The 276,198-nt window shown below is 34.4% G+C and overlaps 18 protein-coding genes, 1 long non-coding RNA gene and 2 pseudogenes across 34 annotated transcripts; 9 read left to right on the top strand and 12 right to left on the bottom strand.

Moving 5' to 3' along the window:
* The first annotated feature begins 6,123 nt into the window (after nucleotides 1-6,123).
* Nucleotides 6,124-6,905, top strand: LOC149488123 (uncharacterized). Its single transcript, XM_089696847.1, has one exon. The coding sequence runs from the start codon at nucleotides 6,163-6,165 to the stop codon at nucleotides 6,844-6,846; it is 684 nt and encodes a 227-aa protein (XP_089552973.1). The 5' UTR covers nucleotides 6,124-6,162; the 3' UTR covers nucleotides 6,847-6,905.
* A 25,760-nt stretch (nucleotides 6,906-32,665) lies between these two features.
* On the bottom strand, nucleotides 32,666-33,261 carry LOC149488122 (uncharacterized). The gene has a single exon (XM_089695941.1). The coding sequence runs from the start codon at nucleotides 33,259-33,261 to the stop codon at nucleotides 32,725-32,727; it is 537 nt and encodes a 178-aa protein (XP_089552067.1). The 3' UTR covers nucleotides 32,666-32,724.
* Nucleotides 33,262-34,923: 1,662 nt separating this feature from the next.
* On the bottom strand, nucleotides 34,924-35,847 carry LOC149488121 (uncharacterized). Its single transcript, XM_089695940.1, has one exon. The coding sequence runs from the start codon at nucleotides 35,818-35,820 to the stop codon at nucleotides 35,227-35,229; it is 594 nt and encodes a 197-aa protein (XP_089552066.1). The 5' UTR covers nucleotides 35,821-35,847; the 3' UTR covers nucleotides 34,924-35,226.
* A 1,904-nt stretch (nucleotides 35,848-37,751) lies between these two features.
* Nucleotides 37,752-38,180, bottom strand: LOC149488120 (uncharacterized). The gene has a single exon (XM_089695830.1). It carries the CDS (start codon nucleotides 38,178-38,180, stop codon nucleotides 37,752-37,754), a length of 429 nt encoding a protein of 142 aa, XP_089551956.1.
* Nucleotides 38,181-40,249: 2,069 nt separating this feature from the next.
* On the bottom strand, nucleotides 40,250-40,890 carry LOC149488119 (protein lethal(2)essential for life pseudogene; annotated as a pseudogene).
* A 2,747-nt stretch (nucleotides 40,891-43,637) lies between these two features.
* Nucleotides 43,638-44,373, bottom strand: LOC149488118 (protein lethal(2)essential for life pseudogene; annotated as a pseudogene).
* Nucleotides 44,374-48,056: 3,683 nt separating this feature from the next.
* LOC149488117 (myrosinase 1-like) lies at nucleotides 48,057-54,805 on the top strand. Its single transcript, XM_089696893.1, has 9 exons — nucleotides 48,057-48,160; nucleotides 49,112-49,215; nucleotides 49,627-49,819; nucleotides 51,101-51,272; nucleotides 52,306-52,513; nucleotides 52,798-52,892; nucleotides 52,977-53,279; nucleotides 53,965-54,206; nucleotides 54,632-54,805. Exons 1-9 carry the CDS (start codon nucleotides 48,114-48,116, stop codon nucleotides 54,753-54,755), a joined length of 1,488 nt encoding a protein of 495 aa, XP_089553019.1. The 5' UTR covers nucleotides 48,057-48,113; the 3' UTR covers nucleotides 54,756-54,805.
* A 220-nt stretch (nucleotides 54,806-55,025) lies between these two features.
* LOC149488115 (proton-coupled zinc antiporter SLC30A2-like) lies at nucleotides 55,026-81,233 on the bottom strand. Of its 3 annotated transcripts, none has more exons than XM_089696884.1 (11): nucleotides 80,895-81,233; nucleotides 68,961-69,121; nucleotides 67,643-67,747; nucleotides 67,078-67,198; nucleotides 66,556-66,735; nucleotides 65,996-66,086; nucleotides 65,085-65,237; nucleotides 64,496-64,627; nucleotides 57,900-58,008; nucleotides 57,087-57,212; nucleotides 55,026-55,629 (listed from the first exon to the last, which is right to left on the bottom strand). In XM_089696884.1, exons 1-11 carry the CDS (start codon nucleotides 81,167-81,169, stop codon nucleotides 55,559-55,561), a joined length of 1,524 nt encoding a protein of 507 aa, XP_089553010.1. In that variant the 5' UTR covers nucleotides 81,170-81,233; the 3' UTR covers nucleotides 55,026-55,558. The 3 variants fall into 3 exon arrangements, with proteins under 3 accessions (XP_089553010.1, XP_089553012.1, XP_089553011.1); XM_089696886.1 differs by lacking the exon at nucleotides 80,895-81,233 and adding an exon at nucleotides 74,595-74,742; XM_089696885.1 differs by having other exon boundaries at nucleotides 55,026-57,212; nucleotides 80,895-81,232.
* Nucleotides 58,056-64,160, top strand: LOC149488116 (uncharacterized). Its single transcript, XM_089696845.1, has 2 exons — nucleotides 58,056-58,357; nucleotides 58,994-64,160. The coding sequence occupies exons 1-2, from the start codon at nucleotides 58,304-58,306 to the stop codon at nucleotides 59,480-59,482; spliced, it is 543 nt and encodes a 180-aa protein (XP_089552971.1). The 5' UTR covers nucleotides 58,056-58,303; the 3' UTR covers nucleotides 59,483-64,160.
* Nucleotides 81,234-92,705: 11,472 nt separating the features above from the next.
* On the bottom strand, nucleotides 92,706-94,340 carry LOC149488114 (uncharacterized). The gene has a single exon (XM_089695939.1). The coding sequence runs from the start codon at nucleotides 94,338-94,340 to the stop codon at nucleotides 92,706-92,708; it is 1,635 nt and encodes a 544-aa protein (XP_089552065.1).
* A 319-nt stretch (nucleotides 94,341-94,659) lies between these two features.
* Nucleotides 94,660-96,863, bottom strand: LOC149488113 (uncharacterized). The gene is made up of 2 exons (XM_089695829.1): nucleotides 96,015-96,863; nucleotides 94,660-94,668 (listed from the first exon to the last, which is right to left on the bottom strand). Exons 1-2 carry the CDS (start codon nucleotides 96,861-96,863, stop codon nucleotides 94,660-94,662), a joined length of 858 nt encoding a protein of 285 aa, XP_089551955.1.
* A 14,235-nt stretch (nucleotides 96,864-111,098) lies between these two features.
* On the bottom strand, nucleotides 111,099-114,468 carry LOC149488112 (uncharacterized). Its single transcript, XM_089695798.1, has one exon. The coding sequence runs from the start codon at nucleotides 114,018-114,020 to the stop codon at nucleotides 111,099-111,101; it is 2,922 nt and encodes a 973-aa protein (XP_089551924.1). The 5' UTR covers nucleotides 114,021-114,468.
* Nucleotides 114,469-131,557: 17,089 nt separating this feature from the next.
* LOC149488111 (transmembrane protein 205) lies at nucleotides 131,558-157,579 on the top strand. The gene is made up of 5 exons (XM_089696844.1): nucleotides 131,558-131,822; nucleotides 147,222-147,391; nucleotides 152,018-152,181; nucleotides 155,297-155,419; nucleotides 155,766-157,579. Exons 1-5 carry the CDS (start codon nucleotides 131,590-131,592, stop codon nucleotides 155,925-155,927), a joined length of 852 nt encoding a protein of 283 aa, XP_089552970.1. The 5' UTR covers nucleotides 131,558-131,589; the 3' UTR covers nucleotides 155,928-157,579.
* A 1,403-nt stretch (nucleotides 157,580-158,982) lies between these two features.
* Nucleotides 158,983-164,390, top strand: Fic (FIC domain protein adenylyltransferase). The gene is made up of 3 exons (XM_089696902.1): nucleotides 158,983-160,163; nucleotides 162,792-162,989; nucleotides 164,156-164,390. Exons 1-3 carry the CDS (start codon nucleotides 159,136-159,138, stop codon nucleotides 164,283-164,285), a joined length of 1,356 nt encoding a protein of 451 aa, XP_089553028.1. The 5' UTR covers nucleotides 158,983-159,135; the 3' UTR covers nucleotides 164,286-164,390.
* Nucleotides 164,391-169,569: 5,179 nt separating this feature from the next.
* Nucleotides 169,570-221,406, bottom strand: Klp10A (kinesin-like protein 10A). Of its 5 annotated transcripts, XM_089696866.1 has the most exons (18): nucleotides 220,967-221,406; nucleotides 203,312-203,502; nucleotides 201,597-201,704; nucleotides 196,229-196,265; nucleotides 180,039-180,220; nucleotides 178,870-179,043; nucleotides 178,320-178,499; nucleotides 177,894-178,039; nucleotides 177,412-177,523; nucleotides 176,812-176,946; nucleotides 176,215-176,370; nucleotides 175,329-175,482; nucleotides 174,612-174,724; nucleotides 174,195-174,307; nucleotides 173,656-173,770; nucleotides 173,181-173,207; nucleotides 171,719-171,893; nucleotides 169,570-170,605 (listed from the first exon to the last, which is right to left on the bottom strand). In XM_089696866.1, the coding sequence occupies exons 1-18, from the start codon at nucleotides 221,025-221,027 to the stop codon at nucleotides 170,466-170,468; spliced, it is 2,319 nt and encodes a 772-aa protein (XP_089552992.1). In that variant the 5' UTR covers nucleotides 221,028-221,406; the 3' UTR covers nucleotides 169,570-170,465. The 5 variants fall into 5 exon arrangements, with proteins under 5 accessions (XP_089552992.1, XP_089552993.1, XP_089552994.1 ...); XM_089696867.1 differs by lacking the exon at nucleotides 173,181-173,207 and having other exon boundaries at nucleotides 220,967-221,405; XM_089696868.1 differs by lacking the exon at nucleotides 201,597-201,704 and having other exon boundaries at nucleotides 220,967-221,405.
* Nucleotides 189,169-191,228, top strand: LOC149488109 (uncharacterized). Its single transcript, XR_016315809.1, has 3 exons — nucleotides 189,169-189,743; nucleotides 189,870-189,931; nucleotides 190,006-191,228. It is a non-coding gene; the product is annotated as an uncharacterized LOC149488109 (long non-coding RNA).
* A 406-nt stretch (nucleotides 221,407-221,812) lies between the features above and the next one.
* Nucleotides 221,813-224,739, top strand: JMJD6 (Bifunctional arginine demethylase and lysyl-hydroxylase PSR). Its single transcript, XM_089696842.1, has 3 exons — nucleotides 221,813-221,991; nucleotides 223,367-224,070; nucleotides 224,152-224,739. Exons 1-3 carry the CDS (start codon nucleotides 221,919-221,921, stop codon nucleotides 224,536-224,538), a joined length of 1,164 nt encoding a protein of 387 aa, XP_089552968.1. The 5' UTR covers nucleotides 221,813-221,918; the 3' UTR covers nucleotides 224,539-224,739.
* A 1,567-nt stretch (nucleotides 224,740-226,306) lies between these two features.
* On the top strand, nucleotides 226,307-227,439 carry COX5A (Cytochrome c oxidase subunit 5A). The gene is made up of 2 exons (XM_089696843.1): nucleotides 226,307-226,531; nucleotides 226,895-227,439. The coding sequence occupies exons 1-2, from the start codon at nucleotides 226,395-226,397 to the stop codon at nucleotides 227,214-227,216; spliced, it is 459 nt and encodes a 152-aa protein (XP_089552969.1). The 5' UTR covers nucleotides 226,307-226,394; the 3' UTR covers nucleotides 227,217-227,439.
* A 4,306-nt stretch (nucleotides 227,440-231,745) lies between these two features.
* On the bottom strand, nucleotides 231,746-247,261 carry ewg (DNA-binding protein Ewg). 7 transcript variants are annotated; one of them, XM_089696887.1, is made up of 14 exons: nucleotides 247,121-247,261; nucleotides 244,998-245,162; nucleotides 244,094-244,247; nucleotides 242,970-243,094; nucleotides 242,027-242,200; nucleotides 240,770-240,932; nucleotides 240,306-240,418; nucleotides 239,827-239,955; nucleotides 239,095-239,214; nucleotides 238,444-238,566; nucleotides 237,729-237,867; nucleotides 237,501-237,616; nucleotides 232,460-232,597; nucleotides 231,746-232,072 (listed from the first exon to the last, which is right to left on the bottom strand). In XM_089696887.1, the coding sequence occupies exons 2-14, from the start codon at nucleotides 245,082-245,084 to the stop codon at nucleotides 232,025-232,027; spliced, it is 1,629 nt and encodes a 542-aa protein (XP_089553013.1). In that variant the 5' UTR covers nucleotides 245,085-245,162; nucleotides 247,121-247,261; the 3' UTR covers nucleotides 231,746-232,024. The 7 variants fall into 7 exon arrangements, 1 of the variants encoding a protein (XP_089553013.1); XR_016315805.1 differs by lacking the exons at nucleotides 231,746-232,072; nucleotides 232,460-232,597; nucleotides 239,095-239,214 and adding an exon at nucleotides 236,725-236,835 and having other exon boundaries at nucleotides 237,053-237,616; nucleotides 238,438-238,566; nucleotides 240,770-240,908; XR_016315800.1 differs by lacking the exons at nucleotides 231,746-232,072; nucleotides 232,460-232,597; nucleotides 239,095-239,214 and adding an exon at nucleotides 236,730-236,835 and having other exon boundaries at nucleotides 237,053-237,616; nucleotides 238,438-238,566; nucleotides 244,094-244,277.
* Nucleotides 247,160-254,423, top strand: Coq7 (ubiquinone biosynthesis protein COQ7, mitochondrial). 2 transcript variants are annotated; one of them, XM_089696941.1, is made up of 4 exons: nucleotides 247,160-247,299; nucleotides 251,891-251,965; nucleotides 252,219-252,447; nucleotides 253,285-254,423. In XM_089696941.1, exons 2-4 carry the CDS (start codon nucleotides 251,894-251,896, stop codon nucleotides 253,560-253,562), a joined length of 579 nt encoding a protein of 192 aa, XP_089553067.1. In that variant the 5' UTR covers nucleotides 247,160-247,299; nucleotides 251,891-251,893; the 3' UTR covers nucleotides 253,563-254,423. The 2 variants fall into 2 exon arrangements, with proteins under 2 accessions (XP_089553067.1, XP_089553065.1); XM_089696939.1 differs by lacking the exon at nucleotides 247,160-247,299 and adding an exon at nucleotides 247,625-247,778.
* On the bottom strand, nucleotides 248,553-270,300 carry LOC149488103 (protein shifted-like). 3 transcript variants are annotated; one of them, XM_089696920.1, is made up of 8 exons: nucleotides 270,170-270,300; nucleotides 258,759-258,922; nucleotides 257,855-258,094; nucleotides 257,030-257,194; nucleotides 254,221-254,421; nucleotides 251,678-251,773; nucleotides 249,554-249,757; nucleotides 248,553-248,765 (listed from the first exon to the last, which is right to left on the bottom strand). In XM_089696920.1, exons 2-8 carry the CDS (start codon nucleotides 258,919-258,921, stop codon nucleotides 248,725-248,727), a joined length of 1,110 nt encoding a protein of 369 aa, XP_089553046.1. In that variant the 5' UTR covers nucleotide 258,922; nucleotides 270,170-270,300; the 3' UTR covers nucleotides 248,553-248,724. The 3 variants fall into 3 exon arrangements, with proteins under 3 accessions (XP_089553046.1, XP_089553049.1, XP_089553047.1); XM_089696923.1 differs by having other exon boundaries at nucleotides 257,051-257,194; XM_089696921.1 differs by lacking the exon at nucleotides 270,170-270,300 and adding an exon at nucleotides 269,824-270,146.
* Between the last annotated feature and the right edge of the window lie 5,898 nt (nucleotides 270,301-276,198).

Below are 276,198 nucleotides of genomic sequence, written 5' to 3'. Positions count from 1 at the left end.
TATTGTAAGGATTTCTTCATACATACTAATTACTAATACATTGTAGAGAAACGTGTACAAAAAGTATCGAAAATGGGCTTGACTATCTAGCTAGCTAAATATATGCTAGTTTTGAAACCTAAGACGTAAAAGTAAAGACGACATTTGGCTAAGATTTTCCCATAAAAAGATGGTAGGTAATTAAATATTCCGAATTATAATATCTCATTAGATATAAAACTTCAAACTAAGTGAATCTCTTTCAACCCACACAAATCATATATTTATAGATTTACATCCTCCATGTACTTATCAGATACATTATTGATAAAAAAGAAAAAAAATCATAATTTAATCCTTATAAAAATATAAGAGAAAATATATTTGCGGAAAGCAAAAATAATGACAAACATGATTGGAAAATTGATTGAAGATGTGACGTTAAGATAAAGGGAAACGTGTGTCTATCGATAAAATATAATGTTAAATGTATACAAAATACATTTGGTTAAACCTTTTTTGACCTAGGTTAATATTAAAATTTTGTTATCCATACATACATAGTATAAAACCAGGTTATCTGTCCCTATTTATGCTTACATCTTTATAACTACGCAACGGATTTTGATGCGTTTTTTTTTTTTTTGGAATAGATAGAGTGATTTAGACGAAGGTTTTATTATATAATTTATTAGGTTTTAGACAAAGCGGACGAAGCCAGGCTAGTTAGGTATATATTGTGAACTTATTTTTTTTTTTCAATATCGTCTCATATTATTCTTAATTGATCCTAATTCCTGAACACAGGTATATTTAACTTATTACCTACTTCACTGATTAATAAATTGATTATTCAAATTATCAATTCATGGCTTTTTCTTTTCCTAATGACCTTAATACCGTATACTTACTTAGATTCTAGTTGCTCTAGAAAAACTAGAAGGCTATTAATTCTATTTATATAAAAATGACTTGATTCTTTAGTATGTCTAGCTTCAATAAGTCATAAAAGATTTATAAATATTATACACGAAATCAAAATTGCTTATTCAGAAATCCAGGCCGATTCACTTACCCCACAAATAAAAACACATTTACATAGTAATTCAATATTCGGATATTTTAAGTGAGGTCAATACAGTACTAGGCGTTTCCAGGAATACGAATTCGTAAATAAAAGCTCTTAGGCTGAAACATAAACGTTAAGATCTTATTCGATTACTTTTATGCTAAAAGCTTGTTTACTATGATCAAAGGCTCTAAGGCTACGGTTATATAGACGGCGATAAGTGGAAGCGATAATAACTTCTCTCTTGTGAACAGGTTGTAAGTAACTATAGTTTTTTCACGCCATAGAAAAATGTTTAAAACTTAAGAATTAGTTTAAATAACAACGAGGTATTTGCTCTAGAAGAAAGATGATATAGCTGTTGCCAAATAATTATCTATTATTTATGGTGTATGTTTATTATGGACTGTTGCTTCATTTCGTATCAAATTTAGTGAAAATTTAAACAATGCGACTAGTTTTTCAATAAAAAATCATATTAAGCTTTTTTTTTATTTTGATTACATATTAAAATGAGAGAAACAAAAAACTTTAGAGTAGGATATATACTTGATACTTTTTTAAAGAATAGAAAAAAATCGATCACGAAGCGGGTTCGTTTCACTTAAAAATATATTTTCTCATTTATAAAGCATCAAAAATATAAGTTGAAAATGTACTAGACGTTTGTCCTTGTAACCTAACCCTTACAGTGATATAAGTACGATTGTACCAAAGCGAGTATTTACCAAACTTCCCACATAAAACCACAGAACATTACAAAGTTTCGACGTTACATGCAGTATTATTTGAATTTAAAATGGCCGTTTATAGCGTGATTATGACTTTTGAAAGTAAAATGCTAGATAGAGAATATAAAATATTAACAGAAAATATTAACTTAAATATTTTATTTTTCGGGAGTTCGGAGAATTCGGTAAATAATATAAATATATGAGCGAGTATCAATCTTAAAACATTCTTTCAAATAGATCATGTTTATGTTTAAAAAAAATCATATATATTATACAAATAATTATAATAAAATTATGGCCGTTAACTCCAAAAAAGTGTTTCCGCTCACACAAATCGTGTTTGCTATTTCTTATAGCGTACACCAATATTTGTCAATCTATTTAGTATTTTCTGCTTCAAGTAATATAATCCCAAAAACTCATAATATTCTTCAATAATTTTAATGAAACAATTCCCAAACTTTCACAATACCCATTTTATTTATATTAACAACAGTTTGATTCGCAACTGACAGATCTAAATTAATCTGAAAACATAACACCAAAGTTCTAATTAACGCCGAAATTGTAATAATCACTCAAAATGCTTGGCACATTCTATGGAAGTTACTTCAAATGCCAATCAGCTGGTTTTATAATTCATTGTTTTGATGAATAATTTTGTAGATACAATACAAATTGTTTTCATACTCTACACAAAAACACATAAACACCCGGTAAAGCATTGTCAAAACTAGTGTTTAAATTCTATTATGTAATTAAAATAACTAGGTATTGGAGCCTTTAACAACATGTCTAAGACTTGAAAAAGGCGACAAAGATTCCCAAAAACTTTAAAAGCTCTACCCATTTAAAAAATGTTCAATAGTGATAAATTTATCTAGAATCTTTTATTTAAACATTAGGTAACTGTTTATTTTCCATGTCCTGATTTGCGAAACGCTATCAATGTAATAAAATACATTACTTTTATCAATTTCCGAGAAATTTCACATTACTCGCACGACACACCACATGCTACAAGATTTATCACATTATAATTGCTGTAATTTATATAATAAATCCATTTACACTTCATGATTTACATAATATAGATATGTGTACCCATCCTGGGACAGTTGATAATTTATTCAGAATAGGTCAATCTATACTAATATCATTAATTAATATTTATACCTGTATAAATATATATATATTTTTTATTTTTTTTTATTTAATTAAAACACCGCCTATCTCATTCGATTTCATAAAACTAATCCTATCCAAATGTTGTCTGGCAGAGATCGCTTGAAAGCGATAAGGCCGAGCGCTTGAAAGCGATTTTTTTTTTCTTTTCTTCTGTATGTGTGTGTTAAATAAAGAATTTTGTATTGTATTGTATTAAGCTGAAGAGTTTGTTTGTTTGAACGCGCTAATCTCAAGAACGATGGTCCGATTTGAAAAATTCTTTCGGTGTTAGAAAGCCTATTTATCGAGGAAGGCTATAGGCTATATATAATATCATCACGCACAACAGGAGCGGAGCAATGCGGGTAAATTCACGGTGAAAAACTAGTTTTGTTTAATTTTGATGAATAAAAGCGCTTCTGAAAGAAGTCTAGTCAAATAAATGTTTGACTTTATCGCGTTCAAAATCCGTGAATCAATTTATTAGAGTAAGCAGTTTTATTTTTAATAATAACACGGCCCATTTTTTTTCTAAATACCTTATCGCAATCCTAACCAGGTTAAAGAAACATATCAATACAGATCCACGAAATGACGTCACATATTTTTAGTTTATCGAGAGGAAACAAACACGTCGCTTGCTGATAAGCGACACGTCTGAATTCATAATTACTGGGAACGAAGATGAGTCTCCTCTCATACTGCTAGCATAATAAACTAACCTTATTTTACATCATTGCTCTTCACTATCTACTAATTTATCTACAACTAGCTTTCCGAACCCAGGGATACAGGCGCTATCAAAGCACATCCCAAACTACTAGACTAATCAGACTGAAATTTTGCATGCAGATAGCTGCTATGATATAAGCATCTGTTAAGAAAGGATTGTGATAAATTCTACCCCTAAGAGGATTAAATAGGGGAGGAAAGTTTGTAGCATGAATGTTTAATCTGACAACATGGGCGAAGCTGCGGGCTACGGCTAGTGTATATATATATATATATATATATATATATTGACCGCACAGAGAGTACACAAATCATATCATTGACCACAAAGTTTGCACGAACAAAACCGCACCAAAAGGTAGTTCGTTCGCAACATTTAATCTCATAATTAAAACTTCCATAAATGAGATAGCAATTACATACCATCTGCGTATTCCAGTTGGCTCCGTCTTTATTATTTTCCGGGTAAAATGAGTATTATTTTGCCGAGTCGCTCCCTCCAGGCTCATTATAAGAAGATTAAATATTGTGTGGTTATTATACGTCTCTATACAATTTACTAGCAGTCGAAGCATCGAGGGAGTGTATAATGAACTGAAATTCGTGATACCTTTCGTTAAAATTTGGTTTAATGCATACAGGATATCTTATTATGTTTATGAATAGGTAAACTGGTCCCCATAGAGCGAGCAGAGTGGTCAGGGTGGATCGGCTCGGCCGAGGAAATCGCGTATGACAGCATGTTTGCTCTGTAGATACTAATAACATGTCAGTTACATTCAATAGACTATGACTATGAAAAAATAATGAAATTAGCTAATTTATATTTAAACATTATAGTATCCACATAAGTGCACTTATTATGTGAAACTAGCAATGCCCTGCGGTTTCACCCGCATAGATAGCGATATCGTGACAGTGAAAAGTCTACTATAGGTCGGACTATAGGTTTAATTATTTTTAATCACATGAAAATCACCTTCACCCCGTCCCGCACTACGCCTAGCCTGCTCATTGTATTAAACAGTATACCTACTAATTTCTGTACATTGACACTTTTAAAAATTCGTTATAATATCTTTTGAATGGAATATCCAATTTTTTTAATTTTAAAAGTATTTTGCTGGTATTGAAACAGTCTATAATAAAACATCATTTAAAGGGATAAGGATTAATATATGTGTATGGATAACATGGTTTGATTACTGACGGCACTTCTATTTACTTTGAAAACGTAAAAAAGTTGTTGTAGTAACATAACTACTGAAGATGGACATATGGTATCGCGGACTTTCTTGTAGATATTGATCCATTCTATAATACCGTAGAACATTTTTTTGTTCTATCTTCAATAGATTCCGCAGCGCACGCGATGACAGCATTTTTATTAAGGAATTTTTTACACCTTGGGTTACATTATTGCATTTTTGGTAAGGATCTCTATTTTTTTTGAAAATGCAATATAGCCTATGTTGCTCAGTGAAGATGCAGCTATCTAATGGTGAAAGAATTTTTGAAATCGGTCCAGTAGTTTATGCGTGAAAACCATACATACATACATACATACATACTTACATAATTACAAACTTTTCCTCTTTATAATATTAGTATAGATAAAGATTTCCGATTATAATTTATTAGCAAATTTTGGTATTTCAATGAAATTTACTTATAAGCGTTCGAACAGACGGCAGCCGTCGACAATCGACATATTGCCGTCGACGCGTGCGCCGTCGACAGGTGGCGACGGCTGAAGTAGCCTCTACCGTTCACAACTTGCCGTTCGTCTGTTAGAACTCTAAGTCAGCAAGATGTGTCTCAGCTTGTATTAGAATACAAACTTAAAAAAATGTTATTTAAATACGATGATACTTTCCACGCATCGGATAAAATAAACGATGCGTGTTTGTAAACAAGGAAAGCTATCGCGATAATGAGAAGAGCACAACCGCGGGAAAGACCTATATAGAATGAATATCAAATGAATTTAAGGCCGTTTTCAAAAATATTGGAACATTTGCTTGTGTTGCAGAAAATTTAATATTAATCATGACAAAAGTAATGAATATTAATGTAGAGAACAATACTCACTTCACTGGTTTGTCTCGATCATCGCCATAGCTCTAAATTAATCAGTTTAAGTTTATTAAACTGGATATAAGACCAGAAATATGAAGCTAACCAATATATTAATACAAACATAATAATTAATACTTCGTAAAATTAGCTGTGAACATAAAAAGTAACGATACCTACATCATGTACAAATATGTAGATTGGTTAAATATTTTTAATATAAGTCTTGCTTCATCATTTTCAAAACATGTCCCAAACAAATGAGACAGTTCTAGAAAACTAATTAACAGTATATTACTCATTATTGGATAAACGGAGAGTCGATAAACTATGACCCCAGATTGTTTTATATAAATAAATGTTACCGCCACTGCGCAGCAGTTGTTCTCCAAACACACAGCGAACATGTTTGTTTTAACTCTATGTGGCTTGCTAGCCTTTGTTAGCGCGGCCCCCCAGTACGGCTACCATGGATACTCCAACGAACTCGGAAGCCTTGAAAGGATGCTGGATGATGAAATATTCAGCATGCGCAACTTCTGGACGCAACTCCGAAATGACATGCTCAACCTCGAAAGCTCGCTACAGGATATAACCCGGCAAGTATCCCTAAACATTCCCGTCGAGAAAATCGAAGGTAATATGTACCAAATTAAAATGAACCTACCAGACTTCGAGGAAAGCGAGGTCTCAGTCGAAATGGGAAAACGCATGTTGCAAATAGAAGCCCACAAGATGTTGGACAAGGGATCGATAAAGCACTACATCTATATCAAGACCTTGCCATCTAATGTGGAAGACTCGGGTACCTGGGAATTCGAGAACAAGGTTCTAACTGTGTCCATACCTTTGAAAGATGTGAATGCTGTAGCAACTGATGATATGGAAAACAAATCTATTGAACGTGAACACAGCCGGGAGGAACTGGGGGATGACAAAGCTGATGACAACATGAACGTTGATGTCGGCATCGAAACTACAATACAACCTGAGTTGCTGACAAATGAAATACCCCAGTCCAAGGTAGAAGCAACTACTTATTCTGAGAGTGACAGTGATATCGACTTCGTCCCCGTACGGTTTAGATAAGATAATTTTTACAATGTTCGTTTTATAATATCTTTATTTAATAAAATGTACATACAAAATGTGTTTTAATTAAGTATGATTCGCGTAAAATACAAGTAATCAACGGAACTCAAATTAATATAAATGTATAAATAGTTTGGAAAATCCAAAAGTGCACGCCTCATAATTTTTTTTAATAATTATTTTTTATTAATTATTATTTTTGTTTATTTAATAAGAATTAAACCACATCGAATCAGACCCTGAAAAATGAAAGGGTTCTATTCCTGAGCATACTCAAGCGTAAGAGAAAGAAAAGACTCGATTAGTAAAGTATTTCGGTCGCTATCGTGTTAACAAGAAAATCCTCCGCACATACAGACACACGGACGTCCAAGACAGAACTTTTTTAAACTGTTTTTTAACTAGTTTAAATAACAAAAATGACATCAAAAATATCATGAATGTTAAAAATAGTGTTTTTTCTTAATATGTGTGTGTATGTATTATCTTACAAGTGCAATGTATGATACATAAAGACATTTTAAGTTTGAAAAATCAGATGTTTTGCGCGAAGTGACAGTAGTACCCACCTCAACGCTTCGCTTATGAGGCGTGCAATAATTATTAATTTCAGTGTTAATTAGAGTTAAATTAATACTAGAGTTTGAATCAGTTCAGTTGAGTCATTCACGTGAAATCCATTCATCATTATAAGCTTATAGGTAATTTTATTTATTTTGATAGTGAGTAAAACCTTTAAATAAAACTTGTTTAGTTTTAATATATGTATAAACCCGGTTTGATAACTTCTAGACATAATAATCTACTTTGAAATATATTTCATAAATAAATGTCTTCATTATCAACACCAGATAAGTGAAAATACCTAACTTTTAGTTGTTTATTTAGCTTCATCTGTTTTTATCTAAATAATTAAAACATATTGCGTAGAATTATTAGAACTATAATAACATAAAATAACAATAACCTATAAATATAATGTTCTACTTACTACAACACTAAACTATCACACGTAAAACACTGCCTTTAAAGAAACAAAGAAAAGTCGTAGCTCAAACAGACTCCGCCCAACTACTATATTTGTGTAAAAACATTATGTCCGTTGCAGGCCCAGTAAGGCCCTCAACACCACTTATTATAATTTATTGAAATACGAAATGCACTTCGCAGATTTTCCCTTTATATTTCTGAGTAAGCACTATTATTACTATAAAATAAACAAAAAAATCGATGATTTTACACCTATTATAACTTACTAGCTGTTCCGCCTGCGGTTTCACCCGCGTTTTCAAAGAAAAACCTATTCCCGTAGGATTTCCGGGATAAAACCTATCCTATGTCCTTTCTCGGGTATCAAAATATCTCTATACCAAATTTCATGCAAATTGGTTGAGTAGTTAAGGCGTGATTGAGTAACAGACAGACAGACAGAGTTACTTTCGCATTTATAATATTAAGTATGGATGTCTATTTCTGAAGTTCGATTTAAATCTAAAAAAATATAATTGATACAACTAATAATGTTTTGATCTCTTTAAGTTCATAAATTTCTACGAATAACTACTTAGAAGGAAAGATTAGTCAGTATTGAACGTTGCCATACAGATAACCATATTATCTTTACCTACATTATCTTTATTTATTTATTCATCAATCATCGTAATAATACTTCAAATTTAACAAATAATTTTATATTTTTTCTATTAACAAGTTTGTTTTTAATACTTTCAGAAAATATACAAACAAATTACAAGCCGACCGGTAAGGATTTATCAATAAGTTTTATCATTATTATTATGCTTTGTACATTTCAATTGCGTTATTAATAAGATATTCCCTATGTTTGCAAATTATTAATTAACTTTTCTAATCCCAATATTAATTGGTAAATAAATATTGAATAGTTGATAAGACAAATAGTATCTTCTTATAGGATAAATATAAAATAAATATTTATGAACAAATGAAACAGATAACAAGATTGACCCAATTTTAGGATATTTACCGTTTTATGAGTTGTTCCGTAAATACGTATATCTATACTAATATTATAAAGCTGAAGAGTTTGTTTGAACGCGCTAATCTCAGGAATTGCTGGTCCGATTTGAAAAATTCTTTCGGTGTTAGATAGCCCATTTATCGAGGAAGGCTATAGGCTATATATCATCACGCTAAGACCAACAGGAGCGGAGCTACGCGGATGTAACCGCAGAACGCAGCTAGTACAAAATATGCGTTTAATTAATAAAGTTAACAATAAGCGACTGTCTAACTACATAATATGGAATTACTCTGCTTAGGATTGTAATTAGACCTTTGTTACCTAGTAACTACGTCTGAACAAGTGTGTTTGAGGGCTTAGATAACATCTACTAAAATGAAATAATATTATGTTCTAGAAATACTAATAATATTATAAGCATAGTATCATAAATATAATACTAAACTAGTTATATTGTTACTTGTTATACAGGGTGTCCCAAAAAGTAGTGATGAACGGAAGCTGGGAGGTAGAGGACCTAAAGGGCTATCCGAATCACCCCCATGTATGTTATGCGATTTTTCGTATTTTCGGAGTTATGACGTTTTTTTCAATTTTTCACCTATCGCCGAGTACGGTGATATTTTCACTCATGGTGACGTCAATTATTGCGGAAGGTGCTTGATTTTTTTTGTGTGCTAAGCTGAAAGATAGGCCAATTCAGTATGGTAACATTTACTATCGTTAGATCTTTGAATGGAATAAAAAAAAGAATTAAAATGCCAAGAAAGATAAAATTACCCAGTATGTTCTCCACTTCAAGGGCCCGTAAAAAAATAAAATCACATAAAAAAAGTTTTCCATTTGGCTTTTAAAAACTTGCTCTATCTATCAGGTAGCTACCCTGAAAATTTCATTTTATTATTCAGAAGGCTTCAATCGAAAAATTGAAATCTAAATGAGGTAAGTGCAAAAATTGAATTAACATGATGATTAATAAAAACAAATTAAAACCAATAACAAGGTGTTTAATTACCAGAAATTTTTAAAATGACCCCGCTATTGCTCAGTGCAAGTGCGACATCACCGTAAAAAGTTGTCTTTTAAATGTCTGAATGCCCTTTTATCATTTTTAATGGTTTCTTCTGCTACTATGAATTTCCAGGTTATTTCGTTCAAATTGTGGCAGTCTCTCGTCTTTGTAGTATCCCCACGGAAAAAAATCAATAGGGTTTATGTCCGGGGACCGTCGAGGCCAGGCTAAAGGGCAAAGATACCCTGAAAGATGGATTGGTCGTTGCAGCCTGCGCATGCGCTGGTGACGCCTGCCTTAAAGCCTGGCCTGCACGGTCCCTCGACCTAAACCCCATTGATTTGTTTCAATGGGGATACTAAAAAGACCTCGGCTACTTGAGAGAATGCTACAATTTGGACGAAATAACCCGGAAATTCATAGTAGCAGAAGAAACCATTAAAAATGATAAAAGGGCATTCAGACATTTAAAAGACAACTTTTTACGGTGATGTCGCACTTGCATTGAGCAACAGCGGGGTTATTTTAAAAATTTCTGGTAATTAAACACCTATTTATGGGTTTTAATTTGGTTTTAATGATCATCATGTTAATAAAATTTTTGCACTTACCACATTTAGATTTCAATTTTTCGATTGAAGCCTTCTGAATAATAAAATGAAATTTTTAGGGTAGCTACCTGATAGATAGAGCGAGTTTTTAAAAGCCAAATGGAAAACTTTTTTTATGTGATTTTATTTTTTTATGGGCCCTTGAAGTTGTGAACATACTGGGTAATTTTATCTTTCTTGGCATTTAATTCTTTTTTTATTCCATTCGAAGATCTAACGATAGTAAATGTTACCATACTGAATTGGCCTATCTTTCAGCTTACCACAAAAAAAAAATCAAGCATCTAGCGCAATAAGTCACGTCACCATAAATAAAAATCTCATCGTACTCAGCGATAGATGAAAAATTGAAAAAAATGTCATAACTCCGAAAATACGAAAAATCGCATAACATACATGGGGGTGATTCGGATAGCTCTCTAGGTCCTCTACCTCCCAGCTTCCGTTCATCACTACTTTTTGGGACACCCTGTATATCAGAAAGGGATATATTGTATTGAATCTGTGAACCAAGTAGCATTAAACTTTTTATCCCAGTAAATATTATTCAAGAGAAAACATTCGTAAGTAGTAAGTACATTTCGCGTCGATTTCTGTTCTTTGCAAAACCAAAGAATTCAGTATATTTACAAAAAAAGCTAAGTGTTTAACAATGGCTAAGCAATACATCGAAAATAATAAGAGAAGTTTTAAAAGTTTTTTCTTGTCGAGTCAAAAGTTCTGCTATGGTATTAGATACAGTGACATAAACATTGTAGATAAGGATGGGGGTCGCGAGTTTGGAAGTTGTATAAAATTTAACGATCCCGACCTGAGACACACTGCTTGTAGGCCTAAAATACGGAACCCTAATAAAAACAACACATTAGAATTTTCATCATATAATTAAAGACACACTGCTTATAACAGCTGTAGGCAGATTCTTGGCAATTCCACTATGTACAAGCACAAAATACTTAATATAGTAGCTTACGCTACTACAAATAAAGGGTTATTCATGCTACTCCGTGTCACGACCAGACCGAGCCGTGCCGTCATTATTGTATTTTTATTTTTATAATTTTGTTGAAATGTCGATGGATATTGTTTCATTTATTTCCTGGCTTCGGCACGGCCCGGTCCTGGCACGATGAAGTGTGAATTATTCTATAGTAGCTTTCCGCTCGTGGCGCCCACGCCCGCTTTGTCTAAAATTTGATAAATTATATACTAAAGCCTTCCTCTTGAATCACTCTATCAATTAAAAAAGCCGTAACAAAATCTGTTGCGTAGTTTTAAAGATTTAAGTATACAAAGAGACATAGGGACGGTGAAAGACAGAGAGAGATTTTGTTTTATACTATGTAGATGTCAGAGTCCTACGTCTATAAATTACCAATAATAATTTATATTCTAGAAACATTCTGGAAGTTTCGCCAGCACTGTGTCCGAAAACGATAATCCTATCTTCGACGATTTTGTAAGCTCTCGGCTTTCAACCTCCATCTGGTCTTACACTCATGATTTTAGGATTATTAGTATTTCTTAAACTTTCGGTTCAAGGGTCCGCTTGGGCTCGAACTTGGGAAAATAAATTCGTGAGCCAAAATGTTTGAAAGTTGCTGATAGCGAAATTATTTTAGTTTTTAGACCTTCACGGTTTGTAGTGTAGTGGTCGTTAAGTTGTATGTGTGTAAGTACTGAAGATTGTGTTGAAGTATGATTTTATTCAAGTTTTTTACAAAAACATAAATCCATTATAAGTCAACACTTATAGCTGAGAAAGAAAATGACTTTTGCTATAATAAAATCGAACAAACGTACTATTCATAAAACCAAATTATGGACATTTGTATAGTATAGGTAGTAATCTATACTAATATTATAAAGCTGAAGAGTGTATTTGTTTGAACGCGCTAATCTCGGGAACTACCTAACTTGTCGGGTTTAAAAAATTATTTCGGTGTTAGATAGCCCATTCATCGAGGAAGGCTTTAGGCTATATATCATAATCATCTCGCTAAGACCAACAGGAGCGGAGCAATGCGGGTAAAACCGGGGAGCACAGGTAGTTTCAAATAAAAATACTCTGTAATTTATTAAAATCTAAATATTGCTTATATTAACTTTCCAAACCTGCAAGATGCAACTCTGTTATTTATCCCTACTTATAAAATGCCTTAGCAATAACCTCATAAAACTAGTTCCATTAAATGTTCCGAAGTTCGATTAATAGAAAAGTATAATCTTAGGAGATACTTTGTTGATGAAGTGTGAAAGTTTGAGGAAATATTAAAGCTCTCGAAGTGCACTCCTGTGTAGTGAGCGCTGCGGGTTAATCCCTAGGAAGGTTGAATCTTCATTTATTATTATATAGATAGAAGTTATCTTTGAAATATTAAATTATTCGGTGTTCAATGTTCGATATTCTTGCTCTTAAAACTCTCATATTATGCATGTATCGTAAGACATGCACAAATATACATTGAAGTACGAATATATGTATTTGTGATTTTATAAACAAAAAAAGAGAAGGTTCTGAATTAGGCTGTTTTTTGGGATTGTTACATCAGAAATTTCAACTGGGTGAATGTATTTTGATTGATAATTTGTTTTTAAAGCTGGTGCCTCTCATGTGGTCTTGTTTAAATTTGGTTTAGTTCTGACAAATTGAAGGCGGTTTAGTTTTTTGCCAAAAATAATAATTACGTCTTTTGAACAGATCTCGTATTTTTCTAATAAACTTTACTAAATAAAACAAACAAATGAACAGAGTTGCAACGTCTCGACATAGAAATGTTAAGACGGTAAAATAACATGCTTAACGCAGAATCCAAGCTATTTTTACAATCAAATCTTATCAAATGTGTTATCTTGTTACAGGTCAAATAAACTGAAACCCACTTCTTGTGGAATCGTTCCAATTATTATTATTGTTATGGATGTCGATCTCGTTGAGTTATTAAAAGCTTCCGAAATTTGTTCCTATTCTGAAGTGCTCGTTTTCCTTCTTCACAATAATTTATATTGCAAATAATTATAAATTCACTAACAATGCTTAATTGCATTGGAGAACAATACGCAATTGATCAAAAGGCAACATCACTTTGTTGATTCATGATATTATCTATGCCTACTAATAATGTAAGCTAAAGAGCTCGTTGATTGATCGTCAGGAACTAGATTCGAATTGAATTTATCGAAAAATAAATATAAGTGGCATGAACATTATACTTCGACCAATAGGAGCGGCACATCAATGAAAAGTGTTTGCAAAATGTGAAAAATATTTCTTTTGGGAGCAGACAAAGTTTCGTAAAATATTTATTTTGTACGGAGTTTCGTGGGTCTGCTAATATAGACAAAAGGATTACCAGACAGATAGCACTAAAGTAATTCTTTATCAATATAAATAAACTTTTGATCCAGACTAGGCTCTGGCGATTGACATAAATCTTGACAGTGAAGATACAAAAATGGTTTAGCGCTAAAATAAATTGGTCGCGGGAAATTTTTAATCCCCACTTTGACGTCTAACAAATTGACGTATACTAAGCGTATACCTTTCTGAGATTTAAGCCTGAGGCTATTTTATTGGACCACGTCAGGACTCTTTCTAGTTTTACATTTTTGGCACGCTCTACAGCATTTTAAAATATGAGCACTGAAAATTCTCCGCCTCAAAAACTACCTAAAAATGTGGATCCTGCAAATGATTACTTTAGAAGACAACAACCTCAAATTATTAAAAACTAGCGACCCGCCCCGGCTTCGCACGGGTGCAATGCTGATACTAAATACACTACAGAAAAATTGTGAACGTTGTATAGGTATAAAAATATAGCGGCCCGCTCCGGCCTCCGGCATCGCACGGGTATAAAATACATAGCCGGGCGGCCGCAAACGCTACGTCCTGCAATTTTTAAATCTGTAATATCTTCGAAAATATTCACTTAAATCATACGGTGTAAAGGGCCATATAGATCTATATTAAATGAACAATGTATCCATGGTATTTAATTGGTTAAGGATTAATGCTGTATTGGTTAAAATCGCTTCGAAAATTAGCCATTATTTGTCGTAAAAAGTAAATGACAAAAAAAAGTTATTGTGGGTTATCCATAAGAGATAGACATATACCATCGCGGACTTTTCTGTAGACCTTTTCAATGTGTATAATACCTAGTACATTATTTTGATAAAACTCGTATGGTTCAGCCTGCGTTTGCAATGTAAGCGGAATAAATGTAATTTTTTACGACATCACATTAGAAACCTCAAAAATAACAGTACTTCTCCACTACTTAATGGATCTTATTATACATATAAACCTTCCTCTTGAATCACTCTATCTATTAAAAAAAACCGCATCAAAATCCGTTGCGTAGTTTCAAAGATTTAAGCGTACAAAGGGACATAGGGACATAGGGACAGGGAAAGCGACTTTGTTTTATACTATGTAGTGATTTACTAACAAAATTTACTAAATTTAAAAATTTACTAATTTACTAGCTTTGTTTGGTTGGTTAAACACGCCAATCCCGGGAACTACGGCTCAAATTTGAAAAATGATTTCAGTGTTAGTCCATTTATCAAGGAAGGTTACAGAGCTAGAGTCAGAGCTATGCGGGTAAAACCACAGGACACAGCTAGTCCGTTGATAAAGGTATTGAATGAAAATGATGTGTCATTGGTATGTTATTTGTGGTCGATCATGAATAATAGTGCTGATATAGTGGTCTCAGTCATTTATGGATATCATCCAGATAATATTATACAATTGTATAAACTTTATTAATCACACTTTAGACGATACCGTATTAAAATACCTTAGGCTACATTATTTGTAAAGTTTCAAGTCATACAAATTGAATGGACTTTTATTTATTTTTTCTTCAGTGTATCTACCGCCTCCTCGGTACTTACAGGTAGACGCGTGAGCGTAGAACCGAGGGGTCCTGGGTTCGATTCCCGGTGGAGACGAAGAAAAAAAAACCGGCCAAGTGCGAGCCGGACTCGCGCACCGAGGGTTCCGTATGTGATGTAACTAAAAATTTATGGTTTTCGTAATTTTTCCTTTATCTATGCTATAAGACGTTGCTTCGTACCAAATTTCAAGATTCTGAGTTCACGGGATGCACCCTGTAGGTTTTGATTCCCTTGCAAGTGTCGAAAATTTGCGGCATAAACGGCTATATCTTTTGATTGCGTTGGATTAGAAGTTTGATTTTTTCACAGCTTCAAGGGACAGTAGACCTGAGTAATTGATATAAATTTCAGCTTCATACCTCCACGCGTTCCTGAGAAAAAGGGTCTTGACATACGGACGGACGGACGGACGGACAGACGGACAACAAAGTGATCCTATAAGGGTTCCGTTTTTTCCTTTTGAGGTACGGAACCCTAAAAATGTCTCGGTCTGGCAGGACACAGAAGGCTGATCACCTACTTGTCCCTAAAGAAAAATCGATCAGTTAAACAGATGTATAATGCATCTGCCCCTTACCCCACTAGGGGACATGGGACTTCACTTTTTCTTCAGTGTACAATAGGTTTTATCTTATTTAATAAATAACTTATAAAGTTAAATGTACAAATGGCCGCCTTATAGAGACCCATAAGCCATCTCTGCCAGGCAACCTACAAAGTAAATGCTTGTTTGCGCACCATTATCATGACGGTGCAATTTAGCTAATTCTACTTAAAATTTATTAACAATCTAGCTAAGGTTTATGGAAAAATTTGCATTTAAATGGGCACTTTCATATGGAAGCGTTATACCAAATTTAACATTTGGTTATCAAATCCGATTTACGGATTTCTTTATTTATCCGTTGTGATGTGAATTGATGTATTCGTAACATAACTGGCGTATTTAACTATGTATGTGAATTGCTATGACTTTATAGGTAACTAATCGCTATGCTTTAAACTGTTGTTAAATCACTCTCTAATTATGTTGTTAGATATAATAATATGTCTCGTATTTCCTCTACAAAACAATCCGGTTAGGACGTGCGAACGGAAGACCGGTTTTAACCGGCCTAATCCCGGATAAACGCAGGGTGACTGTCCGCTAAGTTTGAGCACGGATCTAGAGAACAAGGGAACTAGATCGACCAAAGGGTTATTTTTCAATTGTTAGAAAATAGTATGAAATTACTATTTTAAAAATTGGTTGTCTGTAAAGTCGGTTTACTGACGATAGTTGAACGTGATAACGGCCGTTTGTGCTTCTTTGTCGCTCGTTCCGCGCTCTCGCTTGCACTTCAAGCCTCACATGGAACGCCTCAGAGCGAGGTAACGCCGCATAAGTCATGTTTTTTCGTGCGAGCAGCCGGCTCTATCGAATTATAAGACGTTGTCACGTCAAAAATGTGTTGAATTTGAGTGAAATTTTTATATGTGTTGTTTGTTTTACCATAAAAGTATTTAACGTATCCAGTAAGTATGTGTGTTTTACCATAAAAGTATTTAACGTATCCAGTAAGTTACATAACTTACATTAAGTATTGATTGAGGATTTTTAATTTATTATTCCTGATGTAGCTTTTTTGGTGAATTATCAATTTCTGTCATTAAGAAAACTTCGGACAAAATCGATTTCTATAGTTCAAGTTAGCTTATATAATAAAGTATTTTGTGGTTCAAGTGTAGTTCGATATAAACTACATTTTCCATTGCCATTTAGTGTTAACACTGTCAAGATTCATTAAAATCCCTTCAGTAGTTTTTGCGTGATAACAAACATCCAACAACAGCTTTCATATAATCTTATATATAAAAATGAATCGCAAAATGTGTTGGTAAGCGCATAGCTCGAGAACGGCTGAACCGATTTAGATAATTCTTTTTTTATTATATTCCTTGAAGTACGAGGGTGGTTTTTATGTAGAGAAAACGTAAATATGTACCACGGGCGAAGCCGGGGCGGACCGCTAGTATTAGTATAAATGGCATATCTAGACTCAGTAGGTCTATGGGTCAGGTCTTCTTTCCCATTGAATTTTTATCCCTACCGGGTATTAAGTCGCGATAAGATCGGATTCGAGATTTTAAAATATTTTTATGTTACAAAATTGCGAATTGGAAATGTGATATTTTTTTTTTTCATTTGTTAATCTTTAGCCTTTTTACTCCAGTTTAAGATTGAAGAGCCCTGCTTATTTATTAACATTTCGTTTACTTCCAGGTTTACGTAACAAACATTGGAAGATTTATAAAAATTACCTACTAAACCTCTCACTTCATGAAATATATCTGCGTTAGATCCTTCGTTTTTATCAGCATAAAACAATTAAAAAATGTTGTGTGGTTTTATGAAACCACGGTAAAAGTGAAACTGTTCGAACGGTTCCGAACACTGCTTTGTGTAGCGCATGTCGCGTGACGGTCGGATGCCGAGTAGGTAGGTGCCGCTACACAGACCAAAAAGTTTGAGACGATGTAATAAAAGTTTCACTTTAATAACATCATCTTTTGTTCTGACAATTTGAAGACGGTTTATAGTTTTTATTTCAACATTAATTATCCGACACGTTCGATTGACACCCATGCGATTCGGCCGCCCGGGCCCGTACCAGCGCTATGATTATCATTTTCTTACCTATAGCTAATCCGTGGGGACCGCCTTACTCGTATAAATCAACATATATTTTGTTTTAATCATCTTCAGTTGTATTACTTGTTATTATTACTTGCTGTAGGTGAAGTCAGTGTGGTTACCATGAGATCTTATAGTAGTATTATTTCCAGTGTGGGAAATTGAATGCACTAGACGACTTTTGTAGAGCTGTCATTTTTGTCTGTCTGCAGACAGGGATGGAAATAATATGTATACTCGTCGCGTTATAACGCGAAAGCTAAAAAATATTAATACAATATAAATAAGCGCTCGTCTATAGGCTGCATATAGAAAAGCTAGTGTTAATATACAGCTAAACGCTCGTCTATACACCGCCTATAGAAAGCTCGTGTCAAACCCAGTAATATAACGCTTCGCTCTCGACAATAGGCGCAAATGGCATCCGTTCAGATCAGCTTTTAGATCAAATAGACAGTCCTTTTGTCACGAAATTGGCTCCTTTTTATAGGATATTTCAGAATAATGAGACAATGATGTTCGCACTGCGAATATATCGCAATATATTAGCATATTGAAAGAGATACAGACACTGTATCCTTCTTTCAAATATAAGGTCAATAACAGAAACACGCAGATATGACACATAAATTACATACAGAAACCTAAAGATATGACATAGGTACTTAAATAAAATAACTACATATTATTATTATTTTGGTTCTTAATTTATCTAACCAGTCATCCTTAAAATCCTTGCGTGAAATAACTTGGAGAATTAATACATATTTTAAAAGAAAAAGACGATAGATATTAATAGTAACATTTATCACCATTTATGGAGCACCTACAGCGAATCTCAATACAGATTAACTATTGGCTAGTTTCAAATAAATATCATTACAACGTAATCAATTCTTTTATCCATTTCTATTCAAGACCAAAATAGCTAATAAGTAGGTACTTAACCTATCAAATTCCACCTATTTAGGTAAAACCTATACACATCCCATTAAAACAAAACGCAACCTCTCAAAACTTAACTATTACTAAAACTGCCACAAAGGGTAATAACGCCATTACGATCGAGTGCAATTTGCAATCCAGTTGTATCGCTCGGCATTCAGCGAAATGTATCGGCAAATCGCGGCTTGCGAAGTTCTCGAGAGTTTCGGTTTTATCCGGCTGCCTGTTACACCGTACATACCCCTTACTGTTACCCTTCATAATAAAAATTAAACTTTCTTTGTTACCTGTTGTAGTACCTATTGGATAAAATATTAAATGTGCCTGAAGAGGATGTAAATAAACCAGTCGTAGTTTTTTAAGCTATTGCATAGCTTCTATCGCGGGCCTTGAGCGCGGGGACCGAATCCAGAAATTCCGTAACGAAAAACCTCACGCTCCCCACTCCGACGGGCGCGGAGGTGTGGTTTGAAGGCATGCTATGCAATAGCTTTACCGCGGCAGTCCCCGAGTGCCACACGCCTTTTTTTTCATTGCACCACAAATACGTTTTACATTAACTTCGTAGAAATAATTTTTAAACAATAGAAATAAATTGATCACGAGGTGGGAATTCGAATTGATCGATTTTTTTTTTCTATTCATAAAAAAAATATTTTTATAAAGAGTTTTAATGCCATAAAACACTGAATATCAATTCCTATAATGATATTAAATACTAACAATTCCACTATTTTAAAGAAAATTAAAAACTATCCAAAATCTCGAATACAATCAAAATGTTCGGTGTAACACACAGCCCATTGCACATCGCACTCTCAACCAAACATAGCCTTCGTTCTTGCTCCACGGGAACTCTGATACGTTGATTATATTTTAATCTAGGTATTATTACATTGAAATGCGCAAATGAAATGGAGTTGAAGACAGCGTGGAACTTCGTCTAGGTTAATTTGAAGACAAACATACCTATTTTGTTAATTAGGTAAATAAGTTCCGCTCAAAATTTTTTAGGATAATTCCGTATATACCTTAGTCATATTATGTGGAAAAATAAATAACCAATTTTGCCACTGAAGTCTGCAATAACTTTTTGGGTTAACATGATCAATGTATACCCATTTTTTGAGTAAATAACATTAAATCCGTCATGCTGAAACCAAATAAATCTCACACAACTATTAGCCATAATAATATTTTAAAGCCTGATCGCGAATCGATGCAAGATTAAAATAATTTTACAGTTTATCTGATGCCCAAGCAGTGGGCTCACAATGATCAGGTTGATAAGGATCAATTTCAAACTCAAATACTTTTCCCACTACTTCAAAAACTTCTAGAAAAATCGTTAAGAAAGACCATAGCTGTAACTCTTTAAAATTTCGTAGATTTACGACATCACTCACGCGATTATTCCGGTACGTATGCGACGGTCGCGTTACCGTACACAAAAACATTACAACAAATACCATTGAAATATTTCTTTGATTGAAAACTCGAATGTTAAAACGCTTTCACGTTGAAGTTTCATTGGGTCTAAAAGCCCACATCGCTACAAGAGGTAACGCTTTGGTTAGCGGGTTTTTGGATCACAATGCGAGCCTAAAATAAAAGAGCCTCTTTGGCGCTGGGTAAAATCACATGCAAGCGAAAATTCGATTTCTGTAGGCCGAAATACTGGTGCAATGTTTAGGATGGTATCTTGTATAGGATTTTATTCGCAAGTCCGTAATGGTCAGGTTTCTTTATTGTATTGATACGCAATACAATATTATGCTGAAAAAGTTTCTTGAATGAAAACTAACTTTATATACAAAATACATATGAAAATACTCATATACAATACAACACATACGTTTATGTTTTGGTATGTAATTTTAAAACAACAGAATATACGTTAATAAAAAATTTGTTCTGATCTGTCTCAAGGTAGTTAACTCAAACGTTTTCGGAAAAATACAGAGTAATTTATTTCATAAAACTGGCCTACTTCTTCCAATTGTTTCAAAAGGATTCCAAGAAATATTATCGTACTAAGAAAGGATCATAAATTGATTAATTAACATTAATTTTCAAATATATTATTAACTAACCTCAAATCTAGTTGATTAAAGTTAAACTGTTATTGAAAATGGCTGTCCATCGGAGAAAAGTCCACCCACTAGGTTTTCATTGGCGCCTGAAAACTTGAAAAAATACGCTAAAAATACTCGTTTTATAGGCCTATTAAAGCTAAACCTTGGATATAGAAGTGGTAAATATACTATCGATGGTAAAAAAAATGTATGCGTGTACTAGAGTACACACGTAAGAAGTGAAACTTCTTTATGACCTTAAAATGTCACGAGTATGGCGTAACGCAAAAAAGTCACGCGTACGGCGTAACGCAAAAATGTCACGCGTACGGCGTTACGCAAAAATGTTACACTAAATTTTTGTCCAACCCCGATAAAGAAGTTTCACTTCAATTATTATTTTTCTGTATTTTGACGATTGAAAAGTGCTTCTAAATTACCTGAGTCTAATTGAATAATTAAATGTTTGAGTATACGTAGGTAACGGTTGTTACTTTATTCTTTTGAAAAACTATTGAAAAAAGAAATACATACCTAAATTTGTAACTCTAAAAATACAGTTTTTATAAACCCAAAAAGCAATCGTGTAGTCACAGCAAATAAGGCTATATTTGTATATTTTGTTACCTTTGAACGTCATGCCGTCTGACACGTTCACTGCGCGTTCTCATTTGTCATAACGATTTATTGGGAGCTGCTAAATTTGGATAGGATATGATATTTAAGAGGAGGCTTCCTAACATAATTTCTGGCACTGAGAGACCGGTTAGACCGCTACGGTGCTAGACGCTAACACAGCCGTAATAAAGTTGAATATCGCGTGCGCTCTTTGATCGCGTTCAAGCTCGAAACTAATCTCGTAAGTCTCAATTCTTATTTCGTTTATAACTAAAGTAATAATTGATCTAGAGAAAAAATATCTTTGGATTGGATAGTAAACTATATTTTCTTACTGTTAATATTTATTTTAGACATAGTCCAAGTAGGTAAATCTTTAAAAAAATGTAATAATCCTTAAAAAAGGCATAATTTTTGAATAAAAAATGAATCGAGCGAAAATGTTTCAATTACGTAACTGTCTTGTACATGGAAAGAAAAAGACCCAATAAATCATAATATACTAAAGTTCCATTTTGATTGTATGTGTGACTGTTTCAGAATATTAATGCAAATTCACATAAAATTTAGGGAGCCTCCTCTTAATTCAAGGAAAAAGTATTATTAGTATTGTAAGATGAATAGAGCAGAATAGGATTAACTTTATTTTGGATTTCAATGTCTATCTCAAGCAGACTGAACTATTTGATTCATCATTTTCCAACATCGGCAATTTACCTTTAAAATAGATTCTAGGCCTAACCAGAAATGGCACTACTTTTGAATATTTCTAAAACTGGGAGAATTAAAATAATATGACCCAAAAATTTTCATGTGGAATAAGACTGAATAAGAATATTAGATAAGATCTTTATTTCTATAGTTTTAGTTTACATTTTCAAAATATACCATATCCAATAGTTAACACTTATTGGTTTTCACTTTATATGCAATAGATTCGGCACACGAAATGTACATGGAAGAAACGAATCATGGAGAAGATATCAACGTATTGGAATTTATCGTAATGACAGATCTAATGCAAATTCTTATAAAGAAAGCTCCTCAAAATGTATTCAATGAACTTTAAGGTCTTGGTGACAGAGTTGTTAGAAATGCGACTGTAATATTAGGTATGTAGGGTTCATTGTCCAATAGAAAACGATTTAATAGCAATATTTTTCTCAGTGTAAAACTTGGTTTTGTACCTTATTTAATTAACGAAATAATCTAACTATTCGTTACAAAAATGGCAAATGGAAAATTACATCGATTAAACTGGCAAATAAAAGTTCTATGTGAGTTTTGAAAAAATCTACAAACCATTTCTCTATTTCATCGCCTGTCTTTTTTAACATTCCTTACGACGAAAAAATACAGAATTTTATTACGAAATCTCTAAGATACCGGATTTCGGTATCAAAGGGACAGTCGAGCGGTGAAAGCTTGACGAAATTTCATTTTAAACGATTATAACAAATGAAGACGGATATTTTTTTCAGTATAAAACGTCGTAATGCTCTTTCAAAGTGTACAGTCGTGCAGAAAATTTTACACCGGCTTAAGGGTGAAGGCTCACAAGTGATATTGAAGTGTTTCTTTGGCACGAGTGGCATAAAGTGGACGACGATTTTAGCGTTACGTTTTTTTTAATCTCGCCTTTTAGTTCGAGGAAATCCTAATTTAAGTTGCAACAGCAAACAAGAACAGTTTTATAAAATTAAGGTTAAGTTTTGCGCAATGAACAATGCATATATTGCTAACTGCCATCATAACGTAAAGTTTAAAAATATGTAAACTGATTATGTAGGAATGCCTTTAGAACCTTTTTTTTTACGTAACGTTTTTTTTTTACCTTACTGACTCCTGGTTCAAAACCTTTCGTCGTTTATTGCACGCCTCATAAGCGAAGCGTTGAGGTGGGTACTACTGTCACTTCGCGCAAAACATCTGATTTTTCAAACTTAAAATGTCTTTATGTATCATACATTGCACTTGTAAGATAATACATACACACACATATTAAGAAAAAACACTATTTTTAACGTTCATGATATTTTTGATGTAATTTTTGTTATTTAAACTGGTTAAAAAACAGTTTAAAAAAGTTCTGTCTTGGACGTCCGTGTGTCTGTATGTGCGGATCCTTTTTCTTGTTTACACGATAGCGACCGAAATACTTTACTAATCGAGTCTTTTTTTTCTCTTACGCTTGAGTATGCTCAGGAATAGAACCCTTTCATTTTTCAGGGTCTGATTCGATGTGGTTTAATTGTTATTAAATAAACAAAAATAATAATTAATAAATATTTATTAAAAAAAAATTATGAGGCGTGCACTTTTGGATTTTCCAAATTTTTTTAATTTACTCCCCTGTACAACAAAACATAATTTGCCATACAATTTCTAACATAATCTATTCAAAATTAGCATTGTCATTGTAGTTTTGTTGATCAGCGAAAATAATTCGACCGTTATTAATTTCGGATTCCTGCTACTGTACGACAACCCTTACGAGTTGCAGATTGTTCCCGTTTTAAATTAATTATAAAGATGCGGTTACATTTGCAACAAAAGTGAAACGTATGAAATTGCACGTATTTTCATAATAATTGTACCGAAATATCAACCAAGCGTTATTAATTAATAATTTTGTGGTGAGCTTCAAAAATATGAAATATGGTAGGTAATTATTTCGATATGTTTTATTTTTATTGATTGCCAGCTATTTGTTTTCATGTGTAAGCCATGACCCGCTTATGGCTGCTTAGAATTTCAAATAGAAGACTTTGGGTTTCTTATCAATTGTTATTTTGGATGTAGCGTTTTTTTTTACTCAATTTAAATTTTTATAATTTGTAATAATACGAAATTTTCACAAGCACTAATTATTGATAGGTACATAATATTATGTTTCATATTCTTAACCGTCACACTTTTAATTTAGAAGTATGCCAAAAAACCTTGTATGGTTTCGTTATTTATAATAATAATTAAAAATGTTGTGTGGTTTTATGAAACCACGGTAAAAGTGAAACTTAGGCACAAAATTATCGTATTTGTACGATAATGACTCCGAACACTGCTTTATACCTACTCGGCAGCCGACCGTCACGCGACATGCGCTACATAGACCAAAAAGTTTGAGACGATGTGATAATAGTTTCACTTTAATAAAGATTTAAGGATTTTAAAAGGTTGCAAGTGAACCCTAAAACGTGTTAAGCATCAGTATAATGCAATATATCTCATCCCCATTTCTTTCAACGATGCGTTTTCAGAATAAAACTCGTTATCCAATGCCTTTGGTAATTTGTTGCAATTTTTCTCTTGAATCAACTTAATTAGTATATAAAATATATTTAAATAAATGTCACTTATCACTTCATTGATATAAAAAGTGAAGTACGTATCGAATTTTCACACGGAGGGTTCCGTATCATCAGATAATATCGCTTGTATCGTAGTAAAATATATTTATTAACGTTATTTGTTTCAATAGCATTCATAAGCGCACACTTTGCTTCAATAGTTACAGCTTAGCTAGATAAACATATGATATTAGCGAATAAAAATAGCTTAAAAGTTTAGGCTATCAGCAAAAATAGTGCACCCAAAGACTGCTATGAAAATCTCAGATTCCTCTGACCGAGAACGGCACATATTATATGTGTAGAACACTGTAATATGTTTCCGAGAATTTATCTTTAGTCTCCTGTTATATTTGTTCTACATAAAATTCCTTTGAAATTCTATTGTAGAACATCACGAGCGGTGAACTAAAAGCAGTATTGGTTGTCAGTTAAGTGCTCAATCGAATGGTAAAGTGTGCTAAAAATACTTGAGACATTTTATAGGGAGTTTATTTTTTCAACTGGATACAGCAACTTCATGAGCTTTAATAAACTGTTTTAATAGGTATGTAAGTAAATACAGAAAATAACATTATCAATGTGACTAATTTATTTGATTAAATCTAATCTGATTGTTGAATCTATACTAATATTATAAAGCTGAAGAGTTTGTTTGTTTGTTTGAACGCGCTAATCTCGTGAACTACTGGTCCGATTTTAAAAATTATTTTGGTGTTGGATAGTCCATTTATCGAGGAAGGCTATAGGCTATAGGTATATCATCACGCTAAGACCAACAGAAGCGGAGCCACGCGAGTGAAACCGCGGAGCGCAGCTAGTATTATAATATAATCTTAGCTTCATTCAATCGACACAAAAAGATATGTTAATTTTAATAAATAATCTGTTTATAGATATAATATCTTTTACGTTTTACAAATAAACATACCCACTCTTGAGATCTTTGCTCGTTATAATGTAATCGTTCTTTCAATAACAAAACAGATTAACAAAATACATAATTTTCGTTTCCATTCGGATTAAAATATATCCCACAATCCAATTTTTTAAGCTAACCAAGTAAACACATTTAAAATCCTGTTGTTTTCTTAAAATTTCCCGCGTTCTGCCTGTGGTCACAGATACCAATAAAAACAGATAATTATGGCGCGAATCAAATATTTACTTTTTAATAATCCTCTGTGTTGCCAGTTCATTATTTGTTTACAGCCGGAACGAATTATTGAGGTTTTTAATTTTTGCATTTACATTTTATTTCTCGTGTTAAAGATGATAATTGTTTACGGTTGCGGTACGTGTTTTTTTTAATTTATCCTCAGAAGAGTAAATTGTATAATTTAAGCGATTTATTTGTTTTCATCATTTATTTTTAATGAACCGTTATATTTTTTTTAAGTATGCACCAAAATTATTGAGGTTTTTGACGTAACAACGGCTTATAATTCGATAGAGCCGGCTGCACGCACGAAAAAACATGACTCATGCGGCGTTACCTCGGCGTTCGGCGTTCCATGTAAGGCTTGAAGTGCAAGCCAGAGCGAGAACATTGAAATATATCTGTAGACTCGTTTTTATAAGAACTATTTATGCCAATAGCCAGATTGTTACTTGACTGTATTCATATTCGAGTAACATTCTGGCTATTTAATAATTTATTTTATTACTTTTACAATAAAAAATTATGGGTCTATTTTGCCCATAAATAAATCAAATAAATATTTATTAGGTACTATTATTTTACATTTAGAATCAGGGAATTCAGTAAAACAGCTTTATATCACAGAAGTGGTATGAACAATTAATACATTCTATTTTTGTTAAATATTATTTAAAAAAATCATTATTATAATAATTAACCATGCAAATAAACCACGATTTACCAAATCCCGCCAATAAACAAAAACCCTGATTACCATTCCCAACGAGTATGGAAGTTTTTCCCAATTTCGCGAGTGAATTTGTACGGCTAGGCTTTGTTTTACGATATTTATTTTATACGTGACCGGGCTAATACGACGAGAGATGTCACGCGGCACGCGGCATGCGTAACTTGGCTAATATAGACGTACAATTATTTTTCATGTTTATTTCATAATCTCATTATTTAATAGTATATTGAAGTGAAAACTTCTTTAGCGGCGTTGAGCACTTTTTCTGTAATGGGTATAAAATCTTAAACTCGCGTCAGGACACGTGACCTGATCGAAAAAGCGTAAGATTATTAACGTTGAGCATGTTTGATATCCATCCGTCTTACGCTTTTTCGATCAGGTCACGTGTCCTGACGCGAGTTTAAGATTTTATACCCATTACAGAAAAAGTGCTCAACGCCGCTAAAGAAGTTTTCACTTCAAAATTTAGCACTTTTCGTTACGTATATAGTTACAATATAACCTATTCAATTTATCTTACTTCCATTCGAAGATTATCATCCGAAATCGATTTTAAAAAATTACGTAACTTTGACAACATTCTGAGAACATCTTAACAGATTTAATTCTTTAAAGCTCTTTTCTATCAGGAATAAAACAATAATCATATCTTTCTATCGAACGTGACAGGGACAACTGTTGCACTGTGGTCAGAATTTATATTTACCCCACGTTCCCTGTCTTGTCATGTTCAATTGTACCGTAATTTATTTAACTCTAACAATGAAAAATTTCCTCCCCAATGGGAATACAAGCGCTCTTCCCTATCGAAAATAAAAAAAAAAGTTACCATTAAACTATCACTGTAATTTAGGTACTATCTCTCGGATTTATTGCAGAATTATACATTTAAACATAAGTTATATTTGATATTATTGTCGTTTAGTTTATCTATAGGTACCCAGTCCTTTAAAACTTGTGATATATTAGTGTAGAAAAACAACACTAAGTACAGTTCTTGTGCCTATCTCGTATAAACCGTAAATCCTTCACAAACTTTGCAAGTACTTTAAGTTAAAGAATAACAATGACGATAGAAACTTGCTACAAATGGTTTTTTATCAGTCGGCATATAACTTACAAACGGAACTTTATCTGCTCTCTATGTGGTGGAGCAAAAGTTCTTCAAATCTAAACATACTTTTTACGTCACTAGCTATACCACGCGGTTCCAAATGCTGGTATTTCTAAAGCTTATAATAATATGTTATTCCGGTACATAAACTGCAAGTATTATCGATATCCGTTCATTGGTTTTCCCGTAAAAGACTTACAAACGAATGAATGAAAAAAATGAATGAATTACAAACATACACACATCCATCCTCACAAACTTTCGCATTTATAATACTTACCTCATCATCATCACCAACCCATATTCGTTATCACTTCCAGGACATGAGCCTCCTATGAGGGTACAGGGCCATAATCCTCCAAACATGCTGGCTAAGCGTGGGTTGACCTTTTGACACTGGACAGATGTCACGTCGTGTCGAACTTTTACATTCTTGTACAATACTTGAATAAGTAGTAGAATATTTCTAGCTGTATCCGGTCACCGGTGGCTTCACTCGCGTGGCATTATCACAACGTGTCCTTGCAAAAGTTCTCATTCAAACTGAACTCATAGTAGTACACAATAAGTTAACTTTAATTGAAATAATAAAGTCAACAAATACTCGTATATTGTCGACACTCCGTGTAACTCAAAGCATTTGGAGCGCGAACGCTTTCGCATTTTTACAAACACTTGAAACGAGTTTGATTTAAATCTGGCCATGCGTTACCAACAAGCTTCAACAAATTACAAACGCTTAATAATTCTCCACATTTTTCCGACCTTTTAAATGCAAATAAATGCTGCCAGTTAATTTTTTAACTAAGTAGGATAAAATGACTGCGGAGCTGAGAGCCAGGTACGTGGTTTTCATTTTTATAAGTTGTTGCGACGCACAAAATAATACGTTTATAAATTTTATTATCAACACATCTGAAAAACTTCATCTAGACAGATATATTAGGTATATAGATTTTGGGTCTATATATTTTTAATTTTCCTGTTTCTCTGTTTATTATCTAATTCAATTCACGGAACGACTAAAATAGTTACCGCGATAATTGCAAGCTTTGTGATATTGGCTGGTATCAAGGAGTTCATTACAAGATCAATAGTTCAAACTATCACGATAATACAATCAAAACATGAACAGTACAGTATATAGTCATCTCTCGCAGATATGTACCGCATCTTTCTGTTTACATTATTCATATTAGCCGAATCAAAATGGCAGAAACCATCAAACGGATACAAGAAACCGGCAAAACCAGAAACTCCCAACGAAGTTATGGCAAGGATAGTTGATAAGCTAAGAGCTGCTGATGAATTAGTGAGAAACAATTACGTTAAGTACAACGCAACAGAAAAATATGATACCAAAGGATATATACTGAAGTATAAAATGCAACACGACCTAGTAAACTTCATCAATATTAATATCAAGAACAACGTCATCCATATAAACGTAAAGTTGCAATATGGACTTAATTACAACGATGTAAGAATTCTACCCGGTGGTGTTGAAACAAGAGATGCTATTTGGTTGATTGAAGAAGATAATTTAATAATAACAATGCCTTATAAAGTGGGAAGGGGTTCTGAATCACAATTGACTTGTAAAGCAGTTAAAGATACATTAGTTGATGTGCCTCTAAGTACTGAACTCTGTGTTTATGAATTCTTTTATAGAAATATCGGTACTCCGAGTCAGTGAATGAGTGTTTAAAATTGTCATTTTATGTTTTTCAATCGTGTTTAATAAATAAAACGTATAAAATTTTGATATTTATGCGATAACGAAACAAGAACTTAGTTGCGAAAATAATTTAAGGAACAGACGAAGTAAACTTAAATTTATATAGTGCTTGTTTTATCTGTTATGTTGGTTTTATTCAAATCAATTGATGTTAAACTTATAAGATATTGTTTTGAAATACAATATTTTTGGATCTTGTTAGCTGCAGTTTTTATTCTACTATCGTACAGAACAAAGTCCTGGAAAACGTTAAATATAATCCTGTTTGTTACATTGTTCACAATTGGATTAGTTGACTTTTCTTCATGTTGGAATGTGGGAAACAAACCATTCGCATGCGGTTTATATTTGACATATTTTATTAACTCACTACAAGTATTAATTCTACTTTTTATCCTTGCTATATTGTGTTAAAGCGTGTTTCTTTTTGGTTCTATGTAAAGCATTTATACGACACGAATGGAATTTTTATATGAAAATGATATTTCAAGTTGCAAAAGATAAATTTCAATATTTTTGTATGTTATTTCAAGTGAAGTGCCGTTTGAAGTATTTACGTTTGTGGTGTTGTTACTACTTCACTGCTGTTGTAGAAATTGAATTTTCCTGCGGAAAAGACGAAACTATCCCGTTTTAACACTTTATTGCTATAAATTTTTCTCAGGTGCTAGAAAATGCATAGACGTTTCTGTTTACAATTTGACCTCAATGCAATATCGGAATGCAAATTTTATAGCAATACGCCGATATTAGATACAAATCTACACAGGCTCAACGGATGTAAGCAAAGTATTTGATAAAGAAACTGTACGATAATAATTTACTTAATCAAAATTTCCATCGACACACACACAATCGATCAAATCATTTTTGACTTATGGTTAAAGTTAAAAGCATTATTTTCGATTAATACTATGAATTTACATTTTGAGAACACAAGCATGTAATTCTAATATGTATGAGATTTGAAAACAAAGAAATCACGAGAAAATCTCCCCTTTCAGCTATCTGCTTTTGTTTTTCTACACATCTTTGCTGACAAAACGAGCCCAATAATTCAATAATAGGCAACTACTTTAAATATTTAGAAAATTTCCGACAAAGTCGCGGGCACAGCTAGTTAAAATAAATTCAACTGAATCTAATACGTTATATAATTATCCAGTAACGAGTGGATTAGGGCACATTGTTGCACTAACAATGTGAGTATTACGAGTACTATTCATGAAATATAATAATTATTAGCGCAATACAATGATGGATAATAGTAGCCATGAATACAATTCGTTACCATATTTACGTGAATGCATCAGATCCTGGAATAAATGGTCAGTTTTTGATTGGCTCTTTACGTATGGAACTACGTTACAATATTTTATATCATTTTGAAGCTAATACTATCAGCTTTAAGATATTACTAAAAAAAAAATATTTTCGCGTTCAGTTTTTTTGCCAGTGACTTGCGACTGAAGGTGTGTCGCCTGAGTCGATTTTTTTGCTCACGAGTGTAGTTTATTTCGCGTGGCTTTACTCGTGAGTATTCCTTAGTTAATTTACCCATTTAAATTTATTACATACCTCTTTGTTAAACACTCTGTACATTATCATCAACTGCATGTTGTTCTTTGTACACGACTAAAGTTGCAAATGTTTTTTCAAGTATCAAATCTCAACGGATAAATTGTCCAAAATATGTAGAGTCAATCGTTTTGATTACAATACGAACCATATTTATTATTATGTATTTGTCTGTGTTGTAACAAAGTATATATTTTAAATACTAGTGGTCCGCCCCGGCTTCGCCCGTGGTACCTAAATGCTTAAACTATCCTATCTCTCAAGTTGGATCGAACTGCACATGGTGTGCGAATTTTATTATAATCGGTTAAGTGGTTTAGGAGTCCATTGAGGACAAACATTATGACACGAGATTTATATATATTAAGATTATTCTAGTATGAATTCCTAAAACAAAACATTATATTAAACTGTTCTAAGGTATGAGTAATTTATGACTCTATGTTATTGCAGTGACACCTAAATATAAAAACAATATTAAATACATATATAATTTACCTATATAGGTAGAAATATACAGATAATGAATTCCTCGGATCACCGCAAGGTTTAAACTATCACAATCACACCGTAAAAAACAAATAATAAAAAGGACTCAATTCAAATACGTATTGTAAAAATAAAATAAAAAAAACCTATATTGTATTTACAGCAGCATGAAATACTTAATATTTTATTCGTTGCGCAGTATAATAAAAATAAAAAAATTCTTCAAGAGATGTTTAGATATTTGTATACCTTTGTAATCAATTTATTTTAAAACAAACATAAAATTGTATTGTTATTCATATGATTATTTTTTTTATTGTTCATATTATGTAAGTATACTAATTATTGTTCTATAAAATAACAGAAAAATATAATGCCTAATTTCAGAAACATTTACCAGGCAAAAGTTAAATTGTTGTTATATCCTCAAATTAAACGCGTAGTGGTGGGTAAACCATAAGGAAAAATAAAGTTTAAAACATTTTTTTTTGCTTAAAACATGCTTATAAATGTTCTGTTGTCAGTAATCTTATTATTAAGCACAATATGTTTCATTTAATTAATAATAAAACATCCAATATTAAACCAATCTTTATGAACTTTATATATTATCTACTTATATATATTTTTATAAACTTCGATATTCGTGATATTATTTTACATTTTCAAGTCGTGCGTTTCAAAATACATAAATAAGTATAATATTATCTTTAAACCTCAATACGTTATTTTCCTCTATTGTTGGAACAACGTAAAAGCGAATAATGAGACGATAAGTGTATAATTACCAATTAAATGTGCGCTCACTTTATTTTTATACTTCACAAGCTACATTTTTCAATTATTATTGTAACATTCACTGGATTCTAAGATTCTATTATAAGAACTTGACTGTTCGAATTTCTTCTTCCATGTGCTTTCGACGATGGCGTTTCTTTAGCAGAAATTTCATGTTTCTTTCCCGTCACTTTCGGTGTTTCTATCTCAGGTGTGGATTTCTTACCGTTATGTATGGGGAGAACTATTTTCAGCACATCATTGTCATATGTCCAAGTACCCGTTTCACCAACGTACGGTGGTAAGCTCCTGCTAGAGTACACGTTAACCGAACCATCAGCACTGTGGCCCTCCACTACCAGCTGACCTTGGCGCACATTCACCGATATCTCGTCCTCATTAAATCCTGACATTATCATCGTCACTTCATACTTATCACCCTTTATTCTATCGGTTGTATCGATATTGCCATAAAGGTGGTCCATTTCATCGCCAAATTCCTCGAACTTCCTGTCAAAATCTCTCCAGAAGCTGTCCATTTTCCACTCGGGAAAGAAGTCTCCTTGAAAAAACTGCGGCACTCCGTTCACAGCGACCAAGAGGCCGCATAGTATTATGCCCAACATTATTTCTTCGTAGTGAAATAATTACTGACGCGCAGCAGAATAAAACTTTACTATATAACTAAACCTGAGTCACAGTTTATCGCTATAGGTATCGAGGTAGGTTATCAATATCATCTATGTTATAATAGAAAAGTAACAGGTCAAATTCTTTTGAAGTTATTCTGAAAATTACTTTGGTACCCTCCCCTAAAATAGATACACAACCCAAATCTGCACTGAAAAATAAAAGCATACAATTAAAATAAGCAAGTGTTTGAGTTTGAGTTTGAGTTTGAATAAAACGTGAGTGAGCAAAAACAAGGCAATTCAAACAAGGAAAACTTAAATCACTACAATATAGTATAAAACAAAGTCGCTTTCCCTGTCCCTATGTCCCTATGTCCCTTTGTACGCTTCAATCTTTGAAACTACGCAACGGATTATTACCTACGATACGGAAGTATTGTACAATGTACACATTGAAAAGGTCTACAGTAAAGTCCGCGATGGTATATGTCTATCTCTTATGGATAACCCACAATAACTTTTTTTTGTCATTTACTTTTTACGACAAATAATGGCTAATTTTCGAAGCGATTTTAATCCCTCAGTCCCCGAATCACAGACACAATAGAAAATCTATTGTGTCGCGGCCCGATCGGGCCGCTCGGTGGTCAATGGGTTAACCAATACAGCATTAATCCTTAACCAATTAAATACCTTGAATACATTGTTCATTTAATATAGATCTATATGGCCCTTTACACCGTATGATTTAAGTGAATATTTTCGAAGATATTACAGATTTTAAAATTGCGGGACGTAGCGTTTGCGGCGGTACCGGCCGGCCGCCCGGCTATATTATATTTTACTAGCGACCCGCCCCGGCTTCGCAATTAGTGTCCCGTTGTTGATTTGGAAATTATACATTCCTCGCATTTCTATCACCAGGATATTAGTTTATTCTGTATTAATAAGCTTTTCACATAAAAGTCGATTTAACAAATTATTCTAATTATTAACACTAAATATGTAACCAGACTTTTATTGTAAATACCTTGATCTATAAGAAAGATTAGAATAGCAAAGTTGGCATACATATATTCGATCCCCAAGAATAGTCTAATGCTAATCAGTAAATAGTTCGTAATATGAATCTCGAGTATAAAAATTATGTGTCATCTACAGAAATCCATACTATTACTAATATTATAAATGCGAAAGTAACTCTGTCTGTCTGTCTGTTACTCAATCACGCCTTAACTACTGAACCAATTTGCATGAAATTTGGTATAGAGATATTTCGATACCCGAGAAAGGACATAGAATAGGTTTTATCCCGGAAATCCTACGGGAACGGGTTTTTCTTTGAAAACGCGGGCGAAGACGCGGGCGGAAAGCTAGTAATATTTAAATGTCTGTTCTTGTATGCAAATAAAAAAATGTGATTAAATATTATGTTATGACTATTGCGGAACATCTGTTTACCAAATCAATGTCCCAATTGCAATATAACTTATTTGGTTTTTAGTTAAATTTACAGTAATTGTATATAAATATAATTGTTTAAGTATATCTTTTCGATTAATTATTTTCAACAGTCGGGTTTATGTTTTTTTCTAATAATAACTGTTTGTTGAGATGTCCAGCTATATTGTGGAAATATAAAGAAAACATTAAATATTCAACACATACAAAACTTTCTTTATTTCTGATCATTTACAGCACTTATATATTTTGAAAAGTTAATATTTTAATTTTCGTATAATTTATGGACAATCGAAAACTATTAGGTATACATATTAAAGTTCCTCATTTTTAAATACATAGGTATCGTATTTTCCTCTTTTGTTAGGAACAGCATAAAGGCGTATAATGGGGCGATAAGTGTGTAAATAACATTTAAATGTACGCTGACTTCCTTTTCGTGTTAGTCACAAGCTACTTTACTACTAATTCTTTGAATATTATTACATTCACTGTGTTCTACTTTATCATTTCAACGTTCAAATTTGTTTGTTTTTCTTTCTTCGATGGAAATTCAGAATCCTCGTTGCTTCCATTCCCAAGAGAATCAAAAGTCCAATTATTATCAATTACCACATTTGGTTTGATATCATTCACGGGGACAGAAGTAGGTTTATTACCAAACGGTGACTGCGTATTTTTCAGTATGGGGAAAACTATTTTCAGCACGTTATCCTCATATGTCCAATTACCCGATGCATCGACGTACAGTGGTAAGGGTCTGCTACTGTAGATATTAATGGAACCATCAGCGCTATGCCCCTCAATCTGGAGCAGACCTTGGCGCGCCTTCACCGATATATCATCCTCTTTTAAACCAGTCATAATATATTCTATCACATATTTATCACCATTTATTCGACCGGGACTCGCGGTAACGGGAAACTCGACGTCGTCAAATAGATGGTCCATACGATCTCTAAATTCCTCAAAACGTTCATTGAATTGTGTCCAATATCTATCCATTTCCGTCCTAGGAAAGAAGTGTTGCTTATATTTTGGCTCTCCATTGACGGCGACCAAAAGGCCGCATAGTATTATTTTCAACATCATTCCTTAGTTGTCGAATAATTACTGACGACTGACGAGTTGCTAAATAAACCTGTACTTATATACCTACCGAGAACTGAGTCATAGTTTATCACTATCCGTAAATATATGTATACATGATGGATCCCTACTAATTCGAAAACAACTCGCATGTATGTCTGTTACATTTCACATCACTGCACCGATTGTAATTAAAAAAATGTGTTACAAAGATTAAAGTTAAACTTGGCACATGATTTACAAAATTCACAAAAACTTTTTGGGAAGAATATAATATAGCAAACAAGGGGAAGGAAATATGTAGCTTTTTCTAATTATTATAGTTTATATTTTCACTAGTGGCCCGCCCCGGCTTCGCCCGTGGTACATATTTCGCAATTAAAGGTAGCCTATGTCCTTCCGATGCAATCTCGGAATCCCCACGGGAACGGGAGCTATGCGGGTTTTTTTTTGACTGCGCGGGCGAAGCCGCGGGCGGAAACCTAGTAATAATATAAATTATTTGGTTATGTAATAGGAAAAATTAAATAAAATATATATACATATTATACACATATATTATTATGATATAAAAATAATATATCATTATTAACAGTAATTAGTGCATGTAGTCAAGAGGAAAACATTATTAATTTGTACCTATAAAGTTAGATAGTACCATGGAAACAAATCATTAAGTACCTACTGTCTAAAACTCTAGTTAAATATTTCATATTATATTTGTTTATAAAATCACGGTAGATACATAATTATTATTAGTTACTAGCGGTCCGCCCCGGCTTCGCCCGTGGTACATGTTCACGTTTTCTCTACATAAGAACCATCCTCGTACTTCAAGGAATATAATAAAAAAAGAATTATCGAAATCGGTTCAGCCGTTCTCGAGTTATGCGCTTACCAACACATTTTGCGATTCATTTTTATATAAAGAAGATTACAATCTTCTTGCTTTTGATTATTGATCTTATTTTCAACTAGCTGTTGCCCGCAGCTTCGCCTGCGTGGAAAAGATAAATTTTCATGGTACAAAATTTCATCCCCTTTTTTATTCCCTTGGAATGGAATTGATCAAAATCGTTTTTTAGTGGATGCCTACGTCCTAACATCTACCTGCATGCTCGATTTCAGCCCGATCAGTCCAGTGGTTTGGACCACAGAACATATTATATACTTAGGGGAGGTTTGGACTGTGCGTTGATAGATCACAGTCAGTCACCAACTTCAACTCTTATCTTAAAAATAATAATAGTTTAAAATAATTTGGAAAATCCAAAAGTGCACGCCTCATAATTTTTTTTTAATAAATATTTATTAATTATTATTTTTGTTTATTTAATAACAATTAAACCACATCGAATCAGACCCTGAAAAATGAAAGGGTTCTATTCCTGAGCATACTCAAGCGTAAGAGAAAAAAAAAGACTCGATTAGTAAAGTATTTCGGTCGCTATCGTGTTAACAAGAAAAAGGATCCGCACATACAGACACACGGACGTCCAAGACAGAACTTTTTTAAACTGTTTTTTAACTAGTTTAAATAACAAAAATGACATCAAAAATATCATGAACGTTAAAAATAGTGTTTTTTCTTAATATGTGTGTGTATGTATTATCTTACAAGTGCAATGTATGATACATAAAGACATTTTAAGTTTGAAAAATCAGATGTTTTGCGCGAAGTGACAGTAGTACCCACCTCAACGCTTCGCTTATGAGGCGTGCAAAACTAAAAAACACGCTTTTAGGTCGGTTTTCTATAAAAAGCGTGTTTTTTATTTTTTTTAACTATTATTTATTTTATCAAATTAGTGTATTGTCATCGGTCCTCAATAAATCTACAAAGTTTGAACGAAATCTGGCCGTTTAAAGTGGGTCAAAATCGCGCCCAAAGAAGTCGGTTACAAACATACAAACATACTTACTTACTTACTTAACTAGCTCTGCGACCCAAACAGAGTCTTGGCTTCCGACACGAGTTCACGCCACTTTCCTCGATCGCGCGCAGTTTCTTGCCAATTGACGGCCTCCAGATTGCGTAGATCGGCTTCTGTTGCGTCGCTCCATCGATATCTAGGACGGCCCACGGGGCGTCGGCCAGTTGGAATGCCCAGATATGCCTTTTTCACGGCCCGATCATCCCCCATTCTTAAAACGTGACCGAGCCATCGGAGGCGTTGCGCCTTTGTCTGGCCAATGATGTTGGGCTCGGCCACAAGGTGTTGAATTTCCGCGTTTCTACGGATCCTGAAGCTACCATCTGGCTCTTTAACGGGACCCAGGATTTTGCGCAGAATCTTTCGTTCGGCGACGAGTAGCTTATTTTCCTCCTTTAGCGTCAGCGTCCAAGTCTCACAACCGTACATAAGAATAGGCCTAATTACTGTTTTGTAAATTCTTAGTTTGGTCTTCTTCTTCTGCTCAGGAGCTTTGACACTAACACTTTGTGAAGGGCTGCGCTGCAACGTAAAGCACTCTGGATGCGGATATCTATTTCTTCCTGCCTCGTATTCCTGTCAGTGACAGTAGACCCTAAGTATTTAAACTTTGCAACGCCCTTATAAACTGTCTGTCCAACATGAATACAAACATACAGGTGAAGCTAATATAAAGCGTGTAAAAAGCGTGTAATATAAGTATTTTGTATGGTTTACTGCGAACTCTATCTAATTAAGAACAAAAAATATTCAAATATAAAATAAACTGTTTGTTTTTGTGTTGAGGAAAAAATGTTGTGTGGTTTTATGAAACCACGTTAAAAGTGAAACTTAGGCACAAAATTATCGTATTTGTACGATAATGACTCCGAACACTGCTTTATACCTACTCGGCAGCCGACCGTCACGCGACATGCGCTACACAGACCAAAAAGTTTGAGACGATGTAATAAAAGTTTCACTTTAAAAAGAAAATAATGGAACATTAACTGCCCAAACACTTTAATTAATAATATTAATGCATTTATGTATATTAGTTATAAAATTAAAATAATAATGATTTTTTTAACAAAGAACAAAACCGTGTTCGAATGGTAGGAAACCCCGGAACCACTAGCTAGGTACTTTTTGAAAATGAAAATAAAAAAATAACCATCAATATAAAAATAGAGTCGTATAGAGAACCTGCTCTTTTTTATTTCGAGAAAATGAAAGAAAATGCTTTATTTTAATGTAGCGGAGTATTTATAAATGCATGCATTTATACTTTACTAGGTACATTAAAATCAAATACAAAATTATTTACATTTTTTGAGCAATATACTTATTTAATTACTCTTTCACGCAAATATTTAATTCTATGTGTTTGTAAAATTTAGAAATACATAATTAATAATCATTTTAATCAATCAAGTAGGTTCTCAATCAACACGTCATATACAATAATACTAGCGGTCCGCCCCGGCTTCGCCCGTGGTACCTACATGTTTAAACTATCCTATCTCTCAAGTTGGATCGAACTGCACATGGTGTGTGAATTTTATTATAATCGGTTAAGTGGTTTAGGAGTCCATCGAGGACAAACATTGTGACACGAGATTTATATATTATATTAAGATACTAATATTATAAAGAGGAAAGGTTTGTATGTATGTATGTATGTATGTATGGTTTTCACGCATAAACTACTGGACCGATTTTAAAGAAATTTGGCACAGATAATCTTTAGACCCTGCGAAAGAACATAGGCTACCTTTTATTGCGAAATATGTACCACGGGCGAAGCCGGGGCGGACCTCTAGTATTTTATATACCTATAAATTTTTAATAATTTTATCAATGGATAATTTACTATTCTACACTAGTTAAAAAATAAAAATAGCGACATCTATGTCATCGTTTATATAAAAATAATAAAATTTTTGTTCGCAGATTCGTAAACATTTACTAGTTTGACTCAATTCTACTAGAGGGCGCTATAATTAATTAAAAACCAAGCTTAGTGCAATAAAAGGTAGCCTATGTCCTTTCTCGGGTATCAAAATATCTCTATACCACATGAAAATTGGTTCAGTAGTTTAGGCGTGATTGAGTAACAGACAGACAGACAGAGTTACTTTCGCATTTACAATATAAGTATGGATTTGGATAGTTAAATTTTATATTCTGTATTATATTTATTTACACTGTCGAATTAAGGGTTAAATCCACATCAAAGTTAACTATTTAAAATCAGCTAGGTATGTTCTTAGAGTATGTATTACCTAACCATGTTAATTATGTACGTTTAGTATCCAAGATATCAAAAGGAATATAAAAAAATACAGAAATTATGACTAGAAATAATTTATTAAACGAAAACACATACCGACACAACATACTCATACCAAAAAAAATAAATCAGACTTCACAGTTCGCAAGTACGTACAAAATTAAATTAAATCTAGAGTATTATTTGAAAGAAAGAAAGAAAGAAAATACATTTAATCCAATTGGATCACTTTACTCCGCCTTTTCTCCTTCTAGTTGTTTCTTAACGGGACCAGTCTGGATGATCGGTACCACACGTTCAGTCGAAGATTTAGGCGGGGCTTTCAATGGCGCTGTGATGGACAACACACCGTCAGAAGAGAGCTTTGACGACACAGAAGACTCCTCAATACCTTCCGGCAAAGGATACCGCCTTACGAAACTTCGAGAGATATATCCATGCTCATCTTGCCTCTCTTCGTGTTTGGCTTCCACCACTAAATAACCATCGGCTGTCTTCACCGAAATCTCCTCAGGAGTGAAGTGCTGCACGTCCAAATTCACTTGAAATTTGTCTTTTTCATTTTTAATCGTTGATCCTTCATCTTCATTGGACGCTCGAAGGTTTCTCCATGGCCTGTAGTAGTTGTTGTTGACTTGTGGAACCGCAAGGATGGTAAGATAATCATTTGGCGTTAGTCCCAAGCCGAAATGTTGGTCCAATAGATGCTGCCGTGGTCGTGGCCGTTGTGGACGATCATATTCGAAGAACAGTGGATACATGGACATGATGGAGTATTTAAAATACTTATTACACACAAATCAATAACTTAATGCACTTTAATTCACTCAGCGAATCGCTTAGCGTACACTTGAGAGTTGTCAGAATGTGAATGACATATGCCGAAAAGCCGGTTGAGTATTTATAACACAAAGCGCCATCTCGTAGCGAGGAGAAAGATAACGAAAAATCTAGAACATCTAGAGAGTTCGTGAGTTTACGCGCATGTGCTCAGTCTGGGCAGGGGTTATAAACCTTTGGTTTTTCTAGTTCCGTTTGTATACAATTATTATGTAACTTTTAATTAATCATTGTTCAAAATAAATATGTTATAATTATTATAAAATAATTTGGAAAATCCAAAAGTGCACGCCTCATAATTTTTTTTAATAAATATTTATTAATTATTATTTTTGTTTATTTAATAACAATTAAACCACATCGAATCAGACCCTGAAAAATGAAAGGGTTCTATTCCTGAGCATACTCAAGCGTAAGAGAAAAAAAAAGACTCGATTAGTAAAGTATTTCGGTCGCTATCGTGTTAACAAGAAAAAGGATCCGCTCATACAGACACACGGACGTCCAAGACAGAACTTTTTTAAACTGTTTTTTAACTAGTTTAAATAACAAAAATGACATCAAAAATATCATGAACGTTAAAAATAGTGTTTTTTCTTAATATGTGTGTGTATGTATTATCTTACAAGTGCAATGTATGATACATAAAGACATTTTAAGTTTGAAAAATCAGATGTTTTGCGCGAAGTGACAGTAGTACCCACCTCAACGCTTCGCTTATGAGGCGTGCAAAATTAAATGGAAATAATTATCACAGTAACTTATAGAAACATAAGTTTTCTCTTTTCAATTTTAGTATTATTAAGCTATTGCATAGCTTCTATCGCGGGCCTTGAGCGCGGGGACCGAATCGAGAAATTCCGTAACGAAAAAACCTCACGCTCCCCACTCCGACGGGCTTGGAGGTGTGGCTTGAAGGCATTGCGCATGCTATGCAATAGCTTTACCATGAGTCCCCGAGTGCCACAAGTCTTTTTTTTTTCCAAATTTAATAAACCTGAACAAATACAGTAATTACAGCTGTTTATAGCACAGCAAAAAGCTAACACCTTTATTTAAAATTATCACAGTAATCTGATGGCTTAATGAATCATCTATACTTCTATACTAATACTAATAATAATATTATAAAGTGGAAAGGTTTGTAATTATTTAATTATGTATGTATGTATGGTTTTCACGCATAAACTACTGGACCGATTTCAAAAATTCTTTCACCATTAGAAAGCTGCATCTTCACTTACCAACATAGGCAATAATGCATTTTCAAAAAAATTAGAGATCCTTACCAAAAATGCAATAATGTAACCCAAGATGTAAAAAAATCCTCTATCTATGCGGGTAAAACCGCAGGGCATTGCTAATTTATAATATTTCTTATTGGATTTTATTATAATATTGATTGTGTTGTTTTCTTCAATCACTATTTAAATCTCCCATTCAAAAAAATGCTACATTATTATTACATTCAAATCGAACCAATAATTTAAAAAAAATAAAATAATAATATTATATTAAATTACACATGGTGAGCAAAAAAGGTTGTCAAGAAATGACAACGTAATACTTCATACTATTCAACAAAAGATGGCGCTATTTTAAAAAATTGAAACCTAACTTAAGTTTCTAGAAATTTCCTTACCTTCATTTCAAAGTTGACTGTTGATCTTTATTAAGAAAAAAATTACAATTGCCAAAAATATTTGATTTCATTTTTTGTGTGTTCATTTGTGTTAAATAATTTTTTATCACAATAATACTATTATTATTAAAATGTACACAAAATTTATTCCGCTGCTAAACACTAGATGGCTCTAAATTCAAAAATCTTTGCATACTTCTTTGATTTCTCTCATGTGTTAAGTATTTTAAGAAACAGAGACCTAGATAAATATATATTAATAATATAAGGTGTTAGGTATATGAACACAATTCCGTTCAGTATTTAAATATTATATTATTTACCTATTCTGTGCCTGTACTATATTTTGTATGCATAATGTATTCGGAAGCCAATCCTATTATAGCATATCAATTTTAGTACAGATACATAAGTCTTATGACGTGATAAGTCATGTTTATTTTTAGTATTGCTTTGAATCATTATTATTAAAATAACTATGATCAATTTGATAATTTCTTTAATTTACCGAAATGTTATTTTAATTTGATTATTATATTAAAGAAGATTAGAGGCGCACAGATTCTAGTCATCGCCACATGGTTGACGTTCCATGTGGATCGACTGTGGGATCGACATTCTTTATTCGAACCGCTAGGGACTGAAACATGCTTCCTGAAGCTGTGTTCCCCGATGAGTACAATATGGGGGTCTTCAAGAGGAGAGTGAACAGGAAAATTCTAGGGAAGCACGCTCCATCTTAGGCCACATCTCAGCTTACCATCAGGCGAGATCATGGCCAAGCGTTCCCCTAACGCAGCATAAAAAAAAATCACTAATTATAAACTGAATCTCTACAGTACATATAATAAATGTGAAAGTTTGGAAATTTCGATGGATGTATGTGTACGTTTGTCAATCAACACGAAACTACTGAATAGATTTTGATAAAACTTGGCAGTGATACAACAACTAAAATCGTGTAAACACAATAGTTATTTTTATAATTGTTTTATGTCAACACAATATCTAAAAAGGTGTCAGAATATTTAATTTTTGTTAATAATCGGAAAGCTCTTTCATAAAATTTTGTAATTCCAAGGTATCGTCATTGAAAAAATGAAACAATAAAGTAATTATAACGAAATAAAAATATATTTACAATAGTTATAATTATTTCTTACATACACTGTAAACTTATCACTTAACAAACAAAAATAGTCGCATCAGTCTTTAAATTAAAAAACATATCGCAGAGTTTAATTTGCCTCTTCAACTTTTGGTTGCTCTGACTCGGAAGATCCTATTTGTCTTCTAATAGGTCCTGTGTGGGTTATGGGGACGATCCTTTCACCGGATGATGGCAATGGGAGTACCTTTGGGGCTGTCACAGTTAGCACACCATCAGAAGAAAGTTTGGACTGCACTGTATCTGGCAAGCAGCCTTGTGGCAACGCGTACCGTCTAACAAATTGCCGGGAAATATAGCCATGCTCATCACGCTTTTCTTCATGTTTTCCTTCAACGGTCACGAAACCATCACCAACCTTAACGTTTATTTCGTCCGGGGCGAAATGCTGCACGTCGACGTTAACTTGGAATTTCTCATTGTCCGATGATATCTTCGTTCCTTCTAGAGCGAGCTGGTTCATTGCGGATGAAAGCTGTTCCATCTGCCTCAACATAATATCTTCCCATGGCCTGGCTGACCAGGGTTGGAAGAATTCGCGAGGTACTATCTGGTTGAAGTTCGGCATGTAAAAGTTCGGGGACAGCAGATCGCGCTCCATCATCCTGAAGGGACGTTCGTCGAAAAATTGCGGAATTAGAGACATCTTGAAATTATCGCGTAAATATCACGCGTACTCTCGATTCTTCGCTTCGATTCACACTCGTCTTTACTTGTGTATAACTGCCGTATCCACGTAAGACCGGCGCTTATATAGTTGAATTCAACGCCACCTAGTAGAAATGACGTGAACACCTGAGAACTTTCTTGAATGGAAAACAAAGTAGCAATAAAACGGAAATCGAGAAATTTCGATACTAGCAATACAATATTAGCGCCATCTAGTAGTGAATAGGCAAAATAAAATGTTTACATACAAAATTTACTATTTTGTGCTGTATAGTTCGTTTTTAATGTAAACAAGACATTATAAAATATACTGTACTGTAATTTACTGTCGTATAATATGCGTTTTACAATAATACAATATATACCTACACACACACACACATTATTTTATTTTTATGACGAATAGATTCTTGGGTACCTAATATTTATTACTTTCACATAAGTATTTAATTAAATTTTAAGGAATTTAGTTCAAATTATATCGGCTAACATTCTACAATCATGGTCAAGATAATCGTTTCAAGATTTTAGCGAACAAAAACAGTCTCCTGTTTTTGTTCGCTATACGAATGTATCTCCCAAAAAAATAGGAGCATTGTGTGTCATTTGAAATGTTATTATTATTTTTTTTTAGTTTTGCGTGCGTTTCTCTGAGGACATTTAAGTTTGTAGGGTGCCACCCTTGTCAGCAGCCGCCATCTTGAAAAAACGGATGCAAAGAGTTTTTTTTTATAAATTTGTCCCAGACGTTACACTGTCTCTTTCTATAGTTTCTACGTATTCATTCAGTCGTGCTGCATAGTTCGCCACGTGTAGATGTATTGTAAATCGTGAAAGTATTTTTAGTTAGGCACAGTTTGAATTATCTTTGATACATTGATAAGTATTTCTTAAAGCGTGCATAATGAGTGTTTGTTTCATTTGTAAAAAACCTCAAGGTGACATTAAAGTAAGAACTGTGAATGCAAAGGGAGTGAAAACTTTGCTTGATCGAGCAAAAGCTAAAAACGATGTGGACAGTGAACAATTTTTAAAAAATATTTCTGAGGTTATTGTACATATTTCGTGTTACTACAATTATAGTGAAAATCAAACAGATAATGTCGTTCGTCGTATGAGCAATAGCAGTTCATCATCTTCAGTATCAGACATTCTGGGGACCAATTTTGATTTTGTGCATTATTGCTTTATTTGCGGAGAAGCATTCCAGGATGAGAGTGGTTTGCCTCCAAGCCAACAGAGGAAAGTTTGTCAGGTGCGTAATGATGAAACGAAAAAGAGCTTTTTGGACCTCATCTGCAATCGTACCGACGACGAAGCAAAGCGCATTACTGAGCGAATTGCCAATGTTCCCAGCTTAGTAGACGTTGAAGGTAAATATCACAAAGATTGTAGCAAGCGATTGTACTCCAAAAAATGGTCTGAACAAAAGAAAAACGATCAGCGTAAAAAGAACATTGATAAAGCCATGGAGGATGTTTTCGCTTTCTTAGATGAAAACAGCGATAGACGTAAATTTTCAATTTCGGATTTAATGAAATCGATTAAAGCGGATTACATTCCTCAGAAGCGTACAATCAAAAAACGATTGAAAGAGAAGTATAAAGATGATATTTTATTTTTTAATAAAATTGGACAAGATACCATAGTCTGCTTCAAAGATTTTGTATATAGAGCAATGTCCACAAAATCACCTACTGAAAATAATGACCATGAAATAAAGTCAAAAAAATCATCTAATAAAAAGAACGATAATCAAGATGAGAGATTGCAGAAAGTTAGAGATGCAGCGGCCATTATTTTGGAAGACATCCGTTCACAGAATGAAACGAACGACGTGCCAACTGTAATTCCTGAAACTTTATCAGTTTTGTTATCAGAAATTATGTGCCAATCAAAACGTAAATCGTTGCTTGCACAAGGAAAGTGTATATCTATGGCTCGCTCCATCGTTGCGGCAACTCGACGGACTGATACTGAATTGGACGCGGACCCACAGCCTGGACCATCAAAAAAGAAGAAAAAACAAGCGAAAAAAACAAAGGTGGAAAGCACATCATCAAATATGTAATTATGGTCAGTTTAATCTCGCCAAGAAATTGTCCAAGGCTAAAAACTGCCTACAGCCTCTAACTCAGAGTGGTGAGGAATACGGTCAAAATAAACAAAAGAATATTGAGGATAATGGTAGGTAAATAATGTGAATAAAACAAATAATAGAAAAATAAGGCTAATGGATAATACCAACAACTTCGGGTTCGAAGCTCTACAAAACCTACATTTAAGCCTACATCGACTAATAAAATAAAATAAAAATAGTGCAAAATCTTTATTAAAAGATCAATAATTCTAATGAAGTTTTATTGTGAAATTACGAAATATTTATAACGCCTGAAAGAAAATTTATTCATACTTCTTTTTAGTTGTAGACAATTCAATTTATAGTAGTGACGAGTGAGCGACCCCACGTTCTTGACCTCGACAACCCTCCCTAAATAAAATTGCGTCCTCTTAGAAACACAACCCCCAATGTTACTTTCAATGGAAGACTTTTTCTATAGATTTAAACTTATTCTCATTCATACAGCATGCTATATTTACATTATATACAGATACATATTTACATAATATATTTACAGATATCTCGATAACGATGCACGATACAGTAAAAATGGTCAGCACTTAATTGTAGAGCATAAAAAAAGGAACAAAAAGTGTCTTCTAAGTGATTTCCGAATTTCATCGGATAGCCGAGTTATTGCCGAAAAACCAATTTTACCCCTTTTTTCAAGATGGCGACGAAAGCTCATAGGAAATCTTGGTCGAAAAATTCAAGTTAAGCTTTTCTAGGTATCCCCTACAACATATTATCAAAAAATTAGATGCGCAAATTCACTTTCTTTTATTTGCCTTTTTTTCGGACGAAATGAGGGGACTTATAATAGATTGTGAGTCAAGTTGTTTTTAATGTCAAAACATTCGTAATAACTTTGAAGTTTTTAAGTTTATTCTCAGAAAATTATTTGTTAATAAAAAACGTATATTTTATAGTGGAAAACGCAATATAACCAGGGCCCTGGTAAAAAGGTTAAAAAGGGTTATGTCGGACTCCAACAGACTGCAACAGTGGACTACCGACTAAATTCCACCGCTTTCCGTCGAGCCGCTTTCAATGCTGGGGTTGCGGGTATCCCGATCAGAAATATTATTTGAAGGATAGATTGAAGGACATTGCGTAGTGAGGAGTTTCTAATCGACGCAGCTTCCAAAATGACCTAACAAGATATTATAATGTATTTCTAGCATATTTTTTGCTTAACTAATGCAGCGTACACATTGCGTTGCATTTCATTATTCATTGGTTTGAACTTTGAATTAACAGCTATGTCGTCACAATATGTGTGACGATTATACATATACCGTTTAATAAAACTGCAAATAATTTAATTTAGACGAATATTTTCCATGTTTATATAGGTCTAGGACTGAGGTATGCGAGGTATAAAATGATGATTACCTACTATAAAAATTATATCTGTAAAATTTCGATTATTCAACCAGCTTCTTTATTTATTAGCCAACTTTTTTTGTAACTACGTCATTATAACAAAATGGTTTCAAAAATTGCTTCCTTTGCAGTTTTAACATTTGCAAAAAAAAAACTTTTTAAATAGTAAATCTAAAGGCATTGACTGTTAGCAGCTGATAATAAATTAATTATGTCTATAGGTCTTGGGCTATCAGTGTAGCTCTGACTGCATCAGCGTCAGCATGGATAGTGTAGTTGCATATATTTTGTGTTTCGCTGCGTTTATAGGGTATGATTTTTTTATTAATATCTATATGATCAGAATAATAAGGGTGTATAAATTGAAATTATTAAAATAAATATTAAATCACACTATCTATTATTAACTTACAGGTTTACATTTTTCTTATAGTAAAGTCGTACTAAATAGGTTTAATATCTATAAGCTTTAATCGCTTATAACTAAATTGGTACATAGTTGATTGATCTTATATATAAAAATGAATCGCAAAATGTGTTGGCTGAACCGATTTCGATAATTCTTTTTTTATTATATTCCTTGAAGCACGAGGATGGTTCTTATGTGGAGAAAACGTAAATATTATGTACCACGGGCGAAGCCGGGGCGGACCGCTAGTTATTATATAAAGACTTCAAATAATTATTAGTTCAGACTAATACTGAAACCTTATAATACTGGATAAAACCACCTTCGCACTGAATTAGTTTTAATAATCCTTACTAACTGTTGACGGCGGCTCTACTTAATTCATACTTATTTTTTTAATACATATTTGAAAACGATATCAAAAAAATATTTAGTGTACGAAGTAGGTATATTCCCCCATATTGAAAAAAAAATAAACAATTGCATCACAATGCACCTATCTTTTTCAGCGTTCTCCACCAGGCGACATAATTCTCCTATTGACACGGAAATTAATTAGAGAACACATTTGACCTGTAATGGCTTCGTAGTAAATAGTAATAGATGTTGTTGTTATTCTTAGTAAGAATTATATTAATCTTATGTTACGTATTACATGAACCCTTATTCATTCAATATCGATAAATTAAATTGAAGTGTGGGTATACGTGGCACAATAATAGATAGATTATTTGATTCGGTGTTTTTGTAACAAAAAAATATTTTTATGTTCTATTTATACCTATCTCTATCTACGAAAAGGGGATAAAGTTTTGTGCAGTCTATGATTGTGTTTTGTGTTGTTTTTTGTAGAGCTCGAGTCGCCGCAGAGAACGAAAAAATATGTTTCCCAAATAAGTTCTTATTTGGAGTCGCGACTGCTGCATACCAGATTGAAGGAGCTTGGAATGTTTCAGGTAGAGCCATCCTCTAATATTTATTCAGTTTACTTTGAGAAACGCTTTTATATCGTCAAAATGCAGTCAGATAAATTAATTTCAACTGGTTCAGAAAGCAATTTCAACAAAGAAGAGGCGGCAAGAAACTCTCTCGTTAGTTGCTCTTTTAAATTCTGCGAACAGCTGATATCTTCTAAAATTGCGCTCTATATAGTGAGAGAATGAGTTTTCGTGTATTCTTTGCCATGCTCAATAATGTTTGATTTAGTTTGACACATAAACATTATTGCACTATTAGCCGGTCATACCATACAGCTTATAAATTGAGATGTGTTTAGATAGCTTACATTTATATGAGCTGTAACAGTAATAATGATTACAAAAACTAAAGTAAAGAAATATTTTGATAGATTTTTAAAATTATTTCAGGTAAGGGTGAAAGCATCTGGGACAGTTACACGCACAGCCACCCGGAGCGTGTATTCGACCACCACAACGGGGACACGGCGGCTGACTCCTACCACCTCTTCAAGCGAGACGTGGAGATGATGGCGCAGCTCGGCGTGCAGTTCTACCGGTTCTCTATATCCTGGCCCAGGATATTGCCCAATGGATTGAGCAAGTATGATGATAAAAGAAGTTGGTTAGGTAGCTAGTTGTCTAATAACTAATAGGTACATATTGTCTTTCTCTGAGGTAGAAGTGTATTTATAAGCTAATGTATTGCGTCCGTTCTATAGTCGATTTTAGGGGATCTTCTGTTATATAAGAATATAATATAAGTATAAGACTGTGAATTTTCCTGATTAGATAGTATTGTGATTTGTGATTGAACCTAGGATCACCGTGGCCGATAGCTTTAAGCATGCGTTGCGAGCATCTTACTGGTCCCGTTTATTATAAAAACTTGCATGCACCTGATAGCAAACAAGTCAGGCAACTATTATTCGCAATTGTATTTTTCAAAAAATTATTATAACATAGTACCATAAACGTTATTTTGAATACGTTGAGAGCTTACTAACGCTCACAGTTGTGTGCTATGCCACAGATTATGCCGAGATTTTACTTTTCCGACCTTAAATTTCTGAATCCGAATTCTCGACATAATGCAAAACAGCGTTCGTTTGTAGAGACGTTGCCATTTGTAATCGAAGAAATCATACAATTTGCCTGCGATGTAATATTATACTGATAAAAAGATTTATTGGCTTATTGCTCATATTTCTTTGTATTGTTTTGATACAAGAAAGTAGTATAATAATTAATTTACGATTATTTGCTCTATATCTCTGTGTTATGATGCAAGAGGCGTCATTGTGGTTAAAGACGTGGTATGCTAAATCACGAATAAAATTTATTTATGAATAAACTTTTATCCATAATAACGATAGCGTTAGGAATCTGTCGTCTTCCAGGAATCAAACCTATGAATCGTTGTATCAGTAATCAGTTGAAAAGTAAAACAAAAGAATGACTAAGTGGACCTTATCACAGGAAACCAGATCATACAATGTTATTAGTTGCTGAATTAAGTACAGAATAAATAATAATAATATAAATGTTATAATTTTTCCCTCTCAATGTTTCAGACTCACTTAATCACATTTTAACTACATTTATAGTGTAGAAATTTATATAATTCATATCTCTATAAAAATATATTTCTTCTGTGCGTGTGTTTGTCACTGAACTCCTCCTAGACTGGACTAATTTAAATGAAATTTTATGTATGTCTTGAAGACCAATCTACCTACTTAATAGAAGTTTTATGTACTTATGTCTTCAAATTTATTTCAGAATGGTTTAGATTTGATATTGTAACGCAAACGAAGCGGGAACAAGATAGTCATGTATAAAAAATTACCTTATATAAAATAATGTGTACCTAATATCTTTTCAGTGAGATCAACGAAGATGGCATTAAATATTACACCTTATTGCTGGATGAACTTAAGGCTCATAATATAATGCCACTCGTGACGATGTACCACTGGGACTTGCCACAGAGCCTACAGGACCTCGGAGGCTGGACTAATCCGATTATTTCTGACTATTTCGTCGATTATGCACGGGTATGACTAATATTTATTATAATTTCTGCCTATCAACTACATCTTGTCTGTCTTCTAAACGTGGGTTTATTATAGAAAAAATGTGGTGGTACTAAACTGAAAAAAAAAATTCTTACTTTCTCAGATTTTACGAAGGAACAGTCATAATAATTTTGTCTACAGCAGTGAGACCTCTAGGTACCTAAAAAGTAAAATACCTGTGTATTTTGCAAAGTACAACAAAAATAGAGCATTTCCTAAACAGGTTAATGAATTAATTTTAATTAGGTAAACTAATAGTAAATTTGAATAATATTTACATGGAATGAATTACAATTAATTAACAGTTTATCTCGATTTATCAAGTGCATGACCCCTTCTTATCGCGCTAATAATTTGCACTGGTGTATGACATAATCGGTCACTATGTTGTATTTGCAATAAATTTAATAAGATTTGAAAATAAAACCCTTTTGGTATCGAATATGTAGAATATTACATTACGCATCTAGATAGAGTTTTTTAACGACTGATTTACGACTTTGAACATTATTGTAAAGAAATAAGGTATTATTTTCAATGAATACAACGCTCTATTATTTTTCATAGGCGATTGTGATTTTAGTTTTTGGTGATTTCAATTGAATTTGAACGTTACTTCAACTAAATAAGGTGCTTAATTCAAATTTCAATGAAAGTTTAATCAACGATAGTCAAACATTTTAAAATGCGAATAAGAGTCTAGTTGTTTTTCTTTTTAGTAAGTACGTCCATGGTTTTAGGATTTTTTAATATTGTAATTTTGTTATTCCAGCTTTGTTATATAATAATACTAGTTTTCCGCTGGCGGCTTCGCTCGCTTTGTCTAAAACTTAAAACATTATATGTACCTACCTATACTAAAACCTTCCTCGAGAATCACTCTATCTATTATCAAATCGCATCATAATCTGTTGCGTAGTTTTCAAGATTAAAGCATACATAGGGACATAGGGATATAGGTACAGAGAAAGCGACTTTGTTTTATACTATGTAGCGATTATCTATGTTCTAGGTGCTATTCGAAGCTTTTGGTGACAAAGTGGACACGTGGTTGACATTCAACGAGCCGTTTTCCTTCTGCTTTGATGGTTACGGTGGATATGACGCTCCAGGTGCTCATGGGAGCGGCTTTGAAGATTATCTGTGTGGACATAACGTGTTGAGGGCTCATGGGAAGGTGTATAGGATGTATCAGCAGGAGTTCGCTGAGACGCAGAAAGGTGAAGATGTGTTTTAATTTTTAGTAGCTTTCAATTGCTACTGATATTGTGCGAAAAAAAAAGATTCATGTTTGTTCTGCGCCAAAATTCAAAAAGTACCATTAGTATAAGTACTTACCTATTAGGTACTTTGTTCTTACACGTAACAATCTACCAACATCTTATTTACTGTTATGTTAAAATTCCTCTTTATCTTATTTTTCTAATGTTTATAGATGAAAAAATACACAACAAGTTAAAATATAACAATATAATACCTACTATAATAAAGGTTTATATTACAGGTCACGTGGGTATAACACTAGATTTTGCGTGGCAGGAGCCGGCCACCACGTCGGACGAGGACCAGCACGCTGCTGAAGTTGTTAGGCAGTTCTTTGTTAGTATTAGTACCTAATAATTTAATTTGAATTTGAATTTAAAACAGATTGATATTGATAATTATTTCTTTCTCACTCCACAGTTTGGTTGGTTCGCGCATCCCATATTCTCGGAAACAGGGGACTATCCTCCAATCATGCGAAAGCGTATCGACTACATTTCAAAACGTCAACACTTCCCTCGCTCCCGCCTGCCGACCTTCACCCCCGATGAGATCCGCATGATTCGAGGATCAGCTGACTTTTTGGGTCTCAACCATTATACGACATACTTGGTGAAACGGAATAGGAACAAGATAGCCCCCCAGCCGTCTTTCGTGACGGATATGGGCGGGATTCTGTCGCAGAAACCGGAGTGGCCTAAGTCCAATTCTACGTGGTTAAAGGTGAGATCTTAAGCCAAAAGATATTCTAAGTTTTCTCTCCATAATAATTGCATGTTCATAGTTTTCATTAATTTAATTTCGTAGATTTATTTTAACTATGTATATCTAAAATTTATTGAACTATCTGGGCATATTTAACAATTACTAACACACCCTATAAACTACCGTTAGGTAACTGACAAAGGCAAGAAAAAAAAATCATGTTTAACTTCACAATAGCTCTAACCGGTGCCACCTTTAGGTTTTATTGATTCAGCTTCAAAATTGATGACGTTTTACTTTATTATTTAGTTACATAATATATTCTATTCTATTCTATTATGATTAATACAGGTTTCTCTATAACATAATAATAATATGTAATATATTATATTACTTCCTATTTTATTTTTAACTCATAATGATATATACATTTTTTTTTTCTTCTCTTTTACTTTTTCAGCCACCCGCGTTCCATTAATTATATGTATTATATATCTATCCTCTACCTTAGGTGGCCTGGAAGAAATCGCTTTTAAGCGATAAGGTCACCTTTTGTACTTCGCATCCAAACAGATATATATTATACTGTACATTGTAATATTAAATGGTGTGGTACAATAAATGATTAAATAAATAAATAAATATATTAAAAGTATTGTGCTATTAGTAATCTGCGGTTTTATCCATTTATTTTTTACTTTAGGTGGTACCCTGGGGATTCCGAAAAGCCCTGAACTGGGTGAAAGCAGCATACAACAACCCAATTACCATCATCACAGAAAATGGTATATCTCTAGAACCAGGATTACAGGATTCAAGACGAGTTAATTATATAGATGGATATTTGAGAGCATTACATAATGCAATTCTAAAGGATAAGTGCAATGTAGTTGGGTATACGTATTGGAGCTTGCTGGACAATTTTGAATGGATGAGGGGTTTCTCGTGAGTATCAAGTTGATTTTCTTAATTTTTCTTAGTTAATAGTAACAGTTCTTCATTATATACTGATGGGTCGTTTTTTTTAAACAATAATTTCCAAATAAGTTAAATATAACCTGGCTACCTTCATATTGCGTAGGATTCTTTTCCTCTAGTTATTTTATTTGTGAATTTGACATAATATAAATTTTTCATATTTTATTTAGATAATGTCCGATTATTATCAAAATCAGAGAAATGTATGTTCTGAATTATTTCTTTTGAGATGACAGATATTATTTTTTTTCCTTAAAAGGTGTCTTAATATTTCCCTGTCTAATCTTTTAACCCATTGACCACCGAGCGGCCCGATCGGGCCGAGACACAATAGATTTTCTATTGTGTCTGTGATCCGAGGACTGACGGATTAATACTTCTTGCTCTTTCAGCGAACGTTTCGGTCTATACGAAGTGAACTACGATTCTCCAAACAAAACACGAACCGCGCGAATATCAGCGGGCTATTATGCAAAAGTGGCTCAAACAAAATGTCTTCCTGTGTCCTGGGTGTAATGTAGTTTTAAATGTTATTTAAGTGTTGTAAATATATGATGAAAGAGAAATGAGTGTTTTTATTTATTGTTTATCATTAAAATATAATAGAAAATGCATATAAAGGAAGAAGATAACATTATTTCTTCTTAATTTTTAAGTAAAAAGTATGGAACCCACAATCCTCAGGTTTTATCAAACTTCGAGCATTACTTATTTATCCCTATGCCACAAAATTATACCAATTTTTTTTTACTTCATCAGAAATGTGCTAGAAAAATAAAACAAAAGTGAACAATAAATCATATTTTATTCATGCATCTCCTCTTAAATCTACAATACTTCCAACGTTACAACTATTCACTTACACTACCCTGTTAGGATAAGGCACTTTTATCAAATTACAATAAAATCAAATTATTTTTGTTATAAATAAGTTACAAATTTAGAGTTTAAATTAATCAGATGAAGTTATATAAAAACATTTTCTATCTCTTTGTTTCACGACTTTTTCGTTTAATCATTTGATTACATTGTTAAGATTCATATCAGTATTTTGAACAATTTAATGACGTTAAAGCAAAGCTAAATTTTTGTTATTTTAAACTGATTCAACAGTTTATATTAAATATTAAGAATGGATAATATAATCAAGTTCTATAGGTTCATTTATTCTCAACTGCATCTTGTTATCTAGAACATTCCAGAAAAATCGCAAACGTTCTCGACACATTGATTGCATAAAGAATTTTCTAGTATATTCTCGAACATTCTTTAAACATTATTAAACTCAATTGTTCTAGAACGTTCTACAATGTTCTCTATTAGTTCTTCTCTTCGTCTCGAATAGTGATAGTTCCGTCTGGATTACACTTTAACACTCCGAGTTCATTACCTGAACAACATTGACGGTAGTTTCATATTTGAGCGTTTTTAAGTACATAAACTTATTTGTAAGACAAGAAAAATGTTTTACCCGTGACTTCGTTTGACAAAATATGCAATTTCAATCAAATAAGATACATCCAGATAATAAGATAAACTCATCGAAATCGGTCCAATAGTTTTTGCGTGAAATTTGAACATAAAACATATCGTATGTTTATATTCTCTAGTAGTATGTATTATTTTCATAAAACAGTAAATAATTAATAGGTCAACGTTATTCCGCTTTTGATGTTATTATTTCTGTTATTCATAGGTCAAAAACTGCTGAATCAATACTATTAAAATTTTGTAATACGTGAGTGAGGACATCGAAAGTCGCGGGTAAATACTAGTGTAATATAAATATGTACATACATTTAAATATTTGAGCCTCAAATTCGGTTTTGTTACTTATATTATGCTATGTGCCGTAAAAATGAAATACTATAAGTACTCTAAAAACGTGAGGTTTTACAATTTTAGTAGTAAGGAAGTAACATGGAACTACTACCTACATACTACTACTACATACATTAAAATTAAAACATGAAATAAAAGCGCTATAATTTTGTACAAAGATGGCTAATCTATGATGAAACTGAATCGATATTCGATTATAACAAAATTTTGTTTGTATTTCATGCATGCTTAGAAAATTTTCAAGTTCTTATATTAGAATACAATAATCTCACAAATAACTAAATCAATAAAAAAAGACGTGTGGCACTCGGGGACTGCCGCGGTAAAGCTATTGCATGCTATGCCTTCAAGCCACACCTCCGCGCCTGTCAGAGTGGGGAGCGTGAGGTTTTTCGTTACTAAATTTCTGGATTCGGTCCCCACGCTCAAGGCCCGCGATAGAAGCTATGCAATAGCTTAAAAATCAACAAAAAATCAATTTATAATATCTTTGGGATCATTATCATAATCGAAAATCAACCATACAGCATGACAATAGGTACTAATTTAATTCATCAAAATACAACTTTACATTCCAAAATGAACCTTAAACTACACAATATAAGATTCTTTACTGTGTTAACTATTTTACGGTTTTATCAGAAAATGAACCTTACAGCATTTTAATACGTAATATTTGAATTCATCAAAATGTCTTAATAATTTTACAATCAAAAATGAGCCTTACGTTACGCAACATAAGGTACCTTACCAATTCCTTTACATTCACAATTTTACTGGTTTTTTTATAGGAAAAAATCAACCTTACAGGATTACAATACGTACCATTTTACTTCGTTAACAATAACTCAATGATTAAATATTTAAAAATGAACCTTCTACTACACAACATAACGTTCAAAATGAATTAATAACATGAACTATTTTAGGTACTGTTTTTATATAGGAAAATCAACCTTACGGCACATAGCAATAGATATCACTTTTACGCCTGCGGCATCTTACATTGGCTGCAATCCTCCATGCCGTCGTTGAATTCCTCAATTTGTAACGTCATTTCGAAGAAATTGTATTTCTCGTGAACTAGACGTGTGGCTTGTTCCAGAATCTTCTGTGGACTGACGCCTGTGCCTGAAAATATTTATTTGATTATTTATTTAACTTACTGCTTTAGAAATCAGTTAAAGAAAATGTATTTGTAAGCAGATACAATGTCACAATTTTTATAAATATAAGAAGAAATGTTTAAAAATCTATCTGAATATTATGGAGTAGGAACTACTGAATGGAAATTTATTTTTGTATCGGACAGTCAGCTTATCAATGAAATAATAAATAAAAAACATCACGCAATGCTCTATTGGGCAATAGGGCTCAAGCATCCATGAAAAATATTGCAAAATTCCTTTTGAGAACTACAGAAATAAATAATATTTTGAAATAAATTAAAATCGTTAATATATACATTATACATACCTGTGCTAGAGACGATCGGTGCCTTCCACTCCAGTCTTAGTCAATATTTTTAGGTTAACTTATATACTACTAGCTTTCCGCCCGCGGCTTCGCCCGTGTTTTCAAAAGAAAAACCCGTTCCCGTAGGATTTCCGGGATAAAACCTATCCTATGTCTTTTCTCGGGTATCAAAATATCTCTATACCAAATTTCATGCAAATTGGTTCAGTAGTTAAGGCGTGATTGAGTAACAGACAGACAGACAGACAGAGTTACTTTCGAATTTATAATATTAGTATACTATACTAAATGTTGTAAGAACATTCTTTTTGAAACAAAGTTAAATTAAAAAAGTATACATACGTATAGCCAAATGTGCAGCGAGCGCAGTTTTATCCAGCGACAGCGCCCACATGCGCAAATTATGTACCCGCACTACACCCGGCAGCGACAGGAACGTGTTAGCCACCTCCTGGAATTCAAACAATCATAAATCTATATATAATATGTAAGGTTTTCTAATTATTATTATTATTTTATCAACTATAGATTATTTATAATTTCATATTTTTATAATTCAATATTAATTGTTTAATCAACTGGCAACACTAATGGCCGCTTGGTGGCGCGCGGCATTCAAAACGACAGTTGAGACTTAGCGCTCGAGGTGTTCGGTTGTACTTAAGTTTTGTTACCGACATTTTCAAGAAATATAGTCTTTGAGAGTTGGAATATTGGAGTTTAATTATTACAACCCTCGACAACCAATGCAGTGTTACAAGGGGATCTTACATCTCAGAAGCGGGATAGACAATAAAAGTGTAAGTACACGCCTACAACTTAATTATGCTCTGTAAAGTCTGATTGTTAAACGTTGTAGTTGCTTTCACGAATAGAAGTTTATTATAGTGATCCGAACCTAACGTCATACCAGATGTTGAAGCCGTGTTGTAAATAGACATTGAACGCATGATATTCACTTTACGCCACTTACCTTCGAAGTTTAAGCTGATGTTATGCTTCCCGCATAACAGTAAAAGAACTATAATATAAAGATAACTCGCCAATGGTGTTGGTAAGCGCGGAACTCCAGAACGGCTGAACCGACATCCTTAATTCTTACTTTTCTTAGTTTTGTTTATTCCTCGATGTACGAGGATGGCTCTTATGGAGGAGAAGCGTGGATGTGTACCACGGGCGAAGCCGGGGCGGACCGTTAGTTTTAAATATCATTAAACTAGGAGAAGTTTAAATTGAGGGTAAAAAAAAAAAAAAAAAAAAAAACCTGAATGTGGCTATTTTTATTGTTGCGTCTGGGGGTTTATAAGGGGGGTCAAAATTTCGTTATTTTCTGCGTAGCACGCCTAGTTTTCAAGGTATTACTGATTTTGTCTTTTCAATAAAAATGTTACCCGATCTTATACTAATGCACACAATTTTCCGGCTACGAGTTTCAGATGGAATCAAACGATGTTGGACGGAACGCAGGAACTCCCCGACGGAGCCGATCGCGTTCCAGGCGCAGCCCCACTCGCGGCCGTGAACGTGACTCCAGTCGCAGCCTCACTCGGGGGCGTGATCGCGATTCCAGTGGACGCAGCCGCAGCTACTGCCGCCGGCTGCAGGATCGTGAAGAGGCATTGAAGAAAGAACAGAAGCGGCTTCGCCAACTGGAGCGCGAGCTGCAACAACAACGAGACGTGGAGCAACGTCGGCAGCGCAGCGTAAGCCGCGTGCCGCTACAGAGGGTGATCCGCGAGAGCCACAGCTGCAACCGCAGCCGTAGCCGCAGCCGTGGTCACAGTGGTAGCCACGAACGCGGCCGACACAGCAGCAACAGCCACGTGCCCGTCCGAGGAGGTGCAGGAGCCTGTGCCTTCCCGATACACTATACATATACAGCGTTCATTAGCAATACAAAAAAAAATCTATTTAAAACAAGGTAATTCTATTAAACAATTTGCAAATATATAATAAATTTCTAAATAATTATTAGATTAGTTAATTAGTAAATTAGTATTATTTCATTTAAAAAAAAATGTAAAATCTGTATGTAGGTAGTATAAAATAAATAAAATCATGTCTTAAATAAATTCCAATGTCGATAATCGTCGTAAATAAATGGATTTGTTTAGATTAGATTATTAATGATATTTCAATTTACAGTGGGTCAGATTATTTTATTTTCATAAAAAAAAAATAAAAAAAAATAAATAATAAAACCATAGTTTCATATAATTTTAGAGTATTTACTTTGTATGAGTAGAAATTAGTAAGTACTGAACATTCAAGTGATAGCAGCCATTCTTTTAATTTGTATTTTATTTTGTGATTGGTAAGAGCAAATGCGTTATTGTAGTTTAAACTAAAGCGATTATAAAGGATGGGTACTAAGTAATGAAACTGCCTTTGGGCAAAACGAGTTTTAATGTAAGGTGCTGGTAAACGATATATTCTTTTCGTGATCAAAGATTTATTATTCGCAATTTCGAATCGGTGATAACCTTTATTTGTAGGACAAAATCTAAATCTAAAGTACATTAGCCCTGTTAAATAGGCATCTGGGTGACGTTGGCGGAAGCGCCAACTAGGGACCTGTGTAAGGCCTGTTGTAAATAGGCATCTGGGTGACGTTGGCGGAAGCGCCAACTAGGGACCTGTGTAAGGCCTGTTGTAAGTAGGTATCTGGGTGACGTCGGTGGGCCCACCGACTAGGGACCTGTGTAAAGCCTACTGAATAGGTATCTGGGTTGACCTTTGTAGACCAATGTAAAGCCTGTGGCACATCCCAAGGGCTCTGTATGGTGACTAGTACTCTGAGGGCACGTTCTACTTGTAACATATAAATTTTAGCGGCTTCCCCCCCAATTGACAATACAGTATGAGATAAGACATTCGCCCAAAGTTTTATAGGTCTTAATAATTAAGTCCTGGTTGGCAATATCTCTCAAGGTTTTGAAAATTACTTTCAGTTGTCTAAGTCTGCTCACCGTACTAGTAATTTGTTCTTTCCAGTTGAGGTTTTCATCAATCCAGATACCCAGGTATTTTATTTTGGGTGTCCTGTTCAGAGTTGGGCAAGAGCATAAACTTGTTATGTTGTTGCGGTTACAGGGAAAGATGTGTAATTTAATATTTATGTTCTCTTTTGGCTGCATAGATGAAGTTTTAATGAAGCAAATGTATTTCTTTTCGGTATTCAAGGTCAATAGACTGTTTCAAACCATTTGCTAATTATACGCCCTTTAGTCCCTTTTCAGCTTTGTCAATGGCTTTCACCCACGTCTTTGCACTAAGTAGAACCACAGTATCATCAGCAAACATAGTAGCTTGTCCACATCCAATATCAAGGTTACATAAGCCGTTGACATAAATCAAGAACAGAGTAGGTCCTAAGGTACTGCCCTGCGGTACTCCGTATGTACACTTATACTCTGAACTAAGATTGCCGTCAACTCCTACTCGTTGGGTTCTATCGCTAAGATAGCTTTGGAACCAGTCTTTGGCAATACATCTAACGCCTGCATCTTCCAGCCTACTTAACAGGATAGGTATGGAAACAGTGTCAAAGGCTTTTTGTAAATCAAGAAAGACCCCCATGCAATTCATGTTAGAGTCAAGATACGATGTGACCAGAGATGTTAAACGCAAGGTAGCGCCCTCGGTGGATAGGGCACTTCTGAAACCAAATTGATTAGGATTAAGTAATCTAAATGATTCCAGGTAGTTCATGAGTCTTTTATTGACACATTTTTCTAAAATCTTGGATGGAGTACTAAGCAGTGATATAGGTCTATAGTTTGAAGGAGACGTTTTATCGCCAGTTTTGTATATTGGACAGTCTATAGCTTTTTGAATAGATCAGGAAATATACCGCTAGTGAGACTTAAATCACACAAATGGGCTATTGGTTCTGATAGGATATCTTTGCAAATCTGGATTATGGGAGTGGGTATTGTCATGTCCAGAAGAGTTGGTGTTTTTGAGACCAGTGATAATAGCATATGTCTCATATTTATCAGCAGGTGTAAATGCAATGAGTTAGCCGGACAATTCCTGTCACTGGCTAGGGTTGCTAGTTCGAGTTCTGATTGGTTTAACTTATTTAGAGTTTCATTGGCTAAGGCTGATCCGATTGAGACAAAGTACTTATTTACAGCATTTAGAGATTTAGTAGGGCATGAGTCTATTCTTAGTAAATCTGTACATTTGTTAGTAGTTTTCGTGATATGACATGCTTCTTTAATAATGTTCCAAGTTTCTTTTATTTTGCCAGTCAGTTTCACTAATAACGCTAGAAATAATTTGTTTGTCGAATATTGTTTTATATTTATCTAGTTTATGTGTGTTGAATTTAAATTTGTTAAAAGCTAGTAAGATAGGGGAGTGGTCAGTTAATGCATCAAATATATATGTTAGGCAATATTTTTTTTGATTTGACCATAAAATGGTCGATACATGTTCGTAGTCTAGTAGGTTTATCAATAGCTTGTCGGAAACCGTGATAACACAGTATGTTTAGGCACTCATTAGGTTTGATAAGTTAGATGGCAAAATATCTAGATTTATATAACCAGTGAACATAACATTATCAGAGTTAATTGAGGATAAGAGATTACTGATTGAATTAATGTATTTGGTAGGGTTCGAAAAAGATGGAGGTCTATATGAGCACACAATGGTGGTGTTATTCGTTATCTTTAAGAGCAGGCAGTTACCATCGTCTATTAATGGTTTAAATTCTAAATCTTTTTAATATAAGCAATGACACCATCATTTTGATTATAAGTTTTCAGTGTATGAATTGAGTGGTATTTGTCTATGGAGGGTATTAAGCTATCCTGATTAGTCCAACATTCTGTGAGGATGACTATATCTATGTCAACCCCCAAACTCTCCATAAATACAACCAGCGAATCGAAATTTCGATGAACGCTTCTTATATTAACAGTTAGAATTAGGAATTGATCTTCTTTTATTTGCGTTTTCTTATGACCCTCAAATTCTAATAAATTACAAGAAACACATTTTATTGCGCAGGAAGAATCAAGGTCTTGAATTAAATTGGAGTTGAGGTTATCGAATGTTGATAATTTTTGAGAAAAAAGTCAAATAAAAATATTACACATATTATGTTATGTTGAATAAACGAACGACATGGTTTATTTTTAATGAATATATAATAGATTTTATGTTGCCAATAGTGGTAATAATTGTGTGTAAGTTGTGGGTCATAATTCTCCAATGTAGTAGAAAGTGTACTATATAGGTTGATGTGTTAGGGTTAGTAAAATTTATTGGATCACTAATAATTAAAGTATAATCTAGTCACAATGATTGTTTAAGAGAGAGTAGTTGATGCTCATTTTTAATGAGAGCTTGTTTAGCGTTATCTTCCTTCCTTAAAAAAACTCTCCCGTTTGATGTCCAACAATATTTGTAATGATATTCTGTAGCAAATGTCCGCGTAAGATAGAAAAGTTTATTCGTTTTTGCTGTGAGACTTTCAGCTATATAGATGGAACATGCCATTTCAATATGGCTGGTGTTAAATTTAATGAGGAAGTTGCTTTGCTGTGTTTTATTGTTTAGAAATAGGATAGTAGGATATTGTGATTATGTCCTGTCTAGCTGTTGTTAAATCCATGTTCATTTCGAGTTTGCTCTATATGTGTAACGTATAAATGTTTCCGAAAGATAATTTTATGATTATAAAGTTAGTTATAGATGGTTACAAGGTTTCGAGTATAGTAATAAGTGGTTACAAGGTTACAAGGTTACAAGGTTACAAGGTTACAAGGTTACAAGGTTACAAGGTTACAAGGTTACAAGGTTACAAGGTTACAAGGTTACAAGGTTACAAGGTTACAAGGTTACAAGGCTACAAGGATAACTATAAGTGTTTATAAGGTTCTATGGATAGTAAAGTCATAAGTGATTATTTGGTTACAAAGATAAAAACGAACTTTTGTAAAATTATTATTAACTCATTTACATGTATTGTGTCTCTTGCTAATTTGTTAATGATGAATAAATTTTAATTAACGGTTATAGCGTGTATCATAAAAGTGAATATTGTATATTATATTATTAGTCTTTGGCATATTATGATAATATTATGTAGTTAGATATAAGTTACATATTATGTAATATTGACATGATTTTAAAAGAGCAACTATGGAGTTTCTTGCCGATTCTTCTCCATAGATACTGCCTTCCGAATCGGTGGTAAATGTTAAAAATACTTAACTATGTAATGACGACTCGAAAGTGCTACTAAATAGTAGTCCAATTGAATGTTTGAGTTTGAGTCAAATGCCTCGTTCTGCCAAGTGTAAGGTTTTATATGGTTCCACCTGGTGCATGCATGAGGACATGCATGTCATCAGGATGGTCGAGTGTAAGGTTTTCTAATTATTATTATTATTTTATCAACTATAGATTATTTATAATTTCATATTTTTATAATTCAATATTAATTGTTTAATCAACTGGCAACACTAATGGCCGCTTGGTGGCGCGCGGCATTCAAAACGACAGTTGAGACTTAGCGCTCGAGGTGTTCGGTTGTACTTAAGTTTTGTTACCGACATTTTCAAGAAATATAGTCTTTGAGAGTTGGAATATTGGAGTTTAATTATTACAACCCTCGACAACCAATGCAGTGTTACAAGGGGATCTTACAAATATAATAATATTATAAAGCTAAAGAGTTTGCTTGTTTGTTTGAACGCGCTAATCTCAGGAACTACTGGTCTGATCCATCTCGCTAAGACCAACAGGAGCGGAGCACTGCGGATGAAACCGCGGAACACAGCTAGTAAATAAATAAACGCTTGTATTATGGAAACCAGATGGCTGATATACATACATACATAGATAATTTTAAATAAATACTTTTTCCAGATATCTGACAAAATTTTCATCCATCGAAACATCAAAATTTAAACACAACATACCTGAAAATCGACTCCCCTCGGCGATCCTTCCATGAGCACTAGCAGTGTGTCCTTGATAATATTGAATGTAGTTATCAGCACCAGGATGGAGAACAGGAACGTGCATATGGGGTCTACTAGGATCCAATCCGGCTGAAATAAAAATATATTATTTATTTAATATTGTCATACTGTAATTGTTATGCAACATAGTCTGTTTCATTATAAAATTTTCATTTTGTACTCGTAGATATTTGTGTGTTTCATCTTAGTGCCTAGCTTTAATAATAATATTTACAAGCGAGCACAGAAATAATAATTTGAAGATATGTACAATTAAATCCTCATTTTAACACACTCAACTACATTCTCTAAATAAAAAATGACGTCACGATGTTGATACACATCAACAATGAGCGCATACGGCACGATACGCAAGATAATTTAAATCATTCCATACTAAACCTTATTGCTTGGTATTAACTTTCAATGTATGCAACGCTCATTACAAAACTCTGCCTAATAGACACATAAGCAGAGTTTTACTTCGGACATCATTTATCACTTACTAATTTCTATATTTATTTAGGGATTTTATGACAAAATTTACCTTAAAATAGATAACAATAGCGGCCACAAACACGCCGAAGCTCTGCAGAAAGTCTCCGAGCACGTGTATGAAGGCCGCGCGAACGTTGATATTCTCTCCGCGTTCATGCGTGTGGCTCGACGAACTCTCCGCGTCTGAGTCCGGTCGCTCTTTCTGAAATTGGATTTATATAATGTTTTATTTTTCTTACTAGCTTTCAGCGCTTCGCCCGCTTTTTGCAAAATCCGTCGTAGTTTTAAAGATCTAAGCATACATAGCTATGGACTGACGATATCTTGTTTTATACTATAAAGTGATAATCTTAATATATATAAATCTCGTGTCACAATGTTTGTCCTCAATGGACTCCTAAACCACTTAATCGATTATAATAAAATTCGCACACCATGTGCAGTTCGGTCCAACTTGAGAGATAGGATAGTTTAAACATGTAGGTACCACGGGCGAAGCCGGGGTGGACCGCTAGTAATAAATATATTTATTTATTAGCCAATGTTTAGAGAAGCGTGGGAGGTACATGCTATTGCTAATTGACTAACTGTGCCGGTTTCATCCGGAGACAAACCCCGTGCAAAAGCAAGTATTTCTATAGGTTATGTATTATTCTGATGCATAAGCTACACCAGTGCAAAGTATCTTGAAAATCATTGGCATGGTTTTCGTTTGAAGAGGCACAAACATACATGCTCACAAACTTTCACTGTCATAATATTATCTAATACTAGCGGTCCGCCCCGGCTTCGCCCGATTTCGCAATAAAAGGTAGCCTATGTTCTTTCTCAGGGTCTAAAGATTATCTGTGCCAAATTTCATCAAAATCGGTCCAGTAGTTTATGCGTGAAAACCATACATACATACAAACCTTTCCTCTTTATAATATTAGTTATCTAATATAAGAAGTGAGATATTACCTTATTATTGAGTACCGGATTGCTTCCGCCATGAGAGTGTCCATGCCCGCCGCCGTGACTGTGTCCGTGCTGATGGAGTGTGAGTCCCATACTGTGAATAAACATTATATTTTATGTCTTCCCTTTTTAAATTAGGTACACAATGATAGAGAATAATCTAATAACATATTTTCTGAAAAGTCATTGAATTATTGCAATATCCTTTCCCGTAACTTTAAACAAAAATTATTATTATCTTTGTTAAATTAGCTTCTTATTTGGAATGTTTGTTTAATGATGTGTGATGGCTACACCATACGGTGATGTCGGTTTGAAAAAGAGTTACGCATAAGACGGAGAAAGATCGAATTATGCAAGCTAAATTGCACTTTATAGCTTAGGAACAAGAACCGCTATTTCTATGGACCATTTATTCTGTGCCGCAGGCACTTAGCACTTATACGAACTGCACTTTATAGCCTCGAAGCTAGAGTATATATACGTAGTCACTATTTTGATGAATATTTTTTCCCATTTCCCAACACACTTTTCCCCCTTTTTTCTCCCATTTCCCCACTCACACGAGGTTGACAGCGACCCCTACTGCAGAGGTGATCAACATAACGGTCGCGTCGATCTCGAACTGCTCGTATATGACTCGTTGCACGGCCATGTATACCAGCACACCGGTCACCACCCATATTAGCAGGACTGATGTTAGAGCTCCTATGACTTCGGCACGGTACCAGCCGAATGGCATCCTGGAAAATATTACGAAAAATTACAACAAAATTACAAAAAAATCTAGGATAGGGTAAAAGTCAAAATGGTGTGTAACGAAAAAAATTAATAAGTTGTACACTGGAATCGGACAATTTTTAATATCTGAATAATTACTATTTTAACAAAAAATATCTCGTCTTTTCTTAAAAAGGATTACGGCATAATCATAAAAAGGAATATGTCAGTATAATACAAACATTTTGATTCATCTAAATTGCAATCAGAAAGGTCTTATTTTTGGGGTATGTGAACCCCTGTATGAATCTTCGAAAAAAAGCAACATAATACACAGGATTATTATATTAAACTTTAATACATACCTCCTAGTAGCCGGCCTACTAGCCACCCATAGAGAAAACAGTGATATCATGAAACTTGCGAAGTCGGTCAGCAAGTGCGCCGCGTCTGTCGCTATGGCCAGACTGTTTGATAGATAACCACCTGCAGACATACGTACATGTTATACGTATATTTTTTAAAGTTTCCAAAGGCATATTAATATGAAGATTTCAGAATTTGGAATTAAATCTACAGGTATTTTTGTCAAACAACTGGTATGTACGGCGATTTAGCTTGTAAAATTTATAACATTAGTTTTCATAACGTATGATCATTTTGTAGTTAATTTGTATAGAAATTTTTGTAAATAATGTCGTACAAAATATAAATTTTATTTATTTACGGCCAAGCTCATATATTATGTAAGTCGATCTTAAGTGCATGTAGAATTTTCACCAGTAGATATTTAGGTAACCATTGATCTTAGAATATTATAAATACGATAATAATATCTTTGGCCATCTTGTCTAGATTTTATCACGCACCAAACATAAAAATATACAAAGCAACATTATCAAGTACAGAATCATCATAACAATAACTCACCAACAATTTCACCAATCATAAACACGACGCACAGTATACTGGCTATAATAAGTTTTCTTCTGGCCCGTTTGTCTATTTCTTCATTGCGTGATCTGTGACAATGCCCTGAAAATAATTATTTTTTTTTATAGATAGATGAAAAGTGCTGTTGAAACTTGAAATAATGCATAATCTATACATGATTATTAATCTATGTTTAAAACAAAAATGATGTCAACAAATATTAAATATTTTGACGCACGATCATGCTCAGTGTCCGAAGCAAAACTCTGTGTAGGCGTGTAATAGGCAGAGTTTTCTAATGAGCCAATGGACTTTGAACACTACTGCCTCGAAAAAAGATACTAATTTCAATAATATCCTAAAGTTGAGTCAATATATTACCGAGTTCCTATGGCCACCTTCCGATTCCATCATCAAATCAGCTCTATATCATGATAATGTTTCATCGCTATCCAATTTACATACGTATACAAAATTTCAGCTCAATCGGTTACCAGGAAGTGAATCAACTTTACTTGCTTCATTTCAATTAAGTCATCGAGATTAGACAAAAATGCTCATAAAATAAAAACTACTGGGCCTATCCGAATTTTTATGGGACCAATTCGACACCATTCCGCATCAAACAAAAAAAAAAGAATCACGTCAATCGTTTCAGAAACCTCGGAGTAATCGGTGAACATACATAAAAAAAACATACCGGCCGAATTGATAACCTCCTCCTTTTTTTTGAAGTCAGTTAAAAAAACAGCTAGCAATAAGTTGAGGAAAACCTAGTCAGCTGATGCATATAAATTGGCAATAGATGCTTCTGTCTAACTCCTATGTAATAACTTTCAAAGTATCAGCTGACGGTTTTTCCACCAAGATACAGCCAGCTGACTTATATGTATATTTATCCACAGTTACATATAAGCTATCATCAGGTAAATTTTTGTTTGAGAGGAAATCACGGAAAATAATTGTTCTTTTTTCATGTTCGAGACACCAGCTGACGTATAATACACCACGTTGTAACCAGCTGATTTTTTTTTTTTCGTTGAGATATTGGGTTAGCTACAATTTGACAAATTTTTAGCTGAGAGGAAATGAATGAATGTATTTTTTTTTCCTACGTGCGTGGGAGGCTACAACCGCTCACCCCCCCCAACCGAGCGCCAGCTGACGTTCACGAGGCTTTATAATACTATACTCTGATGCTTCTGACGAATTATCTCTTGAGAGGAAATAATGAACCCAATTTGCACCTGGCTCCCTAACCATAATGACACACAGAAAATGACTTAACAATTAATTATATATCATCATCACTCACGTTCAACTTCGCTAATACTGCCGTTGCCTGTCTCATCACCGTCAGGATTCGTCTCGATCACCGCACAACATCCCGTGGAGGGGTTGCCATGTACGCAGAATATGACACGCCTGCCTCGCGCCGGGCTCTCCGTGCCGTACGACGCTTTGCCATCTTTGTAGCTGGAAAGAATTTTGATATGAATTCATCATCATCATCATCATCGGCCCATATCATAATATAATATGTTCCCATTGCTGAGACACAGGCCTCCTATGATATTATTTGGTGATAATATATTTGAACGTTTTAAAAGAGCGTCAGAAAGTAGTCTCGTATTCTAGGTAAGAATTGATAAACAAGGTAATGGATACGTAGGTATTCATAGTTCAATTAAAATAACAAAAAAATAAAGGACGATTTTTAGAATGTAACTTCCAACTACGTAATTAATAGGTTTTTGATAAAGCTATGTTAAATAATAAAAGAAAGATATTTGCAAGACTGCACGATATTAATACAAACAATTGAAAAAAAAGACGTGTGGCACTCGGCGACTGCCGCGGTAAAGGTATTGCATAGCATGCCTTCAAGCCACACGTGTCCGTCGGAATGGGGAGCGTGAGGTTTTTTCGTTACGGAATTTCTCGATTCGGTCCCCGCGCTCAAGGCCCGCGATAGAAGCTATGCAATAGCTTAAAAACCTTTTTGAATAATTATTATTACACCTTTATAACTTTTATGCCTCATTCTGTCCATCGAAGAAAAGCGTCAGTAGTTTTGTAGTTTATCGCGGACAAACCGACGGACATTGACCACATTTCATATTGTATAAGTATTGTGTAGTGATTGTAGGTCTATAAGTGTATTCGCTAATTACTAGATCAAGGAGGAACCTGCCCACTTGAAGGTTTCGCTCTGAATTTCAACAACCTTGACGACGAGGTCATGCAAAAAGTTTTGCATACTTTAACATTATAAACTAATGAAATGGAAAATGTCGTTCAACTTACGTCAATAATATATTATATTATATGTATATTTTTTCTATTAGGTAGGTATATTAAAAAAAATTTTTTGACAACTTGATTAAATCCTTAATAACTGAACCTCTCCTTAGACAAAATTAATACTTTAAAAAATTCGTATACATAATATATAGATATTACTTACAGCTGATAATCGCAACGACTTGATACTTCATCGACGGATTACGATCTACTATCAAAATCACTACGTCCACGCATAAGTGACATTTATTATAACAGACTACATTCAAAACGTGTTGCTTATCGATGATAAAAAATTATTACGGCATACATGATTTATAGGTTATCTGTGCCTCAGTTTATTGACCTGTTATCGACCTTGTGAAATTAGGGAGTGTATTGGAGTCCGGAAATCATTTCTTAAAAATATATTCCTAGAGGTAATATTTACAAATTATTTTTTTCATTGAATTATTCGTTTTCTCTCTTTTCCTGTGAGCTTAATGTACCAAAAAAATTACTCATAATAAAACTGAGACCAAAACATTAATTAGTTCAAGTTTTAGTACACTTTAAGAGCTTTTGAATTCATCATGCTTTGTGTGCTTTAGAATGCAGTTTCTACACAAACGATCAAATTAATAACTCCGTAGTTGCTCTATTGAAATATAATTCAGGATAAATTCAAAACAATTTCTCAGTTAAACTTTAAAATTCGAGGGAACATTATTTTCCTTTTCTGAATTGGTATACCTAAGTAAAACGATAAAGATCACGACCCTGAAGATATTTCCTCCCAACAATTTATTTACTTTTCTTTGTAAGCACGCAAATCTATTAACTTTGTATTTCCTGTTTCAATTTTGTGATTGAACAAATCAATAACACAATACTAACATTATCAATATTTTGTTGCCATAGGCTAAGTAGCACTCCGGGAGCCTTACGTGATATGTGGCTAATTACTATAATTAGCCAGAATTTACTTCAGTTGTATATCTATTTCTGAAGATAATTATATCATAGTATACGTAATAATGTGTGCGATAGTGTAAAATGTATCAATATGAATAAGTGACTTGAATTATTAATTAATATGCTTCATTAAAAAAATCAAGAAATCTACTTAGGACCACTGCGCATTAGAATACACAAGTATGCACACAGAAGTGCACTCAATTTTTACATTAGGTAAGTGGATATTGAACATATAGTATTAGATGATTCACCACGTGGCGTGGGTAACAGGCTCACGTGTCGTCTTGTGACCTTAACAAGCTAATAGCGTTTTGTACTATGATAACAATCAGTCAGAAAAGAAAGGCATTTCCTTTCTTTCATTTTACATACATACAGTAAGTATATAAGGTTTTTAACACGCTTATATTAGCTTCACCTGAATGTTTGTATGTAACCGTCTCCTTTAGACTCGATAGTCAAACTTATATGGTCACATTAAATTCAAACTTTGTACACTTACTTTTCCAGGATCGGCAATACAATTATTTCATCTTATTACACCTTGGCCACGGACACCGGCGGCGCGACCGACGGCGCGACCGGCGGCGCGGCAAGTCGCGCGGCGCGGTAAGCACGCCACGGGCAGTTGCGTTCGCCGCCGCGACCAGTGTAGACGAGGAGACGAGATATAGCTTTATCAAAGTTAGCTCGACGTTGTTTGGAGAGTAGCAGCTTTTTTGCTCAAGATTTAATGTTTGGAAGATATAGTGGAGTACACGAATTAAATAGAAATCGTGTTACAGACGGAGAATTCCACCAAAAATATGAAAAATATAGGCATGATGAAAAATTATGTTGCGGGTGGCTAGACTTCCAAATAGCTGGTCTAGCTAGAATTTCTGCAATAAAAGCTTCCGTCTCCATTTTCGCGAAAAAAAAAACAAACTATTTTAAATTAAGTTCGCTCCGGGAGTAGTCGCCGCGTCTGCCGCTCGACTCCGTGGCCTGCGCCGTAATAACTCATACATTTGTTTCGATCGCTAGTCGTGCCGCGCGATTCGCTCGGGGAAATTCGCCGGTCGTCTCGCTGGTCGCCGCTGCGCGTGGCATGCCCAGTACATTTCCATACATTTGATTCATTCGCAAGACGCGCCGCCAGTCGCGCCGCGCGAATTTTCGCTATAGCGAATTGTCCGTGGCCAGCACGTTAAAGCGTGTTTTTAACCGACTTCCAAAAAAACGAGGAGGTTATCAATTCGGCCGGTATAATTTTTTTTTTTTTTTTTGGATGTATGTACACCGATTTCTCCTAGGTTTCTTAACCGATTTACGTGATTCTTTTTTGTTCGATGCGGGATGGTGTCGAATTGGTCCCATAAAAATTTTATTCGGATAAACCGAGTAGTTTTTATTTTATGAGCATTTTTGTCTGTACTCGATGACTTCATTGAAATGTTGCAAGTAACTTTGATTCACTTCCCGGTAACCGATTGAGCTGAAATTTTGTATACTTATGTAAATTGGATAGCGATGAAACATTATCATGACATAGAGCTGATTTGATGATGGAACCGGAAGGTGGCCTTAGGAACTCAGTAATATATTGACTCAATTATATCGAGATTGGGCTCGTTTGATTCGTGTTGATAAATACACTAAAAAGTATTAAATAAAAATAACTGCGTTAAAAACAACCGACTTCATAAACAGAAAAGTAAAAAATAAAAAAGATTTGATATTATTAATTACTACATATTATTTAGATGTGCTATATTTATTAAATAGGTTTGAAGTCGGTGCCAAACACTAGTATTAAGCCCGTGCACCGACATCAAACCTTTTTAGTAAATAGCACATCTAAATAATATGTAGTAATTAATAATATCAAATCTTTTTTATTGCACGCCTCATAAGCGAAGCGTTGAGGTGGGTACTACTGTCACTTCGCGCAAAACATCTGATTTTTCAAACTTAAAATGTCTTTATGTATCATACATTGCACTTGTAAGATAATACATACACACACATATTAAGAAAAAACACTATTTTTAACGTTCATGATATTTTTGATGTCATTTTTGTTATTTAAACTAGTTAAAAAACAGTTTAAAAAAGTTCTGTCTTGGACGTCCGTGTGTCTGTATGTGCGGATCCTTTTTCTTGTTAACACGATAGCGACCGAAATACTTTACTAATCGAGTCTTTTTTTTTCTCTTACGCTTGAGTATGCTCAGGAATAGAACCCTTTCATTTTTCAGGGTCTGATTCGATGTGGTTTAATTGTTATTAAATAAACAAAAATAATAATTAATAAATATTCATTAAAAAAAAATTATGAGGCGTGCACTTTTGGATTTTCCAAATTATTTTTAATTTTTTACTTTTCTGTTTATGAAGTCGGTTGTTTTTAACGCAGTTATTTTTATTCTATATATTTTTTTTATTTACATAAGTATTTTTTATTTACATAAGTAGTAACTATGTATTTAGTAATCTGTGGCAGTATAGGCTTCGCTACAATCAAGATGTATAAATTCGTAGTAAGTACATAGGTACGTAATTAATAAACAATGGTACGCAAACAATTGTTTAGAATGATAATCTAATATTCTAATATATATTATAAAGGCGAAAGTTTGTAAGGATGTATGGATGTATGGATGTATGGATGTATGGATGTTTGTTACTCTTTCACGTAAAAACTACTGAACCGATTACAATGAAATTTAGCACACATATAGAGGGTAACTTGGATTAACACATAGGATAGGTTTTATCCCGGAAATCCCACGGGAACGGGATCTATGCGGGTTTTCCTTTGAAAACGCGGGCGAAGCCGCGGGCGGAAATCTAGTCTAGTATATTATAAAGGCGAAAGTTTGTAAGGATGTATGGATGTATGGATGTTTGTTACTCTTTCACGTAAAAACTACTGAACCGATTACAATGAAATTTAGCACACATATAAAGGGTAACTTGGATTAACACATAGGATAGTTTTTATCCCGGAAATCCCACGGGAACGGGAACTATGCGGGTTTTCCTTTGAAAACGCGGGCGAAGCCGCGGGCGGAAATCTAGTGATACTATATTTAAGAGTGATTTTAAAATATTCTTATGCGTATAATGTAAGTATAGATACCTACTTCACTATAATCGCATAATAGTTAAATGAGACCACGTGGGCCAATAGTTGTAAGTTGAGTGATAACGTCGATAATTTGATACTCCAGTCCTCGCGTAAACAAATTATTACTATGAATATAAAGAATTTAAGATTGATATGCCAACATGAGACAAATACAGATCGTAGAACAATTAAATGGTATAGTGACTGGAAATACCTAATTTGAGATTGTTAAAAATGAGACAAAACAAACCGTATGTATAATATCATAATAGGTATGTAGTGTGGACTGTGGTGTTTGTTATCTTTTTACGCGCCTATTATAGGATTAAGATATGGAATACTTTACTCATTTAAAACTGCAAATTTTCCACATACGCATAACAATGCTTACTGAAAAGTATTTAAAACTCGGTGTAAATAATAGAATGAATAATTAAGTTTTAATTCTTATTCAACTCTCTAGTTACGTACTTCATTCATTAGATACGTATTTGATTTGTAGACATCTAATTACACACTCTTATCTTCAAGGCGTTCTTTCATACTGTACATACATAAAATATCAAAAAAACTCACAGCAACAACGGTTTCTGATCCTCGGTCATGTTGGTACGATAAAACAATGATCACGCTAAATCCATCACGACAAACTATGAAATCACCAGCAGTTCAGATCAATTTGACGAACATACTAATGTGTTGTTATCATAAGTCGGGCGCTCCTTAACTTTACATTAAATATAGATAACGCGATGCAAATACTGCTGGTTAGATAAGGGATCGAATGTGGGGGCCTGGCCAAACCAACGGCAGAAACTCGTATAATATAATATGGTAATTACTTAAAAATTAAATACCTAGTCACTAAAGTGCTTTTTAGAGTTTCTTGGAAATGGAGTGAGCAGTTGGTAGTTCCTATAAAGTGAGCTAATTATACATTTAGTCAATAACTTTATATCCTGCAACCAATGTGACTGATTGTGATCAGGGAAGAAAGAGTCATTTGATGAACAAACTAAAATTGATAATTGAAACATTAACGTGCATCGATGAACGCGTTTCAAACTAACTAAGTGATTATTTTAACAGTATAATCTTATATTAATATGTACCATCATCCAATATTGTATGTTTATTTCATTAAATCTACACTAATAATAAAGGTATAAACTACTGTTTGAAAACGTCGCGTTGGACACGCCCGCTTACATGAAAACTGAAAAGTATCGATAAAATCATAAACAAATTTAAATCTATCTACTTACAAATGTAAGTAGATAGGTACGTTATGGAAAATCATAAAATGGTAATCCTTTTGAAGTAGTACAAATCTATAACCTTGAGCCCGTATATGTAGTTTTATGAACTGTTTCAAATGTTCAGTTCATTTTCAATATACATAGTCCTGCTGAAAGCGACTAATTTTCCAACCAATTCATATGATGTTTTTAATATTATTATATCTACATTGTAAATTGATCACATTGGTACAATTATTTACTAGCGGCCAGCCCCGGCTTCGCACGGGTGCACCGTGCAATGGTGGCCGGCCGGTACCGCCGCGGCCGCAAACGCTACGTCCCGCAATTTTTAAATCTGTAATATCTTCGAAAATATTCACTTAAATCGTACGGTGTACAGGGCCATATAGATCTATATTAAATGAACAATGTATTCAAGGTATTTAATTGGATAAGGATTAATGCTGTATTGGTTAAATGCTCAACGTTAATAATCAAGTTTTCACTTCTGCCGGCACTCCCGAAGTGCAACCCGTCTTTTTTTTAATCCTGTACAATGTAACCAAAACCTTTACAAGCGGCTACTCAAACTCGTCGATAACAATGTTACAAAGTGCTGTTACAGTAACATGATGCAATCAGACCTGATCTTGATTCAATATTTACCTTTGTATAAATTCGCAGGGTACGCCTTGCACTTAAATGGAAGTATGTTTTGAATAACTACTACTTTTTGTATCTATGAGTACCACACCAAAAATATTATATTCATAAATATATATAATAGATGTGCCCTGCGGTTTTACCCGCATTGCTCCGCTCCTGCCAGCAGGATGATATACATTATAGCCTTATAGCCTTCCTCGATAAATAGGCTATCTAACACTGAAATAATTTTTCAAATCGGACCAGTTGTTCCTGAGATTCGCGCGTTCAAACAAACAAACTCTTCAGCTTTATAATATTAGTATAGATTATCCCAAAATGATCCCGAAGCTATCTTTTTCATTCAACTGGTAGTGCTTAACTAGGTTACCTCGGCATTCACGAAAACATAAAAAACGTAATAAACGTAAATAATTTGGAAAATCCAAAAGTGCACGCCTCATAATTTTTTTTTTTAATAAATATTTATTTTAATTATTATTTTTGTTTATTTAATAACAATTAAACCACATCGAATCAGACCCTGAAAAATGAAAGGGTTCTATTCCTGAGCATACTCAAGCGTAAGAGAAAAAAAAAGACTCGATTAGTAAAGTATTTCGGTCGCTATCGTGTTAACAAGAAAAAGGATCCGCACATACAGACACACGGACGTCCAAGACAGAACTTTTTTAAACTGTTTTTTAACTAGTTTAAATAACAAAAATGACATCAAAAATATCATGAACGTTAAAAATAGTGTTTTTTCTTAATATGTGTGTGAATGTATTATCTTACAAGTGCAATGTATGATACATAAAGACATTTTAAGTTTGAAAAATCAGATGTTTTGCGCGAAGTGACAGTAGTACCCACCTCAACGCTTCGCTTATGAGGCGTGCAATATGGTATTTGTTTTTATTTTTTTTTACTGATTTATAAACGACTATTCTTCATCCGAGCAATAGGTAATAATCTGACTTATGACTACCATTTCTTACAAATAAATTTTCCAGAATTTGATTTTGACAAAAAAATAATATCCTTTAGAATCAAGGTACACAGGACAAAAAATGATGTCACATAATATATTAGGTAAGTATAAAATATATAAACGTGTTATGGGAAATATCGGAGTAACATCACAGACGCTTACCCAAAGTAAATACCGATATCTATGTAAGGCAGTTGTTACTGATAGCCGTGTTTGCGCATCGCACTTCCTTGAGAGGTTTGTTTGCTAAATAGACGACGTTACTTGTGGATAATTAACAAGTTTTGTTATATCTTAATATATATAAATCTCGTGTCACAATGTTTGTCCTCAATGGACTCCTAAACCACTAAACCGATTATAATAAAATTCGCACACCATGTGCAGTTCGATCCAACTTGAGAGATAGGATAGTTTAAACATTTACCTACCACGGGCGAATCGGGGGCGGACCGCTAGTTTTTATATAGGGAAATATCTCTATTTGAACTTGTATCACATTGAAGAAAAGCGAATATTGGATCAATATCACAACTAATGAGCAAAAAAGTAGTAGTAGTAGTAAAATTGTAGGTATATATTTTTTGTTCCCAATTTATTTGCAATTCACATAAATACCAAGGTACGATAAAATTGAAGTTATTTTTCCTCGATGACCAGACTCAGAATACAGTTGTATTCTGAGTGACCAGACTAGCTTACGCACTCCGTCATTACTAAAAATTTTATTTGTAAAAAATACTATAGATTTTATACATATACTAGCGGTCCGCCCCGGCTTCGCCCGTGGTACATAATATGAAAAATAGATGTTGGCCGATTCTCAGACTTACCCGATATGCACAGAAAATTTCATGAGAATCGGTCCACCCGTTTCGGAGGAGTATGCAGACTAACATTGTGACACGAGAATTTTATATATAAGAATTCAACCGTGTTATTTAAACACAAATAAATATACTCAACTATACCTACCTATAATAATCTAGACCGTCATTTTTGATAAGGTGACAGCTATCAACACAACGGTCTCACGTAGCGACCTTTACGTGGTACGGGTCGCGACGGTAATCATAGAATATTGAATAATGAGATAACGTCAAGGTGTTAAATAATATTGTGTAGAGTAGAACTAATTGTACGGAAGAAAAATAATTCAGTAACAATATTGGTGTTCTACGCTAAGTCTGTGTACTTATTTACGTCGTAATCTATTGTCGTATTCGGTATTGAAGAACTAAGCAGTCTACGGTTTTTCCAAATAAAGACGAAATTACGAAGATATATTTAATACACTGTAGTATCTTTATCGAAAAAATGTTGGCTATATAAACCTCGTTTTAATTTTTTTGTAAATTCAATGTAAAATTAACGTACATGTTTATAATGCGACAACGTGAAAAGCACGCAAGAAAAGACGCGGGAAAACTGTCTAAGTGTCTAGTATGAACGTAAATCAGTAATTTTTAACAGGTACTATGCTGAGAAATAGGTAAATAAATAATCTTAAAACATCATATGTAATCTATACTTCTATACTAATATTATAAAGAGGAAAGGTTTGTATGTATGTATATATGTATGTATGGTTTTCACGCATATACTACTGGACCGATTTTGATGAAATTTGGCACAGACAATCTTTAGACCCTGAGAAAGAACATAGGCTACCTTTTATTGCAAAATATGTACCACGGGCGAAGCCGGGGCGGACCGCTAGTGTTAAGTAATCTTATGAGGAAGTCGTAATTCAACAATAAACAGTAAAAACATTTTGAGGAAGAGTTGAGAATTAAACCAACACATCAGTAAACAATTTTAAACAATCTACTCTCTTAAAATATTTATCTTTGAATATTATGTTTTGACTTTACAAATACGAATCAAACCTGTTTCTAAATCATCGCGAATTATGATCTAATAAAAATATTTATATGACTGCATAATGACAATAAGTGAGCAGCAAGATTCCATACAAATGGGTTTCTTTGAAGCAATAACTGGACAGTGAAAACATTCACTTCTTTTTGTTATGCTAAAACCAGATTTAAAACATGTTTTAATGTGCTATTCAAAGACTTTATGGTTATACTTTACAAGTGTCATAGATTAATATTATACCTAATACATTCATGGTTTTGAATAGATTAGCTGTTAGGTTCATATATTATTTCCAATTCACATGTTCAATGCTATCTATATTATTATAGGAGCCATACTAATTTGCTTGTGCCTACCTTATATAGATCAAATAAAGTTTTTTCAATTAATTAATGAAGTCTTATAAAAAAGTAGATAGTAAATTGAAATACCTAATTTCTTATGATAAGAATATAAATAAAACATCAAAATACTATTCTATTCTATTAGTCTAAATAGTATAAATCAGAGTTGTACCTTGTACATAACTTTTCATTATTTTTCTTACTTTAAATATGTTGAGGACAAACAGGTATTGTTAAAAGTTTCATCAAAATTCAGTTTTTAAAGGATTCCATTGTAAACTATTTCATTGTAGTATGGGACTATAACACATTCTTAATTTACCAATATTTTTAATTTATTTACCTATTCATCTTACATAAAATATTCCAATAAACCTGGGTATTTTATCACTACATAGTATAAAACAAAGTCGCATTCTCTGTCCCTATTTCCCTATGTCCCTATGTCCCTTTGTACGCTTAAATCTTTGAAACTACGCAACGGATTTTGATGCGGTTTTTTTCAATAGATAGAGTGATTCAAGAGGAAGGTTTATATGTATAATAACATCCATTAAATAGTGGAGAAGTACTGTTATTTTTGAGGTTTCTAATGTGATGTCGTAAATAATTACATTTTATCCGCTTACATTGCAAACGCAGGCTGAACCCTACGAGTTTTATCAAAATAATGTACTAAGTATTGTACACATTGAAAAGGTCTACAGAAAAGTCCGCGATGGCATATGTCTATCTCTTATGGATAACCCACAATAACTTTTTTTTGTCATTTACTTATTACGACAAATAATGGCTAATTTTCGAAGCGATTTTAACCAATACAGCATTAATCCTTAACCAATTAAATACCTTGAATACATTGTTCATTTAATATAGATCTATATGGCCCTTTACACCGTATGATTTAAGTGAATATTTTTGAAGATATTACAGATTTAAAAATTGCGGGGCATACCGTTTGCGGCGGTACCGGCCGGCCGAGCCATTATGTTTTTATATACAACGTTAAAAGTTTTTCTGTAGTGTATTTAGTATCAGCATTGCACCCGTGCGAAGCCGGGGCGGGTCGCTAGTTTTCTATAAGATTCTTATAAGAATAAAAAAATGCTTTAATAAAGTAAATATCTGTTTATCTTTATATATATAAAATTCTCGTGTCACAATGTTAGTCTGCATACTCCTCCGAAACGGGTGGACCGATTCTCATGAAATTTCCTGTGCATATCGGGTAAGTCTGAGAATCGGCCAACATCTATTTTTCATATGTACCACGGGCGAAGCCGGGGCGGACCGCTAGTAATATTATAAATACATTTAATATTAAATTCACAAACAGTTTAGGTACATACCTAATTGATTTTAAATAATTTATTTAATATTAATTTCAAAATAATGTATCAGTTCTTTATTTAAAATGTTACCTAATAATATTAAATTTGCAAGATTAATATATTCCTTGTAAATTGTAATCCCAAAAATGAAAACTTTAAAGTGGGTACAAATACGTACATCTCAGTATAAATATTTATTTACCAAAGAATCTTCTACACCAAATAAAAGTTGCATCCATTATCTAAGATTATAACTCAGTGCATCGCATTAAACGCAATCACATTAATAAATTATCTTATTATATTTATGCGGGTAAACTATATAGGTATTTAAATAAATCTTAAAGTTCAATCAATTATTCCAAGGATTTCCGAAAACTTTCAAACTTCAAAAGTTCAACGCACTGTGTTTCAATTAATAAATTATATTAAATACGAACCCATTTAGTGTAGACTGCGCTTCTTGGTCCATAATTCCCTTTTTAATAACTAAACAACCAGGAGTTTCAGAATTTTCTGTCACGTATTCCGCGTCCACATCCTCTAAAATAGCTGCACGATCTGCATTATTCGCCTTGTTTAATTTATCACTTGACAGACTTTTCGACCTATACCTCCCATTCAACGGTGTTAAAGTTTTATCCGCGAACGAAGCACTCAAACTATTCAACTTCGTATCATTTTGATAATTATCGTTTATTATGTTGGATGACATCTCGCGCCAAACAAATACCGCGCGTACGTCAAAATGTCAATCTCGATTGTTGAACGCCGCGGAGCAACTGACGTTCGCAAACAGATACCAAACGTTTTGCCGATATTGGAACAAAACAAAGCTACTCGACCGATGTAACAACATCATCGGAGGCTATTGTGTGGGAATAGATTTTTCCGCCGTTTCCTGTGGCCGAGTAATACTCTCGTGACAATCGTGTGTTGAAAAACTTAACTTTTCAATGTCGGAACTATTTTTGTTCAGGTTTACGGTGAAGGTAATGATGGGACCTATTGTATTACAAATATTTTTTTCACATGATGTTTCTTAATTGTGACCTTTAATTTTAGGAGATAACTATGTTTTTTTTAATCTATAGACCGTATAACTACTTCCGCGTCATAAAAAATTAAACACAAAATAGTTAATAGGCAATATATTATATTTTTCATCACCAAGAAGTTCATTAAATTCATGAATGGTTTTACAGGATTAATATGAAGAAAGAGTAAATTTAACAATTAATATACTTAAGACCTTTGTATTTCAATAGTAGCTATTTAATATTTTAAATCAGTTCAGCACGACCTACATACAGTATCATGTACTATTTGAGTAACAAAATAATATATAACTGTTTAATGTTTATCGTAAACATAATTAGCCCATAAAAGTATATTTAAATAAATTAAATCACAATAAAATGATAGGTAGGTATTGAATAGTCCTCAATATTGAAATGCCATAACGATCACTTGGAGGCTGGACACTTGACCTCAATCGTACGTGCCTAGATTATATTATAAGGTGAATCTACAATGACACATATAACTCGAATTATATCACTAATTTCAATAAAATTTCTTTAAACACGTTTATTGAAACTTTTAATACTTTGGATGATTTTTCTACATTCGTTTTTGCAGTAGCTAGTGATTGTGGATATTCCTCCTACTTCGTCAGTGTGGAAGTGGTATTATTGGAACAATAACTCATGAATTAGTGAGGATAACAGCTGTATGTTCCATCTTCCAAATAACTGTAGGTACCTTGTTTTTGAGATGTGCAATTTGAATTCGAAAAAAATAATATCCTGATTTTTAAGAGTAATTCTAAGGCCGCGTTTCCATCTGCAAGAAAACTTCCGCAAGAAATGTCCGACAGTCTGTCTGACAGCAGCTTGCAAGTCTACTTGCAGGTGGAAACGCGGAATTAGACTTGCAAGCTGCTGTCAGACAAACTATCGGACATTTCTTGCGGAAGTTTTCTTGCAGATGGAAACACGGCCTAAGAAACATGGTGTTACTAGCACAGTATGCAGGATTGGGCAGGATCATAGAATAGAGCCTATCAATTACAAACGCAACATAAAAAATCTTAAAATTTGAATGCCACTCAACTCAATTGATGTCAGATTTGCGCATTGTTAGATTCGTTACATATTACAATATTTCTATTGTATAACTATACATAATAACCGACACGGCGAGCGTCGGTAATGATTGAGCGTGGATAATTGGCGCTAGCAAACCGTTTCTTTTCTTATTTTGTCTATGAATTTTTACGTATAAATTTTGTACGCATAACCTTTTTCATATAATATGTAACTATTAGATACTTATTATGTAGATCTTTAAAACTAATGGATATGTACCCACTTAATTATGAGAACATCTCATTCCCATTGAGCCCCAAACGGCCCGATCGGTCCACGACACAATAGATTTTCTATTGTGTCTGTGATTCCGTGGCCTGAGTTATTAATTTATTAGTATCATTTATAGGTCACAATGTCGATAGGTTATTATTGTAAATTAATTTTTTTTTTACATTATTTTTATTTAACTGTAATATTTATGAATTAAGAACGATAGGTATTTACAGACTATCAATTATTACATTTATAAGCGAAATATCAACGAAATAATTACATTAGGAATTTTTAAACAAATGAATTAGGCATCAAGCATTTTACTTTTTAACTGACGTTATCGAAAACCAATTTTCGTATTTAAGACAGAGTTTTTAGTTTTTTTTACAGGAAGTAGGTAGGCAAACCGCAAATTGCTATTCTCTAAAGAGTCGCAAGTTTGACATAAAAAGTAAAAACCTCTTTCGCATCACGTGTGATATTATTTTAATAAAAATCGATTTCATTTAAAGCATTACTTTTCCTTCATTGTTAACTAAAACAAGAATAATTGACTGGTTAACAGTAATTAAAGAAATAGAAAAAAGTGTTTTTTTGTGTTGAAAAAAAGGACACATGACTTTCAAATACTTAGGTACTTAAGTACATATATACACTATCTATTTATTTTACCTATATAGTCATTTATATTACGTGAAAAAATATTTAAGTAGAGAAATTTAATCTCAAGTAGGTATCTTATTACAAAATATAAGCTTTGCAATACCTACTTGTAATAGTCAAAACTTCCGCGAATACTAATGAAGCGTGATAGACGTTATCTCTGTGGTAGTAAACAACAAAATTGTAGACAAGCATGTTTGTTTAGCTGTTGTGAATGAGTGATACTGTTTAAATAATATTTTACATTCCTTAATCATAGAAGATGATGCAAGTAGAAGCGTGTGAAGATTTAGGGGACACTTGATCCTTACGGGAGACTAGATACCTACACTGGATTTACAAAGCTTTTGTGTACATTAGATGATTTATAAGTGGCAACATTGATAGTCTAAGGTACGTTCAAACATACCTACATGATAGGTATGTACTGTACGGTAAATCTTTTACCTCTTAACATACTTATTATGTAAGCGAACTTTTCATATTTACCTAGTTACTACTAGGTACGAAAAGTTATTTGTTCTCTTAAATTTTACTATTGCATAGCTTCTATCGCGGGCCTTGAGCGCGGGGACCGAATCCAGAAATTGCGTAACGAAAAACCTCGCGCTCCCCAGTCCGACGGGCGCGGGCCGCGGAGGTGTGGCTTGAAGGCATAGCATGCAATAGCTTTACCGCGGCCGCGGCAGTCCCCGAGTGCCACACGTCTTTTTTTTATGGTAGGTACCTAAATATGTCTGATAGGTTTTGTATTCTTTAATTTAATAATTTGTGAATGTTTTTTTTACTAACATTTAGAAAGAGGGAAGCAATTAAAAAAGCCCTTTTGAATCGTCATAACAAATTTAAACATTTACCTCGCTTATTCTCTGACCCTATGTCCCTATGTATGCTTAAATCTTTAAAACTACGCAATGGATTTTGATGTGTTTTTTTTTTTAGATAGAGTTGTTCAAGAGGAAGGTTTATTATATACCTAATTTATTACTTATGTTTTAACTTTTAGACAAAGCGGGCGAAGCCGCGGGCGGAAAGCTAGTAGGTAATATGTCTTAAAAATTTTGAAATAGTCATGGTTCGCCTGCAAAATATTTTATATCTTCAAACGATATAGGTTTATCAACAAATGTGGATATTATATCGTAAGTAAACTGAAACCGTGTGAAAAATAAACATTGCTATTATTGGGTCAAATAAAAGTAGGTATGCAAGGTTTTTTTTTTTTTTATTCATGAATAGGTAAACATTTGGCCGCTGTTTCACCTGATGGTAAGTGACAACGCGTCCTAAGTTGGAACATGTTTACCTAGAAGGTGCCTATTCACATTTGCTTTAAATTTGGATAGATTGTAAGAAGGTGGAAAAACTGTATTTGGTAGAGAGTTCCAGTCCTTAGATGTTCGCAAGAGAAATGATGACGTGAATCGCTTTGTGCGAATTTTAGGGATGTCTACAACATAAGGATGGAAATCTGCTCCGCGTCTGGTTGTTCGATGGTGAAAAGGTGATGCCGGTATCAAGTTATGTAACTCCTCGGCACATTCACCAAAGAATATTCTGTAAAATACCGACAAACTGGCAACCTTACGACGATGCTCGAGGCAGGTCAATTTAGAATTGACCAATACGTCATCTATACTTATAATAAATCTGTAGAGAGGCCAATTCTGTACATGAAATATATTTAAAAAAAAACTATGAAGTGGTGATAAGGGATCGCTACTGATGCCAAAAATGCAATCAGTAAAATTTTTGTCTGTCTGTCTGTCTGTCTGTCTGTCTGTCTGTCTGTATATTCGCTATAGAAACAGAAACTACACGACGGATTTTAACCAAATTTGGCACAATTATTCTTCATACTCCTGGGCAGGTTATAGTAAAAGAACCATGTAAATCGGTGTAGAAACACCAAAGTTATACATGAAATATAAGTCATCGCGCGTGAATACAGAATCATGCCATAAGGATTATTTTTGTGTATCAGTTGCCGCGTTCGACGCTCTTCGCGGCGGGAGCTATAAAAAGGCGGCGGGTCTGCACCCGTTTCGCGTTGTCACGGCATCACGTGTGAACGGCTGAACCGATTTCGATAATTCTTTTCTATTATATTCCTTGAAGTACGAGGATGGTTCTTATGTAGAGGAAACGTAAATATGTTCCACGGGCGAAGCCGGGGCGGACCGCTAGTTGTTAATAAGCCTTTTCGCTCGTTTTTCGATTGAATCAAGTGCTGACAGTTGGTAATTCGCAGCCCCAGCCCATAGGTGACAGCAGTACTCTACACACGACCGAACTTGTGCTTTATAGAGATTCAGAAGCTGTTCCGGTGTAAAGTACTGCCTTACCTTGGCAAGTATACTTAGCTTCTTTGCTGCAACACTTGCTTTGGATTCAATAAAAGTTTTGTAGTTTAGATTTGGAGAGAGCGTAAGACCAAGAAGATCCAATCTGTCGGATAATTCCAAAGATACTCCGTGAAATGTTGGTGTAGACTTTAGTTGACTTCATTTCGCTGTAAACAAACAAGTTTGCGTTTTCGATGCATTAAATTCCACACGATTGCCGATGCCCCAATTAGATATTTTGTTCAAACCTATATTTAAACGATCAAGCATTGCATCACGCTGTTGTTGAATCTGCACCTCATTCTGTCGTGAGTCGGATATGTAACTATCTATAATTATAGTGTCATCTGCATACCCATAAATACCTGGTCCGAAGAGGTCGTTAATATGGAGCAAAAAGAGTGTTGCAGATAAGACTGACCCCTGAGGGACACCTGCATTGACTAGATGGATGTCAGAGGAACATCCTTCAACTGTGACCTGAAAAGAGCGGTTCCTCAAAAAGTTACTAATCCAAGTACATAAGTCCGGGCAGATTCCAAAGGATGGAAGTTTACGTAAAAGGCTCTCGTGCCATACTCTATCAAAGGCTTTAGAGATGTCCAAAGAGACGGCTAGTGCTTCTCCCTGTCCATCAATAGCCTGCCCAATCGTGTGCGTCATGTGTACCAAGAGGTCTCCGGTTGATCTGTTTCGACGGATATATATATCGTTATATTCTGCAATAGGTATTTTTATTTAATTCGTCTGTATTAAAAGTGATATCACTTATAAAATGAAAAACTACATGTAGGTAATATTGTATATGTATTGGTGTTTACTAAAAAGTAATTAGTTTTTTGTATCACATGAATATCATCACCGGTCTAAGGAATAAGGCTATATACCTAGACTTACTTATATTACTTTACCTATAGGATTATTCTGATAAATAAATAGTTGATTGTGCGTTAATATTAGACATATTATCAGCTGGTCAAGTTACAGTATATAATAAATAATAATATAGAAAATCTATAATTAACTATAAGTTCATTATGTAGCAAAAATCCACTATTTCTACTAAATTGGGTGAGCCGAACGGAAAAATTAAAATAATACGAACCTAACTACCTAGTTTCTATGATTGTCTACTAATTTTAAATCTTAAAAAAAATCATTATGCATCGGAACATAAGCATACATTATTGGCCAACACAATACTATCGCTCTAAAAATAATTGGTTCATTGTTATGATCGCTTCAAAAACGATAAATATATTTTTCAATTGTGCTTTATTATGTTATGCTGAATCTTGAATCAAAAAACAACATTAATTTATTTATTTTGAAAAAGAAACGATGTTCACCATACCAAAAAAAAATTTCCAATTTCATCTAAATTCACAAATAAATACTTCAACACATCACCAAAAATAGTTCCAATTTCTAAATGATATATAAGATTACATACCTTATTGCAATCACAGCTGAATCCATAATTGCTCGTCAATTATTCACCAAACGCATTTTCCTAAACGTTTCTACGTAACACTGAAACTACCACTCGACTCTTGCTTGAATTACAATGATTTCATGGAAAATTATGCCCACAGTTGAACAATACGGCGTCGAATCCTTAGCTATACTATGTTTATACTATGGATGTACTTATATACCAAATACAATGCGTATAAAATATTAGGAAAGCCTTTTTATATTATTAAATGACTGTTATCTTAAAATTTTCACTTATGCTGTCTGTGATGACACAAATCCGAGTATGTATATGTGTGTCTTACAAGATAAATATTCAAATATTTTATTCAGGGTCTTGCGAACCTATTGATCATAATATATTTAACTCTATCATAAATTAAAATAAATTAACACTTAAAATATGTAATAAACACATTAAACGAACGAGAAAAGAAAGATAAATATTTGGGGCTTCACATTTATACTGCAAAATGTTGTTAAAAATGCAACCTTGATAGATAGCCCGAAACCTACTGTTTTTTCGTTTCTGTTCGATATTCGTAGGTTCTCATTAAAATGAAAATGTATCAAAAAGTAGAAATTGAACCAATTAAATTCGATGGATTCTTCTTATTCATAATTTATTTAGGCATTTTCTAACACGAACAAGATAATAAATATACCTACCATATAATTTTATTAATACGGAAATTAAAGATCTAATAAACGAATGAATGAAGATCGTTAAAAAATAAAAACTAACATATACTTAATCATAATTTAATAGTAGGTATGGTTAATCACCCAAGATCAATAATTATTATAACGCAATCGAATTATGAATGGCGATTTTGACAATGAAATACTTATATTATATATAGATTGCTATTTTCTATAATTAACCGAAACGTAAATATGTAATCCATACTAATATTATAAATGCGAAAGTAACTCTATCTGTCTGTCTGTTACTCAATCACGCCTAAACTACCGAACCAATTTGCATGAAATTTGGTATGGAGATATTTTGATACCCGAGAAAGGACATAGGCTATCTTTTATTGCGAAATATGTACCACGGGCGAAGCCGGGGCGGACCTCTAGTAAAAAATAAGAATGATATACCAAGGATATACCATATACCTACAATACAAAAATATACAACATTTTTATAGCCTTCCTGCAATTTTTTAAAGTTGGTTTTTAGTTTTTACTTATTATAGTAAAGTATCATGACGTATCATATCTTTCTACTATATAAAAGTAAGTCGGGTTTTCCTTTCTGACGCTATAGGTAATATATAACTCCAGAACGCACGAACCGATTTCAACGGTTTTGCATTCGTTGGAAAGTTCTCGGGCTCCGTGAGGTTTATAGAAAAGAAAAGGTGTCTCTGGTCACATGAGTAGAAACTCATGTGCTCTGGTGGCGAAACGGAGTTCGCCCGGTTTGCTAGTTAGATATAATTAAATGTGAAATTTTCAAATGTTCATTGGCATAGGTTTTTAGCTTCGAGTATCAAAAACTTTCCAATCACAAAATTATTTATAAAATTTTGCACGGCAACTCTTGCGTGAGTCGCTTTACAGCTGACGCGTCTGCTGACAGCTGCTCCCTTGCATAGTTGCATCTAAGAAAAAAAAACGCTTCGAATTTAGAACATGGCTCCAAAATCTTAACTTAAAAAAAATATTTGATATTAGAATTAGAATTTATTTTTGTATAATGTATATACTCTACATTTGCATCAATATAAAATCAACAATACAAACTCGATATGCCTTTTAATTGCATTATTTTATAAATTTAGTGTAAAGTATGACCATCAAGCGATCAACGTTATTAAGAATCAAATCAAATATGTTTATTTCCTCGTATACGACATTGTTGTTTATACAATATTTTTCTATAAATCATTTAACTATTTCATCTTTAAATCTTCTCAATTGATAATTTTCCGGAACAAAACATAACTCAATAACCTTTAAATTTGTTCCTGATGCTACCTTGTGTTCCGGTAGCCAGAAAAGAAGCGATATCAGATTATTAGTTAAAAGTTAAAACCTTCAATAAATAATTAATCGATCAACATTATGTATTGTCTGTTTCATTAATAATTAAAACATGTCTGTTCATATTGATTAAACATAAAGTTAGTGTTTAAAACTATAAAAGTTTTCAGTTTGCTTGTAATTAAAAATCGATCATTCAGACAGACTGGAATTTGGTAAGGAATATTTCGCATAAAGGTAAATTCATAAGTACATATCTATAATAATTATATTATGTAGGTATGGTCCGTTGTTCTTTCTGGAAACAGCCCTGCAACATGGACGATATTTTTATCTTGTTTGTAAATATTACTAAATTACTTAATTAGTTATATTTTATAGTCAACTAGTGGTCCGCCCCGGCTTCACCCGTGGTATATATTTACATTTTTCTCTACATAAGAACCATCCTCGTACTTCAAGGAATATAATAAAAAAAGAATTATCGAAATCGGTCCACCCGTTCACGCGTGATGTCGTGACCAAGGAAAATGGGTTTAATTTTTATATACATATGTATATGAATGAATCTAGTTGCTCTAAACATATATATTATGCTCTAAACTATGTTTAGAAGATATAGAATAAAACAGTTTAAAAGAGATCCCACTCTAACTGAAAATACAGACCCATATGCTTTAGCTAAAAAATCCAAATTTTGTTGAGGCACACGTTGAAATTCAGTGGCATTTTCTATATGAATGTTATGAATCACTTCGAATTTTAATGTACAATACATCGTGAATAAATTGATTTTGATCAACTTTTTATGGTTTTCGTCCATAGACTGTATTGGTATCGACCACGCAACTTCCGCGTTTTTTCTCTATTTTACCAAAGATCACACTGTAACAAATAGTTAACAATTTAGAAGGCTAAAAATAGAAAAAAATGTTCTCTTGGAATAACGGAAGTTTTAAAACAAAAAGCAATTGTTATAGGAAGAGGAAACCTGCAGTATTGTTCATTTCGCTTCACTGATCTCAATAAACAAACCGAATACTGTTAGAAAAGTAAATTCTATTCATGGTTATTTGGCTTTTAAAAATACAAATTACTCCTACTTACTGTAGAAGTTGTTTTTTTTTTACACTTTTCGATTTTTTTTCTAATAAACTAGCGGTCCGCCCCGGCTTACAGGCCCGTGGTACATATTTCGCAATAAAAGTAGCCTATGTTCTTTCTCAGGGTCTAAAGATTGTCTGTGCCAAATTTCATCAAAATCGGTTGAGATGTTTAAGCGGGAAAGCGTAACAGATAGACAGACAGACAGACAGGGTTACTTTCGCATTTATAATATTACTAGTAGGAATTTATATGTATTAATTATCCGTCTGTCCATAAATATATAGTTTAAAGTCTACTTGATGATTGATAGATGTATAGATTGAATTTGCGAAGATTTGTACAACCAAGGCTACAAAATAATTTAAGTGGTATAAACATCAAGTTAAATAAAGAGCTAGTTATAGAGCGAGCTAATAGTTACCTATCTTTAATTAAATTAAAAAAAATTAAACGGATGATGAGTGATTTGTTTGATCTGAATTCATGAAACAGCTTTCTCCCGAAGAATATCTATAATTAAATTTGTTACATAAATCAACATATTTAAACACAAATAAGTCATGTTCATGTGTGATGTTGTAGGCTTGACTATTCGGCTTATCTTTCAAATATAGGTATACTAGCGACCCGCCCCGGCTTCGCACGGGTGCAATTCTGATACTAAAATATATACACTACAGAAAAACTGTGAACGTTGTATAATATAAAAACATAGCGGCCCGCTCCGGCTTCGCACGTGTAAAATAGATAGCCGGGCGGCCGTTACCGGCACGCTACGTCCCGCAATTTTTAAATCTGTAATATCTTCGAAAATATTCACTTAAATCATACGGTGTAAAGGGCCATATAGATCTATATTAAATGAACAATGTATTCAAGGTATTTAATTGGTTAAGGATTAATGCTGTATTGGTTAAAATCGCTTCAAAAATTAGCCATTATTTGTCGTAAAAAGTAAATGACAAAAAAAAGTTATTGTGGGTTATCCATAAGAGATAGACATATACCATCGCGGACTTTTCTGTAGACCTTTTCAATGTGTATAATACTTAGTACATTATTTTGATAAAACTCGTAGGGTTCAGCCTGCGTTTGCAATGTAAGCGGAAAAAATGTAATTTTTTACGACATCACATTAGAAACCTCAAAAATTACAGCACTTCTCCACTATTTAATGGATGTTATTATACATATAAACCTTCCTCTTGAATCACTCTATCTATTAAAAAAAACCGCATCAAAATCCGTTGCGTAGTTTCAAAGATTTAAGCGTACAAAGGGACATAGGGAAATAGGGACATAGGGACATAGGGACAGGGAAAGCGACTTTGTTTTATACTATGTAGTGATGTAGGTACGTAGATCTTTATTAAAACAATCCATAAAATTTTGGAATTATTTTTATAGGTTTTGAGTACATCGCGTTCAGATAGAAATCATTAATTAGAATGTCTTAAAAGAAATACCCACTTAAAGTATTTCGTAATAATAGTTTTCTTGTTATACATAATATAATAATAGTTTTCCAAAAATTTCAATATATTGTATTTCTAACTCCTGGTAAAAGGTAAGAGCAAATTTTAGTCCCTTTATAATTGCTAATATAATTAAACACTATAACAGCTTCATACCATTATTATGGAAATATGCTTCCTCGATTTCAACACTTAAACTTGGCCCATATTATATAGTTACTCATATGGCCTTCGTTTTGCCCAAAGGTCAAGCGACTCTTTGCATGTAAGCCCTATCTTTGGTTCCACAATCTACAATAGTTACGTTCATGGAATAAATTATGCAATGAAGGCAAAGAATGTTCTATATTGCATCATACAAACTGTCAATTGAAGATTTAAATTCACATAACATCTTGGTAAAGCACGATCAATTGTCCTAAATTAGAGTCGTATACTTGAGGGTTTGTGGAATCGAATTTTATGGGTAGTTGAGTCTAGCTATTTTCCAATTAGTATTAACTCATTGTAAAGATTGGTACATTTTGGGCTATAAACCACTGTAATGTGGATCTGAAACAATTGTATTGTTTCGAACCGTTATACTATTAACTGGTATGCTGTATGAATATCAATGCCTATTGTAGTGTAGCTACATAGTTACTCATAAGCATATTATGACTACAACTACATGGAAATATAGAATTTTTGCACCTTTCATAATATTACGTACTGTATTCTTTAAATTATTGAATCGGGGAATTCTTTAGGCAGTAGATAGTATTAAATAAAACACAACAAAATTTGCTTTTCATACTTTTATAAACATGAACATTGAACAAGATTTACTTTCGCATAAACGAATGCACCATACGTAAACCTAAGAAGAAGACAGTCGTGTAAAAAGTCACGCGAACGCTAGTACGAAGATTGAATCCAGCAAGCCATTTAGTAACGACGTTTTCTGTAAACAGCGTCGGCCATTCAGCAATGCTGACGTCTTCATAAGTTTGCGCTTGAGGACGCAAGCATCTCAGCAAATGTAAGTACGCTGTGTGACCAGCTTCGAGCGCTGCCGCTACATCTCCGTCAGCGAAAATGTCCAAGGCTCCCCATTCCAAGAATCTGGAACTCAGTTTATTCGTCAACGTCCTTATCGCTACATAATCACCACATCGAGGAACGAAAACATCGTCAATATCAGTCTCTTTGTAACTGACAACACTAGCTGCTTCATCACCAAATAACCGGATAAGCTGTGCTATAACAGCATCTTTAGAATTTTCGGAACCATCTGTAACTTTAAGGTAACCGACCAATGCTGCGTATTTCTCCTGGCTACCTGTAGTGGACATTTTCGGTCGTTCTGTTGCCCAGATGATTGGCCCACGAAGACTTAAAATATCACCACTGTAACCGTATTCTCGCCAGAACTTTTCTTCGTATTGGATAACAAATTTTCTGGCCTTTCCTTGCTTCATGGATGATGCCATTTGAATTTCACAATCTGACACTAATTCAGAGCCCATTTTTATGTTTTTCAATTCATCTGGTCTCAGTGCCATTGCAAGTAAATTACAAGTGTAACTCATCTCACCTTTTATTTTACTTATTTTCAAAATTACTTCCTCATCTGAATGCGTACGAATTTCTTTAATTGTTTTGGCAGGAAATGTTATGCTAGCGACGCTTTTTTGCAGTTTGCTGGTTAGTCGCTTTCTACAAAAACCTAAGAGCTTTTCACGTAATCTTGTGTTGTCTCCGTCTATATGATTTCTAGTACTACTAGTTCTATAACATTGGTGCAAATAAAACAGTACCGATACCGCATCAGCTGTAGTGCCACAGACGAGCCTAACTGTGATTCTCATTATATCTCTTGATGCGTTAAAAATCAACGCCTCACACAGATGCTCTTCCATCGTCGTATGATCGTAGTAAAGTAACGTCCGTCTCTCGGATTCGTCGTCAAACTTATTCGCGTGAAAGAGTTTCTTCATGTTCTGATCAAGCAGAGTTTGATACTGATTTAATTCAAACCTCTCTAGAAAGTTCAGGTAATCGAAATCACAAAAATTCTTGGCACACGCGACAACATTACCGTTGCTGCATTCGACGAGTTTGTTTAAATTTGTTTCTACAAAGTTTGGTGAGACGAGAGCATCTGGTAGTGGAATATTGAATTCTTTAGAGTACATGGCGAGGTAGTATCTCGCTACATTGTCTATAATTTCCTTGGCTGTTCCTTCATAAATGAATTCCTTGGTTTCTTCTTCGGAGTCGTCTTGGAATGCTACGTTACATTTGGAGCTACCCTTTCTGGTGCCAGCTAAGTCAAGAACAACGATATCCATGGAGTCACCGAACTTCTTCTTCAGCTTGTGTGCGGTGACGATACCAGGGAGGCTACATCCCACAATAATTATGTCCACTTTCACATGATTATTGCTGCTCCCGATGTCCAAATACGACTTTACCATCAGAAATAAATTTAAAAATACTATCAAAAATATAATTGTATAATTATTTTTTCTGCAGAAATCTAGATGCACACGTCTACATTATGGAAAAATTATGGATGACATTTAATAATAATTGAATCGGAATGTCATTTAAAAATCAACTCGACATTAACATCACATTTGGCAGTCATGGATAATCTTCGTACTTTTTCCACCGTTATTTTTTTTGCGTGGTTTTTGCTTATAAAAACAGTGGATCAAACCAAAAATTAATTAATCAAAAACCTCATTTTTATTTTATTAATAGAGTTAAATTTACATAAAAAATCCTTAATGATTATAAATCCTGTTAAACAATAAACTAAAACTGTTAAAATTAAAATCAAATAAAAACTGCTTTTCGACCAAAACTTAAACTTTCTAGTGAACGTGCAAAAGCCCTAACGTAAACGTAATCTATATTCTACGCAACACAATATGACGTAATCATCGACACTAATTATTACACCAGACTATTGTCATTACCGCGTCCATGTAATGACGTCTCGAGGTCATTGCCACGTCACATGCGTACGAGTTTGTACTACGTGATTATCAAATTATTATATCATCTTTATTAAGCTATTGCATAGCTTCTATCGTGGGCCTTGAGCGCGAGGACCGAATCCAGAAATTCCGTAACGAAAAAACCTCACGCTCCCCACTCCGACGGGCACGGAGGTGTGGCTTGAAGGCATGCTATGCAATAGCTTTACCGCGGCAGTCCTCGAGTGCCAACGTCTTTTTTTATCTGTATTTAATAATCTGATTAGATGTTTAAATTTATAGGTGTTTTTCTGACGGTAATCAATCAATCAGTAGTTACAGAAAAATTTGAATATGTTTTTCTTTATATCAAATGTCAACTAAACAGGTTACCGGTTATTATGTTAATTTTCCAATAAAGGAATAATAAAATTTGTAATTTATTTAAAACCCTAGTTACTACAAATACAGTTGTATATCTTAGTAGATATTTCATATAATAAATAGGTGATAAATATTTGAAAATTTCATTTGCGATGTTCATAATTCAAAATGATTAGATATAAACAGTTGTGAACAAAATATGCTGTTTATGAATACATAGGTGTGTAGAAGTATTATCATCAATACAAGTTAAAAAAAAAACCGGCCAAGTGCGAGTCGGGCTCGCGCACAAAGGGTTCCGTAGCAGCAAATATAATAAATTACAGTTAAATCAACCTATCTCAAAAACTATAAGAGATACTTTGATCAAACCAAAAATCGTTGAAAGAGTTAATTAGCATGCATCACCTCTATTTTTTTTAGAATTTTATACCCCGTAGTTATAAAAATAGAGGGGGGGGACATACTTTTTACGACTTTGAGAGCTGATATCTCAAAAACCGTTCACTTTAAGAAAAATGTTTTTTAGAAAACTTTATATCATTTTAAAAGACCTTTCCATTGATACCCCACACGGGTATGTACATCGAAAAAAAAAATTTCATCCCTCAGTTACATGTATGGGGGGCCCCACCCCCAATTCTTTTTTTTACTATTTAGTGTCATATTTTTGTAGCGGTTCATACAACACATATTCCCATCAAATTTCATCACTGTAGTACTTATAGTTTCCGAGTAAATCGGCTGTGACAGACGGACAGACGGACAGACGGACAGACGTACGAATGAATGCGTACGAATTTCTTTAATTGTTTTGGCAGGAAATGTTATGCTAGCGACGCTTTTTTGCAGTTTGCTGGTTAGTCGCTTTCTACAAAAACCTAAGAGCTTTTCACGTAATCTTGTGTTGTCTCCGTCTATATGATTTCTAGTACTACTAGTTCTATAACATTGGTGCAAATAAAACAGTACCGATACCGCATCAGCTGTAGTGCCACAGACGAGCCTAACTGTGATTCTCATTATATCTCTTGATGCGTTAAAAATCAACGCCTCACACAGATGCTCTTCCATCGTCGTATGATCGTAGTAAAGTAACGTCCGTCTCTCGGATTCGTCGTCAAACTTATTCGCGTGAAAGAGTTTCTTCATGTTCTGATCAAGCAGAGTTTGATACTGATTTAATTCAAACCTCTCTAGAAAGTTCAGGTAATCGAAATCACAAAAATTCTTGGCACACGCGACAACATTACCGTTGCTGCATTCGACGAGTTTGTTTAAATTTGTTTCTACAAAGTTTGGTGAGACGAGAGCATCTGGTAGTGGAATATTGAATTCTTTAGAGTACATGGCGAGGTAGTATCTCGCTACATTGTCTATAATTTCCTTGGCTGTTCCTTCATAAATGAATTCCTTGGTTTCTTCTTCGGAGTCGTCTTGGAATGCTACGTTACATTTGGAGCTACCCTTTCTGGTGCCAGCTAAGTCAAGAACAACGATATCCATGGAGTCACCGAACTTCTTCTTCAGCTTGTGTGCGGTGACGATACCAGGGAGGCTACATCCCACAATAATTATGTCCACTTTCACATGATTATTGCTGCTCCCGATGTCCAAATACGACTTTACCATCAGAAATAAATTTAAAAATACTATCAAAAATATAATTGTATAATTATTTTTTCTGCAGAAATCTAGATGCACACGTCTACATTATGGAAAAATTATGGATGACATTTAATAATAATTGAATCGGAATGTCATTTAAAAATCAACTCGACATTAACATCACATTTGGCAGTCATGGATAATCTTCGTACTTTTTCCACCGTTATTTTTTTTGCGTGGTTTTTGCTTATAAAAACAGTGGATCAAACCAAAAATTAATTAATCAAAAACCTCATTTTTATTTTATTAATAGAGTTAAATTTACATAAAAAATCCTTAATGATTATAAATCCTGTTAAACAATAAACTAAAACTGTTAAAATTAAAATCAAATAAAAACTGCTTTTCGACCAAAACTTAAACTTTCTAGTGAACGTGCAAAAGCCCTAACGTAAACGTAATCTATATTCTACGCAACACAATATGACGTAATCATCGACACTAATTATTACACCAGACTATTGTCATTACCGCGTCCATGTAATGACGTCTCGAGGTCATTGCCACGTCACATGCGTACGAGTTTGTACTACGTGATTATCAAATTATTATATCATCTTTATTAAGCTATTGCATAGCTTCTATCGTGGGCCTTGAGCGCGAGGACCGAATCCAGAAATTCCGTAACGAAAAAACCTCACGCTCCCCACTCCGACGGGCACGGAGGTGTGGCTTGAAGGCATGCTATGCAATAGCTTTACCGCGGCAGTCCTCGAGTGCCAACGTCTTTTTTTATCTGTATTTAATAATCTGATTAGATGTTTAAATTTATAGGTGTTTTTCTGACGGTAATCAATCAATCAGTAGTTACAGAAAAATTTGAATATGTTTTTCTTTATATCAAATGTCAACTAAACAGGTTACCGGTTATTATGTTAATTTTCCAATAAAGGAATAATAAAATTTGTAATTTATTTAAAACCCTAGTTACTACAAATACAGTTGTATATCTTAGTAGATATTTCATATAATAAATAGGTGATAAATATTTGAAAATTTCATTTGCGATGTTCATAATTCAAAATGATTAGATATAAACAGTTGTGAACAAAATATGCTGTTTATGAATACATAGGTGTGTAGAAGTATTATCATCAATACAAGTTAAAAAAAAAACCGGCCAAGTGCGAGTCGGGCTCGCGCACAAAGGGTTCCGTAGCAGCAAATATAATAAATTACAGTTAAATCAACCTATCTCAAAAACTATAAGAGATACTTTGATCAAACCAAAAATCGTTGAAAGAGTTAATTAGCATGCATCACCTCTATTTTTTTTAGAATTTTATACCCCGTAGTTATAAAAATAGAGGGGGGGGGACATACTTTTTACGACTTTGAGAGCTGATATCTCAAAAACCGTTCACTTTAAGAAAAATGTTTTTTAGAAAACTTTATATCATTTTAAAAGACCTTTCCATTGATACCCCACACGGGTATGTACATCGAAAAAAAAAATTTCATCCCTCAGTTACATGTATGGGGGGCCCCACCCCCAATTCTTTTTTTTACTATTTAGTGTCATATTTTTGTAGCGGTTCATACAACACATATTCCCATCAAATTTCATCACTGTAGTACTTATAGTTTCCGAGTAAATCGGCTGTGACAGACGGACAGACGGACAGACGGACAGACGGACATGACGAAACTATAAGGGTTCCGTTTTTGCCATTTTGGCTACGGAACCCTAAAAAGCTTCAAACTATCGCTAATATTTTAGGAGCTTTAGCAAGAAAATAATAGGTTTTTGAACTTGCAGACTAGAATATTATAAGGTCTGATTGGGCTCAATAGGTTCAGAATTATTTGTGTACGGACTATCACACTGTTTGTGGTTAATTATGCTATTGTTAAACGGTGACAGAATGTGCCAGTATGTCATTTGAGACTGTTAGGACTGGGGACGTAATATCAAACCGCATGCTTTACAGATCTGTTTCTTCTATGTTTTAATTAAGGCCATGTTGCCCAGGTATATTTTTATAGGGAAAGCTATTTATTGTGTATTTCTATGTATTATATAATATACTAGCGACCCACCCGCATCAAAATCAGTTGCGTAGTTTCAAAGATTTAAGCGTACAAAGGGACATAGGTCATAACTCATAGGGACATAGGGACAGGGAAAGCGACTTTGTTTTATACTATGTAGTGATTATGTTACTTCGATGTTTTGTTATCATTCTGAACTTTGGTTGAGGTTTAAGGATTTATTAATCGACTAGCTTTCCGCCCGCAGCTTCACCCGCGTTTTCAAAGAAAAACCCGCATGGTTGCTGTTTTCATTTACCTTCTTTATGTGTACTAAATTTCACTTTAATCGGTTCAGTAGTGTTTGCGTGAAAGAGTAAGAAACATCAACATACACATCCATCCTCACAAACTTTTAACTATTTGTATTGTGCACCGTAAAGTACATATCTTTTTACAACTTTTTTGTCATATTTTTTATCGTTTGGTATCCTTACTACAGATTCTTTTGTTTAGTGTTACTATCCAGATATAATAAATCATAATACATCTTAATTTTACTCATAAGTAAATATGACTACGTCCATAAATCTCAACTTAAATGTAGCTCATTATATGATTGCTCCATTTCACGATAAATTCTCCAACCGTAAAATTTGATAACAAATACACGAACATACACTAACATTAATAATGTTTATAATTAAGTTGAACAACCTGTAATCAACGATAATTATAACATTTTCTGAATGAAGTTGCAAAAACGTAAACCACTTGTACTAAGATCGAGAATCTATGGTCTAGAATCGAGGTGGAGGACTGGGGATGTTCGTTTTAGTTATATTTTTTATGACCGATGACTAGAAATTTAGAGAGTAAAATAAATAATAATAATAATAACAGGATACATCTGTAAGTATCCGAATTTGTAACTTGTGCTGGAAATTCGTGAGCAGATTTCAAGTAAAATTCACTATAAATGTTAAGAAAAAAAAGTTATTCTAAGCATCTGGGTATTTCCCAAAATTATTGATATCAATCTGTAAGAAAAATAATAAACAATGAAAACATATTTATCAATATCAGTGCCACTCTACTTTATTTAAAACTAGATGGCGCTGCATGTAACATAGTATTTAATCGTCTCATCTCATTAAGTTGAAATAAAGATCCAGACCGTGACATTAATCAGCGCAATGCAGATAGTTAATAAAATATAAATTGCGAGTGATAAGAGCCTTAATAAACGGCCGGGAATAGAGCCTGTGCGCGACGTGCGCCGGCGCACGTACGCCACACGGCGGCGCGGGCCCACTGACACACGACACGATTAGAAAGTTAACTGTTAAGATAAGTTTGAGATGATGGAAACAATTCTGTTGTCATTCGTATTTGGGTTTCTTTGATTTGTCACTAGGTTCAGTTGTACTTTTAAAGTGATGTTAATAATATTTTTAAAGTTCTGATTTTATATCATTGTGAACTAAAAATGTATTATGGTTAAAAATTTATTGTGTCATGGTGAAAAATAAGTGACACCAATTTCAAAAACAATATGAATATCTATATCTGTGATTTTTATAATCATTACATATTTTATGATCTTCAAGTTATTGTTGTGTCATACTAACTTTGATATTTCCTTAAAAAGCTCCTATGTTTATAATAAATTGTGGTTCAATTCAGCTTATTTAAACGTGGATTTCTAATAGTAAATTCAGATAAAAAATTAGATTTATTGAGCGAGAGTCAAAGCGACGAACAGACTTTTCCATGACGACCAAGATTACTAATAGGAAACAAAGCAATACCAGTCCGTTAACTAAAGATAAAAAAAGAAAACAGATAAAAAAATTGCCATACAATGGACACATGCACTTGTAATGCGAATTGAGCTGGTCCCCATTTAGGGCGGCTGAGCGGCGCGCCAACCGAGAGGAATAGATAAACATACATATACATTATAGTACCGATATTTGATGAAATGTTTCGACATTTTTATGTAGTGTGGGAATTGGACGTGTAAGGTAGGGTGGCTTAATTCTATTCGGGTGTGGTCTAAGAAATATAAGATATTAATATATAATTTTTAGTGTTATTAATTATTATACATATTGTATTTTATAAAATTGGGATGTTTTGTGTTTATTCTTATTGAAAGAAACTGTACAGAAAGACATGTTTTGTACTAACTAATAAAAACCATAAAAAATCTGTTGATATTCCTATATAGAGCGATAAAAAAACATTATAAAACTGACCAATGATATCTTTTATGTAAAATATTATATATTATTTACATAATATAGTCCATATTTTATCAGTACATCTGACATTGGGTCGAGTTTAATATTCAAGTTCAATGTCTTGAGTAACATAATATAACTATCATCTATCTAGTATCTACTTACGTCACTAGATTTCCTGATGAGTAGTAAAATTACTCAGACTGATTTCTATTTCGTGGCTTTTAAAAATTATGTAAAGAAGCTTTCGTATTTAACAAGTATAGTGTTCTATATAATATGATATGACTTAAAAAAATATAAAAAACTCCTAACATTCGAAATGTAAGGGACTAAAATTATTGGTTTGTGTAAATAAAACGAATTCCTTGTTATATTATATGCGTTTATTATTAACAATTCAAAATCTAGAGCATAGCTGATATATAAATAAAGAGTTTCTTTCGTTCACTCGTCAGTGGAGTACGTCATTTAGTACAGTACGTACCTGTCTATAAGTAGCAGTAGTAGATGTGTATTTTGTGACGTTGTTGTTTTACTGGCGAATCTACGTAGTAAAGCTATAAACTGATTACCTGCTTTCTAGCTTATAGAGCTATACATATAGAGCTATTGTGATGAATTTTAATAAAGTTGTAATTACAGTATTAATATCTTAGTTACGACTTACATAATACATATATGTAGATATAATTATATGAAATAGTAAGTATAACATAGATTCGCTTATCTCAATATAGCCTATACAAAAATAATGATGTTTATTGATAGAGACAAAAAAAATATGTCTGAAAATTAGACAAATGTCTTATGTTCAGATTACGAGACGGAAGGAAAAGAGGAAAGAACAAGAGAGGAAAAACAGAGAGCGGCAACATATTATCTTAAGATAAGGCATTTCAAAGCTAATCCTCACTTTCCTAGTATTACAAATTTAAATTCAAACTCAAACACCAATAAAAACTCAAAACATTTTAACCTATGGAGTATATATTTACTTTTTGACCAGCTTAACGTCGGATCTACGCTACGGTACTACATACTCGCTGCACCCAAAAGAAAAACCAAGGATCTCTATTAAAGTAAATGAAATCAAGGCATATTACAATGGATTTCATGTACTACTCTCATACGACTAGGAACATAATATAACAGATGTAGTACTGAAAGCTTGCTTGAAACGGGGGTGTTCATTCACCAACTTCCTGGCTGAGTCGATAGGTGTACGTCCCCTCATCATTGTAACATATTTCACAACACCTATCATATTATTATATGCAATTGGGAAGATATTTTCAATTGGAAACTATTGCAGAGCTGGCGGACAGGGCGTGTCTTCATTTGAATTACATATTAGAAAACGTGACAAAATCATGCCTTTAGTTTAGATGCCTAAGCAGACTTCATAGACTGGGGTAGATCCCTTAAAAATAATATAAAGTGCAAAAAAAATCGCAGTCGGATGAAACCCATTAGAAAAGGAGAGGAATATTATGAAAATAAAAGGAAAAATAAATTACAGTCGATCTGAGTTCGGGAAGTGGGAGGGGGGAGCTTTTAAGAGAAAAAAATGGTTTCTCTCGATTTCCGACAAAACTACAAGTCCTACGGAAAAAAGTTCAATGGCAAAGTTGTAGGTAATAAAAAGATCCCAAAACTCGATCTCGATCTCGAACTCTATATCTTCTCTTGTATCGGCTTTTTGGTAATATTTCAAAAGAAAAAAAATTATCTGTTCTAAGTATAATATTTTACAGCATATTCAAAAGCAAAATGATGTCGATAAAAACATTTCAGGTAATTTGATTTAGTAAAAGCTCATTTTCACACTGTTTGTATGCATTTCCTGAGAACATTTACTATGGTAACGTAAACATTTTACACCATATGAAAGTAGAGATTTCAATGAATAAAAGGCTCTCCTCAAGTTTATGAAAAAAGCTGATATTTTGACGGGTGACTTTTCGATTGAAAATTAGGTTGTTTTTTTGGTATTAATTCAAAATAAGGCGAAAAAATAAATATTTTCAATCAAATAAATTACAGTGTATTTGGGATATAATAAAGTAAGTTTCCACCAAATTTCGTAGAAAAAAAATAAATTTTGAAGTAGATAAAAATAAAAAACCAAAAACTTGGTTTATTGAATTTTTCACGTAAATTTTGAGGTTATGTGAAAAAATTGTAAATACAAAAGAGATTGTAGATCTTTTTATTACCTACAACTTTGCCATTGAACTTTTTTCCGTAGGACTTGTAGTTTTGTCGGAAATCGAGAGAAACCATTTTTTTCTCTTAAAAGCTCCCCCCTCCCACTTCCCGAACTGGGATTGATTAATTTATTTTTCCTTTTATTTTCATCATATTCTCCTCCTTTTCATCCGACTGCGATTTTTTTTTTGGTTCAAAAATTATCTACTCTAGTCTATCAATAGATTTCCAAAGGTAGATTAGAACCACATTAAAAGAAACCCCTGAAACTTCATTGAGTTCATAAAAATAGACAGTACTCAGTTTTTAGTGGGTTTAAAGAAGCAATTCTAAATCCTGTCTCCATTAATTATTATTGTGAATTTAAAAATCTAGAATCTCTTAGATATAATATCATCACGATTTGCATTAGATACGAGGTTGTAATTAAATAAAAATATATTCAACGCACTTTTGAAGCCTTGCTTGCAAATTCCAAGGTTTCGCCTTGAATCTACAGTAATGAGAACTTAATAGAAGGAAGAATAATTTTTAATTCTAATAATCGTACGTGAGTGACGAAACCTGGTTTTTATAAAGACCTTCATATTGTAATTTGGGTTATCATTAATCCCAATGGATTTTATCTAATACACTTCAATATTGGCAGGTCACACAGCAGGTCACTAAAATAATGGTCTACTTTCATTTAATTTATTATGTTTATATACATAAAATTGAATGCCATAAAACCAAAAATATCAGTTTCGAAGTATATAGATTTAAAAATATTATATCCTTTCATAAACCTTATTGGATTATTTTATCCTATCCTTTCCTACTAATATTATAAATGCGAAAGTTTGTGAGGATATGTGTGTGTGTTTGTTACTCTTTCACGCAAATACTACTGAACCGATTACAATGAAATTTGGCACACATATAGAGGGTAACTTGGATTAACACATATGATAAGTTTTATCCCGGAAATCCCACGCGGGTGAAGCCGCGGGCGGATAGCTAGTATTTAATATTTTTATAAAGGCAGAACATTGCATATTTATCGATAACCTTACATATGGAAGCTCACTTAGCTTAGCTTCACTACATAGTATAAAACAAAGTCGCATTCTCTGTCCCTATTTCCCTATGTCCCTATGTCCCTTTGTACGCTTAGATCTTTGAAACTACGCAACAGATTTTGATGCGGTTTTTTTTAATAGATAGAGTGATTCAAGAGGAAGGTTTATATGTATAATAACATCCATTAAATAGTGGAGAAGTACTGTTATTTTTGAGGTTTCTAATGTGATGTCGTAAATAATGACATTTCTTCCGCTTACATTGCAAACGCAGGCTGAACCCTACGAGTTTTATCAAAATAATGTATTAAGTATTGTACATATTGAAAAGGTCTACAGAAAAGTCCGCGATGGCATATGTCTATCTCTTATAGATAACCCACAATAACTTTTTTTTGTCATTTACTTTTTACGACAAATAATGGCTAATTTTCGAAGCGATTTTAACCAATACAGCATTAATCCTTAACCAATTAAATACCTTGAATACATTGTTCATTTAATATAGATCTATATGACCCTTTACACCGTATGATTTAAGTGAATATTTTCGAAGATATTACAGATTTAAAAATTGCGGGACGTACCGTTTGCGGCGGTACCGGCCGGCCGGGCCGCTATGTTTTTATATACAACGTTAAAAGTTTTTCTGTAGTGTATTTAGTATCAGCATTGCACCCGTGCGAAGCCGGGGCGGGTCGCTAGTAGTTAATAAATGTTTTTATTCAAAACTAGCGGTCCACCCCGGCTTCGCCCGTGGTACATGTTTACGTTTTCTCTACATACGTACTAACCATCCTCGTACTTCAAGGAATATAATAAAAAAAGAATTATCGAAATTGGTTCAGCCGTTCTCGAGTTATGCGCTTACCAACACATTTTGCGATTCATTTTTTTATTCAAAATATTGAATGAAATAACTATGATTATATATTTTACGGTTTATTAATAAAACTATCTATTGAATTGATATTCAAAATTATTTTATATTTTGAGAGTATAATATCAGTCTAGAGAATAATTAGTAAGAGTCTGTTAATATGTTTTTATTTCTGTTCTTTTAACTAAGGGCCGATTTTTCAATCCTTGGATAAAACTTATTCGTCGAATAATGTATAAAACTACCATTTTAAAAACGTATTCTAATTGCCCGTATTTGACAGTTTACGTGACATTTTAATATTATCGTGTAATACTTTATTGGACGGATAAGTTTTAACCAAGCATTGAAAAATCGGCCCTAAATCGCACAGAAAAAGTTTTAAAAGTTATTGACGCTTCTAGATATTTATAAATCTATAAAATAGCACCTGACTACCTACTACTACTACCTTTTACAGAAATTGTGAGAAAAAGAAGTTCTAATTAAGATGTTAGCCATAAACGACTGTTTTTACTGAAACTTTTATGTTCAAACTATTTTATGGCCCAAGGCGCAATGATTCAAGTGATGAAACCTTATTGGGTTTTTCTTCCATCGGACTTTACATTGTAAGCTTGAAATTTTCTTTATTTGAAATTAATTTGAAATTTTATTAATTAAAGTATTTAACTCAATAGATTTTTTTTTTATGTTATGGGAAGGCAAACGAGCGGACGCACTGCCTGGTGGTAAGCAGGTTGCGTCGCCCATAAACCATAACAGGGGTTATGGTTGTTGCCTACCAGGATTAAGGGATTTGGAAGGAATTATGGAGAAAGGGGCGAGGATGGGAGGGATTTAGGATAGGGGAGGAGAGGATGGGTAGGGGATAGGAAGGGATGTGGGCCTCCGGACCCCTCACTCACCGTACGGAACGCGACAGTAAACTGTCACTATGGCGCCGATATTCTGTGAGGGTGTGGTACCTTCCCCGGTGCGAGCGTGGCCCAGTTCGTGCCGAAGCATGCTCGACTCCAAAAGCGAATTGTACCTCAATTTGAAAGCGAATTGTACCTAATTGTATTAATAAGAAATTATTATTGTCGCCAGATAACCAAAATTAAATTATAGGTCATTGATACTTTTAAATACTTTGTATATTTAGGTATATGTATATTAATATTTAATGTACGCGTGTAGTGTAAAAATAATACTCAACCACATTTTAGTGGCAGCTGTAAAATTTTAATGTTCTGCGATGTGACTGGAATATCTTTAGTACTTATTTTATGGGAAACAAAGACAATTACAAATTGTACGATTTCGGCCATTGGTCCAATAATTGCAGATAAAGAGCTTGATTCTTTTGTACTTAAAATTACTTGCATACTGAATACTATGCTTCAAAAAAAAATCTTAAAAAAATCTCATTCAATCTAAAAAAGATTCAATAAAGATTGCGCCGTACAAATATTTACATCGCATTTTAATTGTACTGATTAATAAAATAGCAACACCAAGATCAAATGACATATGAGCGAGGGAAGAGCGGGAAGGCACCAATTACAGAAATGCGAACCCCCATTCATGATTCAAAATGATGTAAATCATTGTCTAGAATCATAGATTTTAAACACTATTTCGTTGGGATAAGGTCTTTTTTAGCTTGATGTTTGAATGGGATTTGTGTCAAATTCCATGTGGTCTGGATTTGATATTTGCAATGGGTGCACCGACCCGGCGGCTGATCACGTAGGCACTGTTACGATTTAATTTGTTAGAAAAATCGGGAAGTACCTACCTGGCGATAATAATTAATGGTTAGGTAAGACGTCTGTTTTTACAGCTCTGGATATTTTTTTAATCTGATCTGAATTTTATTCTTTAAAGGTTTTAATTATTTCTAATCTATTATCCTAAACCAAACGGACACAAGTCTCATAAACCAAATTCATTTATTTAAATCTATTTATCTGTTCTTGAGTAATATGAGGTGTAAGTAACGAACATGACTATCACGATAAAGACACTTTATTGCTGTAATAAAATACATGAATAATGATAAAAATAACTCTATTATAAGCTAAGTTCTTTGACACAACTATAAGGTAAATAAGCTTCAGGCAGCTTTATGGTAGAAAATAAAAGAAGTTTTCAAGTTTGACTACTTAAAAATAAAGACAAAAGTGCACATGAGGAGAACACGGGACTTTACTTATCGTGAGTCTGAGTTAGGTATAATGGTTTTTTTTTCAAGGATACCGATCAGAGTTCAAGGCCTTATATAAATTCTCTTATTAATGTGTGATTAAATTGTACCTACTTCTTATTCCGGCTATGTTAATTCTGAATATTCACAGACTTTGATACATATAACAGTGTTATGACATCGTATCATGAGAAAGTAGTAAACTGTAAAATATATATTTTGTGCGCACGTTACAATTAATTGTGAATCGCGTATTACAAAAATGGTAAAAATATTTACTTATGTAATACAAATAAATAACCCTGGAGTTGATTGAATAGAGATGAGAATACTAAATACTTACGTTATAATGAGGTAAAGTTTCTTTGTTTACCTATATAAGTATTCAGATTGTTTGTAGATCGTTATCTTTGGATGCACTGATCCGCTCATGAAAATACTTCACGAAAGCTTAATTAAAAGTTATATATATTTTCCATCTAGTAGGTAAGTATGTAGATAAGCGTAGTTACTATTTTGGTATCAGAAGTAATTCGTGTCATTTTGTATGCAATAGAAAAAAACAATATTACTCACACTTCATTCGGGTAAATGTACTTAGATATAGATTAGAGAATCACATCCAAAAATAAAAATAAAATCGGTTAAGTGCGAGTCGGACTTGCGAAAATAACTCATACAATACAAGTATTCCAAAGAGCACTGAGCAAGTGCAACAAAAATTGATCATGCATCCAATTTACGACCGCGCCATCCGTTGCTTAACCGTGATTTGAATTAATTATTATTATTTGTTACTTGATATTTTGGCAACGTAAACGTCTCTGAAAATGTCAGCTATCTAATTATCATGGTTCATGAAACACAGCCTGGCGACATGGGGACGGAGGGACAATCAGACAAACGTTGCAGGCGTTCTGTTTTACCCTTTACTACGGAACCCTAAAAATCAAAAACACTATGATACAACATCGCGAATGCAATGGTCATTTGATAAAAGTAAATCAACATGAATTATATTTTGGCCAATATCTCATCGTGATTACGAACCTTGTTTGTAGAAAACTTTGCCGATATTTCACGGAAACTAAAATGAGATTTGAAAACAGGAAAATTCGATATTTTTTATTTTACAATTTAAGAAAGAAAAAAAGTGCGGCTATGCGGTAGGTACCTTGTTTGTTAGGAATCGCTTGTTTATGAGTGTGTATGAAATATATGAATAACATGATATTTTACCAAGAGTTTAAAATAATATTAATTATTTGTTTGTAATAGCTTCAAAATTAGGTAGGTACAACTAAATTTCAAAATTTGAAGTTTTTATGATGTTTAGTAAATTATACTAGATGAAAATAATTTGGAAAATCCAAAAGTGCACGCCTCATAATTTTTTTTTTAATAAATATTTATTAATTATTATTTTTGTTTATTTAATAACAATTAAACCACATCGAATCAGACCCTGAAAAATGAAAGGGTTCTATTCCTGAGCATACTCAAGCGTAAGAGAAAAAAAAAGACTCGATTAGTAAAGTATTTCGGTCGCTATCGTGTTAACAAGAAAAAGGATCCGCACATACAGACACACGGACGTCCAAGACAGAACTTTTTTAAACTGTTTTTTAACTAGTTTAAATACTTAACAAAAATGACATCAAAAATATCATGAACGTTAAAAATAGTGTTTTTTCTTAATATGTGTGTGTATGTATTATCTTACAAGTGCAATGTATGATACATAAAGTAAAGACATTTTAAGTTTGAAAAATCAGATGTTTTGCGCGAAGTGACAGTAGTACCCACCTCAACGCTTCGCTTATGAGGCGTGCAATACAGCCAGTAATTACTAATTATTAATTAACCTGCGATATACACGTATATGTATATTCAAGTAACTTTCGTAATAAGCTTGCTAAATAATATAAAATCATTTAATACTGTATCTGAAAGGTTAACTTGTTCATTTATGAAGCCTTAGAGTATATCTACATTGATACATTAAGACCAATTTAAATAAACTCTTCAGCATTCCTTTTTCGTATTTTAGTTTTGTTCACTTTTAAATATATAAACTAGCTTTTAGCCCGCGGCTGCGCTCGTACTCCTTTTATATTCGTTTGTTCCATACAGCCATACATTTTAATTTTTACCATTGCTCTTTTCCTTCGACCTTCACACATGTAAAAGCCTACGTCCTGTCTCAAGTCACTATCTCTTTTCGAATTTTCATCAAAATTAGTTCAGTAGTTAAAATTTACAAACAGACAGACTTACTTCTTATTTATGGTATTAGCAAAACATTTATTATTCCATTGACAATCGGATATTAATTATAAAGTGTCATAATGACATGTTTGTGAGCTTTTGCCGCCATGTGCGTGTACCACAGACTGCAATTATTATGTTTCGTAATACCAAAACAGGTTGAAGTTATTTATACTATCTGTGGGATCTCAAAAATCGAAGATTTACGATAGTGTTTAACTGGAATTCGAATATTTACACCCAATCAGTAAGATAAAATTGATTTACAGGTACCTATGTAATTAACATTGCAAGGTATTTTTCCTTTTAATTGTAGTTTAAAAATTTAATGTAATTTTAATAAGAAATGAAATCTACCTGGCATGGTTTATATAATAGATATACATATTTACTTAAAAGTTTATGTATCAAAATTAATACTAAATACTAGCAACACTGAAAATATTGAAGGTGCTCTTCCGACTTTTAAGGCCTTGCCCCATAATCTAAAACACAAAAGCATGGAGAACGAAATGAATATTCGGCTTCAGATTGTAACTCTACAAGTCTACAATATTGCTCTACAATGAACATATTATATTTGGCTACAATTTTTAAACATCTTTCTTTAGTTATATTAAGTATCTGCAGATCAATATGTTCATAATTCTATTTATGTTTCGTTTTATCTACTCATTAGATAAGAAGATTAACGTTTATCCATCTAATATTATGTTGTTATTTGCATAACAAGTTTCAATACTCTAAAGTGCAAATATTGTTTGCAGTACTGAATAGATTTCTTAGTTCAGTTACCTTGTAACTTATTCAGAGGTAATGAAATAAACACACTTACGTCTAGGCTAATTACTTAGTACTTAGCGATGTAAACATGACCTAATTGTTCAAAGCCTCACTGTGTTTATAATAACATCCTGTATTCGCTTTACTTTTTAAAGTTTCCGTACCCAAAGGGACGCGACCCTATATTTTAAGCCTCCGCTGTCTGTCTCTCTCCAGGCTGTATCTCATAAACCGTGATAGCTAGACAGCTGGAATTTTCACAAATGATGTATTTCGATTGCCGCTATAACAACTAAATAGTTCCCTAGGTAATTGTGTACTAATCTAGTTTATATCACATTATATCTCTGTACCAATAAAGTGTTCATAATATAGCGTCAATCAAGTGTTTTGCGTGAAATAGAAAAGTATTGAATTCACATTTTTTTTTTTTTATTTTATTTAAAAAACATCACATGCCATTACAGGACAATGCCCAATGCGACACAGATACAATTTTATTTTACAAAAGAAACTTATCTAACTTATATACTAAATGAAAATTACATACATAACTTAACATAGACATAGAAAAATTTAAAGAACTTACTAACAATAACAGATTAACTGCAATATCACCCTTGCGAATTCACTCATAGGACAATGAAATAAGTCCGCTCTTTCGTGCGCTTCATTTATTATGCGGATGGCCCGTACCATTGGTGCTTTCGCAAGAAGGTTGGTTCGTGCTGTGGGCACTAGCAACAGTGGTGAACGGTGCCGTTTCCACGCGAATCTGGTGGGGACGCAGAAACTCACACATTCAAGTAGTCTTGAGTTCTGTTCCCTACCACGAAGAAGACTTATAATATAAACGGCAAGCGAAAAATCTCGCCGTACACTCAATTGATTGTACCCCACCATACCCAATACAAATAAGGTTGGGTACATCAACGGATAAAAAGGATATACACCGTACAATTTTAAATATAAGTGTCTCATGAATTTATTTTGGACCCGCTCCAACATTAAATTATATTTGTCCTCATGAGGAGCCCAAATTGCTGCATTATGTTCTAAACGACTTCTTACTAACGCGTTATACAGGACCTTAAGGGTTGTAATGTTAGTGAAATCTTTAGCCTGTCTCAAAACAAATCCAAGGTTCCTGTATGCCGTTTTACATGTTTTTATTATATGGTCACGAAATCTTAGATCAGAAGAGAACCAAACGCCTAAGTCCCTACCCTGCGTCATACGCTGAATTGAAACTGGACCTATTTTGTAGTCGTACAAGAGAGGAGACTGAGTTCGATGGAAACTCATTACTGAACACTTAGCCGGATTGAAGTGAAGCTTGTTCTGACTACTCCAATGAAGGATCATAGAAACATCATTTTGTAGGCGTTCACAGTCCGATAGATTTCTTACTTCGGCGTATAATTTCAAATCATCTGCGAATAGTAAACACTGACCATAAGTGAGGACGTCCGGCAGGTCATTAATCATTATAGTGAACTCTAAAGGACCGAGGTTACTTCCCTGACTTACACCTGATCTAGTGAAATATGACTGCGATTCGCAGCCATTATAGTCGACATATTGTTGTCTGTCTTTCATATAGGAGGCCCAGAACTTTATCAGTTTCGGAGCAAATCCCACCCCCGCAAGCTTTCCCAATAGCACATCATTGTCTACTGTGTCAAAGGCTTTTTTGAAGTCCAGGTAGATAACATCTACCTGAACTCCAGTGTCCACCGCAGGTACTACGTATGCCATTAAGTTGAGTAGATTAGTAGTAGTACTTCGCGCCGGTCTGAATCCATGTTGTTCCTCGCATAGCTGGGCTGAAACCTGCGAATACACACCCGCCTGTATTGCCGATTCAAAAACTTTTGCTGGCGTTGAAAGAACGGCTACTGGTCTGTATTCGCTGATGATCGGCCCCGCTTTACCCTTAGGAACAGGAATAACTCGAGACGTTTTCCATATATTTGGAAAAATGTTAGAGTGTAAACAGGCGTTAAATATGCGTTGAAGAGGTTCAGCCAGCACCCTACTACAATCTTTAAATATGAATGCTGGTATACCATCTGGGCCAGCAGAAGTTTTGGGTTTTAGGCGCGCCAAAGCTTTTCTGACCTCTCCTACTGTCATCATATCGATATGAACGCGCGCGCTACTCGACCCCATAGCTGCGGCCGCATTTGTATCTAAAATTGGTGCACAATTGCTGTAAACACTTTGAAAGTACTGAGCAAACTTAATAGCACACTCTTCATTATTCAAAAGTCTACCATCATTCATAATAATGTTACTCCTGCTCGAAGACCTTCTATCTTTGACATATTGCCAAAATAATTTCGGGTCTTTCGAAAACTGAAGTTGTATTTTATCTTTATATCTATCATAAGCAACTTTAATATCAGTTTTTACGGCCGATCTGAACAATGAGAATTCATTATAATCACTCGCTAACTTAGATTTTTTATACTGTCTGTGAAGTGTAGCCTTTAATTTAATTTTATTTATAATTTCTTTTGTATACCAGTCAGGGTAGTGATACTTACACGAACCATTATTTTTTTTAGATTTTCTAGGTACGCATTCATCTAAAACATTATCTAGTATACCATAAAAATATTTTAACATCTCATCGACGTCCTGTATGTCGTATAAAGCAGACCAATCTACTGAACCTAACCGCGAATATAAAAGGGGAAAATCGGCCTTATAAAAATTCCATTTCGGGCGCGCATTGCAGTCGGCACCGGACGCCGGCGCCGGTGACTCCGATGCTGTGGAGACGATGCGCACGCTCACTGCGAGCGGCGGGTGGTACTCGTCCACGGGCACCAAGGGCTCGTCGGCCGTCGACACCGACACCTCCCCGCGACACCCTGCGTGACAGACCCAGTCCAACTGACGACCCATACAGTTAGGCACGGTGTTATGTTGAGTGAATTCGCAATAGGTTAAAAAGTATTCATAATAATTGCTTATATTTACCGGACATGAGTAGATATTAAAGTCTCCGATAACAATAATTTCTTTATACTTGGTACATAAATTTTCTATTATACTAAACAACAATAAGTAATCATTCTCAGAACTATTTGGAGGAATATAAACTATACAACACAAGAATAAAAAGTTATTTTTTAAGAAAACACTTGCACATACCATTTCAAAGACACAATCGTTTATCGACACTGAGGGTATGCGTACCGGTCGTAGCTCGAACCGCTGAGTGGCCACGAGAAATACACCACCCTGTTTTCGACCGTCCGATCTGTCGCAACGTAATATTTGAAATCCTAAAGGAATAATTTCGGAGTCTTGTATTGATTCATTACAACCGGATTCCGTGATGGCATATAAATCAGAGCTTACTATATTTAAATTGTTTCTAAATTCCTCCAATTTTGTTCTAAGACCTCTAACGTTTTGGTAAAAAATATCTATTGATTTAACTACTTTTCGGTTTTTTTGCTGCCTTACGAAACCAAACCCATTCGCTAAACTCTGCATTGACTGGCCAAATTTCGGGTTGGTTCAATGTATTAAATAAATTTTCTGGTACACCAATAATAAATGATGCATAATCCCGCGCCGTTTTGTGTTTAATTTTGTCTATCTTAATAAAAGCATCCGGGCCGCAAACATTTTTCACATAATTTGTTAAAGTTTCCAACGAAGTTTCGGGATGTAAGCGCCATACATGCAAGTACTTTTTACGTTCCATTCCTTTTAATATTAATGAATCTTTATTACTCCCTACACGTACGCTCTTACGTTCACTCGATTGCTCGTTGTAGTTGGTAATATTGATATTATTATTTTCACGCACATTCATACCCATCTCTTTACCTGTGTCTTGCCCTTCGCAATCCCCTTTATCTTTAATCAAAGGCGCGCAAGTCGAAGCTATTTTTATGGGGGATGCTGACGACGTCGTAGATTTGGTGGCCGCAAAAGAATTTACACTTATCATCTCTGTGATAGCATCACTTTTATTAGCTTCCTGTAATGGCTCATTAATATATGTGTATTTCGAAGATCGCGAAGTGTCACATCCTGTTTTTGATACATTTGCCCTGGTGTTGATTTCAATGCATTGTTTTCTTTCAAGCGAACTCAAAATCGTTATAACCGCGTCTAACTTGTTATTTGTGTCACTTAGTTGCTTTTGCAAAATAGCTATTACGTTTGCTTGGATATCTAATCGAGAATTCATTTCGGAACGCAATTGAATTAAATGCTCCAGCAACAAAGAATCCGTGCTTATAGGCGAAGACGTATGATATCTTAATTGATTCCCGCGCTGCATATTTATATTATTATCGGGTGTAGCGAGTGACGTATTGCACACAGTTATAAAACTCTTATTTGGCGATTGAGTACATTCAGAGCAAACCCAATTTTTCTTGTAATCGTTAGTAAATGCGTGGAACAGTTCTATTTCAATATTAAGACATTTTAAGTCATACCTTTTCAAGCATTTTAGCTTAGAGCATTCCAAATATAACTCATCGTGTATTTGCAAGCCGCAAGCATTACAATCAATTTTGCTAGTCATTGTAGATGTAACAAACCGGTTTCCGTGCGTAGAGTCGGTGTGCAAAAGAGATGAATTATTTTAATTCTCGTTTTAATTCGCAGGACCTCTCCTTTACCCGAGGTGAGGAGGAGCTTCCCCTCGCTCGTTAGTAATACAGCGTCCAAAAAATAAGTTCACTTCACTTTAGTACTTATTGCACTGTTTATCAGTTTACTTTTTTGTTAATTTCGCATGAAATTAGCACTCGATAATTTAATGAAAACAAATAACACGTCTGCGCTCAACGACAGCAAGAATTGCTTTTATTTAGTTAGAACGTGTTGCTCAAGAATGTGTGAACGTTTGTTGCTCCTAGCAACATTATCGCCCATCATCATCAACTATATGAACACTTATTGAACACCTGTTATTCATATATTATGTTTACCTTAAATTCGAGTCTTAACAAAGATCCATCCTCATAAACTTTTATGTTTATTCCTAGGATTAGTAGGAATTCTAATCAGAAAACAAGTCTTGTACTCAGTCAACGACTTTGGCATAAAAAGGGATATTTTACAAGGTACTTATGCGATAATTGAATACAGTACATTACCTTTACCTCACTTAAAATACTAAGAAACGATAATCACGTAACTTCGTGCAAAAAGAAATTATATTTTGTTACATTTCGACGCTGAAATTGAAGCTGTTCGAACCTGATTTATATTTTCACAAATACCTTTAATTTTAAACTTTCTTATCGCGATTGTTGCGAAGTAAGCCTTGTTAGTGTTGCCACAAAGTTTGAGGGAAAATATTTTTACATAACAGTCCCTACTCCCTGATAATACTTAGGTACTCTTTGTCCAATTTTTAACCGACTTCATTATGAAAACAATTTGGAATAAAGACAACACAATTTTTCGAAACGACACATAACGTTGTCACTTGTCAGTTAAATAGGCTATGGAAAATTTTAAAGCTGATACAGGCAGCGGGCGAAGTTACTGTTCATCACCATCATCTTCATGACCATCGGCCCATATACGTTCCCACTGCTGCAGCTGGGACACGGGCTTCACGAGGATACATGCTATAATCCACCACGCTGGCCAAGTGCGTGTTGGCTGATTCAAATTTCATCGAACTTTGTTCCTTCGACATGTCGGTTTCCTCACGACATTTTTCTTCACAGTTTAGAGATCTGGTGATGTTATTGTACTAACATTATAAATTCGAACGCTTATGAACACATTATTCTGTTCAACGCTACATAACTATACGCATTAGTATTAATTTATTGATCTTAATATTTCTATGACAAAAGAAGTTTTCCAAGAGTCAAACACGTGCAGAGTATTATCTATGATTGGCCTATCCTTATCTCTTTTGGGGTGTGACACAAAATAGATGAGATAAAGCGGTATGTTTGATATATTTTTCTTCAATAGGTACATCTAATAAAATTAAAGTGTCTGTCTGATATCACAGATTTTTAAACTGAAATGAATTTGATAGGTCTTTCAAGGGAAGTTAGTGGAGCTGACGTAATCTGTTTAATAAACAAAGTAAGGTTATGTTAGGTTAAAACAAACCTTAACAATAAAAAAATAAAAAATGTTGTTTCTGTATAAATAATAACTTTCAGCAGAGCTTTAGAGCTTTGACTCCACATGATCTACATTCTCCCAACAGCATTGAATTGTTTAGTAAAGGTAATAAAAAAATGTTGTGTGGTTTTATGAAACCACGGTAAAAGTGAAACTGTTCGATCGGTTCCGAACACTGCTTTGTGTAGCGCATGTCGCGTGTCGGTCGGCTGCCGAGTAGGTATACCTACTCGGCAGCCGCGATACACGCGACATGCGCTACACAGACCAAAAAGTTTGAGACGATGTAATAAAAGTTTCACTTTAATAAATAATAATGAATACTAGAATATTATTTTAACTGTATATTAATTAAGGAAATAATTAACTTATGGGAAGTGACCCTTCCTCCTCCAGAACACAAAAACCTTCATAATTTTACTTGTAAATGTATTTTATGTTAGGTATGGCAATTTTCACAAAACTTTCTGAATAAAGACTTGTCATATCATTATACTGTTTACACTATGATAATACTTAATCCACTATCAGTGTCATATTTTATTTTATTTATACTTTAATATGATAATTTTGTTGCCAGGAATACAAAATCAATAGTGATAGTGATACTACATTGGTTGTAAATGATAATTTATTATTATTATATCTTTTAATATAAATATTATTTAATAATGAAACAGTGTAAAAACAAGGCTTTTTAAGTAATACAATGTACAACATTAAAATTTTAATCATCGAGTTCACCAATTTAACTTTTAACCTTGCACAACGTGGTTGCCTGATAGAAATAACTGTTAAATCTATACTTATAATAAATCTGTAGAGAGGCCAATTCTGTACATGAAATATATTTAAAAAAAAACTATGAAGGGGTGATAAGGGATCGCTACTGATGCCAAAAATGCAATCAGTAAAATTTTTGTCTGTCTGTCTGTCTGTCTGTCTGTCTGTATATTCGCTATAGAAACAGAAACTACACGACGGATTTTAACCAAATTTGGCACAATTATTCTTCATACTCCTGGGCAGGTTATAGTAAAAGAATCATGTAAATCGGTGTAGAAACACCAAAGTTATACATGAAATACGCTATAAGTCATCGCGCGTGAATACAGAAACATGCCATAAGGATTATTTTTGTGTATCAGTTGCCGCGTTCGACGCGCTTCGCGGCGGGAGCTATAAAAAGGCGGCGGGTCTGCACCCGTTTCGCGTTGTCACGGCATCACGTGTGAACGGCTGAACCGATTTCGATAATTCTTTTCTATTATATTCCTTGAAGTACGAGGATGGTTCTTATGTAGAGAAAACGTAAATATGTTCCACGGGCGAAGCCGGGGCGGACCGCTAGTATGTAATAAGGACGTTCTTCAATATTTTCGTTTATAAATGTCACTCCATTGAGTATCTGTTTGATGAAGTATCTGAATGAAGTATCTGTTTTTTTATAATTTTCAAGAGATATTTTATTTGCAAAATCATTAAGTCTCAAGGAAAAATATTTCAGATAAAGATTTGCGGACGCATTTTCCCAGACTTTTGGTATTAGCAAATGTCAGATATTAAACTGTTATATTTTCAGCAACACATGCATTAACATGTGATAGTGACGTTAGTTCAAAAACGTGAATTTTTTTATCATTAAGCTCATTTGATAGTGCAGTCCTTGTCAATAATATTTCGTCAATAGACGAATCTACGTTTACCGTTACATAATTTCTTTGTTCAGAGATAACAATATCTCAATGGTACAGAAAAAGATTTAAATCTTTAACAAAAACATATAAAATTGGTAGATGAAAAGCGGTATCTGCTGCCTATAAAGCATAACTAGCCGCTCGTCCTGGGTTCACCTGGAAAAATTTAAACATTTATGACACTCGGTTAAGAAGTAGCTTTCTAGGTATAGCAGCTTTTGAGTTAAATTGTCACGTAGTGAATGTATTCATCTCATTAATATGTAGTTTAGATTCTGCTTAGCGGCTTCTTGTTTGGTTTTACGCAAGTATTATACATTTAGAAAATAATTTTAGATGACTTTAAATTTTATAGCTGATGTTACAGATTCAAAAACTATTCATTAAAATTTCTCTCCTTCTGTTTGTGTTTTGATATATGTTTAAGTCAATTAGTGTAGTATACTTAGTTATGAACATCCATATATCAAAGTGTCAGCCTTATCCCGACTTATTTCTTCTAATATTATAGGAAAGTAGCTTTGTCTCTGTTATGCTTTCAAATTTCAAATTTGGAGCGAAGATTATTGAAGACTGGGATTAAACATAGACTATTTTTTAAACCAACCATAAATACTTCAAATAGGTTGAAAGTTTTTGCACGTGTAGGTACGTATTAACATAATAACAATGTGTGGCCGCTATCGTTATAATACATGCAATTCTAAAAGCGTATGGGTAATATATGTAAATATATGAAGACATTTATTACTCTTTTATGCTAAGAAATTTGGCACGGGAATAGCTAGTTTATAATCTGGATAACCGAATATATGTACTGTTTTTATGTTAATTTTGTGTGATTAAAAATTGTCTATTTTAGTGGTGTAAAAGCTTTCTTTTAAGACAAACGCTGTGTAGCCTTAGCTTTATAAATTACAATTCTTAAAAAACACAAAAAATGCATATTCGGAATTTGTATTAAGAATGGATACAAAAACTTATTTATCCACTTCAAAAGTAATTCTCTGAATTCGACTGTTTTATATGTGTTACTTTCTAAATGTTATAGTTATACCTATGGCAATAGGATAATCAAATTTTGATGATTCCTATAGGTCCTGGAATTAAATTTCATGCAGGTCTGATGAGATGTTTCTTTTATTATTCTTTATAATGTGAACATGTTAACTTGATGTATGAACAAGATATAGTCGTCTTTTTTTATTTACAAAATATTTTAGTAGCATTTGAGATGCAATGAAACAACGTATTTTTAAGCAAGCTATATCATGACGCTTGCATTTGTCAAACATTTAAAATAGTCCGTCCACTCGTGATTGATTTGCGTTTTTTTATCATGCATTTGTTCTGATCAGATAATACCTACAAAGTTATGAAGGCCGATTTTTAAATAAAATCAATCTATACTTACACCATTTTCAGGTCTGCCCGTAGCCACTCTTGCTCTACCTACTTTTTTTAATTCTCGTACAACTTAGTAAAAATTTCAGATATAAATTAAGTAAAATATGAAAGAAGAATTTTTATATATCTGGAAGAATTTTTTTATATCAAAATACCGACCTACTAAAATAAATAAATAATAAATCAATACCAGTTTTGATACATCGAGTACTAATCTCATTATGATAAATGATCTCAAAACCAGTTATATTTCCAGTCAATTAATTCGATTAAATACTTACAAATATTACCATTTAAAGTGGAACGAATGTAATCCGAGATTTACGCTCACCTTATAATATATCTAGCTGATGCAAATTTTTCATAAATTTCTTCGAACTTATCTTCTTATAAGGTTTGAATCCAAACTTGTAAATAGTTCCGAAATTAGAAAATCCATGTGTCACCTAGTTAATGCTAAAATCCCTCATTGCAACATAATCTATTTAATTTTGTACAAAATAAGGCTGTTAGACATATTTCCCACCTGAACAGATCTTTGATACAATCACCGGTAATCGGCTACCTACATTCATCCATTTGGATAAATAATATAATTATGAATCAACTTATGAATAAATAACTTTTTGTCACCATCATAGAAAAGATGTGCCTTATTTACTCATGAATAAAACGGTAGCTCTACTGTCTACCACAGTTAATATACCTAATATTATACTAGTATCTCTACAAATTATTTTTATTCCAAAATATGGATATTATTTTACTATTGAAATACTTCTTATTAATACGGAACCCTCAAATATACTCCATTCACTATTATCCACGATCTAATGTAATTTTAGCAATGTTTAAAATAACTCATATGACGAGTTGTCGAGCGGTCATGTGAGCGCGTCACGAGGACCCACAATAGAAATAAACTTTAAACAGCTGATGAATAATCCCACGTTGATTCTAGTATTGTCATTGTACTTTTCTAATTTAGTTAAAATGTAAACAATCTTTTGAAGTGACCTTTTAATGGCCACTTTACTGTAACTTGTACACTGTAACTTCCAGAGTACCACTCCATTTAATCTTAAAACAACTAACTGCCTGACACAGCAAACGTCTTACGATTCTCAGACCTGCTGATACTAATTTTTATTAATTAAAATTGGTCCATATATTTAGGGGAGGAGTTACCATAATAATAAACACTGCTACACGATCTTAATATATTAATTAGATTACCTAGCAGTGTATTAATTGCAATATTAAACCATTAATCTGCTATTTTATCAAAGGCTTTTGGAAAACAATTAAGTATTATATTATATTTTTTACTAGCGGCCCGCCCCGGCTTCGCCCGTGGTACATATGAAAAATAGATGTTGGCCGATTCTCAGACTTACCCGATATGCACAGAAAATTTCATGAGAATCGGTCCACCCGTTTCGGAGGAGTATGCAGACTAACATTGTGACACGAGAATTTTATATATAAGATTATATCAATTTTCATCATTAGGTGAAAAGTCTTCGAATTTTCCTTAAAGACGTGTGACACTCGGGGACTGCCGCGGTAAAGCTATTGCATAGCATGCCTTCAAGCCACACCTCCGAGCCCGTCGGAGTGGGGAGCGTGAGGTTTTTTCGTTACGGAATTTCTCGATTCGGTCCCCGCGCTCAAGGCCCGCAATAGAAGCTATGCAAAAGTTCCATTTACTCTGAAGATAAATTCTAAACATTTCAAAAAATAGACTATGTAGTTTAAAATTTGTATTATTTTTGTAAACACGGATGTATCTTTTCGTCAACAGTTTTTTATACATTTCTCGAAATATCTATTTTAGTTCTTTCTATGTTATTGTTTCTTGCGACCCGATTTTATTTCCTTCTTGAGTTATTTTTAATTTTTCAAACATTATTTATGTTATATCTTGTGTGTATAGGATTTCTTTATAAAATGTTAGTTCCTGGTGGTTCCTGGCAGACAAATAAAAAGACGTTTGGCACTCGGGGACTGCCGCGGTAAAGCTATTGCATAGCAAGCCTTCAAGCAACACCTCCGAGCCCGTCGGAGTGGGGAGCGTGAGGTTTTTTCGTTACGGAATTTCCCCGGTCCCCGCGTTCAAGGCCCGCGATAGAAGCTATGCAATAGCTTAACTGCGGAACAGTCGCATATAAAATTGATCTTCATTATTTACATGGATAAGTTCATAAGTCTATACATGTTGCTTACTGCGTTCAAATGTGGTATTTGTGGATCGTGACTCTCTTTCGTGTAGTTTAAACTTATTTTTGCATGGGTTTGTAAAATTAGTTTTCTTCTTCTGTATACTTTACTTTCTTGTATGTCTACAAAATTAGCTTTTTAGTGTATCTACATTTAATTGTTGTTTGTTTTTAGTTTTAGATTATGACTTATTTGAATATTAGGGGGGGGGCATGATTTTTTTTTATCAAGTTGCGGTTAGTCTATAAAAATTGTTCTCATTGCATTATTGTAGAAGTCAACCAAATTTTTTATTAAAAATATGCAATTAGAAAAAGCGGAATGCGTGGTTTTACCGCGTCACAGAAAAGCCCCGCTTCTTTGAACTTGCATTATTCATATGGACTTTTTTACTTTTTACAAGTTCTTATAAATGGTTTTTTCTTCGGAATATCGTAGTGTATGTGTGAATGGAACAACCACAGGACATAGAGAATATTGCGTAAACATCACTTGAAGTGACACAGTGTAAATGTTGACTTTGATGAAGTATCTATATCCAAGTTTCGTTGAAAAACTTCTCACAGACGTAATTTACGAGAAACATGTTTTGAAATTATATGACGTAAAGGACTGTATGGATAATGTGTTTGTAAATACAAATGTAGTTGAATGCCATAAATGATAACGCTGTTTTCTCCTAATTATATTTTTGTCTTATTATGCAAAATAATTGTACCATTTGAAAATCAAAACAGCTTTTTACCAGCGGCGTGTTTTTCAACCTTTAGGCTTTATCCATAAAGATTCCTATTCTCAATTTTGGCAAAGGTTATAATATACCTATGCCAAAGGATTATGAGAACAAAATTTCTGATACAGCTCGTTATTTTTAATACTGATAGAGGTTTTAACGCTTTAATTAAACGCGTGTAATAAATAGTTAAGCCTACACTGCAATCGGCTATAAAAGGTTATTACTTCTAAAAGTAAAATATTTATGAGACTGCAGATTATGAAGAGATTTGTTATTGCACGCCTCATAAGCGAAACGTTGAGGTGGGTACTACTGTCACTTCGCGCAAAACATCTGATTTTTCAAACTTAAAATGTCTTTATGCATCATACATTGCACTTGTAAGATAATACATACACACACATATTAAGAAAAAATACTATTTTTAACGTTCATGATATTTTTGATGTCATTTTTGTTATTTAAACTAGTTAAAAAACAGTTTAAAAAAGTTCTGTCTTGGACGTCCGTGTGTCTGTATGTGCGGATCCTTTTTCTTGTTAACACGATAGCGACCGAAATACTTTACTAATCGAGTCTTTTTTTTTCTCTTACGCTTGAGTATGCTCAGGAATAGAACCCTTTCATTTTTCAGGGTCTGATTCGATGTGGTTTAATTGTTATTAAATAAACAAAAATAATAATTAATAAATATTTATTAAAAAAAAAATTATGAGGCGTGCACTTTTGGATTTTCCAAATTTTTTTAATCCTACTATGGAGGACTTATATATATTTTATACGGCGGGAGAATTAGTTTTCAATAATTCTACGATGTTACATAATTTATATTATTATTTAAATAATGATTTATTTCCTTGAAGTATAAAGATCAACTATTTTACATTTCTCGTAGTGAATACATTCAAGGTGACATAGTTAAGTTTTACGATTAAATTTTCTTTCTCTTAAGAACGGAATAATTTGTCAAAGCTTTTTTTATAAATGATTACCAGCAATTTGTTAGATATAGTTTTTTGCTGATTTACAACATAATATACATAGCAAAACAAGCCCTTAAATTATAAATATATTTTTCTTTTGTTTTCAAGTAGATATTTAATTCAAACTTCATGAAGCCTTTGCGAACAAAGCCACAAACAAGCGCCTAGATTATGTTATCAATTACGTCACACATGATTCTTATCTATCCCACTGGTTAACTGGTTGACTGGTTAATTTTCCTCTATCGCTGCACTTGACAAGCTAAGAGCACTTGATGTAGAAATTGCATTAATTGTTGACTCATTGCCTTGTAATTATTAGCAAACCCTTCGTAATATTGAGATGATATTATGTGAAAAGTTAAGTCCCGTATACTTTTATAGATGAATCAGATGCGTTTCATGTATTTCGCTGGACGATTTTATTATTGTGAATATTTGATCAGCCCCTGTATCCTACTACCTACTACAAACTGCTAGATAACTACTACTGTCTAAAAAAGATTAAATGAATTACATATAGTACGTATTTTCTTTACACATAAAGACTATATTTTAAACCGTTTATTCTGAAATAATATCTGTTTTAAATGTATATGCTTCTAAATTACAACACACTACTCCAAAGATGCAAAAATATCCAGTGGAAATAAAAAGTCCCGATTGATAGATAAGAGATAATCAACTGTAGTCTGTAAGATAACCTACTTAGTTAAAACAATCAATCGATTGACAGAGTTGCATATTTACTCATATTTAGTAACAATTTTATTATCTGTGCCATATTTACAAGTCGCTGGGAGCTCCCTGTGGGAGCTCCGATTTTCTTTATTGACTCATTACTTGCACAGATTAATTATTATTGTTACAATGTTGGCATATTCCAGAGAGTAGCTTATTTTCTGTATCCTGAATCATTATTTGTAATTAAATTATATCTGGAATTGTTACACTCAATCCAATTCTAAAATTTATTTTCCCTCCAATAATACTATATTTAATTAATTAATTAAAGTTATTCCCCTAGTTGGCCGAAGTCCGAACACAAAAGCAAGCTACATGACAGGTAGGTTCTATTCAAGTGTGTAAACTAAGATTGCATTCTATTCTACCACTTTATAATGCAACGAAACGGATGATCCAACATGACCGGTGATCACGCGCAGGAATGACAGCTTTTTATTTTCACATTCTTACTTGACCAATATAACTTAATAATACGCAATCATATTATATTCATATAATATATCCTATATTTTTTAAAGAAAACATTTTGATCGATTTTCTTTGCTGAATTTGTATGATTTTGCGATGAATTTGAGGATAATTCTTTATCAATAATAAAAAAATTATAAAGACTCGACAAAATGTAGTAAAAAGTTATCTTAATAGAGATCGTTTACGCTACAATACAATGTGAATCATATTCAGACAAAATTACGACCGTCATGAACTTTGTTAAAATTTCAATAGTCCTGTTTCCTTGCCTTTCTTTACTATTTATTGTGTTGCAGGAATAAGATAAGTCTGTAGTTTTGTTATTTATCTAGAAGTAAAATATTATTATTTATAGTAAAATCTAGCTCTATGTATTCGTTTCAACTTGAAACAATTAATATTGTAATTGAAACTTTCAGCATAACCAATTTTTGAATTCCAAAGAATTTATCAAAAATTTGTTTGTATTTTTTTATCTGTACCTTTTAATTATCTTTTCACAATTACAGTGTTTAAATATTTTTTTATAATATCATTAGTTATCCTCAGCTAATCTGAGAAAATAATAAATATTTTTTCACGAGCTTTTAAAAATCAAGTATTTTTTCAATCTGTATGTTTTGTTTATTTAGCTACTACACAAGTAACTTATGTACAGGCTTTTAACCACTTTCCACTTATCGCTTCATTACTAAGCAAAGTAAAGTACTTACATACTAGAGATAAAGCTTCGTAATTATCTTATACATTTTCCTATTATTGTCATGTCAAAAATAAAGGAAGCTTTTAACGCATGTAATCATAAAAAACTAAAGTACGTCTGACATGTAAATGCTCAAGGGTACTTAATCTTTGAAACAAGATACATTACATTGTTGATACCGAGAATATAATAGAGTCGGTGTCCTAGGTTATATTTCTAAAATTTTCAATATTAGCTATGATCGTGAAAATATTATAATATATTAAAAACGACTTTCTTCAATTTTGTTCCTTCCATATTCTCTTTCGTTTCATCGTATAATACAAATAATTTGGAAAATCCAAAAGTGCACGCCTCATAATTTTTTTTTAATAAATATTTATTAATTATTATTTTTGTTTATTTAATAACAATTAAACCACATCGAATCAGACCCTGAAAAATGAAAGGGTTCTATTCCTGAGCATACTCAAGCGTAAGAGAAAAAAAAAGACTCGATTAGTAAAGTATTTCGGTCGCTATCGTGTTAACAAGAAAAAGGATCCGCACATACAGACACACGGACGTCCAAGACAGAACTTTTTTAAACTGTTTTTTAACTAGTTTAAATAACAAAAATGACATCAAAAATATCATGAACGTTAAAAATAGTGTTTTTTCTTAATATGTGTGTGTATGTATTATCTTACAAGTGCAATGTATGATACATAAAGACATTTTAAGTTTGAAAAATCAGATGTTTTGCGCGAAGTGACAGTAGTACCCACCTCAACGCTTCGCTTATGAGGCGTGCAATAACCCGCATTCAATATAACTACATATTTATTTTCTTGGTTTGAGCAACCGAACATAAAAAAGTATCCCTTTATTATTGGTCCAGATTAGCGCCTTTTTAACAAAAAGAACACGATAATCACTGAACCAAGGAGTATGTCAAAAGTTATATTAAAAGAAATTTCAAAATAATAAGCAACCATAAAAATAAATTGCCAAATCAAAGTCCAAATGTATAATTAATAAACCAGAGCGAATTATCACAAATTACAGACTCGAGTTCAAAGTCAAAGACCATTGTCCGACGCCATGATGTAATTTGGCATGATTATAATTTCTGCTCAAAACAGGATCCGCGTATCAAAATTAATTGTAATTTGAAGACGGGAAACCGAAGTTGAAAGTAAGGGTTTTGTAAATCTCAGTGTTCGTTTTATTTTCATTTTTTGGTGACACTCAATATATTTGATGATCTACGAAAATATTAATTCTGTAAATAGAAGTAGGCTAAGGGCACAGAATACTTAATAGTAGCTAACGCTACTAGGGGCTATCCCTTATTTGTTTACGAGGTTAGCTGCGATAAAGCTAATTATTTATTTTTCCATTCATTTTTAAGAAATTATTGTATTCTTTACCTCTTAGGTAAGGTAAACTGTCAGATAACTTCTTGTGGGTCATCGTTGGTAAAACACGGATACGTCGAACAACACATTCAGCGTTTTCTTTTAAGAATTAATTTAATGTTCTTTAAAATTTTAAAATATGATGCACGTGTGCCAAAACAATATTTTATAACTAGGTTTCCGCCCGCGGCTTCGCCCGCGCAGTCAAAGAAAAACCCGCATAGTTCCCGTTCCCGTGGGATTTCCGGGATTGCGTCATTTTCCCGGGATCAAAAATAGCCTATGTCCTTTCTCGGGTATCAAAATATCTCCATACCAAATTTCATGAAAATTGGTTCAGTAGTTTAGGCGTGATTGAGTTACTTTCGCATTTATATATTTATACTACTATACTATTTCCAATACAAATATCTCCATACCAAATTATACAAAATATCTCCATACCAAATTTCATGCTAATTGGTTCAGTAGTTTAGGCGTGATTGAGTAACAGACAGACAGACAGAGACTTTCGCATTTATAATATTAGTATGGATTATGGATTAATTAGTATGGATTGTGCAAAATACCTTAATGCATAAATATTCCTATACATCGGCGTCAGTAATATACCATTAAATCAAATCTACATAGATTTACAACGTAGCAGTAGAAGGTGTGATTCATCAAATGTCTCACGGTGCAGTTCTAAAAATATAGCTCTTACATGAAAAATTATTTCATTCGATGAAGTCTGAGATTTCATCACAGTGCTACGTGATGCTGAGCACTGATCTTATATATGAGTTCTAGGTACGATCTTGTTTCCCAAGGAGGTCCCTCCTATATATTATATAGGAGGAAAATCCTGACTTAATCCAATTGTCCTTATAGGTCAATTTCGTTAATATTTGCCTTGAAATCTGCATGTTGACGCGAAGATGTGTTGCTGTTTAAGAAATAGATTATTGAAGGATAAACGTTTACTAATTACACTGTCCCCCTATTATATTCTGTTGGTCGGAAATCATATGATCTAAGATTTTAACCAATTTTGGAAAACTTTAAATTTATGCAAATTTCCTTCTGGATGCCCGCTCTCTGAAACTTAAGTTCCAGATATACGTACCATATAAAAGAAAGATATTTGAGAGAAGAAGACTCTCCTGTAGAAGTTATTGCTCAGGTTGGCAAAATATATACTGCCACTTGTGATTCCCTAATTATTACGGATCGAGATCCGGGATCTCTATTACTAAGCTCTACTTTTGTCAATCATCCTACTACTTTTATAAAGGCGAAAGTTTGTATGTATGGATGTTTGTTACTCTTTCACGTAAAAACTACTGAACCGATTACAATGAAATTAAGCACACATATAGAGGGTAACTTGGATTAACACATAGGATAGGTTTTATCTCGGATTTCCCACGGGAACGGGAACTATGCGGGTTTTTCGTTGAAAACGCGGGCGAAGCCGCGGGCGGAAAGCTAGTACCAAATAATTGATACCAAGATAGTGAAATAAATAACAGAATGAACAGTTTTAAAATAAGGACTGCTTTATATGCAACTCCACCAACGTTATAGGAACGTTTTCTCAGTAGAGACGAGGTTGTTTAGAATTAACTATTAAGATTACTACGCAGAAGGATTCCATTAAACAGATAACACATATTTACTTTATTTGTTGTTCAAAACATCGTCATATTTCAACAAAAACAACTGACGTTTAAAAGCAAATAAGTTGTAAATAGAAAACAAAATATTAGTAATAATTCATCTGCAGGCTTTAGATATTGCTAAACAGTATTTATCACGAGATCATGACGAATGCAAGATATATGAGACGAAAATAAACATGTTATCGAAACTTACTGCAATCTCGTTCTGTGAATGTGACGTTTATGTAAAGAAATTGAGTTATAATACTCAAGATACTGCCATGAAATATAAACTACATAATATGAAATATAAAATAAGTATAAAACTAGTAGAAATGCGAAAGGAAGTCTATTTGTTTAAGTTTAAACGTAAGAGAAGATATTACCTTCGTTATTTCTTTTACAAAAAAAACAAAACTTGTAATGCGTGGATTTCAGAGTAGAGTACCTATGTTTCGCATGATATTTTTAATTTGAAGAACTGACGTACAGACTTTGTGATTGCTAGAGAACGAACAAAATAAAAATACCTAGTGATAGAGCTAGAACAAAAAGAAATAAAATTCCTTTTCAATATCTCTATAAAGAATATTCAAGATCATAGGTAAACATAAACAATTGATTTTCCAAATACAACTTAACAACAATAACTCCGGGACTTCACTTATTAATATATCGAAAGATACACACTAGACAGATTCCAATAAAATAAATAAGATTATATAGAATTACAAAAGGTATTGTGGGTTTGTGGTATTAATAGTAATTTGTGATGTATATTGTCTCAACAACCACATATTTCTGTAAATAATGCTGTTATCACTTATTACTCGTATTTACTACAAATACACGAAACTTCCCTAAACTGTTTCAAGATATAAATAACATTATTAATATTTTTAAGCTATTGCATAGCTTCTATCGCGGGCCTTGAGCGCGGGAACCGCATCCAGAAATTCCGTAACGAAAAACCTCACGCTCCCCACTCCGACGGGCGCGGAGGTGTGGCTTGAAGGCAACAATAGCATGCAATAGCTTTACCGTGGCAGTCCCCGAGTGCCACACGTCTTTTTTTATTTACTTTTTGCCTGAGTTAAATTGAAAATAATATTATATTTTATAGTTATATCCTATCTATGATCCTATCTATATAAATGAACCTTAATAACCCTAATAAGAAATAGTTTGAAAGCTAAGAATCAAAGGAATAACGGAAAGTTACGTTAGTTACAATTGGTTAATTAATCATATCACAAACATTTCAACAAAACAACGAATGAACTTGAAGTCAATTAAATGCATTACGGTTTAATAAATGCCGCTATCTCCTGTTTGAAGTTCCATTGGACTTTATCCGTTAATGTATCGATTGACCTTTCTTAAAACAGATCATGTACCTATCCTCACTTAAAATTATAGGTGCTAAGTATGTTAAGTAAATAGTATAATAGTATGTCAATACGCTTTATTTTAGCCGCTAAACAAGGGGTGTTATAAGATGCACCAAAAATAATATGTATGTAAAAAATAATATTGTTCCATCGTTTGCCAAATAAAGTATACCTACGTGTGCTTTTCCAACCGACGAAAAACGGAGGAGGTTCTCAAACTTTAGGATGTTATTTCATTATGTATTTTTTTACAAGGAATCCCGACTTAAATCATTATTTTTTCTAATAGATATCTCAACATGGGTCCAGCGTAATTTCAAAAAGAAATCTACTCTATCGTGAGAAAAACGTTTCAGATTTTTCAGCGGAGTTACTTTTTTTGTTAAAAAGTTGTATATTTTTTTACTGAATTGTCCGTGTTTGGTGTCGCTAAAATTTATTTTTAAATTGTTTGACTAAACTTGATTTTAAATGACTATGATCATTATTCTTTAAATATGTATCATTATCCTTATTTACAAGATATTTTAAAAATCATCCGTTAAAATGCTGTTTTATTGGTAATAAAACCAAAAAGTGATTATGCAAAATAGTTTTTTTGATTAATATATACATCTAGGCGCCATCTACTTGTATGTGGGTTTTACCTTAGCTGTCAATTTTATTTGCAGACTTCAGTCGAATTAACCCAATCACTATTTACCGTAATATACTTAAAAGAAGCAAATTTCTTCGTATTGCACTTATTTGTATACGATAGACGTATAAAAATTTCTATGAATTTTATATTTTGAAAGTCCTTGACTTATCTTTCAGTTGACAAAAATTTTATTTTTGTGTTTTGTTTTAGGTTATCGATGCAATTTTAAAATATTTAACATTATTATTTATCAAGTACTTATTTATATTATAAATTTAATTTGCAATTAACATTTATTTAATTTTAATATGTAATTAAATAAATACTACAATAAAATCTGACTGAACTACCACTGGTTTTTTTTATATGAAAATTTGAATAAAAGAAAATCGTGCTTGCGTGCCGTTATTAGGTACCTATTATCCATCAAATTTTCCTGTGCCTACTTTTTAAAAGAAAGTAACAAATTTAAACCTTTTTCCTTATAGCTCTATCTTATGCTGAATTAATGTTTATTATAATAATTTTCCTCCTTTATTAATTTGTGCGATATGTATAAGATATTTTATAAAAAAAAAACAATACAAAAGCCTTTTAGTTAATACCAATAAAAGATTACAAGACCAATAAATATTAAAAGACCGATAAATAATTAAGATTATTTCAAAAATCAAAAACTGACAAAAAGGAACATCGTTCCAAAAATCTGTAAAAAAACTATAATTAAACATTAAATTGACACATTGTTATGATTGATTGAATCAAATAGAATTTCCGATTTTCATCTCAGGTACAATCAGCGCTATCAACTCTTATCGTGACGCCGTAGAGGGGATACGAAATGCCCGACTTATATTCGTGAAGCCGCCTCAGTGTCGGCCAGTTTCAGTTCGAACGCGTACGTTCAAAATGTGTAATGTGTGTACCCGTGATACGCCGATACCGGCGCCAGCCAAGCCCAACAAGGCTCTTGAAAGATTAAAGAAGAAACACAACATCATCACCGACCCCTCCAATGAGGAGAAGCAGCGGGAAGTGGCCTACCAACCGGATTTGTTGGCGGTTTCCACGCAGTTTTCCAAAATCGCATATGATGCGTTTAAAGAGGTGATGGTGCGCCTGCAAGAGACCAAGGCTTATGTGTGAGTGTTCTTTTTTATTTGGTGTGTGTATAGCCACTTCTTGGTAAACTCTTTGCTATATATAAATCTTGTTTATGGTGAGAGAAATTATTTAATCAAGAGTGCAAACAGCTGTTTTGAATATATGAAAAATAGCAAACTCTACCTCTCTCTAGTACTATCTCTACTCGAGCAGATTATTTAAATGTTTTAATTTTTATTCTTATCACATTACGATACTTTAAGTACATATTTGATGTTTTCTTTATTATTAAAATAAATATGGCTGAATTTATTAGGCAAACAAATTTCTTATCAGAAATATCAAAGTCAATTCTAAATTATTAGTTAAGCATAATTATTTAAAAAAATATGTACGTTGATTACTAATTTATTGAATTAAAAACGCATATATTCTGACGTATCCGGCGTTGTAACTGCAATATGTATGACGTACAATATCGTATGAAAATGTAAATAACCCTGAAATGAAACATTTCACACACACATATTGTTCGTAAAAAGTTAAATATGAAGTTCGCTTCCTAATAATTATGAATTATAAATGGTAAAAAAAGATGTTTGTCTCTTAATAGCAATTTACATATTTATTTTGATTTGAAAAACTTTTTAACTTTTTTTTTCTAACCTTAAACTATTTTTTTATTCGTATCGCATCTCTACTTCAACTATAGAGTTGAATTTAAAATGTAGAGTTTTGTTATAATTCAATTTTATAGCAAAATAAATTGAAAAGGAATGGAGTTCGAAGTCAGAATTACTAAATATACTTATCTAGACATTTGTATTCTTATAGCATATAGTTATTTTCTTTACTGCATGCAGTACAAATGAGATACCATCTCCTTTTAAAACAAGTTTATCTTATAGACTTGAAATAAATAGATCTGTGTTTTAAAGCCTATCGTTTTAAAATTCTTAGAAGTGAGATAAAAACGTAACATCCTCCGTCAATATTTATCTACAGGAGTTAAGATAACTTTAGTACTTTATTAATATTACTTATAAATATTTTATACTTGTGCAAAAAGGAATTATTTTTTCATGGTCTTTCGATGAAAATAATCCTTTACGAACGCTTGGAAATATCCTTAGAATGAGAAGCCTGAATTGCAAATGAATGGTGCATATTATAATAATATGTTTAAATAAAAAATGTATGCGTGTACTAGAGTACACACGTAAGAAGTGAAACTTCTTTATGACCTTAAAAATGTCACGAATATGGCGTAACGCAAAAATGTCACGCGTACGGCGTAACGCAAAAATGTTACACTAAATTTTTGTCCATACCCGATAAAGAAGTTTCACTTCAAAAAATAAGTAATAAATATAACTATTAAAAGATCCGTTATTTGTTTGAACAGTTCATTGAATAAATTCGTTCCGATGTAATGAGCGTTCAGTCTGAGTTTTTATCAATTGGAAAGGATTTAGTACGGCCTTGTTCGGCTGAATAAGTCTGTTTTCAATGCGCGTAATTGGTTAAAACTTAAAATTCAAATTTGCAATATGCTTTTTTGTGTATGGTTTGTGATTTTATATGTATACTTTTTTATTAAGGTTTTAGTTTGGGCTGTTTTTAAAGTTGCCCTTAATTTTAAATTTAAAAAGTATGATTAGGTTTTGAGTTCCAATGAAATTAGTTACAATATTACTTTCCAGGAAGACATGACTAAGACAGACAAAAAATGCAATATTTAAATATTCTACGTTTATTATAAAATATAATAAATTTATTTACTAAAAGGGTTAGCTTTTATCTAAAATTAATTATCTGTTTGTGTTAGTTTGTTATTTCGCTAATTTAGGTTTCCGATAAAATAATTATATTCTATAAACAACAAATTCAAAGAGGTCAGAAACTGAGCCAAACGAAACAGGGTGAGCTGTCACGTTTTTACTTGTATTTATTTACACAGACTTATTTTAATTTATTATCTTATATATAAAAATGAATCGCAAAATGTGTTGGTAAGCGCATAACTTGACAACGGCTGAACCGATTTCGTTAATTCTTTTTTTATTATATTCCTTGAAGTACGAGGATGGTTCTTACGTAGAGAAAACGTAAATATGTACCACGGGCGAAGCCGGGGCGGACTGCTAGTCTTATATATAAAAATGAATCGCAAAATGTGTTGGTAAGCGCATAACTCGAGAACGGCTGAACCGATTTCGATAATTCTTTTTTTATTATATTCCTTGAAGTACGAGGATGGTTCTTATGTAGAGAAAACGTAAATATGTACCACGGGCGAAGCCGGGGCGGACTGCTAGTTTATTATAGAAGAAAGTCTTGCGAAAGTGATCTCATTTAGCATATCCACGTCAAAGTTCGTTCTTATTTCGTGTAATTCAATAGGTTATTTTTTTAGGCACTGAAACATATGAGTAATAAGGTCAGGCTGTTCCACTTTAATAAGGTTCTATGGCTAGTATCTAATCTATAAGTACTTAATACAAGATAAGAACAAGTACAGGTCCAATTGAACAATTTTCAAACATTATTGTATGTTACAAATTTAAATCTTAATTATATTTATTTTAATTATCTTAATTTTATTGCAAAACAGTAGTTTTTCTTATACTATTTCAAATCAACTACTTAGTTTCTAACAATTTCTTGACAAATTTGACGGCCATTGGCATTATCAAAATAAGCGCAATATTACAGAGGTGAAAATTACGAGCGCAAATTCTTACAATAATATTTCCTCGGCTTTATGCCAGTAACTACATAATTATGAGGTATTTTCGTCAACTCTAGAAAAATAAACACTTACAATTACAATGAAAGTACATTGAAACTTGAAAGATGGTTTCAAATTCAATAAATAAATCGGCATTATAAATATTTTAGATCATCAAATTCTCTTTAGATTATAATATACTAGATGCGCTTCGCGGTTTCACCCGCGTGGCCGCGCTCCTGTTGGTCTTAGCGTAATGATATTTATAGCTTATAGCCTTCCTCGATAAATGGGGTATCTTACACCGAAATAATTTTTCAAATCGGGCCAGTTGTTTCTGAGATTAGCGCGTTCAAACAAACAAACAAACAAACTCTTCAGCTTTATAGATGACATAAATAACTCTCTATAATACAGAAAAGCAATGAAATCCAAAATTGTATTTTTATTACGGCTAGCTATAATAAAACAGACTTTTTATCTCAACCAATATTTAATGTGTCGTTTATATTATTATTGTCTTGTTGACATTTAAAAATAACTACGAACAAGACTCCATCCAAATATATTGCAGCAAGCGAAATATAAAGTACTGCTGTGAATCCTAAAATTCGTTCAAAAATAACCTGGAAACAGCCCAAAATTCTTTTATTTCTAGAATATCGTTCTTTGAAATTGCCCGCCAAATATTGTCTAATTGATACCTGTCACTCGATAGATAACCAATGCTCTTGATTTAATTATTTTTCAATGACAAATCGATCATGAGTCAATCGCCCTACATCTTATAATTAATGTTAATCCTAAATATCCGATACTAACACCGTTTAAAGCATCGAAAAGATTAATTGATTCCGTTTGTGAATGTGTGCAAATTAAAATGTATTACAATTTTTCCTTTCTTTTGGAGTTAACGTCATATATAAGTGTAATGTAAGTAACGTTATATAAGTGCAGTGGCAACTGGCAAGCAATAGGACCCACGCTAAATTTTAAATAAAACTTGGCAACGGTATCTTTTTGAAATTACAGACCAGCCAAGCACACTTATTCAGTCTCAATATTATAAAACAGTTACAAACATCAATTGCCAATTAATACACGTCCACTGAACCAGTTTTCGTACACTTGGGGGTAATTAGGTGGAAGGTACCGGTTTGCGATTCCATTCCAAAAACAGTATGCTATGCGGATGTTTAAAACTTTCTTTAAAACAAATTGATAAAATGCATCTGTGCAGAATGCAATTGAATTTCATCTGATTATGCAAGCAACCGGTAATTCTCGTTAATATTGTGTAATTGTTAATTTTATTTTCATTGATTATGGCTAAAAACTTCACATCTATAAAATTGTATTCATTCATCTTCATTTTAACAAAGTATGTTCAATGGGAAGGCTTATGGCAATAAGATGTAAGTTGAAAAAACAAGATATATCTTAAACTGCTATCAAATTCAGAAAGGATGTTACGAAGTAACGAAGACCTTACGGTCTGTAAAATGGTAATTTTAAAGAGATTGTTTACTGTAACTGGAAACCAAAGACTTCATCACAATTCACATCTTTCCGCGTCCATAAATAGTTATCGTTTAGATATTGTCAACAAAGCTGATAGGCAAGACTTCAGTCATACTTTGTATCATTGTAGGGTTTTTTTATTACGTAGTTGAAGCGGGGTGAAGAATTTTAATATAAAAAAGTTTATAATCACAATTCTGTCCATTTGCTTTATCTCTGTGTCGTCATAGAAAATTGTAAGAGTTAAAATAGCAGTACACTGAAATACAATATCGATAATATCTCCTGCACAGTTGGCTAGCATCCATTGTTGTAACATATTTGGGTCAGGACATATTCTAATAATTTTATTACAACAGTAAAAATGTTTCGTTGCAAAGTAAAACAATGTAATGCATCTTGCATGGGGGGACGATGAAAAATACTTGACAAATAATTATGTTTGATATAGATAATTAATGCTAAAACTATTAGCTTTTCTTCCTTTGGTCGAACTCTTAATGCTTGGAGCATTTATTATTATTTATTCTTAATATAGTTCTAAATACAATAAACATTAATCAATATCTTGTACTTACATTACTTATAATTGGAAATCATATTATAAACTTACTCTGATTATTATCTTTATCATGAAGTTTAATTAGTTTTTTTGATTGATGAGAAAAATATTACTAGTTCAATCTTCAATATTGCATTTATCAATGCCTTTGTCTATCAATGTTTAAGGCCTTTCATACTTTCTTATTTCAATGAATCTGCATAAACTAATAATTTATAAATGTCCTTAGTTCTTAGTAGTATTAACTACGTTTTCAGGAAATGGCAAACGAATATCACTTTTTATAGTAAAGAATCAATTTAATATGCCCGTTGAGAAATATCCTGCAAAACTTTTCTGATGATAATTGCATGACAATAATTGCTATTGGCTACCCTATTATGTGAATTCAGAATTAGCCTTTTTAAATGCCGAATCTCATCATTATCTACCCATCTTCTTCCAAAGCCTACTTTGAACTTTTGTATCCATCTATTAGTACTAGCTCATAATCATCATCATCACCCATTGCCATACCACTATCATCTGAAACGTGCATATCTGCACGTAGTTTGCAGTGTTTATACCATTGTCTTGTTACAGTAACTGAAGCGTCACGTGCATTCGATCATGGTCTTTAAAAACATCGCTTGCATTGAAATTAAAGTGTGTTTTGTCTGAACATGATAGTGCTCGTGTGAAACGGACCATTTCATTGGCAATCAGTTTCATGTCATCACGTAAACATGGTTTAACTCTATTCGTTAAAGCTGATCGTTAGCAAACTGTTATTTTTATGAATCTATTAGAACGTCCGCGTCGAGCAAATCAGGGGTGTATAAAAGTTAATATTCTATTTATAAAGTTTACGTCTTCTCTATCTTTTGGAAATCCCAAACGTTAGAATTTGATACTAAAATCTTCTTACTACGTACATCGCCAAACAAAATCTTTTATCTTATTATCTCATTTTGATCGACACTATGACACTATCAGAGTTTTAGATTTAGATAAATTGATGTCGCCAGCACTTTTTATGTTAACGAACTTTGCAGATATATTGAACTCTACTGGATCATATTTATCAATTACTAGCTTTCCGCCCTCGGCTTCGCCCGCGTTTTCAAAGAAAAACCCGTTCCCGTATGATTTCCGGGATAAAACCTATCTTATGTCCTTTCTCGGGTATCAAAATATCTCTATACCAAATTTCATGTAAATTGGTTCAGTAGTTAAGGCGTGATTGAGTAACAGACAGACAGACAGAGTTACTTTCGCATTTATAATATTAGTATGGATTATTAAAGCCACTTTTTGAATTCTATTCAAATGGAGACAATCTAATCATTCAGGAAAATATTTTATTGTTTGCTTATAATGATTTATGATCTATCATTTAATAACTAAAACAAAATATACACATAAGTATTATGAGTTCATTAGAAACTAAATAAAATTAATATATGTAATAGGATAAGAATCTTGTGTCCCCTTTGGTCCTCCTAAATTCCGGGTTTATTTCTCCGCAAAACCTCAAATTCAGATCTAAAGAAATTGGACTTGACCATCTTCTGATAAGTTGAAACTCAAAAAAAATTATCAGAAGAACCAATATGTTAACATGACAGTCCATCAATATACAGATAGCTTGGCTGATAAGACACAAACACGCAATTTTGAACTTTGTTACATTGCATTGGTGTAAAAAACAAATTGGAGCTAATAAACCTTATCAATAGCATTGATTGAATACCATTTTATCACGTATTATCAACACTTTCTAAGTTATAGAAAGTTGTCACAATTATAATTGAAAGCAAATACATGACAACACATTTTCTAGTGAGGTACTTTTCATACGGTTGTACAATGTACAGGCTTATAACTTGTATTTGTACAGATTCTTTAACTGGCCTTTTCCAAGTAAATACCTACACACCCTAATTTTGACCTGAATTACGAGGTGTCCAAATCTGTAGATTTGTCGCTACAAAACATCAAATTATTATTTATGTACCAATTTCTTCCACAGTGCTGGTTTTACTATAGCTTTTCTTGGAATAGCAGACGCTCAATATTGCGATGTTGTGGATTGTGTGAACCAGACTATCCAATAATAGTAGGGGTATTCCCAATGATAATATGATTTCATTCATATCTCTACTTGACTCAAGGCCAAATAACAAAGGATTTTCTTGAAGTTTCCATCCCTTCGAGGAGAACCTATTATCATCGGCCAGCCAAAAACTGTTGTTTCTAGGACTTGACAAAATGGACAAAATACCAAGCACCGTTTGTCTATTTTCCCTAAAGCGATAGAATAATTGTAGCGCTTAAACAACCATTTTTTTCTGAACAGCATCCGATACTGTACAATAAACGAGCACTTAAAGTTCTGACTTAAGACAATAGCTTCCTCATTAAATATCTCATTAATTACCCTTAGATTATCGGTTAGCAACAGACTAATTAATCCAATCGATCCACCTCAATCAGCATTAAACTATTCGAAGCATTACATTTCTTTATAAATGGTGCGAAAATTTATGTTCATTTAATTCAGTAAGGATTGATAATTGCACGCGATGACCTACATACAGCTGATAACGCCTATTATAATTGCTTTTTATTACTTATAATTTCTTTATTTGTACGTGCTGGTGGGAAAAAAACTTCCCGATTACTTCTCGTTATCTTTTTTCGAAATTTTAACCTGATCAGTTTTTATTGACTTTGTTAATTCGCTACGGCTATTACCACGATCATCACAGTAAAGACGTTCACCTTTAAGTTTTCTTTGGTTATAAGAAACCTCTTAATTATCACGTTATTATTCTTATTAGTTAAATACAAAGTCCAATATATGACCTTTTAAAAAATAATGGTCAATTTAAAAACATCTATTTTTATTACAATGTCATTGGCTTTCGGGAAACCTTAAAGAAGGTCAACACATGAAATCGTTAATGTTTTAAAAAGGTGTGGATCATTTTTTATAACTGCAATTTGGACAATTACATCGTCCATCCTCACAACATTTGGTAATGTTTTTGTTACTTAATTACAAAATTGCCTTGTTTGTCAAGTTTAAGTTCTTGTAATTTTAAGGATATCTGTTCCTTATATCAAAATTTATGTCATTGTAATTAAATGTTCTAAAAAAGCCTTTATACAAAGGTTTACATACTTTGGAACTCAGTTTGTTGTGAAATTTACAAAGAATTGAAACGTTAGAGTATTTGTTGTATAATCTTTAAACTGACTGATAATTTAGCCTCATATTTGTAGACAGCGTTTTTTAGCAAAAACTTAATACATAACATAAGTCAAATTCTTCTTTATATCCATTCAGACTACCAAGCCGAGGAGCAAATTAACATAGCTACACAAATTACCTACAATAACGCGCAGAGCTGTGCTTGAGCCCAATTATAGTCAATATATGAAGCCTTTTTTGTACCACTGAAATTAATAGTTTTTCTATTTATAATTTCTAACTGATTTTGCAATACTTCATTTGAATAGTGCACGCATTGTGCAAATGCATGACGTATTATATTCGATAAGTGAACAATGAATAGAAAATTATCACTCTAGTTTGCAACATAGTGATAAGAAAATGTACAAATATGTGCATATTATTATGAAACTATGTAATTTGTTCTAATAAACGTGTTGATGTGGGGACAATGTCTCAGTTTTCTCCATAAAAATCGTAATATAAACTCTAGATACATATTACATATATCGATACAACATTAATGCTTTCCAAATAAGTTTATTGTATTTGAGTTTTATTACAATACCTATAGTTTTTCATAATATTGCAACACTTTCAAACCTTTAGTTTCTGTGATCTGTGGTCCATACCGAACCGCGAACTTTAACGCGCCAAAATTCTATTTTAAACTGAACAAATAAGAATGAAGACGGACACGTTGTACATTAAACAAACAATTTTATTGTAACACATTGCCCACATTGCCCGCATTATAAACTCCCTGTTTATTTTACTTACGCACAATTAAAATTTGTTTATTTACACAGCATAAATAGCATTTTTATAGCGGGAAACCGAGAGATATTTTTGCCGCAGTTTATGTCTTTGTGTTGTTGCACGACAATAATATTATTACTTATTACTGTGGCTTTGGACTATCTTGAAGATCAAGTACAATATTAAACAGCATTCTATTGTCTATTTTTCAGATTTCTCCAATCAAGATTAAAATTTCTTCCCAAAACAGTACATATTACTGTATGAATAGATACATTTTTGCAACAATTTTCATTCAGGCCAGTAGTACCAATACATCAATAAATTATTAGGTAATATTCATTAACAACCTATATACTATACTAACCTACTTTCTACTTACCTAATAATTTTTTACCTTTTTTGTGCAAAGAATAAATGTTATAAATTCATGAAAACTTTACGCAATTGAAAATGTTTCATTTTCCTTCTTTTTTGTCCAACCCAAATGGCGAGTCATAAAAATTCAGAAGCGGCTGCAAGACCGACAAATTGCTGTCAAGCAAATGTTTTATATTGTAAAGGTGATTGTGCATTATTCGAAATGGAAAAGATATTTTGATATGTTGTAAATTATACACCACGATACCATTAATTTAAGGGAATCTTTATACATTATAATTTGGTAATTACCGTGATATTCATATTGCTGGTAAATTTTACTACGTTTTGTATAAAAAAAAGAATATAAGTTAGTATTTAGCACTGATCTTGAGAACAAACAATAAGAAAATGCTCAGAAAACTGCTGAAATTTAAAGATATACCACGAGAAACGAACAAATTTAATACATCAATTAAAACAATCCTCATTTTATATTCATTTAAAACAATAATACAAGGCCCTTTATTCGGACCCACCCGATCCATTGTTTTTGCTACAAGCGCAATAAATTCAATGCCTAAAACAAATGCGCGCCAAATTGCAGCCGCTCGATTCGCGTCAGCCATTTTTTACAATCCATTCAAGATTCAAGTTCAATAACAGATACTTAGCTTAAAAACTTGTTCCATACATAAAAGGAAATATAAATAATTTATATACAACTTGTTTTTAATGTTCTGTGATCATCCGCCGCTTGTAATTCAGAACATCGCATCGTGTCAAATTTGATTTTAGGACTTGAAAATTTATAAGGAAAAAAAATTGCTGGTGAATTGTTTTTTACTTTCTAATCTTGTTTGTTAGATAACGTGACTTATTTACATATTTTTGTTTTTCACAAAATCTGCAACTCACAATAGTGAATTGCAGAAAACATTTCTTATCGGGCTCTATCCATATTATTCTTATTTGATAATGACGGATGGTGAAGAGACAAACACAATCATCAAAATTGGACATAAATTCTCATTATCTATATAATCAACATACATTTGTTTATATTGTGATAATCTTTCAAATAGTCCTTATCGTTTAATTGACTTAGCAACAAGTCTGACCAATTTGGCGCCTCGGCTATTCCGTAATACTTGTCTAGACCATTGTTCCATAATGTGTGTCAATAGGACCCTTATCGTTAGATAGTGCTTCACTTAACTAGCACTCAAATTGAAGACATTTCCAAGAACAATTGAAATTGGAGACATGGTATTGTTCTTCCTTTACCTTGAATTTAATCTGGTTTTCTTTATCAATTTCGTTTATGCAACTAGGTTTTACGTCTTTTGGACACTTAACAGTTAAAGATAAGTTACGTGGACACTTGGTTCATTAAGAAGTACATAATAATTACTACCCTCATTTCTAAACCATGACTTCTCCAATTTGTTCCTTCAATCTTTTGATATTTACATAATATCTTTCTTCTTCGTGCTTGTGGTCATTTATGTTTTCTCTATAACGTCTTGGAAGTCTGACGTAATAAACGTAGTAGTCATCGCATTGACCCCCATAATATAACTTGTTCCGAGCTCCAAGCGTCTACCAAAAACGGGGTTTACCGTACAAGGAAGTATTTGTCAAAATTCGCAATATCTTGAATGTTATCAAATGCCGACGTGCTTAGTCTCACGTGGGCCATTCGATAACACTAGTTCAATCAAGGCACTGGCGCAATTTCACCGTCCTACGTGATTACAATGGAAATTGCTTGTTGTTGGACATTGACTTCTATGTAACTAGCGTGGAAACTGTAGGTATTGTGGTTTATAACTGCTATACATTGGCCAGATGCTATATATATCATCTTCGGAATCCACTTCTACAATGTATTTTGATACGGTGTAGGAATTTTTTGTTATATCTATTACTCTTTCTACAATGTTTCGTGTTCAACAAGCTTTTCGTATTTGTAATATTTATGATTTGTTAGTATGCAGTTCATTTTATCAATGCATCTTAAGTGCTTGAACTTTATGGTATCTATCATACGAGATTACTTGACTTACTTTTAGGAGGTTATTTCATGTCGGCAAATTCGATAACAAAAGATACAAAATTGTGTATCAGCAGTAATAGATTGCAATAATTATCAGTGTATTTTTATTTTTATTTATACAATGAACATTAATCATTCCGTCAAAAACGTGTGTTTTATCAACTTTAATTGCTTTCATTGTCCTATTATCTATTAAGTCTACCAACTAAAAAAATAGCGTGTGTGCCGAGCACACGTGTCAGAAGTGAAACTTCTTTGGAAATATACAAAGATACCAAAATCGACGATCCATGACGTGACGGTATACGGTACGGACCTTGAAATTTTACTCTCAACGCGCCTAAAGAATTTTCACTTCAAAAATACATTCCACTATTTTAAGAGTTGTCATTGTACCCTGACGACTAAACCGAAAGCAAAAATAATAATTGTATACAGAGGGAATATCAAACATCTGAAGAAATCCGACATCAGAAACACTAATGTATCGAATATTATATCTCTTTTTTGTTTGTAACTCAATTCGAGACAGCATGCAACTCCCACATCCTGTAGGTAACATCTCATTACAGCAATGACTGTTCGCAGAATATTTACAAACAGTGCCCGAAGGCCACGTTGATCAGTAATTTAAATATTTACTCTGTTACAAAGGGCCATCAATACAAAATACATATTGGTCAGAAGCATTATCGTTCTTGTTGTCATGTTTACAATAAGCATTTACTTTCAAGACTTTACTAAGATAATGGAATGCTGGGAACCATTTTTAGACGTCTTTATTCTGCGTTTAAACTAAAAGCATCCTTAGTATTTCATATTTTCAGGTAAGCGGGATAATTGAAAGCTTATCAATCTATTGTAGGTAACAATAAAGTAACTAATGCATTCATTGATCGATCTTTGCATGTCATAAGCAAAATAGAAAAGTCATGCCAAATGACAAACACTTTCGAATCAAAGAGATTTTCACGACTCCTCGTTTAAAAAAATATTTATGTTTGCTAATTATTTAACGATACAAAAAAATATATATCTGACTATATTATGTGGCTCAGTAACAATGATGTAACAAATCAACACGGGAGCTAGTTTAAACTTATGACGATTCAAAACCGATGTCGTTATGTATCAAGATGTTTATATTGTAACTCTATATCTATAGGCTCAATGTCTCTGCATATATAAACAATCCCTTTTCAAGACAGTCTTATGAAGATCACGATTCACGTTGCAAATTAGAAATTGAAGATTAATTCAAAGTTGATAGTCAAATGACTCGGCAGTATGAAATAAGTTTTTATACTGTATGCATACCGTTCTACAATCAATCACAAGCAATAAGAAATTAGTTTTTCATACGTATAGCATTCTACAATAAATTACAATAATCATGTGATTAATACACAATTCCAGTAATTTAAAATTAACAAGATTCCAATCGCAATATGTATTTGTGAAATTTAAAGACACGAATAAAAAATTTAACAATTTTGCACCGATTTCAAGTTTTTTTGATAGGTTGATTTTTGTTTGTCCCCCATCTATAGAATCCTAGTACCTTCTAGTGTCTTCTAATATAAAAGGCCTAGCATCAAATTCACACCAATAAATAATAAATCATAGGCAATTGTAGTAATTGCTTCTATTGCTACAGATGTCACAATCGTCATCGTCAATTGTCGTCTTGATTAATGATTTATCTGAGTTTAATTAGAGATAATTTTAGAAACAATATTTCAACAACAAGAGCCACCACCAATTAAAAAAATGACGGTGGAAACTGGAAGCCGGTGTTGACAGTCAGACTCTTTTGCTTACACTGCCATAAAATAAATCTAAGTTATATTCGTAGACGTGGGGACATTTATAAATTATATCATAAAAAAAAACACTTATATGATCTTTTAATATGATCACTGCAGTTTAATCTTTGAATGACTTTACACGAGATTTCTTATGTACACAAGTGCATAATACGCCATAAATATTAACATGTATATGACTTAAATCACGATAATGACTCTACAAGTCATTCTTAACATGCAGTGTGCAGTGATAATATAATGCTTACACGTGAAATAGATACAATTCTATAGATAAGTACTAAATCATAACTATAAAGTCCAAGGTATGCATGCCTGGATAAACTGCATAAATAATGTTATCATGCGAAAAAGAGATATCTATAATTTAGCAATTTGGTACATTAGGGTAGGTACATTACTTTGAATGTCTGTGCATTGGCCAAATATTGTCTATTCTTTATCATTTGAAATGCACGTTTTACATTAGGTAATCCCTTTCATACAACTGATTACTGACGCGCCAATAAAGTTCATACAAAATTTTATTCTTCAATAGACTGTACTGTATTGAAACCACTAACCTTAGAGCCAACATAGCATACCGCGAAATGATGATGCTAATTGAAAGATAAATATTTGCATACCTATCCACATAAATGTTTGTGACGTATCTGTGACGTAGAACATTATACGAGAATGTATATTTAGCGTCGCGTCGCGTAATTGTTGTAAACCAAATAGGTCAATGATATCAAACGTCACTTGCGCGTAAAATCGAATGATTGTTATTTTTATTCGCCAATTTGCTCTTGTTGTTTGAGTTGGGATTTATGGAAGGTCTTGATTTTTTGCAAGAAATGTCTGGAACATTTCTCTAAATTTATTTTTCATTGTAATTAGGTACACACCTATATCCAGTGTATATGGATAATGAAAATGAACGAGTATTAACGCCAAATTTATGTACGTAGGTAATTATGAAGCCGAATTAATACCACCCTTAGTTAAATGGAATCTTTTAAATACAGAAATAAGATAATAGAGGTTCTATCTGGTTGTTATTTTAAACACTCTCTGATAACAATTATCACAGAAGCTCTAGAAATTTCACAGCTCTATCCATCATTGTGTGATTTATGATTATACAATGATGTATGGAGACCATATTCTGCTATCAATACATATTTATGTTCGTACATAAAGTTGAAACGTTCATGTGATAATTCTGTTATATACTCGATTACAATATAGAAAGTTTAACAAGCAAGAAAGCTGTAGAGAAAGGGTTCATTCCTCGAGCTAGGAGTCTATTTAGAGTTTAAACCAATGGATGTTGCCAATGTTTTTGACTTCGTAGATTTTGGATTAAAAACATGCAGGACAGATCTACTGAAAATGAATTTCCTTATTTCTTTTTTAATAATCTCCAGCCTAGTCACACACGTGTAGCGATTATTTTCATATTATGTATATACAATGTTGTTTATTAAGTTGTTGCCAAGGCGTATCATCTGTGTCAAATTGCTGATGAAATTCGATAAGATGCAATACAATTATTAGTGGACAAATATGGCGGTCACGTTTGGAATTTGATCTAAATAATTTGACCACGTGTTTGATGATGAAACTTTTTAAAGAATTCGTCTATGTAAGGAAGATTTGTGTTCATGTCTGATGACCTATAAGAGCATTAGTAGGATTTATCATTTGTATGAGAATTGAGAGTTTGAGACTCTACATTGTTAGTGTAATCACTAATCTATAACTTTCTAGTTGGATTTTGAAGTTATAATGGGAAAGTAACATAAGATATATTTTATATACATAACTACCTACCTATATTTATTATATCATATCGTGATAAACTTGAAAGTGTGAAATTCAATATTGAATCTATCTATTAGCAAAAATATGTCAAAATGAATCGTGATCAATGTTGTTTGCGAAAATTCTTGCCAATCGGCTCCGCACATAAGTAAACATAAAAATAAAAAAGTAAATGTCATTGAGCTCTGGCCTACAGTAAATCCGATATTATTTACAAAGTATTAAGTACCAAGTAACCTTTGTTTATGCGATTTATGTAGAAGTCTATTGTTTAAAAATTTAAATACGGTCAGGCGTTTTACATTAGCGCGTGCAATGTAAATAGTACTAAATACAACTTTCACGGATTCTTCCATACTGTAGGTACCTTTGACGATACTAAGTCGAGGCCTTTCTTTGCGTAATAATATATCAAACTTTAAAACAAATTTGAAGTGAAATGTTATAAAAAGAAACCGTTGTAGCGATCCAAGATTTTCTTTTTAATATTATGTACCTATTAAAAAGAAAATCTTGAACCAAGCCAGAAGTATTATATAATAAATAAATAAATTGTTTAAATTGTTAAAACTAATAACCCCTTTTCCCCACAGCATTGCCACTAAAACTTCGCAGCCGTTCCACGTGCTCCTCGCGATGCTAGTGGTCACTGCGTGGCTAACACGGCCCGGTACGAGCGGCAGCTTGCGCGGCTGGCGGGCGCTCTATGTTGGAGCGGTGGCCACGCATTTGGGAGCGCAGATATGGATGACTTTGGTCTCCGGTAAGTGTATACTACATTATCACAGTATTACAATTACAATCTATACTAATATTATAAAGCTGAAGAGTTTGTTTATTTGAACGCGCTAATCTCAGGAATTACTGGTCCGATTTGAAAAAATTCTTTCGGTGTTAGATGGTCCTTTTATCAAGGAAGGCTATAGGCTATATATCATCTCGCTAAGACCAACAGGAGCGGAGCACTGCGGGTAAAACCGCGGAGCACAGCTAGTAAAAAATAAGATAAAACCCAGTTCTTTAAGGTCAACCAAAATAAAGGAGCCAAAGTACTTAGTATCTGTGTGCGGTCGCTTCTCGGAAGAGCATCGCAATTACTATATGCATTTGTGTCCGTAAAACGGGTTGCTACTTGCTATTGTAATTTTGTACCGCAAAACAAATTACCTATATTTTTACATATAAGTATGTATATTAAATGGACTTGTATTGTGTAATGACAGTTTAAATATCTAAGGAAACTGTTACAAATAAAGAATAAGCAAAACTGCAAACTTATTTCTTAGAAATGCGTAAAATGAATCTGGTGAATTTAAGTCCTGCTTCATAGGCCAAAGTTACGTAAGTTTTGAGTAATTGCGTATGGTGAGGTAATTTCAATAATTCTTATAAATTCTGTATTTCATATCTACTATCAAATTTTAAAAACAACTCTGCATTACACATTAAAATACTCTACGAATAAAGTGCCATTGTTTTCGTAACATCTGTTAAAAAGTCCCTATATTTATTCAAAGAATTATACAATATAACCCGTATAACTAACGTCCTGTTACGGTATATTGGTCAAGTGGCGGAATAATATCACCATATCAAGAACTTGAATTTCGATGTACCTACTGCAGTACAAGCTGTTCACACTTTTAAGTATATTTTGACGAATATTCTTAAAAAATGTAATGTTTTAACTTTCTATATTAATATTAATAAAGAAAAATCTGTGGAAATCCATCTAATCTAAGTCTCGTAACCAGGCCATTAAATAAAAAAAAAACACGCTCAAATACGCTAAAAATTCTTTCAAAAACAGAATATTTAATATAATTTTAGAGCCATATTCATCATCAACATAAAAAGATCAACCAATTTTATAAAGCAAATACTTTCTTGTACAATTAGTCATTTTGTTACGTAATGAAATGTAATTAAGCACGTTTTAATTAATTCTTTGAAACTTCCACCAACGGAAAACTTTACATATAAATGTACACATATAAATTTATGGTTGTAATTATGTCTGTTTGTAAATGTCAACCTCATTGTTTTCGATATTTACAAATTATAGAAGAAAATGTAATAAAAAGGTTGCACATAGTCATAATTATTATTGTAATATTTTTTCTATAGTTAAGGTACTCTTTAAAAAAATTGTTTTTACGTTAATTACTAAATACTTGAACAGAATTGAATCGTGCTTCGAGTTTTTAAAATTCTCGCACGTTATTAAATACGAAAGTGTTCGAAATAGCTGTGTATAACGAAATAAATATAGAAGTAGTATGAACGCAATGCCTTTTAAAAGTTATATGAGGTAGATTGTAGAATGTATTGAAATATAATAAATAAACTAGATTTCCGCCCGCGGCTTCGCCCGCGTTTTCAAAGGAAAACCCGCATAGTTCCCGTTCACGTGGGATTTCCGGGATAAAACTTATCCTATGTGTTAATCCAAGTTACCCTCTATATGTGTGCTAAATTTCATTGTAATCGGTTCAGTAGTTTTTACGTGAAAGAGTAACAAACATCCATACATCCATACATCCATACATCCATACATCCATACATCCATACATCCATACATCCATACATCCATACATCCTTACAAACTTTCGCCTTTATAATAGTATTAAGATATTTTAGGACATTATGAAGGTATAATATGAACAGCTAATTTCAAACGCTGACAAAAAAAACAGTTTTATAATTTCTTATTATGTGTGAAGGGATATACAATCCTACCTTGTTACGATCAATTAAAAGTTGAAGTGTGCTTAATACTACTATTAAAATGATGACCAGTTGCACTATAGAGTAATTAACACTAATTATATCCTACAATTACCGTTCAACATAAAACCAACTTGATATAATAACTTCATTCGACTTTATGTTATCATGGTTTATTATACCCTGTTTTATGAAGTACATAATAATTTCACAGTTCATCGAAGAAAGCATAGGTTAAAAAGTAAAATATTATTTATTTTTGAATGGAGTTAGAAATAATTGTGATTAGCAAGCTTTAAGAATGCAATTAGTGATGATGTAATTCGACAATAAAACATCTAGTGGCAATTTGAGAATGTCATTTTCTATTGACATACAATCATTTGAGACACAAATATGCATTTGTTACTTAAAATGACGTTATATGTGCGTTTTAATGCACCCGTCACTCAATTATTTCGACGTAGACGCACTCACAGCCCCAAGCAATTAGAATCCTGTCGAATAACATCAAAGGATAGTTCTAAAGTAGACATTTTGAGCATGTGTATTACAACTAAGATGCATAGAAATGTTTTGCAAACTTCAAACAAATGAAATGTGTGGTAGCAAAATGACGTAGATTATGTACCTTGTAAATAGTTGTAATAGGAAAATGTCAATGCAAATAAAATTCTAAATTTTCATTACCTTGGAACAGGTGATGTCGTCACGACCAATAAATATTTATTAATAATCTGTGGTCAACTTAGTGGTCAAACGTTATTCATGATACATTTAAAAATTATTATCTTACAAACATTAGTAATTTTACTATCTTTAAACAGGATTTGAATGACTAACAATATCCTGTACTAGCCAATTGATCTAACATTATACTATTTTCCTTCTATTGTTTTGTCCTGCATAAATTTCGTAGTGTAGGTACGACTGTGACATTGAATTTGCAAACAATACATTGAACTTTCTACTGAATGGAATTTTACATCCGGATTATGTGACGTAGGTATAGAAAACGATAACATATTTTAAAACTTAATCACGCTTTATACAAATTAGTAAACAATTTTCGATAAAATATTACTTCAAGTAATCGGACAATTTTATGCAAAATGCTGAAACGATATCATGGAGATAAATCTATCTATGCGCAGCAATTAAAAATAATTTGGAAAATCCAAAAGTGCACGCCTCATAATTTTTTTTTAATAAATATTTATTAATTATTATTTTTGTTTATTTAATAACAATTAAACCACATCGAATCAGACCCTGAAAAATGAAAGGGTTCTATTCCTGAGCATACTCAAGCGTAAGAGAAAAAAAAAGACTCGATTAGTAAAGTATTTCGGTCGCTATCGTGTTAACAAGAAAAAGGATCCGCACATACAGACACACGGACGTCCAAGACAGAACTTTTTTAAACTGTTTTTTAACTAGTTTAAATAACAAAAATGACATCAAAAATATCATGAACGTTAAAAATAGTGTTTTTTCTTAATATGTGTGTGTATGTATTATCTTACAAGTGCAATGTATGATACATAAAGACATTTTAAGTTTGAAAAATCAGATGTTTTGCGCGAAGTGACAGTAGTACCCACCTCAACGCTTCGCTTATGAGGCGTGCAATTGTATACCCTAAGTAAAAAGTCCTCTGATGTGCATTAGATCTTAAATCATAAATAAACATAATCAACGATAATTGACACACAGTAAAAACAAATCTATATACTTAATAACAATAAACTTGTTCAAACAAAACGATTTTCCCACAACTAAAAGGATATATTTAACGCCGCCTCAGTAAATAATAAATAAATATGTATATTTTACGACGGTGCTAATAGTGATCAGTATTATTAGATAAACATATTTATTCACAAACAGGAAATAGGAAGAAGGAAGTATTAAAACATTTAACATAATGATAATAATATTTATTGTAATGCGTTTAAAGACTTTTTCCGACGTTTTAAGTGTTTTTGCTGTATTTTTTCGCAAAAAAATCATTTACGCATTTTAACACCTTCGTCTGTATTTATCAGTGATTCGAGATAAAATCCTTCTTTTTGCGTAAACACTTGAGACTATTGACGTGGACAGTTTTTAAATATTGTATTGGTTCCGAATATTATTTATCATTTATGATACACTAGCTTTCCACCCGCGGCTTCGCCCGCGCAGTCAAAGAAAAACCCGCATAGTTCCCGTGGGATTTCCGGGATAAAACCTATCCTATGTCCCGGGGTAAAAAGTAGCCTATGTCCTTTCTCGGGTATCAAAATATCTCTATACCAAATTTCATGCAAATTGGTTCAGTAGTTAAGGCGTGATTGAGTAACAGACAGACAGACAGAGTTACTTTCGCATTTATAATATTAGTATCGATAATAATTGTAACTAATTAACTATGTAAACCTTTCTTGTTCTGTAATAAAAATTGTATTTATATATGATTTAAAAAACTCGTAATATATAAATGTTATAGATTTATCTGTCAATAAATATTATTGTTTTGTACAGTTGCACATTATAGATATTCACAAATGAATAACAATTTATTTTAATACAATGTACAAACCAAAATTCCCGCCTAAATTGAAGCTGAAAACAAACTGTCAAAAGAGTGGTCAAAACTATAACCATCTCTCTCTTACAGGTATCGTGCTCTACTTCTCGCTCCCTCGCCACGAGTTCGGGCGCGTGCAGACCGTCTTGTTCCCGGTGTACTACGCCTTCAACGCTGGCGTGAGTTTGCTGGCCGTGCTTGCGTACTTCAGAACGCAATGCCTCACTCACTTTGTTAATACGTCCTGGGTACAGGTGAGAATTTTTTTCTTTTTAATTTGTGGTTATTGCGCTGAAGGAATGACCTAGAGTGACCTAAAAACTACAGTAAATTAAAATAGTGTATATAAGGTTCCTTAATCATAGAAAATTGTTCAAAATATATAAAAAATATGCATCAGAGGTATATGTACATATTTGCATAATATCACGTCAACCCGTTGCTGTTGCAACATGAAGGAAGGACAAACCGACAATCAAGCTTTCTCTTGTATTAGTACCTACGCTTAGGTACCGTGAAACCTGCTTACTTTGCCACTTTTTCATGTGTCAAAAAGTTTGATTCGCTTTAAAAAAATATAATTGTATGAAAACGTAATGAGTAACCTGCACCTAGACGTAGTAAATTTCATGAAAATTTACATTATTACTAAATATCTATTTCATTTTTGTAAATTATAATATTATAAGCATAAAAACAATTATGGCAAAGTTAGCTGTCACTTCTGGTAAATTTGCCATATGAAAGAAAAAATGAAATTTTTGGAGTTTATGAGGTTAAAAAGTAATATATTTGCACTCTTCCTATATCCCGTAAAATAAAGTAAAAACTTTATATTATTTAGCACTGGTAATTTAACTCTCTAAGAAGGTGGCAAATTCACCAACCTTTCCAAAATATTTCCTATACAGGGTGTCCCACTGTTGGTATACTAAGCTCAAAGGAGGTTATAGTTTTGAATACGCTGAGTACGTAAAAAATAATTAAAAAATTCCTGACGCATTTTTTTTTCAAAAAGATGAATTCTTAAAACTCTATGTGTACACCCATAACAAGCAACCCACCCAACTTTGCCACCAGCACGTGAGCTATCGTTTAAGATTATGTTTTCATAGACAAAATGCTCACATTAGAGGAGCGGTATATGCCGGCTGCGCGAAGCTAGAGAAGAAAACATAGATTTTCAGGAAAAATTTAGCGAAAAATTTTTGATGTAATTTTCTTTTTTAAGTATTTTTTACGTGATCAGTATATGCAAAACTACAAGTCCCTTCGCGCTTAGTATACCAATAGTGGGACACCCTGTATAAGAAGAAGTTAGGGTTAGGGTTGTCAAATAAAAATGTTTTCGTAGTAGGAACAATTTAGTAAAAGTAAAAAAAAAAACATAATCAATTACTTCTAGTTAGTTTCTTAACTTTGAATTGTTTTACATAATAAAACAAAAAAAAATAGTATTCATTAAACTAACTTTTTTTTAATATCACACATTACACGACATTCCTAAAAGATTTAAACAATGGCAAATTCTTATTTATATATGATCTTGATTGAATATAAAAATTGTTGTTATTTTAAACTTGATAAAATATTCATCAGAAATTTTGTGGCAGCCCTAACCTCCAACAAAACATGGCAAAGTCACCATCACAGACGTTGTGATTGGGGTTGTTGAATTTACCAATACCAATTGCGAAGTAAAGGTAGCTTGTAGCACAGTAAATCAGCTTTTATTTAGCTAAAGAACATTATGTTAACATAATATCAAAAAAATACTTACGTAGGCAATGCTTTTCCCGTTTGTTTTTGTAAAAGTTCTGGAGCACTAAGTTTCATACCGCCAACATTCGAAAAAAGTAACCACCGAAAATAACATCTCAAAAACAAGCTGGGTTGCCACATCTCATTCGGTGTTGCCATTTAACTCATAAATTTTACTATAAAGACATGCATACATGACAAAAAACTGATATTAAGATGTGACTACACTTTTTCCCTCAGAAGTTGGCTATGGCAAAGTCTGCAACCGTTGGCAAAGCTAGCAGGTTTTACCGGTACTTGTGAAAATATGAATTCATAAAATTTGCACTAATTGTAACATAGTAATTAATTTCCTAAAATAAATACGAAACATGTAGTTAATATGTATTATCAAAAAGTCCGGTTCAGTTAATCAAAACCAACATAAATATTATCCATTGAATTAAGAAATCATACACCACATTTCAACCACGCTTAGCAAAATTATACGCCATTCAAAAGCTCATTAATCATGTTTACACCTCCCTTTTTTGCTGACGCAGTATTAATAGTCACTCGGCGCCAGCAACCTTGCACTTTTCACGACCTGACCTTAATTAACAGAATGGATTATTGCAATAAATACTTGGATTAAACAAGGCGGTTTTTGTTTGAAATATCCGGCAACTTTCAAAAGCGTGACGTACATATAAGCTTCCGATTTTCCTGTAAGCGCCGATTGTAGAGTCTCTCTAGTCTCTGAGAATATTACAATGCTGCATTGCGAAATAAAACTTTCAAAAGATTATAGTTTGAGTCAATATACCTATATGCATTATTGTACAAAAGGTCATATGAGTAATCGTAAAATTTAATAATATGCACGTTAATTATATAATAAACAGTTAATTAAACAAATATGGCTGTATAGATAAAGTAGGAACCTAATCCCTTTGAAATGCATGTGCAAATAAATTCAACTGACGTTTACGACGTCTTATTTACAAAATGAGTAATTTAAGTTTTGCAATAAAGTTTACAAAAGCTAATAATAGTTCATTCGCAATACGAAGGTTAGTTATTAGGATTTATTTGCAATTCTTTATAATTTGATTAACGATATATTACAATGATACTCGCGTTGTAATATATTTAATAGTGTAGAGCTTAAAATAGGTACTTTGTAATTCTTTATGTTGGCCAAGGCTGTGTTATTAAGCGAATTATTTTATTTTTACACTTGATTTAAGGTGCATCCACACGGTCTCAAGGCTAATGAATGGTAAAGCACACTAAAGACATTCGTACGAAAAATAGAGTATTTTAGTCATTATTTTAGTGCCAGTTATTGCTATTGTAATATCTATTTGTGTGGACACACCGTTATTTTTATTTTTTCAAACGCGTATTATTTATTTCGCCAACTACAAACGATGCAGTTTTTTAACAATTACGTACCTAATTAAAGTTTTGACGTCACTTTTCGCTGGTGTGAAGTGCAAGTTGTGCAACAATATTAAATTACATAATGACGACTGATTAGTCATACATAACTATACCGTTTAGACATTCCAAATAGAATCATATTATTTTTTTCATAATTAATGAAATAAGTCTCTCTTGTTACAGCTAGCGCTACTGCTAGTAGTATTCAGTATCGAAGCGTATGTCCGGTTCCGGCTGGTCGCGCCGATGCTGCGCGCCAAACATGTCAAAACTCAGATGGAGGAGGCAGCCGGCGGTGGGCAAGAGGTAATTATAGTATTTTATTTAAAAATATATATTTAAATCTGAAAGTAATCTGAACCTATTCATAATGTTCTGAACTAGCTGCGCTCTGCGGTTTCATCCGCGCGGCTCCTCTCCTGTTGGTCTTAGCGTGATATATAAGCCTATAGCCTTCCTCGATGAATGGGAATCGAATCTAACACCGAAAGAATTTTTCAAATCAGACCACAAACAAACAAACTCTTCAGCTTTATAATATTAGTATAATTGCAGTTTTCTCCGTTAAAAAATAATCCATCAAAAGCTTTTTAAGCTCATCTATTTTTTATTTATTTTCTATTTTTATTCAATATTGTTATTTTTTTTCTAGATCGGCCGCCTTTTACTGGGCGAGTTGGCTCACTGTCCCCGCTACCTTCGCGTCTTGAAGACCTTCAGGACGTACCACTCCTCCATCGCCATGGGCACCATGATCACCCTCGGCTGCTCCTTCTACTCGACCATGATCCTAGTTGACTCAATGTGCCAGTGAACATACGCTAAATAACATTTGAACATCATTCTAAAAGTATTAAGCAACTATCTATAATCTGTTGCAATTATGTTTAATCTGTATTCAGTTAGCATTGTCTATCTATTAACTCCACTTTAATAGTATTTCTTAATAATCTGTAAAATTGTATTTTCTGATTTCTATGTAAGAACTATTTCTGCAACTTAGACTTTCTCAAAACTATCGAATAATTATAACTTTATTAAATATTTCCGCGTTTTTCTTTTCTTTATTCCAATCTTAAAAATATTTTAAGACTAGTAGGAATACGAAATTGATTTGAGAACGTTTAAGTGTGCGTTTTATTAATGCAATGTTTTATTAGTTCCAGTCAGGCTGTGAAGTCTGTTTATTGATAGTATGATTATGATTATTAGTTAGTAGAAATTATTAAATTGTCTTGAAAATTGTATACGAAGCGCTGGTCGCTAATATATCTAAGAATTATTATAAAAATTTAAAATTTATACAAATATCATAGGAATTGAGATATAACGTACCTCTACGTACGTTGTTTTATTCAAATATCTCAAAACCGAATGAAGGTTTATTTTATTAAATTTATAAATTATAGATTATTTTTAGTTTTACGGCACTTGTATTCTTGCCATTTAGAAAATTCTAGTAACGTTTAATTTATGGCCGCAGCCAATATAAGCTGCTTGATTAAGAGCCATGTCCAAACTTACACTGCCACGAAATAGAATTAACTATGAATAAAAATTATATTATTGAAAAATCGAATTTCTTACATTGTATTTACGTTATTGTAGAATTATATGAAAAAGGCAACACACACACACTTTGAATGTCAACAGTTTTATTATTAAAATTGCACCTTCTGTTTATAACAATTTGTCAGCTTAAAATATTTATCTATACCAAAAAGCGACTACGTTTCTATGTTATGACGATAAAAAATAAATTGGACAATAGGAACTAATATTCATAGTACTACTATATAGAGTTTAAAAATGGCAACAGGAATGTTGTAGTTAATAATTCTTGTTATTTATGACACTATAGTTATTGCAGTGTGTAGTAGAGAATTTGTTCAACATCTAGTCAGGAATAATCGTGTGTGATCGTAAAATTGCAGTATTACTATTGCTTTTAATGAAATCTGATACACGTTCTGTGCAATGTTCGAATAAGTTTATAGTCTATGGCAAAATGGCGGGATTTTAGAGGTACCTGAATAAATATCACAAAATTATATAATCATTTTTCAAGCAATATGTTTTTCTATGTTGTGTTACATTTAAATAATTTTTAACTGCTCATAATAATAATTTGTTCCCAATGAAGCGACACCTGTGTCCTAGAAGTGTTAGAAGGCCTGCCTTCTTTGAGGGTGAAATTAATAATTTATTATTTTTACTTGTTCTGCCATTTGTCATACAATATTTTGCAAAACACACGATCAAGCAGCTTACGCCATAGCTGAGTTCGGTATGAATATAACTTTCTATATAATAAAATAGATTTAGAATTATAAGTGTGTGTAACTTGTATATTAAATTAATCTATATATAGATTTAACGATGATCTGAATGTTTAGGTAAGGTTTTTGTTATTTATTCGAGAGAATGATGAAAGTAAAATAAATAATGAAGATAAATACTTTAAAAGGCGTTGTTTATTTCGCAGTCAATATCAAATTGCCTGTCAGTTGCCCTCAAGTTACGCGATTGTGTATTGCTGTATCAATATCCTGTGAATAAGAAGGTCAACATAAATTAATACTCGTTATATTCACGGGTGATTAATCCACAATACTTAACAATATCTACTAAAAGCTCTATAAAAAGCTTCATAAAAGCTTACCTACTTACTAATCAATTTAATGCTCTCAAAAATATAGAAACAAAGTCCCAAAGAAGCTAGGTTTAGGTACGTACCTATACTTTGACTATCATATAAACAAACTAGCTATGCCCCGCGGTTTGGTCTGTAAGTGATGGTATAATATTAGCCTTCCTCGAAAAATGAACTGTCTATTGGTAACAGTGAATTTTTCGAATCGAACCCGTGGCTACTGCTACGGCTATAATAGCACATTCAAGCAAACAATTAAACCAACTCTTAAGCTATATCAAATTTATACAGATGTAATGTCCAAATAATTTACTTAAAATTTTCTGAAGTACATTTTTTTAAGTAAAAATCTATATTTCTATAGCTGTTGTCCTTCAACCGCATACATTTTTCACCACGTAACAAGCCACCAAAAGAGTTTGCAGTGAAATAGCTCGAGTACATACATATTATTTAAAGCGAAATTTATAAAATGCCGTTCATCGACACCCATATTTGGAAGTGCAGTGAAGCAATGGCTTCTGAGCGGTCGTAATTAATTACGCCTGACGTTTAAACATTATTAAAACGCATGAATGCACATAAGCACATGTGAGATCACATGTGAGATGCTTCTTACTTGTCTTGTTTCACGAGTTTATTGAATTACCATCAAAATTCATTACCTAGTAGATACTTTTTGAAGTGAAAATAAAACTGCGTAATATTGCAATTAATGCCCAAACCCCTCGAAATATACAAGAATGCAAGTGAATGATGTAGAATTGCAAATATGCAGATATAATACTAAATGGTTAAATATGCACATCGGATACTATAACTTTTATTAAATAGTACAAGTTTCAGATACTTACAAATATAAACGGAAAGTTCAAAGTATATGAGTGTTTGGATTAAACTATTTATATCATTTATACCAATTCTAAATAAGCCGCAAGCAAATTAATGCGGGCTGTTTAATAATTTTAAAGGCCAATAACAACATACCCATCTCTAAAAGTTTAAAGCTAGAAAAGATAATATAACTTGTATACGTAGTATATTATTATTAGTCTGTGATATAACCCATAACAGAAATCTCAAATTAGCTAGTTGCTATTCACATTCATGTTTTATACACAATAATTATAAATTAGAATGTGCTCTATGGTTCATTTGACATTTGACAGTTAACATCTGACAAAGACATTAGACAACTGACGAGCAACAGCTGGTAGGTAATTGTCTAAAATGTACAATGGCATTACGTGTTTTTTTACGATTTGCCTTTGAAATATATTATTGCAATACACGATGAAATCAAAATTATCAACAATCGCTAGTTCTAACGCTGTATCAGTGAGTAAACGTTGTTTAAATCACATCAGTCATGTTATTCTTAGGTAGATCTACCAAAACAGAAACCATGAAGAGTGCTTGGAAAAAGCAAATTGAGATGAATATCCTCCTGGATCGTTGTAAAACCGTGGTAATTCTATCGAGTGTTGTGTGTATGTTTGCTGCTGTTATAACGTTGCACAAGATCTTGAGCCATGATGTGAAACTTATCAAACCGTTTGCGCCCATACCAGCTGGATTATACGGAAACTATCTGGAACCATTTGTAGGAGAACCTCCGCCTTCTCAGCCTAAATCATACGACAAAGCGCGAGATGCAGAAGCTGTTGTGTCTTTAAACGCAGCTTTGGACATGAAAAAACACGGAAAAACTGATAAAGCATTGAAACTATTTCAACACGCATTTGCATTGTCACCGAAACACGCTGATATACTCAACCACTATGGAGAGTTTTTGGAAGACACCAAGAAAGATATCGTTAAAGCGGACCAACTTTACACGTTAGCCTTAACCAATTATCCAGATCACAGAGGAGCACTGACAAACAGGCAGCGAACCGCGAGCATTGTTGAGAATTTAGATCGCGAAATGTTACGAAAAATTAACGAAAAGCGAGACGCGTTATTATCGATACCAGAAAATGATTCTGCTTTATGTAGAGCCAAAAAAGAAGCTTATTTTCAACACATATACCATACTGTTGGTATTGAAGGAAATACAATGACGCTACAACAAACAAGAAGCATATTAGAGACGAGAATAGCAGTAGCTGGTAAAAGCATTGATGAACACAATGAAATATTGGGTTTAGATGCAGCGATGAAGTATATAAATGCTACATTATTATATCGAATGAGAGATATTACAATGGGGGATATATTGGAGATACACAAGAGAGTTTTAGGGCATGTAGACCCAGTGGAAGGGGGGCATTTTAGAAGAACACAAGTGTATGTTGGCGGTCACATACCTCCGGGACCTTCAGAGATACAAGGTCTGATGACTCAGTTTTTGGAATGGCTTAATTCTGAAGATGCTTTGGAGCTTCATCCTGTGAGGTAAACTAGAATTTAATTTACATATCTATAGGAGCACTAACAGTTTCAATTGACTTATTAGTTTTATAAGTAGAAAAAGTGCTCATTACAATTAACAACATAAATTAAATTAAAAAACTGCTTCAATCATAAATACCTAGATTGGAACGGTGTTGAATGTAAACTTGTCAACTTGGTATCCAAGAAGGCAATTGTTTATATGGGTGATTATACAAAAATGGGGTAACTCGATGTCATCAGCTAATTTAAACAAAGTCTTATTATATTTTATTCAAATAACAATCTATTTTAAAACAATGAAGCGTCCTCTATTTGGTCACTCAATTTCACTTCTTTATTTAAAATACAAATGAATAAAAAAAATAAATTAATACCTCAAATGTCAGTACTTTGGCATGTCACAACTCCGAAAACCAACAATCAAGTGACTATCGTTTAAACATTATCATCGATTTAAGAAAAATTACTAATTCACTACAATCTTTGATGTACATAGTATTATATACTACAACTTTCATAACGCAATGTTTTCCATTTTATTTAAAAAATAAAATTAAACTTTGTCATCGTTTTCACTAGTCAGTCCGTTGTGTGTTTTTTAAATTCGAAATTCTCGCTAAATATCACCAAGTCGAGGTCAAATCCCTGTCTAAGTATTAATGTTGGTAATGAAGTTACTTGTGCACCGCATATTTTGACGGCCGTCATAACTGTACCAGCGCTAGGGTTGTGTTTGTCCTCTAAAATCTTGCTGTGCCAGTCAACATTTCAGTCCTATGGTGAGTCGTTATTTTATTGTTAATCCGATTTTTATTTTCATTTATAAATGGTTAACTATGATTTGTAAAAATATAGTTTGTTGATATTAGAAATTAGCCAAAAAAACATAATTTGTGATTATAACCTCATATTAAGTCCCTTTTCATCAATCCGCTGGCATCAGTCCTTTGTCAGATTATCGTGCCAGAGGACTGACGCGACCCCACAGTACTGATGATTCTGTCGTTTTTGAGAACTTTTATCTTGATTGCTATTGGTATAAGCATTTCTATTTTATATTTCAGTTTAAAACATCATGCGCCACGCTAAAAGAACCTGCATTTGACTAGGGAAGAAACATTTAAGAAAGAGTAGCAAAGAAAAGAGCTATTGAAACAAACTACTAATAATTTTATTAAAAAGATCTTATTTTATTTTAATTATTGATTTTGATGCTTTCAGAGCATAGCTTTTTATATTTATCAGATAAATACGTATACGTATAATACTGTGAAGTAAAATTACCTCAAAATAACATAAAAGTTAATTAATATACTTAATAACATTATAAAAATGTCAAGGGGCTCTTATGAAAACTCAGATGAGACTTTCATTCGAGACTTTGGTTTTTAATTTTACTATAATTAGTACTTTTAACATAAATATTGGTAGATTTTTAGGGCTCCGAACCTCAAAAGGAAAAAACAGAACCCTTATAGGATCACTTTGTTGTCCGTTTGTCTGTTAAGACGTTTTTTTTGGAACGCGTGGAGGTATCAATCTGAAATTTATATTGGATACTCAAGATTAAGAACCCTTGGGGCTGTAAAAAAATCAAACTTATAACGCAACGCAATCAAAAGATACCTACATCCGTTAATACTGCAAATTTCCGCAAAATTCAATATTCGCAAGGGAATAAAAAAAACACACAGGATGCTTGCCGTGTATATAGTCTACTATAAACTGCTATATAGTTTACTTCTACTTGGTAAATAGCAACGTCTTATATCACAGATAAGGAAAAATTGCTAAAAGTGTAAATTTTTAGTTACAAACATAATAAAAAATAGGTTTTTTAGGACTCCAACTCGCACTTGGCCATTTTTTTGTTTCTATTGTTTGTGAATTACTTGAAAGATCAAGTAAAACTAAGTCAAAGTAGTAAAAGTTAAGGAAGAGAGTAAGAATATTCACGTAGCGTTAAATGTCAGAAGGCTGTTTTGAAACTTGAGACATTGTTTTTTCCCAGTATCACATATTATTAATTATCATTTTTAAACGTAACTAAGTGATTTTAATACTTAAAAGACATGTGCTATTATTAAAACTGAGAGATTTGTAGAAATTTTCATTCAATTTCTTTAAGAATATAACAAAATTGTGTTTTTTATCAGTACCATGTTAGCCTCATCAGTCCCCTGGAGGCCAATTCCAGAAAATTTAAAGTATCTCACAATCTACTTAAAAAAGTGGCTGGCCCGATTTGGAACAATATATTCATTAGATTAGCTATCATATACACCCTAATTTGTAACAATCTGATATAAAAAATATAGTAAACAAAATATCCTCAAAAGTTACCCCATTTTTGTATAATCACCCATATAACAACTGCAAAGTTATATTAATGTTTAGTTTTTGAAGTGAAACTTCTTTATGGGGGTTGGAAAAAAATTTAGTGTAACATTTTTCTGTTACGCGCCATCTTGTTTTTATCCCTACCACGCGTGATTGACGTATTTCTGTAAAGTTGCATATACCTAGTAAATTATTTTTTGAAAAATAAGGTCATAAAGAAGTTTCACTTCTTACGTGTGTACACTAGTACACGCACACATTTTTTTATATACCATATTAATTTTCCAGATATGCAGCTCTAGCCCACTACAAGCTAGTCCACATTCATCCGTTCATAGATGGTAACGGCAGAACCTCTCGCCTGCTCATGAACCTGCTGCTCATGCAGGCTGGCTACCCACCAGTGATTATAGCGAAGCAACATAGACATTTGTACTATCAGCACTTGCAAACTGCTAATGAGGGTGATGTTAGACCATTTGTCAGGTAGGTAACCTAAATCGCCTGGCCTTAACTTTGCTCACTATATTCTATGTTAAAAGGTATATAGTTCTGTATAGGTAAAATAATTAAGCGCGTGACAGACGGTGAAGATACTATAATATTTTATCTTAAGATACTGTTATATTTTATATCACAGTATCTTAACGCATCCGGTATCAGCGTTCGGACCATCATTTTTCTTTTTGTCATTGCGTACTAAGACCCCTGTAGAACCGCCATCCTGTTACAAATGACGCGAAATTTTGTGGGTTTTAAAATTTTCCACAATGTGTTTAGCTTGTGATATAAATTATTATCTGTTTTATCCATGAAAAAGGTTATTAGATCCAATACATTAGCAGATGACTCTGACTATAGATAATAATAATTGCAGCCTATAATCACCATTTTATCTCACTAGTTCACACACATTATTTATTAATATGTCTATAAAATACATTACATATTAATTTTGTGTTATAATTATTTTTTGACGTGACAACGTCTTATTATTCGATAGAGCCGGCTGCACGCACGAAAAAACATGACTCATGCGGCGCTACCTCGCTCTGAGGCGTTCCATGTAAGGCTTGAAGTGCAAGCGAGAGCGCGCGGAACGAGCGATAAAGAAGCACAATTGGACGTTGTCACGTTCAACTATCGTCAGTAAACCGACTTTACAGACAACCAATTTTTTTTAATTAATTAATCTTAAAATGAATGATATCTGTTGGTGATTCGCTAAATTCGGTCATTTTGAGATGACCAGTCAATAAAAAATGTGTTGTTCCGTATAATTTGAAATGTCTTGTAAAATGCAATGCAGATTTATCGAAAGTATATTTCATCATGATTAAAGTGCAACTGAGCGTAGGTGAAAGTTAGAATGCGAAGGTCAAATTACGTATACCGGAGTCCGGATGATCCTATCAACTATCATAGGCGTTATTTTTATGAAATAAATACTCGAAACAGACATAATTTTCATTAAGTGCTGCTTTTCATGAACCTCGAAAATGGCTTAGCTAATTTTCATGATATTATTCTTCAACAAACTACCATCCTTATATCAGTGATAAATAACTGGCAGAACCCCGATTGCTGAGTTGGCTTTACCACGCATTACATATACATATAATATTTTCTTATTACCATCGAAATGTTTCCAGATTCATAGCACAGTGTACTGAGAGGACATTGAACCTGTACCTGTGGGCTACAAGTGAGTACAGTCACATGGTGCCCGCCATCGGAGAGCCGCACATACTGACCGGCGAAGGGTTTGAAGATCTGCTGTGAACCACACTTGTGTAATGACATAAAGCATATCAAAACTGCCTGTGTATCTATGAAAAAAGTTTCATTTTTTTGTATTACATCTGGCAGCATTAAGCAAGTTACATGATTTTTGGTTAATTTAAAAAAAACTTCCTTTTTTGAGTCTTATAATTATTATCCTTGTGTATTAAGGTGTTAACTTTTTATTTATTGACTAGCTTCCGCCCGCGACTCCGTCCGCGCGGATGTCGGTCTTCGCGTGGATGGTCTCCATTTTAATTAACTCTGACAATGACATCTTATAAATATCTATTGGACCCAAATACGGCTAGGCCTATAATAATACGCAACGTGTGTTCGCGGTTCTACAGAACAACGTCTATGGATAAAACTGAAAAATTAAGATTAATTTTTTTTCTACGTATTTTTCCAGGATAAAAAGTATCCTATTTTACGCCCAGGATAATAAGGTATAATTATACCAAGTTTCATCGAAATCGAACCGTTAGTTTTCACGTGATGTCTTCACATACAGACAGACAGACAGACAAAAAATTTTTTAATCACATATTTGGGTTTGGTATCGATCCAGTAACACCCCCTGCTATTTATTTTTTCAATATTTTAAATGTACAGAATTGACCCTTCTACAGATTTATTATATGTATAGATAATAATCAAGAGCATTTAACAGGATATGATGACTCTAAAGAATTGTCTTGTGATTTGAGAATGTTTGCCTTTTGCAATCTTATGAGTTATAATATTATGTAAACGGTCTATAAATCCTTTCCTTTGTTTAAGTATAAAATTTTTCAATGTTTTATTTCGGTTATTTATGTTTTTGAGATATAAACAATGAAATTTTGTGACCTATTTTATCTGTACATCCCAATGTTTTTTTCGGTCAAAAATCGTGTCGACTATTATTATTTATTTCTCATCACAAATTAAAGTTAATTATTGCCTTACTCCGTCGCTTTTGGCGGGTAAAAAACTAGTAGTATGTAATTAGAGGTATGAGGTAAATTATATTATTGTTATTTATGCAGTGAATTAGTATTATTATCCTTGTCTTGATATAATTTATGTCCGCGGGCGGGCTCGTGAAAAAGCATAACTAATTCAGTATTTGATATATTTCTGAAATTTATATAAAAGTGTAAATTACAAATTTATTAATTTTGACTCTAAATTTATTATTATACAGGGTGTCCCACTATTGGTATACTAAGCGCGAAGGAACTTGTAGTTTTGCATACACTGATCACGTAAAAAATACTTTAAAAAAAAATTACGTCCAAAATTTTTTGCTAAATTTTTCCTGAAAATCCATGTTTTCTTCTCTAGCTTCGCGTAGCCGGCATATACCGCTTCTCTAATATGAGCATTTTATCTATGAAAACATAATCTTAAACGATAGCTCACGTGCTGGTGGCAAAGTTGGGCGGCTCGCTTGTTATGGGTGTACACATAGAGTTTTAAGAATTCATCTATTTGAAAGAAAAATGCGTCTGGAATTTTTTAATTATTTTTTACGTACTCAGCGTATGCAAAACTATTACCTCCTTTGAGCTTAGTATACCAACAGTGGGACACCCTGTATATTATTATCTCACCGATAGTGTTTTACGAAGTACTGTTACTACTCTAGCTTTACTTCAACTGTGAGAGGTGTGTAGATATTGTACAATTGTATAGTTAGTACTGTAATACTTATTGATGTTTAATTTGTAATTTTTCTGTGATGATTTATTTATTATGTGTTTTAATTTTTATTACTAAGTACATAATCTGTGTTAGCTTAAAACGTGTCTATTAAAATTTATTTATGCAGTTGTAATATGTCTGAAAACGCATTTATTATAGTACAATACCATCTCGTTCAAAAACAGAAATATCGTCTTCCATTTTTAACTGATTCATTTCCATACTTCAGTGGGTCTTAATAAATTATTTCAATTCCATTTTTTGTTTTATTTATTTTACCTTTATCCTATGTAAGAAATAATTCATAATGATAAACAAGATTTCTCAATTCAATTGGGTTTTTTTTGGTATCGAATGGTCGTTGGGCTCACGGGATCATCTTTATTTTAATTTTAAATTCGTTAATGTGTATAGTAGACCGTTGAGCTGATAATATGGTTTCAGTCAGCAAGTCCTCAGACATCAATCTCAATAATTAGGTTGTTGGTTTGAGATCAGACAAGCGTGAAAAATGTAAAATTATCCGTATTTTAGGACACCTAGCACCACTGCACCATTCGATTTCATTGTGCAAATGAACGAGATAAGAGAGTGAATACTCTAATCTCGCTTTGTCTCTTTTTGTTCCCACTCCCCAGGAGCGATGAACGTATGATTGTACGAACGTAACCTTAGTGTAAATCGCATGTTTCACTTCAAAAAGGTTTTCTTAGAATACCAATACAGTAGACTATTATTCACTGTATCATTTGTGCATTCGCCTATTTAAAATGTGTTCGAAAATTAAGCTCATTATAACACCAATAAATTTAACCCTTCGAACACGTTGAATGTCGTGATGCTTGACGAATGCTATTTTTCACTGTTCAATTAGTTCAGGAAATGGTCTGGTTACTGTTTTATATTGTATCTATAGATTTAATTTGTGCTAAAAAATGTTCACTTTCAAAAATGTCTGTACTATTTGTATTTCACCAGATCGGTAGATGGCACAAATATTTTTAAACTTTAGAGGAAAGGAATAAAATAAAATCGCTCATTCAATTTCGATTAATTTATTATAATGTGCGATGTTAAAATATGTTTATTACAATAAAGCATTTCAACTAGTGCGAGCGTCTCGACTCTCGCCGCACCTCGCATCCCACACTTTGATTTTCACTTCTATACAAACCAAACAAATTCATCAAGGCAAAACTTAGTCGCTATCCATCGAGCCAAACGGCCCTTACAAAAATCATATTTTCAAGAGATTTCAGTACAATCAAATGTCGGACTCTGATACAGAGTACCGCGTACGTTCTTTATTTATTAAACAAGCACTATCTAATAACTTTATAAGCCGTAGTATACATAGGATCCACCTCTAACATTCAGTGGAGGCTACACCGTTACATCTAACACCGTTTCTCGCATTTATAACCACATTTGCTACGTCAAAACAAACAATAGAAATATGATCGTAATTTATTCGTTTTATTGAAAGCATTTAGAGGGAGTTTCAAGCGAACTGTTAAATAATTAATAAAATTAACTACATATAAATACCGCGACCTTAGAAGGCATTGACGAAATACTTTTGTAAGCACCAGTTTAGAACGAATTTATCAACACATTTCTTTTCAAATCATTCCACAGATTACAAAAAAAAAATTAAAGTTCAGAAGAAAATCCTCGCAATTTACAATATAACCTATAACAATTGTTATCACAAAATAAGTCGTATTACAAAAATAAACGAAAATATAAGTAATGACTTTAACTTAATTAGTCTTTTCAAATGTTTTTCTATTTTTAATTAATGACAATAATATGTTTTTACTATTTTTATGAGTGATCCTAAAATAAATGACGTAAAAATGATTGCTAACAATAAAAAACATCTGTGTATAGAAATTTACCTCACCGGCTCTTGTCAGTTCTCAATCCACGCAATCCTAAAATAGTCGATATTAGGAAGTCATGTCGAATAATGGAAGTTTATTTTATAAATAAGCGATCGTCAGTTAAAAATACTATAATAGATAACATACGATAGAAATCACATAAGAGTCGTGAAAATGGACCGACTATGCCAGATCTCTGTTGGGCTTAAATAGCAATCTCTAACGAATAATCTCGACATATAAATATATATTTAACAACAACAAGCGCTTTCATAGCAATACGACTGGACGATTGGCGTAAATGAAGAAAGGAAATCTATGAAAATAAAGCATTTTTTAAATAGGATAAAGAAGATGTTCGAAATAGATCGACGCTGATTATGACTGTCTTTTTCTTTTTAAAACCGTTTATGAACTTTTCTTTGAAATCTAATCATAGAACAGTTATACAGATAGATAAATAAGAGAATATGACACTCATTGCCACATAAAGTATTTTTTCTAAATATAATTGACGTTTAATTATTAAAAATTGAAACAGTTGCATCAAATTATTAATATACTTAGATGCATTAAATTTGCCAATCACCCAGCATATATAAAACCATCTCTAAACTCATATTATACAGCAAATAATTTGTTCCATACATCTGCTACACGAAACATGTACTTTCACAACATTACGAGTATTTTAAAAGACTAAGGGACCACATTGTATCGAATTAAAAACGCAGCCTTTGCCCAAACGTCAATGAAATGTAACCAAAAAGAAATTGTCATGAATTTTTTTAGTCACAACTTTGTGTACACTTGGTTACCAAATATCTAGTTAGGCCTTTAGCAGAGTTAAATGCATCGAAAATAAATAAAAACACACCGGATATTTTAATTCGTTCTTTTCTTATCGAATGGCAATACAAAGGGGGATCACAATCTAAACACATATTAATTGATTAGTAAATCTGAAATAAATATATTTTAAATTGATTCAATCGTTAGCGTTAGTTGCATGTTGCAGTCTTGAAGAAGAATTCAAAATGGCCGTTTCGCGCCATTTACACTGTTCATAGACAATAAAAGAGCAATAAATATAGCAAAGTTCAATGAAAATTAAACAGTTTTAAATCAGTTTAAAACACATTTATTTCCACTTGTAACCGACAAAACTACACTTGTCCAGTTACAATTTTTTATTATAGTAGAGCCATTTTAATAGGCAACATTTGACAGTTCAACAAAATTCAACGACGTAACCTAGTAACGACGACATAGAATAACATGATATTTCGTTTTGTTAGAACTGCACATTTGCTTAACTTTTTTCAATTACGATTACATATTTATAATAATAATGACCGATGCAACTAATTTTAAGATTTGATTTTACTGATAAACCATTCTAAACATAATAAACATTTTCTTATTTAAAGAACTGACGTCGCTACAATTTTGTGTCAATAAACCTTTTTTCTTTATAAATACCAGAGACGTTACTCTAAAAATCGAAATCTGACATCTAGAATCGAATGCATTGGTTACTTGGGAATAAGAATCATCATAAATTATTGACATGTGTTTCAAGTTCGATTGACAATTGTTTCAAGTCCGTATCGATTAATTCGCTTTAATCGATGTTTTTAAGCAGGTTACCACCCTATGAAGATAAAATTGATAGACGTCAAATATTGCCTATTAAATTGGCTCAACTATAGAATACAGTTTATCGCCGTAAGTTGTACCGCGGGCTTAGTCCGTGCTTAGAACACATCTTAAAATAAACAGTCTATATATTGACACGACGGCATCTTGATGTAAGCTTGCGTTTGTCTGGACTGAGGTGAAACGTAGGCCAGCTACAATGTTTTAGCATTTCAATACTGTTTATAATTTCACAGAGCCACACCTTTATGGCTACATACTATAACGCCATCTTCCTCTGTCATTCAGAAGTATCATACACAAGAGCGAGAAAGAATGATCTGTCGATGATTAGAAGCGAAGCTTGAAAGCTTCTCGCTTTAACATAATTCTGATTGACAGAAAGAGACAGCGTTACAGAACACTGTGACTGTCATACAGATGTGACTTGGGCCATAACCGCCATCTTGTCAATTATTTTGAAACTCTTCATATTACAAACAAAGTCAAACGAAAAGTACTCGATGCGAATTGTAGAATACCAAAATGAATACATACAACATTAAATTTTAGAAATAATTTAGACAGTTGCATACATAGCGGTTATATACATAGGAACTTTACTACATATGTACGATGCACTAAATGATATACAAAAATATATTCTAAATTCTAATCATGCGACGGAAGGTGAAGAGAGAGCTTGGACAATACGCACCGAGTATCACAACGCGTCCACGGCACACGCAAATCTCCGAGCGGTCGACAATTAAAAAACAAAAACGAACCGAAACAAACATTCAAAATTCGAATCGCAAATTTCAGCCCGTACACGTTTGACAGCTGACGTCATCGAGAGCGCGGGAGCGTGCCCTATCTGTGGCCGTTGACGTTGACGTTTGACAGATGACAGTTGATATTTGACGGTTGAATGTTGCCAGTGTGAAAAACGAACGGAGGGGCGGGGCTAGTGCCGCGGCGGCTGTATGCGGCGCGATATGTGCTCCTCCTGCTGCATCTTGGCGCGGAACTCGGCGACCAGATCGCGGGACTGCGCTAGTACGGCGAGCTGCTCATTCAACAACTCCTCCCATTGCGTGGCGTACGCTGGAAGTTGAAATTTATAAATTAGTTTCTTTTTCATTTACTGATTTGATTGGATCAGTAAATCGTCTAAGCGGTTGTTTATTGTTATGGTGTGTAGCTATTTTTGTCAATTGGCTTGCATGGACTGCTTTTCTTTGTATATTTACACCCGATTAGTCGATTTAATCTCAAGTATTAACAATAGATTATTGATGATCCAGGTTTTACTGAACTGTTAATATGTTTATCCATGAGGTGTGAGCGATAGCGCAGATATATTAACGGTACTAAGCGATGAATTTTGAATGATTGATACATTGAAAGGTACTATTCGCCATATGAAAAAAGTCTATAATTAACTAAACAAGGAACGTTTGTAAGTCAGTCCGCCTATTTTATTTTAAAATCGCACATAAATTCAAGTTTAAATAATATCGTTTACAAATTAATAAACACCGATATATTTATCTTTTTTTTTTTAAATTAAGTATATGTATCAAATCAATGAGCAAAGTAACTGAAAAGTAATATTCCCAATAAGACATTTAATATGACGACGAATAGTACGCTTCAACGTCCGCATCACACCTAACAATCTCTTGCGCCGAGCAGTAATACGCCGCGCCGCACCGCGCACACGCTTGCACGGGAACCAGCCTGCAACGCGCTCACACTCACCGACAAACAATGTGTGTGTGTGTGTACATACATGGTGTGACGTATGTATACACACACACGTGTACACGCAAAAGAAATAATATATAGAACAAATACACATAAACATAAACATGCAGATTATAGAAAAGAGAAAACATTTGAAAAAATAAGTAGTCAAATACGTAAAACAACAAATATGTAATTATCAAACATGTATGTCGATGGCAAACTGAAAAACAAAAAGCAGGAAGTGAACTATCTATGCTTATGCTGAAGTAAAGTCTCTTCGAACACGATGGGAACAGTGCTTGCAATAAATTATTGGGATTAAATTAAATATAAGGACAATTTCCTGCACGCTCGCTTGGTCTCCAACCTCCAACTTATCGATTTTGAATTCCTAGATCCACCAGTGAGCCACCACTGCTTTTTGCTGCTTCCCTACCCTATCTATATACAAAAATATAAAAAACCTACCGTCCTGATCATAATCCACGTCCCTCGTAATGGACAGCAGCTGCTGACAGCGCTGCAGCGCGTGCTGCAAGTAGTCCGAGATCGCTTTGTGGTTATCCAACACCTCTTCCTCCGCCCGCTGCAACTCGTCTATCGCCTCGTGGAACGTGTACATCTCTGCTGACATGTCGCCCTCCTAAAAATGTTACATAAATACATAAATCTTTCGGTACAAGACAGCTAATTTTGGTTTAAGCCAGGAAACTTTATCTTGTAGAATACTACTAACTAGTAGCAATAGCTACTAGTTTAGGCAGCGTATATAGCATATAAGCATTAGTCTCCTGCACCTTTTTGCATAGATCTATGCTGATCTGATCACTTTTCATTTTTCACTTTATTGCAAGAATTTTAAACTTTTTTTTAGGATTTAAAATCTTTCGATATATTTTGGACATTTTTTTACTATTTTATTTAAAATTATAAGATGACGTATCTATTCCCATCCAGCTGGAAACCGGTTAAATAGTTGGATGGGATTTTTTACCTAGAAACCGAGTCAATCTTGTCAAGTTTATATAACTTCTTCATTTTAAAACGATTAGTACTTCGTTAATATAAAAAGTTATAAATCATTTACTCGAATAAGTAACTCAAAATGTTGATACTTGAATAAATAATTCCAAAACAGGCATAGAAGCAGGGAGGGCAATTATTTCAATACACACTTATTATTTTAAATTATTAGTTGTAAAAATAACACTTCAAAACCAATGCAAGGCCAAGGTCTGGATTTCTTTTTTCAAACCAAAATTATTTAATTTGAACTTAAAATTACTCATTTGAAGACTGAGCGTGTGCGTATTTGGCCAAAGGATAAATGGCTCATATAAGCATAAGAAAAAATCGGAATATCTTTAGACATTAACAGTACTGTAGGTTTGGGACCGGAGAAGAAACAAGGCAAAAGATAACTAAGAGGCTGAAAGGTCCTAATACTTAAAGTTAATTTATTATATGTTATAAGCTATCATATGTGTAGCTCTTACTTAAAGTGAAGAGGCTCATTAATTTAGACTACTTATTTAGTCGATTCATTTCTAATCTTACTTTACATATTATAAAGGTTTAATATAAATGAATACTATGAATCCAATGAATGTTCATCAATACATGGAATACACTATATCAATATTCCAAGTTATGCTCAAATGACTGCAATACTATATGCATATTATACACGCAATTATGAACTTTAATACGATGCATATAAAACGCAAAATCTAATGTTTTTGAAAATATTTATTGAAGCAGAAGTCACTATTCCTCGCTATTATGTATGCATAGAAAACCAAAACCAAGGACGTTGAGTCAGTAAAAAACACAATTCACCAAATTAGAAAATTAGTATAAAACGCATGGTGTTATTTCGATAGTTGGTAGTAAAATGGGAGTATGGCCGTGATAACGCAAAAATAAGTACCTGCTCATATGCTAGATAGCAATTGTTCTGCAAAGAAAAAATATTGTTTTATTTTAATTCAATACGAGTAATTTTTGTAGAAGGATGTTTTGGAATGGTTGTAACATAAACACTACCAGATACTAACGTGATGATATAAAAAATATATTTTTGTAAAACACGTAATTAGTGCATGAATATTTGTTTATTATTTGTGTTCATGTATTTATTGTATTATCATAGGAGTGACCATGTGTGTATGTGTATATGTACACATGCGTTAACATGTGTGTGTACACGCATGTCGCGTATTTTTTCTAACGTATATACATGCGCACATATAGACATCTGCATGCGTGTCTCTGCGGGTACGTAACAGCACGTACGTGTCTACATGTGCGTGTGTGTGTACGTGTCCATGCGTGTATATCCGCTGTGTGGCTGTACATCAGTTTGTTGTGTATACATATATCAGTTGGCAAATATGCACACTCACGTTGAGCGAGCGCAGATGCGCCAGGTCGTCTGTGGCGGGCTCCATCTCCACGTCGCGGTCGGCGAGCGGCGACTCGCCGCGCCGCCCGCCGTCCGACGTGCCCAGCTCCTTCACTCTGAAAATATATTATTTTGACGTGACAACGTCTTATAATTCCATAGCCGGCTGCACGCATGAAAAAACATGACTCATGCGGCATTACCTCGCTCTGAGGCGTTCCATGTAAGGCTTGAAGTGCAAGCGAGAGCGCGGAACGAGCGACAAAGAAGCACAATAGGCCGTTGTCATGTTCAACTATCGTCAGTAAACCGACTTTACAGACAACCAATTTTTTGTATAAAACGTGGGTTTGATACCCACCCAGGACAAATATTTGTATGATAACATAGATGTTTGCTCTGTGTCTGGTTGTTAATTACCGATATAAATATTTATTTAAAATTATTTGTATTATATATTTATACGGGGTTTCCCAAAAAGTATGGATATACTGAAGCTGGGAGGTTGAGAACAAAATATCGTCACATATAATAACTCACCTGTCAGCATACCGCAGCGTGTTGAGCGAGTGCTCGCACGAGGACATGGCGGGCGAGATCATGGCGATCATGCACGTGCGCGACTTGTCGCCGATGAAACTGTCGCGCAACACCTGCAAATATGCATACAAATATAATATGCATATCAATTTTTTAAGGTTTCAATTGTTGGTAAGTGCCAGGTCAAATCCCGCTCGAAGGACCAAGTAAATAACTCATTTATTACATTTACCAAAGCTTGTCAAAATAGCGGTGTATTAGCTGGTTAAGTGTTTATGCAACTAACTTTATTGTATCATTCTATTTAATGAATAAATAGATAAAAAGACGGATTTCACGAAGTGAAAAATTGAAAAATGCAAAATTGGCCTATAATACAGTAGCAAAAATATCATAATAAAAATGAGGGTAGTGTACCTGTGTGAGTTTAGAAACACGGAAGGGCAGATGGTTGTTGCCTTTCATGCCGAGCGCACGGATACACTCCTTGAGGGCCAGCAGCGATTTGTTGATCTCCGCACTCTCCATACCTGACGGTAAATAATAAAAAATAATGTTTATCATGTAAAGATAATGTTCAAGTGTTAATAAGTGTAGAATGAAATCATTTCAATGTCATTGAAAAGTGGAAATGCAAAAATGTGTATTCTTTTATTTTTCGTTATAATGCTGTGCCGTCAGCACTTATTGAGCAATCATTTGAATAGTATAATATTTTGTACGCTATGTATTGAACACATGCACGTGGGATGCGCGTGGAGCGTAATGTGCAGAGTTTAGGTGTGTGGATAGAGTGTAAGTACGGTAGGATTAGGATATAACATAATATTAAGCAGTGTGTAGGTTAGAGGTTGTAATATGCAGTGTTAGTGTACGGTGTAAAGTGTAGGATACATGTTGGGTAGTGTTTTGGAACGAAGTTCCTTGTCGCGCGTTGCGAAAGTGGCTTAGACGGAAAAAATAAGATTAAAAGTTTTAACGACACTTTTTGCTATAGTTGTAAGCCGTGCGGCGTGCGTGTTTTTCTCTGTCAGTCTCTCTCACCCTTGACATATCTTAAGTTTATTGTGTAGAGTGTATCTGTATTGTTTATGTACATATGTATGCCTGTATGTATGCACAGCATGCACTCACGCGTCTGCCGGTTGGCGGAGGAGGTGTCGGCACCGCGCTCGTTGCCCGCGAGGTCGATGAGCGAGAACTTTCCGTGCACGCGGTGCATGCCGGGCGACCGGACCACTATCTGGAACACGGCGTGCGACCGCGACGAGTTCGAGTTCGCTGACGTCTGGAATGCAACCAATTATTATGTTAAGTTGGGCATTTTATACATACATCCCTACTAATATTACAAATGCGAAAGTAACTCTGTCTGTCTGTCTGTTACTCAATCACCCCTATACTACTGAACTAATTTGCATAAAATTTGGTATGGAGATATTTTGATACCCGAGAAAGGACATAGGCTACCTTTTATTGCGAAATATGTACCACGGGCGAAGCCGGGGCGGACCGCTAGTAATGAATATAACCAGCCACTTGACAGTTATCCATTAAGCGGGATATACAGAGGGCTACTCGGTCTATAAAGACGTGCAGCGGTGCAATTGAGACTTTGTTATTTATTAGCAGATTTTGCCACGCGCATTCTAGACACACGCGTAACTTGTTTCGCGTTTCGTTGCCGTTTAGTGCAATGATATCTTGGTCTATAGTCCTTAAAATATGCAATTTAATGTCTTTGATTTACCGACAGTCTCAAAATATATATAACTAGCTGTGCGCTGCGGTTTTACCCGCAGTGCTCCACTCCTGTTGGTCTTAGCGTGATGATATATAGCCTATAGCCTTGCTCGATAAATGGGCTATCTAACACCTAAAGAATTTTTCAAATCGGACCAGTAGTTCCTGAAATTAGCGCGTTCAAACAAACTTAGTTAAATATTAAATATAGATTATGAATTAATCGTTTTATTTACACTTTAGAACACTAACAAACACAAAAATGTCCGCATCTCACCTGTCCCGACGTCCTAGCCGCGTTCCCGTGCTGTATGAGCTTGAGCACCTCCTCCACATTGTCGACCACCTTCTCAGTGAGCCCCACGATCTGCACCTGCTGCTTGCCGTCCTCCAGCACGCGTAGTTTCGCCTTATCCGCTAGGAGATCGAATACCTGTGAGTTATATGGGATATAATTAGAAATGGGTGGTAAGATCCGGCTCGAAGGACCAATGAGGAATGGTTCTTCGATGCGAATAGGATTGTTGCAAGTTTCTGTTGAAAACATTGAAAGACGCAAATTTCTCAGCAGAATGTAGTCAAGTAAGTATGAAACTGAATGATCAATCTAATATTTCATGATGTATGTAGTTAATTTTATTGCAAAAATTTACTTTACCAAATTGTACTTGTATTTTTTATTGATCTATAAGTTATTATAACAATGCATACAACTTATATAATTTGAAACTTTAATCCATAATTAAAACCTAAAATAACAGCATTCTATAAATTATTACATCGGTCACACATACTTATAACAAACTACAGTTAAAAACTAAATTTCTTCACATCAACAATATAGTCAATTTAATAATATAATCAATAGTCATACCTTCCCGGAGTATATTTCGAAGAAGGAAGCGGACACGATGAGGTTGAGCGGCTTGTACTTGGGCGACTTGTGGTACGCGAACACGTCGCGCGCCGCCATCGCGTATATGCCCTTCTTGCAGTCTTGCATCTTACCCTGATCGTGCAAATATACAGTTACACAGCAGTTAGTAACACAATATTTTGTGTTATTTTTATACTTTTGTTCTTCAATTTCTTTTGGTTTCGTATTTAATAACTTTTCGGTGGTAGGTACTTATTAAATTATGTATTTTGAAGATTTAATGGTGCTTCAGAAGGAAGGTGTAGTTGAATAAATAAATGTTTTTGAATGAATGAATGAAAAATGAATGAATGTTTTAGTTATTAAAATAAGAATAAAAGATAAAATTCTCTTGATGATTGTTTCATACATTTTGTAGAAAATAACTTCATGATTGTTCATTTATTTTATAAAAAATAATTTATTAAATACTCTTTTATTACTTCACAACTATTCCTGAACGTCTAGAAATTTTTCTAAATAGCTTTTAATACATTCTGCTTCACATTTTACACATATACCAAATGTATTGGTGAACATAGACAAACAGCTACGCACCTGAAAATCTCCCCCCATAGTATGCGTCTTGCCTGACCCAGTTTGTCCGTACGCGAAGCACGTGGCCATGCCGCCCTCGAATATCGTCTGCACTAACGGCTTTGCTGTGTATCTGGAATACAGATAAATACAATTTTAAATCTTGAAATAAATTGATTTGATTTTGAAAAATTTGTTATCAATTCTTAATAAGCACATTTCAACTTTTATCATACTCCATTACTTTTATATAGCTTTTTACGCAAATATTTTAAACCAAAATTTGCTACAACCCACTCACTTTCACTATAAAATGTTTTGCTATGTTATAAGCTTGCTAAAGAATACTTAGACCATTTACATTTTTTAAGCATAGAGATACATTCGACATTGATTGACACAGTTATTACCTTTAAAATAAAAGTTAAAGCTGGTGAAATAGTAATTATTTATTGACTTCATTCTAAAAGATATCAAAATGTTTGAATATGAAAACCGCTTACTTGTAAACAACCTCGTTAGTGCAAGAGTCGTCGAAAGCGTAGTCGAAGCGGAACTTCTGATTCTCTAGATACTTTGTGAGGTCCACTTTGTTCTTCGGCTCGTGGACTATCATTTGATCTTTCGTCGGCACACTGATCACGTCCACCTGCAGGTTTCAATTCAATTCATTTAACGTGAATGAAATTAACTTAAGTCGGTGTATTTCATAGCAAATCCGGCTTGAAGGACCACAATGTAAAGCATATTGAAACTAAAAAATCCAAAAAAAATTGAATCAATTCTCTTCAATATAAAATTATTTTATGTCTTTTCCGTATCGGATTAACAACTTCGTCGAATCAACAAATTTCAACACTATTATTTAAAGCAATACACGTTTGCAAGTCTACATGACCAATTTTTTTTTCTGAGCACCGTATACGCACCTCCTTCTTGGAGATCTCCTTTTTGTTGAGCGGGCGCTTCCTCACGCAGACGGTGATCTGGTGGTCCTCCACCGGCTCGTTGCCGACCAGCGGCCGGAACTCGATGCTGCTCTGGTACTCGCGTATCATCGCCAGGAACTCCCAGTTCGGGTTGCCCGGGTCCATGTTCATTAGTGCCTCCTTGTATAGGAAAAAAAGAATTTTGACTAAAAGTAATTACGATGATCGTCTTATACATAGGGGCGTACATACAATTGGAAGTCTAAATTTTAAGAATACGTTATAAATTATGATAAAAAAGACTACTAAAAAAGAATACAAAGCTAATAACATAAATTCTCTAATTAATTGCAAAATCATTCTGATTGGTTTGAAATAAGTTTGCTTATTGTTGTTTAAAAAGGATGGTTTCGCATAATAAGATCTCCCCTGCCGTTACTTTCCGGTAATCCACAAGCAGTGCTTCAAATCACTTTTCCAAAACAAAGTTTTCCAACACATCTTCTTCTATAGAACACAAAAGCGACCTTATCCCCACAGCACACGGTACCTTCTCCTCCTTCAGCTCGGCCTGTCGCTGGCGCCGCTTCTCGCGGTTCTCCTTGAGCCGCTCCACCTCCTTCACCACGTTGGAGCGCCGCACCGCGCCCGACGCGACCGCGTGCGGCACCGACACCGTGCTCGCTACGGCCGCCGGCCGCGCTGACGACACTGGCGGGTTGAACTGCGAATGGAAACAACATTGGGCTGGATACACGACTTGCTTTAACAGTTTTTGACGTTTATTTCAATAAGATATTTGTAATTTAAAGTGACAAAAAAAAGGTAACAGAACACATGCAGAGGGATTGAAACTGGCTATAAATTATAGTTATGAATAACGATTCGGAATACGTTTCTATATATCTTCGTTTAATGATAACATTGAACATACTACAATATTATTTTACACAATATATTATTGACTATGAAAAATTTGAATTGCTTAAATGATAAAATAACGTAACTAAAAACATTTGATTATCAAAATATAATTAAGGATGGTTTTGTACCTCTATCACTATTTACAAACTAAAATACATTCTATAATAAATCATTTGTTAACAAAGTACCCAATTTCAATCTTAGTAGTTAGTCAAATACTAGTTTACGCCTATTCAATTCAAATTTACTAATCTATCCGACTCGAAGGACCACTAAATCGATTATTATTACTTATTAGCAACCTCTTTAATATCTCTCTTTGCCTCTTTTATGTGTTGCATCCTTCGTGAAGTATTCGAATATGGATTATTGTGCACTACAGAGGCGGCGCTCGGTGTACTACCAGATCGAGACCGACCGCCAGATGTAGGCTGGAAAGGAAAGGAATGGACAAAGGATGGTATAGGTAGGTATTAAAGGATTGGAAAAGTGTCTGAATCTCTATAAAAAGGTTTATGTTGGAGTTCAGTTTGACTAAGGAAAAAAAGCAAGTGTTTAGAAAGATTAACATTGTTCTATAGACGTAAAGACTTTGACAAAACATAGAGAATATTTCCATGATAGACATTTAAACTATTTTACTCCTCTTTTAGTAGGGATACTTTATATCTAACTCAGTAAATACACGAAATTACTTTACGTCGATTCGGCTAACGTTTTTTGACGTTCGGAACCAACTAGAAAGCTCCTAGGCTATAACCCGTCGGTTTTTATGGAATAGAAGTCAATCCTCACCTGCTGTGTGACCCTGTTGGTCTGCTGCAGCTGCGGCTGCGGCGTCGGCTGCGGCGTCGGCTGCGGTGGCGGCACGTTCTCCGCCCCGCGCCGCCCCGTCGTGTCGCCGCCGTGCCCGTTCGTGTACGCGCCGCCCACGTTCGACACCCGCATCTGATTGTTGCGGGTGACTCTGGTCGGCGCTGGAAGGTGGATTAGTTCTGCATGTTGTAATAGTGTTACCTTTGGTTTGTTTAGAAGAGCTTTACGAAATTTAAGATTGATTGATGTGATTCAGTAAAGCTTGTATTACATCATGATAGTTCTTAATTATATTGTGTAAACAAACATAGTACAAACATTTTGAACAATGTAAATAAAGTTCCCAATATTACATGTAATAAGATACTAATACAAAAAAATTACCATGAAATTTATAACAATCTTATTACGCATTACGTATAGTAACTGTGAAAGTGCCATAATGTTTTAAAACGCTAATTAGCTGTGGTCATTAACGGCCCAACTAATCTTGAACTCAAAACTAAACAAAAAAATGCAAAAACTTATTTACGGACGACAGCGCAGGCTAGAAGTAGGTCGATTACTTAACATCATTATAGTAGTTAAAACAATGCAACGTAAAGTGTGCGAGAAGCTCTAACTATAATGAGTGCATAATCAGCCGACAAAGTCTTACGTGACTTCGGCTTTTCTTCATCCTGCGGCTCTTCAGAAGGCTTGGCCTTCTTCTCAAAGGCTTCTAGAGGAGTGCTGGCCTCGGCCGAGTCGGCGACACGACGGCGGCAATACAACCACGAACAACACATTTGGCAAAACTTTTCAGTCTCTTAATTCTGGTTTATACCATCTTTGGCTGTTCTATTCGAAATTAATTTCTAATCTCAGAGCAATGTATCAATTGAGCATGTGTTCTGGTAGCAGACTGATTCGTAGTGGCAGTTAATGCGTTGGCGCAAGGCAATCCTGCGCCTGAGCCGCCATATTAGGAATACTATCCGTCAAGGCAATGAACCATGACGCACAGGCACGGTCGTGGCAAGGCAATATTACATGTCAGATGTATTACCTGAAAATATGCCGTTCATATCTAAAAGGGCCTTGCATGACAAGAAATTACCATAAATAAATATGGATTAAAACATTGCCATAATGATAAAGAATTCTTGCTAATTTTGTCTTCACAAACCAAACTTTTTCATTATCACTCTGTATCAGATTCAGAGGCAACTGGAGCAAATACCTAATCGTCGAAAATATGAGTGATTTTTTGTTATGTTGGTACGATAGACATCGCACAAAAACGACACGCCACTGAAGAAAAACAGCGACTAATCTAAAAACAAACCTAACGGATCAATTTGTAGCAATTGTTTAATAGATGGACAAATGACTGAAATTGGATAATAATTGCCGCCCGGCGTGACACGAGCCCGGCTTTTGTGGGGCAATGAAAAATGTAGCGATGACGTCAAAACGTGGATCGATATTATGATGGGTTGCCTCGGTCTAGTCTGATCCATGTATCGTAGTAACGGGTTTCATTGAACTGGTTAGCACTTAGCTATAACTATCATTCTAGTACAGGCAACGCGCACAACCAGTTTTTGTTGATATAAATTTATAAGTTTGCACTCATTCATTAATTGATAATAATCGTAGTTTAGTATCGGATATGACGAAATATTAAATGTCAGCTTTTTATTTACAGGAAATCGATTGAGCTATTCTCATCGTAATGCGCCTGTTTTATGTTTTTGGCACGCTCTGTAACTTATAAAGCCTGATGTATTTTTTAGTGTTGTGAAAATATTACTGAATAATCTCAAAAATTATAAATATTATAATTACACCAAAACTTATCAAGTTGGCTATCAAAATAGCAATATTTTTAAGGTGATTGCAATTTTTTTGTATTGATCTTTATTATTATCCACGAACATACTTTTTATTTTAAATCTATTCAATATTTTCTTTATTTAAAGGAGAATCAAGTAAGATTATAAATTCCAAAAGTAATTATATTAAAACATATTTTCACAGTAATTACCTTCGCAACAACCTTGAATGCACGAATTAAGCAAATATGTGGCATATTTGCTTGCAATGATATCAAAATGCAAATTTTAAAATAACGCGAGCATCTTAGATAAGTAGTAAAGTGTTACAAGTTCATCATACGTTTGCCGTCGAAATTCTAAGGTCAAATACTTTGCGGAAATTGTGAATTTTAAATGTAAAATAATCTAGATTTGAAATCTTAAAAGTTATCAAAACACGACAGAGCACTACTTATATTTACTTGAATTCACCCTTTTAATTCACATACGAAAACTTCCAACTTTATAAACGTTCCCTATCCAAGTCAATAAAGTTCAAATTTCCTTAACGCGACGTTAGCGTGAAACTACATCATAGCAATATTTTCAAAGGATCACAAGCTCACCCATCAATGTACGTGCTACGTAGCGAGTTGCGAGGCAACCTATTTACTCGACTGTCTGATGCATTAGAGAGGGCATGTAGCGTAAACTTAGATATCGCACTCCGAGAACACGGCCGAGCTACAAGCAACACTTGATAAATTGTAGCACGAGCCTACGCAAACGGATTTATTGAAGTCGATAATTTGGCTTCTTAGAAGTTTTCAGGATATTTTTTTTAAATTAAGGAATGCAAGTAAGTACATATATGCTACACGAGCGGGTAAGGACAAAATATAATATACATTTGGGATGTGTCACCAAAACCAAAACTTTTTTGAGAATCTGTGTTTCACTACATACATTCTACTTCTACAATCATGATGATGGACCATGGATCAATAGCAATGAAGAAACTGTTCTATCAAATTAATGTCGATATATACGAAGAGGAAAAAATAAATCCAAATAACATTTCTTAATCACTTTGATGCTTCTTTAAGCTGCATAGACCACCAAACCTATCCAATATCCATTCACTTGGGCATTTCTAATCGAGTTGACAACGAAGCAAAGCTCTCCCATCGCTTCCGAAAAAACATTTCAAAGCCGCGTAACGTCCATGTAATCGAATCCAAACAGTAAATGTCCGATATTTTCAATAGATTTCACTCGACCCATCTACGTGACTCCTTCATGCGACCGAGCGATTAACACCTCTAAACGTAGCGTGCCCAATCTTGTTTATTTATGCTTTTTCTAATATTATAATTGATGAGAAGAGATATGGTTAATTTTCCGCATTTGCTGACCGAGCTTAATTCGTCTCAGTGTCTATCCCTTTCAGAATTACATAATATTTTCGATGTTTACCCTAATAACAATCTATAAATATTATCAATTAATTATTAAATTCAAATATTCTTGTTTATAAAGCGCTTTGTAATATTATACATGAAACAATTACGACCACTTCCGGAAAACCTTTCCATTTTTATTTCCTACTAGCTTCCGCCCGCGACTCCGTCCGCGCGGAAAAATTAAGAAAAATTAAGATTTATTTTTTTTCTACGTATTTTTCCGGGATAAAAAGATATAATTATACCAAGTTTCATCGAAATCGAACCGTGAGTTTTTACGTGGTGCCTTCACATACATACAGACAGACAGACAGAAAGACAGACAGACAGACAAAAAATTTATTTAATCACATATTTGGGTTTGGTGTCGATCCAGTAACACCCCCTGGTATTTATTTTTTCAATATTTTCAATGTACAGAATTGACCCTTCTACAGATTTATTATATGTATAGATTCTGCGGTCATCCACTACAAAACGGATCATCTAAAACTTTTTCAATATGTTTGTTCTATCATATCTCCTTACCCTAAAAAACAACTAGATACAGTAGGATAACCGTGTGAATTCGCAGGTCGTTAGCATGCGCCCACGCACCCGGCGACAGCCTGAATCACGGAGGAGCGTCGTACTCGCATCTTTACAACGCGATAAATAATCACCAGTGTTTTGCTGGAACACGTGGGTGGCTTGATGTCATTTCGGGACTAAAACGGCGCTAAAGTGATATGCATCACAATATTTGGATTGACAAAATTCGACCGAGCAATTCCTACTTTTAGAAAACTTGTCTTTTTTTAATATCAATCAAGGTAGGTATATTGTGACTAAGAAATTGATGAATTGTATAGATTTTTCAATTTTTTAGATTTTGTGTAAATTTTTACTTCTGAGTTTTAAAAGTGACGCTATACCTGAGGAAAAAAAGCTGAGCTTTTCATAGCGTTTGCCAAACAAATTGAAAAAGCTTTTCCCATTTTTATACTGCCTTCATATTGTCCATATTTACAACTCATTTTGCCGGAACCAACAATTAATCATTCAAAAGCGAGCGAAGTAAATGCGGCGCCGTTCATTACCTAGTAGTAATAACTACTTAATGAACTGACAAATTATACAGCAAGTCATCATATGCAGCAATGAATATTATGAATATTATAGTGAAATGTATTAATAGAAGCCTTAGCCCATTTAAAAAGAAAACACGAGTATGAGAACCCCATTCAAATAAATATGTAAACGTATATTGAGTATGTAGTACAAAAATATTTGTTACAATATTGACTCAATCGTAATTAAATTCGTAATACTTCATTCGATCAAAACTACATAAAGTATTCACCAATAAATCCGTTCCATTTTGGCACACAAAAACCATTTCTATTACAATCACATAGAGACCACTATCGCCGAACCCGATCAGTGCTCACATAAATTGCAATAACACATTAATCATAATCCACAAAAGAGAACCACCACCACTGAATAGAATGCACATTACACCCAATTGTATCACTGTAACTTACGTCCTACATTTGCCCGTCGCTGGGTGGGACATTTTTGGTACAACGCTGGCATATTTTTACAGATAGCGGTATATTTAATCTAAGGTCAGGTTCGCCCCACTAGGTATTCAGGTGTTCATGGAGGCATCCGTACCAGGCGGTGGTATGGCACGCGGCCGTCCGCGCACTGCCCGAGAGCGCCCCGGCAGCCTACACTTATAGGCTCACAGGCGCTGACCACCCTCTGGTATTCACGCTATAATGGTATTTTAATAAGGACATGCGTGCTCGCCACCACCCCAGGGACTGTTGGGGTTGATACGGCGGGAGTTGCAGAAAGGTCATTGATAACGGAGCCACTAGTGCAGTCGCGTTGACGTGATATGCATTTAGCACTTAGGTAATAGCTGAACACACGTGTAACTTCTGTGATATGTGTGTCAACTTCATAATATCAATAAAATTTTATTTTCACTTTATTTATTCTGCTTGGCAACAATATTAATAATAATAATTAGTTTTACAATAATTGAACGTCCTCTATGTTATTAAATAAATCTCAAGTCTACAGATGTTTTTGATAAGTCAGAGAAATATTTTACTAGACCTTTAAAAAGAAAAATTAAAAAAATCTATAGAAGCATTTAAAAATGAACAATGAATTCCCAAAGACTTCATTACGCTGAAAGAGGGCAACGTACCTCGCTTTAACCTCACGAACTTTATGTGAATTATTAAAGATGTATAAAGTCGATATAATATTGTCTATTGTGAAAATGAATCATACCTATATGACACGCAGTTGGTACAACGTTTTTATTAGATACCTAAGTTACTTTCTTGGTCTTCCTTTTATTAGATTTTAGCTTTTTAGCTTTAATACTGTGACGTTCATATAATTTGTGTCCATCATTCCTACCGATCAAAACAATTCATAAAATATTATATGTATTATCTTTCTTTATACCAGGATACCTATATCGATAAGAAACCGTCGTAAAGCACCTACCACCTCCATAGTAGGTAGGTACAATAATTAACGATGAAAGCTCAAAGCCTAGACGGCCGTTGCCCTCGCGTTGTAAGCTCATCATATTTTTGTAGAAACACTGGCTCGAAATAATCGAATCAATATTAAATCATATACACAATATATAAAAATGAATCGCAAAATGTGTTGGTAAGCGCATAACTCGAGAACGGCTGAACCGATTTCGATAATTCTTTTTTTATTATATTCCTTGAAGTACGAGGATGGTTTTTATGTAGAGAAAACGTAAATATGTACCACGGGCGAAGCCGGGGCGGACCGCTAGTACACAATATAAACAACTATAATAGGCTAATAATGATTATATGTATATTTAACAACGAAATAATTCGTTCATTTTATTTGGATTTTATAACTTTGTAAGCAGTCAAAAGGCTTTTATTGAAAAAAGTAGAGGCTCTCAATTCGTAGCGTGTTTTATGTATTTGTAATACCATTAATAGATATGAGAGAAAGCTCTTTGAAATCATTTAGACTTGGTAAAATTAATTTTGCTCCATTTAAAATATATTTCAAATAGAAGCTAAAATTGCCATCTTTAAAAATTAAATCGTTTTGGGCAACAGCGCGGTCTTTAAAAACGCGGACCTAAGTGGTGTGCAAAAGCTCGTTGCAAAGCGAAGGCCGAATTTTTATTCAGAAACATATTGTTCTTCTAAAAATTATTCCATGACTCAATTCTAAAAAACAGTAGCACATTGCAAATTGCTACATATTAGGATAAACAATGAACAATAGAAACTTAAATGGAATTATAGTCAGTAGTCACACATCCAAACTAGAAGTTTCATAGTTGTTCATAAGCTCGTAAAATTTTTAGAAGCTGTGGTCATAAACTCTACAAATGTGGTCTCCAAAACTGAGGATACGACTAGATCGTGTGGAGTGATTAAGACAAAAAGAGCTAGAAACAAGTATGAATATTATGATTATTTGTCTGAGTTACTCATGAAGACAGAAACAAAATTACACTATCTTAGGGGTATAACCAAATTTAGACATTAAACTAGGCAGAAATTCAAGATTTTTTCCTAAAAATTTGTTCCATTGTGTATCTTGATGAACAAATCTTTCTACCAAAAACCCCAGTAACTATTTATTATCTTTAAAAATTTTTAGACCGAATACCCCCTATATTATTTTCTTTTAGAATGTATAGGTCCAAAATCTTGATATTGTGGATTTTTATCGGATTGAATTATACGACAGACTTTCTATTGTTATGAGATCAGCTTATCGAATTGCTACAAATTATCCCAGTTCCGCTATAATCAATTGCGTAAGGACTAAGGATCCAAAAGTCTGTTACTTTTGGATCCTTAGTCATCATATTTTAACATTGCATACAATAAATGTCGCACTTATATTGACGCATACCGCAATGCATTTAATCTCACTTTGATTTAACCAAAGTCAACAAAAAAGCTCCATAAAAGCTTTCTATTCAAAGAATTATCACACGTAACAAAAAGTCGCGGCCTTCGCACATACAATGTCAAGATTGCATTATATTAACACCGTTTGACCGTGACCCCGGCAGGATGCGAGACCAACGATCGCCACAAAAACTTTAAGGAAGTGCACAATTTATACGCGACTAGTTCCTTTTGAAATTTGAATATATTCAAATGATAAATTAGACAAATTGTTTGAGAAAATAGATAGCTTTGCAAAAAGTCTAGCATGCTACAAACATACATCGACTTTATTGATCGGTTAAAAGCTCCCAAGAAATCCAAACCGTTTTTGTTCATATTAAGTTTACCGTAAACTTACATCATCTTACCACTAAGCTTCATGTCATAAATAAATAGCAGAAGCGCATATTTTATTTGAGAGTCAAATCGAAGATGCAATAACACATCTTAAAATGTAAATCTAAACGCGTCCTCTAAACCAACCAAACCAAACTTCCCATATAATCTTAACAATGTCTCCATTAACTGTATTCCATCCACTAAATGTATATGCTCAGAGCTAAGAGCATTTAATTTACATAGTACCAGCATCGCAATGTGGGACACAATCATAATGAGGGCGAGCGATACAAGACAGTTGCCAAAGTCGACGCTTACGCAATGCTATCAAGCATTTGAAACGCGGCAGTAAAAAGCTATGCGAATTATCCCGAGACACACATTTTGTCTTGTAGATATGTTGTATTCATTGTTAGTAACAGGAGATCAACGAATTTTGACTAACCCAGTCAAATATAAGATTCAGACTAACATTAACGTAGAAATAGAAAGGCAATATCGGTGTTCGTAAATTGGTAAATCAATCAGAATAACGGTAATAATAAAACGCATCAATCAGTTGCATTTAATTGATCGTACATTGGAAACTTTCACAAATTCATTTTTGATACATATTATGTTGGTAGGTAGTTCAATTTCAAGGAATGGACATACTTCTAATCGTTCGAAGGAACTAAGGTCTCAAGGATCGCATATTTCATACCAATGGAGGACGATTACCATTTATTGCACTCATTTCCTGTTCTATTGATACAAAGTACAATTTATTGACAAAACATTCAAACCCTATCATCATACCTACAGCTTACGTTTTCTATTCACACATAGCATCAAAACGGAATAGTTGCGATAATATCCAAGTGATTATCGTCTACATGTCATGTCACGACACGCAACAGAGCGTTGCACTCGTGTCTTTATTACTACTTACTTTAAAACCGATTTATATTGCACGCCTCATAAGCGAAGCGTTGAGGTGGGTACTACTGTCACTTCGCGCAAAACATTTAATGAGTGCAATGCATTTATCCCAATGATTGGTAATAGTCACGTAAATCGCTACACTTTCAAATATTAGACCCACCTTCATAATTTAATTGAGTACTCGAGCATTGAATTCTATGTCTTTTCTCCCAATTAAAAAAAAGGGTAAACATTGAAGAATAAAACAATGATAATTGGTGATTATATACAGTTAAATAATCTATAGAAGGTATAAAATACGGTCACAATCAATTGTAAATTAATTCAATACCAGGCACAGCCAATTATACAAATTAAATTCAAACAAGTTCGGACATGTGTACACATCTACAACAAAACACTATCACCAGTTTTTTTATCAAGCAAATGACACGGGACCGTTGACCTCCATCACTACAACGTGCGAATTGCAGACTTCCGACAAACGTCTGTCTCCACTCATCCCTTTCTTATACTGAATATTAGATAAGGACGAATAATGCTTGCGTGTCTGTAACCAGAGAATCGATGGCTTAGTGCCCTGATTTCGGAAATTGCATTTGTATGTTTAAGGTGATGAATTAATTTTTCTAACATTTACGGCCCTTTTCAAACCTTCGTAATTTTTATATTATTAAAGTTGTCGTGATGAAAATTCTTGACAAGAAAGTTCAATAGTAACACAATACGTCTACCGTTTTAGAAACATGATTCCATGATATTTTCTCGATAGAAAAAAAATACAAAGTTATCATTGTTATTTTTTTTTAATCTCTGGCATCTTCAAAATAACAAATGTAAAGTTACGACTTTTTGGATATTAACTATAAAATATACAACCTATACGTCTACCGTGTTAGAATTTTGAAATATGCGATGGTTTTGAAATTAACAAGAAATACTTGAAATTAGCGCGCGACCAGCCAATATAGCGAGAGCCGCCCTGTACCTTCCTACCCCGATCGCTGCACGAGTCATTCCCGCTACGGCCGTCACACGGGGAACTTGTGTCGCTCGCGCAATCGTAAAAAAGGGTGACAACACGATAAGACAAAATGAGACAAATGGGGACAATAAAGAAAATAAGAAGAAGAAACATAAAGGTTGGAGGAAAAAGAATGCTTACAATTGGAACAAATTAATGAAGTAAGTTGGTTTTATTTTAAATTTGATGATAATTGTATTATAGACGATGTTTGATATGTACCCCTGTTTTAAGTACATAACGAATGTGTAAGATTTTTTCATTTATAGCATAAATAATCTGTTCAGAAATCCGGAATCCAGAAGGAAAATAAACCCACTGATTGTTCACAATGTGAATCCACTCCTTCGTAAGTACCTTTATTCAGTCAAAAATGTATGTTATCAAAGCTCTACTGGTTTTATCGCATGATTCCATTTTTAGCAAAAAGCAACAAAGTGCAAAGAAATAAAAAATCATGGTGAACTTAGTGGAAGTATGGCGGACATAATATGGAACAGGAGCTCATTGGAGTAGTATTATATTTAAAAAAAATACGAAATAATTTCAAGAATTACATTTCTTAGAAGGTGGTAGATAAGTATGTTGTATAAAGAATTTGATGTTGATATTTATTTCATTTATACTTACTACACCTGTGCGGGAAATTGCTTAGTAATAAAACAGGTTTATATTCATATTTACATAGTAATGTGAGTTTTCATTTCGAAAAATTTTGTGTAAGTATATTAAATTGAGTTCCTGGGTGATCTGGAAACACAATTGGGCCCGGAAGATGGCGCTGCAGTCACTCCTCCTAATGACATGAACCGATTTGGATGAATATTTGTGTGCACATTTCATTTTTGTGGGATGATTGGTTGATTCGCTTTCACATTAGCTAATATTATGTATTTTTGTCGTTAGAAAGTAAACTTAATTTAATGTTTATAATACATTATTATTGGTATAAATAAGCCAGTGTTCGTCTCACATTGCTGTACCTGCCTACCTACCCTACCAGGGCCTAACTTTGTTCTGGCTATTTTATTTTGATTATTTGTAATGAATAATTACAATTATAATAGAGTGCAAAAAATAAATACATGCGTCAATATATTTTGTGTTTTTTTAAAACAATTTTTTTATTTAAAAAAATATCATTCCGACCGCGGCTTTGCCCGCGTGGAATTAGATTATATCGTGAATCCTGTCTTATCCCACAGAAGTGTTCAGTTCGGATAAAAAGTATCCTATGTGTAAATCCAGGCAATTAGCTATATTTTATCAAAATTGGTAATGTAGTCTTGACGTGATTAAGTAACAACTAACAAAAAAATATACAAATTAACATCCAAAGTTTCGCATCAGTTTTACTGTATTAGTGATATCTTCCACTCTTGATTTTGACTGAGAAGAATTAGGGTTTATAACTTCTTTCAGAAATATTACCTTTCATTTCTGGGCATGACGTAATATCTACGTCAGCATCAAATTCTATCTAAATCCATTCAGTAGTCCGCGTTATTGAGTACCATTTCATTTTTTCAGAGTAACAATATTTTTTGTTATTTTAAAGATTATTTATAACCTGTATTATTTTGTAATAAAGTAAACATTACGAAATATTATTATTAATAATGTCTAAGTAGTTGTTAAAAAGAAGATTATTTGTTTATAAGCAAGAAAATAAAACCAATAAATCAAAAATTAAATATATGTATAAGAATATTATAACTGTATGACGACTCCATACATGTTTGTCCCGAGTCGGCCAGCGGCAGCGCGGCGAGTTTGCAAGAATGACTTCGCGCACACCCCGCGTTCGCGATAGCGAGCTATTTGACTCCGCCCGCCAAGCAGTAGATTTTTTTTTGTGTATCGTCTTAATGAACTTTTATGATTTACAAGGCTTTCGGCACCCTCCGCCGTAACTTCGAATGAATGTAATGAATGAAAAATAAGTTTTAATTGATTCTGCTCTGATTATTCTACGTAACATTGAAATTTCTAAACTCTTAGCAGACACATAATGCAGAGTTTACATAGATGAATATACCGAAAATTAAAATTTTTATCAACATGAATGGAAGAAAAACAAATATTTGCAGTTCACATTTTGGACAGCAAGGCATTTCGTATTCAATTAATATTACAGATGACATCACTACCTGCCAGATGATTCACAATATTTTCATACATTCCAGAATATCAGTTCTATCCAGAAATATCCACGTCTATTGCACGCCTCATAAGCGAAGCGTTGAGGTGGGTACTACTGTCACTTCACGCAAAACATCTGATTTTTCAAACTTAAAATGTCTTTATGTATCATACATTGCACTTGTAAGATAATACATACACACACATATTAAGGGTGCTGTAACAGATTTTTAACAAAAACCGCTATTTTACGGTACAATTTTAACTCAAAGCACTTACACGTGAGAACAAAGTAATATCTTAATTTAAAGATAATATATTCAGTTCTACGATCATCTTATAAAAATTGTACGACGTCATACAAAATTGTCACTGAAATACGATTTTCCCAGCACAATGATCGCGTAAAATGCAAAAAAATGGGGTCTAAACCGGTACACTTTTAAGAAAATTAAAAGCCTAATCTATCTTCTTACCTATAAATTATTGAGGGATATATAGTCCTTTATAGATTGTGATAATTTTTTTGTATCTAAATCAAAATTTTATTTCAATTATAAGCTAAATTAAAAATACTTGTCGATTTCTTCATACATTTTGCTCTCGCGGGTCGTCAGACCGCGCTCAGAAGCGCTCTTGGAAGGACGGGTGTATCGCTCCTCGTCCCAAAAATAAAAACGAATTAGAAAAAGATTATTGTGCGTATACTGTCGTTTTCGTGATTTGAAATATTTGATACTTTATAAGAGTAAACTGTATAAGTTTCATATTCCAATTATTTGTAATTTAAAATTATGTTTTAAAAATTATGTTGACTGAGATCCTCTTTTTTTATGGGTTGTTGAACGGATTGGTGGGGTAAAGCAATTTGACAAAACTTAAATCCAAAATGGCGCCGACGAAAATTTGCCATCTTTTCGTCATGGGTGTCATTTTCATGGTTTTTGGGGTAGCTATTAACCAATATGAGGTCAAAAATAAAATCCAAGATGGCGCCGACGAAAATTTTACATCTTTTCGTCATGGGTGTCATTTTCATGGTTTTTGGGGTAGCTATTAACTAATATGAGGTCAAAACTAAAATCCAAGATGGCGCCGACGAAAATTTTACATCTTTTCGTCATGGGTGTCATTTTCATGGTTTTTGGGGTAGCTATTAACCAATATGAGGTCAAAAATAAAATCCAAGATGGCGCCGACGAAAATTTTACATCTTTCCGTGATGGGTGTCATTTTCATGGTTTTTGGGGTGGATATTACGCAATATGAGGTCAGAACTAAAATCCAAGATGGCGCCGGTGAAAATTTGACATTTTTTCGTCATGGGTGTCATTTTCATGGTTTTTGGGGTAGCTATTAACTAATATGAGGTCAAAACTAAAATCCAAGATGGCGCCGACGAAAATTTTACATCTTTTCGTCATGGGTGTCATTTTCATGGTTTTTGGGGTAGCTATTAACCAATATGAGGTCAAAAATAAAATCCAAGATGGCGCTGACGAAAATTTTACATCTTTCCGTGATGGGTGTCATTTTCATGGTTTTTGGGGTGGATATTACGCAATATGAGGTCAAAAATAAAATCCAAGATGGCGCCGACGAAAATTTTACATCTTTCCGTGATGGGTGTCATTTTCATGGTTTTTGGGGTGGATATTAACCAATATGAGGTCAAAACTAAAAATCCAAGATGGCGCCGACGAAAATTTTACATCTTTTCGTCATGGGTGTCATTTTCATGGTTTTTGGATTTAAGGGACCATAACTCACATAAATGCAATAGACCGTTGACTGACAAAAATTAAGCAAAAGTTCAATAGCAGTACAACTGTTGGTGTATTTTTGCATCATGTCTTATATAAAAATGATATATAGAGATTTTTATGATTTAATTTTTATTTTACTTACTTTCATCTAAAATACTGAACCCACCCCATATTCTCATAGCTCACTGTGGAGCCAAGATTTATTGTAATTATTAATAATATCGGAAATTACATAATTAGAAAATGTTTTGTTTGTTTTATTGTACCTACTTACTAATACAAACTGAAAATTTTTTTTTTAAATAGATACTTCAGCTTCATAATATTAGCATAGAATAGTATTAGCATAGAATAAATATAAATTTGTAAATGTAAAATGACAGGACCTCATTACTAAGATTTCGTGTTTTTATCTGTCACCAGGTATCTCATGAAACGTGATAGGTAAACAGTTAAAATTTTGAGAGATGAGGTTATTTCCTTTACCGCTACCAATAGCAACAAATAAAAATATCGAGGTTAAGCATCGGTTGGCGCGGTCATAAATTGGATGGATGATCAATTTTTTTGCAATATCTCTTAGTTTTTTGTACGGAAAAAGAAACAGCGTGCTTAAATAGAATAACAAAAACGTTAACATCTTTGTTATTTTATTTTAGTTTACTTCTTTATTATTAAGAAAATTACACCTATGACGAAAAGATGTCAAATTTTCGTCGGCGCCATCTTGGATTTTGGTTTTAACCTCATATTCGTTAATAGCTACCCCAAAAACCATGAAAATGACACCCATCACGAAAAAAGTCAAATTTTCGTCGGCGCCATCTTGGATTTTGGTTTTAACCTCATATTCGTTAATAGCTACCCCAAAAACCATGAAAATGACACCCATCACGAAAAAAGTCGAATTTTCGTCGGCGCCATCTTGGATTTTAGTTTTGACCTCATATTTGTTAAGAGCTACTCCAAAACCTTGAAAATGACACCCATGACGAAAAGATGTAAAATTATCGTCGGCGCCATCTTGGATTTTAGTTTTGATCTCATATTGGTTAATAGCTACCCCAAAAACCACCCACACTTGCAAATGTGTTTGCTACGTAGGAAAAGTTCAGATTTAAGAGTATCCTAGGTAATGTGTTATGTGACGAATACCTATAATTTATTTCATTCCGACTATTTTTCGGAATAACATACATTTACTAAGAATTGTATACAATGCCGGATTTAATACAGTGCCGGTAACATCATATGTATGATAATAATTCTACATTTCTTAAAAAGCTTTGATATTGTATACAATTCATAGATTATTATTCAATGAAATAATGATGTAAAATAGTCACACTTTTTTAAGTTGTTTGAATATACTAACATACTTATTAGGATCGTACCTACTAATAAAAGTAACAAAATGAATTTTTAAAGTTCCTAGTAATCTTCTGGAATCAATTTCAATAAAAATACATAATATCAAAAATTAAAAATAATATCAAGTATGAAGATGGTCTATAAAATGGAATGCGCTATGTTTACGTGAGCGTGATATTGCCGCGAACAAAGTTACGTCGTTAGATACCTAAATTTGAGTAACGCAGATTTGTGACAGCGTCCTTAAGAAAAAACACTATTTTTAACGTTCATGATATTTTTGATGTCATTTTTGTTATTTAAACTAGTTAAAAAACAGTTTAAAAAAGTTCTGTCTTGGACGTCCGTGTGTCTGTATGTGCGGATCCTTTTTCTTGTTAACACGATAGCGACCGAAATACTTTACTAATCGAGTCTTTTTTTTTCTCTTACGCTTGAGTATGCTCAGGAATAGAACCCTTTCATTTTTCAGGGTCTGATTCGATGTGGTTTAATTGTTATTAAATAAACAAAAATAATAATTAATAAATATTTATTAAAAAAAAATTATGAGGCGTGCACTTTTGGATTTTCCAAATTATTTTATTGTTAGAGAACTTTACTGTCCCAAAATGTAAGATCAACCCAAGAGTAATATCAGACCAAAGACTGGAAATAACAGTTACAATTGAAACAGCAACAAGCTCCAACAATTAGTACAACAATACAAGAGCTCAACAAAAGAAGCACATTATAATAACAAGTAGCAGTCGAACAGACAAAGAAAGACGACGGACACGTCATGAGATTAAAATTAAAGAACTAAAACTGACAACAGTGCCTTATAAGTTTTAAGCAACAGATTGTTATTTCAGATTTTGTTTAGAACCGTTACAATTTGACTTTGGTGAAGATCTCTGTCTCTATAATATGCTAATGACTCATATACGACGATGACGTCTTTACAAACAATTGGAGAAAAATTGTTAATGGGAGATTATAAAAAAGACCTGTATTTCGCTGTTTAGTTTAACTATAATATTATAGTTAAGCTTTAATAGGAGATGATAAAATACAGCTATAAAAAGTAACGGTTGAAGTTTGAACATGATTGAAATAATTGAGTACGGGCAGAATTAAATTATCAACAAAATATAATCCCAGTTTCTAAATGTAATACTAAACTTACTAAATTCAAATTAAACAAACAGGACAAACATTCAGATACTGTTGAACTTGAGGTGACAAATAATGACTAAGCACGTAAAGTTACAAATACGGAAACGGTTAATGCTACGTGCACTTCAATTAAATAAACGGAAACCTAATAGAAATAAAACAAGATGGCACTTTCACGTTTAAAGAAAATCTAATTAAAAGGGACTTACCTTTTGTTGCCACTGGTATAGACTGTCGCGTCATATCCTAAAACAGAAATCAGAGTTATAGAAATAGTCGATATAAATTGCGATCTAAATCAAGCAAAATAATAGGCATAATAAGCGGGTATATGGACACTATCTATTTACAAATGAGCAGCGCACTTTAATTTTCAACTAGACTGAACTATCTATGCCACTAAAAGTTGTAAATTACGAAAATCGTAAACTGATAAGCCATGAGGTAGTAAAATTGCTTTCTTTCAATTTTTCCCCGCATACAAAAATGTAATTATACATGTCCAACTTTCCATTTGAGATGCGGGTGTTTGTAAACACCTCGCCAAGCTTCTACAAATTACAAATAACGATTTGAAATTGGATATACATTAGAAAAGTATTACTGAACACTATGTCAAAATTATTAGGAAGATTGAATCAACATACACTTAAATATAGTAAAAGTTTTGTATTGTAGATATTTGATTTTGATATTATTCGACATTCATTATTTTCATAAATAATTTGAGTTTGTTTGAGTCTATTAACCACTAAATACCAAATAATTAAAGCGTTTTACTTTACACTATATACAAGCCATCATCCATCTACCTAAAGTCTAATTCCTAAAATTGCACCCTACCAACACCTATATATCTATTTACAAATCCTGAGCATGTTATTATTCATTTACTATGCACAATAAACACGTTTTATCTATGTCGTTAATTAAAAGGCCGTAAGTCGAAGGCATTAATTCCATCACTAATAATGAATCAACATACGCAACTAGGCCATCGGGGGAGGCGCGGTTCGCAATTTCCTTATACTTACGCTGCACATTTCCTTTATGGGAACACGATATATGGCATTTCAGTTTTTGCTTTGTAATGTAATGAAAGGATCTTTGAATGATGTTAAACAAGTTATTTATTTTCATTAGATCCACTAAGTTATATATGTTTGGTCGGATATTATTGATCAAACACAACCTTATGAACCTCTTATTAACTTTTTAACACTCAAATATCAACCCCAAAAGAAAAGTATGTTCTAATAAACAATTTCTTTAGTGTTAGCATAAAACATTGTAGTAAAAGCCTTCCCTTTGTCGAGTATAAAGCGGGCAGATGACAACGTTAAAAGCCACTTTACGTTTGAAAGCAACGCTTTGTACAATTTAGTGAAGGAAAAACTGCACTGAACATTTTATTCGATCTTTTTACTTCGAGTTTATTGCTCTCGTTGCTTTTACACCTAATTTGCATAGCATTGCGATGTTTAATTTAAGAAGCTTCAAACGTGTTAATAAGCTTTTTAGATGATTTTTATCATTTTTTTTTATCATGTCATCATACAAAATTTTGATTTATATGTAAAATGAATTTTTAAATACAACATCTTACCAAACAGACAATAGCTGGTACATTATTGTTATATGATATTCTTAAACAATTCAAAAGTATCTCCCAAAGGAGTCTGCAGTTGAATGCATTAACGTTTGGATTCATCTCTAGACATTTCCATGATAGCTCATTTGGGACTTATAAGCAAGCAAGCCTTTCTGTCTACTCTAACAAATTACAGTTACAACTATAAATTACAAACAAAAACATGACGTTTTATCTTATTTACTGACTGTCTACAAATTATTTGTAGGACTATCTATCAAGAATTCCAAGCGCCAGGATAATTATTAGACAATTGCTGCCCTTAAATAATGCGCAATTAATACCACAGACGGCAAAAAAATAAGGAGCCACCGTAATAGCAGTCTAACAGTGAATTATAGGCAATTTCTTAATCATTCGCACAATTACACTTTTACAATAGAGATAAATTAACGTCTGACTCTGTAAATTTATAACCGATTTTATCCTATATCTGATAAAACGAAAATCTTTTGATATTTCGATGAGTATAACTTTCAACTAGTTACAATAAATGTAAATGATGATCATAGAACACATGAACTGTATTTATAAACAAGACACATTAGGCATTATCTAAAAATTACGACCGAATTTGTATTTGCAAATTAATCAGCATCAACCGTTGCACACAATCTATTCACTTCAAATCGATAATAGAGCATTGTCAAGGATATAACGACATTATTCCGAAATGTCCCATTGAAATAAATTCACAAAGAGTAGGAAGCAAGCCCATTACCTTCATACTGGTATTCCAATAGCGGAATGGGCATGTGACTCATATGGTTAAGACGATACACAAAAAAAAATCCACTGCCTGGCGGGCGGAGTCTAATTATAGTTCGCTATCGCGATCGCGGGTGTGCGCGAAGTCATTCTTGCAAACTCGCCGCGCTGCCGCTGGCCGACTCGGGACAAACATGTATGGAGTCGTCATACAGTTATAATATTGTTATACATTTATTTAATTGTTGATTCATTGGTTTTATTTTCTTGCTTATAAACAAATAATCTTCTTTTTAACAACTACTTAGACATTATTAATAATTATTATTATTTCGTAATGTTTACCTTATTACAAAATAATACAGGTTATAAATAATCTTTAAAATAACAAAAAATATTGTTACTCTGAAAAAATGAAATGGTACTCAATAACGCGGACTACTGAATTGATTTAGATAGAATTTGATGCTGACGTAGATATTACATCATGCCCAGAAATGAAAGGTACTATTTCTGAAAGAAGTTATAAACCCTAATTCTTCTCAGTCAAAGTCAAGAGTGGAAGATATCACTAATACAGTAAAACTGATGCGAAACTTTGGATGTTAATTTGTAAATTTTTTTGTTAGTTGTTACTTAATCACGTCAAGACTACATTACCAATTTTGATAAAATATAGCTAATTGCCTGGATTTACACATAGGATACTTTTTATCCGAACTGAACACTTCTGTGGGATAAAACATGATTCACGATATAACCTAATTCCACGCGGGCAAAGCCGCGGTCGGAATGATATTTTTTTAAATAAAAAAATTGTTTAAAAAAAAACACAAAATATATTGACGCATGTATTTATTTTTTGCACTCTATTATAATAATTCTAATTATTCATTACAAATAATCAAAATAAAATAGCCAGAACAAAGTTAGGCCCTGGTAGGGTAGGTACCTGCCTACCTACCCTACCAGGGCCTAACTTTGTTCTGGCTATTTTATTTTGATTATTTGTAATGAATAATTAGAATTATTATTAATTATAATTACAGCAATGTGAGACGAACACTGGCTTATTTATACCAATAATAATGTATTATAAACATTAAATTAAGTTTACTTTCTAACAACAAAAATACATAATATTAGCTAATGTGAACAAGAATCAACCAATCATCATTCATCTCACAACAATGAAATGTGCACACAAATATTCATCCAAATCGGTTCATGTGATTAGGAGGAGTGACTGCAGCGCCATCTTCCGGGCCCAATTGTGTTTGCAGATCACCCAGGAACTCAATTTAATATACTTACACAAAATTTTTCGAAATGAAAACTCACATTACTATGTAAATATGAATATAAACCTGTTTTAGTACTAAGCAATTTCCCGCACAGGTGTAGTAAGTATAAATGAAATAAATATCAACATCAAATTCTTTATACAACATACTTATCTAATATCTACCACCTACTAAGAAATGTAATTCTTGAAATTTTTTCGTATTTTTTTTAAATAAAATACTACTCCAATGAGCTCCTGTTCCATATTATGTCCGCCATACTTCCACTAAGTTCACCATGATTTTTTATTTCTTTGCACTTTGTTGCTTTTTGTTAAAAATGGAATCATGCGATAAAACCAGTAGAGCGTTGATAACATACATTTTTGACTGATTAAAGGTACTTACGAAGGAGTGGGTTCACATTGTGAACAATCAGTGGGTTTATTTTCCTTCTGGATTCCGGATTTCTGAAAAGATTATCTATGCTATAAATGGAAAAACCTTACACATTCGTTATGTACTTAAAACAGGGGTACGTATATCAAACATCGTCTATAATACAATTATCATCAAATTTAAAATAAAACCAACTTACTTCATTAATTTGTTCCAATTGTAAGCATTCTTTTTCCTCCAACCTTTATGTTTCTTCTTCTTATTTTCTTTATTGTCCCCATTTGTCTCATTTTGTCTTATCGTGTTGTCACCCTTTGTTACGATTGCGCGAGCGACACAAGTTCCCCGTGTGACGGCCGTAGCGGGAATGACTCGTGCAGCGATCGGGGTAGGAAGGTGCAGGGCGGCTCTCGCTATATTGGCTGGTCGCGCGCTAATTTCAAGTATTTCTTGTTTATTTCAAAACCATCGCATATTTCAAAATTCTAAATCGGTAGACGTATAGGTTGTATATTTTATAGTTAATATCCAAAAAGTCGTAACTTTACGTTTGTTATTTTGAAGATGCCAGAGATTAAAAAAAAATAACAATGAGAACTTTGTATTTTTTTTCTATCGAGAAAATATCATGGAATCATGTTTCTAAAACGGTAGACGTATTGTGTTACTATTGAACTTTCTTGTCAAGAATTTTCATCACGACAACTTTAATAATATAAAAATTACGAAGGTTTAAAAAGGGCCGTAAATGTTAGAAAAATTAATTCATCACCTTAAAACGTTACCACCCTTATTACCATAGCGTTAAGGGCCACTATACACAAACCTGTCTCTGAATATGGAAGGTGTATTAACATAGCTCGTTTCAATTAATCGTTCACCCTGACACGAAATGTATTTAATACTTGGATGGCTCTATTTTTATAACCGATTGTTTTTGTGTGATGAGTCATTGTATTGAACTTCGGTTAAATTTTGTACAAAAATGTTGATTGTGCGGCTATATTTGGATTTTAATGTGCATAAAAATTATCAGATAATACGGAAAAGTAAAATATAAATACAAGGCTAATTTCTGCTGCGCTTTTGTTTTGATACGCAGTAGCAATAACTGTTATTGCAACATTTTAAGAAAAAGTTATAACCTATTGTTAGTGAGATAAGACCCTTCTCTTCCGAAGTTGTAGCAGGTCACAGTCACACAGAAAATTGTTATTGAGAAATAGGTAATATCAAGTTTCTGTGACCATCAAAATTAAAGTAAAATAAATTGTGCCACCGTAACTAATGTATAATACAGACTATGTAACAAAACAAGATTGGAACGTGCTTTTATTGCGTAAACCATTATAAACAAATTTGTTTACACAACAAAAACAGTACCAGAACAAGCGTCTGTGCAAATCATAGTAAGCAACGAAATAAAAACAATCAAATAAAGTGGAGTGTCGCTGAAAACAAAAAATAAAACAACGACGGACGGCGCGTCCGTCGCGTGCGGCGTCCAACGTGCAAATGAGTGCGAAATGCGAATACCGATCGTGAGTTGCGCACGGGCAGCGTGTGGCCGGAGTCCCCGGCGCCCTCGCCCTCACCGCCCTCGCGCAGGAAGCCGCCGTCGTCCGACGACGAGCCCGACGGGTCCTTACCAAACAATCACGAACAACAGTGCAACTTACGAATCCATGTGCAAAGCATCCAACTCCATAATCGACGAGTGACTACGCTCTAGTTCTAAGTAAAAGTGAAACTGAAGTGAATATGAGTGTGGAAAATCGATCGTCCGGCATCGGATACAAGGTCGCCTGACCATCAATTACTGTCGGACTGCAGACACTACGGTATAATTACTTATAAATATACTTCACATTGTGTTTATTTTCTTTATTAAATTCGGTTATGGAATTAATCAAATCTCAAAATAATGATTAAATGACACACACGTATTGTTATGATGTTCGGCGTGGGCAAGCAGTGTTGCCTAGGTAACGGTGCTATTGAGTGATTCTGATACTACGTGCGATTTGCAATCACCTGCCAACTGAAGATGAGTGGAAACATTTCATACTCCTTTATTCGTTTAACTCGACACTATCACTTAGTCTTTATAATATATGTGTTAATGAGCATGTTTCTATGAACTGCGTTTCTGGTCTTCATGAGCGGAAAGCACGGACAAGACTCACGTATGCCGGCGTCGCATCGTTGTAGCAACGTGCTTCGATACCCAAACAATGAGGGTGATCGCGGCTTGGTACAAAACGGCCTCACAAATCGATACAAAATCCGCTCCATTATCGTGAAATCGGTACATAATTAAAAGCAAAACTGCAAGTCATGACGTTATGTGAAATGCTTCACTAGAGGCAAAGCTTCTGTGGGACCCAAACGAGTTAACTATCTAACGTGTGCAAAAAGCAAGGTCATAACGCAACGTTTGCAATGCAACTCGATATTAATATTAATAAAACTGACGTAATCGGTTACGAATGCTAGTAATCATTAGGCCGTCAAGTTAGTCCGAACACTGATTAGAATGATACTATCGTTCATTGAGCACTAAATTGGCAGTGTAAGCGAGAGTGATAGGTACGATGACCTTTGAGTTAGTATTAATAGCTAATTTTATGGAGTTAATAACTACTATGCTTTCAGCACGTTTTTTTTGTCACATTTGTCTGGTGAAGCTACTTTTTAGTCAAAGCTACGACAAGTCACTAGGATCGTATCTTGTATTAGAATCATTTAAAACAAAATTTAAATTTATTTGCACATTTTGTAAGTAACAGTTACTAAAAGACCTAACTCATATTATAGTAACTTAAAGAATCGATCAATAATCTCTGCTGGCTCAACTCAATACATATTTGTGGATAATCTCTACTGTAAAACCCCAATGAGTCACTTTGATAACATAATTATTATTTCTTGGACAATTACAATTCCAATGTGAATTTACTTCGCTCCTAGGCGACCATAAAGAAGTCAAAGTATCTACTCCCAAATCATAAGTTTAGTGAAATCATTAGACAGACAGAGTTGGTCAAACATAAACTGGCCATAAAATGGCCTAGGTGGAGTACCAATTTTAACGGGCTCAATGCTTATAAATTTTTAAAGAAAAGAAAAAATTCAATCACGAGGCGGGATTCGAACCCGCGTCTTTCCATGATTCGAATTTATTCTATTCTTTAAAAATGTGTCTATAATGTGTATGTGTCTAAGGGAAACACCGCGTGTTCAATGCTTACCCTGGCCAATTTATTGGGCATCGGCTGCAAGTGCGGCGTGTGCCTCGTGCCCACCAAGAGCTCCGGGTTCAGCGCGAGGATCGCGTCTATCTCCACCTCCTTGCCCTTCGTCTCGCCGCGCTCGTACCATTCCACCGTCACCGAGCGCGTCTCCAGATTGATACCGGACACGATCGCGGAGTGTATGCGGCCTGGAAATTTGTGGGGCAACTATTAATAACAAATTCTTAGCAAATAAACTGAACTTCAAGAAAATGTGCCAAGATTAATAAAGTAATTTTAAAATGAAATTTTGAAAAAAAAGGATCATACGTGCTCTTTTCTACAAATGAAAAACTAATCATCTACATTGGTTTAACTTATAAAATGTTATGAGTACAGAAACAGTAAAGATATTAAATACATGGGATATTTTTCATTTACATAAATTTTTTGTGCGCTGAATTGCGGAAATCCTCTATATTCGATATTTCAAGACTAAATAAATTACACATCTACCAGACCAGAGGACGTTTATATTTGTTTTGTTTTTTTCTCATAAAATAAATATCCAACTCAATATAGGCCAATACGATTCATCACAGTCAAGATGTTTAGATGCTGGTATTAATAACTGAATTCAATAATTCATTTATTGTTTACACAGGTGCTCCGCGAGTCTGGTCTCTTTAGGAGCGAACTGAATTAAATTTATATACTTTCGCGAACTGTTTCTCTTTATAAACTTATATCTTTAGTTAAGTTTCTATAAATACTTCGATAATATAATTCGTAGAATTTAACATAAATTTAAATCATTGTATATTTATTTCAATAAAACACATTAAAAGCCCCTTTCTAAAATAAACCAAATAATGACTGTAACCTAAGTTCATTTGATAGAGTTGAAATCGTAAAATTGCATTAAAGTTGGATGGTAGTTGGTGCATATAGACACTCGTTATAGAACAATAGACATAAAGGGAGGCGGCTAGACGCATAAGTAACCGCAATGTAGCCAGGATAATGCCAGACTACCTACGTTTCATACCCCCGGAACGAATTAGAGGGTTTGCGATAGGTCAAATCCTGAAAACCTTAGACAGTTAATTTGTAAAAGGGACCGTAGAGGACAATGTCACGAAGATAATGATAAAAAAAAATATCACGTCCATCAATAAAAATACTGCATTAATTGCCGATGAATTAATTTCTATGTTTCAGGTAACGGATCTTAAACAACAACCGGCACTGTGTCGATTTATCACTATCAGACGTTCAGAAAAACGGGATTGAATACACAAAACTCAACCAGGACAAGGTCACCGACCTCCGACAACCTGCCACAATGTTACGATATACGTAACACAGCTGCCCACAGAGGCATCTATTATGAGATGTAAACAGTTCTAAAACAGAGACTCTTGAATGCAGTAAAGATTCCAACTTATATGCAGAGAATCTTCCCCAGAAATAATACTTGTCTTACAAATCCAACTCTTCAAACGATGAAAATATAGTGTCGCATAGTCGAATAAAACTTCAGAGATGAATAAAGAAGAGTACTAATGATCGCTTAAAATGATTAGTTGTGCCTACTACCTAGAATCAAAACTATTTTAGTTTTGTAGCGAAATTTTTAAATATTTCCAAAATCATAGGGTTCCATTATTCTATGTAGATGTAGACGTTTAATGTGTAAGAATCTTACATAATTTCCAATACCATGAGTGAAATGATCTTCAAACCTAGCTCCTCAAGGCTACTGATAAACAATTACAAGCAAAACTCATCCTTCCAAGTAAACTCATAGCAATTTTACATGACACAGTTTCAACACACAAAATTGCGAACCCATAGAGGATTATCGAATAAACCCCGCCATGGTTACGCTCCATGACCCGACGAAAGTGGAACGAACCGAAATGTAATGAACAAAAAGTTATTGGTAATGTAATGGGTTGCAGTACTTTTGGTATCTGGAACCATGCACTGCTGCTATATAATCTTTTTCATTTTGAATTTCATTCGTTCATGTCATGAATTGATGCGGGATTGCAGGAGCACATTACCACGCCTTACCATTTCAATTTTATGACCTTTGTTGATCCAAGTGATTCATCTATTTTTGCTAAACGAAATAAAAGCCAGTGGAAGAATATACAGTTTCAGAGCACTTGACCTACAAAGTGTAAAAGCATATGTACAGTTGCTGCATGTAAACAAATACGCCAATCGAACTTGATCTGTATCTCGCGCTACTTTCCTCGACGCGTATCACCTTACAGGAGATCAAAGTGCGCTGGTCGCCGTTACAATTTTATACGCGGTGTCATTGACCCGTTAACGCATCTCGGCGCTAATTATATCATGCTCCTCACGCGCTGTGCTCGGCAATGCGGTGACAAATCGCGTTTCCGTAACGCATACTTTGCCCACTCCACTTTCTTTTTGCGACAAAAATTTGAGTTGCCTAGATGAAAATATCGCTTCAGCGTCAGGTCGTTCGCCTGTTCACTTATTTAGAAACTGTTGCTGGAATAACACGATGAACGCTTTCTATCGTGCTGCAAATTAACGTCTAAAAATTATGATCAATAAATGTAGCATTCGAATAAAATATCCATGCAATTAACTATGTACTTTGTAAATACCCACTCGTGATAACAAAGTAAAAAAACAAAAAATCTAAAACTGCAAAAAGCTGGTCTAGCTGTTTTTTATGAGATGATTATAATCCAAGCAGATAAAAGATTAAAATTATTGATCTGTACCAATAAATTGCTCGGAACGTGAGGATAATGCACATACATTTAAAAAGTAAGTAATCGTTTGTTTATTAAAATCGCTATTATTGATAAGCAATAAAAAACGCGATAAATCAACAAACATGTCTTATGGAAGAAATTTTAATATACACGCTGACCTACAATGAAATGAGGATTATAAACCTACTTTTTACAATCGTATACTATCAATAAAAATCTCTACGTCACGATCCACAAAAACTGACCACATTTCGCGCAACAACTACATTATATTATATTTGAACGTACAAGCAATTCATGATTGCTACAATTTGAGTTAATTTAGGATAGCATCTTATAAAAATAGAGAGTACTTAGCATATATTATCATACTTGAGAAATCAATTATTTAAATCAGAAAACATATAGTTAATTCATTAATTTTTGAATTTTATTAAGGTTAGTGGAAGTAGGAAAGTTAGTATAGGAACTACACCTACCTATGCAAAAAATAAACAATACAAGAGGAAAAGTTTGAAACTCTGAGTGTACCTGGTACCTTCACTTCACCAACAAGCTGTAATGATTTAAGGTCAACAGTCAACTGCAGATTTGCAACATAATTGAAACTTGTTGAATGACCGACGAAGGTAGCCATTTATGTATTGAACTAAAATGAATAATGAATTTTGCAAATACCTACATAGTTAGTTGAAATGGTTTGAAACAACAAGTGAGATTGAACAGATGTTCAGAGCTCATGCAATATTCATACATTGTTTACATATTGCATCCATAATATTTAGTAAGAGCAACTGAAATGATAAACCGCATTTGCCTAAGAGGTTATAAGATACGTCACTAAATGCACACGCAGTACCATGTTTGGTTAACCATCTTCCGCTAAGCAATCTATCCCTTTAATTGCCACCACAGCATTGTCAAGTAAAAGTAAAAAGAAATGCATTGTTCCCACGGCCAAAGGAATGACAAAGTAAAATGGCGTGCAATAACAACCTCTGTGTATCGCGCGTATAATATAATGATTATAGAGAAACTGGAGCACGTGGATGCCTCATTTCATGGTGTTATCGTATTGTCTGAAACGGCTTTCTAGTTGTTTGTTAACCACAGTATACTGGGCTTGTAGCTCAATCAAGTCTCATATAATAGCGACAGAATTACACACCACACACAATTGTAAACATTGGTAATGGGAATTGCCTGCTATATTTCCAAATCATTGAAGTTTAAAGACTGGCCACTGTTTCTTTCCAAAACTAACTTTTTAGTTTTTATCATGTTACCCGAACTTCATGGAACACGACACAAAACAGGTGACCCAAACACTGCAGTGGCCATAAAATCCGACACGTCAACACGACACCAATGCAAATGCAACACACGGAAGACATATAAACTATCAGATGGAGGTCACACAAGGTCAGGCTCGTGAAATGCCGCTCCATGACAATAAGCGGCTTTCGCTAACCACGAATCAAACTAATAAGGCTCCGGAACCATGTTTGTGTTATGCGCAATTACTGTCAGCGTGGAACAAGAGATCGTGATGCTTATCGTCAAGATTTATGCGCGGTTGACGTGTATCCGAATTCAATAAAAATTACATCGTTGATATCAACGTCTTATTTCTTAGACTGAGTTTGATGTACCATAACGAACCATATTTTAAGGAATTTGACAATTTTAGAGGATTATATTGCATTGTTACACTAACATAACGTTCAGTAGGTACATTTGAAACATACAATTCTTATCTCTGTGATGCATAAACCCTCAATAAAATGCGTTGAGCGAGAATACAGTCTTTAGGAACGCTTTCGGTATTCATGAGAATTAATCAGGTATCGTAGAAACATTGGCAAACGTACATAATATATACTAAAGCGTTTTGAAGAACCGTAACTAGGCTTATCGACCTGTCCTGTCCTATAGACAAAACAAGTTTAACACACAGCAACAATAACTCAAATCGTGCCATAACATGCGCGCGCGCAGGAGCCACTCCGGTGAGTCAGCGAGCCGGTCGGAACCGGCTAGACGAAACACAGCCGCATAACGTTACCGTACAAAATATAATAACATGTACAGTTTATATAAATTCAATTACAGTATAAGCACAAGCTTTAGCAGCGTCCTAGATATGTTTTAAAAAGTAGCTCAGATTGTCTACGGGTCATTGACAATCATGTTCTTATAGATGCTATTGATCATACTAGACCACGTATAGTTTTTGGAGTTATATTATTTCATGAGTTATCTCAAAATCATTTGAAACAACAACTCCAAAACATACTTCACAGCACTATTTTTTTAGGTAAAAAGTAATGTTTTTAATAGGTATCTAGTGTTTAGTTATAAATGTTAAAAATTCAAACCAATCTATAGAATTATTAAGCTATTGCATAGCTTCTATCGCGGGCCTTGAGCGCGGGGACCGAATCGAGAAATTCCGTAACGAAAAAACCTCACGCTCCCCACTCCGACGGGTTCGGAGGTGTGGATTGAAGGCATGCTATGCAATAGCTTTACCGCGGCAGTCCCCGAGTGCCACACGTCTTTTATAATATGTATATATTATTTCGAAATATTGGCACAATTTATATACATATATGCATATTTCTTATCTTATAATCGTTATCAGTAAATACTAAATACTCAATAAGTTATTGCGATCAAAATTTTGCATATTCCGTAACACAGTGGAACAACTGATAAGTTTGTTGTTCAGATTTTTGTACGATAAGTAATAAGTATAAGCTAACGACAAAGAATATAGAAAATAGTTCAGAAGGCTTTTAATATACATCAATTTCAACAAAAAAAAATCTCAACTCTTATAGGTATTCCCTAAAATTAATTCATCAAAGATACATTTAGAACAATCTGATCAGTGTGAAATCAAGGACTTCTTATCCCTCTTATTACGACAAAACATCGTGAACGATTTAGATGGATTTGAACCAAAGAAATACATGGAATCGTTAAAATAGGCTCTATTTGTAAGGAAAACAACTGCTCCGAGATAACTTGAAATAGGTAGTTACGTACTATGAGAGAAGTCGGGGGCGGAAACCTTGAAGTTGTACATATTAATTTAGTGAAATAACATCACAATTTCATCTACTTCTTCGTATACACATACATACAAATTACAATGTAAATATAAGTCGGAGCTTAATTTGCTTTGTTTCTCTTTACATAATAAACATTTATTGGTACATATAAGTATTATTCTCGGTAGAAGTTATAAGAGCCTACTCCATGTGTACTTTCTAAGTGTTTCACACAGGAAAATATTAGAAAGTGAAATAGTTTTACATAATTCTAATGTCTCAAGAGAATGACTATGCAAATATCGCTTGTATTACGGCGGAAATCAATTTACTCTACACTACATTGCTATCTACGGAACGTAAATAATTAGAAAATACTTCTTTGTTCTGTACTTTGTAATTACATTCTATTCAAGTACTGTCGCCGAATAACAGTCTTACAAACTCTTCATCAAATCGATTCCTGTACTTGCATTCTAAGATCAAATAGTTTGGAAAATCCAAAAGTGCACGCCTCATAATTTTTTTTTAATAATTATTTATTAATTATTATTTTTGTTTATTTAATAACAATTAAACCACATCGAATCAGACCCTGAAAAATGAAAGGGTTCTATTCCTGAGCATACTCAAGCGTAAGAGAAAAAAAAAGACTCGATTAGTAAAGTATTTCGGTCGCTATCGTGTTAACAAGAAAATCCTCCGCACATACAGACACACGGACGTCCAAGACAGAACTTTTTTAAACTGTTTTTTAACTAGTTTAAATAACAAAAATGACATCAAAAATATCATGAATGTTAAAAATAGTGTTTTTTCTTAATATGTGCGTGTATGTATTATCTTACAAGTGCAATGTATGATACATAAAGACATTTTAAGTTTGAAAAATCAGATGTTTTGCGCGAAGTGACAGTAGTACCCACCTCAACGCTTCGCTTATGAGGCGTGCAATACCCAATATCATTCCTATACGTAACCCCTAGGGGATGAGACACTTCACATCATATACTTACTAGCTAGGGCAACTCTTTAGTAAGTAAGCCATTTTATCTCTCTGTATTTGAAATTTGAATCGATGAGACACTTCACATCCTATACTTACTACCTAAGGTAACCCTTTAGGCAGATTTTATCTGTCTGTATTAAAATCATGTAATGTCCGCATCCAGCGTGAGAAATGTCAACAATTGACACATATACAAGCCACTCTTGTCTAAGAATGTACAAGTGGGGCCTCGGTCCGAGCCGGGGGCTGCTGGTGAGATCACGAGGCGGAAACACACGCCCGCCCACGCCCTCCCACACGCTAGAGCCTCGCGAGACCCTCCACTATGTGTAACTTGGTAACTTAGAGCGATGGCAAACTGTGCTATCAAATAGAGGCCAGAGTTTTAGGTAAAGTCAATGAATTTTATAAGACTACATTTAAGTGTTTATAAGGCAAGAAAAATGTGAAAACACTTTCCGATATTTTTATTAATTGATTAAAATGAAATAAGCCTTTCATTGCAACAACGACACAGAAACCTTATCGTGATTAAAACTAATGCAATGTTTACGAAAAATTATTGTGTACATGAAATATTATGTAGTTGAAGTGAACCTAGCCTTCAAACACTCACTACCTTTATTCATATCAAATACTAACTACGATATATAAATTAAAATCGTTCGCGCCTCTGCACTTTAATCACACCTTTACTGTACGTGTTATTTATATTTAGTTAATGGCGTTTTCTCGACGATTATGTTCTCATATTTCATATAGTTAACTGAGCACTTACCGTTATTTTTATTTTGCTTACACGGAGCCTAAATATATTTTAATTTTTAACACGAACTATTAACATAATTTGCGTATATTATTCGTGAATACAGAGCTCATTTACAAAAATCCTCAAGCGACCGAAACTAAAGAGGGTTATGCTTAACTATACTTATGTAGATTAATTCACACAATTTAACATAAATCACAAATTAAGGAATACATTAATAAATAAAAACACAAAATAATGCTGCATGAAAAAAAAATCGTATACAGATGCAAATCCAAGAAATTTGTTCGATAAATCGAAGTAAACTCTACTTCACATATAGGAAGTCTGCAATTTCTGTTGTAGAAGCTCCGTATGTAATGAAAAGTCATTGTAGATGCTTGAATGTAACTAATTTTGCCATCGGTTCGTCGATACATAAAAGTTGTCTCCAGAATAATTTCTATTTAGAATAATATTGATTTAGTTTTAATTTGATTGTCTAGACATTTTACTGAAAACTTGTCCATCTTGAACCATCTTCTGACAATTATCGTAATCGCTATGAAATGCAACTCAGTTCCCATAATTCAATGAACAATAATTGGTCTAATGTGTTTCCCAATCCTTTCTCTTATCGCGACTTGTAGGACAAACTTGTAAGGACCGTTTATCTAGACCTAATATTTATCGAAACAACGACAATCCGGTTTTAGGGTATGTTCTAGTTTCCATCCATTCATCGTGTTCGGCCTCATTTCACTCTATTATCTATTGATTATATTGTAAACTGTAAAGGCATTTATTGGTGTTACTTTCTATGAAATTTTGCTTTTGGCTTTGGTATACAATCACTGTTTAGGGTATATTTTTGAAACCTACTTTTTCATACAATGTCTGTCTAAATTGGTTAAAATATCGTTAATTTAATTATTATTGTCTCATAAAATGTTTAATCTTTCGGCGACGTATAGGCATGAAAGCAATATCTGGTACTATCATTTCAAAAAATTTCAAAAAACCTAGGTATCACAATATAAGCAGCGATACAAATGGAACTCTGTGCAGAATTTTAATCAAATGTTTTTTGTATATTTTTGTAATATCCGTTAACGTCCAACGAAGGTCTCACTCAATCTTTACTTGTGACAACGAAGTTTGTCCTTACCTAGTACCTAATAACAATCAAATCAAATCAAGGAACTGCTTATTATAACAACGCTTCCAACTTCATTATTCATAACAGACTCCTACTCAACGATGACATCATTATGTAAAATCGAAAGTGGTATTTCTGTGCATTATATTGCCCAATAGCTGTCCTGAATGCTTGAGCGACCAAAAAGGATACAAGATACTTAATTATTTTAATAGAAAAATTAACTAACTACTAACAATAAGATCTTGCTTCATCTACATCCTTTAGATAAAATCGCACTGCAGATTGGTAGCTTGTTGGCCTATATTTTTAATTGTTTAGATTTACTAGACAAAAGTACGAATTAAACGCTTGGAAAATAAGCATCGTAATTATTCATGTCTAAAAGAGCCTCGATGCTTTGAAAAGAAAGATTTATATGGAAGTTTATACGATCATTCAATGTTTTCTTTTCAATTTCAGGACTGAGGAGCTTATATCCTTTGGCAGCCTGCTCTTTATTGTATATTTATATATTATAGAGAGTCTATATATTATTCATTATAGTTTAAAATGTCGTCCGTATTACGTTTTTCTCCTAATAGAGCCAAAACAAAAACGAACAAACACCTCGCACAAATTATCCAATTTCGTTCAACCAGTCAAGTGAGCCTTCGCAAAAGCGTTCCACGTCCTATTTCGTAACACAAATAACCAGCCAAAACAGAAGTTACGGCACATTTAAATACATTAATCGCAACTTGCGTGACTAACGTGGTCTGAGGTGGCCAAAACGAGAAGGTGTTACGTCAAAAACAGCCCGTAAGCAACATTTTGTCAGGCCACGTGGGCGATATCCTTACATATTTCATATTATTGATGTTTATTAGGTAATGCTACTAGTTTAGGGTAAATAATGATGACATCTCTATGAATTCGTAAGAATGAGAAAAACAACACATCTCATGAATAAACTATTCCAGAATTCCACTGCCAGTGAAGACGGTACTGCAGAATCGAATAAACATCTATATGTCACGGCTAAAGGTAGGTGAGAACATAAACTTAAGATTAGCCGGCTAAACTTAGGTTTATTTTCGACGAGGTGTTAATGTTAGTTTGTTCTATCTTTAGCCGGCTAAACTTAAGTGTAACCGCAGGCCCGTGGCTAAAAATGTCGGGGTGGGTAGATTTGGTTAGCGCCGGGCCGGTGGAGGGCTTGAGGGGCCCGCACAGTGCCAGAAAACACTCGCCCTGTTCCTTACATGTATTATAGTAACCAAATCTACCCACCCCGACTCAGGGCAGAAAGCTGGTGGCTAGGTTAGGTTAGAACTCTTAAGACCCGCACGAGCCGAGCGAGCGCAGCGAGCGTGCTGCGGCAGCAGCCGGCGAAGTGCCAGAAAACACTCGCCCTGTTCCTTACATGTATTATAGTAACCAAATCTACCCACCCCGACATTTTTAGCCACGGGCCTGCGGTTACACTTAAGTTTAGCCGGCTAAAGATAGAACAAACTAACATTAACACCTCGTCGAAAATAAACCTAAGTTTAGCCGGCTAATCTTAAGTTTATGTTCTCACCTACCTTTAGCCGTAACATATATACAAACAGAAACCTTAGAAACTAACGTTATAAACAAATGCATCAATTAAAGTGTAGTTGCAGGCTGCAGCTGAGCTAGGGAATAATAAAGAGTGACATTAAACCCTAGGTCACGGCGGATAATCTGATTTGACAGTCGATTAAGGCTTCGTCGACATTTCATAGTTGCATGTCTATGTAAATATGTACAGTGGCAAGCAATAATAATCATGCAGGTAATTTAGTTTTTATATCGTAGGCATAGCTGTTCAACGTTGATACACGTGATATTTAAACTTACATTGTTGTAATAATATCATCGTGATTCGATTCGATAATTATTCTTAGGTAAACATATGAAAGACTAGAGGTCCGCCCCGGTTTCGCCCGTGGTACATATTTCGCAATAAAAGGTAGCCTATGTCCTTTCTCGGGTATCAAAATATCTCCATACCAAATTTCATGCAAATTGGTTCAGTAGTTTAGGCGTGATTGAGTAACAGACAGACAGACAGAGTTACTTTCGCATTTATAATATTAGTATGGATTAACGTTTTATTTTTTGTGACTTTCAAAAATTAGAGCTAATAAAAAAAAGACGGGTTGCACTCCGGGAGTGCCGGCAGAAGTGAAAACTTGATTATTAACGTTGAGCATGTTTGATATCCATCCGTCTTACGCTTTTTCGATCAGGTCACGTGTCCTGACTCCTGAGTCCTGACGCGAGTTTAAGATTTTATACCCAACGCCGCTAAAGAAGTTTTCACTTCAATAAATTTTACAATTCGATTATAAGATTGATTTAAGTACATAATTATTAATTGGCATGTTTAAAGTAAAACTCGTGAATTTTATTGGAAATCAATGCTCTCATGTTGTGGGTATACATATATTTAATGATGATTTAATCGAATAATATTTAACTGCAAACACGTCGTAGGCGAAATCACAAATACTGCGCAAATATGTAAAATAAGGACTAGGAAAACGCTTAAAATTTACTGGTGAAACTTAACCCAAACAATGAAATGACTTTTACTTAAAGAACTCGATTGATCTTGTTCTGTATAGATTCTGAAATGGTTATCAGAAAAGTTAGAAATTACTACTTAATTTAACCGATTTAAAAAAATAAAAGAATTTAATGTGGTACAAAATGCTTTCCTATTGCCTGTCTTATATTTCGATCGAAAGCAACGCACGTCAGCGAGGGAACCCTCTAACCGAAGTGCGATGACTCATGCGCACGTTGCTCCGAGCCAATCAGCCGACCCGAAAGCTATGTTCGTGGCGACTTGACACTGTTTATTTTGAGTTTAAACTTTATACTGGGATTACCTACTTGTTTGACAGCTACGAGCTAAGCCGTATTTAAAGGTTGGTGCAAATGCCCGATTAAATTCAGCAAAATGAAACTCCACGTCACCAATAAACTGATGGATGTATTGGTAAGGGTCGATGACTGACATCTTTTTTTATATGTTTATCCCTTGAATGAGTAACGTTTTTAATAAACAAGCTAGGTTTAGGTATCGTGGCTACATATAACAAGGTGATTAAGTCGATAATGAGCCTTATTATTCTGGTCTGAGTGGCTTTATACTGCAGAAATAGATAAATAGCAAGTTTAATACTAATTCTTCCTACGAATAGTAAGAAATACATCAATAAATACATCCTTGAGCATAGCTTATTTAAAAGGGCTCAGAGCTAGCCTCATAAGGCAGGAGTAACGATAAGAGCTTTACGCTGACATCCTTTTACTTACGTCATTTTGAATAGAATCATGACTCGAAAGTTAAAGTACCTACGTAACATAATATTATATGCAAATAAATGACCATTTCTGAGTAATCCACTTTGCCTTAAAAGGAATATCAAGACGACCTCTTTCCTTAAAGGAAGGATAGGTAAATTCTCGAAAATTGGACACAAAATATATCTGGGTCTTCTTTGATGTGTATACTATACTGGACGTTATTTTTAAATAACATTCTTATAAACTGTAGTACACTAGTGGGGTGCTTAAATCGATGAGTCAACCTTGGCTCACAAATCGTAGGCGACAACGCGAGGCGAGTTCGAGTTTATAAGGAAACTGATAGCATCTTAACGATGCGAGATGATGGAAATTGAACTGAAGATTGTTGTGAAATTTTTATATTTATCAAGAAATATTAGCCAGTAGATGGTGATATCTTTATTTGCGTTCAAAGTGATGAATAACAGTGTAGATAGTGTACATTGCTAGTCAGTCGGTTCCCTAGTTATTTGCAAAATCGGATACGAAAATTGGAAGCCTCGCCTTTTTTATTAATTTTGTAAACCAACAAAATGTTAGCTTTTTATTAACTACATACTTTATTTTCCTATAACATTTGGGTACCCGTATCATATCAGTTGTGTATGCAATAATGCATCTGGCTTGCGTAATGCATCTTTTAACTTCATTTTTTTCTGCAAAACATACACAGTAGATGATATGGTGAACATTTTTTAAATATAACCCCCATTGAATTCATCTCTAATTCATATAAACAATAAAACCGGCCAAGTGCGAGTCGGGCTCGCGCACAAAGGGTTCCGTAGCAGCAAATATAATAAATTACAGTTAAATCAACCTATCTCAAAAACTATAAGAGATACTTTGATCAAACCAAAAATCGTTGAAAGAGTTAATTAGCATGCATCACCTCTATTTTTTTTAGAATTTTATACCCCGTAGTTATAAAAATAGAGGGGGGGGGACATACTTTTTACGACTTTGAGAGCTGATATCTCAAAAACCGTTCACTTTAAGAAAAATGTTTTTTAGAAAACTTTATATCATTTTAAAAGACCTTTCCATTGATACCCCACACGGGTATGTACATCGAAAAAAAAAATTTCATCCCTCAGTTACATGTATGGGGGGCCCCACCCCCAATTCTTTTTTTTACTATTTAGTGTCATATTTTTGTAGCGGTTCATACAACACATATTCCCATCAAATTTCATCACTGTAGTACTTATAGTTTCCGAGTAAATCGGCTGTGACAGACGGACAGACGGACAGACGGACAGACGGACATGACGAAACTATAAGGGTTCCGTTTTTGCCATTTTGGCTACGGAACCCTAAAAACTACTACACAACTGCATACAATGTTTTTAATAATACTGGGCTCCCCGTGAACTACAAAGCACCATGACCTTAAATCTACACTTTATTGGCTTGTATGACAACATCCTGATTAACTAGGCAACATTAGCTTTTATTATAACTACATTGTAATTTGCTACATTTTCTTTATGACTTATTTATATTTGTTAATTCAATTATTGTGCTATAAGCAAGCAAAATTATGATATTATATCAATATTGTTCACATAACTATATCTATCTTGTAATTTATCATTGCAAAAATGTCTAAAAAAATAAAGTCAAGCTCATATTCTCTCATGTCCGCAAATGGCGAAAAAAGATGGGTTGATCATGATTTTTTTGATTGGTGACAATAGAGTACTTAGTACCTCTCCGAGTTGTGCAATAATTTGATCAATTTCAATTTGAAATTGATCAAATTATTGATAATTATTATTTATAATTATTATTTTATTACCTGGCTAAGACGGTTGAATCGAATTTCTGCCGCCCCTCACTTCCTCCACTGCTGAAACCGGATGGATCGCTGGCTCACACCGCCGTAGAGAAAGCGAACCTCTTTGCTTCTCTTTTCGCGGAAAATTCTCGTCTTGATCCTGCAAATGCGAAACCTCCCAGTCTACCTGGATGCGAGGTGAACATGCCCGAAATTCGCATCCGTCAGACTGAGGTTCTTAAAACGCTGCGGAATCTTGACGTGAATAAAGCCAGCGGCCCTGATGGAATTCCAGCCATAGTACTTAAAACCTGTGCGCCTGAACTTGCTCCTGTTCTGACACGCCTCTTTCGTCTCTCGATGACGACTGGAATAGTACCGAAATCTTGGAAACTTGCCAACGTGCAGCCCGTGCCCAAAAAAGGCAGTCGTGCCGACCCCTCCAACTATAGGCCAATTTCAGTCACGTCCATACTCTGTAAGACTATGGAACGTGTACTGAACAGCCGGCTCCTGGCACACCTAGAAGCGAATGACCTCCTCAGTGACCGTCAGTACGGGTTCCGCCGAAACCGGTCCACTGGGGATCTTCTAGCGTACGCCACCTACATCTGGAGCGAGGCCATCGAGAATCATGGTGAAGCACTTGCTGTCTCCCTTGATATCTCGAAGGCCTTCGATAGGGTCTGGCATGATAGTCTTATTGGCAAGCTTCCATCCTACGGTCTGCCTGCTGGTCTCTGCGCCTGGATCTCAGATTTTCTGAGAGACCGGTCGCTTCGGGTAGTCGTCGACGGCTGCTCGTCCGACCAAATGGCTATTAATGCCGGGGTCCCTCAGGGATCAGTTCTCTCCGCAACACTCTTCTTGCTACACATCAACGATCTGCTGAAACCCGGTATCTATGGGTACGCAGACGATAGCACTGTTGTGGAGAGATATGTATCCAGCGCGCGAACCAGTACGGCACAAATCCAGTCTCTACGAGAGTCGATGGTCGATCGCATGAACTTGTCCTTACAGGCGGTCTCCGATTGGGGCGATGCCAATCTGGTCAAGTTCAATGCGACTAAGACCCAGGCGTGTCTATTCTCCGCTAAACGGAGTCCATTCCACCTGACTCCGACTTTCCAGGGTGTATCCGTGCCGATAACCAACCACCTCGAGCTTCTTGGCATTACCCTGACGCCTACTCTGAACTTTGGTTCGTATATAGAATCCAAAGCCCAAGTAGCCTCAAAAAAGCTTGGAATTCTGGCGAAGGTGAGACAGTATTTCAGCCCGGGACAGCTGCTCAACCTTTATCAAGCACAAGTCCGATCGTGCATGGAGTACTGCTCTCACCTCTGGGACGGTTCCGCCAAGTACCAGCTGGAGGCGCTTGAGGCGATAGAGAGGCGTGCCAAGAGGCTAATAAACGACGATGAGCTAGTAGGCAAAAAACTCCAGAGCCTCGCCCACCGTCGCAGAGTGGCAAGTTTATCGGTATTTTATCGGATACACTTTGGTGAGTGCGCTGCGGAATTGCACGATTTAATTCCGCCATCCCCGTTTTTCCATCGATCGTCGAGGCGCACAGACTCTAGGCATCGCCATATGGTGGATGTTCCATGTACCCGGACAAAGCGGTTCGGATCGACATTCTTCATCCGAACCGCGAGGGACTGGAACATGCTTCCTGAGTATGTGTTCCCCGACGAGTACAATATGGGGGTCTTCAAGCGAAGAGTGAACGGGTACCTTCTAGGGAAGCGCGCTCCATCATAGGCCACATCTCAGCTTACCATCAGGCGAGATCGTGGTCAAGCGCTTCCCTATCACACAATAAAAAAAAAAAAAAAAAAAAAAAAAATTTCAATGATTACATCTTTAGTCTATATTACTATCATTAAACTTTTAAGTTAGTTGCACATTGTCTCAACCATTTCAACGAAAAAAAAATAATTTTAAGTAATGAACATATAATTTATTGATATCGGCCGTTGCGCGCACGCAGCGCCGACCGCTACATATATGGCCGGTTGACGCAAGGCCGCGACCCGTCCTCGCTCGCTTGAAATTCGAAAAAATATACATGCATTGCTCACTGATATTGTAACGGTTGAGACACACCAGTCCAATATGACTATACTGAGAATATGGACAAATAAAATTGCAATGTGTGTCTGTGATTTCAAAATATTTAAAACTAGCTTTCTGTCCGTGGCTTCCCCGCGTTTTCAAAGAAAGACCCGCATAGTTCCCATGGGATTTCCAGGATAAAATCCATCCTATGTGTGAATCCAAGTTACCCTCTATATGTGTGCTTAATTTCATTATAATTGCTTCAGTAGTATTTGCATGAGAGAGAAACAAACACACACATACACATCCATCCTCACAAACTTTCGCATTTATAATATTAGTAGAATAGGATTGCTCACTGTTATTGTAACGGTTGAGACACACCAGTCCATTATGACTATACTGAGAATGCGTTTAAATAAAATTGCAGTGTGTGTCTGTGATATCAAAATATTTAAAATTTCTCAACGCTTTTATTATTTTGATACCAGTACATTAAGTTAACACAAACTCTATCTAGGTAGTAAATCAGTAATTGTATCAATTACATTATTTTTAGATGATAGAGAATACTTAATTTATTTTTTTCTCTAAAATATTACCTTAATTTTTTGAGACCCAAGGTGTGGGTCGAAGATATGAACAAAACTGCATTGTATATTTTTCAAAATATATAATTGGTGAACAGTGAATGAGAATGTTTGAAATAATTTTCAGGGAAACGCACCAAATGAGATAAAATAAACAGTTATTTTTTAATCATTTACATAATATATCTCTGGGTGTTGTTTGATGTATTTCTTACTCTTATATTGTTGTGTAAAAATAAATCATAAATTTTACTTTTATTTTTGAACAGGAAATACATTTTGTTGTGGTGCCATTTTTCCTTATGACTGAATTTCCTATAATAATATTAAAAGGTACTTATAATAAAAACAAGATAGGTACTATCTATAATCTTTGTTTTTTCTACTTTTCAACTAATTTTAAACATAAAATTAGCGGAGATTACTGATTTTGATTACATAGATTATCATTGAAAATCTTTCCATGCCAGCCAAGCAAATATAAGAAACTACCTATTATTTTCTAAATCACTAATTAACCCTGTTAAAAATTATTTTAACCATGATTTTCACTTTTTTTTTAAGATTTTCTAACTTGTTTCAAACTAGTTCTATTATTACTAATTAATACAAAATCTAATTTTAAAGGTTCTTTTTTTATATTTCTGTAAATAACTAAGAACTGCATCCATCATGATCATATTTGATAAATTATCAATAGCTGTTATGTTATTGTTTATTGCTCAGCTGTTATCTGATTACTGTGTACATTTTAGGAATAGAATAAGTGTACACCAATAAAGTTGTACAATTCTTATCCTAATATTATTTCATTTAATACATAAAATGGGAGCATTATGGAATAATCGTGAGAAAAATTATTATTCTGGTTCAATGCAATCGCTTTTTTCACAAAATTTATAATAAAAATATATGCAGAAAACCGTTAACATCAATATAATTATTGGAGGGCAAAACTTCAGCCAGTCAGGGGCTATGAACTGTGTGTTGAAGTTCGTTACGAATGAATCATTTAAGAAACCTTACATAGTGCAGGAAGCTTCTGCTAAATGATATCATTATGATAAATTGATAACAAGAGTATGAGTAAGGATATGACGAAAAGAAAGGGAAACAAAATTTGCTGCTCCACTCACCATCTGTTCTTTTGATGTTGATGTTAATCCCAGATTGAATTTTGATCGCACCGTCATCCATTTTTTCACTATTTTATACACCATATACACTAATTAACATTATTTTGCATCAAACGGGTATTCAAATATTGTCTAATACATTCGGTAATTAAACTAAAGAACCGGTGAAAATTACAAATAAATTTCTACACCCAGATTGACAGTTATATCGAGCTAGCTACACACTTCAGACTGGAACGTTTCAAATTTGTTTCACTACAATAGTCAAATGAACCACTTTCTTATTTTTTATTTCGATATTGAAAGTTATTTAAATGCTATAACAATTATTTAAACTGAAACAAAATAAAGACAGTAAAAACGTTTTAAATTATATCGGTTATAACACGAAATTAAAAAATTGTCGATCTGTAGATCAATGCGTCGAAAATTGTTATAATGTTGCCAGCTTATGATTATTATCAGTTTTCGAGAGATTTGATCGTTTGGAAAGTGGTTGGAAATTTGTACAATATCGTAATAATTTTTCTTTAGATGAGCGATTCATGTAATTTAAAACAAGCTCATTTTAATCTATATAGAATACATTTTAAATAAAAATTATAACCTTAAAGTAACTCCTTTTATTTCTGGTTACTAAATGGAAATTAATTAGAATTATTGAAGTCTTAGATTGAAGTACATATTAATTTTTGAAGAATATTATTAACACTTATTAAATTATTTAAGTATTACATAGAATTTAAATATTTTCTAGTGCATTTAATCTATTAATAATCTATGAAATGCATATGAATGTATAGTACAAACAATCTTATTTAATCTGTTTTATTTGATGTCAACTGATTGAAATTTGAAGTCTGCATTCCGCAAATAATCAATCAAAAATCAGCTTGTGGTCGGGATTTCTTGCTAAAATTAAACAATTAGTTTAATATTTTAATTACTAACTATGGAAAGCGAATATAAACTGTCACATAAAACTAAAAAACGCATAAAGGAAGTAAAAAGGAAAGCCCGACCAGGTACATACATTATTTTATCCTGAATTCAATGGCATTAGAACTATCTACCGTATTCCCGTTAATATTTATAGGGAGATTAAAAATAGTTAAAACATTTAACGTTATTTTATGATAAGCTTCTTCTGTTGCGTTATATCAACAGTCATTTAAAGTTAAAGTGTTACGAGTTCTAGAACAATCGTTAAGTGGCATGTGCTATGTGCCGATTTGACCTCGTTTTGGAAACAATTGTTTAGACTTTGAACGCGCTAATCTCAGGAACTACTGAAAAAATTCTTTCGGTGTTAGATAGCCCATTTATCGAGGAAGGTTATAGGCTATATATCATCACGCTACGACCAACAGAAGTGGAGCCACGGGGGTGAAACTAAAGTTCGCCAGCTAAATATTTGACTAATAAACCCCAGAAAACGAAAAGCTTAGAACTTAACGAAAATTTAAGACCAATAGCTTGACAATATGAACTATGTGTTCAAGGAACACACTTTTTCAGAATTTTACTACTCATGTTCAAATTTGATAGACAAACAAATACAGATTATATGGCTAAGTATTGTAATGTTGCATAATATGAATGAATTTGTCATAGATTAGACTTACTCAGCCTTTTTTATTTTAAATAAATTTGGAATTATTTATTTATACTTTAAAGTTTATATTGTAACCATGAAAGATGTACTGCATGGTTTCATAGCAAACATTTATGCATTTCAATGACTATGTGAAACCACTTTTAAATGTACCTTCTTAAAATATAAAGGAACTTGTCCTTTCTTCGTCACTTAAAATGAAGAAAGTTATGGCTTTCTTCATTTTAAGTGACAAAACTAGATCTTTCTACTACTACCTAGCCTAGACTACCTACAGCTCAGTTGCAGCCATTTCTAATGCATAAAGTATGCATTAAAAATTTGCATTTTATTTTATATGTATCATTATAAGTTTTATATATTCAGTTGTTAAAACAGCCAAACAACGGAATTCACTCCCTACCACTACTTTCCTGAGCAATACAACCTGCCACTGGACCTCTTTAAAGCTAGGATGAATAGGCTCCGCTAGGCAGACATGCACCCAAGTAGACCACATCGCCGCTTTCCATCAGGTGGGATTGTGGTCAAACGTCTGCCTATCGATTATAAAAAAAAATAAGAACAAAAGTTGTGTGCAAATTTTTATTTGGAATTTATGAATTTGTTTCTATATAAAATGAAAATGTATTGTATTTGTGTCTCTGATAAAATAATAAATATCTAACAAACGTTTTTTACAAAATATCAGACAAATTTGTTTATCAAAACAATTATTATCTTATAGTCTTTATGAATTACGATTAAATGCAAATCCTTATCAATATAACATATTATTATTACAGAATTAGCTGATAAGCACCAATGGACAGCTTTAAAATACGCAACAAACTTTGAAGAATTCCTAAAATGTAAAGATAACGTAGATAGAATAGATGCCAATATAGTCCCACCTGAGGAATTTATAGAAAAATATGAGAAAATTTATAAACCTGTAGTCATAACGAATGTGCAGACCAACTGGCGTGCTAATCACAAATGGACGCTCGAACGACTTGCCAAAAAGTATAGAAACCAAAAATTTAAATGCGGTGAGGACAATGAGGGTTATAGTGTTAAGATGAAAATGAAGTATTATGTAGAGTATATGAGGACAACGACTGATGATAGTCCGCTTTATATTTTTGATAGCAGTTTTGGTGAACATCCAAGGAGAAAGAAGCTTTTGGACGACTATGACATACCTATATATTTTAGGGATGATTTGTTTAAGTATTGCGGTGAGGAGAGAAGGCCACCGTATCGCTGGTTTGTAATGGGACCCCAGAGATCTGGAACAGGCATTCACATAGATCCCCTAGGTACCAGTGCATGGAATGCTCTAGTATTTGGTCACAAACGATGGTGCTTATTCCCTACTCAGACTCCAAGAGAATTGATTAAAGTGACTGGAGCAATGGGCGGCAAACAGAGGGACGAAGCTATTACTTGGTTCAAACTTATTTACCCTAAAACTCAACTGGATACTTGGCCAAAGGAGTATGAACCTGTTAGTAACATTATTTTGGATAAAATTGATTTTAACATATTATGCAGATCAGGTTATAATTAATGTGATTGTCTGTTACAGGTTGAAATACTCCAAAAGCCTGGTGAGACAGTGTTTGTTCCTGGAGGATGGTGGCATGTTGTACTAAACATGGATGATACTGTAGCAGTGACGCAAAACTTCTGCAGTCGGACCAACTTCCCCATCGTCTGGCACAAGACTGTGAGAGGACGTCCCAAGTTATCAAAGAAATGGCTTAAAATGTTGGAAGCTAAAGAGCCAGAATTGTATAAAGTTGCAAGCAGTGTGGACGTTAGTCAGGGTACAGGAGTGGCCTCCGATAGCTCTTCTAACAGTAGTTCCTCCAGCAGTGACAGCGACAGCTCCTCAACAAGCAGCTCCAGTGAAGATGACAGTGGACAAGAAAGTATTACTGCTTCTAAAAAGAAGAGACGAAGGAAAGTGTAATGGGAATTAGGATAAATATAGTATTTTTTATCAACCGCACCAACTGAAAAATTCTAAAGAGTATACAATTTATAGTTTAAGCTGGACCTTTTGTATTACTAGACGTAATTATTTAATTTTTACTTGTTTCTTTTTTTTCAATGAGTGTTTTTGTTACACAAAACATCAAATATAATAAATAAAGTTTAGTATTTGCAAATATTGTTTTTTTATTGTTAACTAGGTATATAAAAAAAATGTTTGATGCAGTACTAGCCTTTAGACCTAGTGAAAGTTTTAGCTATAGAATATGCCTGGTTTACACAGGCTTAGTTACTATAAACCTAAATTCATATAATACATTAAAAATACTCTTTAGTTTATAATGTTTATTGCATAAATACAGTGCAATCATATTAAATTTAAAATTGGTTCCAAAAGCTTTATTATTATTTTTATAGCCAATATGTTGATTGACTACACAATAATTGACTACCTCAATTTTGATGATTCTAAGAAAAGTAAGTCAATATCCGTCTAGGCAGCGATTTGGGCTCTAGGGCGTGCAAAAAAAATATACGTATATCGAACAAATTGAAGCGATTATCAAATTATTTTAGTTCGTAGGTACATGCGTATTCGTTTCGTAGTTTCTTTATCTATATCACAATGGTTCATCTTAAATATAAAATTCTCGTGTCACAATGGAGGAGCTTCGGAACAAAAACCGCTAAATCCACTTTCTAAGATTTTTGACAAATCGGAAAAAACGTTTTATTTCTTTGTTTTTTTAGGTAAAAGAGAGTAGAAAATCTTAATATATCAACATTAGCAACATTGTTTGGTGGCCAAATCAACAGATTCGTGTGTGAAGTAATAAACGAAAAAAAAAATAAAAAAAAATGGATATAGCGGTTTTAGACTATCCGGATTTATCGTTTTTTGAAAAAATCAACTAAGGATTTATCGCTTTGTGAAAAAACCATTAACATTTTTGGTTAAAACTAAGTATATGAGGAATTAAATAATTAAAAATTAAAAATTGATATATCGGTTTTTGTCTCAACCTTATAAAAATCTATCAAATTTATGTAGGATTTATCGGTTTCTGTTAAGATATCAATTTTCTTTTACCTCATCAGTGGATTTATCGGTATCTGTATAGATCATTTAACTTGAAGCGCATTTTTCTACTAGATTCATCGGCTTTAGAACAGATTCAATAAGCTTATCATGTAAAATTATGCAAAAGCATCGAAATTACAAAAAAAAAAAGAAAAAAATACAGCATGTCGTTTATCGGTTTTTGTTCCGACCCTCCTCAATGTTAGTCTGCTGTCTGCATACTCCTCCGAAACGGGTGGACCGATTCTCATGAAATTTTCTGTGCATATCGGGTAAGTCTGAGAATCGGCCAACATCTATTTTTCATATGTACCACGGGCGAAGCCGGGGCGGACCGCTAGTAAAATCATAAATATCTTTATTTAGTTAGATTTACGCCATACTACATTCGAAAAACATAACCCTCCTCTCGGGGTCGGGTAAATAGTGTTGTCATCTACATAAATTTAAGAAATCCTTATTTTATTCCACGTGAGAACTTTATAATACAAATAAATTAAATGTAAGCTCTAAGAATTATATTTATTTGAATACTGTAAATATTTTACAGAGGTAACTATTTTTTTTTCTCGTACTATAGACAATGAAAATATACGCCGATTTGCGCATGCACCAAAATCAAACTGTATTGATTGACGTAGGTATGTAATATTTTTGGCAACTGGCAACATAAAGTTAGTTTTTGGTTTTCAGCCTCTCGGCAGCCATATTTTGTTATCCTTGCCAAAGTTCCTGTGGATTTTCCGTACAAAATGTTAAAATCGGCTTCGGGTGCTTTGGCAAATGTCCTGAGAAGGTCCTTGGTACCGGCTACCAATGTGTGTGCAGTGATTCCCTCAAGAAGGTCTCACGGAGGCCCCGTCGAGTCAGACGAAGAGTTCGATAGAAGGTAACCTGTCTGAAAATTTTGACGTTATGTAACTGAATATTGCAATGAATCGGTTGTGTTTGTGTTTTATTTGAAACATGTAATAGGTTAAGAATGTTGTTTCCAGAAAGTTATTACATGTCCGTAATTACATTATCATTATACATACGCAATAGCGTAAAGATAGACAACGTGAATCTAAGCCGGAAAATTTTATATTAAAGGCAAAATTAATATACAAAACTATATATTTGCTTCAGTTTTATGTAAGAAGAAAAGGATACTTACTCTTTTAATTAGCACTTTTAAGTTATGACGTAAACATATCACTTCAGACTCGCTCTAATTAATTTCAGTATCTTATCTTTTTAACTTCTATTTCAGATATGAAGCCTTCTTCAATAGGAAAGACATTGACGGATGGGAAATCCGTAAAGGCATGAATGACTTGTGCGGTATGGACTTGGTCCCTGACCCCAAGATCATCATCGCCGCGATGCACGCCTGCAGGCGGGTGAACGACTACGCGCTCGCTGTGAGGTTCATTGAGGCCTGCAAAGACAAGTGCGGAGGCAAAGTAAACGAAATCTACCCATACATCATCCAGGAAATCAAGCCAACACTCACAGAACTCGGAATTGAAACTCCAGAGGAACTCGGCTACGACAAGCCAGAATTAGCTTTAGAGAATGTGTACGAGATGTAAGGTTATTGGTGATAAGCTGTAGAAAATTTGTATAATAGTTTTGCTGTTGACTTATTTTATTTAATTGTGAAATACAAATATCAAAGTATTCTAGGTCCACCATATAAAATCGGCTGGCTTGTCTAATGTATTAAACATTAGCAAAATAGCATTGTAGTTTTATTGTTATTTTTTTATAATTTCAGAATTTATCACACCTAAATATTAAATATTTGCAACAGAATTCTGTTTTATTGTTATAGATTTCGATCCACAATTAATATTTTGAAAGATATGAACTAAAACAATGGTTAATTATACATTATATCATCACTATATTCAGACTGATAAGGATTAACGATATATTATACCATGACATGAAGAACTTATTTTACAGTTTCATGACCTACTAAATACATAATAATATTTAAAGTGTTGACATATTATATTATTCTTTACTACATACTATCACATTGTAAATAAATTGAGTTGAATCCATTTTCATATAAAACTGAAAGTTTGTAACACCTGTTATCTAATTGAGAGAGTCTTATCAAAATTAGTCCTTTATAAAAGAATATGCCATGCTAACTTCTTTGTAAATTTTTTAAAAATGAAATATTGAACACATGAGAAAATATTAAATTGCACCCATTGGTGAGAGTAGGTGTTATGCAATCTAACTTTCTTCTATGAACAAGGTTATATGGGTAAAATCAAACTAAAAATCAATTTAAAATACTATTTATTATCACACATTTTCAAGGAACAAAAAGTTTTCAATTTCTCCTGTGCAAAATTAAACTTATTTCAATGTAAAATTAAACTTCCTTTATGCATCTCATCATACATATCAATGGCCAATGCATATTTTGAAAGTACAGAAAACAGCTAAAGAATTTATTCCAAACTAGCGGTCCGCCCCGGCTTCGCCCGTGGTACATATTTACGTTTTCTCTACATAAAAACCATCCTCGTACTTCAAGGAATATAATAAAAAAGAATTATTGAAATCGGTTCAGCCGTTCTCGAGTTATGCGCTTACCAACACATTTTGCGATTCATTTTTATATATAAGATTAAGAATTATCTATCTCTAAATAGTATAAAACAGTCGCTTTCTCTGCCCCTATGTATGCTTAAGTTCTTTTTTTTTATATCAGATCAAGCAAAGGGGCAGATGGGCCACCTGATGTTAAGTGGTCACCACCGCCCTAAACCGCCGCCTTAAACAAATGTAACACAAGAACTGTAAAGGTAAAGGTGCTTTGCCGGCCTGTAAAGGTGCTTTGCCGGCCTTTTATGGACAAATAAGCTCTTTTTCTTGAAGGCCCCAATGTCGTAGTTGTTCAGGAACACCGCAGGTGGCAAATCGTTCCAAAGTTTCACCGTTCAAAGCTTTAAAACTATGCAAAGGATTCCCAAGAAAGGTTTAAGCATATAATAAATAATTTACTAGCTGCGCTCCGCAGTTTCACCCGCGTGGCTCCGCTTCTGTTGGTCTTAGCATAATGATATAATATAGCCTATAGCCTTCCTCGATACATGGGCTATCCAACACTGAATTTTTCAAATCGGACCAGTAGTTCTTGAGATTAGCGCGTTCCAACAAACAAACAAACAAACTTCAGTTTTATAATATAGTCTCAAATTTAGTGCTCGAGTAATTGTTAGCGAGAATACAGAAAACTACTTATAAAAAATTATACCTAAATTTGAAGTTAGCGGCTTTTGAGAGTAATCAAAAACATCCCATTTAGAAAAAATAACTATTGTTATAGTAATTGAACTCGAGTTCATCTACAATCCACATCTGATAGGCATTAATTTTTGAATCTGAAATTTTCTGAAATTTGAAGGAAAGAAATGAAACTATAAGTTTACGTAAATACTTTTAATGATTGCATTATACACACAGTCATACCATATTTACAATCGCAAATCATCACTTAACAACAAAATTGTGCTTTTCCATACCTATATATAAATATTAAATTAAATAAATTAATGAACACAAAATAAAACCAATAAATTATAAAATTAAAAACAATAAGGTTATGGATCTCCTAAATAAAATAAATAATATGCAATTATACAGATTTGTACTTTTCTAGGATGTCTACATCTTACAACTAGACTTGGCTAACAATTAAAAATAATTTATTATTATGAATTACATATTATATGAAACTTAACCTATGTCAAATAGGTTTCGTCGCCGAACCGACCACTGAAAACCAGCAAAGTCATCAACCGTCCCTAAATGCATAACATCTATACATTTCAAAACATCAATATAGATATACTTTGGATCTTTAACCCTGCTGAGGTCGCTCACTAAATACAGTGAAATTTAATTATATTAATTCTCCTAAGAAAGTATTTTACAATTTTAAATTACGTTTATTAGACTAGATCGTTACTATGACTCAAACCGACTAGAACGTGTCAACAAAAACTAAAATTAAATTAAAAACAACGATTGCACTTAAATACGCTTAAAATAAAGGAATGTAGGTAAAATAAAGTACCGGAACAAATATTGCGTTATTGCACAAAAATAAATTGGTATAAATATTTGGTGTTTCTTAATAAATTATCGATAAATTAATAAATTAAAAATTACGCTAGTCTGCGTCCTGAGGACGCGGTCGATCGCTGAGATCTTGGACAATTTATTCATAACATTATCTATGCCCGTTTTATAACTTGCTCGTTAATATTGTGACTAACCCTCAACTTGCATCACAATCATGTTCAAAATCTGTTTTTGGTGGTTTTTGTAACTTACATTCGAGAAATCACATATGTATTGTTTATTGAAACCATGTTTAGTGTTGATTAATTTATTTTTATCGGACCATCAACATCTACATCTGAGTAAGACATTTTATGTTTTCATTTGGCATATTTTTCTATTCTGAAATAGATCATCATGGCCTTTCAAGGCTGTATATTCACTTCTATTTTTTATTTTACATGTATTACAATTTTAACAACATATTTTCCTAAACGTGGCAACCCTAGACCTAGAGAAGAATAGTAACTATTATTTTCGCCGTTTAATAATTGAATCGTTTCTAATTTATTTACAATATAATAAGGAAGATGTTTAAAAATTTTATAGTAGGTATATTAGACCGGGAGATACTGACACAAAATTTCGAGTCATTTGTAACAGGATGGCGGTTCTACAGGGTTCTTAGTACGCAATGACAAAAAGAAAAATGATGGTGTGAACGCTGGTACTGGCGGCTTAGTCGCGTGGGCGTTACGATTTGTAACAGTATGGCACTTATTTTTCCTGGAAGTTTGAGGATCAAAGAATATAAATACAAAATTTCAAAGATCTAGGTGTTGGAAATCTTCACTTATATAAATTAATACTAAATTAATTTTTCAAGTATGACAGCACTTTTTCCCCCTACTAGAAGTATGGCAAATATAATAATGGTCACATTTTATCAAATACTCTCCAAAAATCCAAATGCAATACTGGTACAAAAAGTTTGGCGAAATAAATTTTTTTTGCAGATTTTCGGCGGTATGGCGACCATTTGGAATCGTCCGAAAAGTATGGCATGGCGATTTTCGTAAATGGCTGCACGACGATGGTTACCTGTGCAAAAGTTAGCCTGGTACAAATGGTTGAATAATTGTTTTATTTAAATCAACATATTCGCGTCGGTATGGCGGGCTGTAAGTCACACCGGAAAAGTATGGCATGACACTACCGCCTACTTCTTTTTTATGGGCTATCGGTAAATACTAAAATTTTTGTGTTACAAATCGTTTGACTTTCGCTATTTTTCCGACGAGTTCGGCTAACGCCCACGCGACTAAACCACCGATACCAGCGATCACACCATCATTTTTCTTTTTATCATTGCGTACTAAGACCCCTGTAGAACCGCCATCCTGTTACAAATGACAGAAATGAATGAATGACAGAGATGAAATTTTGTGTCAGTATCTCCCGGTCTATATATTGTTCGTGTCATTCGAGAATCTCATACGGTAACTCTTGTTTTATCTGTACATCATGTAACCATGTGTTAGGGCGCGTTCCCACTATGTCGTAACGACTAATTTATCGTTCGACGACTGTAGTCTCTACCTGTTCCCATTATAACGATTGTTTGTCGTCAACATTTTTTATCGTTTAGCGACTGTCGTATCTAGCTGTTCCCATTGGATCGCTCAGATCGCTCGCATCATCAGCAAGCTACAAATCTAGTCGCCTCTGCGTTCGCTTGGGTTGGGAAAAGCAAACCGAGTACAGACACGAGGGGCGCGCGGGTGCGAGAGGGAAGGGAAAACACGTGTTCGTCTACATAGAGTTGCCGTCCACGATTTTTTTATCGTTTCACGACTGTCGTGCTTGCCGTTCCCACTGTCACGACAAAGTGTCGTCACTGCAAAAACTGTTGTAGACGACAGTAAATTGTGTCGTTCTAAATGTGAACACCTCCATTTAAACATATAAGCCACGACACTTAAAACTACACGATTATCTGTCGTCACGACCCGGTGGGAACGCGCCCTTACGTGTAACATTTATAAATTTATACAATGCAATGTCTTAATATTATGTTCTATGATGAAAACGTCACAAACCGGGGTCTATCGTTAAAACACGTAAACAAGTGTCTATACAAAATGTTCGTACGCACCCGCCTGAAAACCTGCCATGTGTCACCTGTCAGTGTCACTGTCACCTGTCATGTGTCACTGTCAACGTGTATGTGTTATCTGTGGCGGTGTGGCTAGTCTGCACCCTGCGGCTCCCCGGCGGGCGGCTGCTGCTCGTCCGCCACGAGGCCCAGCAGCTAGGAGTCCGCGACCACCGCCTCGCGCTCCGACTTCACCTGCTGCTGCTGGAATGTCATTTGCTATACTGCGTTATTGTGCCGTGTCTGCTGCTATTATTGATTACATGATTAGGGGAAAGGCTTGTTTTACTGTATCAGTTATTATTTATTAATTCTATTCAATAGCCATAATAAAAATCATCTTCGATACTCTTTTTATGTTATCGGTAAAGGATTTTAGCTGCTGGGGCGCTTGATGGTAAGCGCTACCACCACCCATGAACATTTGCAAAGGCGTTAGGTCAGTTTGCATATCTTACACTTCTAATAATGGATTGCCAACATTAAAAAAAGGGATATTAATTGACGAAAGGTACACAGGAATTTTTTTTTGAAGGAATAGGATACGGTCCTCCGCATAATTTTTTTCTTTTCTCTAACATTATCACTCACCATCGCCTTAGTGAGCACGGTGGCGTCCTTGAGGCTGAGCACCTGCAGCACCTGCGCGTCGCCGCCGCCCTGCAGCACGACCTGCGCCACGCCGCCGCCCATCGAGATCGCCTCCAGCGCCTCGCCGTTCTGCTCCACCTGCGCCGTCTACGCATTATCTATTGCTATTTACGCTTTTTGGGGGACAATAAACAGTGTCCCTCTTCTAACCCGCTTTAACCCATCGAGCCCCAAGCGGCCCGATCGGTCCCAGACACAATAGATTTTCTATTGTATCTGTGGTTCCGGGGCCTGAGTTATTAATCTAAAGGGTGATTTTTTTGCTGGTTTCTTTTTGGCAATACTGTTTTTGATAGATCACGCGTGAATCGTGTCTTGTGTCTTTATCAAACTTGTTCAGTTTGGTCTATAATTTAACCATGAATCGACTTACGAACGAACAACGCTTGCAAATTATTGAATTTTACTATCAAAATGCATGCTCGGTTAAGAGAGTGTGAAGTCGGTTAAGAAGTGCGCGATGCACTTCATCGATTGGCGATTTTATTTTTTTTTGCCCAAAATGGAAGAATTGGACATGCCTCACACGTGGTTTCAAAAAGACGGTGCCACATACCACACGGCACGCGAAACAATAGCCCAATTGAGAGCCGTCTTCGGCGAACAGACTATGCACCTCCCTAGACTATGCACCTTACACAATAAATATAGCAACTCAGTGGATATTTTCTCAGACTCCCTCTATAAGTTTCGGAAAGCAATGCTTAACATTAAGACTTAATTCTTTTTCAAATTCAAATATAATTGTCTTTATTTCCGTAATATATAGATGAAATATTTAATGTACCTAATAACTTTTATATTGCCTGTTGTAATTAATCAGAACTCTTTAATGATAAGAGCACACACATTTCTTTTCTGTTTAATTGTATAGATATATTGTGTATAGAAGAAGATATCGCCTAATTTTATTATTAATCTTTGTGAATGTAGTGTTCATCTGTAATAGTTGTGCATAATAATGTGTAAATCCTATGTTACTGTTTTACGTGAATGATACATATGTAACAACTGGTGATGAACCTTTTTAATAAATAAATAAATAAAAATAAACAGTTTATCTCACGTTTTGGGCCCGTCGATTGGCCGCCTAGATCGCGTGATCAAACGTCTTTGGACTATTTCTTATGCCTACAGGGATAAACCAGCAACGATTGACGCACTGGTAGCCAATATTGAAGCATTTAAGTATTCGTGATATACCGGCCGATATGTTGTAGAGAGTGTGCCGAAATGCGAATGGGCCATCTAAACCGGAGCCGTGGCCATCATTTGCATGAAATCATCTTCAAACATTAAATTATATTGATCGTTTTATCAATTCCATTATAGATTACATCAACATTTTCAAGTTTTTTGTGTTTTTTTTGAAAATCAAATCCTATACCTCTTAAAAAATCACCCGTTATATTTTATACCAATATTATAAAGCTGAAAAGTTTGTTTGTTTGAACGCGCTAATCTCAGGAACTAATGGTCCGATTTGAAAAATTCTTTCGGTGGTAGATACATCTTCACACTAAGACCAACAGAAGCGGAGCCACGCGGGTGAAACCGCGGGGCGCAGCTAGTAGTATATAATTGTGAAAGAACTTGCTACGACTACAACTCTTCAAAAAATTTCTTTTGCACACACAGATTGCCATGTTGCAAATGTAACAAGGAAAAAATATACATACTTATATTATCAAGAGTAAATTGCACGTCGGCTTCTCAACCTACGTAGAGTGCAACTACGCGTAATAACAGGGACCCTCACAGGGCACGGCCCCTTTAACAAACATCTCTTCAATCTAGGGATCACAGACAGTCCGCTACAGAGCATGCATGGAGACCGAGGAAACGGCAGCCCACGTCATCATGGAATGTAAGGGGGTTGCGGAGTACAGGGCAAGACACCTGGGGTCTCCCGGGTCCCTCCCCGAAGCCTTTGGCAGCCCTCACAAGCTGCTTGGCTTCATGGAGGAGCTCGGGTGGTTTCAATTTTAGCTGGTTTCCCCCACCTCCCTCTCTCACGCAAAATAGGCGCTTGACGTCGAGTTGCGGAGAAATGCCCGTATTATTATTATTATTATCAAGAGTAAATACTTGTTTGTTTCAATATAATAAGTATGAACGTTGCAAATAAATTCATTTGATAAGTATTGTTGTAGTATGGAGGAAGTAACATATATGTATTTGAATTGGCCTCATACATGCTAATTAAAATCATACCTTTCCTCTTCATAATATAAATATATAAAACATATTAAAAAAAAAAAAAAAAACATTTGTTAAATAATAATAATAATCATCAAAACATAATTTAAAGCTAAGAATACAAAAACAATACACACCTGACGACGAAAACGAGCGCGTGCAATCAACAACTCACAGATAAAAAATAAAATAAAAAAAACACATCAAATAAAACAAAAATATAACACAATCACAGCTTTAATAGTGAATATCTATCTACTAGCGATGTAATTAGAATATTGTTTGTGAATTCTATAAAAATCAAGTTAGTACTAACAATGAAAAATCTTTGGTGAATAAATACTCTTTTTAATATATGGCACATATATTATATATGTAAATAAAGTAACGTTAATACGTAAATATATATTTTTAACGTATCACCAACAATATTCCAAACGCACAAAACAAACAACGCAAAAAATAAACTCTATGTTAACTTAAAAAAATAAACAAAATATTCACAATTTACTAGCGTGCATAGAGATGAAGATAAAATTTTAAATCTTTTAGACATGCTTTTTTTATAATTAACATGTCACCCTTAAAGCAAAATGTTCGTTTGTTATTATTCAAGTGTTAATTTGAAGTTTTGATCAGTTTCTTTTTATGGAAAAAACAAGTTTATATTATTTAACATTATCTTCATCTCCACACACAAGAACACTTCAAGCAACACTCACTGGCGAAATACTTAAAACTGGACATTTAGCATTTATCCACGAAGGTAATTTATCTAATTACACTAAATAGATTTCCTCTATTTTTAATAGTTATTATGCATTACAAATATCACTGTTAAGCTTATAGTCCTTCGTGAATATTAATGCTGTTTTTCACAATCAAATAAAAACTAAAACATTAATTTGTCAATAAACAACTATTAAGAAACGGCAAAGCATAAAATTAGAAACAACTTTAACTTTTAGAAAACTAAAAATAACAACTGGAAAATTAATTTTCACAAAATGAATGCGTGTTTTACAAACAAGCCTGGGTCATATAAAAATACACTTATCACATGCAAACAAAAAAATAAAATCTTACAATCATAGCACAATAAAAAAAAAACAAATTTCACTTGCAAAAATTTAAAATAGTGCTCAACTTAATTATGAAAACTTAACAATATGTGTAAATAACATTATGACAAATTCATTTCATGTAAATAAAGTATTTTTATGTAAAGTGTACAATGTACCGCTTTAAGTTAAGAAGAATTTAAAAGTCCTATATGCCTAAGTTTTTGGCACTATCACGCGTGAGATCAAGTTTTCAAATAACTATTTGGTATTTGGTTATTAAAATGAGAAACAATATATTAAGTAATTTTTAGGAATGACAAACATTTAAAAACATATTGTATTTATCTATCTACTGAGAAGCCAACAAAACTAAATTATTCCTATCTAAAAACAACATGCATTTAAAAATAGCGCAATTATTCTAAATAATATGCACCAAGTTCTTTACTTAGTCACAAATTAAAGGAATCACCTAAAATTAAATTGCGTCTGGTGACTAGATTTATAATTACACCTTTGGTTAAAATACTCTATTTTTTATATTCATTCGCTCATTCGCTTTTTAATCGTATTTTGAAGTTCATTTTATATAAGTTTCTTTTAAATGCAAAAATTCGTTGTAGTCGAATATAATTTATAACTCGTATTTAAGTGTGCAAAAATGTTGAATACACTCGCACGCAACGCAAATACGCAAAAGTGCATAAAGATCTTATGATCGATTATTCGAAATCTTATGAGACCGACTCATATACCCCTCTATATCACACTTTACTTGTGAACTTATCAATGCACAATTGCAATCAATCAATGCATGAACTTTATAAACACAAACCTAATTAAAATTTCACTTGGTCGTAAACAAACGTACGTTCACCCACAAATATTCACTGATACATAATGTAATAAAAAAAATTTCTTAGTTAATGTTGGAATATTATCCAACATTAACTAAGAAATTTAATCGCTCCTACAAGTCTTTAAATTCCAAGTTATCTCGAAACCAAAACGTTTCATCAAAACCAAAATTTCTATCCTATACATAGTGTTTATCTTAGAGCGTATACGCACTATGCGGGTAGCCGCATTGCGGGTAGCCGTCCGGCTGACCGCAAGCACAATTATGTACGTAATATTCATTTCTATGCGCACTGTGCGGTCTGCGGTAGCCGCATCGCAGTGCGCATAGAAATGAATATTACGTACATAATTGTGCTTGCGGTCAGCCGGACGGCTACCCGCAATGCGGCTACCCGCATAGTGCGTATACGCTCTTAATAAAGCGCTATTTAGTGTCATAAACACTATCCTCCCTCTTTCTCTATTAAACACTCTCAACTTTAACGCGTATCGCGCCCGACGCGTACACGCTCGCATCTAATCACGTACGTACACGTGTACGCCCCTGTACGTGTTTACTCCCATATATACGTACATGTGAACGTGCGTTACAAGTCTGATACTAAATTCCAACTTAACTCGAAACCTATTCATTCTACAACACAATAAAGCCCTATAACTATTGTAAACAATATCCCCCTCCCCCTTTTCCACTAAACACTCTCAACTTTAACACGTATCGCGCCCGACGCGTACATGCTCGCATCTAAATCCGCGCTTCTACGCACACGTGTACTCCCATATGTACGTGTAGGTGTAAGTGTAGGTGTACATGTACGTGTAGGTGTAAGTGTAAGTGTACGTGCGCGTGTGTGCACCTGCACGAGCGGCGCGACGCACACGCCGTCCTGCTGCTGCATGGAGGCCACCATCGACTGGTAGACAGACGCAGATACGGGAACTGTTATCACGCCCGACACGGACACGGGATAGCCTGGAAAATAATAATTATTTATTACAAACAATTTCGTACAAACATACAAGTGGTAAAAAAATGCTATCTGTATATAAATATGCTATCTGTCTGTCTGTCTGCCCGCACTCACCGTGGCCGTCGTCCGTGGTGAGTATGATCTGCGTGTCGGAGTTGAGGCCGGCCTCGTTCAGGTCCACGGCCACGCCCTCGCCGTCCAGCCCACTCACCGGCACTCCACTCACTACCGCACCGCCTTCTGTACTTTGGATCTGTACACACACATATATTTACATAAGCAACATTAATAAATAATTAAAGATGAAAACGAGTACACACACACAAAAAGTCATGGAAACGGGGGTCAAGGAACAAAAAAGATCACTAAAACATCGGTGACTCGGCGCGTCGCACGGGAACGTCAATCGCTGATGATAGCGCATTCCTTTAGTGCCATGTTATTATAACCTTTCATTATTTTTGCATCATGCAAGTCTTGTAATAAGTATACTAGTTGTAATAGCATTTCATAAATAATTCTAGTTTTATTTAAGGCCTGTTTGAAACATACATAATACATTAAATTTTTTAGTAATACATCCAACATTTTCTCCAGATAGTTAAAATTTACCATACAATGTTAACAACCTCGTCGAGTCTTATTAAAAGCAATGAAAATTTTTTGTAGATAACACCAAATTCTCTTAAACATGAAACTTTGCAAATTAAATTTATCCATATGTAACTAATAATTTGTCCGTAATAAATTAAAAAAAATCCCCAATACACAAAAAATTAAGTCAAAAGTTCTGTCAAAGTCATAAATAGCGAAAAATACAAACACATACGACTTGCGCGGTGGTCCCGTCGGGCAGCGTGATGATCGGGCTGTTGGGGTCCACCTGGATCAGCGACACCGAGCCGTCCGGGTTCGTGATCGTTTGCAGCACCGCTGGGGCGTATTGCGACATCTGGATGTTATAAATGTATACGTTATTCATTAATATACATTATAATATGCAGAATTCAATATATATATAAGATGGATTACATAAATGAGAATTACCAAAAACTTGCTATTTTTTGGCAATTCGTTTGAATAGAGACAAACATTTACTTAAGGTTAGAAGATTTCTTTTATAACATTGTTAAAATATAAATCACATAGGATCTGAAACCACATGCGGAAACCTAACACCTGCCAGATCCCAAATCCCACAAAATTGTAACTTGCCATGCTTGCTCGATCTATAACACACGAGCAAATACGTGTTCCGCTATCTAACCACCACAAACAAGCGCGGCAACCTAAGAATCTAAAGTCGCACGGGGCAACCTAGCACCCCCAAAGTCTTGCTTGCTTGCTCGACCCATAAAGTAGCAACAACGAGCTACGGGCGTCAACCTAAACCGGGACAACTACAACAACAACAACAACATAAACAGGACCCTAAACCGTTCGCGGCAACCTAACGCCCCCAAAAAGATCCGAAACGTACATCAACATCAGCTAGCGTCATCTGATCGATGCACACTTGCTGTGACGTCAGCACCGCCTGCTGCCCGTGCTTGCTCGACCCGCCAGAGTTGCAACTGCCGCTAGGCATGCATTGGGATGACTGTTTTTTATAAACATTGGGAATATTTTTTTTGTGGTGGGATTTTTTATGCAGGTACAAGCGAAACAATAAAAGTTTCACAGGCATCATTTTAGTCGATAATGATCAAGTTCGTTGACATAATAGTGCAACATAGTCAAATTTTGATTTGTTCCGGATCATATTTTAATAAAAGGTTGCAAAACATGAATAGTTGATATCCATAAAAATACATCGATAATAATACAACATGTTACCAAAATCCAGGCAGCAATCCAATTTTTGAATGAATGCAGAAACAAAGAAAACATTTACATTATTAATTAAAATTATGTAAAAAGTACGAAATATTAAGAATAAATATTGTGAGTGTATACTTCTATGTTCACAGTGGTGATTTGGATGAAATTACATGATTCGAGATTTAGATGGTGTTGAATCAGTTGAATGCATGTCTTAAACATGTGTTCCGACCTGTAGTTTTTATTAAAACAATTATATATTTTGTCATTTTCGAAAACACATTATAAATTATATTTATTGTATGAGTATGTGCGGGCTTATGTGTGTAAGTACGTTAATGTGTCTACACATGTCATGCGGGTCTATGCGTGTATGTGTGTATAAACATACCGCAGGCGACAGCGCCCTCTGGTGGTGCTTATCATCGTCATCGTCCGTGAAGGCGGGCAGCAGGTCCTCACGCCCGTGGTACTTGTAGCAGTTGATCACTATCTGCCGCAGCGCGTGCGTCCACGACATCTGCGGATACATACATACAGTTTTTGTAAGATTTTAAGACAGAAAATCGATTTTTTTGGGTAACGAGAGGATACAGCTACTGTACTTAATAAAAATACAAATACAATTAAATTATCTACGTTTACTCTATTAATTATATGAGTTTTGGTATATTAGGGTAAACAATAAATGAGATCATAATGAAGCCATCTAAAACCTCACAATCTAATTATTCCCATGTACATTATACCACTGCTAGCTCTGATTCCTCGAGACAAATCAGGCTTTATTTCTCCAAATCAAAAATTTGTTACTGTCATATTTGACAACATTTACATTATTTCTAAAGACGTTGAAGATACAACACGTACCTTTTGCTTCTCATCCTCGGACCGTGCGTCCATGCGCACGTTGGCCCACGGCAGGTCCTTGGGCCACCACGGCGGCCGTGTGGATTCACGTCCCCAACCCGGCTTGCCTCGCACTGCACACAAAAATATATGTATAGATATTTATATAAGAGTTTGTGTACAAGAGTAAATTAAAGATCAATTGTGCATATTGATATTGAAATGTAAGATATAATAATGCTATTTTATAGCATTTTACTGTAGCGAATTTTCTTTCCAAAAAAGATTATAATTTATAATTATAACTTTTAATTAAATAATATAATAACTAAAATTATAAAACAATTTAATTAGCAAACGAGACATTCGTCATTGCTATTGACAAAAAGGTTTCATTAATTCAACGTTCAACAAATGCTATAATTGTTATTATGAATTCACGTTATGCTATGGTACACGTATTGTCAATTGTCTGTGGCACTCACCCATGGAGTACTTGAGCATGAGCGGTATGAAGGCCCTCAGCTGGGCCTGCGTCATCTTCTCGACGGGCGTGGGGATGCCGTCGATGATGAGCGGCGGCAGCTCGAACAGCGACGGGTCCTCCTGCGGCGGCGGCGGCGCCTGCGGGCCCGAGCCCAGCCCGAACTGAACAGTTATTTCGCCGAGTGCCCGGGGACGAGTGCACACGCGCACATACGCACCGGCGTACGTGCGCATGTGCACTCGCACGCGCGCCACTCGTGCGCATGCGCAGAACGCACAGTGCACGGAGTACTTACAAAGAGGAGATATACGTGGAATACGGTGGGCTTGACAACCGGTGGAATTAAATATGCGTATTTGATAGTCAAGTAACAAATATGCGCTGAGCACTTCGGTCACTTATTATTATAGGTTATAGTTTGTATTTAACTAATATCTCTTCTCTGTATTCGTTCCATAGGGCGACTCCCGGTTTCCACCGCACACAAGACAAAACTTCTCCCAAATATCAAAATAAAAGAATTTACTTGGGTATCAATTTTTTAATTGTAATTTTGACGTGACAACGTCTTAAATTAGGTTGCGGCTGGGAGTCACTTATGAAAAAGTGTAACGCTCGGTAACGTTACGATGAATCACCGAACGAGAGAGAGGCCCGCCGAATGCCTTGCGTCTCTCTCCCACTCAACTATGATCGTTGTCACGTAAAATCTTCGCCCGTAAAACCGACTTTACAGGCAACCATTTTTTTTTAGTTTACTTACTATTAATGTGCAGTGGAAAACGAATGATTTTAGAAATAAAATTTCATTTTGAACAAGTTATTTATTTTATTTTTTAAGAAACGAATTACACCTAAGAGATAAAATTACTCTCAAATTACATGAGAAAAAGAAGAAGGAATAATTCTACTTTTACATTTCCTTCTTTTACCATTACTTCCGTGGAATTTAGTATTGGGAGGTCGACAACTTTTCCGAGAATCCATATATGTTTTTAATTATTTAAACTTATCACTAGGTCATCATGCAGCCTATTTCTATAATTTATATCTGTAATTTTATTCGTCTTACATTCGTCGTATAAGTTCCGGTCATGTGCATGTGTAATAACATTGTGAATGTAAATGTTGTGGCATGTCAACGCAGTTACGTGTCTATGTGTATACGTTCTTGTATTCGTGTGCGTGTATGTTATACATACATAATAGCCAAATACACATATACGTGTGAACAATCTACGCATGTATGTGTCACCTGCTGAGCGAGCGCGTTCTCCAGCTCCTCCATGATCATGCAGCGCAGGTTGCGCACGACGTCCTCCAGCGGCTTGGCGCCGAACACGCGGTACGACGTGTTCGGCTTGCCCGGAGTGGCCACTAGTACGACGGCCTGCTGGCCCACGCGTGTCGCGAACTCTTCTATCGTTTGCTGTTGGATGAATGCTTATTATTGCTAAGGAAATAGTCATATATCGTTTGGTAGTTGGTTAAATGGTTATTAATTATACGTATTCATAATGCGTGAAGTTGAATAATATGATATAAAATTATCGATTCTTGACAGAGATAGAAAAACTTTTATTTGGCTCGAACATTTTTCTTCATTATGATATTATTAGTTTGAACTATAATTTCATAAATGAACCTATAATTAGATGTCAATATTCCGTATACACACTCAATGGCGATACATTTTTCCTTATTGAAATTGATAAATTATTTAATGAATAATTTTTATTTTATTTTACTCGCCTCGCCTGGTGGTAAACATAGGTGCGTTCGAAAGTTAAGCATATCAACTCAAAGAAAAGTTTCACTTCTAAAACAAAGAATTCAAACAAATTCTGAAAATAAAAAATATTTTCAAAGAGATAATTTATGTATCTAGTTTTCAAAAAACGAACTATTCGCTAATATCGTAGATCATGCCAAATATATTCAGTCTATGACCGTGACACAATAAAACTAATGTGATTACCGCCCCTCGCACGGAAGGGTATCGATTCGCCCAAACAATGTTCAAATATTCACCCTACAGCACAAGTTCACGACGAGGTCGTTGCTACTTTAATGGGGACATTATTTTTTTAACTTTAAATTATTGAATTAGCGCCTAGCCTGTTTTGAATGCGGATTAGGATTTATTTGATGATGGTATTCGTTTTTTTTGGGACTTTTTAGAAATTTTCTCCACTTACCCTCAGTTTCCTAAGAAGTCTATTCTGATGACGTTTTCTGACTGACGGGTTGGTTTCAAACGAGTGCGGCCGTTTGCGTTTTTTGGAAGATGCTATGGCGGCCGCTGCTGCCATACCGACGGGCCCTGAAATATTGTTTGCATTAAATTTGCTTCTCTTTAACAAAAAGCGATTTATTGGTTTTCAGAAGTAACATTGACACAACCTACTAGCAAAATAAAATTATCATTTCTTAAAATAGTGAAAGGAAGCATATTTGAGAATAAATTTAAAATAGGAGATTCGAAACAACGAAACTACCCACCATAGATTCTCCTGAAAGTTAAGTAGACTGCAGTGATTGTAAGAAACACGCTAGGTGCGTCCATTATAAGCAGAACTAGTGTATGAATAAAAATTCTGTGTATTTATGTCTACCTAGTAGTGTTGGTCAGGATCCTGCAGGATCTAATAAATAATTTGGAAAATCCAAAAGTGCACGCCTCATAATTTTTTTTTAATAAATATTTATTAATTATTATTTTTGTTTATTTAATAACAATTAAACCACATCGAATCAGACCCTGAAAAATGAAAGGTTTCTATTCCTGAGCATACTCAAGCGTAAGAGAAAAAAAAAGACTCGATTAGTAAAGTATTTCGGTCGCTATCGTGTTAACAAGAAAAAGGATCCGCACATACAGACACACGGACGTCCAAGACAGAACTTTTTTAAACTGTTTTTTAACTAGTTTAAATAACAAAAATGACATCAAAAATATCATGAACGTTAAAAATAGTGTTTTTTCTTAATATGTGTGTGTATGTATTATCTTACAAGTGCAATGTATGATACATAAAGACATTTTAAGTTTGAAAAATCAGATGTTTTGCGCGAAGTGACAGTAGTACCCACCTCAACGCTTCGCTTATGAGGCGTGCAATAATCACTAGAGCAAAAGCCCTGGAGGCTGTTGGCATGAATACTTATCGACTATTAATACTCACCAGCCTCCGCCAGCTGCTTGGTGACCTTATCACTCATGGCGCTCTTGACTAAATCAACGGCTATATCGAACGCAAAGATCACCTCCATGGAGGTCTTTGATCTGAACACCTATCAACTATCAGCAGTCAGCACTCACCGGCCGCCGCCAGCTGCTTGGTGACCTCATCGCTCATGGCGCTCTTGATGACGTCACCGGCGTCCTCGTACGCGGAGCCGGCGGGCGAGGACGCGCACTCCTCGTCGTCCTCCGAGCCGCCGCTCAGCCCGCACCCGTCCGCCTGCGACATGTCCTGCGCACCGTACGACGTGTCATAGTCTGGCTGGATGCCGCGTACGGATGATTATCTTTTGTATTTTTTTTTTTGTTTTGTACACACACGAGTAGGAAACGCGACGGAAGATGGCTGTCCATCTTTATTTTAACGAATGTCCTAACATGTCAAAAATATGGCAATCAATTTCCAGCCAATTTATGAACGTAAAAGAAAGAAGAATCGGCATTTCTTTTTAAATTATCTTTATGAATACAGCCTGCATATCAGCCAGACATTTCATTAAATGTTATAACTGTTCAGTGGGATATCATACAGCCAATAAACAATAGTTAATAAACAGTCTAGTCTCATAATTTAACAGCTACAATTAACTTAGTTGGCACCTAATATATACTTACAGCCATAAAGCATACATTACACAATCTTCAGACTTAATATACGCCATTTCAACATATTGTATTGATGGATTATTACAATTAAATTATTAAGTGGCTATTTTTGTCAATGCTTTTGGTAATTCTATTACATACTCTTCTTAATACTATTATAGTATTAGATTCATATATTGAAAAGGAAATACTTCACATTTATTTATGCCTGTATCATAAAGTCCACAAAGTCTTTCTTTTATTATAAAAATCTTTTAATATTTATATTGGCATCAAATATCGTTGATAAACCATCAGATGATGTGTTTATCAACATTGCCATCTCGACAATTAGCTTATACACTATACTTTATTATAAATTAATTTCAAGACCAACCTCCTCAGCCATGTCCATGGACTCGGTGCTGACTGCCGAGTTCATGTTGTTGTCAGAGTCGTCGTCCCTCTTGTTCTCTAGGACCATTGGGCCTCTTTAACTTGCACTCTTCAGTTAGTTATACTTCCACCAGGATAGCTGTGAGACTCAACCGCGGTTTAGAGTCTGGTAAATAAATTGTTCTATTGTTATATCTTTTGTGTGTAAACCTTATTTTTACTGAGTCAACTTATAGCTGCACTTTGACTAACCTATTTCCATGGAACATTGGCTTCACCATATTTTTCACAATTTAAAAGTTCTAAAGAAGTGTTCTTAAGAAAATTATCTATTCTAACTTTTGGAGATATACTTTAATTCTTGAAAAATACTGACCGAATTGATAACCTCCTTTTTTTTTGAAGTCGGTTAAAAATCAATTATGTACTTATTAGTTTTGTATCATCACTAATGGAAAGAACTTGCATGTTATATTAAACTTTAAAAAGCTGCCAATTTAGTAATTTGATAATTTATTATTGAAAAGTGCTAAACTAACTATATAAATAATGAATAGTCTGTAAATAACAATAATGTATTTGTGCATGATTACAAAACTTGAATGGGTACAAATTTATTTATTTAACACTTTATTAATTGTACAAATGGAAAACTTACTTACAGATAAAATGTATTTGATCTAAGACCAATAAATCTACAAACAGAACTTAGAACTTCTTAAAAAAGTTGACACAAAACTTGAAATATGATAATACTATTATTCAAAATGCATTTTAGGAAGGAAAATGAATAAACAGGAAGACTAAACATTAATTATAGGTAACATTTTGTTTTAAATAAAATGTATAATTAATATAAGTAGTTAAATGATATTAAAAATTATTTAAACTCAATTTACTCTTATTTATAGCGTATGCAAAATACCTCTCATAATAATTTGCGCTATCATCAACTCATTTTATGTGCCCACAATTGGAACACAGATCTATTAGGTTTTAAGTTTTACCCAGATGCTTGAAATGAATGATATGGCTTTTATTATGGTTTTAATATTATGTTTCATTCATTTAATTTTTCTGGTTGTACTGAAAATTCATTATGATGACTTACTGCCATTATGTTTACCTATTTAGCTATTAACCCATTGACCACTGAGCGCCCCGATCGGGGCGCGACACAATAGATTATCTATTGTGTCTGTGATTCCGGGGACTGATGGATTAATCAATAATTCATAACATAACAGTTCTAATAAGGTAGGAATAATGCTAAAACCAAGATTTGAATTCAAAGTAAAATGTTATTAGAACAACATGAAATAATTATGTCAAAATCTCCAAAATCAATATTTATGGATTGCTCCATTGCCATGATAATCTTTGATAGAAATGCTTATTCTTACTAAAATACTATAATAATTATAATTTATTAGATGATTGTTAAGAAATTGTAACCTTGCTAATTAATTAAATACTCTCTGAATTTGTACTGAAATCAACCTATAATGTCAGGTTTCAGTTCTACACCTACCTATTTGACCTTTGACATTTTCTAACTTCTAAGTCTTTCCTTTTCTTGAAATAAAAAATGTACATTTATCTTTCATAAGTACTTAAAGAGTAAAACACGACTATATAGAATTAAATACAATATTAAAAGATAAGTAGGTAAAACAGAAGAATTTACCAAGTCGACCTATTGTGTAAACTACTAGTCCAATTGGAAAAATCAATACTCAAACTGTCCTACTACTAGAGAAAAGAGAAACTAAATTATCTAGGAATATTGACGAAATTATAACATTTAACGCTTTATAATCAATTTATTTGTCATAGGCTTATGTTTTTCAAACAAAATTAGCGATGAATGAATCCTAATAGCTTGACTTAGTGTGCCTAAACGAGCATAATAATGTTTCGCCATGGTGTCATAATGCATTTTGTTTTATGTTTTGTTTAGATGCATTTCCCCATAACCGGTCGCACCGGGTCAACTTTGAAGACGAATGACATAAACTCTTTTGCGGCGGCGTAAAGGATAAACCCAAATGAATGGCCATCATGAAGGGGTAGCGCGTTCGAGCAGGCCCAGATAGAATAGAAAGACTACGACTGCGTACGCACCTGCGTGATTTGAAAGACATTTTGCACTCCAATTTGAAGCTCCCGAAGATCACAGTGATGTAACTGCTTCAAAACGACACCTTTCAAGACTTTTTCTCTCAACTGGACACTAAAATCACAAAATTGGAGGAGTGAACAGGGATCACCGAAAAACGCGAGTCCTCCATTGATATCGATCGGTAAACGCGATATGTTAACATTGTACACTTCATATCTTGAGGACGCCATTTTGTACGAGCCTGCGCGGTACAATTTTCTTTTCGCATTGGAAAGGGAAATTGCCCCTCGCTCTGCGGGGGGTTAAACTTTTATTTTATAATTTGCTACGAATAGGACTAACTTTTTCAGGGAAACTTACCGATTTTAGTCGTTGAAATTTCTAGTTAAAATTTATTTAGGCCATAGGAGCTTGGCAATGAGAAAAATTCCATTCCGAGTTTATTTTGGAAAACATTGATCATGTCATACAGTAGCGCAATCTATCCCAATTTTCAAGAACTAGTTTTGACAGCTAAAATTGTAAACATTTGCTGGATATTTTCTGGATTGTCAATATTTAAAAATAAATCCAATATCATTAAAATTTCATGAAAAACAACTTAAATAGGTAGTGTTAAATTAATAGGAACTTGTGTCTTAACCTGAAGAAAAAACAACCGTAAGTATATAATTATATGTTTGTTATTTTTTTAATATTCGAAGATTTGTGATGAAATAAGAAATTCTACCCTAGTCATGCCCTAGTAGAAAAGATGCCCTTTACGTTTTATATATGTTAGTTTGAAAGGTTTTGTGGTTATAAATAACAATACAGATTGGAAAGCAACCTATAAGTTAAGTTAAATTCACAGCTATTTACTTTGAGGTTATAATAATATGTTTATCGATTCTCGAGCGACCTTATACTTAAACAGTTGGGGTACGGTTTTTGTATAATTAAAAAGTATTTTCTCCTTTTTATAATATAACAATCGTAGTGGTGATTTGGCAAGTATTTCTTCTCCAAAAATATTGAGCAATATTATGAAATTATAAAATCAAATCAGCAAATTCCTGTTTTTTATATGACTTTAGAAATATAAGGTGGGTCTGAATGCAATTAATGTATGTTGTATTTGTTACCTCAGAACTTTTGACTGGGTAAAATGATTTTGATGATTCCTTTTTTATTTGATGATTCCTTTTTTATTTTGCCGCCCTATTCGAATTTTGTCAAGTTGAAAAATTATTATCTACTAATATATTCTTCAAACATTAATTTTTATATAGCAAGGAAGTAGATGTATTTCCAAACTTTTCATTTCACTGGACAAGCAGGTGGTAAATTACCTGTTGAAATAGGAGAATAATTAACCAATCTTATATTTTAAAAGCTCTAAGATTTTAATATGAAGTTACATACTAAAACAACAGGTAGTGAGAAATAAATTAATACAAATATTAAATTATTTATTGTCTGATAAAATTAATAGTATTTATTCTATACATAATATGCTAGCTTAAAAACTAAATGACTAATATTATTACACTTTGTATGATATAAAATTTCTTAATTAAATCACAAGGTATTTAAGTATATATATATTAAGTTTCATTGCTTTCTCTCATCGAGGCCTCTTGTATTCTCCGGATTCTTCTGATGAACCTGTAAAATAAAAAACATAGTGTGCTGATTACTGATGTAACTTTCTATACAGACAATTAGCTAGTATTTTACAAAATATCATCTCCTTCATTATCATCATCCATTTCTTAATAAAATTTAATAATAATCTTTGCTAAAAATGTTGGGTATAGTTATCTAATGAATTTGTTATATCCAAATAATAGGCCAAATGACGAATTGGAAGATAAATTACAAATTGGGGCCATTTGGCCAATTACAAATTGGGGCCATTTGACAATTTTCTTCCACATGTGAATATTGAAGCTTCCACATGTGAATATTGAAAAATTGCGTCTTTGTGAGAACTTTAAGGCAGTAACATCCCCACCAGGCCAGCTTGCAAATTCTCACTGTCACAAAATTATGTCTACCATTGCACAATTTCCATACCTTCTTCAGCAGTCCAATACCGCCTTGTAGCAACTCGAAAACTTGAAAATTTGCTGCTTCTATTGTGCATGTGTGTGCGTAGCGTTAACTGCTTCGCAAACACAGACCTAGGATACTTAGACTTCCCCACTATAAAAAATTGGTTGTCTGTAAAGTCGGTTTACGCACGATAGTTGAACGTGACCACGTCCGATTGTGCTTCTTTGTCGCTCGTTCCGCGCTCTCGCTTGCACTTCAAGCCTTACATGGAACGCCTCAGAGCGAGGTAACGCCGCATCAGTCATGTTTTTTCGTGCGTGCAACCGGCTTTATCGAATTATTAGGCGTTGTCCCGTCAAAAGCCAAGGATGCGTCTTACACCATATTATAACTCTCACCATAAGTCCGATGACAGTACCGCCCCCGCCAGCCCGGCTCGCACAGACACGCGCCCCCGCGACACACGCCGTGACGACACGCGCGCACGCACTCCCCCCCGCGCCGCCCCACCTCGCAGTGGTTGCCCCCCAACCCGGCGGGACAGCGGCACTTGTTCACCCCCTTGCAGCGGCCCCCGTTCAGGCAGGGGATCACGCATTTTGCTGGAAACAATATTCGTGTATATAGATGTTTCGGGACAACAGTTGAGAAAGATTGTAATTTAAAGAAGACACGTTTTGAAATGAACGAATACATAGTAATTCAAACGTGTAGATTGTCATATTTAAGCATACCAAATAAGAACCTCCAAACCATTAGTCTACTTGATAAGTTGAAAATGGCGTAAATTAGAGATAAGGCTCTTAAAAATACGTGCGATAGCTCATTTGATTCGGAATGACGTCTAGAAAAATGTATCGGAAATGTTTATTAGCACACAAAAAATTGCAAAAGTTATAGGCAAATTAAGTTTCAAAAAAATAGGTATTTCGTTTATTGTTAATAACTCCGAAATTATTAACATTTCAGAAATTTTGAAAAAAGATTCTTAAAGAGGAGGAAATTTCCAACGAAAATCTTCCGACTCCCGGAATTCTATCTCCATTATTTATAATTTTAATTTAACGCTGAAAATAGCCCTCCGCGCGGCATTTTTAGTTAGCGCGCGCGGCTTCAAAACCGAGCACGTCACACTAATTATTTTTTTTAAGGTATTAAATATTAATTTAAAAAATTAAAAAAATTATGGTGTATTCCGAACACTTCAAAGAATTTGCTCCCGTTGGAAATTTTACTTAAAGTTAATTTTTCAACAAATTAGACAAATGTTAACTAACGAAATTTTTTCGAACTTCCGTCCTTATTGCACATTAAAAAAAATGTTTAAATCATTGTCGGTAAAATTTTTCACTTCGTGGAGCCCTTCATATAAATATACTTAACAAGATCGCGCCATAAAAGTTTAAAAAATGTTAATACTTTGTTTATAATAATTTTTTCAAGTTAACAAAAAACTAGAAATTTCTAGTTTTTTGATCAATTTACTTAACGAAATTTTTTCGAACTTCCGTCCTTATTGCACATTAAAAAAAATGTTTAAATCATTGTCGGTAAAATTTTTCACTTCGTGGAGCCCTTCATATAAATATACTTAACAAGATCGCGCCATAAAAGTTTAAAAAATTTTATTACTTTGTTTATAATAATTTTTTCAAGTTAAGTAAATTGATCAAAAAACTAGAAATTTCTAGTTTTTTGTTAACTTGAAAAAATTATTATAAACAAAGTATTAACATTTTTTAAACTTTTATGGCGCGATCTTGTTAAGTATATTTATATGAAGGGCTCCACGAAGTGAAAAATTTTACCGACAATGATTTAAACATTTTTTTTAATGTGCAATAAGGACGGAAGTTCGAAAAAATTTCGTTAGTTAACATTTGTCTAATTTGTTGAAAAATTAACTTTAAGTAAAATTTCCAACGGGAGCAAATTCTTTGAAGTGTTCGGAATACACCATAATTTTTTTAATTTTTTAAATTAATATTTAATACCTTAAAAAAAATAATTAGTGTGACGTGCTCGGTTTTGAAGCCGCGCGCGCTAACTAAAAATGCCGCGCGGAGGGCTATTTTCAGCGTTAAATTAAAATTATAAATAATGGAGATAGAATTCCGGGAGTCGGAAGATTTTCGTTGGAAATTTCCTCCTCTTTAAGAATCTTTTTTCAAAATTTCTGAAATGTTAATAATTTCGGAGTTATTAACAATAAACGAAATACCTATTTTTTTGAAACTTAATTTGCCTATAACTTTTGCAATTTTTTGTGTGCTAATAAACATTTCCGATACATTTTTCTAGACGTCATTCCGAATCAAATGAGCTATCGCACGTATTTTTAAGAGCCTTATCTCTAGTTTACGCCATTTTCAACTTATCAAGTAGACTACATCGCGACCGCCTCGAAAAGTAGTTTATATGCTGAAAAATCGATTTAAAACTCGTCTGTTGCCAAGTCATATTAAATGTATTATGTAGTTAAAGTTGTTTAGATTTTAGAAAATCAATAAAACTATACTCACAAAATTCGCACCGCAATCCATAATATCCCTTTGGACATTCGCACGTGTCCTTCTGTATACATTTTCCGCCATTTAAGCACTTTTGTGAACAAATACCTGAAACAAAAATCACGTAGGTATTGTAATAATTAATCACAACTGGAAATCTTATATCTTCGTTAATTAAACACATTTCATACTAAACTATAAGAAAATATATTTATTTCTCCTTAGAAAATGTTCCGACCGCCGCCAATGTTACGTCATGTGCGACAAGCCCACTCATCTGCTTGGAGAAAAAATCCACATGTAAGTACAAGTCTCTTTATCGTACATACATAACATTTTCAGTAGAAATACTTTGTGCATGTTTAAGTAACGATGAAATTTTTTATTTTATTTGCATGAATACCTCAATCCAGTAATTAATCGGAAAAGCAGTGCCTATGATCTTGATTCCTGACCTAAATCTTTATTTTTACGTGTCAAAGTGTAATACACTATAGTACAAACTTTATAGTATATATTTAAGTTTTTACTTAAAATCAGTCTTCTATTACAGCTAGATGAGATAATCCGAGTAGATCACGCAGGGGAGTTAGGAGCGGATCGTATATACGCGGGACAAATGGCCGTTCTGGGTACTAGCAAAGAGGGACCTCTGATCCAACACATGTGGGAACAGGAGAAGAAACACAGGGAGAAGTTCGAAGAGCTGATCTCCAAGTATCGAGTTAGGCCCACTGTGATGATGCCGCTATGGAATGTAGCTGGATTTGCGCTTGGTGCAGGTAAGAAATATTTTGTAGTCAATTAGATGTCATCTGCCTTCGCAACATTTTCTTCCTAATGTTCTCACCATCAATGTTTTGGCCACCAAAATTCACCATGTTTATGAGTAGACAACCGCACCGCGCGAAAAAGTTGTAGACTGCTCTCTTGGCGTCGACTAAAAGGAGGCGGAACGGCGAAAGCGACCGGCCTGCGCGCAATTTTTTGCTCATAATTTATATTTTTTTTTTTTTTTAATTAAGTACTGATGTATTAATTGAAAAATCTAATCCCATACGTCCCTCAACAATTGAATGGAAGTGGATGTGGATAAAGTTTCATTGATATTACTTTACTATTGTCCAAATGAAATTGATTCTCCGTTTAATTTTTGGGCAACTTCACAACGTTTTTCTATCGAGGCAAATTTTGTCAATCGTGTTTCCGTTCCCAAACGTCACTAAACAAACTCTTCAATTAACGTTTTCTATCGAGGCAAATTTTGTCAATCGTGTTTCGGTTCCCAAACGTCACTAAACAAACTCTTCAATTAAATAAATCGATAAATAAAAAAAATCAATTTCAAAGTTTTTGAAGAAAAAAATCAATTCTCCGTGCGCTTCAAACGTCTGTTTTGGGTCTCATTTCACCTTAAGGACTTCTGTTGCGCTCGATTCAAAAATAATGCATTATTTTTGCTTGACTGTTTATTAATATCGATTTTGTAGAGCTGAACCTGATTTTGTTAGCTCTTACCGTGTAAGTTTAATGTTTCCATCCTAATTCGAAAAAAAAAAAAAACTATATAGACATGAGTGTACTTCATTTCTTCTAAAAATTATACACTATTATTTCAGGCACAGCTTTACTAGGCAAAGAAGCAGCTATGGCCTGCACTGTGGCCGTGGAAACCGTCATAGTAGACCACTACAATGACCAGCTCAGAACACTCATGGAGGACCCAAACATCGACAAGGAGATCCTAGAGACGATCACAAAGTTCCGTGATGAAGAACAGGAGCATCATGATACAGGAATCGACCATGGAGCCGAACAGGCACCCTTCTACCAAGCACTGACTGAAGTTATTAAAACCGGGTGTAAAGTCGCGATCGCTATATCGAAGAAGATATGAGTATTATTGCTAGTTTTAACGAATTGATATTTTTGTAAATAGTTTTAGTAATAAAGAGTTAATTTGCCAAATGTAATGACTATCTGTACTAGTTCTCCCTATCATCAAATCTAGTAGAAATCTGGAATCACCTCTTAAATGGGGAATGAGGGAAAACTATCTCGTGATACTTTTATCCCGTAACCAGGAGAGCGAAGTTGATACATAATACAGATATTGTATTTACGAGTTATCACAATGTAGTGATAAACTATCAAACGCTGAAAGGCCAAGGCCTTACCTCATATACTATGTAAATTGTAAATAATAACAAAGATAATGAAATATGTATTTATAAATGGCTCACGTATCTTAAATTATTACTAAACAAAGGAAATGATAAAAAAGTAATAACAACAACAATAAGAAAAATAGTATACATAAACAAAGCGGAAAGTAAATTCATTAGAGTCCAGATGGCGAAAAAAACAGATTCGTTTTGAGATGACCTACCGAAAAATGAAAATACATTTGATATAAAATGCGGCAATTGTCTTATAAGTTTCATATGCAGCAGGATTCCAAATTTGAAATCCGTTGATGGTGTTACCTTTTAAAAATAAATTTATTGAGGCTAGGTAACTAAATATACTAAAATAAAAACAGTAAAGTAAAATACCTCCTTCACAATGGCGTCCTTGATAACCAGGGGGGCAGGAACACACGCCTGGCGCGGTACAGTTCCCGCCATTCATGCACTGCGGGTAACACAGCGCAGTACGACAGTGTTGCCCCATGTAACCGTCTGGACACTGACATATCTTTTCGCTGTTACACCAGCCTTGGTTCGCGCACTTTTTATCGCACTCCGGATCTGGACCTGTCAATGTCAATTTATTTTTAAAATGGTGATTCTAAAAAAAGATTGCGTTAAAAAATATTATATTCGCAATAAAACGGTGAAATATGCTCTTGTCACTATGAATTTTGATGTGACAAGTAGGCAGCTTATATTTATAGGTATTTTGACGACTTCTTACCTGGCTAACAGTGCGTAAAACTCTAAACTTTAAGTTTCAGAACCATTTATAAAAGAATTATTTAATCGCTAAAAAACTTAGATTTCTTAATAAGAGTAATATATACCCATATAACTTAATTTTAACTACGGTTAAGTTAGCAAGCGTACAAACCTAAAAACAAAATTCTGTGAGCAGAGGCACCGTGAGATGAGCCAATCAGCGCGCTCGGCGAGGCCCGGGAAATAAAGCATTTGGTTAATATCGCCTGACAGTTCGAGCAGGCTGGTGATGAAACGATATTAGTAGGGTAAATAGGCTATTTGACAAGGTTTTGAAAACTGTCTCAAATTATTAAGATACGTCTATAGAGCACACAAAATACATGTTTCTTAATTTTTTGTAGTTATTCATTGAGAAAATGGAAAATAAAAACATGATATTCAAATACGCCGCCAAAACACAATTTTGAAGAATATGGCGTCTCGCGACCATGGTGACGTCACAGCGGCGTAAACATCAACTTGCTCCACACTTGCTCCTAGCACTTATTGTTCGTTTTTGTTTTAATTATAGTATAATTAAGTTAATCTGTTTAAAAACCAGAAAATGAGTTCTTATAGGTGGTGTGTAGTTCCTGGATGCAGAAATACAACTATTAAAACCCCTGACAAACTATTTATATGTGCTCCAAAAGATATAAAAATGCGTAGAAAGTGGTTGCAGTTAGCTCGCAGAAATCCAAGTGATATAAGATATATCAATTAAAACAGTTATATTTTTTTGTGAAGACCACTTCTATGTAAGTATGGTGTTGAATACCTAGTAGGCAGTTTATTTTATTTGCAATACATAGTATAAATCGTCTCATTACTTACCTGCTTGAGGTAAGATAATGATATAACTATATAAATTGATGATGACGTGTTTGTATTGATATTCAAAATAATCAATACAAACACGTCAATCCTATAAACTGGATGGCTGAAATGAAAAATAAAGGACTTAATCTAAAAAATGTATAGGTACTTCATAATTATTGTGCTATTGTGATTCATGTTTGTAGGTACAATTAACTAAAAAGGTAATGAATGACGATTGAAATATTAACTTACATAGCTGTTTTCACATTTCTCAATTGAGGAGCGTAAAAATCTTGGTTGTTTTTAAAGAACATGCCAACCATTATAGCACAGTATTACAATATTATTTCCTAATTATAGCGTCCACTTTAGGTAGATTTCTACTGTCTGCTTTTTCGAAATTAGGTTCCATGACAAACAAAAATAACGCATAAAGAACAAAACTGATTACAGACACCTTGAATCACAAGAAATAAGTTATACAAGAAACAAAACCAAAAGCGAAATTCAGCAACGACGTGAGTAAACGTTGGGATCACTTGTTATTTACGCCGCTGTGACGTCATGGCAGATGCAGCCAATCATGGATGTTTTCGGTCACGTGGTCATTTTAAAAAATATGATGTTTTTTCTCGACGATTTATAAATAAATAAGTTATTATTTATATCATTTATTAATTTAAATCGCTTCAAAAACCTTATATATATATGGATTACACAAAAAAGTAATTTATTTTTTATACTGTCAAATAGCCTATTCTACAGGTTATTGACACCTTAACGAACAGTCTTTGTATGAAATTCAGAAATTACGTGATCGTATCGATCTTTGATACGACAAAAACGCGTCTCAGCTACGTTTTTATACTTTATGTTTGTTTAGTCTATTTATTTGACATTTATAGGTTATAAAACTATAATACAATAGGTAATATGGTGTCAATTACTGTATTGTTCAATGCACACGAACACAAACGCTACAAAGAACATTATTGTAAAATATTGCTTAATAGGTATACCTATTAAGTTTTATGGCTGGATACTTGAAGTATTACTTGAAGCCAAAGCATTTATAAGCTTGAGTAGCTTGAGTAAGTGTTCCTGTGCTTTCGTCATAAGCATAAGAATTAATAAGCTGAATGGTCTTATATGAAATGAGAATCTATAATATTATTCAAATGTATAAGCAATAAAAATTTCTTCAGTTGTAATTCCTAAACAATCTTTATAAATTTTAGCTCAAAAGTAATCTGATCTTTCGAATATGAATAATTTAAGAATTCCATAATTATTATTAAGATGAGGAGAACACTTTTTTATTAATCGGTTTTTTTAAATTTACTTATAGATTGTTTATAATTACAGATTAAAAATGAATTTTAAAAGTCTTACTTAGAACTGCTTATAGAATCTCTAGTAAAAAGTAAAAAAAAGCATTACGTTTGTATTTCTGCGAATATATAAATATTTATATTTTATTGCTAGCTATCTCTATTACTAATCAAACAGTTTTTTTTTCTTAAAAAATGTCACAAAATCCATACAATATTTAAATATTCAAAAATACAAACGTGTAAGTGTTAAAAATGCGTTGGCGATACAATACCTGTCCTTTCTAAATACACACCTCTCTGTGCGCATTCCTTCTTTAGGTTTAATCTTAAGGGGGTGCCTTTTAGGGGGATGCCTCGACCATTTTTTAGCACTAGCCCTATTTCAAATGTTGTCACACCACTCACGTTGCCCATGCAGGGCAAAAATATACTAAATTCTGTAAATAATAGTTAATTTATAGTCAAAAATAACCCAATAATATCTGACATGCCCATTATTTCAAACGAAAGCAACAATTTTTAGTCAAATACTTGTCAAAAAAGTGTTTTTATTTCAATATTTAATGTAATGCGATAACAATAAATTTTTCAAAAAATGGCGGTTGCTAAAAAAGTCAGTAATATTAGAGCGTATACGCACTATGCGGGTAGCCGCATTGCGGGTAGCCGTCCGGCTGACCGCAAGCACAATTATGTACGTAATATTCATTTCTATGCGCACTGTGCGGTCTGCGGTAGCCGCATCGCAGTGCGCATAGAAATGAATATTACGTACATAATTGTGCTTGCGGTCAGCCGGACGGCTACCCGCAATGCGGCTACCCGCATAGTGCGTATACGCTCTTACAATCGATAAATGATACCTACCGTACCTACCAATAACAAAACAAAATATTCTGGTCTATAAGTTGTTCGAAAATTGAAAATTTTAATAAAAAAAATAAAAAAATTCTCGTGAAACATGAAATGAAAGAAAATTTTTGAATGCATTAGAAAAGGACTGACTATGCGTTCAGTTTGACATTGAAGTGAAGAACTAAAAAAAACGTAATTAAACAAAAAATTGAATAAAATATGTACCTAATTTAATACTTTACCTTTCGGTGTTTTAGGCACCCTGCCTTGTGTTTTGATGGAGAGAATAGGAGGTTTCAAAACCTTCAGATCGGAAGATGTAAGTATATCGAAATTATAATAATATCTCTTTTTGGACCTCCACGTGAAGTTAACATATCCGACCTCTGAAGGAATAATTGGAAGTTTGTGCGAAAAATTTGGATCCAGGATGTATGGTTGTATGTTTCCATTTTGAATTGCGAATACTTGCATTGATATACCTGAAATTAATGGTAATAAAGTAGGTAAGTAATTTATGTTCCTAGTAACACTCAAGTCACTGTAAAATTTGGTAGGAAATAACCGACATTGGCAAAAGATACATAAACAGTGAAAAGAATAACCAGATTTTCGGCTGTATGAGTATGTCTTAAAACTTTTCCATTTCCAATAATATTTTTAAGTTAAATCCTATTTCAGTAAATATATCTAATTGTATAGCTTCATTACTTCAAATACGTTGTACAGTGATGGCTATGCATTGACCGCAAAACCACTTTGCAGGTAAGCGATCCACAGTTAAGTAAATGTCATATTGAGTTCTAAAGTAAACGAATTATTTGCTTATTATTTTGTTACCTATGTGGTTTGGGAAATTTTAGAAGACAAAACGTTATACACGTCTTAACCACAATATAATTAACAAATCGTATTTTTTTAATTTTCGTAAATTTTCTGTACGTCAGTGAAATCTAACCCTATAGCATGGTGCATGTTTCGTATGGTATAATTCGATTCATCTACATAGGCTGGACCACTGGACCTATCAGAGTTATTAGTTATTACCATAGAGATATAGAAGATGTTATCAAATAGACATAGAAGACAGACAACAGTTCGTTAAATTGCATTAATTGTCTATGAGCATATTATCTGTGACCTTACCGCTAAACATGCGAACTTGCCGCTCGTCAATCCACAGCGATATGTCGGAGTTCATGCGATCCTGGTCCTTGTAGTCGCGCCGGCCCGCGCTGAGAGTCAGCGAGAGAGCCAGCGCCACGCCCGCGCACATCGTCTGCGCTGACCAGGACGCTGACGGCCACATTCTGGATAAAATAACACGGGAATATTTATTGAGCTACTTAGGTATGTGTAATGTGCGGCCATATAGCAAAAAACTGTTATTCCCTAATCTAATATATTATTTTCCTTGGGACATGGTGGACAAGCGAGCGTCAGACTGGGTAATTCTCGATGAAGACAGAAAAAAGGTGTTGTAGCCGCTAGGATCCTTTAAGTATGATACAGACTACCTACATGTGCGTAGTAAAAACAGTTAAATATTGTAATAGTCGTTGTGTGTGATACACATATCACCAGGATGCAATAAGCATCATGTTCAGTTACCATCATCAAATCACTAGAAAAGTATCTCATCAACTTTACTCTGACGCAGAGGAAGGACTGTACAAAAAAAAATTGCTAGGGTGGAATACTTTTAATGTGTGTAAAATCGTTTTTCAATTTTCTCCTCGGTTTTCTATGAACTTGCACTTCAATTTTATTTATCTTAAACATATTTACAATCTAACGCTTTTGCTATTAATACAATACATGAACAATAAATAGACAAGTTAAGCAGAAATGTCCGATAGCCAATTTTCCTGTTACTCATCTATTTACTAAATCCTTTTTCTGTATGAAAATCCCAATGTTAACAAAATAATAAGCGTGTAACAGGCGTATAATGTGTCTGTTGACCATACAAATAACTTGGAGACGTGAAACCACAAAAAATATTAGAAAAAACAAAATTATCACAGTTAACATAATTGATTGAGAGCGTTCGGGACGTGCTCCTACAATGGGCAAGCCGTGAGAACGCCAGAGTGCGTATAAAAAAAACGACAACTTCATTATATAACCCCTTTTTTTTTTTTTTTTTTTTTTTAAGTGGGGAAATCTTGCATAGATACCCACGGCCTCCGGGGAAGGGGCCGTGGGTTATGTCGGATTCCTACCGACCAAAACCCCACTGTGTTCCGTCAAGCCGCATCAACGACGGGGCCACGGGTATGGTAGAATTCTTCCGTGACCCCGTCAGCGGCTGCCCGTCGCCGGGCCAAAACAAATTGTGAGCCAACCAGCTCTAACCTCATGGGGCGGCGTGAGCGGAACACGTCTCACGCCACCACATCTCCCCGGACGATGGACTAAATCCCCGCTCCATCGCCCGGCTCCCCTCGTTAGGGAGGCTGGTTGCGGCCGCGTAAATCAGCCGCAACACGACGACGACGCCCAATAGGGCGTCGGCGCCGGATCGGGTCCGCGTGAGGATCCCTCTCGCGGACCCGCTCAGCCTCCTCTTTCCGCGAGATCACGTCCTCACAGAACGTGATCACCGCGCGCCAGGATCTGTCGCTGCCCACCATTGCACGAACTATGGAAGGCAGAGAGAGATCCGACCCGACGACCGCGACCAAGCGAGCACGAGGCTCGGCCCACGCGGGGCACACGGCAAGAGTATGATCTGCCGTGTCCTCCGGGCAGGCGCACCAATGGCAAGCCATGCTGGGCTCCCTCCTCGCGACTTTGCACAGATACCGCCCGAAACAACCGTGCCCGGACAGTACCTGTGCAAGGCGGAAGGTTATGGCCCCATGCCGCCTGTCGCACCACTCTCGCAGCACCGGTCGAATTGCTGCGACCGTCCGCTCTCCAGCGCTGGGCTCTTCGAGCCGGCGTTCCCACTCCCGGAACCGCCGTTCGACGGCCTCATCCCTCCACTGCTCAACCTCCTCATAGGATGGGTTGAGCCCAAGTAACTTGGACGCCGAGACGCGGCGATACACGTCCGCGAGCATCTCGGCGTCCAGTTCCCACGGTGGCGTTCCGGCCATCACGCACGCTGCCTCGAATGAGACCGTGCGGTACGCCCTCACTACCCTAAGCGCCATGACCCGCTGCGGTCTCCGCAGGAATGGTCTATTACGGGCGCTTAAGGCATCTGCCCAGATGGGGGCCCCATAGAGGGCCATGGAGCGGATTACGCCTGTATACAAACGGCGACACCCACCCCCGGCACCCCTAAGGTTTGGGAGCAAGCTTCCCAGTGCCCCGGCCACCCCAACAAGACGGGGGGCGAGGCGACGGAAGTGCTCCACGAACCTCCATCTGCTGTCCAGCACAATGCCTAGGAACCGCATTGTGGATCCAACCTTGATGGGCACCCCGCTAACCCGGATCTCCGATCCAGCGCTGTGTAGCCTTCGACGGCCGGGAAAGAAGATAGCCTCCGACTTCTCCAGCGCCACCTCGAGACCCAGCCGCCGAATGCGACCCACCACGTCCGCCACCCCCGCGGCAGCTAGGAGAGCCGCCTCGTCATACGAGGCACCACGCGCGGTCACCAGGGTGTCGTCCGCGTAGCAGGTTACGCCGACACCTGGGAGATTTGCGGCGCGCAGTACCCAGTCGTATCCAATGTTCCACAGGAGAGGTCCGAGGACTGAACCCTGTGGAACACCGCACGAGACCTCCTTCTCGCTCCACCCATCCCGGGTAGGATACGCCACAGCCCTGTCCGAAAGATATGATCGCAGTAGGCGCATCATATATTCCGGAACGCGGTGAAAGTGGAGCGCGTCAAGAATCTTCTCCCACGGCAAGGTGTTGAAGGCATTGGCGATGTCCAAGGACACCGCCAGAACAACCTCGCCGCTCTCAGTCGCGCTCTCCACAGTCGCCCTCACACGCGTTATGGCATCGAGCGTAGACCTCCCCCGGCGAAAACCAAATTGGTTGTTGCTGAGGTCCGGACCTATTCCCTCTAAATGGTTGACGAGGCGAGCTGCGAAAACGCGCTCAAAAAGCTTGCTCACCTCGTCAAGCAGAACGATAGGCCTGTAAGCAGTGGGTGAGTTCTGCGGGCGTCCATCCTTCCTCAGAAGGACCAAGTTCCCCGTCTTCCACCTGCGGGGAAATTGGCCCTGCCGAAGGCAGGCTGAAAATAACTGCTCTACTCGGGGTCCGAGAGCCTCCATCGCCAGCACCCAGGCTCGACCAGGGATTCCGTCTGGGCCTGGGGCGGTGTTCTTCTGCTTGAGTCGCCCCACCGCTGTTTCCACTTCGTCCCGGGTGACATCTGGAACAGATACACCTGCAGAGTCTTCCTGTTCGTCAGACGTCGCCGCCGTTGTCAAGGCATCTGGGCCGCCGTTGGCAAGGCTTCCCCTCTCTGGGAACAGGGTTGCTACTATCTGTTCCAGTAAGCGAGGCTCGAGGGACTGAGACAGGGGAGGGGCCCACGGGCGGAGCTTCTGCCTTACCCGCTTGTACGGCCGACCCCACGGTTCTTGGTTTAGGCTCTCAAGCATTTCGTCCCAGGCCCGATCCTTGGCGCTGCCGATTGCCTCCTGCAGAGCCGTCACGCACTCCCTGTAAGCGGCATATAGTCGCGTTTCCTCCTCCTCATCGCGCCATCTCCGGCGCCGGTGTCTGGTGTACGCCCGCCTCGCAGCCACACAAGAAGTGCGCAGCTGGGCGATTTCGGCAGACCACCAGTACATCCGACGTCTGCGCGGAGTAGAGCGGGCTCTGGGCATCGACGCGTCGCAAACCTGCACCATAGCGTTTGCCAGCCATGCTGCTTCATCCTCGACCGAACTGTCCTGTGGCGCAGGCAACCACGACTGCACTATGGCAGCCTCAATCAGAAGGTCCCTGTCGAGGCTCCGAAGTGCCCAGCGTGGACGCCTATCAGTCCGGGAAGACCAGCTGGAGGCAATCGAGGGCGCAGATATGCTGAAGCGGATGTAACGGTGGTCCGACAGCGTCTCCACATCGGTAACAACCCTCCAATCATCGATTCGCCGTGCAAGGGAGGGACTTGCAAACGTGACGTCGACGATGGATCCACCCCTTTGCCTCACACACGTTAATTCTGACCCACGATTGAGCACCGAGAGATCGGCCGCAACCGCCCAGTCTTGTAATACCGCTCCCCGCGCATTCCTCACCGAAGATCCCCATGCCATTGACTTGGCATTGAAATCTCCGGCCAGAAGTATAGGCTGAGGACGGGCGTGCTCAATCAGCTCCCCCAACTCTGCCAGAAACTGCTCGAACTCGTCCAGTCCGCGGTTGGGAGAGAAGTACACTCCGACCACCGTGTATCCTCTGATTGAAGCCGAGACGCAGCCCCGCCGTTGGACAACTCGTTCCATAGTCACACCCCCCTGAGCCACTAACGTCACCAAGCCATCCACGTCCCCCACCCAGTTATCCCGGAGAGGTACCGAGTATGGCTCAGCTACCACCGCCACATCTATCATCCACTCCGCCAGACTCTGGAGCAGCAGATCTTGAGCTCTGGCGCAGTGGTTAATGTTGGCTTGAAGAAAGCGGAGGGCCATCGCTACGTCTCCATTCCTTCTATCTCCACAGGCGCCTCTAGTGGCGCAGGGCAGGAACGCGATGCGACTACTGGGCCATCGCGACTCTTGCCTCCTCTCTTCCGCTTAGGGGCTTTGCAGGCCGGGCCCCCGAGCCGGTGTCCCGCAGGCAGTCTTGCATCGGCGCAGAGGACACAATGAGCGGTTGCAGAGCACCCTGCAGCCTTGTGCCCATCTTCGCCACACCGATAACAGACGTTGCTCCGGTCCGTCGGCGATGAGCACATGACTCTTACGTGCCCCACCTCCAGACACCGGAAGCAGCGTTGCGGCTTCACTGCGCCAAGCGAGACCCCCGCGGAAACCCATCCAACAAGGATGCGCCCAGCCTGCGCCACCTTTTTCGCGGCGGCTACCGGGCAACTCACCCACGCCGTGGTGGAGCCCCTCGAGCCCACGCGCAGACCACTACACTTGACCTGGTCCGCGGGGCACTCACCCACCCGGGAGACTGCAGCTGCGACTTCATCGGCAGCCACCGAATCGTCGAGACCAGTGACCCGAACCTCCGCGCACTTTATCGGCCTGGATACCTTGATGGTATCTTCGCCCCACACCTCGCGTAGTCTACCAGCAAGGGCGTCCGCCTCCTTTGCACTTGTAGTGCCCGGTATTTCCAGAATTCTGGCCCCGGTGGCGGCACGCTTAAAGCGCAAGGCGCTAACGCCGATCGCCGCGAGGTCGATATCTTTCCGAGATCTAGCCATCACGGAGGCGTACGTTACACCGCGCTCCTCCGCACCCGGCTGCAGGGTTATGACCACAGCCGAGGACGAGGGAGAGCGGAGTTTAGGGGCCCTTTCACGTGCTTTATCCCCCGCCTTGTTTTTCTTCCTTTTCTTCTTCTCCACCAGAGTCCACCCTTGTTTAGGCGGTTGCTGCTGGGGAGCGGTAGACGTAGACGGGGCAACCTTTTCGGGACGCCGCTCCGCCTTCTTACCTCCCTTTCCTTGATTGGCCTTTGGGGCCGGACCGGTACCCACAGGCTGTGCAACAGCCCGCTTTTCGCCCTGATTTTTATTCGCAGCCTTTGCAGGCGCCCTCTTAGTAGCCTTTGGAGGCGGGAGTTGAGGGAAGTCCTCGGTTAGCCCTTGGCTAACCGCCATCCCCCTAGTCCTATCATCCGCCGCCAGTGGCGGCCTCACGCGCCTTACTGGAGGTAGGCGTTCCTCCAGCACATCCAGCCGGGCGTTTACCATTTCTCCAACCTGCCGCATGATGTTCGCGGTCAGGTCAGAGTCCGTCTGCTGCTGCTGCGTATGATGTGCAGCCCCTAGCGTAGCTTTCATGTCCGCCATCTCCTTGCGGAGGGCCGCAATCTCCCCATGGAGCCTGGTATTGTCGGCCTGAAGCCGCCGAGTCTCTTCGGAGGCGGTGCGCTGCACCAGCAGTGCGACCGCCTCTTGGATCGCCTCCGACGCATCCTTTAGGGTCCGTTTCGACGTCCCCTTCAGGTTTGAGGATTTAGCCTGTATGACCGCAAGATTCTCCTCTATGCGGCGCCGGAGGGCTACGGTTGATTCGTCATCCTCGGTCCGCCCGCTGCCGGCTTCTGCGTCCGCGGCCTGAGAGCTTCTCGAGACCTGGGTCTCTCGCTCAGTCTCGAACTCGGGGTTGCCGCCTACGAGCCCAAGAGCTTTCCTTGCGGCAACCATTTCCGCCAGAGCCTTCCTTGCAGAGGTCGCAGGTGTGCGCGTTGTTGACGAGCGTCCCTTGCCCCTCTTGGCACTCTTTTTGGCCGTGCGCGTTCGTCCCTCTGTGGAGGAGCCCGAGCAGCTCGCTCCAGAAGACCGCTTGCGCTTCGCCCACAATCGGTCCTCTTCATATGACTGGACCGTCATGAGGCTGTCTACAGACGTTGCCGCGGACAGTCCACTAGGTCCAGCTTTCCTCCCCCTAGTTCTCACACGCTCCATTTGAGCGCGCGTCCCTACCCCAATATCCGTATCGCTTTGCAAATCGTTATTGTCCAATGTCCGTTTGCCAGTGTCGTCGGTTGGTCCAGTAGCTTTTGGCACCGAGGAGGCCTGGGAACCCACCTCCTCAGTGTCTTTGCGTAAGTTTTTGCCCCCCCCAGAATACGTGGGGCAGCCTGAGTTGGACTCAGGGAGGGATTCTCCATTAATGGTACCCTCCTGGGGTAGTTTATTTTTGAAACTTACCTCCATCATCTCCTCTCTCTCCTCCAGTTTGCAGTACGCCTGCCGGGTTAAACCCGCCAGCCGCTACCTAGGGCTGGGCCCTTTCAGCTCTACAGCGGCCTCATCGGCCCCAACCCCAGTACTAGGTGATGCTGCGCACATACCATCACCTAGGAGTATTATTTAGCAGCCCTCCGGCCAGTGAGTCCTCCCACCCCTCCTCGCTGGTTTTGGTCCGCGCCGGCTGAGCAGCCGATACCCCCCATATCTGGGGGGCCTGCCCCTATCCGCCACCTGGGGACGCGCCCGATGGGAGACCAGAAACTCCACACGGGATTATATAACCCCTGTCAAAAGTAATGTCTATTACTTTTTTCTCGCTCCCGATGTCGAATTATACTAACAAATAAAGGTGTTAACAAAAAAAGTCAAATCTATCTCCGAATAGGGATGAGCAACAATTTTGTCTAGGATATATTTTTCACAGTATTTTATCTATAGTGTATTATAATTGTCATGATATTTAAGTTTGTACGAAACATTTTACACGCTGTATTAATGGCAATGTAAACTGTAGTAAATGTTATTTTGTGATGATTAATTGATTGTAATTGCGGGAATCATTGACAGATAACCTATAATTAGTGCCGGCACGTCGAAGTTGATAAATGGTTTTAAATAAACTTTTTGTAACAAATGACGCAAATCAATTAAATTAATTCATATTTACATCAATAATTATTATGGTTTTCGGGTTTTAGGATTAGTTTATTATTTTTATTTGGGCGAGCATATAGGAAATATTATATATCTATTTTATTTATTACCGTTTCTTGCCTGCACAGTGCACACCTGTGTCTGTACTGCTTTCCAAATTATTGGTACATGGTATGTTGGGTCTATTCAAAACGGCATTAGGCTTCTAAAGGAGTCTAATTGAAAAAAAAATATATGTTTGATTTTTTAATTTGAGTATACATAAAATACCTATAAGTTATGAATCTAGATTCTAGGCGAACTAACTGCAAATACGATAAAATACTGCATAAGTTTACTGCCTACACAGAAAGACAGATGGCGGCGCCCGAAGATCCTGGTAACGTATATTTTTAAATTATTTAATATGAAATACATACAAAATATTATAATACAAAATATTAAAGTTATTGCTAATGATATGACTGTAATATTTCTGTAATAGAGCTCAGTTTCGACATGTTGTGGAGAGCCATTTTACTTTAAGTGTCTCGTTCACTGGTTAAGCATTAACGTTGTCATAAAACCACAACATCATGTCAGTGTAAACGGTATTTATAAATATGAGACCGTTTTGTTCAAACGCAGTACAATTAATTTCACCTCAAATGATGTCACGTCTGGCGACCTCATCAGAAGAGGTCGGTATTATTTTAGTTTCATTGGGTAAATGTGCGAGCTGATAGATTCAAAATAATCATTGTTACTTAGTGTATTTTTTGTATTATTAAGTGTTTATTTTTGTTTTTCAGCTTTACGCTGGCAGTAAGGTTTTTTTAGAAAAAAAGAAAGGTCAACGTAGTTGTTAGTCCTAATATGAGGACTAACAATATGTATTATAATTAATTATCAGTCATCAAGAAACAGGGTCAGTATTACTATCCTTAAGTTATAACTTTGAAATCGTTTATAAACAATTTCAATGTTTTATATTGCCTTTTGTGTGGAAGTTTGATACGCAAATCCCTACCTACCCTAACATTATTACTAGTAGTACATTCTGTAATCGTTCCACTGCTTTAGACGATTTTGGATGCGGTATAATTCAAATAAACGCATAGAGTAGACATGGCACCGATTTATTACAAATGTTTTAATCGATGTGTTCTGTTTAAAGATGATAGGTTGCCTATAGAGTATAGATGATAGGTTGTATTCCTGCCTGTCCTCATTCTTTCTATCTATATATCCAAAACTTATTTCAAATTATGATTTTATTCTTTGATTTCAGTGTCTGTGTAATTACGACTTTACGGTGCGCGGACACATGTTCGGACAATATGTATATGATAGCATGTGTTATACTTTTCAGACACATTTAATCTAATTACGCATTAGTCATCGTAACACGCAATAGAAACAGCCAGACTTTTCGTAATTCTTATTAATATTAATGAATTTAATCAAAAACTGCACTGGGTTTCGTATACTGGTTGGACATCCTGCGATAACGTGTGAGCGAATGACCCCGTGAAATGCGGTTTGCGAAAATAATACTTAGTGGGATCATGTATGGTTTACTTTAACCGCATGTATCAGATTTAGTGGATTTAACACAACCTTTCCAGAGATAATTGCAGCTTGCAACACGTGCTAGATATTATATGAGATGTGAAACTTTTTGCTTTGAAGAAAAAGCTGAATTTTTTGTTACTTATAGCATTAAAATTTTTATGTTTATAATAAGTAAGTATGTAACTTTCCATGAAAAAACAATTTAAGGGATGTGTTTTAAATTATTAATTCTAGAATATTGAATGATGAAAAGTCGTGTCTTCGTGTCTTTATAATCTTGGTATATTTTTTTCTGCCAACAAGACCAATAATAATAATCTTTCTTTAAAAATATAGCTCAATGGTCGCAGAGATTCCTCGAACTTAACAAATGTAATCACACTTAAATCATTAGCTAATCACATTTTGTTTTTTTACACAGTTTCATTGAAAACAACACCTAATTACATTTTTGAAAAATAAAATAACTTCGAAAATGATCACCAGCACCTAAACCAAAGGTTGGCAACTCTTGCGCTGCACTTGTTAAGTTAACCAGCCGTTGCGAGGACCCGTTCGGAAACAGGTAACCACGTAAATGGAAAAAAAACTAGCCCCGGGCTCCCGTCCTGTCCACACTCGAGGCGCTATTCATCGGACGACTTTGTCTTTGTTCAATTCCTTTTTTTTAATGATTAACCGTGTCAAAATGATACATAGATTAATATTTTCATATCACAAATCCGTTATTTAGAATAATATTTGTAAAAGTCTATGGTCTAAATTTTTTTTTTTTTTACATTATGAAAATTCTTAAAATGCCTTTTTAAAAACATTCTAGAACTTCATCAAATTATGTGGGGCAATTTAAATAAATGCTTAGTGTGTTTATATCTTTTATTTACTCGACGAAGCCAGAATTATCTAAACGTAAGTTCGCAATTATTTGGTTTGTCAACATCGTACAAAATTTATGAATTAATTAAATTAATTAGCTTGCCTGCCTTGCCTTGCTTAGTAAATAAATACTGATAACTAGGGTTGTAACGGAGGCCTACTTAGCGGAGGCGGAGGCGGATGCGGAGGTGAAGAGGTTCGCCTCCGCGGAGGCGGAGGTTAACGGAGGCGGAGGCGGAGGTGAAATTTGTTGGGAAAATATAAATAAATTTATGACTAATAGAGTCAGCAACATTTATTTATATTATATATAATGTGTACAATTGTACATACATGTTCATGATTCATCTTAGTAATCAAAATTGACAAGAGGCAAATTATATTTTACGAACAAAAGCTTTGCGGCTTTTTCGCCTTCTAAGCGGTTTCTCAAGGGTTCGTAAATTAAAGTTTGTGATCGTAAATGAACTTCCGATATGACTCCGCATAAATTTTGCGGAGGCGGATGCGGAGGCGGAGGTTAAATTCTTTGCGGAAGTTCCGCAGTAACGGAGGCGGAGGCGGAGTTCCGTTACAACCCTACTGATAACATTTTAAACTGTACTATCTGACAAACGAGGTGTTAGATTGTATCAGTTTACAAACAACACAGATGTTAAGGAATCTACATTTTTAGATGTAGAGATTTGATATATAAATAAAGAGAAATATTGCGCAATAAATCATAATTATTATCTTTCAAATAAAAGTTATATAGTATACCAGGTGAAAGGTAAGACGTTAGACGAATTTAGACAGGAGCTTCTACTCATGAAACTGAACAACTTTTGTTCTACAACTTTGCTGAATTCGTAAAAAAAATTGGACTTTGTAAGGAAACTTCGCTAATCAGCTGACCGATTTCCATACAAAGTCCAAATTTTTTTCTACGAATTCAGCAAAGTTGTAGAACAAAAGTTGTTCAGTTTCATGAGAAGAAGCTCCTGTTAAAATGCGTCTGACGTCTTACCAGTCACCCTGTATATAAAGTGGAGACAAATCCAACATAAACAAAATTAAGAAGAAGAAGAACGAAAAAATATGCAATTTCATTCAATATCCAAACCCTTAATTCTAATAGGTATTTTTACGTTTGTTTTTAAGATTTGTATCTTATGACGAAAGTAATAAAATAAAATAAACGATTTAAGATTATTTTTATTTATTAAAATAAAAATAAAAAATATATAATATATATAGCGCCGTATAAGTAGTGGGCAGCTTTACCTGTTCGTTCAACACCAAGCTCATATGATCCAATAGGCCACTATTAATAGTCACTGTGTTTACATACCATATAGCACTGTTTATATTTTTTACACGTTTCGAATGAGCTTTGAAAACACCGGGATAAGTTATTTAGGTATTTCGGGTTTGATCAATTAAGATTTCATAGCAATATACACGATAGCTATAAAAATATTGAAATGGTTTTTCACAAATAAATACCAATAAGTGCTCTTATAGCAAAAATGCACTAATTTTATATCGATCGAGCAATTAATCACTTGGGGATCAACGTTCTCGCCTGGACAAAATTCGCGACGGCGATTAAACCAAGTTTAAATCATACCTGTTTTATTTAACACAGTCAAGTTCGGTTCACGCAATCATAGCTTTTATCCGTAACACTGATGTTCACGCGTTATTTTTTACACTTCACAGCACTAAGCACGTATTATCACCTCTAAAATCAAGCGCAGACTGCCCTGAGTGCCCATACATTGAAAGCCCATTGAAAAAGCAAACTTCATCTAACATATGTTTTAGTAAAATGAGACCTAACACGTTGTCTTAGAGACTAGATTAGTTGCATTTAATCCAGGCCTTACATGATCAACGATATTTCAAAAGGACAATAGCTATAATAAAAACATTTGCAAAGTAAGCCAGCCTTTGTTTCTGGAACAAAAAGTATTGGTTTGAGGTTGGGATAGGATTCCCCGTGTCTAATGCCCGGCATTTCGGGTCATAATTACTATAGTGGAATGATAAATGGCATCCATTTTTGTTTATGCAATTTTTTTATCTCTTGACTCTTACCATGGACTAACTCTTACTAAGTAGCTTTCGGAGTTATAATTGGGAAATTCATAATGGGTTCCGTCACTATTTTAGAGTATAAACATGATTGTCCAATTTTTTTATTACGATATTTGCACAAACCGCACTTGGCTCTTTAGGTGGATTAACCAACCGGCAACCACACTGAACCAGCAGAAACTTATATGTTTCTGTAGTAGGAGATAGATGGGATGGGGGTTTATGATAGACTTTGATTTATGATACTTACCATATGTTCCTTAAGTTCAGTACTATTAACTACCAGTTAGCAGTCACCCATATGTGCAGCGGTTTTCATGAATGTTTTTTTGTAAGCGAAAAGAAAATGATGCTTTGTCGTATAAAAAGGTTTTTTTTTATTGTACACTAGGGGAGCGCTTGGCCACAATCTTAGCCACAATTAAAGCGTGATTTTCTCTATAAAATTTTGGCTATAGTGCTGTTGAACTTAGATTAGGTAGAGTTGAATAAAATCTAGAACTATTTGATAAATAAGTATATGTGTAGTAAACTAGCTATGTGGTGTTCCGCGCGTTTCACCGGCTGAGGAACCCGCGACCGCGGGCAAAAGTAAGGACCTATTTCCACAGATTTAGTTATAACGTAAGTATTTCTATCTTTAGCCACTGCCAAGTATTTTCAAAATCCGTCAGAGGTTTCCCGTGAATGAGTAACAACATAACTAGGGTGGATGTACCACTAGTTGACCATTTAAGCGGTTTTATCTTTAGCTATATATAAAAAACGGCTTATTTGTTTTACGTTCAATGTTATTTTTGGGACACAGATAATTGAATACTCACTGCAACTATTGTTCTTAGTATCAATTTGATAACCTTTAAAGGTTTTATGAAAACTACTCTGAAAGTTACTTCTGCTAAAAGTACCATTACCTGACCACTGATCACCAATATCTGACCATCATTACTCTAAAAGTTGACCATTTTCAAAATGAATCAAATGTCCTTTTTCGAACATTAGTTTTGTTTAATAAATAAAAAAAGTCTGTAGTTTTTTTATTAAATGTTATATTCTATCAATAAAAGGATCTCTACGCCAACTTCAGTCTCCAATGTAGATTGCATGACAGGCGCAACTTTTCTAGTTTCGTGGTCCATACATCTCATAAAGTCTATTGCAGAAATGTTAAATGGATAAATTCCACACTTGGCAAAACCATTTTTTACTACAGTTGTCGTGTCGTTTTAATAGATGATGTTGCTATACAGAAAAAACAATAAACTATCATCTGGGGCTGCCGTATTTTCTTAATTGGCGCGTATATTTGAATTGCGGTCATGTATTGGCGCTTGGTCAGCTAGTGGTACACTGACCTGATTCTTTATAAATTTATATTTATAAAGCATTTTGAATAATTTGAATGCCATAAAACCAAAAATATCAAAATTCATCATACATCCGACGCGTTATAAATCGTTCGTTATCGTTATAAATGCGAAAGTTTGTGAGGATGGATGTTTGTTATTCTTTCACGTAAATATTACTGAACCGATTACAATGAAATTTCGTATGTAAGTAGCTGAAGCCCCAGAATAAGACATAGGCTACTTTTTGTCCCGAAGTCCCACAGGAACGGGAACTATGCGGGTTTTTCTTAAAAAGACGCCGAACAGACGGAAATGTATTTAGTATATCATATACATACTCACAAACTTTCGCATGTGTGCTATTAAAAATTATTATAAAATTGTTTAATTAATAAGCAAGACAATCCTTTAACCATGGCTAATTAATATTTGTTGTTACTCGCCCCGATTGTATGAAAATGCAATTTTTTTAATGATTAAATGTCCACATTTGATGAAAGCATTGTAGTTTTATTTTTCCTTCACAAAATATCTCACCAATTGAATCAATTTCATGATCTAAAACTCAGCCCTAAATACCAAACGCAAGGTCACCATACATGTTTGAATACTCTCTACATCGAATTAGGTATTTAGGTAACACAAATTAATAACAAAATTGAAAATAATTATCGCATGCTTTTCAGAAGCAAATTCATCCCAACTCTGCGCTCTATTATATTTCGTTATTTTTGTCAGTCTTTCTCTTCCTTTTGGATGAAACATCAAACAGCTGTAGTCTGTACCGATTTTATTTACACTGACTGTAGGCCAGTAGGCAGTTATTTATAAACTTACGTTTACATTTACATTAAAGCTAGTTACTTTGACGAAATAATTGAAATTTTCTGAAAAATGCAGCCTATAATGTGCGAACTGCGAAGGAAATTTATCGTGCGAGGATGTCTAGCTGTCCTGTGAAAATGTGTGGGGTTTCCACCAACGCTATGTGGGGAAAATGTCCAATGCGAAGCTTTGGAATGTCTTCTATTTCTATTAAGTACTCTAAATTGCCACTGAAACTAATAAACATACGGTCTCGCAAGTCGCACCCATTACTCGCACATATCCCTCGCTACATACACATCCTCGCACATTATTGGTGGAAAAGCCAATGACTCTATTATACTAGGGAAAAGAACCCTAAAGTGCAAATGCTTTCTTCACTTGAAACTTGAAAGAAAGTACCTATCTTAACAGATTGGTACTACAAAAATACTTCTATAGGTGATGCTAAAAATTCCTAACATCAGCAATCAGCGTGACATCTGGCAGGAAGTTTCTGCAGCGATGGTTTTCAGTGATTATCGTTTGGAGAGCGACTTGCCGCTCGCAACTTAAATTATGGACTACTTATATTTTTTTCTGACCCGTGCCCACTTTGTAGTACCTTTACATTATTTTCTATAATAATACTAGTGGTCCGCCCCGGCTTCGCCCGTGGTACCTACATGTTTAAACTATCCTATCTCTCAAGTTGGATCGAACTGCACATGGTGTGCGAATTTTATTATAATCGGTTAAGTGGTTTAGGAGTCCACTGAGGACAAACATTGTGACACGAGATTTATATATATTAAGATGGAACCTACCAATACGTACTGTACTTAATATAAAGCGTGTTAGTTAGACGCGCTAATCTCAGTAACTACTGGACCGATTTCAGAAATTAGGTATGTCATTATTGGGTATAGGTAATCGTGTCCCTGATTGCTATAGGCTCTAAAACGTATCACATTCGAACCCAGGACGCCGCGGACCACTTGTTTCAAAATTCAAATAAAATTATCTTAATATCAAAATAATTTATTTTGTTGAATATACCTAGTTACTTTTCTTTTCAAAAAAAACCGGCCAAGGCCATAGTTTTAAAATATTTTTGTACCTTTCGATACACTTAATACTTGTAAGTAAGCATATCTTCTATTCTTTATCAGATTTTGTATCATCTACATTCAAGTATCTGGTAAAAAGTACCACAAACCTATCAATAATTAAAGTGTATGGATTTCAAAACATTTCTGTTCTTTTTTTAATGTTTTGTAAGTTATGATCTTTTGATATTCTTTAAAAAAAAAAACATTTTGCCTTACTTTACTACTCCTAACCTATTTGTAGATATTCTTACTGTGAGACGACTAGTTTTTTCATTTTAGGTTTTTTAATAATCTGGCTTTCCGCGCGTGGCTTCGTGCGCTTTGTCTATAATCTAATAAATTACATACTAAAACCTTCCTCTTGAATAACTATCAATAATTATTATTAAAAAAAACCGTATCACATGCGACCGAATTTCGGTTCGACTTTCTCGATGCCACGCGACAAGAGTTAAATAAATAGTACAGAGACAGCTTTATACAAGCCCTGAGACACAAAAAATGCTGAATTGAATTTCTGCAGCGCAAATTCGGCACACACACACTATGTAGATATCTATTGTAGGTACGATTTATTCATTAGCTTTTTTTGTCTTATCATATCCAATACAATATGACTATGAGGGTAGAGCCCTTTCCGGAATATTTCAATCACTAATAATTATGAGGGGAATAAAAGAAACAACATATAATTTCTTAAAATTTATTTTCTATGCAACATAAAAAAATATCCATCGTAGTTACAATAAATTACCGTCACTTAATGCGAAACAAAATGTAAAATTATATTTAATTCGTGAACAAAATCTTGCATATTCAAGAACAATTTGTCATGTTACATTATAATAATATAAATGCAAACTATTATAAAGGGGTCACCCCTGATGTCGGTTATGTTTCAAATTACTAAATAAACGCTTCTTTTTTGTTTTAATTCAAATAAAAGCGACCTAATTTGCAAAGGGCAGTGTACAACGCCATTTTTTTTCATCACACAATTTTTGTATCTGTGACTTGTTTTACGTTACATAGATAATCAAAAGGAGCGTTCATTTTTACATTTACTGGTCAAATATACCGCACATCAAACCGCCTACTGGATTACAATAAATATAGATTACTTAACAGTATTTTAGCTATGACATCAAAACCTCTCAACTATTACATATACATTTTAAACGTCAGATCTACCGATAATATACATGTTACACTTCTTCATTATATACCGTAATCGAAGAGAATCAGAATAATAACGAGGTTCACTTGTGACTTTCAGAGATAAATGCAATAATTGTGCATTAGATTTATGTGAGATGGTTACTGGAGATAAACATACTCTATAAACTTAAATTATCAATTCTCACAAGGCAAGTGTCGACTAACGGGTTATAGATAGGTAAAATATAAAATGAACACATACAATAAACTTCTTATGGGAAAGGCAGTGATAAATATCACCGTAATTTTCATCGTGTGATTAACAATTTCCATTTTGAATGCTAACAAATTCGAATGAATCTTTTAATAACTAACATGTGATTATAAAAAGCGACAAAACGCGTTCGAACAAGGCTCATCTACAATATTAATTAAATATTAAAGGTTCGTAGTTCGTACACACGGCTACTTTTTGCAGCAAAATGTCATGTTGTGTTACTTTTTCATAACATTTTTAGTCTAGTGTAGATTGCTCGTGCGATACCGGGCGCCATGTTGCTGCAAAAAGCACCTCTGTGTACAAACCCTATTATATAATATTAAATTCTTACTAGACAATAGACGTGATAAAGACTCCTTAACAAACAACTCAAAGGGGTTACGATAACAGTGCCATTAAATATAATGCAATATATAAGGTACAAATGGTTATATATAAGCTCTAAAAGAGAACAATAGTGGTGCTTGCAAATAATATTCAATAAGGGCAATACAATAATTATGAGACTTATTTTTTCCACTGACTATGCAGCGATGACGTCAGCGAATGCCAGAGTATCGGCAGTATATACGTCAGTCTTTAAGTTTTTAAAACGTTACAGATTACATCTGACTGACGCGCACAGATAATTGAAAAATAAATATGTAAAATCAACATGGTTAAACCGCGTGGAATGTTTTATAGGACCCGACACCTTTCAGGCGTTAATAAATAATACGTGACAATTAATAAATACATAACATTGAAAGGTATAAGATTAATAAATAAGAGATGCGAAGCGACGCGTTAGCTGCCTAACATTAGTTAACACGAACTCTTAGCCTTATATCTAACACTTACAATCGTTTCGTACAAG

This window comes from Colias philodice, chromosome 6 (assembly GCF_061535455.1).
Source record: "Colias philodice isolate Cphi_HAF_F1 chromosome 6, ilColPhil1 Martin Lab GWU primary, whole genome shotgun sequence".
Classification (NCBI taxonomy): Eukaryota; Metazoa; Arthropoda; class Insecta; order Lepidoptera; family Pieridae; genus Colias; species Colias philodice.
The sequence above is the reverse complement of the archived record's forward strand: the minus strand, read 5'-3'. Positions and strand labels throughout refer to the sequence as shown.

Coding starts and splice junctions, on each gene's coding strand:
- LOC149488120 (XM_089695830.1), bottom strand. CDS start 38,180: ATGTACGGTTGTGAGACTTGGACGCTGACGCTAAAGGAGGAAAATAAG.
- Coq7 (XM_089696941.1), top strand. CDS start 251,894: ATGTTCCGACCGCCGCCAATGTTACGTCATGTGCGACAAGCCCACTCA. Junction 251,966..252,218: donor CTTGGAGAAAAAATCCACAT/GTAAGTACAAGT, acceptor CTTCTATTACAG/CTAGATGAGATAATCCGAGT. Junction 252,448..253,284: donor TGGATTTGCGCTTGGTGCAG/GTAAGAAATATT, acceptor CTATTATTTCAG/GCACAGCTTTACTAGGCAAA.
- JMJD6 (XM_089696842.1), top strand. CDS start 221,919: ATGGAAAGCGAATATAAACTGTCACATAAAACTAAAAAACGCATAAAG. Junction 221,992..223,366: donor AAAAAGGAAAGCCCGACCAG/GTACATACATTA, acceptor TTATTATTACAG/AATTAGCTGATAAGCACCAA. Junction 224,071..224,151: donor GGCCAAAGGAGTATGAACCT/GTTAGTAACATT, acceptor TGTCTGTTACAG/GTTGAAATACTCCAAAAGCC.
- Klp10A (XM_089696866.1), bottom strand. CDS start 221,027: ATGGATGACGGTGCGATCAAAATTCAATCTGGGATTAACATCAACATC. Junction 201,705..203,311: donor TGCCCAATAAATTGGCCAGG/GTAAGCATTGAA, acceptor TTGTTTGGTAAG/GACCCGTCGGGCTCGTCGTC. Junction 173,208..173,655: donor CGCATCTGCGCTCGCTCAAC/GTGAGTGTGCAT, acceptor TTTTCTTTGCAG/AACAATTGCTATCTAGCATA.
- LOC149488121 (XM_089695940.1), bottom strand. CDS start 35,820: ATGATGTTGAAAATAATACTATGCGGCCTTTTGGTCGCCGTCAATGGA.
- LOC149488111 (XM_089696844.1), top strand. CDS start 131,590: ATGTGTAATGTGTGTACCCGTGATACGCCGATACCGGCGCCAGCCAAG. Junction 147,392..152,017: donor ATGGATGACTTTGGTCTCCG/GTAAGTGTATAC, acceptor TCTCTCTTACAG/GTATCGTGCTCTACTTCTCG. Junction 155,420..155,765: donor CAGCCGGCGGTGGGCAAGAG/GTAATTATAGTA, acceptor TTTTTTTTCTAG/ATCGGCCGCCTTTTACTGGG.
- LOC149488103 (XM_089696920.1), bottom strand. CDS start 258,921: ATGTGGCCGTCAGCGTCCTGGTCAGCGCAGACGATGTGCGCGGGCGTG. Junction 249,758..251,677: donor TGGATTGCGGTGCGAATTTT/GTGAGTATAGTT, acceptor TATTGTTTCCAG/CAAAATGCGTGATCCCCTGC. Junction 248,766..249,553: donor GTACTGTCATCGGACTTATG/GTGAGAGTTATA, acceptor TTTATTTTACAG/GTTCATCAGAAGAATCCGGA.
- LOC149488113 (XM_089695829.1), bottom strand. CDS start 96,863: ATGGTAAAGTCGTATTTGGACATCGGGAGCAGCAATAATCATGTGAAA.
- LOC149488112 (XM_089695798.1), bottom strand. CDS start 114,020: ATGCAGAGTTTAGCGAATGGGTTTGGTTTCGTAAGGCAGCAAAAAAAC.
- Fic (XM_089696902.1), top strand. CDS start 159,136: ATGTTATTCTTAGGTAGATCTACCAAAACAGAAACCATGAAGAGTGCT. Junction 160,164..162,791: donor TTGGAGCTTCATCCTGTGAG/GTAAACTAGAAT, acceptor TTAATTTTCCAG/ATATGCAGCTCTAGCCCACT. Junction 162,990..164,155: donor GATGTTAGACCATTTGTCAG/GTAGGTAACCTA, acceptor AAATGTTTCCAG/ATTCATAGCACAGTGTACTG.
- ewg (XM_089696887.1), bottom strand. CDS start 245,084: ATGGTCCTAGAGAACAAGAGGGACGACGACTCTGACAACAACATGAAC. Junction 244,248..244,997: donor CCATGGACATGGCTGAGGAG/GTTGGTCTTGAA, acceptor TACGGTGCGCAG/GACATGTCGCAGGCGGACGG. Junction 232,073..232,459: donor CCGTGCTCACTAAGGCGATG/GTGAGTGATAAT, acceptor ATGACATTCCAG/CAGCAGCAGGTGAAGTCGGA.
- LOC149488115 (XM_089696884.1), bottom strand. CDS start 81,169: ATGTCATCCAACATAATAAACGATAATTATCAAAATGATACGAAGTTG. Junction 64,628..65,084: donor CTATTGTTATCTATTTTAAG/GTAAATTTTGTC, acceptor TTTTTATTTCAG/CCGGATTGGATCCTAGTAGA. Junction 57,213..57,899: donor CGCTGCACATTTGGCTATAC/GTATGTATACTT, acceptor AAATATTTTCAG/GCACAGGCGTCAGTCCACAG.
- LOC149488123 (XM_089696847.1), top strand. CDS start 6,163: ATGTTTGTTTTAACTCTATGTGGCTTGCTAGCCTTTGTTAGCGCGGCC.
- LOC149488114 (XM_089695939.1), bottom strand. CDS start 94,340: ATGGTAAAGTCGTATTTGGACATCGGGAGCAGCAATAATCATGTGAAA.
- LOC149488122 (XM_089695941.1), bottom strand. CDS start 33,261: ATGTTGGGCATAATACTATGCGGCCTCTTGGTCGCTGTGAACGGAGTG.
- LOC149488117 (XM_089696893.1), top strand. CDS start 48,114: ATGGATAGTGTAGTTGCATATATTTTGTGTTTCGCTGCGTTTATAGG. Junction 49,216..49,626: donor AGGAGCTTGGAATGTTTCAG/GTAGAGCCATCC, acceptor AAATTATTTCAG/GTAAGGGTGAAAGCATCTGG. Junction 53,280..53,964: donor CCAATTCTACGTGGTTAAAG/GTGAGATCTTAA, acceptor TTTTTACTTTAG/GTGGTACCCTGGGGATTCCG.
- COX5A (XM_089696843.1), top strand. CDS start 226,395: ATGTTAAAATCGGCTTCGGGTGCTTTGGCAAATGTCCTGAGAAGGTCC. Junction 226,532..226,894: donor GACGAAGAGTTCGATAGAAG/GTAACCTGTCTG, acceptor CTTCTATTTCAG/ATATGAAGCCTTCTTCAATA.
- LOC149488116 (XM_089696845.1), top strand. CDS start 58,304: ATGCAGTGTTACAAGGGGATCTTACATCTCAGAAGCGGGATAGACAAT. Junction 58,358..58,993: donor GCGGGATAGACAATAAAAGT/GTAAGTACACGC, acceptor TACGAGTTTCAG/ATGGAATCAAACGATGTTGG.